Genomic DNA, 288358 nt, shown 5'->3' with positions numbered 1-288358 from the left:
TGTGGTGCAAGAGTTTCTGATCTTAAAAAAACTAACAAACAAGAAACCACAACCTTCTGCTGGAGAAACTATCTGTTCTGAAGAATAATGGAAAAGGAGCATTCATTTGGGAAGTTTCTGAAAATAAATTCTCCAATGTACCAGAGCTATTCAAGAGCCACTTCTCTGCCAGTTTGAGTAGCTAAAAATACTTGAGCTGAGATCATTTGGGACAAAAGTCCGACGGGGGCTAAATTTCTTAAAGGACCCACTTTTAATGGATTTTTAGCTCATTAACCAACAGATTTAAATTAATTGAGTACTGTCCTGCTGTAATTTCGGGGAAGATTCTTTGTGCATAAAATGTGGATCCCTGCTTTAAGTGCACAAAAAGCCATCCATAATTTTGGTGCCATTACTGGCCCCTTCCAACAGGCTCAAATGCATAATTTCTAGTGTGAATGGCTGTTCTGATTCATGTAAAACTGAAGTAATAAGATATTATGGTGACTTATTAAACATTTTAAAAAGACACAGGTTTAAATTCACCCCTTAAGTAAGTCGAACTATGTTGGGGGTTAGTGTTGCTTTGGCCAGTAGTGAATTTGGTTATGTGACAACCACTATTTAAGCACCCCTGAGCACAAGTAAGTCTCTTTCATGCAACAATATTGTCAGACCCACCTGCATTGCTGACCTGTGTTACAGTTTAGATTGGGCATAACCTTTATAAGTGTCTCCAAAATAAGGACATGTCTGAGGCTTGAGCACAGTTACCATACCACCTGATGTACGCTACCAAACAGAATTGGGTTGTAATCAAGGCTGATGAAATGTTTATAATTGTAGTATAGATGGGCCCTTGCTCAGCTGACATCATAGATAACCTAATGCAGGAAATTGTCATACACCTACTCTTTCTGGTGTTAATCTAGTATGATTAACTGGTGTATCTACCTTCATCACAGTGGTGCTACCTCCCCACTGTAATAACACCAGTGAGAGGGATTTCGCCATTTCCCTTAGGACTCTATTGCATTGTTTAATGGCCACAGCTTAGCCTTAGGTTCTGGATACCTTGTATGCAATTGCCCTTGCTCAATTTCTTACCTTTGTCATTAGTTACTATAATCCTTCAACCAAATGAAACTATTCCTCCCCCTCCTTAACCAAGCGAAACAACTCCTCCCACTCCTTAATGCACTGCAGCTATTTGGCTGTGGTGATCCAATCAGCTTTTAGCCAACCTGGTGGCTTTAGCTTTTCCAGATAGACCAGTGCTTCCATGTTCTTGATCACCTTTACTGCCTTTCTTAGGATCCCCTCCAACTTGATTTTTTGCAGTGAACTAGTGTGCAAACACACAGCCAGTATTTAAAATGCAGTCTAGCCAATATTCTAGCAAAGGATGATCTACAATCAACAGACTAGTCTAGCTCTGACTTCTTTTTCCACTGTATTGCTTTATATCAGGGGTGGCCAACCTGTGGTTCCGGAGCCACATGCAGCTCTTCAGAGGTTAACATGAGGCTCCTTGCATAGGCACCGACTCCGGGGCTGGAGCGACAGGCGCCAACTTTCCAATGTGCTACACCATGCTCACTGCTCAACCCCCTGGCTCTGCCCGAGGCCCCGGCCCTACTCCACTCCTTCCCCCAAGACCCCCGCCCCTTCCCCTGAGTCTGCTGTGCCCTTGCTCCTCCTCCCCCACGCCCCTCCCCAGCCTCCTGCACACCACAAAATAGCTGATTATGGGAGGTGCAGAGATGGAGGGCTAGGTGCTGATTGGCCGTGCTGGGGGCTGCGAGCTGATGGGAGGGAGGGGGGCTGCTGACGTGTTACTGTGGCTCTTGTGCAATGCACATTGGTAAATTCTCAGGTGCAGGTTGGCCACCCCTGCTTTATATGTAGGTTCTTCCCATTGTTGCTTCTAGGGGCTCTCTATGTGTTAATGTTTCCTGACAAGCTCTTTCTCGTTAGATAGTGAAGATGGGATCGTCCTCCCCGGATGTGGGCTGCACCTTCCTGGTTGAATCTCATTTTGTTTATTCCACTCTCTGGTATAATCTCTAAATCTGTATTTTCCCTGCTACCCTCCCTGATTTTTCTGTCTCAGGCCCCTGTGACTGGCCTCATAGTCTTCAGTGTATTTGATCCTCACAACACCCCTGGGGGGTAGAAAAGTACTATTAGTCCCATTTTACAGATGGGGCACTGAGGCACAGATTTGTCCAGGGTACATAGTAACTCTGCAGCAGAGCAGGGAATTGAACTCATAACATGGCCCCACAGTTAGGGTCTAATCTGACACTTGGGACATCTTTCTTCTCATGCAGCTGTCTGTAGGTTTTTGTATCCTCTCTAAATGTAGTTCCTGTGTGTGGTGTGGTTTCTTTGTTTGTTTGTTTGTTTGTTTGTTTGGGTGGTGTTGGGGTTTTTTTTTGTTTTTTTGTTTTTTTTTACACATACCCCTCCAAACCATGGGCTAGGAGAAACAAAACTGCAGCAAACACTGACCTCTGGCTATGTATGTTTTACCTAGAGTAGGTGTGATGTTCTTTACAATTACTGCATAATCTTGCCAGGTCAATAGAAGCTGATGGCCTAAATTCACTAGTTGAAAAGTCCTAACAAATTTCTGATCTTCATATCAGAACTTTTATATTTACATATATATGGTACCCCTAGGAACCCTAACCCGCAGGTCATGGGGGAAGCAATGAAAGCCCAAGTGCTAGGCAGGAGGAGTGGGGAAGAGAGTTCTGTTAGCCTGAGCTGCTATGAAATGTGGCATTCATTGCTCAGTTCATGAGTACAGACAGTACTTGGTTCGTACCAGTCCGCAAGTCTCTGGTCAGGTTAATAGTACTCTTGTTTGACCCTATTCAATCTGATTTTTTTTTAATTATTGTTGAACAGTTAAAACTAATCAAATTGTCACAGTGAGGAACTAGACACGGAGACACACAAGCTTGTTTGAGATCCAATTGCTCTATATAGTGTGCTAACGAAATTATCTGATGGTACAAACCTGAGAGGCACCAGCAATACAGAAGAGGAGTGGACTATGATACAGGAGGAACTGGATGACCTTGAGGACAGTAGTAATAAAAATGGGATGAAATTTAATAGTACAAAGTGCAAGGTCATGCACTTGTGGACTAAGAACAAGGGGCCTCACTAGGTGGAAATGACAAAGGAGAAGACCTTGAGAGGTATTAGTTGATCACACAATAACTATAAGCTACCAGTGTGATGCAGCTGTAACTAAGAAACAAAACAAAGAGGCAAGCAAATGCAACCCTAGGATGTTCCAATAGAGATACAGAAGTATTAATGCCATTGTACAGGACACTGGCAAGACCCCATCTGGAATGCTGTGGCCAGGTCTGGTCACCCATGTTCAAGAGAGATTAATTCAAACTGGACCAGGTGCAATCAGAGAATGGCTCCTAGGATAATCAGGGGAATTGAGGGCCTATCTTATGAGAGGAGACTCAAAGAGCGTGGCTTGTTTAGACTAGGAAAAGGAAGGCTGAGAGGGGATATGATTGCTCTATATAAATACATCAGGGGATAAACACCAGGACAATGTTGGCACAAGAACAAATGAGCCATGAATAAATGTACTTATGGAAATGAGAAGAAGGCTTCTAACCATCAGAGGGATGAAGTCTGGAACAGCCTTCCAATATGAGTAGTGGGGGCAAGAAACCAACCTGGTTTGAACATGGAGCTTGATACATTTATGAATGGGTTTGTATGTCATGGTTATCTGTGTCTCAGTGACCCAGGAGGTCCCTTCCAGTCCCAAATTCCTGAATGATAGGGTTTGACTTTGTGACGAGGGAAGACTTGTGTTCCTAAGAGCACAGCTGTAGTGCAGTCACAATGTGAGCATAACAACATGCTCGTTGTTTGTACAGAAACTCTTCTTTTAGAGCAGGAGGGAACCGTTGTCATCTGTCAGTCTTTTCCATTGGATGGAACTAAGGTAATTAATGTTGATAGATTTTTTTCAAAAAGGCTGTCTTGCACTGTGAAGGGTGATATTGTGATGAGCAGGGGGAAACCTCAAGCAAGGGAATCAGTATCCTAAAGGAACCTGAATATTATAACATGACAAAGACAGACATAACTAGTTCAGATACGTATCATGTATGTACATATCATATATCATATCTTCCAGAAGTGGAGTATAGCTTCTGAGGGGTTTAAGAGCTTTCATCCCATGATGTTGGCTTCATTGGCATTTCCCAGTCTACTGAGGAGGAAACGCGTTTCGTTTTTTCAAATTCTCTTGTTTGGGCACTAGTGTCCAGTTGTCTGCTTTAGGGTAGGTATGAGGAAGAGGTTAGTCTGCATTAGATAAAACTAATTAGCATTTTTCCAATGCTCTGGTGTCCATAGAATTGTTGCCTCATGAATCATACTAATCTGGGATCTGGCGGTAATAAGGGAGTCTAGAGACTTTTCTGGTTTCTTTGACCAGTTTGTATTTCCTGGGGCAGGGTTTCAGGTGCTTTGCTTCAAATCAGGCTATTCTCCTTCCCCTCCTCCAGCTCAGGATAGTTCGCCATATTTCTTTTTATTATAACACATTAATTATACAGCCCTTCATTACTGCCTTCTCTAAGCCCAAGAGAAATACTTGGCTTTATGTGGGCTTCTAAGTAGTCTTATTTTTGCCTCTGGCAATGGGGATAGTCTTCTGAACAGGTTTTCAGACTTGCATAAGTTACCCATGTCAGTGAGGGTTTCAGATCTAGAGCAGAAATACAGGAGTGTGGTATGATTGGATGGCTAAGAGATGCAATTTTCTCCTGTCATCTGGCCCCCAAAAAGCAATTGATTCTGGTGTCTACTTGGCCAACGCTGCCATGAAAGGCCATTTCCTTATCTTGTATAACATGTTTTACTACAATCTTGTTATGTGCTTGTCTCATGGTAGAGTTGTATTTGCAATGGAGACTTACTACCCCTCTTCCTCAAGAGATCTTTGGCCACTCTCCCATTTTCCCCTCTCCTCTTTCTGTCAAGGGCATGTTTTTCCCATTGATGGTATTTCACATTAGGAGTTCTTAGGTCTTGCTCAATATTATCCCTCTATCATCTTCTTGGTCAACCATGAGGCTGGACACCATCCAGATGGCTTTCCACAAAACACTTAGCTGGTCTGTCTTCTGTCATCCTAACTACATGCCCTGCCCACTGAAATCATTGGGATTTCACAACATTTAATATACTTGGTTCTCCATAGATCTCCTGCAGTTCCCTATGACATCTTCTCCACACATCATTCTCCTGTATTGGGCCAAAAATTAATCTCAGTGCTTTATTTTCAAAATTATTGAGCTCTTTCCATGTTCTTTGTATTTCCTCACCTTACTAATGTTAGAGTGTCTGTTTCCTATAGGTTAGTACAGCAATGATCTTATTATCATGCACGTCAATTCGTTACTCTCGGGGAGGTGGATTTACTCAGCAATGGCCGAACCCCTTCTATCGCTGTGGTGTTTACACTACAGCAGCGCAGCTGGAGGTGTTCCATTGTAGCCTTTCTAGCTGACACATACTCTTAACGTAGAGGCAACCATGCCACAGGGTGTGTCTGTTGGCATAACTAACATCGCTGTGGTACTGTCCTGGCAGAAAAACTCCTCCTGTCAGCATGTGCTGTGCCTACACCAGGGGACTCTTGGTCTAGCTATACCTGCAAAGGATTTGTACTATAGCTGAGGCCTTCGTTTCTACTCTGTGGAGCAAGGACTACCTCCTCATCTGTGTTAGAAAGCTGCAGACACTTCCTCAATCTAATGACTATTCACCCACAGCCTCTGTGGCAATGCTGAGGCCATTACTATTAGGAGTGAAAGTGTCCTTGACGTTTTCCTGTAGAACACTGCTTGGACTCGCTGGCTCTGTGCTGATGGACCCAGGAATGCAGTGGCTCCTAACCATACAGGTGGAGCCCCTCTTGTGACTGACTGACTGACTGGAGAGGCATACCCTGCCATAGCCCCTCACTGCCACACACCAGCACAGCTCCCGTCTTTTTTTTTCCCCCCAGGCCTTCCCCTCTCTTCCCTCTCACTTTTTCTCTGAGAGACAAGGTCGGGGAGGTGATCTCGTCTGTTGGACCAACTTCTGCTGGTGTGAGAGACCAGCTTTCAAGCCACACAGAGCTCTTCTCCAGGTCTGGGAACAGCTTGTTTAGCAGAAGTAGTTAACACACATTCTAAGAGACCATTTGAGGTAAAATGGCCTGTTAACACTTCTGCAGTCACACCAAAAGGAGGGTTAGTGGGTTACAGGTTGTTGTAATAAGCCGTAAACCCAGTGTCCCTATTAAGACCATGATGTGTAGTGTCTAACAAAGTTATGAACGTAAGCCATAGGTGCCGACTCCATGGGTGCGCCAGGGCTGGAGCACCCACTGGGAAAAGATGGTGGGTGGTGAGCACCCACCAGCAGCCCCCCTATCAGCTCCTCCCCTGCCCCACAGTGTTTGCTGCCCACCAGCAGGCCCCGCTGATCAGCACCCGTGCCTCCTGCCTACCACAATCAGCTGTTTCGCAGTGTGTAGGGGGCGTAGGGAGGGAGGGGGAAGAGCGAGGGCATGGTGTGCTGTGGGGAGGGGGGCGAAATGGGGTGGGGGTGAAGCGGGGACAGGAAGAGGTGGAGCAGGGCCTTGGAGGAAGCGGGGGAGTGGGCGTGGGGTCTGGGGCAGAGCTGGGCTTTGAGCACCTCCTGGCACATTAGATAGTTGGCGCCTGTGATCTGTTGAAGAGGTTATGTAGGTTTCATTTAAGGCTGAGAACTCCTATTTTTTACGCCCTTCCTTTCCTGCACACCCACTCCATCACTGCCAGGCTAATAACTGCTCAGGGCCAGGAGTAGCCATTGGTGACTCTCTGGGCCCAAGCCAAATACCCTTTCAGGTGCCCTTAGTGTTGCAAGAGCAGACATGCAAAGCTTGACTCCAGAGCATCTCCTTGAACCGCTAGCCCTGTGCATGTGGGAGCTGCTGCTTTGGACAACCATATTGGGAACTGCTGCCGGAGCAGAGAGGGGAAGGTGAGCCTAAAGGAGCTGCCTGCTGCTTTACCTGCAGGAACAGGGTTGAAGTGGGTCCAACATCAAAAGTTTTCCTGTGCCCTGCTGCATCTCTCCTACTCCATTCCACTCTTGGAGGAGAGGAACTGTCTGGCACCTCCAGATGGGAAACTCCGAATTAAAGGTAAAACTCAGGCCCCTACTGACCTGACATTGCACAGGAATTTACAATGTAAAATATAGAAAACTGTTTTGAAATTGACAGTCAAGTTGTCTGTCCCCGACATGGGTATGCAGTGTTGGAGGGGGAGAAGGCTGCAGGAAACCTGTCACATGCCAGGATGAAATCCAGACCAACAAAGGGCTGTATCACTGCCTGCCCTGCAATCTTACACTACTTCACAATTGTAGCTCCTAACTTGCACTGCTCCCAACGAGCCTGCAGGTCACACCCAGAGTGTTGGTGTACAGCTGCAGCCCTGGTTCAACATCCTGTTAGCGACACATCAGCCACCCTCTGGCTTCCAGCAGCCTCTGTTACTATCCGCAGGGTGATTCAACACACTTCCAGCCTTCTCCTGGACAGTTCAGCTATTAAAGGTCTGTTGCCCCTGCTATAAAGGGTCGATATTCAAATTTGCTACTTTAAGTGGAGTTACTAAACAGTGCAGTTTAAACACAACACTGGCTTGGTTTTGCTGAAAAAGAATAAAACAGGTTTTATTAACAAAAAAAGATACTTGAATTCACTTAAAATTCTATCAGGTATGAAAGTCAGAAATGGTTTCTAGTGGCTAAATGTAACACACTAGACTTGGTTCAAGGTTAAATCCTCACCCCATGTTCCCAGGAATGTGGCTGACCAAATTCTCAGGTCAGGATCTCCCCCAAAGTCAAAGAGCTGGTTCCTTTGTTTTGTTAGGTGAGAGGGATCTTTGAAGTTTTCTGCCCCTTTCTTTTATAGGCCAGTTAACCCTTGAAGAGGATTCTTCTGAGGGTTACACCTCCAAGCAAAGTTTATTCGAGCAGTAAAGAAGGCGACATTGGGTCTGGTGGTGAAGGAGGCTCCCCATGTTCGTTCTTCCCACCTATATTTACTGAAATGCAAATTTGGTTTGTCTCCTGCCCTCTCCTCTCCCTGCTGTCCCGAGGACCCTATTTACTCCTATGTAAACTGAGGTAAACACATATTTCTTCATTCAGGATACTTCTGCCTGGGCTGGGCTGTGTGAGTTTGAACACGTGTTAAGAACAGCATGCAGGGGGATTTCATAACTGTACATCTAACGTTACACTTCACCATGATATTATTGGCCAGGGAACTGTTAGTTTTCAGATGATCCCTCACAAGCTATATTTTGTACAAAGATTATTACACTAGTGTGTAGGTATGAACACGGGGGTGCTTTCGGTCTCACTTTCTTCTGACTGGCATGGCCCTGTAAGGGTCAGACAGCTGAAGTCCCTAAAATGGAAGCTGCACAGAGACTCCTTCTTCCCTTGAGGCATCCAGCACACCCAAGACAACAGAGAGCAGTGAGCGAGATACATGATCCCATAGAAGGGGTGTAGCAGCAGATGCACTTCCCCCTGCAAGCCAGGATTTCTTAGGGGGGAAGGGAGGGATACAGCTCTGCATTACCCCAAATGAGGGGGGAGAGGAGGTTAGCTATGGAACCTCACCTCTTAATTTCCATGCTTACAGATGGGTGGGGATTTCTTAAACCAAAACACCCCAGTTACAGCATAGTTAGAGGACTACAGGTATGTCTTCACTACCCGCCGAATCGGCGGGCAGCGATTGATCCAGCGGGGATCGATTTATTGTGTCTAGTCTAGACGCGATAAATCGACCCCGGAGCGCTCTCCCGTCGACTCCTGTACTCCAGCCCCGCAAGAGGCACAGGCAGAGTCAACAGAGGAGCGGCAGCACTCGACTCACTGCGGTGGTGGAGACACCTTGATCTAAGTACGTCAACTTCATGTAGCTGAAGTTGCATAGCTTTGATCGATTTCCCGCAAGCCCCCCCCCCCCCCAGCGTAGACCAGGGCTACATCTTTTCAACCTTACAACTATCTAAACGGTGTCTTGTTTGGGAATTATCTTGTACAGCAAGATGTACATGTAAACACTGCTGATCATGGATGAATTCAGTGTACGCATTTTGTACATTGCTAGATGCATAGTTATTGGGCGTTGAACTCTTATACTTGCGTGTGGGTGGTGTTCAGTATTTACAGTGTCTAGGAAGATGCAGTCTCTTATTTACAATGTCACTTTAGCCTGAGGCTGCGGTTGGCTTTGTTACAAATAACTTATTGGCTCCAGTTAGCCTTGGGGATGTTTTAAGGTTCCATCTGCACCACATACTTTGTCACATGTTGTAAAAACTGCCTAAATACAGTATTGCCCTGACTAATACCATGAGGCTGTACTATATCTGTGCTCCCATAAGCAGACAGACTGGGAGGAGTATCCCCTCCTTACATCATTGCTGCTGCTCTCCTATGAGATCCTCTCCAGGTTTTGCACTAACCATCCTACACAAAGAGCCTGTGGAGGGTTTGAGGGTGGCCGGGAGGCAGTATTGAGATAATCTTGCAGTGTTTCTCCCTCCCCCCCCCCCTTGAAGTCTGGCCCATGGTGCTGATGAGATCAAACTGTGATGAGGAACTGAGACATGTCCTGGAGCATGATTCCTTAACAGGCTTATAACTGGTTTCAGAGTAACAGCCGTGTTAGTCTGTCTTTGCAAAAAGAAAAGGAGTACTTGTGGCACCTTAGAGACTAACCAATTTATTTGAGCATAAGCTTTCGTGAGCTACAGCTCACTTCATCGGATGTTAGCTCCTGTTCAGTACATGAGATCAAACCATGCTATAACACCGGCTCTATCACATTCGATAAAGTACAGTAGACCCTGCAGTCTAGACAGGGCCTAATTCAAGCGGAGGCATAACTTAATTGTTGCTAGCTGGGTTCCAGCCCAGGTTTCCTGATGGGTGTGGACCGGCACCTACTTGCTGGAGGACCATGCTGTGAAATTGTGATATGGATGATTTTTCATGTCCCTCCCTATAGGATTGTGTCTAGGTCTCTTCTCAGGGGTTGTTTTTCCCACAGCATGGACTGGTCAGGAAAGAATGGCAGGACCCTGCTGGAAAGAACCATTTAAACACAACTGTAGCAATGCAGTCCTGCTTACAACAGATGTATATGCATTAGAAAATTGTATAGCCATTTTTCAGCAGTAATTCAGTTGCACTTGTGCTAGCAACAGTGTAAGCCCTAGAACATACAAGGCTTGGCCATTAAAATCTGTTCTGTACCGGCTGTGAGGCAAGCTTGGTCAAACTTGGCTAGAAAGTTCAGCTTCCATCTATTCCTCCATGTAGATGCAGTCCTGTGGAGCAATCCTATGCTTAAAATCAGGGTCAAAACCTTGAGGTAGAAGGCCTGGATGGAGAGAGGAACTCTGACTGGGTTGCAGCTACTTGGCAATGATAAATTTAAACCATTTGTAGATTTTCAGCAACAATGTGGCTTGCCCTGCTCTGGGCATGGAAATATCTCCAGTTAAAGTATTCACTTCTGACTGTATTTGGAGCAGATGCATTGGGAGCTCCAGAACTTTTGTTATTTTAAGGGAAACTTCCTGGCTTTACTCAGCCATTGGTGTCCTTTTTTTTTCTGGCTCAAAACTCTGCCAAAAATTGATAATCTGAGAGTTGCTCAGGATAGAGATTTTGATACACAACTATCTGCAAATACAAATGTATTCTATTGGGTTGATGTTTAAAAGGCAACTATTGATCTGAGACTACAGTTTATTCACCAAAAGACACTCTTTCCGATATCCTGGTCCTGACATCGGCTAATGGTAATGGGCCTCTCAAATGCTGATCAGTGTTGGAAATGGAACTCCTTTGGTGCTACATTAGCTTATAAGTTTTGGGGGTGTCTCTGTGTCAAGCATTTCTGGCATGAGATGGGTCAAAGGACCAATTAGCTATTGGATGCTAACTTGGAGCCCTCCCCCTTAAGTTTCATTCTTGGATGTATTCCTGATACCTGGTAACTATGCGGTGTGGTTCCAATGTGCAGCTTTGGTCGCTACAAAATTAATCCTGCACAAATGGAAAAGTTGATCTCCACCCAGCCTTGCTGCATGGCCCAGTGATATTGCTGGCCTCGCAGCTACCGTAGGCAGACTTTGTCATGAGGCGAGTTCCATCCTGGCTTGACCCAGCTTCCGCTGATGGCCAATAAAGACCCAGACCTTCTAAAGTTTTTAAAATGAGGCAGAAAGTTTCCACAGTGGGAATATATGCAGAGGGGCTGATTCTAGCACGTTCTGGCAGTTTTAAATAGTTATATTGTGAAACTGCAGAGATCCACAGATATCAGATACAGTGTGTAGTGCTGTGATAGCTTCAGGACTTTCCTTTTTGGGGAATCACTATGCAGAGATCATGGGGAGGTAATCCTTTAGGCTATTCAAAATCAATATGTCAATCAGCTGTTGCTTCTCACTCCTAGCCCTCCTCCCTTCCCCCCAGCCTGGGGTAAATGAGTAGTCTCTGTCTTTGGGAAAAATCTGGTCTTGATTTGCCATTTTGTCTGTCGGTATCCTCACCCTGCCCCCCCCCCCCATCCATTTGGTCTGAAGTCATGGTTTCAGTTACAGCCTCGAAGAGAGTCCTTCAGTGGTACCTGGAAATTCCTTTGCCATCATGGTGGTGATTTCCAGGGAGTGCTGTAAATCTTCCACTCTTCAGGGAGTTAAATGCCAGCTCATTGAAATAAAGTTGTTATAAACCTTTGAGCGGATTTCATGCTGGGGAAAAATGCCAGCTCAAGAGTTCTGGAGTCGGAGATGGACGTCTTCAATGCAGCCTTGCAGCAGGAACTCTACAGGCAGAATCCATGCAAGGTATCCCCACCCCTGATCTGGAGAGACCTCTTTGAGGGCTAAGAGGAAAGTTCAGGCTCCAGGCCTCACTTTGCCCTTGGCTTGTCAGCTGCGGGCCCCACAAAGAGGGGGACAGCTGTTGCCAGTTGTGATAGTGTTTGTGAGGGGGCACTTGGCTAGGCCCACCAGGAACATGTCACAGGGCACTGCCCTGCTGCTCTTGGATGGTAACAATGGCAATTCTATTCCGTTAGGCTAGATTTCAACTGGGGACCTAGATGTGAAATAAAGAGAGAGAGTTTAAGTTTATGACGACCTAGCTAGATGCTTCAGCTCACTTCCACGGAGGGGGTTGCCCAGTTCCTTTCTTCAAGCTGGGATTTTCTAACTGCAGAGGGCATTGGATGGAGTTTCAGATATGGGAAGTTGACACCCCATCTGGAAAACACTGGTAGTCCTGCCCACTCTCCTGTACATACACACGGTGTCTCTGCACACAAGGGCAGGGGATTTGTGGCAGGCTTTTGGTGGTGCCGCAGGGTCAAATTATTGTGGCTGATCTTTGGTGGCACTAACTGTCTGAGGTGTCTAGCGCATGGGCACTCAAACTCTGCCAAACCAGGACCCTCCCATTTAGCAATACGGGGAGGGCAGGGTGTCTGACCCCCCCACACTCACCCCTTCATGTGTTCACCACCACAAGGTTGAGAACCTGTTGGTTAGGGGGTTGTTGAAAACATTATGTTTCACAGCGCTCCCAACCTCTAGCTCCAGAACAATCAGAGTGGCTCAGACTAAATCGGATTCCCTGACTGGGAGTGAGGAAGAAAGGGAAAAAGCAATGGAGCTGCCAGCATCCTCGCCCTCTTGCTTTGGCCTAATAATGGGCTTGAGGGAGGAAGAGGGGCCACCTCATCTAGTACTTGTGCAGCCTCATTGGACAAAAGAGAAATGTTGTTTTGTTATGTTGCATCTATGTCTTCCAGCCCTTGGGATTTCTTTGCGAGGGATGATGCTGAGGAAAAGGCAGTGGCCTGAGAGCCACTGGCCCACAGCTGCTGGAGGGTTCTATACACATTCTGGTGGAGTGTACTTGGCTATTTTTTTTTCTGAATATCTTAACAAACACACTCCAAAACAAAGGTAATTTTCAGGCTGCTCTTAGACTGGCTGGCCTACCTAAACCAGTGATCTAAATCCCATGCACTCAGCCCCACTCACTGCTCCTGACACATCATCAACAATAATGTTGTATCGGTGACATGCACCTGCACGTAAACAAATCACACCCACGATGAGGGGACACTGTTCTTATTGCTGAAATAAGGACAAGCACAACCCCAATGTCTATATTGCTGAAGGGCCCTCAAAAGACCCCACAACCCTCCCCCAGACAGCTTGCTGTCTTGTTTGGGGAAAACCTGCTAATCTCTTCTGTCCCTATAGGTACTGAGGGTTGATCTGGGATAGTGACCTCATGACATTCCTTCCTCCCTCTACCTGTGCCCTGGAGTTCTCCCCACTCTCCCTTTTCCCTTTCATCTTTGTTTCATAGCAGTGGCCTCTATTTCAGAAGCAATGGCTCTCAAGGGAAGCAAAACACACCAATCAGCACCTGAATACAGGACTCCCCTCTGTTAACCTGAGCCCAGGAACTGATCCCTGCAAAAAAGCTTAGAGCTAAAGGCTTCAGGTCTGGTCTCAGGAGCATCAGGCTGAGTTCCAGGTATGCTTTTCTTCTGGGCTGCTACCAGCAGCTGCACAGAACTGCAGATCTGACATGCATGTACTTATAAGCAACTGTCATAATACATTCCCTTCAAAGAGGTTGTTATGACAATATCCTGGACAAACCTTATGGAATTAAGATAAACACTGTTGAATTGAGTCCAACGCCTTTGGGGTTCATGGTATCAAAAATGCAATTTTGTTATTGTGAGATTATATGTAATTTTGGGTACGCTAATGTAATTCCTCCAATTAACAGCTCTTTGAAGCCAATCCCTGGAGAAGTTTGCATATACTAGATCAAACTGGATTCTCCAGGGACCAGCAGACAAAGGATTTGTGGTTAAATAGATTTGCTTTAAACACTCTCAGTGCCGCCTTCCTGAGCCGGCAAATGGGCAGGCTCCCTGGAAGGACTTGGCCTGCTGAGGCACTATAAGATTGGTGCTTTAACTTGAAACTACAAGAAAACCCCTGGGGGAGCGGGTCTTGAAGACTGCTCCTGCCAGAGCCTGTATTATGGTTGGTGTGATCTCTGGTAAGCTTATTAGCATGCATACAGGTTCTTCTATTGTTTGTAATGTTTGGGGCCGTTCAGGGGGCCTGAGGGCGCTGGGGCCATGCCGCCCGGTGCTTGGGGGCGCTGTGGTGCTTGGTGGGCTGAGGGGCTGGAGGTGCTGAGGCCACAGGCAGTGCCCGGTGCTCTAGAGCTGGGGGTGCTTGGGCAGGGCAGCCCAGGGCTGGGGTGGCGGGGCTGGTGGCCCCAGGGAGGGAAAGAGGGGGGAGGGGCTCCCGTTGGAGAGGGGAGTGGAAGGGGCAGAGGAGGGGGCAGAGGGGTGGTGGGGCCTCAGATAGAAGGGGCAGGGCGGGGGCTAACCTCCCCCAACGGATGGCTCACACGCTGCCCGTGCTTAAGAATAAAATAGGCTTGCATAGGAAGTGCTGTGTGGTTACTACAGCTATTGGCAGTTACACTGTGTACTGCATCTGAGGAGTGAGAGAGCAAGCAGACCTCGGTAGGCAGCCTGTCTCTGCTAGGAGTAGCACAGTGAAGGCAGTGAGCTGCTCAACCTGGAAGGACCATGATCAGAAGTGGAGAGAGAGACCTCTCCACCCAAGAGAGGGGATGGCCACAGGAGCTGGAAGCCAGAGCGTGGGTGCCCTTGCTGGATCACAGAGGGAGATGACAGGTGCAGATGCCCTGAGCTGTGACAGAAGCTTTAGCCTGGCACTGTCCTGACATTAGGAGAATGCTTTCTCCTCACATCCACCCCTCCACACCATGTGCTTCTGAGTGACTGTTGAGTGTCCTGGTCAAACTCCCTGTGATGCAGGGGGAAATATCAGCGATCTGTGGAGATTAACTTGGATTACTAGAGATATTCACTGGGTTATGCTGAAACAAGACCTAAACCATTTTCAATCTTGCCAAACTATTTGCCTCAGTATCATTCAGCATTGTGTTGCCCAGGTTAATTACAGGCTGAATTAAATAATTTGCTTTATTACCTTTTAAAATTGTTGTCTTTTGGTTTCATCATGGCCTTGTGCCATGGGACATGGTAAATAGAAGCACAGAGAATGTCTGTTATGTACTGTTTTGTGATTTCATACACTTGTCATCTGCTTTTACTCTTGCTAAAGTAAACTGACCTATGGACAAATCCTGCCCTCCGTCACTCAACAGGGCCATTGAATTCCAACAGACTGCATGGCTAAGTAAGGTGAGCAGTCGGCAGCTTTTAAAAGCCCTCCCTGAGTAACCATTTTTGGGGCCCTTCTCTGAACCTGTACTCTCTGATATAGCCTCATGTGATGCGGTGACCAAATTGGACTATGTCCAAGGTGAGGCTATCCCATGCATTTGTACAATGCTCCCATATCTTCCATAATCTCTCTCTCTCTTTCTCTCTTTTTAATTCATCCTACAGCCACTCCTTATTGGAGCTTTTCTACCAAGCTAACTCCACTGGCTGATGTATCAGCGGTGATCAGAACACGCCCTTACTGAGCATCTAGAACAGAGGTGGGCAAACTACGGCCCACGGGACCATCCTGCCCAGCCCCTGAGCTCCCAGCCAGGGAGGCTAGCCCCCCAGCCCATCCTCTGCTGTTCCCCTTGCCCCACAGTCTCAGCGTGCTGTGCCGCTGGTGCTCTGGCCCACTGCTCATGCCGGGCAGGGTGGTGGCATAGCTGCGAGCTCCTGCCGCTCTGAGTGGCACGGTAAGGGGGCGGGGAGGGGTTGGGTAGGGGATCCCGGGGGGCAGTCAGGGGACAGGGAGCAGGGGGCAGTTGGATAAGGCTGAGGTTCGGGGGGCAGTCAGGGGACGGAGAGCAGGGGGGTTGGATAGGGGGTGGGGTTCTGGGGGGTGTTTAGGGGTGGGGATGTGGATAGGGGTCAGGCAGTCAGGGGACAGGGAGCAGGGGGGTTGGATAGGGGGTGGGATCACAGGGGGCAGATAGGGGCAGGGGCCCTGGGAGGGGGCGGTCAGGGGCCAAGGAGCAGGGGGAGGGTTGGCTGGGTCGGGGGTTTTGAGGGGGGCAGTCAAGGGGTGGGAAGTAGGAGGGGACGGATAGGGGGTGGGGTCCAGACTGTTTGGGGAGGCGAAGCCTTTGCTACCCAGCCCTTCATAAAGTTTCGTAACCCCGATGTGGCCCTTGGGCCAAAAAGTTTGCCCACCCCTGATCTAGAACAATGGCAAGATTATCCAGCTTCACTCAACTCTTAGGACTTCACTAGTATAAAATAATTGCCTAGCACTATAGATGTGCATAGTGCTCTAGGATACAGATAAGGATGGATTCCTTGCCCTGAAAAGGATAGTTCAGTCAGTGGTTTTCTGCCTCCTGCACACTGAGACCCCATGTGGCAGCAATAAAAGAATTCTGCCCACCCCATCACCTAACCATTAAGATAGCAAGTTGAGAACTTGTGTTCTAAGTGAAAACAAAAACATCCAAAGGAAGGCAACACAGGGAGGGATGGTAGAGGTGGAAGCCTAGGTAGAGGATATGAAAAAGCAATTAATGTGTAAAGAGGGGTGATGGTGCAGAATACAACTGGTGTGTCCCTTCAGGATTCTTCTAGTTTTTGATTGTGGTAAGGTATAAATAGAGGCTTACTGTACTTAGTGATAGCCAGTCACAGGAGTCGCTGAGGGTAGTGACCTCTAAGGAATGAGAGCTATGTGGTATGTTACGAATAAGAGTTTTGATGAAGGAAAGGTTCTTATACGAGAAAAGAAATAATTTCAGTCATGCGGTTGGCCAGGTGATGCTTGTAGCACAAGTTACACAAGTCTAACTGGCTGGCTTGGTGCAGAATATTCTTATCTTGGTCTCTGCCTATTGTATTCCCAATCACAGTACAACCTTGTCAAGCATGCCTGGCAGATGACAGGAGTGCAGTGCACACAGGGACACAGACAAGGAAAGCTCTAAAAAAGAAGGTTCCAAGGTTTCAGGCTACAATTTGTGAAATACAGCTCTTTAAACGCTAACCTAGAGTCTTCCTGACCCAGCTGGAAACAAAGCGAGATGTAGTCTGAAAATCCCTGCATTTCAACCAGTAGTATGTTTGTAAGCACTTCTAAAGCACATACCACCAAAGTAGTCTAGATCAGTGGTTTTCAAACTTTTTTTCTGGCAACCCAGTTGAAGAAAATTGTTGATGCCCACGACCCAATGGAGCTGGGAATGAGGAGTTTGTGGGAGGGGGCTCTGGGCTGAGGCAGGGGGTTGGGGTGCAGGAGGGGGTCAGGGCTCCAGGGTGGAGCTGGGATGAGGGGTTTGGGGTACAGGAGGAGGCTCTGGGTTTGGGGGACTCAGGGCTGGGGGTTTGGGTGCACGAGGGGGTCAGGGCTCTGGGCTGGGGGTGCAGGCTCTGGGGTGAGGCTGGGGATGAGGGGTTTTGGGTACAGGAGGGGGCTCCAGATTTGGGGGAGCTGAGAGCTGGGGCAGAGGGTTAGGGTGTGGGAGGGGGTCAGGGCTCTGGGCTTGGGGTGCAGGCTCTGGGTTGGGGCCAGGGATGAGAGGTTTGGGGTGCAGGAAGGGGCTCCGGACTTGAGTGGGGGGCTCAGAGCTGGGGCTGGGGTGTGGGCTTGGCCCTGGCAGCCACCGGTCAGCGGCACAGTCGGGATGCAGAGGCAGGCTTCCCGCCTGTCTTAGCACTGTGGACCACACTGTGTCACAGATGTGGCCAGCAGCAGGTCCAGCTCGTAGGCGGAGGCATGCAAGCAGCTCCGCAGGGCTCTTGCCTGCAGGCACTGCCCCCACCCCCAGCTCCCATTGGCCAGAAACCGCCCAATGGGAGTGCGGAGCTCGTGCTCAGGGCAAGGGCAACACGTGGAGCCCCCTGGCTCCCTGCCTAGGAGCCGGACTTGCCGCTGGCCGCTTCTGGGGCACACCAGAGAGTCGGAACTGGGAGGGACTAGCCTGCCTTAGCCAGGCAGCACCGCGGACGGGACTTTTAATGGCTTTGTCGGTGGTGCTGACCAGAGCTGCCATGACCCAGTGCCTTGCATTCTGCAACCCAGTATTGGGTCATTACCCGCAGTTTGAAACCACTGCTCTAGGTGCTGGAATGCTGAGCTAGCTTAGCCCCAGTCTGTCTCTGCAACTCACTGACCCAGGGCCGTCCTTACCCATACGCAAACTACGCAGCTGTGTAGGGCACCAGGAAATTTGGGGCACCAAATTGCCCCAGATTTCCTGGTGCCCTATGCAGCTGCATGCTGCTCCAGGGGCCAGCCCAATCCCCCAGCTGGCTGAGCCAGCCAGGAAAGCTGCCCTCGCCCCTGGCTCCGCCTCTTCCCCAAAACCCCAGCCCCTGCTTTGCCCCCACCCTGCCTCTTCCAGCCCCTGCCCTGCCCCTTCCCCAAAGCCCCGACTCCACCCCTTCCCCTGAGCTACATCCCAGGGGACTGCAGCAGGAGTCGGGTGTGCCCAGCACTCACCGGGCAGCAGTAAGTGAAGCGACCTGGCCCCAGCCCGCTCTGCTCCCCTGGCTCCTAGCCGTGCCACCAGTGAGAGCTGGGGGGCGGTTCCTGCCTGCCCCCCAAGTCCCAAGGCTGGGGCAAGGGGAGCAGAGTGGAGTGGGCTGGGGCCAGGTCACTCCACTTCCCGCTGCCCCATGAGTGCAGGGTCGTGCCCACTCTTCAATCGCTGGGCAGCAGGAAATGGAGCAACCCGTCACCCAGCCCCAGCCCGCTCTGCTCTGCCAGCTCGTGTTGGGGGGTGGTTTCCCACGGGGGGAGAGGGCTGTGTAGGGCACCAAAATATCTAGGGACGGCCCTACACTGACCTTTTGTATAATTGTTTCTACATCATTCTGCTTCTTGCATTTGAAGATCAGTCAGTTTAGTGCAAACCTGTTCAGTGCTGTGAGCCTTATTTGTGTTGCACCAAGGGGAGGCCACCCTTCTGACAAGTGTGAAGACATGGTCCTTACGCTTGAGAGCTTATTCAAAATAGCAAACACACAACGTATGGGGTTTAGGATGCAGAAAAGGTAACATGACTGGTGATGTAGTGTGCACATTGTGTTCCAAGAATCTTGCTTATGGTCATTGTTTTCAAATGTATGAACTGCCATACTGATTAGTCCAGGGGTCTGTCTGGTCTCTGGGGGTGGCAAAGACCAAATGCTTCAGAGTAAGGCGCAAAACAGCCCATAGCAGACAACTGGTCTCTAAGTGCCTGTAGGGTAAATTTCTTCCTAATCCTCATCCATATGCTATGTATATTGTTTGGATGATACATTGTTGGATCAACTAATGCAACCACTGGAGTTAACAGGCCCTCTGAAAGGGAGTGCATGTTAATGAGACAGTGGGGGTGGCTAGAGAAAGGGCAGCCTGGGTCAGAGAGGGTATCAGGTACTGGGTGGGGGAACTGATGGCTACCTTCTAGGGGTTGGGGCTTCTGAGGATAAAGGCCCTGTACTAGTGTAACTGAAGGGAAATCACCTTTACAGGGCCAAGGACTCTGGCCCCTCTGATTTAGACATAATTGCCAGCAGCAGTTTGGGGGAGGCGACAGATAAGTAGGCTGCGAGCTTCCTGCTGCCAGTGCCCGGTGTGGGGTCCGGGTCCGGCTCTGCGGGTAGCAGGGCTGGGCGTCTCAGACGAGCAGCGCGGCCGGGGCCGGGGGCGGGGGCGGGGGCGGGGGAAGGACCAGGCTGCAGCCTTGTGCCGGTGCGGAAAGGGAGAGGCAGCCTGGACCCAGGCGGCGGCGGCGGGGGGGCGCGCAGCCGCCTGTCAGTCATGAGGTAGGTAGGCGGGGCCGCTCGCGCGGCTGCAGGTGGGGCGGGGTCTAAGCTGTATCAATTGGCTGAGCTGGCGGCGGGAGCGCGTCACCTGCAGCCTGGCTGCGGCCGGCGGCTCCTTCTCTTCCCGCGCCGGCCTCCCTCTGCAGGGCCTGGTGCGACCTGCCCCGGCCCCGACCCCCCTGCTCCTGCAGGCCCCGGCCCCGAGCCTCCAGCATGGAGCTGCTGGGCGCCAACCTCTCCGCGCTGCGCCGCCCGCAGGAGTACGACTTCGAGCGGCGCTTCGACGAGCTGCAGGCGATCCAGTGGATGCGGGAGAACTGGTGAGCGCTGCCGGGGCGGCGGGCTGGCTCCGCGGGGCTGGGGTGGGGTTGGTCGGGCTGGCCAGTACCTTGGACTGGAGCCTGCGGCGCAGCAGCGGGGACCCGTCTGCTACACCGAGCCGAGCAGCGCTAAAGCGAGCGAGTGGCCGGAGCGCCCCGTGCAGGCAGGAAGGGGTGCAAACCCTAGCGTCAGCCTGGAGATGCTCCATGAAGCTGAGGCCTCATGTAAGCAAGGCTGGTAGCTGGACGTGACGTTCAGAGGCACAGATTTTAATAGTGAGGGTAATCCACCACTGGACCAATTTACTAAGGGTCTCCTGGTGGATTCTCCATCACTGGAGTGGGTCTTTTCTAAGAGATCTGCTCCTCTAGTTCAAATGGGAATTAATCGGGGAAGTCCTGTAAGAGGCTGGTTATGCAGGGGGTCAGACTAATACAGTGGTCCTTTCTTGCTTTATAATCTGTGACCCAACTCAGAAGAATGTGTACCTGTAGCTTCTGTCAATCTTTTGGGAAAGAGGTGCTAGATTGTAAAATAGGAAACAAAACTATAATCTGAATGAAAAACTGAGCAGATACAAAAGCCAAATCCATATAGCCTTCCAGAAGGAGATGCAACTCAGTTAATAGAGCAACTGTCCTGAAATAAAACTAGGTTAACTACCCTGTTTACTTCAGTATGCATTTAGAGTTAAAATTGCTGGTGAAAGTTTCATATTCAACACCTTCATAAACCTATGCCTCTGAGGTCCTTTTGAGAGCCAAGAATTAAACTTCTTATGCTACTGGCTTGGATAGTGAAACCCATTGTACAAGATTAGTGAACAATTGCTAGATTTCATAAAACATCATTCAATGTGCAATTGTTTTCTGTGTCTCAAAGGAGATGTTCGAGAGCAGCATCTTTATACTCAATTCTTGTTTGAACTCTCTTTCTTCCCTTGACACAAACATACATTGTAAAAAGAACGTCTACACAGCGATTTTTAGTCCTGAGTTAGCTGACCCAGGCCAGCTGCCAGCCTTGCTGTGGGTCTTCTATCCCTGTATAGACGTACCCTAAGTAGCACCTTTAGAGTAGCAATAATAGTGATAATGACTCAGCCATTTTACCTAGTGTACAGAGATTGCTTAACCAAATCTGCATTTGCTGAGTGCAGAAAGATTTTAGGGTGAAGAGCAGCAGCTTGAAACAAAACAGTTACAAATAACCTTTAAAGAGCCTTCTAATACAGTCCGTCTGTGTGTGAGGTCCTGAGTTCTGTATGTAGGGGCTTGCCCTTGACCAGGGTTGTCCCCAAGACTGGAACAGGAGGGGCTGCTGTAGGTCAGAATTTAGGGGTGGGGTGGTAGAACTGTATTTGGAGAGAAGCTTCCTGCATCATACTTGGACTTAATGTGCTTGCTCTCTGGCTTTTTGAATAGCCTTGCTCAGGTGACCCTTTAGGTAGAACATGTAAAACAATCACCGAGGTCTTGCCTGTTATTTAAGGTGTTATAAAAATTATGGCCCCAGATCTTCTCTAATAAAATGAATCTGGATCTGGGGGCTTTGCCTCAGACACAGGCAGGGTTTAGTGGGCATTGCCAATGTTTAGTTTACAGAGCTCGGTGGCCTGCAGGTTTGGAGGTTAGTGATTGCATGGGGCGGTTATGGTATATTGGTATTTCAGAGGACCGGAACAATGTACCATCGACTATTCTGGGAGATGAGGATAGTGTGTGGGAGAGGGATGTCCCCTGCTTGGAGCAGCTGCTGATTCCACACAGCACTGTTATACTTCCTGAAAGTGTGTCTTCCCAAGATTACAAAGTTTTCTGCATGCTAGGAAACTTCTAATGAGGTAATGTGGTATAGGATAACCTATATGTCTGACAAGAAAACATGGTGCTATATTTTTTTTTTTCTTGTGGCAAGGGTGTGTCATGAAGTCATTTTTGTCCCTTTCCTAAGGGAAAATTACTGGACTGATCTGTACTTAAAACTCTGATGTGTCAACTGACAAGCACATCTAGCTTGAGGCTGAAAATGAAAACTGCTCTCCTGACTCTTTCTCGCACATGCCGCTGAACAGCAGCGTCATCCCATGCCATGCCTCATAACAGGAAGAGCCTGTATGCTGCTAGCCTCGTAGGGTAGTACGGTTGCAATGTAACCGGCCAGAGGAGGAGTTACTCCATGAAACAGGGAAATCCATTCACTTCTGCAGTTGGAATTTACAGGGAAACTTGAGTAGAACTAGGAGGCCATGTTTTGTTTGCATCTTCAGTTCAGCCACATGCAAATTGACATAACCAGGATCTTCTCATGTGGGGTGACAGGTTGCAGCTGCATTTGATTTGTCCACACTTGGTATTTCTGGGCTGGCAGCCAATAGGCTTTTCCTGGCCTGCTAAGATTTGCACTGAGCCACAAGATTTGTCAGGATTCTAAACCCCCAAAGGCCTGAAGTGGTTTGCATCCAGGGTTTTGGTTTAGGTCCAGCTAATTTGACACCAGAACTTAAAACATCTGAGTTGTATTGAACTTCATAAATATTTCTTCTGCATGCTGAGATTAGATGACAAATACCCACAGCACACACACTCCCCTTTTCAAAATCTCTCCCTGAACCTGGGGTAAAAATAGTGGCTTGCTCTTTGGGAATGCTAATTCTAAAAGACTAGACCACACCCTGTTTCCATTTGGACATCTATTGTGCATTCCTGGTTCCTAGCATGGAAATATGGGTTGGGAGAGAGAGACAAAGGTGGGGTCAGGTAGTCTCTTTTATTGGACCAACTTCTGTTGGTGAGAGAGACCAGGTTTTTAGCTTACACAGACTCTCCTTCAGCTCCTGAAAAATACAGGGTTGGTAACCATCTCTGGAGCAAACTTAATTTGTTTGTTCTTGGTGTAGTGCAGTTTAGAAGGATTTAGGCCATGATTGGGAGAGGCTCAGAGTGAAACTTTCTTGGAGAGGGGTGTCTTCTCAAAATGCCAGAGCATTTGATTACTTTGTGGTGAACCGTTGTAAGCATTTGATGGAATGAATGGGCTGGTTGTCATGGATGCAGTGACAGTGTCATTAACACAATGTTAAATTATGAAAGCATGGTTTACATTTGGAGGAGAAACCTTCGCTTGCTTAGTCCCATGGCAAAAATGCTATGGGAGAGGGTGAGAGATTCATCCCAAAGCTAAGTTTATTAATGGAATAGATGGAAGAATTCAAAATGAAACCAAGCATTTTGAAATCAAAATTAAACAGTTATTCACAAAACAAATCTTATGCAAAACTCACCAAAGTCCTCTTTCAGAGAGTGTCTATTCGTCCCTTATCTTAGAGTTTCTTACCAAAGTCCCTTAGAGCAGTGGTTTTCAAACTGCAGGTCGCGACCCAGTGCTGGGTCGCAGAATATAAGGCACTGGGTCAGCTCTGGTCAGTGCTGCCAACTGGGCAGTTAAAAATACCATCAGTGGTGCTGCCCAGCTAAGGCAGGCCAGTCCCTACCTGTTCTGACACTGTGCTGTGCCCCAAAAGCAGTCAGCAGCAGGTCCGGCTCCTAGGCGGGGGAGCCATGGGGCTCTGTGCACTGACTCCACCCTGAGCACAGGCTCCACACAGCTGGGGGGCAGTGCCTGTAGAGGGGGGCGGTGACTGTGGGCAAGAGCCGCGTGGAGCCACTTGTGCACCTCCACCTAAGAACCGGACCTGCTGTTGGCCACTTGCGGGGTGCAGTGCAGTCTGCAGTGCCAAGGCGGGCAGGAAGCCTCCCTTAGCACCCCTGCTGCGCTGCTGACCAGGAGCCGCCGCAGGTAAGCCTGTGCACCCCTCCTGTGCCCATTCACGTACCCCAGCCCTGAGCCCTCCCCAAACCCAGAGCCCCCTCCTACACACCAAAGCCCTCATCTCTGGCCCCACTCCAGAGCCTGCACCCCAGCCCAGAGCCCCCTCCCACACCCTGAACCCCTCATTCCTGACCACAGCCCTCACCCCGCACTCCAACCCTCTGCCCCAGCCCTGAGCCCCTCCCAAACCCCTCATCCCCAGCTCCACTGGGTCACTGGCATCAACAATTTTCTTCAACTTGATCACCAGGAAAAAGTTTGAAAACCACTGCCTTAAGGCTTGTCTACATTACCCACTGGATCGATGGGCAGTGATCAATTCAGCGGGGGTAAATTTATCACGTCTAGTCTAGACGCGATAAATCAACCACCGAGCTCTCTCCCATTGACCCCGGTGGAGTCACCGGGGTGAGAGGCGCAGGTGGAGTCAACAGGAGAGCGTCAGCAGTCAACTTACCGCAGTGAAGACACTGTAAGTAGATCTAAGTACATCAACTTCAGCTATATTATTTAAGTAGCTGAAGTTGCATAACTTAGATCGATTTTTTCCCCCCCTCCCCCACTGTAGACCAGGCCTTAGAGCCCTCCTTGTGTGGGATGGGGGAAAGGTTAATTCTGTTGCTGGACCTTGAACTCGCTGTTTGCTATTAAGTTACTCTTGCCTTTAACAGACTAAAGAGAGCAGGATGGAGAAGAATGGCTGTCTGTTGACATTCACAAGTCAGTCACAGACAGCTCATGCACCTATTGTGGCCAATGTGTGTAACACCTCTGAGCCCTGGCAGGTTTTGGCAGGTGCCTCTTTCTTTGGTTTCTCTCGGGCAAGCTAGGCTGCTTCATGCCATTGTGCTGATGCCATGCAGTACAGCTGATCTCCGCACTAGGTGAGAAATAGTGGAAGATTCCATTAATCAAATTGGGGTCCTCACTGGTTCGGCCGTGATGGTCCAATGTCCTCACTGACATGTTGACACCTGGATGGCTCCATCTTTCCCCTGTGAACCTGGAGGATTCTGGAACAAAGAAGAGGCCTTTGGATATTTCCCAAGCAAACACCTCAGGAGCCCATGATCTTTCTCATTCTCTAGAGTCCCCGTTCAGTGTGACTTCCAATCCATCAAGTTTGTCTAACTTCTGGTTTCAAACTCCTCTTGTTTGCAAGTTGTGACCTCAGCAGAGTCCTTGGGTCAGAGCAGCAGCCCTCTTTTGTTAATACATATTCAATCTCTTTTCTATACCTTCTCGATCACCTTTCTTTATGTTACTGTGATTTTGTAAGCGATCAATTACAGCTCAAATGGCAACTTGGCCTGACTGGGGTAGTATTGGTGGCTTGGTTAGGACATAGCAGGCCTAAGTTGTTTGCATTGGCAGTGGCTCATTTGGAGTAGAGAGAGCATCTTTGCCCTGTGAAATTAACACATGCCCTTCTTCTTGAACTGTCTGCCATCCTGCTTTTGAGACGTCACTTCCTCAAAATGAGGCAGTGGCTTGTAGGAGAGAAATCAATCTAACTCCCTCCTGGTCATGGCTGTCCAACATGTGGCATTGTCTTAACTGGTAAGATGCTGGTTGGCCCAAGTGTGCTGTGCCACATACACCCCCTGGTGTCCGAGATCTGCTTCACACCCCTATACTGCCAGCACTGAGAGCTGGATTAGAGTTCAAATTCAGACTTATAAAATGAAAGTGCCTGATAAGTATTCTTGTGAAGGAGGCCCCTTTCCTGGTGGCTGACTGTGTGTTGGGATTGGCTGATGGTTCTGCTCGATACCAGGCAATGCTGCTGAACCAGGAAAGATGGTCTTGTGGTCAAAGCACTGGATTAGGAATTGAGAAGACAGCTCTGCCTCAGACTAGGTGTGACCAAGTACGTTGCTTAATCTGACTCAGTTTCCCATCTCTTAAATGTATCTAGTAGTACTTCCAGCCTGCCCTTGGTCACTCTTGTCTCACCAGGACAAGGGCCATCTCCTCGGTATGTTGAGAGCCTAATACAATGCGTCCCTGAGCTCACTTGGTATTATATTTATGTATAGCCACAGGGGGCTTCAGTATCACCAGGCTGCTTAAAATACTGCTTAGTGATGGCTACTACCGTGTGTTAGTGTGAGCGGCTTCATATTGGCTGCAACTCTGTGGATGTAACTTGAGCTTCATGAGGAACTGGAGCATCGTCCTTCTCTTTTGACCCTGGCACAAGGGTCCTTCTGTTTAATAGGAAACTTCTGTCCACTCTTACCATCCACAGATACACTCCTTTCTGGGCCTGTTGGGCTCAGTTCATCCTTGGTGGAACCCAGATCCCATGGATTTCACTGCTCCCATGGGACTGAACGCCCAGCTGGAATAGCCTGGGAGGCTGGGTTTGGGGTGGGAGGCAGGAGAATTGCCAGCTGAATCTTGGGCCTTAGAGCTGGTGTGGGCAACAGTATTGCTTGAACTGTTTCTCAGACCTGTCTCACTCCAGTAGGGTGAGGAGTGTGTGAAGTCTTCTAGCAAATGAGCTCAGCCCCTTGAGAGGGGATTATGTTGACTCATCAGCGTACATGTCTGTGAGGTTACCAGATCGCCCACTGCATACAGCAGTCCTCCTTGATATTGAAGATGAAGTTGCACACAAACCACTACCAGAGTGTTCTGCTGGGGCTGCTCAGGCTGATGTGGGTCTGGTATTCAACCCCATCTGTGTTCTGCAGCTTCCATGTTGGCAGCACTTGGCAGGAGTTCAGTACGTAGGCAGGAATGGAAACGGATGGGTGCAAAGATCAGCATGCGTCATGCACAACTAGTCAATGCTGGGAGTAGCTGTTTACTCTAGGGTGTCTTGTGGAGGGTGGAGAGGGGTGTTTTCTGGACTGTTCCATGGATAGTGGCTGAGATATGACCTTAGTCCCACTGGGATTTTCTTCACTGAGTCAGCTGGCCTCTAGGTACAACTGCACTGCAAAAGGAAAAAGATCTGTGGCAGTAAGTCTGAGCCTGGTCAACTGAACTGGGGCTCATGCTACAGGGCTAAACATAGCAGTGTAGATGTTCCCGATAGGGCTTGATCCTGGGAAGTGGGTGGGTCACAGAGCCCAGCTCCAGCCCAGGGGGATGTCTACACTGCTATTTTTAGCCCTGTAGAATGAACCAGAGTCAGCTGATCCAAGCTCTAAAACTCACTGCCACTGGGTATTTTTGCAGTGTCCCCGTACCCTTTGACACTCCCCTGTTAGTGAGGGATTTTTAAGTTCCTTTCTTACTGGGGTGATAGGCCTCTTGAGGATGAGCTGGGACAACCTGCCATTTTCCTTGCCTCCCCATTCTGCGGAGGTGGCCAGAGTTGTCTGCCTGTCTTTCACGTAGCAGGGTCCAGAGCGTATTGCATACCTTCCTCTTCCATTTGGCATCATGTAGCATGCCTCTGACAACTGCAATCGCTTAGGCGGAAAAGTAACATCGAAGTATGAGTGTATTTTTCTCAATGCCTTCTAATGAAACTTAGCAGTTGTAGGAGAGGCGTGAGAGCCATGTGACCAGCTCTTTTCACTAGCAAATGCCCAGTGGGCCCTGCACCACAATTTGGGGAATTTCTCTGTTAAACCCGATTCCAGTGCAGTTTATAGTGCTGGGGGGTGTGTCATGGCTGGAGTGTGGAGACCTGTGCTCCTGAATTACAGGCTGGATCTCTGGCATCTTGGATACAGAGCTCACGAGAGCAGAGAGTCTTGTCAGAGAACCCTTGGGGTGATGACAAAATGCAGCCATTCAGCCCCCTCTCTTCCACTCGCAAGCTGTGAATCACAGAGCCCTTGGCAGTGCTGCAGATCAGTGAAATGTCGACTCACCCCTGCAATGCCTCTGGCACCAGCTGTCAGTATCAGTGCTTGCTGGGTACACACCCCTGTGCAGGCTCAGCAGGAAGGAGGGATTAATCCAGTTCTTGATCAGTACAAACAACCTGCTTCCGCCTCTTTAGCAAACACTGGATATCATGGAAGCTTAACCCTGGCTGAGCTGGGTTCACTACTACTACTCGGGGTGCCTTGGCACTTCCTGGTGCAGGGATACTTCCCTGCCTGAATCCTGCCTTTGCAGTGATTTGGATACAGTTGGGTGGCAGGGGAGGCTTCATGATGCAGGGCTGCTCTAGTGTGGGCTGGGAGCTTCATTTTCTGCCATGCTGTTTGGTTTTAACTTCAGCATGTAGTGTTTAAAGGGAGGTGCTGGCTAGAGCAAAGCCTAGTGTGGGCAAGTGGTGTGGTCACTATCAGTACCTGCTGAGCTAGGTCTCTCTCAGTGAAGTTCTGTGGCCTGTTGTATGCAAAAGGTCAGGTCATAACAGTCTCTTCTAGCTTTAATCTATTAATCTCGTTTTGTTTGGGGGGAAGGCAGCACATCTCTGCCAATATACCACAGCCCTGACCTGTAATATGTCCTGCTTTTTTCCTAGCTAGCCAGCTCTGCTCATGCATCCAAGTCTCCCTGCTACTTCAGTCCAGGCGTATACTGCCCACCAGGCCACAGCCTGAGACCTGCAACCTCTTTGCTGTTAAACTAAGTAGAGTTTAACTTGGACTCAGTTCTCTGGGGTTGAAAGTCTTGTGCAGTAGCCTGAATTTCAACTGAAGTACAGATTCTCCTAGGGCATTGTCAAGGTTCCTTCCCCACTCTGAACTCTAGGGTACAGCTGTGGGGACCTGCATGAAAACCTCCTAAGCTTACTTTTACCAGCTTAGGTTAAAACTTCCACAAGGTACAAATTAATTTTACCCTTTGCCCTTGGAATTTCCACTGCCACCACCAAACTTTTAACTGGGTTTACTGGGAAACGTAGTTTGGACAGGCCCTTTCCCCCCCGAAATCCTCCCAACCCTTGCACCCCACTTCCTGGGGAAGGTTTGGTAAAAATCCTCACCAATTTGCATAGGTGACCACAGACCCAAACCCTTGAATCTTATAACAATGAAAAAGCATTCAGTTTTCTTACAAGAAGACTTTTAATAGAAGTAAAGGAATCACCTCTGTAAAATCAGGATGGTAGATACCTTACAGGGTAATTAGATTCAAAACATAGAGAATCCCTCTAGGCAAAACCTTAAGTTACAAAAAAGACACACAGACAGGAGTAGTCATTCTATTCAGCACAGCTCTTTTCTCAGCCATTTAAAGAAATCATAACCTAACACATACCTAGCTAGATTACTTACTGAAAGTTCTAGGACTCCATTCCTGTTCTGTCCCTGGCAAAAGCAGCATACAGACAGACACAGACCCTTTGTTTCTCTCTCTCTCTCTCTCCTCCCAGCTTTTGAAAGTATCTTGTCTCCTCATTGGTCATTTTGGTCAGGTGCCAGCGAGGTTACCTTTAGTTTCTTAACCCTTTACAGGTGAGAGGATTTTTCCTCTGGCCAGGAGGGATTTTAAAAGGGTTTACCCTTCCCTTTATATTTATGACAGGCATAAGTACCATTCATACAGATTCCTGACGTAGGAGTACAGTCCCCTCTCTAGTATACCGTGGATCACATTTCAAACTATAATTCTACTGTATCCCCAGAGGCTTGTTCTGAATGCCTCTCTCCATCCATCGAACATCTCTGTAAAACATCTGGCATTTTCAGTCCACGTAGACCAGGCATCCTTGTGACTGCAGTGTGAATTCGAACAATACTGGGACAAAGAGCAGGGATTCTCTCGCAGCAATGTCTCTTTTGCCCAGGAATCTAGTAAGCCCATTGCAGTGGGTCCTGGAAGCTAGCTAATCTAAAGAACGTTGGACCTAGGCTGAATTGGCCTAGGATCAGAGAAAGGAATGTAGACATCCTTCCTGCATGGTTGAAGAGGGACCCAGTTGCTTTGATTCTGCCCCTGGATGGGGATATGACATATGATGGCTAGAGTTAAGTCAGTGGGCTGTGCGGAGCATGCACATTCTGGTGGTTGTTCTCAAATGACTGTTATCATTAACGATCTGGAGGATGGTGTGGATTGTACCCTCAGTAAGTTTGCGGATGACACTAAACTGGGAGGAGTGGTAGATACGCTGGAGGGGAGGGATAGGATACAGAGGGACCTAGACAAATTAGAGGATTGGTCCAAAAGAAATCTGATGAGGTTCAATAAGGATAAGTGCAGGGTCCTGCACTTAGTACGGAAGAATCGCATGCACTGCTACAGACTAGGGACCGAATGGCTAGGCAGCAGTTCTGCAGAAAAGGACCTAGGGGTGACAGTGGATGAGAAGCTGGATATGAGTCAACTGTGTGCCCTTGTTGCCAAAAAGGCCAATGGCATTTTGAGCTGTATAAGTAGGAGCATTGCCAGCAGATCGAGGGACGTGATCATTCCCCTCTATTGGGCATTGGTGAGGCTTCATCTGGAGTACTGTGTCCAGTTTTGGGCCCCACACTCCAGTTTTTCCACATCCTTCTTCTAAAGAGTCCAGCGGAGGGCAACAAAAGTGATTAGGGGGCTGGAGCACATGACTTAGGAGGAGAGACTGAGGCAACTGGGCTTATTTAGTCTGTAGAAGAGAAGAGTGAGGGGGGATTTGATAGCAGCCTTCAACTACCTGAAGAAGGGGTTCCAAAGAGGAGCTTCCTGTCCTGTTACATTACTGTGTGCTGCTGGGGCTGCATTTCAGTGGGGCTGTGTGAGCTGGTATAGGCTTTGTAAAGGACTCTGGGAGGAAAGGCTTGTGAAACTCTAGTTACCCACGGAGATAATTCTTTAGTTTTTTAAAGATAATTTAATTCTTCAAAAATGTATTCTGATAGTCAGTATAGGGGACTGGATTTTGTCCAGACTGGTGAATTGTGAGGTGTCATTTCCCCCCCCCCACCTTTTTTTTTTTTTAAATCAGACTGCATTATATGAATGGAATATCAAAAATTGGGTCCCAAATCTGGGAAGCTAAGGCCAGAACACGTCACAGCACAACAGAATAATGTTTTTCAGCCAAGTCTGTTATGAGGTTCAGCCCTCAGTGCTGCCTGTGTAGAACACTGTCCCTTTCCTCCATGTACTAAGAGCTTCTTGGTACAAAACAAGAAACTCTGGCCTCCTCAGAAATTGCAGTGAAGGAGCTAATCTGTAAATGAATAAAACTGCCCTGTTCTCTCAGCTTAAAATCCTTGCCAGCTGAGCCCTCACTTGGGATCTGAAGGGGCAGGGCAGCATTGTGGAAGTCTCCCTAACGTAAGAGATCCCCTTTGTTTTCCTTCCCTCACCAAGGGTATTTCTACCAGTTCCACTTATGGTCAAGGTCTGCTCCTCGTGACTACAGCTAGGGGAACAGCAGATACCTATAGGAGTGCAGGGCTCCATTAGATTCCTCCTTGTCTGGGCTAGCAAAGGCCCCACCAGGAGCAGGGGGCACGTCTGTGCTATACCACGTGTCAGCCTGTCTGAGAACTCTTCTTCCCCACTCACAGGCGTAAATCTTTCTCCTTCGCCTTGGCTTACGTGCTGCTGATCTTTGGAGGCCAGCATGTCATGAAGCAGCGGAGAGGGTACGACCTGCGCAAGCCACTGGTCCTGTGGTCACTCAGCCTGGCCCTGTTCAGGTAAGAACGGCATCTCTTGCTTTATTCTGCTGCTGGTGGTGGTTACTGGGCAGCCGTAGAGTCCCACCATGTCAGCTGACCCTGGAGAGAGACATGGAGGCATTTCCTCGTGGGATGCTAACTCAGAAGGGGCAATAGGTTTTTGATAAACTGCTGAACCACAGATAATTCCCCACTCCCAGCTTGGCCATGGGGCTTTAATTTTAGTCCTTATTTTAAAACCTTCCTTCCCCCCGCCCACCCCAGTTTCCTAACCCTGTAGAAGTGATCCCAAAATGGGGGGAGAAGGGTCTTTTTTGCAGCAGTGAGGATAAAAGCTGAATAGCAAAACAGCAAGGATGAGATGGTTTATGTTAAACGCATTTCTTTTGTGAACGAGGTATTATTTTTGAAGTTTCAGCCACACATAGACCATAAAAGTGAGATAAGAATCTTCCATCTAAGGTCTCTGTGTAAAAGATTCAGTTCTTTGTCTTTAAGTAGTCTATAAACTGTGCTGGCAACTCTGTGGGGACTCTGATAGGAGCCTGCTGAGAATGACTCAACCATAGCTTTGCTCTGTAATTTAAGTCTCCAAGCCAAGATCCTTCAGTTTTCTCACACTCCTCTCAGCACCTGTTTACTGCAGCTCTGGCTGGTTTGGCAGAGTGAGACCATCATCCTCATGAGATTAATTGATGTAAGATGCTGAAGCATGAGGGGGATGGAGCTGGCTGGGAGTGATGCTGGATTCTGACTGGCCTGCGTGGTCCACGTAAGGGTGGAGGAGGTAGGGAAAGATGTGAGAAGCTGGAATGACACCTTGCTATGCAGTGTCCTGACACATACAAGCTCTGGTACTGATAGTCCATGCACAACCATTCTGAAGCCATATCCCCACTTTAATGACTGACAGCTTTGGGTAGCCAGCCCACAAGTTTAAGGGGTACTTTTTGGCCTGCATGAGCGTCTCTTTCAAAGTACTTGAAGCTGAAGGTGGGGCAGGGAGCACATATTCTTCACTTCTCTTGTTGTCTTGGTTTCCCAGGAGCCATTGCCTGGCATCATGTATACAAACTCAAGGCTTTCTGCATACACAGGGTTGCTGTGATACAGTCCTCGCTTCTTATCTCTTGTGTGACATTTTATTGGTGGTGTCATTCTGACAAGGCAGTTCTAGGTGGAAAAACCACAACTGCTTACATCAACTCAGACTGCTTTCAGCCTGCTGTTGGTCATCACACCAGTGATATTCAGAAGCTCTCCTACTCAGCCATGCAGTTACGGCTCCAATCCTTTGTGTACATTAGCTTTTTCCTGAAAAGCTCACTACAAGTGGCTCAGCTCTCAAGAGGGTTGCCTTAGTTGGGGTGGATGCTGGCAAGACAGGAGCTACATGGTACTTTTTGGCCGAATAGTTTATTCGCTGAAAAATGCAGTTTGGGGGCAACTGAAACTATTTGCGAATTTGGATCAAATTAAGCAAATAGCACTGAATGAATAAAAAGAAATTTCTGAGTCAAAATGGTTTGTTCTAACACTTTTGAAATGAAAGGCTTTGACTTTGTTTCATTTTGAAATGTCGCTAGATTTGTTTCAAAACTTTTTAGATGAGTAAAACAACACCCTAAATAAAGAAATGAAAATTTCCAGGTTAAACAAAATGTTTCATTTGACTGGAAATGATTTTTTTTTCCATTTTCATTTTGCAAGAAAGAACAAAAGTCAGTTTTTTTGTTCATTCTAAAACAATTTTTTTTGGGGGGGGTTGCTTTTTGTTTCGGCCACTGAACCGAAAAAATCCATTCTTAACTCAGCTCTAGCGAAGGCCTCCTCTAAGCTTCAGTTTCTAAAATGGTGCTGAATGCAATTAGTCTGCACTTGCAGCTAAACCGTGTTCAGGACTTGCTTAGCTGTCCCTGTCAACTTTTGTAGCTTAGACAAGCTCTGTGTGAAGTGGAAAAAACTGCTGTGTTTAAATACATTTGTCAACCTCTTGATTTCTTGCTGTGTGGAGAAGGAGAGGGGAACCATGGCTTAGCCTAGGTATCTACCAGGGTTAAAACATGGCTCCTTACTGTGTAATCTAGTTAGTATTTCTAGCATATAGCAGACCCCAAAGTCTGTGCTGTTCACTTTCCAGACCCAAACAAGTGTTGATTCCTGCCAGCAGTGCAGAGTCATGCAGCTGTTAAGAAATGGATTTTTGAGATCCCAGCTGGGGTTTGCCCTGCAGCACAAACTCTTAGATCACTTCTCAGTCTGTAAACTGAGCCAGCCATCTAGCACTGGTGACATCGAGTTCCAGTCAGATCAGAACCACACATCACATAGCTCTCTATGTCATGTGTGCATGGAGTTCTGCAGCGTGTCTTATGGACACTAGGAACCGGGTTAGGCAGTGAATCTTTAGAATGGCATTTGTGCATGTTGATTGTAGGGGCTGAGATGAGCAAGTTGAGTTGGTGGCTCTTTGTCTAATTCAGACTTCTAGTTGTGCTTCAGATGTGTAGTGGTTTTTGTATCCTTTGCTCATTTGAGGCCCACGCCTGTCCTGATGTGCTGAAACTCCAGCTCAGAGGTATGAGCAGAGCTGGTGAGAAGAGACTGGAATATCGGAGTGTGTGGTAGTTCACTGTTGAGGTGCCCTGGAAGAATTTGGAGTAGGACTTGGGCAGGGGGTGCTGCAGGCTCAGGAGTGAAATGTGTTGGCAGAGCTGCCTGGGGACCTGTGGCTGGATGGATGGCTGCCCCTGTCTGAGTAGGGCCAAGTAGTTCTGCTAGCGAGCCAGGGTATTCAAATCTATGCTTCCCAAGACAAGGAGGATCAGTAACTGGAGTAAATGCAGTATCTGTCACCCAGCAGGGCAGGAGGCTGATTACTTAGGCTTCCTACTTCTCCTGTGGAGGGGATGGAATTGACAGAGTTTCTGTGGGGGGAGAAATCAGCCTTCCTTGTGTGATTTAATCATGTCCTATGATGCTCATATGGCTCTCTTGCAGTATCATCGGTACCCTGAGGACATGGGGATACATGGGATTTGTCCTCTCCACCAGTGGATTTAAACGATCTGTGTGTGATCCAGGCTTCTATAATGGCCCTGTCAGCAAGTTCTGGGCATATATGTTTGTCCTAAGCAAAGTACCGGAATTGGGTGAGTGTAAAACCTCCTTTGCTTTATTTGACGTGGTTATAAACTCTTCCCTTGTTACAGGCAGACTCTCTAAAGGGCTCCATCCTTCATAGGAGGGGCTGATTCAGCCAGTCTAAGTTGTCTCCCTTGTTCTAATCCACTGCAGCTCAATGCAGACAGTGTAGCACCATCCTGTGACCTCCCAAGTAACCTCAGTCTAGCTCAGTCCCCCCAGCATGGTCACTTACACAGGAAGGAGGACTTCAGGATAAGACGCAGGACTGTCAGTTAGGATTCAAATCCAGACCCTGCCACTACCTTTTTGCCTGAAGGGAGAAGGGGTGGGTAAATGTCAGTACCATGAGGTGTATGGTGTTACTTCTCTCAGTGCAGCATTGCATGTTTGACGGGGGAGGGGCTGTCTGTCCTCTTGGAGCATGGAAATAATCTGGGCTGAATAAAATTTCTGGTTGGGTTGAGTGAGGTGATGGATTTATCTCTTCGCTGCACCCTGAAAACACATCAGCTGCTTTGCCTTATCTGACCAGTGATGTCTGTCTCCCAAGGTGACACGGTGTTCATCATTCTCCGGAAGCAACGGCTCATCTTCCTGCACTGGTACCACCACGTCACAGTGCTGCTCTACACCTGGTATGCCTATAAGGACATGGTAGCCGGTGGCGGCTGGTTCATGACCATGAATTACGGTGTCCACGCCTTCATGTACTCCTACTACACAGTGCGGGCAGCGGGCTTGAGGGTGCCACGCCCATTTGCCATGGTGATCACCGTTACCCAGATCCTGCAGATGGTGATGGGCACAGCAGTGAGCATCATGGCATACTCCTGGATGCAGGATGGCATCTGCTCAACCTCCTGGGAACAATTCTTCTGGTCGTCCATAATGTATCTCAGCTACCTGGTGCTCTTCTGTCACTTCTTCTGCGAGGCATACTTTAAGGGGAGGGGCAAAACAAAAGGGGACTAACACTAGTGGGAGGAGTGCTGCTGGGAGTTGCTGGGACTCCTGCTCCCTAGGCTGTTGGCTCTCCAGCGCATTACAGGCCTGGTGTGATGAAGCTGGGGGGGAAGAAATTGATTGCTACCAGTACTTCTGCTGTTGGACCTATGAAGAGGCATCAGTATCTGCCTCAGAGGGGGCTGCTCCCTGGGCCTTCCAGCCAAAGCCTGAGTGCTCTTTGCTCTGCAGTCTTTAGAGGGATGGGGGAAGAGAACTGGAGAGGCTGTGAATGCCAGAGAGAAAGGGTTGGAGGAGTATCAAGAACCCATCACTAAATTTCAGGTTCTCCCTCTTCTGTCCTGCCAATCCATCCTCCCCCACCACCCCCCAGGTTGTGTTGTGCGTCTCTTGCACAGAGCTAATCTTCCCTTCTGTTCTCAAAGGCCAAACTTTCTTAAGGGTGAGGAGTGTCTGCTCCCTGGCATGAGCTTCACACACAAGGGGTGGTTGCATGCCTCTTGCACAATGGCTGGCCATACCGGTTCTGCAGGAGAGGGTTGGGAGCCCAAGATTGGGTGCTATTGCCAGCTAGAGGGAGACCCTTGAATTCAACAACTTGCTGGGGCAGGACATGGCAATGGTGGCTGCACTGAATGGGAAAAGTACCTAAATCTTTATCCCCTGGCCAGTTCCTTGCAGGAGATAGAGGGGAGGTTTCAGTAACAACTGGGAAGCCTTGGTTGTCCTGATTGGCTTAGAGTCCAGGGGGCTTGAACTAAGGGGTTGAAAGCTCACAGGTACTGACCTTATATTAAGGGTTCTCCTGCTCCCCCAAGCTAGCTGACTTGACTTGGCATTTCATTTTTCTCTTGCATGACAAGAATTCTCTTTTCTGGGTTAGAACTGTGAACCCCAACTGGGCAAGAGGGCAAAGGGACAGTCCCCAGCTGACCCAGTACATATCTAGACTGCCTATCTAGGGCAGAATGAAGATCCTCCCGACTCTCCCATGTGCTAATTGCAGGAAATGAAAAGCCCTGGGACCTGCTGCTAAAAGCCAGAGGCCAGAGCTCCAAGTAACTAGCTCAAAAATTGATCTCACCCCAGTGATGGTCTCACTTAACTCCTCATGATGCTCACTTTGGTATGAATATGTGTGCCTGGGCTGCTTGCCTAGATGTTCCCCCTCTGACATCCTGCCACTTGTAATTACCTCAACTTTTAATAGCGGATGGGCAAAGATGGTGTTTAAATCTGGCTTTGTGATCCTGGAGCCGAAATACCAATGCCCCTCATGAGACTGGAAGGGTTGTCCCCAAACTGGACCTTGGAGTTAATGTACACTGGCTGCACTTTTAAAAACCTTCTTTCTGCATTGTGAGTACAGGGAACTGCTCCGATTGGAATACTGGTAGAGCTGCTAATCTCAGTGGGCCAATTTAAAGCTCCTGATGCTTTATTAATTGAGGTCTGTGTGCAGGCCTGGGTACCAGCCCTAGTTCTAACAGATTCTCTCTGTGGCCTTTAGCAAATCATTTCACCATGTTGTGCCTCAGTTTCCCCACCTGTAAAATGGGGAACGATACTGACCTACCTCCCATGGGGTTTGAGGCTTACTGTCTGTAAAGTGTTCTGAAGACTAACATTGCGCAAAGACTTGTCACTGTGTAATGCAGCCCCTCCTCCTAGCCCCCAACTTCCATCGCAGGAATTGCCTTTCTAGTCAAAGCACCTGTCTGTTTCAGGCAGCTGTGCCACTGGAGGAGGCTGAAGCCCTGATCACTAACTCCCAGGGGACACCAAGACAAAAGCTGCTTTATGTTGTAAACTGTTGGAGGCAAGAGAGTTTTTCCTCCTAAAATCAAGATTGGTGAAGCTCATCTCTTCATGGCATGCTGTGACTTGTGATTGAAGATAACCAGTGTCCTCTTCCTTGAACGGGAAAATAAAGGGTAAGAGTCCCTGGAGAAACAGCAATGAGTGTTAATGAAGCCAGGAATCTTTGGGGTCCAGGTTCCCTTGCTAAGACACTGACTCTAGTACCGTGTTTAACCAGGAATATGGATTTTCAGGATTTAAGCTGCTCTTTCTATTTCAATGGAATCAATTTACGCTTCCTCAGCTGTTCTGCTGCTGACTTCCACTGCACCTCGGCATGCAACCTCTTTCAGATTCCCTGTCTGGATGGCAATGCTGGAAGAGAATTCACCCCTTACTGGAGGGTGCTGAGCAGCTGCCACTGCATTGATCTGTGCTTGGGGGAAGCTCGCTCCAGAAACCCCTCCCCTTGGGACTTGCATCCTGACACTGCAAAAGGGTTTTGGTGATGCTAGCTTTAATAGCAATACATTTATTATAAGTAACTAGCAGGGCCCAGCTTCTTCTACAGCAGGGGTCAGCAGCCTTTCAGAAATGGTGTGCCAAGTCTTCATTTATGCACTGTAATTTAAGGTTTCGTGTGCCACCAATACATTTTATATTTACAGGGGCTGATAGACGGAACCCCAGACTGGCAGTGGGCTGAGCGGGACGCTGGCTGGCAGGGGCCAGCAGACGGAACCCCAGACCGGCAGTGGGGGCGGCAGACGGAACCCCAGACGAGCAGCAAGCTGAGTGGCTCAGCCCGCTGCCGGTCTGGGGTTCTGTCCACAGGCCCCTGCCAGGTGGGGTCCCAGCTGCTGGCCCTGCTCAGCCCGCTGCCAGCCTGGGGTTCTGTCCATCTAGGCTGGCTACGGGCTGAGCAGGGCCGGGACCCGGGGCTGGCAGCAGAGTGCCACTGTAAATCAGCTCACATGCCACCTTTGGCACGCATGCCATAGGTTGCCAACCCCTGTTCTACAGCATCGAAACTTTCTGCAGTCTTTCCTAGTACAGAATTATGCAGCCAAATCAAAGCTTTCATTTTTAAGTTTCTGGGTGTTAATTATGAAGAAAACATTAATCTGAACTGAATGTAAAGTGGTGCAGTACTGTCTGCCTCAGTCTACAGACAGCCAAAGCAATAGCTCTGAGTTAACACCTTATTTAGCTCAGATGGATGTACACTCTGAAATCTAATGACAGCAGTTTAAATGTCATTGGTCAGTGATGTGAAAGTTAATTGGGAAGAAACTTCCAGCTAAACTGCTTGTTCTGCAATTCCAAACTACCTTCCTTCCAGTTTCATCCTACCCAGCTTCCTAAAGTGTCAGTTTCCTCTTGACAATTGCTACATCTTCATTCTGGAGCTCTGCAGCACAGGGCAAACTGGGTGGCAGTGTAGAATTAAATAAGGAACACTATGCTGATTGTATTATTCATATTTATATTAAATAACCTCAGTTAATTCACCAAATGCTGCTTCTGCCTGCAGCTGCCTCCCTGCCCCTGGAGTTCTGCAGAATCCATCTCTAGCTTACTGCAGTGTTACATGGGGGCCTTGTAGAAGTGCGGCGCACCTATGACTCCCCTCAGTTTCAATGAGTTTTGCAGGTATACCCATCCCCCAAGACCAGGGCAAGCTGTAGAAAGGTGGGAAGAAGCTGTCTGGGTGTTTGTCCTGGTTGTTACAAGACTTGCAAAACAGCCAACAGCAAAGAAATGAAAATGTCTCTGAACCAGATCTACAAATCCACTCCAACTGCATCTGAAATAGTTACTGTGTGACATGTGAATTTGGTTAATAAAGTGTATGGTTTTTATCACTCTTCTTTGTATCTGGCCTATGTTCTGAATTAGCAAAAAAAGCTAAGAATGACTTCCCCATTACAACCCTGACTCCTCATGAGGAAGAATTAGCCTGGACGTGGGCTAGCTATTGAACAGAGGCAACTTCAACTTCATGTGCTTATTTATATTTTTATCCAGCAACTTTTTCACTGAACTCTTGTAAAGCGTCTTGTCCTGCTTTTGTACTTTGCACACTGTCTGTCTAAGGGTCATCTTACTCCATAAAGTAGGTTTGAGGAGAAGGAGAAAACAGTTTAGTAGCTATGGAATAAACAGAAGACCGTTAAACCATCATTATTTCAAAGCTCAGTTAAGCAACTAAGAGCTTGCTCCAACCTTATGAAAGGCAACAACTCACTGAGCTGTAATGCACCCATTTTCCCCAAGAGTTGAGTCCTCTTCATCCTGCTTATTACACTGTTGTTTTTTTTTTTAAATGCCCTACTGTTTTCATTTGCCTAGCTCTGTTCTTGAATCTCTTCCTTCCCTACCCCACCAGCCAGGGAATAAGGCTTGTAAAATCAACAAGAATTCAGTAAAGACAAGTGCAAAGTACTGCACTTAAAGAGAAGGAAAAATCAAATGCACAAGTACACAATGGGAAATAACTCATGTATTGCTCAGAAGGAGTTGGGGGTTATAGAGGATCAAAACTGAATGAGAGTCATCAATGTTATGTAGTTGTGAAAAAGGCTAATATAATTCTGGGGTATATTTAACAAAAGTATTGTATGTAAGACCTGAGAGGTAATTATGGGTCAAATCAACTGGGAGGATGAATTTAAGCAGAAAACTGAATGATCATTGGAAATCATTTAAGAACACTAGTAGATGCCCCAAAAGTCCCAGTTGAGGGGAAAGTGTGTATTTGGATAAATGTGTGAGCTGGTTTAGAAGGGAAGTGAAGGCAGATATTATTTTAAAAAATGGAAGAAGGGGAAAGTTGGTAGTAATGAAGATAAATCAGAAGTTAGGAATGGTAGAAAATTGGTAAGGGAAGCAAAGAGACACAAGGGGAAGTCTATGACCAGCAAAGTTAAGGACAATAAAGAATTTAACTCTGTTAGGAACAAAAGGAATTCTGACTATGGTATTGGTCCATTACTAGGTGGGAAGGGTAGAATTTTAAATAATGCAGAAAAGGCAGAAGTGGGGTGGGGGGAGGGGAGGATTATATGATCTCATTAGATGGTGATAACACTTTCCATTCCATTACTATCTCTGGAGGATGTTCAACAGAAGCTACTCTAAGGCCTTGTGTACGTTACCAAGTTTTGTTGCCAAAAACTCTCTATTGGCGACAAAACAGCAAGAGTGTACACTCTACAATGGGACTTTTGTCGTGAAAAGCACCCAGTTTTGGCGACAAAAAAATTCCACCCCATGAAAGACTTTTGTCTTTTCCCCTCCCTTTATTGTCGACAAAGATCCAGTGTCTACACTGCTGATTGTTTCCTCGACAAAACTGGCTTTTGCCAGTATCCCACAATGCCTGCCCTGATGGTTCTGCTCAGTGTTTTGATCTCTGCTGCCCTGCAGGCACGCGCCCATCCCCTTTCAAAGCTCCAGGAAGTATCAGACAGCTGAGCATGCTGCTCCGTTTGAGGAACAAACAAAAAGCAAATCATTGGAATGCTCCCATTCTGCCCGGCACTAGGAACACGGCAGCAGACTGGCTGCTGCGCTGCTTTGCTATTCCTCAGCGCGGAGAGCTCACAGAGCTACTCACGATGCTGCTCTCGGCAGCCGAGGGGGCTGTGGGAGAATTCGGAGAGGAATGCCAAGGTGCGCAGTGATCAGCTCTTCCTTCCCACAACACTGCACTGTGGGATACATACCCACGGTCAGGCCCGGCTCTACGCTTTTTGCCGCCCCAAGCCATGCGCCAAATTGCCGCCTGAAGAAGGGAGCTGCTGCTGAATTGCCGTCACAGGACTGTGAAGTTACAAGCTGCTGCCGAATTGCTGCCCCAGCAAAAAAAACCCATGCCGCCCTGACGGCTCACGGACTGCCGCCCCTTTAAGATTGCTGCCCCAGGCATCTGCTTGGAACGCTGGTGCCTGGAGCCGGCCCTGCCCACGGTGCATTGCCCACCCTGTCGATGATGGTGTCCCCTAGGTGGACGTGATGTATTGACAGAGGGAGCAAGTGTGAACACCCTTTGGTGACTTTTGTTTTGTCAACTTTTGGGTGTCAACATAAGTTTTGTCAACAAAACTTGGTAGTGTAGATAAGCCCTGAGTCTTGGAGTACTTGGGAAGTTCCGAAAGACTGAAAGAAAGCTATTGTTATGCCAGTACTTTGAAAAGCTAATTATAGATCTGTCTGCCTGCCCTTGATCCTGGGCAACATAATGGAGCAGCTGATACAGAACTCGATTAAATAAAGAATTAAAGGAGAGTAATGTATTTAGTGCAAATCAACAGAAGCCTATGGAAAGTAGATCCTGTCAAACTAATTTGATAGCATTTTTTTGATGATTACATGTTGGGTTGATAAAGGTAATTGAGTTGACGTAATATATTTAGAAATTCCCTTAGGTGTTTGGCTGGGTACTGCATGACATTTTGATTAAAAATTAAAACTATATAAATTTAAGAGAGCCAGTTTTTAATCCATTTAATGTGTACTAACGGATAGCTCTCAAAATGTAATTGTAAATACAGAATCCTCATTGAGCGGGTGTGTTTCCAGTGGGATCCACCGGGATCAGTTCTTAGCCCTGTGCTATTTAACATTTTTATCTGTGACTTGGAACAAAACACACAATCATCGGTGATAAAGTTTGCAGATGATGGAAAAATTGGGAGACTGGTAAATAATGAAGAGGACAGGTCACTGATTCAGAGCAATCAGGATTGTTTGGTGTCAGACTCGCAGACCTAGTGCCCTCTGCTCCGTACCGTCCTTGGGAGGGAATCCCCTTCAGCGTGACAGCTCTCCTCAGGATTCACACTCTCTCGGGGTTAAACCCTGGGCTTCTCCGCCTTCTGGAACTGCACCGCTGAGCCTTCACACCTGTCTCTCTCTGAGCCCCCTCTGGGAGTCCACTTGCTCTAGACCCCTGGGGCCTCCACAGCCAGAGGGAACAATGCAACCCTGATTTCTCAACCGCAGTGACTCTGAGTCAGAGAAGGGTTTATTGAACATCTGAACACAGCACAGGAAGTGCTCAGGGTCCTCGGGCCTAGAAAGTCAGCACAGTCCATCTGGGCCTGTCCAACATTGAGGTGGGATCAGGTTGCTCTTTGTCCCTGTCATAAATATAAAGGGAAGGGTAACCACCTTTCTGTATACAGTGCTATGAAATCCCTCCTGGCCAGAGGCAAAGTCCTTTTACCTGTAAAGGGTTAAGAAGCTCAGGTAACCTGGCTGGCACCTGACCCAAAATGACCTATGAGGAGACAAGATACTTTCAAATCTGGAGGGCGGCGGAAAGGCTTTTGTCTGTTTGTGTGATGCCTTTGCCGGGAACAGATCAAGGATTCAAGCCCTCCAACTCCTGTAAAGCTAGTAAGTATTCTAGCTAGAAAATACGTTGGGTTTTCTTCGTTTTGGCTTGTGAAATTCGCTTTGCTGGAGGAAATGTGTATTCCTGTTTTTGTGTCTTTTTGTAACTTAAGGTTTTGCCTAGAGGGATTCTCTATGTTTTGAATCTGACTCCCTGTAAGATTATCTTCCATTCCTATCTTACCAGAGTTGTTCTCTTACTTTTTTTGTTCTTCTAATAAAGTTCTGTTTTTTAAGAATCTGAGTGGGTTTTTTGGGAGCTAAGAATCCAAGGCTGGTCTGTGCTCATCTTGTTTATTGTCAAGCCTCCCCAGGAAAGGGGGTGTAAGGGCTTGGGGGGATATTTTGGGGAAATAGGAACTCCCAGTGGTCCTTTCCCTGATTGTTTGTTAAATCACTTGGTGGTGGCAGCATTTTACGTCATCCAAGGGCAAAGGCTTTGTGCCTTGGGGAAGTTTTAACCTAAACTGCTAGAAATAAGCTTAGGGGGTCTTTAATGCGGGTCCCCACATCTGTACCCTAGCGGTCAGAGTGGGGAAGGAACCCTGACCGTCCCCATTCCAGAAGCGACCTCCTTCCAGCCCACCACCCTATATCACCTTCCCAACACCCCCTCCTCAATCCTTTGTTGTCTTTCCTGAGCAAACAGATCATCTGGACCCTCTCTCTTACACCCTTTGTTTTCCCTCAGGCCAGAACCTGCTGCCTTCCAGCTAATCGGAGCCCTCTCTCCTCAGGCCTTTGTCTTCCCACTGGCCAGAACCCACTGCTTTCCAGATCACCTGGCCCTCTCTCCTCGGCCCTTTGTTCTCCCCCAGCTGAAATTGGCTGGCTCCCAAGATGGGGTGGGTCTCTGGGTCACCAGTTGCTAAGTTACACAGTTCCAGGCTGTTGTCCAGACTGCTAGGTGGGGTCACATCTAGCCCTCTGCAACAAAAAACACCCTCTCCCACCACCTTATTAAACACGCAGTACAAAGGGAAAACTGAGAGACAGTGCACTCGTGCAAACCATTACGAAAATCCCCCACTTAATCACGCTTGGTAAATTGAGTCCAAGCGTTGTGTATTTTAATACAGTTAAATGTAAATGTACACAGCTAGGAACAAAGAATATAGGCCATACTTACAGGTTAGGGGATTCTACCCTGAGCAGTAATGACTGAAAAGGCATTGGGGTCATGCTGGAGAATCAGCTGAACATGAGCTCCCAGTGCAATGCTGGGGCCAAAAGAGCTAGTGTGATCCTCGAATATGTGAACAGGGGAATCTCGAGCGGGAGCAGAGAGATTTGTTTTACTTCTGTGTTTTGCACTGGTGTGACTGCTGCTGGAATCCTGTGCCCAGTTCTGGTGCCCACAATTCAAGAAGGATGTTGATATATTGGAGAGGGTTCAGAGAAGAGCCACAAGAATGATTAAAGGATTAGAAAACATGCCTGATAGTGATACTCAAATAATTCAGTCTATTTAGCTTAATGAAGAGGAAAGTTAAGAGATGACTTGATTACAGTCTATAAGTGTATACGTGGGGAACAGATGTTCAGTCTAGCAGAGAGGGGTCTAACATGATCCAAGGCTGGTAGTTGAAGCTAGACAAATTGAGAACAGAAAAAAGTATACATTTTTAGTTGTGAGTGTAATTAACCATTGGAACAATTTACCAAGAGTCGTGGCGTCTCCGTCACTGACAATATTTTAAATCAAGACTGAATATTTTTCTAAAAGATCTCTATGAATTATGTGGGGATGTTCTATTGCCTGTGTTATACAGGAAGTCAGACTGGATCAGTGGTCTCCAAACTATGGGGTGTGACCCCCTAGGTGGGGCATGGAGGAACATTTGAAGGGGCACATGGTGGGGCCCTGGCCAGCCCCCACAAGGGGCAAGGAGGGAGCACCACCCAGCCCCACTACAGACCTCGCTGCAGCTGCCCTCTGCCCCCAGCTAGCTCCGCCTCTAGCCCGAGCTCTTCTCTGGTCCCCAGTTCTGCCCCCAGTTCCGCCTTCAGGCCAAGTTTGTTTGCTGAGTCCACTGTGCTGTAATGGAGAAGGGGGCAGACAGATTCCATTACTGGTAAGGGGTGTGTGAGAGAAAAAGGTTAGGCACCACTGGACTAGATGGTCATAATGATCCCTTCTGCCTTTGGAATCTGTGAATTGTCCCCCTCTACTAGGCATTGGTGAGGCCTCAGATGGAGTACTGTGTCCAGGTTTGGGTGCCACACACAAGAAAGATGTGGACAAATTGAGGAGAGTCTAGAGGTGAGCAGCAAGAGTGAGAAAAGGTTTAGGACACCTGATTGGTCAGGAAAGCTTAAAAAATTGGGCATGTTCAGTCTTGAGAAAAGATGACTGGGGGATGGGTCGTGCGCATGGGAGAGGCATGATAACAGTCTTCAAATATGTTAAGGGCTGTTACAAAGAGGGCCCATGTCCACTGAAGGAAGAGCAAGAAGAAAAGTTAAGGCTCTGGAGGGGCGGGGAAAAGAGCAGAGAAACAGGAACTGGATTGTCATTGGGGTTTCTTTAACTCTCTGCTCCTGGGGGGAAATTTGTGTGTCTGTGTTGTTACAAACATACTTGCTGACAGGTATTTTGGAATAAATTACCAAAATAATTGAAACTGCCCTGACTGTGTAGCGTTATTTTGACAAATAAAATTGGCAGAATTTTTATTTTTTGGTGCAGAACTCCCCCACGAATAGAGCTCTCACGCCACTGTTCAGGACAGGACCTGGTGTGGAGTGAATACCTCAGTAATTTCTCCAACTCAAACCTTCCTGACTGGCACCATGGCCACCAGCAGAGGCATGGAAATCGTGAGCTGGTTCTTTTCCGTGGCTAGGAGGAGGCCATAGCTAAGGCTAAGATTTTGTCGTGGTTATTTTTAGTAAAAGTCACGGACAGGTCATGAGTTTCCATGATTTTTTGTTTTTTGATTGTATTGCCAGTGACCTGTCTGTGACTTTTACTAAAAATAACCATGACAAAATAGGGAGTGGGGTCCAGCACCCACCACTGCTGCCACTCATAGTGGCTGAGAGCGGTGGGGTCCCCCCACCGCCCCTGGGGGCAGAAGCAGCCCCACATGCATTGTGGATAAAATAACGTCTACTGTTCAAACCCTTCTGCGGCAGGAGGGGAGCCCCAGGCAGTGGAATTAATGTTGGACACTGGCTCAGCAGTTTCTATACCACCTGAACCAATTCACTTGCAATACTTTGGACGTGTGCCACTTACTGAACCAAGCTTACATCTAGCGCACTACTTGCTGAACCATATTCCTGTGCTTGGCTGCTTACCTGTAACTGTGTACCAGCAGACTGTATTGTGCAGAGGGGGTACGCCTGTCCTAGGTAGAGATTTGTTTGACGCACTCCACATGCCGGTGGTCAATGGGCGGGTTACTCCTATGGCACTGAAACCCTCACAATCTCCGGTCTCCGCTCTTAACGAGGATGGTACAGAGGAGGCCCTTGGCTGTGCCTTTGGATTTGTTCACCAAATTAAACTTTGACCTAATGTGACAGCCACAGCACAGAAATTGCAGCCTTCCATTCTCAATCAGGGACGCTGTATCATGGGAGATTAAAAAATTAGTACGGAATGGTATTATTGAGGAGATGGCATCCTCTGAATGGGTGTCACCGATGAAGGAGAAACCTGGAGGTATTGATCTTTGCATAGAATTAAGAGAGCCTAATAAAGCTGTTGTGATTGATAGCCATCCACTCCCCCTAAAGAAGTGGTCATGGGACTTTGTGGTGCAAAGATGTTTTCTACTCTTGATATACAGCGTGCATCTCACCAAGTTATGCTACAGAAGGAAAGCACAGCTCTCACAGTGTTCGTTACACATGCCGAACTATTCTGCTTTAAACCTGTACCGTGCAAACTAGCATCAGCCCCCAGTGCTTTCCAAAGAATGATGTCAGTGATTCTAAAGAACCAGCTTAGAGTCCAGTGTTGTTTGGACAATATTATTTTGTTCAGCAAGTCTCCGGAGGAACATGAAAACATCTCCAGGCTGCACTGCACTGTATCACAACAGCAGGGTCCCACAAATTAGTTTTGAGACAGGAAACAATTTGATTGTAAATAGCCCAGCACTAACTTTGTTTGCACCTGCGTTACCAACAATGGTGGCTACAGATGCCTCACATGACAGACTAGGAGCAATACTTATTCAACTCCACCAGGGCAACATGGAGAAGCTTTGCAAGCACTTACAGAAGCTGAGGGGAGAAGCATTCCATTGTTGAAAAGGTGGCACTTGCTTGTATATGGGCTATGGAAAAATGAAGAACTTACTTTCAAATTGCATACAGATCTCAGCCCTTTGACAACACTGTTAACATCTAAAGGACTTGGACAATCAAGCAGCCAAATTACTCAATGTTCAGCAAGAGTACTGCCTTTCCCGTATGACAGAGTACAGGCTGGGAATGAAAAATGATTGTTGATCGCTTATCCTGCCTTCCCTTACCTTTGCCCGATGTACAGATGGATGATGACAAAGAAGTATTTGCACTTATTACAGCCTGTTCCTCTTCCAGCTGCAGCACAGGAAGAGTTTGCCAGGTTCATTCGACAATGTGCCAAGTGACTGTTACTATGTGATCCGCCTGATAGACTACTTCAATAAATGGCTGGAAGTGTTATTTACATCACAGGTCTCCACTGCTATGGTGATCAAATTCTTGTTGACAGTCTTTAGCAAGGAAGGGAACCCAAAAGAACTGATGTCGGACAACAGAACCAGCTCACCTCACTGGAATTTGAAATTTTCCTAGCAGACAGGAATATTAGACATAGCAGATCTGCGTATTACCCTCAAGCTAACGGAGAAATTGAATGATTCAGCAGAAGTTTGGAAGGCAGTCTGCAGACATTTATGTTAGAAAGAAAAGCATAGATGACCTTCACTACAGATGTCTTTCAAACCTACGGTGCCACAGTCCAAAACTGAATTATTGCATGGTTAGAGAGATGTATATTAAATAAAATGTTGCTCAGTTACGCGGACCTACATCTGATATATCCCTGCAGCTGGATATAAGACAAACCATTCAACAGGAACAGCACAAATGTAAGACAAACTAAACATCATAGGGCCCAGGAATCCAAAGTCAAATGTGGTTCGTTTGTAAGAGTACAACATCTTCTGACAAGGAGATCCCAGGTTCACATCTCCACTGAAAATTGTTGCAAAAAAAGAACCTGGCACTTACAAGCTGTGAGATGGTCCAATATGAAACGCCACTCAACTTTCACCTGCTTATCAAGAGTGAAGCAGAGATGTTTCTGACCATCTAACTGGTCCCAGTGATTTTACTTTGCCACTGACAAGGCAGGAGAACAAACAGGATATTGGACCTGACAGACATACTATCAGAGTCAGATGGTCATCAATATGAACTAGAGACTATGTCATATAATTATTAACGGAAGGGGGATTAGTCCTCAGTTATAACTAGAAATTTACTTATAGTTACATAACTGTTTCTTCTTAGTTATTATTTATTTGCTAATTACTTTAATTGGTGTTTTTTAATACAGTAGCAAGTTACTGCATTATAATTATTACTGATGTAAGATCAGGGTTCTTGAGACAGGGAAATGTGGTGTTGGTTGAGTTTAGAAAATCTAACAGGAAGCGGGAAGAGAGTGAGTGTGTGTGTGTGTGTGAGAGAGAGAGAGAGAGAGAGAGAGAGAGAGAGAAACAGCTGGGGTCAGAGACTACTGCTGCAACTATTTCGGGAACAGCATGGCTGTTTTGTATAAATAAAAACCTTATTGGATTTCACACTTTCAATCTCACCTTCTACTTAACACTTCCCTGCCCTATAATTTTCTACAACAACTAACTAAATGTTAAACAATAACAGCCCAAGACTTTAGCTTTCAGCAGCTTTGAAAGTGTCTGATTTCTCCTGCTTTCTCCCACTGATCTGCAGCTTCTGGGTCTTTTCCTGCTTTTCAGCAAGAGGACCAGCCAGATGAAGTGCCAGTCCAAGGTCTGCCCCTACTGAGACACCAGCAACGCTGCTGAGAAAGTCCTTGCTCACTTTCTTGATTATGCTATAACAAATAATCCACACTCCACAGTCCTCTTCCTTTCCCTGCAGGCTCCTGGAAATAGGCTTAGGCCAGTGACTGTGGGCAGGAGAAGGGTCTCTTTCAGAGGCAGCTGTTCGGTGATCCAAAAGTTGCCAGCAGTCCTGATTTTGGAGGGGCCAGTCCTGAGTTTTTGCCTTTTCCTCTGGACAGCCAAAGACGGGAACAAAAGTTGGCTGCAGTTCTAATATTTGGCCCCTAGAGGGAGCTGGTGCTTGTGCTGCCAGAGGCTGCCTTTCCATTCACTGCTCAAGAGTGCCCACCGTGGGGAGCACAGGTGAGAGCCAGCAACTCACCTGCTGGGAGAGAGAACAAGAGGAAGTGGGGGCAGAGACTCAGAGAAGAGGGGGCATGTGGGAGAGGCAAGAGGGTGGGGGGAAGAGAGCAGGGGGGAGAGGAAGCAGAGGACACACCTGGGTGCAAAACCCCAAGGGGAGGATGGAAGGGGTGCGCAATGGGGGGTTGCTGTCGCAGGGAGTGAACGGTTGTGGGGAGCAGGGGCTGATGACCCTAGGACATGGTGAGGTGGGGGAGAAAGGCTTACCCAGAGGGGAGTACCAGCCACAGGGCCCCCTCATCACTGGAGAGGTCTGCCTTCAAGAAGACAGGAGCAGGTGGAAGGGGCCTAGTGTGGGGTGGACTGGGAGAGGTGGGAGGCCCCCACCCAGGCTGTAGGGTGTGTCTCTTAACTCTGAACTGCAGGGTCTCCCTGTCACTGGGGGCTTTGGGGGCTTTATACTGTTGTATGTGCTGTGTCTGTGGTTTCCACGTCCTTTGCCTTGTTTGGCCCCTTTGGACGCTGCAAGGTCCTGACTCAGCCTACAGGGCAGAGAACGCAGGGGTGGGGGAGCTTGGGTCTGATGGGCGAAGACACTGGAAAGCAAGGCCTGCTTTGACAGCCCTCTGGAGGATTAGTGGCCTTGGAGCTCTGGCTTATGTGGAGGCTGGTCCTTGGGGAAAACCTTTCAAAGTCTGGTGAACTTTAGAAGGCCGGAGAAGTAATGACCTTACCCGGAATAGAAGAAACCACGAGGTGGCACCATTGCACTAGGTTTTACAACTGAGCCATTCCCTACTGCCTGGCTAGGGCCAGATCTCCTAAGCCTTTTTACCCATGTCATCTCTGGCTCCTTGGCTCTCTGGGGCTCCTGTCCGGCTGGGTCTCCTCCAGCAGTGCTGTCTGTATATGCGTGGCGGGGAGTTCCCATTCCTAGCACCAACTCCTCTCCTGGGTGTGTGAAGCGGTTCTATTGACCACCCAGGGACAGCCAAGGCCGATTGGCTGTTGGGCTTTATAGCTAGTGCTAAACTGTTTCGGGGACATAGGGACTCCTCCTAGTGAGGGGCATGTTGTCTGGGCTCCTTCGACGATCCCTCAGGGAAGGTCAGGGCTCTGGGCTTCTCCAGGAGCAAGCCCTTCATTGTTCCCAGCCCCTTGAATTTTGTGGGGACAGCTGGCGAGAAGGTAGCAAAGGAGAGCGCAGCAGGCTGTGTTGTAGGATTAGTGCGAAGGCGGTGACTCTGGGAGTGCTCCTTGCTAGTGGGTGTGAGAGAGGGCCAGTGGTGTAGGGCTGACACCCAGTCTGCGCTGGAGGGTGTTACGCAGCACAGGAGTAGGCCCCTGGGGCCTGTGTGTCTGGGCCTCTCCCTGTGTCTCCCCTCAAAGTGTGTCTATGACATGGGCAGACCTGGAGCCTCCAGCGGTGAGATGCTGAGCCAGTGGGGCCAGTTCTCCCCAGACTCTGTAGTTAGAAACCTGCTTGCCCCACAGTGGGGGAATGGATAATGTATTCCAGGTGTGTCACCAGCTACGCTCACTTCACCTCTGCACCATGGAGCCCCTTCTTGCCACCTTTGAGGGGATCTGAGGCTGTGAGGGGGATTTTGGCCTGGGGACAGGTCTGAGCCAGCTGGTATGGCTGGGGAGGACTGTGGGGGGCTCAGTGCCTGTGCTGGCTGGTGTTGGGGGGGCACCGAGAGGCTGGCACGGAGCTTTGGGGGGCTCTCCATGTGCTGGCTGGTAGGTGGGGGCAGGATCTGATAGGCCAGTCTCAGGGCTCTTTGAAGGCTGTGCATTCCTCCAGGCTCTTCTCACTGTGTTCCATGCGGACTCACTGGCCCCTTCTCTCTCCCCCGCTCTTCACCCAGATGCCTGTCACTGCAGCCTTCAGTCTGTCTCACTGCCTCCTTTGGGGAAGGTCAGCGGGTGCTTTGCCCCATGGGGGGCAGCCAGCCTGAGCCTGTGCCATTCTGGCTGGGGTTTGGGGGAGGGGGTTTTCTAGTTGCGATGTCTCCCTCTCTCCCCAGTGAAGGGGCAGGATACAGAGTGACAGACAATCACTCACAGTGAGGGATTGCTGGGGGGAGGAGAGGGAGGGCATTGCATGGGACCACCCACTGTGCCAAATTAATGGGCGCCACTGTCTGCCCCAGGAATCCTCACCAATAAACTGGAGAGGGACAGGACCAATTAGCTGGGGCAGGTTTGCATCTCCGTGAGCAGCTACCGTGCTCTGTTCCTCCTCTCCAGGTCCAGGCCTCTTGACATGTCCACTATTTGGAGGAAGTGGGGAGAGACCCAGGTAGGTCCTGGGTAGATACAGAGCTCTGAGATCTCACTCCTTTCTCATCAATGCACCTCTGAGAGTTCCTGGTATCTTAGGGCCTCTCTTCCCCATGCGTGCCTGGGTGGGGATCAGCTGCAAGTTCCCCTCAATGCTCTTCTTCTGTAGCGGAGGCTTCCTTGCTCGTGCTAGTGGACGGGCCCTGATTGACTGCACTGGCCTCTGAAGATCTCAGTTTCCAGAGGAGGCCTGGGCGGGAGCAAGGCTAGCACCAACCCATCCCTGGGGGAAAGAGAGCTCTGGAGATGAGAGGGGACTTTGGTCAGTGCCCCAGCCTGTTCAGTCCTGGCTTCCTCGCTCAGACTGACAAGGAGATGCCTGCTTGAGGTGTCAGGGGTGCGAGCACAGGATCTGGGCTGAGACCCACCAACTGGTTTCACACAGGGACGCTAGACAACCACTGGCAAGCCAGAGAAGTGCCCTGGGAAGCTCACACCGGGCACAGAGGGCTCCCTTCTCCCTGCTTTGGGTATGCCAGTCTCTGAGCTCACTCACCAGGGAGGATAGTTTTGGCGGTCGTGTTTAAGAGGCTCTAGTGGATGGAAGGGTCTCTGGTTTATGTGAGAGAATGTATCAGTGGTGGGGAAGGTCCCTGCCAGTCCAGAAGATGCTACGGCTTTGACTTTGCTCAATGCAGTGGCTGTTAGCTGTTGTCTCATTGTTGGAGGAAAACCAGGGGCACTGCTATCAAATAAGAGAACTGTGATCACAACGAATGGCCTTGTCATTGTCTCCCTGAGATGACACACTGCTTGGATTCCATCTCCTGGCTCTCCTGGTGGCTTTCTCTATCAGAAGCCATCCAGAACTGCTTCTCTCCCTCTCTTACCCTGCCTCCTCCCTGTGACACAATGTACCCCTGTGTCCACACCCGACACACTAGGGAAATCCTCTTTGTACAAAGACTTTGCCTTGTGAGGGATCATTTGAAAACTCATAATTTGCTGGCAGCTATTGTCCTGATAAAATGAGTGGCAACATTGTATGGGAAGTTATAAGATTCCACTGTAAAGTGCTCTTTACACATGGTCTGTCTCAAACAATGGAATGTGTGCTTTGCTTAGTTTGCATTTAAGCAGTAAACAAAGTCATCAAGCAGGAAGGGTGGACAAAGAAACCTCAAACAGGTGAGAAAAAGCAGCAGGGAACACTATGGACCTTTGGTCTCCAGAATTTCAGATGGAAATGTTTTCCCCTGGGGGTGGGGTGGGGGATGGACACTATAAAAAGGAGGGACTAACACCCTAAGGCACCTCTTTCTCTCTCTCTCTCTCTGTCCATCGATTCACTGCACGAGAAGGGATAAAGGAGGCAGCCATTGAACTGGAAAAGGGGTCCTGGCCTAAGAAGTTTGATCAGTAAGATGGTTGAGAGCAGATAGGGAGAAAAATTTGGCTTTTAAATTAACATAGTTTGTTAAGTTAGGCACTAGTAGTGTTTTATCTTTTCATTTTTTGTAAATGTTCTGACCTTTATGCCTCATTATTTGTACTCACTTAAAATCCCTCTCTTTGTAGTTAATAAACATGTTTGATTGTTTTATCTAATCCAATGTGTTTAAGCTGAAGCGTCGGTGACACTCCATTTGGAATAACAACGTGTGCATATTACTTCTATGAAAGAAATACGGACTTTATATGAATTTGTGTTGTCCACGAGAGGGCTGGGCAGTACACTACACACAAATCTAGGGCTGGTGGTATGCTGGGGTCACCCAGCAGTATAACCGAGGCTGGTAAGAGCCAAGGTGTGACTGGCTGGCTGCAGCACACACAGACACAGCTGGGAGTGACTTGCATGCTGGAGGCTGTTTGTGAGCAGCCCAAGCTGGAGGGTACAGCAGGAAAGCATTGTAAAGGGCACCCCATGTTAGAGGGCAGGGGCGACACAGCTACACATTAGTATAGTCTCGATTGTACCTTGGTATGTCACACCCCCATCTCTCTCTTTTTCCCCTTAGTTAGGGAAACTGGGGCCAAGTGGCAGGTCCTTCCTTTGAGGTTAGCTGAAGGACCCTCTTGCCCTTGCAAGTTGGAGTAGCTGCAGCAGGATAGGAGGCACTCGCCCCTTCCTTCACATGTTGTCTTTCTGCTGAATTCCCATCCTGCTCAGAAGTGGTTTGTTCTGACAGTTTGCCATGAATCTTGGAAATCTCCATTCCTTAGGCCTCTCTAAGACAGAGCAGCTGACTCTTTGCACACTGTTTGAGTGGCCACAGGAGAAGCAGATGGACCCAGTCCTGATGGAGAAGGCATGGGAACATATGTGCACAGGTCCTGCCCTCCCATGGCAGACTGCAGCCCCTTCTGCAGCATGAAAGGAGATGGCTACAAAGCTTCATCCCTAACCGGTGAAGAAGAGGAGGGAGCTGCCCCCAGGACAGTCTCTGTCATCTCCAGGTAGGAACTAGGCCGGTCAGATCCAGCCTGTCATCTTGTCACCAGCTCATGGCCACAGATTAAAGGGAAGAGGGATTGTCACTGTGCTAATTCCAAAAGTAGCTATGGAAACAGCATGGAAAGGTGCTCTGGGATCCAGTTACTTGTCCCACAGATCCTCTAACAGGAGAAACATCTCTTTGGGGCTAAGCAAGCCAGCTCTGTCTGCTCTGCCAAAAACCCGACCCAGCTAGGCAGAGATACCAAGGCGATACAGTTAGGAAGGCCCTGGCAACCAGTGACATGGAGGCTCTGAGGAAGATCTATGGGATGGAGCTCTCCAGAGCAACTCAAATAGCAATTCTGACATCTCTTCCCAGGGCCCTTATGTTCAGCTAGGGTTCATGCTCAATCAGAGAGTGCCCCTAGGGAAGTATGCAAGCCACCGGGGCATGGCTAGGGTCCTGGTGCTAGAGGCCAGGCTGCATAAATAGGACTCCAAGGTTCTGAAATGTAAAACCAGGACATATTTCCCATTGGTGACATGGGGCAAGGTGCTTGTGGGCAGGAATCGGCAGTTCAGAGGGGGATGAAGAAGTTGTTGATAAAGGTCTGTGTGGAAGGCTTTGGCAGCTGGGAGGTGGGCTTTATTAACCAAACTGCTGAACAGTTCAGGACCAGCCTTTTGTCTTTCAATGCCCAGACGTGGGTGGTCCTTGACAGGCCTTCAACACACCAAAAGAACTCTGCTGCTGATAGGGCCAGGATACTGTGAGGTTGGGGCCTTCGATCCGCCATGTGGAGAACCAGGAAGAAAGGTACTTAGCTATCTCACTTGTAACTCAGCAAGCTCTACATGAGCATGAGGTAGTTGAAAAGTCACATCCATCATCCTTGATCCAGTGTGACTCTGAAGTTCAGTACGTGCTGTTTAGAGACAGGGCTGAACTGTCAGCTACTCCTCTAGCCCTAGGTGTCCCCACCAATGGAACGTGGTTCCTGCCCTGGAGTCACCTTGTTGGGCCTCCTTAGTCTCCATGGTTGGGTACCTTTCCTTTGGCTCCACCAATGAATCCCACCACCTGATCTATGGGGACAGCACTCCCTTCCCTGCCTGTTTGCAGAATGGACATGAAATCCCATTGCAAAAAGCCATTCCCTATGATTTGCACCAATTGGCTTTAGTGTTGACTTGTAGAGAATCCCTTCTCCTGGGTGCAGGGGGAGAGGAGAACCCATGCTCGCCGCTCCCTAAAACCTAGACTTTCCCCACACACTGCTGCACCCATGGAGCCTAGCCTGGCCATGATGTCTAGCTTCTGGGGTGAGAAGGGAACTCACACAAATGACACATTAGCAGTGAGGAGTGCAAACCAAATTGCTTAGAAACTATTTGTTCAGATCAGAGTGAGTATGCAAACTGGAAGGTGCAGTGGTTAAAGCAGGTTGAAATGTGGGGAGCTCTCTCCCAACACTAGCTAGGGAGGAGGCCAGTGGGGAAGCTCTCGCTATATGTTTAGCAGCACCAACCAGGGGAAAGGGGGAGCTCTCAGTGGTGCAACAGGGCATGCTGGCCCTTTAAGACAGACAGCATTTCCCTGAGCTGGGTCACAATCCCGAACAAGAGGTATGCTGGGAGTTGTAGTCCAAGAGAGTTGGGTAATATAGGGGGGCAGGAGGTATAAAGCATGCTGGGAAGAAACACACTATATAAGCAGCTCCATTCTCTCCTGAGAGAGACTAGAAGTGAACTGGAGCTAGGGGAAGTGCTGGCACCACCTGACAAAAGTCACAGATTGTGGAGGCACCCTGGGAAAGAGGGTTTGGCGGCTGAAGTTAGTGGTGAACTTTGTGGGGTTTGTTAGGAGCTCCAGCAAGGGGAGGGACTTGGAGAGAAGAAAGGGGCCTCAGGCAGGGGAGCTGAGAGGGCATGGATGGGGGCATCCAGACTGGGTGTTTGCTTCCTTCTTTGGAGCCCAAAGCAGCTGACAGTGGGTGCATGAGATCTGCTCTTCACACCACTGCATCAAGGGTGGAGGCTTGCACAGGTCCTCTACAGAAAGGCTGTGACCCAGAGAGAGACTAGGACCATGTGCTTGGCCTGGTCTTCTGTCACTCTGAAGAGGAGTGGCTTCAATCTCAGCCAGAGAGCCAAGCACAGAACTTGGGCAAAGCTGCTCCAAACCAGCACAGCAGCAGGGAAAGCGAGGTGGTCTCTGCATTCCCACAGTGGTACGATCAGACCCGGCCACACTGAACTACTTTGTCTCCAATGTGCTATTTTATAAAAGCTTGTGCTCTCTCTTAAATGTCCACCATGGAACTGGATTATGTTCTCATCTATAGCCATGAAAATCTGGATTAGTTTAATTGAGTAGCTTCTGATTACGTCAGGTTGACTGGGCTCTGCTAGAGTAAGAATAACCTGTGGTTATTCCATGGTGGACACGAAGGGAACGGAAGTACTGAGGGCTGCCCATGTGAGTCCCAGGAATGGTTACTGTGTGAAAATGCATAAGGCACTTGAAGCTGAAGGGGGTTTCTCCCTCTCCTCGTTGGGAGGACACATCTCAGCAGAGTCCCCGCCCCTCTGTGGCATATGCGGCAGTTGTGCATGTGGAAATGCCAGCAAGCATGACTGTGTTTCTAGCTGTCTGTTAACTGAACAGAGCCGCTGAAAATGAAGAGGCTCCAACACCATGTGCCTAGCCAGCAGATTGCTGGCTCCTGGGCCACACTTCGGGAACCTCTGCTCTGAGACGACAGCATCAAAGGGCAGGGGGCGCCTCATTTGTCAGTTTTTAAACAGCTTCATACTAATCCATTGGGAAAGGCAGGGTTTGCTCACTCTGCACATGTGCAGATTCCTTATGACCCAGTGGAAGCAAGTGTCATCTGTACAACCAACCTGCTTCTGCTGTGGTGGCAGGCCCCACCACCTTCTCCTAGACTCTGCACAGCAAAGCGTGTGTAGGTGCCATGCCTCTAGTGGCTCCCGCTATGGCAGCTGTCCCCAAAGGGTGCATCCTCCAGGGTGGCCGGGCAAGGCAGTGTAAGGTCATGGAGGCTCTGCCTCTATTAAGAGTTGGGTGTGGGTGGAACAGAGGGAATCCAGAAGAGCCCAGGTCTGGTTCCTTCCCAGCCCACCCAGTCTATAGTGCCATGGACCTGAAACCCTGCAGGGAACCCCATGAAGAAACTTCCATTAGTTCCTGGGGAAAAGCTTGGTATAGTTTCTCCTTAATGCCTCCTCCCAGGGTGGGCGAGGAGACAGCCGCGGAAATAGACAAGGGACCCTGGGAGCTAGGCCACTGGTACTGAGTGTTCTGGAAAGAACACCAGAGCATTTGAATTGCAAACATGTAGGAGAAAGACAGCTCAGTCACATGTTGGGGCCCCCATCCCTGGACTTTGCTTAGATGACACTTCCCCTTCTGTTACTGGGCCCTCACCAAGAACTGGCATCTCCTAAACAGCAGCCCTTTTGCGGCCTCTCCTCTTTCACAATGTGGGTTTGATTTGGACCCTTTAGACAATTGCAGGTCTTTCTTTTCCCCACGTTCTTATCTTGTGCGCCAATAACCAGACAGATGGAAACCTCTAACGGGACTGCTCCAACTTTCATTTTATTGTTGAAAATGGAATTCGGGGATGGAGAGGTGGGTGCACAAAAAGAGGGCGATTTGTTGCAAAAGGGAAAAACAAGGGATTCTTTGGATGTACATTGGCAAAGGAATTCCTACCCAAGTGGAAATGACTCCTTAAGCAGGAAAGCGGACAGGCTGAATGCTCCACCATGGTGGACATGCTTGGCTTTTCATCTGTAAGGTCTACTTCACGGATTATCCCACGTACAAAACAAAAAGGTATGTTATATATATATTTATTTGTGTGTGTATATATATGTGTGTGTTATATAACACACACACACATCCTACATCCCTACAACTCCCGATCCCTAGGGGGTTCAGTTACCTGGCCATGCATATATCTGCAGTATACAAATGTATTGCCGGCTGAGACAGTACTTTCCTGACTGGTGGCTGGTGAGACTGGCCATATGATAAATAAATGGGTGAGGTGCCTCAAAATGAAATCTGACCGCTCACACCTGTGGGTGTATGTGTGTTCTCAGCCAAGCATTGAGTAGCTGCACCACTTTGCCTGGGTCCCTGGCTACTTCCTACAGCTGTGCCATCTCACTGCCTATGCTTTAAACAGGATTTTTGTGCCATGGAGGGGCAAGGACAGCTATCACACCAAGGGGAGGGAGGAAGGAGCAGATTGACATATGCTCAGTTCTGCTGCCCAGGAGCCAGTCAAACTGAATGTCACAGGTTGCTGTTTCCCAGTGGGTCTTCCAATGAGCAGTTTCTGTTGCTTTACCAAAAAAAAAAAAATAGACAGTCAAAATTCACCATACAATAGTTAGACAAGTCTTCACAGAGGTCCATCTGTCTCTCTCTTTCCTGCAGGGTGTACGCTGTTGTAGGGCTAAAGGTCTCCTTTCATCAGGCTAAGGTCGAGTCCCTGGTTGGTGGCAGGTGGCCCTTCATACGGGCCTGTCCACGGCATATTGGCAGGGGCTCAGGTTGGAAGCTGCCGTCTGAACCGCCGGGTAGGTGAAGTTGGCATGCTGCTTGGCCTTCAGCCTCAAGCTGGCCAGGCTAGAGTTGCACGTGTCCCTGTACATATAGGGGCTGGTGGTGGAGGCATAAGGGCAGGCACTGGATGAAACGGCAGAGTTGAGGCTTGGGCTGTTGAGGTTGTTGATGTTTCCCAGGTTGTTGAGGCTGGAGCCTGGCACGCCAGTCACTGCTGAGGAGACCATGGAGGAAGGCATGGTCATGGAAGCAATGGAACTGGGAGGGGAGAACATGGGCTGGGAGGAGAGGGGGCTGACATTCATGGAGTTGAAGAAGGGGAAGCTCTTGGCTGACAGGGGGCTGGTAGCAAGCCCTTTGGTAGCCCAGTTGTTATACGAATAGCCGGAATACATGTCATCATAAGGCTGCATCAGTCCATTGAACTGAGCTCCAAAACTGTTCTTACAAAGCTCTGCCTGCTGGTTCCTTTCTCGTTTCCTCCACTTGGCTCTGCGGTTCTTAAACCAGACCTGCAAGGGAAGGAGAGAGCAGAAGGGTCATTCCAGTTATTAATGGGGAAGCCTCTGTCTCTGTCAGTCATCCCTCCTTGTACCAACATGGTCGTCAGGACAACTGAGTACATCTGGAAAAGGACAGGCTGAGGTGAGTGAGGGGCTTGTAACTAGGAGTGATTAGATGGAATTAACCAAAGAAAACTTTGGTTCAATAGCAGGAAATGTTACCTAACAGGGGTATTGTAGGCTCCCAAAGGGAGCTGGTGGCAGCCCCCCTCACATAGCCCCCCTAAAACCAGAACAGAGCACTGGAGCATGCAGTACTGGGAGAATCCTGGGACTGTGTAAGTGAACCTAGGTCCTTTCTCATTCTAACATCCATGATTTGCAGTATAAATGTAGTGCCGTACGTTTGTGTTCATACCAGGTTTCCACAGATATCAGAGAGAGACTGGACCCTACAGGAGTGGAAAATTCAGCAGCCTCCCCTGACATCCCCCTTCTCATCTCTGTTAGTTTAGTCTGGTTCTGTGTCGCTAGTGCAGATCAGCTGGAGATTCTCCATGGGGATTTCCACCAGGGCAGGGGACTTCAAACTGGGCTGGACCACAACTTACTAGAGAGAGTGCCTCACGGACACCCCCCCCCCACACACACACACTCTCTAGTTTGCGATCATGTGACCCACCTTGCCTTCCATTCTCGATCACACAACAAATACAGCAGTTGCTTACATAGGAAAATATTAGGAAAATACTTAGTGTATTTTTAACTGTGATCTAGCAGCTAGGAGCCAGTATCGTATGACTTTGTAGATCTCCATAGACCATGAGCAAGTGCTCTGAGGTGCACAGTTTGAGAACTGCTGCACTAGGGGAATTCATGCTTCTTTTTGTCTGTAGCTCAAAATCAGTTTGATTTTGTGTGATTAATCTTTTGTATCATTAGAAGGTGGTGAAAGATTAGTTTTGCTGGGGTTCTTCAAAGACAAATAACAAATGTAAAAATAACTCCATTGGAAATAAATCCAAATGTTGACTGAAGACTATTACTGGGACGCTGTCCAAAACCGTATTTGAAACTTTTTTTTTCTTAAATTACTAGTAATACCTCAGGTTAAAAAATTTTAAAAATAGAATTAGTTTTGCCATGGATGCACTTTGTTTTGGTTTTGCATTTCTGTCAGCTCAGATGGTAAAATGACTGGTCCATTTCACTCCTGGATTCCTATGCTGGAGCCCAGTGTAGTTGCTTAGCATGGCTTTAAGTTACTTGACAAGTTCCCTCTCTGAAAATTGTAATTCCACTTCTGCCTACGCTAAGCGTTCAAAAATCATGAGTCAGAACCCAAAACACCATGTGTCTTATGTTATAATTTTGAAAAACTGTCACAAAACTGTTTTTTTGCCTGCCATCTGACTCCTTCCCCCCCCCGCCACCTTCAAGGGAAGCCACGCATTTCCAACTCATGTGGGATCATCTTGGGTTCAAAATTCAATCACAGAAATGCAACTTCCCTATTTGCTGATCAGAGCAAATCCCACCTATGCTCTTGTATCCCTTGGGGCCATTCTGTCCCTCTCTATCTCTTCCCTAGCTAGACAGGGTAGGCAGCTGCCCCACGCACATTCTCCCCTTTGTAGTATGTATGGAACTGGAGAAAGAGAGTCAGACTTCAGGGGAACCTAGTGTGATGTTTGTTTATACGGCTTAGAGTTCAATAGTTCCCCCATATTGACCTTGAGAGAAGTGTAATCGGCTGTGGGTCACTTGCCAGGATTATCTGGGTGTATCTCACTTAATCATTTCCCTGCTATTGCAGGGGCCTCAGGTGTTAGTGTACCTCGGTTTCTCCTCTTCTCTGGCTGTGGCACACAATAGTCTAGTCTCCTGTGGGCTGTAATACTTTGGTCTAATTTCGGTTGTTGGGTTTAGCATGTCAGTGGTGGAGGTGGCCTGTGATAGACAGGCGGTTGGTAGCTGATCTGGGGGGCCCTTCTGGTCTTCAACTCTGACTGTATTTAAGTTTGGGGTTATACCGAGGGCTCAAAGATGGACACTGGAGCTAGGCTGCTACCACACAAACTATACAGCCTCAGCACGTAACACTGGCCTCTCAGTCTGCTCAATGTAGATCTCTTTCCTACAACTCTGGCTGTCTGCAGCATCCCCTTCAGTTTCCTACACATCATGTTCTCTCACTCTGCCATACGTAGGCCCTTTCACCCTCAGTCTGCCTCCTGCTATCCACGTGTCCTTTGACTCCTAATATAGCTTCCTGTCCTGTTGCTTAGCTCCCTCTCTGCTGCCCCCACTGCCCCATTCCCAGCAGCTCCACACCTTCCTGGCTCTTGCCTGGCCTCACATGGTGACTAAGGGTATGTCTATACTACAGATAGACACATGCAGCTGGCCCATGCCAGCTGACCCAGGCTCGGGCTAAGGGGCTGTTTAATTGTGGTGTAGACATGCAGGCTTAGGCCTGCGAGGTTGGAAGATCCCAGATCTTGGGATGTAGTCTGAGCAGGAAGTTCTACACTGCAATTAAACACCCCCTCAGCCTGAGCCTGTGTCAGCTGGCGCATACTCTAAAGGGCCACCATTTTCCCTCAGACCATGGCTTCAGCCCCATTGGTAATAGTGAGAAATGGTGTCCATCTTTGCAGTGGGCAATCTCATACCCATACACACACTCACAAGGGGCATGTCAGCCAACTTGTTGAGGGCAGCATGCAATTCAGTCTCATTGACGGGGCGACAGGGGCTGTTCGGCTAAGGATACAGGTTTGTGAGAGGAAGTCAGAAATCGGAAATTCATACAAATCCTTTAAAAAAAAATAACCTAAGCACCTAAATGTCACGAGACTCATGCTAGAATCATGAGAGTTGGCAGGGTTTCCCTTTAAAATGTGACACCCCTGCTTTTCTGGGAACTAATTCTCATCAGGATAGAGAAACCTGAAGCCTGCACCAGAGGAAAGGGCCACAGCAGGACAGAAAGAGTAAAGAGGAGGGGGATAGGGTAGGATGGGAGGGGGATAGACAAGGGAAAGGCAGGAACACGGGACATAGGCAGGGTAAGGGTCCAGGGCCTGAGAATATACAGAGGGAGATGAAGCAGGGGTATGGATAAGGTTTGTGGTGTTAATCTGTAGTCCCAGCTGAGATCAGAGCCCTGCCTTTACCTACACGTAGTGAGGCAGGCCTGTCCCAAAGAGCTGGTAGTCCAAATAGACAAGCTAAAGGTTGAAGGGCAGAGAATGAAGGCCCGGAGAGGAGAAGTGACCAGCCCATGGTTGCACAACAGGTCAGTAACAGAGCAAGTTATAGAGCCCAGGCATCCTGTCTCCCAGGCAGGGCTTAACGTGCATCTGGTCAAAAGGGGGTGCAGACCCACAAATGAAATTTCAGGTACCATGCAGTCATGTAGACGCTTCCTACAGTGACAGAAGGGGTTTTCCTGTCAATGTAGTTAATCCACCACTCCAAGAGGCAGTAGGTAGGTAGATGGAAAAGTTTGTCCAACAGACTAGCTGTGTCTACACCAGGGGCTAGGTTGTACTAATTTTTAGGTGTAGACCCGGCCTTCTACAACTACAATTCCAGCCATGTCACTGAGAGGCGCACATGTCAACCCCTGGAAAACCCCCACTGATTGGCTACATTCCCATTGCCCCGCCTCCTGGGCAAGAGCAGCCAATCAGAGCTGTTGGAGCAAGCAGGCAGAGCTGACACATTCTTACAGGAGGGGAGCAGGGAGCAGAAATTGACCAGCAGCTCAGGAGGGCTCCACTCCCCCATCTCCCAACCTCCTCCCCTCCCTGAAACATCCAGCCTGGGAAAGGAGAGGGGGCTGCAGCAGAGAAAGAGGTGAAGAACCGCAGGAGGAGCAGAGATGAGGCTGGGAAGGAGAACTGAGGGGGAACTAGACAGGATTAATTTGGAGGTTGGGAGGACAGACATGCTGGACGTGGGACGGGTAGATGTGGGGATGAGAGTTCCTGCACCGGCATCCAAAATCCCCATACCCAGTACATTCAGGAGAACTGGCAACACTGTGTGTGTCTCACACTCACACACTCTCACTCACAGAGCATGGGCAGAGCTGAGTAATGGCTTCTCCTCTGTATTGGGTGAGATTTCTTCCCAAGGGCCCTCTGACCCTGAGCAGCCCAGGGAGACTTATCTTCCCTGGGGGTCAGAGCACAGGAGAGATGTCTGTTAGTATATGGAACTGGAGGAAGGTGGGCAGTTCTCTGCCTCGGGAGGAGCCTGCCATCAAACTAATCATTCCCAAGGAAATCAAGTGTGATTTCCCCCTCAAACGCCTGCCAGAATGATCGTTCTTGTGAACTTGCGCTGAATCCAAGATGGCAGCCTGCAAGGTGTCCGCAGCGGGGGCCTGTTGGGCCCTGAGAGCAGAGCTGGGTGGAATTGGTGTGCTGGAGACGCCTCTAATGCCCTTGGCTCTCTGTTAAAGGCAGGGTCTGGGTTGGTTTGGTGGCTTGCTGCAGAGCTGGTCTCGGGCCCCCCTTTCCCCCAGGCTGTGGCCGTATTCAGAGACTGTGGAGTGGAAGACTGGTGGCCGTACCCGGACTCGTGCCTCAGTCAGGTTGGTCCAGACTGCTATCTCCTCCCTGGTGCTCATGTCTGGGTAGCGGTTCCTCTGGAAGGTGGCTTCCAATTCCTGGAGCTGCTGGCTGGTAAAGTGAGTCCGCTGCCTCCGCTGCTTCTTCTTCAGGGAGCCGTCCTCGGGGTTGGAGTCATCGGTCTGGTTCTGCTGGGACTTCTCTGTGTCTGTGAAATGCAAAGGCAGGCAAACCATCACAACGCAGCCCTGGGACTCCGGCACAAGCCTCGGTCCCCAGGACAGCAACTTCCCCGAAGCTCAGTGGCTTGGGATGCAACTCTTTCGCATTACCCTGGTGCTACCTGCTCCAGGCTTCCGGCCTGCACCTCTGAGTCCCAGGACTCCAGGGCACCTCATTCCTGGTGCACGTAATCCAGGCACACACGAAACTCACCTGCCTTCCCTTCCTAATGCAGCCAGCTGTGGTAACTATGTAGGGCTTCAAGAGCAGGCAGCATCCTATTAGACTCAACTCTTCTCTCACCAGCCCAGCCTTACAGCCCCAACCACCTCTAGGTGTAAGAGGAGCCAAAAAACTACTCCTTGTCTACACACAACTTGCACTGGTTTAACTTAAAGTCTGTTTTAAACTGACGGGTAGACTCTTGTTTCCATTTGAGTAGCTTATTGTAATGTAGTTTAAACCTGTTCCTAACTGACTTAGGCTAAATTGATATAAGTCTGGGTTGAATAGATTTAAAAGTGTTCACTTTATGTTTCTTATGCTTGCTTAACTAAAGCAATTTTCAATCACACCATTTAGCAAACCTGGTGCAATTTTACATCTAGACAAGGCCCCAGAGACTACAAATAAAAAGTCAACAAATCAGGAAGAATGCCAAAGGAGAAAGAAAATGGACAAAGGAGCCGGGGGGAGCCACCTGGGGGGACAAATGTTAGTCACATCACTTATTGCATTTCTGAAAAGCACTTGGGTACTGGCTTCTGTATAAGATGAGTGGAGATTATAGGTGAAAAAAATGAATTTTGAGGAGAGATTTAAAGGAAGAGAAAGGAAATCACCCTAGGGATCTAGTTAAATATAAACTAGGCCCTGGTTCATTGTAATAGAGAAGGCTTTGCAATATGCCTCTTAATCATCCTATAAACGGAACTAACCTTTCTGGCTCAAAACAAAAGGCAGGGTAGAATAGAACTGTCAGGCCCTGGCTTGAGGGAAGAGCAGACACAATAGGGGAGGGGAGCCAATCTGCCAAGATTACAAACTGAGGCTCCTACAGTAAGTGGAAGCCGCAGATGAAAGTAATGACTTTCCAGGACACTCCATTCAATTTTACTTCGATTTAACAGGCACATACATACATGATGGATATGACATCTTGGCCTCTCTTGAACATTGCCATGTCCCTTAAAAGTGAATACTCTTTCCCCATTCTCTACTCAGTGGCCATCTAGATCCAATCCCTTCTACTGGATTTGTAGACTTCAAGGTCAGAAGGGACCACTGTGATCATCTAGTCTGCCCTCCTGTATAAACCAGGCCAGAGAACTTCCCCAGAATAATCCCTAGAGCATCTCTTTTAGAAAAAAATCCAGCCCTGATTTTAAATTTTTTAGTAATGGAGACTCCACCACAACCCTTAGTAAATTGTTCCCATGGTTAATTACTCTCCCTGTTCAAAATTTACACCATATTTCCTCTCTGAATTTGTCTAGCTTCAACTTCCAGCCATTGGATCACGTTAGCCCTTCCTCTGCTAGACTGAAGAGATCGTTAGAAGTACCTACATGGAGAACAAATATTTAATAGACTGCAATCAAGTCACCCCTCTAACCTCCTCTTTGTTAAGCTAAATAGGTTGAGCTCCTTGAGTCAGTCACTATCAGGAAGGTTTTCTAATCGTTTAATCATTCTTGAGGCTCTTCTCTAAGCCCCCTCCAATTTATAAATATTGTTCTTGAATTGTGGACACCAGAACTGGACACAGTATTCCTGCAGTGGTTGCACCAGTGCCAAATATAAATGTAAAATAACCTCTCTGCTCCAGCTCCAGATTCCCCTGTTGATGCATCGCAGGATCGCATTTGCCCTTTTGGCCACAGTGTCACATTGGGAGCTCATGTTCAGCTAATTATCCACCATGGTCCCCAAGTGACTTTTTCAGAGTCACTAAGGATGGGGGGCGGTAAGAGGGACTTGTTAAGGAGCCCACTGGTCCAATAGATTCTCTTCTTGCATGGGCCCTAAACTGGGTGCTCCTCTCTGCCCTTCTTCATTTAACAGCACAGGTATTGGCCATACAGGCTGCCCTCATGCTGCCCCACCAGCCGCCTCTTAAGGATGGGAGGTTAGTTCTCTCCATTGCCCATTTAACCCTTGGCCTCTCTGCTGCATTTAAGAAGGGGGCATGTCAATAGGCATGGACAGCTGACCATTCGGAAGCAGGGTGAGACCCCGAAATATTTAGCATAGGTCCCTAACCAAACATCAGCTCAAGACAGCCAGACATGGTGTGGCAGTGGAGGAAGGCTCCATGCCCCATCATCAAACCTCAGGCTCAGCCAGCTTCTTCAGCTAATGTTGTTTGAGACTACGAAAACCACTGAAGATGTGTATTCAAAAGGTGGAAATATGTAGTACCTAAAAATAGACCCACAGGAAACTGCTGTACCCTTGTGACACTCTAAGTACTGCTATAATTATCTAGATGTGGGGACAGTGCCCATTTCCTGAGGGCTCTTTGGAAGCAGATGAATTTCTCTGGCCCCCATTGAGTTGATGCTCTTTGACAACAACACGTGCTTTTAATGTGTATGTTACAGTTGTGGTTCCAGTGGAGACTATATTCTTATTCCTCTGGTCTGAACCAATGTCAGAGGAGAGAGACTCAGCCCTTGTTGGCCTCTGAACAGATTAAAAAGGGAATGATGACAGATGCCGCCATTTCTGAGCATGAAAGTAATGATCTGACTATCCACGAGGGGACAATATTCAGTTTAACCCTCACTCATTTTGTTAGGTCTGAAACCCTTCAAAGAGAGAAGCACAGAGTGTAAGAGCCTGCTTGTGAGAGTCAATGGCAAAAGACCACCAACTTCCAAAGGAATTGATGCTAAGGTAGTAATGACGTGCCCCAGTCTGCAGGCTTTGCTCAGAATGCCTACTGAGGGCAGGGGAAGCTTGCAATGCACAGGGCATAAAGGGATGGTGTAGACACAGCACACTGCTCATGGGCTATATCATCCCTAGTCTCATGAAATATCTGACTTTGACATAATCTAAGCCCAAGGCATCATCACCTTTGGGCAGGGGTGCAAGACTGTCTGGGTAATTGTGTGGAGCCCAAGGAGATAAGGGGAGCCCTGGTCCTAATTTTACACATCTGCAGAGCAGGATGCCCAGTGCCCTTGGTGCCCTCTTCGCAGTGCCCTGCTCCCAGAGGACAGAAGCTCTGTAGTACCAGCTAATGTTGCAAGTGGCATCTGCAGAGCAAGCCTCCTATGGTGGTATAATATTGCCAGGGGAGCGCCATGCTTCAGGGAAAACACCTTCCTTCCCACTCTTGCTGGCCCTGGCTTTCCCTGTGTGGTGTCTGTAGGGACGGATTTTCGGCATGGCAGAACCAAGAGAGGATTGTGCTGTGCAGTTGGAAAGGAAATAGTGGAGTTCTAGCTTCGGTGCAATTACTGCCGTCCCTCCCCACTGCAGTGTGGAGAGGCACAGGGGACCCTATGGGAGTGAGGGACAGTGTGGTGTATGGGAGAGATTGCATTGTATATCCTTTGAGTGGCAGAGCATGGTGTAGATGTACGACTACCTTCCCCATGTAGGGTGCCATCTGCCATGGTCCATGGACCCTGGTCTCCAGGATTCCTCACTCTGTAGCTGCAGGGCTGTGAGTCAGCAAGACTATTGCTGCTACTCCGTAAAGCAAGAAAGTGCAATGCCAGTGAATCATGCCCTCCCTATTTCTCTGCAGCCCAAGGCGTGATTACATTACACACCCTCTCCCTCTCATGAGCCAACCCAGCCCTCAAATGGGCATGCCCAGCTCTCCCTGACAGCTGTGTCAGAGGCAGAATCAGCCCCCCTGGGTGAATAACCCCAGGTAACAAAGCCCCCTTTAGTTCATTCAGTGGACAGTTTTTATTTCTAGGTCACTCTGTTGTTTTTGACAGCAGTGGAAACCAACACATACAATAGCTGAGCATTTACTAGTAACCTCAGATAGTGCATAGAGTATTATATGCACCTTTCCCCCTCCACTAAACTACTAGAGTCATAGCTGGAATTAGCTGCCTGGGCTTAAGGGAAAATGTCACTCACAGCCAGTCAGGTCAGTGCAATAAGATGATTTAACAGGGCAGAACCCATGAATGGACAGTAACAGCTCCAGTCCAAAGCAGGCGACTAGAAGCCAGTACATCCTTAAGGATTTGCCCAGCTAAGGGCTTATCTGCATGCAGAAATTTATGGTACAACCATAGTGACAAGAACAGTTATTTATTCTGAAATAAGAGTGTCCACACAAGGAGTTACCAGTATAGCTATAGCAGTATAGTTGTGCCGGTTAACTTCCCCACATAGACCAGCCCTAGGGCCTTGCACAACGGGCAGGGGAGAGCACAAGGTTGTCACAGCCTAGTACGACTCTGAATGGAGGCTACACAAGGGGGCAATTAGGCTTCGGTGCTAAGGGTGTGTGTTGTAGTGGTGCTGAGCACCTGCAGCTCCCATTGGAGGGGTCCTGTGGAAAAACATAGTGATTGTGCAACTAGCCAGTATCAGGTTCTGCAGTAATTAGACCTCTTTCCCCTCCCAGGCTCTCCCACTCTTCTCCTACTTCCTCCCTCCTTCCCCATCTCTGTGCATTTGACTCAGTTAAGCTTCCTCCTCAAGGCTACCTGGGCACTACATGGAAAGCACAGGAGAGAGTTTCCCTGGCCCAGACCCCCAACAACCTACAGCAGCAATTTCAGGAAGAGTCCTGCTCAGCCTCTATAGTGCTGGGCCAGATCATGCTCAGTCATTCTGTGGGCCTGGCCCAGTCATACACTGGAGAACGAAGCATGTCCAGGACTACTGCAGTCTTCAGAGAATTTAGCTGCCAGACTCTTACAAGTCTGAGCATGTGTGAATGGAGATTTCTGAGGATCTTATAATTTGGCCAGATTTGGACAAGCTTTCACAGGGATGGTAAAAATACATCCCTGACACCAGGGCAATGCCTCTGCCAAACCTGAAGTCCTTGCTCCAAAGTACAGAGGTGCTAGTGTTTCTCTTTAATACGGGCAAACAATCCACACCTTGTTCCTGGAAATGGCTGAACCTTGTTCAGCTCGAAGCAGATCCCCGGCAAGGAAAACTTTAGCCTGAACAATTCAAGCCTGGCAAAGTTCTAAGTAGCTAAAAACAGATTTATAATGGAAAGGGTCAGGCAATCTTAACTGCAGGTATCACAGCCTGTCATTCCATATGCAGCTGGAGAACTCAAAAGGACTTCTCTTTAACACCCTTCTGCAAACCACACAAATCCTCTAGTGCACTTGGCTAAATACAATAAAACTGGGGGGGGGGGAAACGGGGGCAGGTAATGAGACATAATGCTCTGCATGTACTCAGCTGACTCTAGACTGTCTTTTACAGTGGGAGGAGTTCAACTGATTTCTCTCTAGCTGGCTGCCTTTTCTATCCTGAAGAAAGGTGCCATTTAATTAGTGCATTCCATCCAAAGATGGACACAGTAAACACACACTCATTAAACCTCACAGCTGCCCAGGACACTGAAGCTTAAGAAGTTAGTCCTATGTACTGGTAGCTGGGGTAACCAAGCCCCCAGAGCAGGTGAAGTGACTTGCCTGAAATCACAAAGCAAATCAGGAGCAGAGTCCTGAATCCCCAGTTCCAGCCAGTACCCACAGCTGCTTAGCTGCAACAGAGTGTGCCTCTCCAAAGGCAGCAGGGTACTCTGTGCACGGGGGAGAAGGTGCTTATCTGGCCAGGGTTTTTCAGCTGAGGCGGAATGGAACTGGGCTCTTGCAAAGGGAGGAGCCAGCCAATTTAGAACAGGGCAGAGAAATGGTGACATCATGAGAACAATTTGAGTAGAAGAAAAACTAAGGCCAGGGGACAATAGGTTAGAGGAAAGGAGGGATTCAGACTGTCCAATATAAATTTGATTTTAGGACTGTTCTGTGTGTTATGCCACTGGCTGCAAACCAGAGAAAGTGAGTAATTATCATGCTGAAAGAGCCTGCTCTGGGTGTCTGCCCAGACCTCTAGCAGGGGTTGTGACTCTGGCAAACCCCAAGATGATAAATGGCTTTTGTGGCTCCGATATAAACAATTTCCCTTTACACCGAGATTCTAGACTCCTTTGAAATGGACTCCCGAGCTTTGAAGCGTGGTCATGGAAGGAGGGTGGTTTGAAAGGCTCTGTCGGGAAACTGGATAGCGAGGTTTTGGCTAGAAAGGAAGTAATCAAGGCGCTAATGACAATTGGTAGCACCTGGCCAGTGCGTCAGGGAGGCATGGAGACACACCTCGCTGGGATGCTGGAGAGGATAGGTAGGCTGAGAGCACGGGCAGAGGGGAAGAAGGAGGTTTTCATCTCACTTAACCAATATTTGCGCTTCAGTTTAAGGCTCAGCCAGCTCCGCTGTCTCTATCTAGGCGCTGCTTAGCTTTGATGATTGTGTGATTTCCCCCCACTCCCGATTTTCTACCCATTGCCAAACAAACGGTGCTTAATGAAGATACCTTAGGCTAACTGCGCAAGCTGTTCAATTAGTGGGGATTACTTTAGGGCACCAGCCAGAGACAGCTGGCCCCTTGGGAGGTGGGATTAGGAGAGAAGGAACCGTCTGGGCCAGTCAAGGCCTGCCGGAATTGCTAGTCTGTCCCGGAGGGCGCGAGGGCTGGTGCCCATAGCGAAGGGAGAGCCCGGGGCCCTCCAGGGGCAGATAGTTGGGGGCGGTGTATGTGGGGCCAGGGGCGCGGAAGGATCGGGGAGCAGGGGGGTGGGGAATGTGCCTGAGAGCAGAGAGTGGGGTAAATGTGGTGTTTAGACGCTGAGCTCTTGCAATGAGTTCTGCCACTTCCGTACAGCGCAGATTTGGCGCTAATGAAACGGGGCAGAGCAAACAGCGCGCTGGCCGCTAGTTCTGCTCTTTGGCTACGTGGCACTCGCTGGAGTTACAGTTAGGGGGCCGGATCGCCTTGCAGGGCGGCCGTGGCAGGCTGGGCAGCTATCGCTCTTCCACGGGTTCCCGGTCCCTTGGCACTCACTGGTCTGGATAAACCGAGCCGGAGCAGGGAGAGCTAAACGGGAAGTTGCTGACGCTCCCAAACCAGCTCTGGCTGATAAGGGCTCGGCGCCCTCTGCCTGAAAACAACCAGAGGGGTGACCTGGGAACCGTGCAGGGCTGTCCTCAAAGCTTAATTTCCAGGGTAAGGGGCAGAGCCGTTTACAGAGGCTGGATTCGTTCCGGTTCGGATTTAGCCGGGTGGATGGGGGGAGAGAGTCGCTCGCGCACGTCCGGGAAAGTTTTAGTCCACAGGCTGCTGTCCTTGTTAGATACCCCGGCCCTGGAGGCTCAGAAAGCCTGTTTGTTGCAAGGGACAGCGCGCTATTCAGCCGCTGCAGGAGCCGCCTGCCGGCGTTGCTGACCGGAGAGGCGAAGCGATAGATCTGCGAGGGGAGCGTTACCTGGCTGCTGGCGGTGGAAGGGCCCGCCCCGGCCACAGAAACGGGGCAGGGGCGCTCGGGGGAGCGGAGACAGGGGGGCCAGACCCGCGCTGATCTCTGCAGGTGCCTTTTGCTGACGCCTTTATCCGATCAGCCCCAGCGGCATCTGGGCCAGGCAGGCAGAAGCGCCCCAGAGAAGATGCTCGGTTCAGTGTGAAGCTGCCTGTAATCTAGGCTGCTCCTGGGGGCGGGCCGCAGGCAGGCGAGTCTGGCAGGGTTTCCCCGGGCTGAAGGCAGCAGGGATAGACAGGAAGGGCCCTGCGCAGCGGTGTGTGTCCCGGCAGCGGCGGGGAGACGGCTACAGGCTTCTGCTCTTTGGAGCTGCAGCTCGCTAGCTCGGAGGCTGTCGGAGCGCCCAGGCCTCTCTGGAGAGGGAGCGGTGCGTCCGATAGGGAGAGGGGGACCCGTCGGGGCATGCGGGAGGCGATGGGCAGGGAAGGCAGCGCTCAGGGGGAAGCATCCCTTCCCCCGTCACAGTTCAAAGTCCCCCGAGTCTAGTCCCAGCGGGTGCAGCCTGTTGGTGGCGCACATGCCCCGAACCGCTGGGACTCGGGTGACCGGACAGCAAATGTGAAAAATCGGGACAGGAGGTGGGGGGAAATAGCCTACGTAAGAAAAAGACCCCAAAATCGGGACATCTGGTCACCCTAGCTGGGACTCCTACAGCCCATGGAGGGGACAGGAGGGCGGTAGATTCCCAGGCAATGCGCTCCCTCTCCTAACAAGCACCAGGCCACGTTCAGTGAAAAGCAAGCGAGGCATCTCGGGGCGCCTCCGCAACACGGTGGAGCTCACTGCCACAAGGTGAGGTCGAAAGCTGGGTAGATGTGGGGCTGGACATTTACAACGGGTGAGATCGGCGCCGGTTCCATTAGCCAGGGAGGATGCGGGAAAGCGGGTAAGGACACATCCTTGTGGTTCAGGGAATGACCCGCCTGGCCTGGGTTTAGGAAGACACTCCCTTGCAGGCTGGTTTAATAATTAGCGGTTAGCAGAGCAGAAAGCGGTCCTGGGGGGAGAGAGCCCTACCACCTTCCGTCGGACTCCCCTAATTCTAGCAAGCGGATGCTTTCCCGAGGGTCTGAAAAAGCGAAGTACCCGCGCAGGCAGCCCCCGGCTCTCAGCCCCTAGCTCTGCGCCTGTCAATCCGCTTCTCACCTGTCCCCGGCAGGCTCACTAGCGGAGGTGCCATCAGAGCAGGGCTTGGGCTCCTGCGCCTCCACCAACCGTGCCCGAGGAAGCCGTGGCTGGTAACACCCCTGTCACCAATAGTGACTGTGCCCCATTTTCAGCGCAGCTGCTTCCCCTGCGACCCCGAGAGAATAGCGCCTGGCTGGGGACTGCTCGACCCCAGCCCTGATCGCTGGCCCTGCTGCCAAGTATTTCCACCGAGTGCAGCTCCCAGGCCGGGCCGCCTCCGGCTAGGGTCCCTTCTCCAATCTGCAGCCCCCGGCCCTGGCTCGCCTTAGCCCCCTGCCTTCCTCAACGCAGCCGGCAAGGGTTGGCTGACCGGGCTCCAGCCCTACTGTCGGGTGGCCCCGCTCACCTGACCGGTCTCCGCACAGGACCTGAGAGCTGAAGCCTGAAGGATCCGGAGCCGGGTGTCTGCACGGGGCCGGGCCGGGAACTCGCGCTGCGCTGCAGCTGTCCCGCTCCTGCTGTTCCTTTGCCCCACACACATCCCGGCTGGGGATAAAGGCGAGAGACTGGCCTCGATAGTGCGAGCGGGGGAGTTTAAACCCGGCTTCCGCGGGCGCATAATCGAGCCCAGAAAGGAAACTGACTGAACTGAGCAGTTCCTCGTTCCGGTTACTCTCCGCGCCTGATCCAGCCCTCGGCTCCCGATTAACTAACAAAGAAATCTCCTTTTCCACCCCCCAGTCCTCCAAACATGAGTATTTCACCAGGAAGCTGCACCGGGGGCAAAGCTGACCGGATCGCGCAGTTCCCCGGGAAAAAGAACCAAAGTCTACAAATGGGACCCGAAACCAGTTAGATTTGAGCTGGGAAATGTCATTAGAAAGCAAGAAAGACCGTGTGAAATCCCAGCCCGGGTCGAAAGGGAAGTGGAGAAAGGAGAGGAAGCGAAGGAATAGCGCCGATGGAAAACACCGGTATGAACGCCCCAAAAACCGAAACCAGATTGAATTGGGACCTACGAAACTAGGACAATAAACAGACGCCCGGACCCGAGATCAAGAATTTGATATCGACAAACAAACCCCAACGGGGGGGCGTGGAACAGGATTTGAACACAAACTGCGCGTGACAAACAATAAAAGCTCACTGCAAAAAGGAAAATCGGACAGCAGCGCAGAGAGGGGGGACGAAATGAAGCGGCTGTAGCCAGGGGCTGTTACGTTTGAGTGTCTGGGGCGGGTTGTTTGTGTGTCCAGATCTGAGCGGGCTGTGTCTGCAATACGGGAGGGTATCTCTGGGCAGTGGATGGGGGGGGGGTGTTTGCTGGTGCAGTGTGTGTAGTTGGGGGCTATGCGGGGCAGCAAGTAGCTGAGTGTGGTGGTTGACACTACCTGGGGCCCACACGCGTTCTGTACGGGGCACTTTGGTTTGCCTGTTAGGCGCTGCCCAGCGCCTGTGACTTTGTCCGAGGTTGCCCTTGTGTGTGTCGGTTGCTGTTTCACGCAGTGGACCCGGGTGCGCTGTGAGCGCGGGTGACAGCGCGTTCCACTGTCCTGGGTGCTGGGGCGGGAGTGGCGGGGGGGGGGGGGAATGCGCGTTCCACTGTCCTGGGTGCTGGGGTGGGAGTGACAACGGGGGGAGGAGGAGAATGCGCGTTCCACTGTCCTGGGTGCTGGGGCGGGAGTGACGGGGGGGGGGGTGGGGGGGAAATGCGCGTTCCACTGTCCTGGGTGCTGGGGTGGAGTGACGGGGGGTGCGCGTTCTACTGCCCTGCGTGCCGGGGCGGGAGTGACAGCGAGGGGGGGGGGGGTTGTGCGCTCCACTGCCCTGCGTGCCGGGGCGGGAGTGACAGCGAGGGGGGGGGGTTGTGCGCTCCACTGCCCTGCGTGCCGGGGCGGGAGTGACAGCGAGGGGGGGGGGGGTTGTGCGCTCCACTGCCCTGCGTGCCGGGGCGGGAGTGACAGCGAGGGGGGGGGGTTGTGCGCTCCACTGCCCTGCGTGCCGGGGCGGGAGTGACAGTGAGGGGCGGGGGTTGTGCGCTCCACTGCCCTGCGTGCCGGGGCGGGGCTGCTCTGTCGGGTGCTGGGGTTGCCTTGCGGGGCAGCGCCTATCGCGTCCGCCTGGGAAGGAGTGCGCTGTGGAGGTGCGGAGCTTGCAGCAGAGATTGTAACTTGGGCCCTGATCAAGTGGAAGCTGAACCTGGCAGCCTTCTTTAGGAGGGGCAGAGGGGGCGTCTCCCGCCCGTTTATTGCTGCTAAAGCCTCTGTAGCAAGGGTCCCCGAGACACTGCAGGGTTACCGGAAGGAGGGGCTCTCCAGTGCGCTTCAGGGCTCGCTGCTCCAGCGGTATGGCCTGGCTGTGCCTGGTACCCAGCTGTGACTGCATCTCTAGCTGCTCCGGAACTGGCCCTGGGTGGGTGCAAGCCATTTCCGGGTTCTGCTCTCTTAGGAATGGGGAGGGAGAGATTGTCAGTCAGTGGGAACCTGGCCCTTGGCTTCCAAGGTAGTTGGATGGGCCCTGAAGTGCACAGAGAGCATTAAATCAAAAGTGATCTGGAAGGTTTGAACGTGACTCCTTGGAGGAGCCTTTCCCCTGAGAGATTCTCCCTGCCCTTTCCTCACTTCTAACTTTGATCCAACCCATTAATGGAACTAAAACCACAGCAGAGGAAGCAGCCAGCTGCAATACCTCTGAAGGAGGCCATTATCAGCAGCGGGCTCCAAGCACTGAGGGGAAGTCACACTACTGGGGGACAGCTGGACCTTCCCTCTGTCTATGGCTTAAACTGGTAAAGGGTGTGTCTCTTCCCAGCCTCCTGGGCCAAGGTCCAAAAGGGGGACCACCTACCCACAGCACATGGTGATGCCAGACCTTTTAAACAGACTTTGCATTTCTGTGGCCTTTTGTCTATGGTCTAGCACCGGGGCACCCAGAAAGTCCATGGCACAACCCAGATCTCCCAACTTCCCTGCTCTAGACACTGTACCTTGCTCCCTTCCTAGGGCCAGATGCTGCTCTCACTGAAGTCAACTGCTAAACTCCTGGTGATATAATTGGATCGGAAGGGAACAGGATGTACTTTGGATCAGATGTGTTTTATATAGGTCAATGTGGGTCTGTGGGAACAGCGGACTGAGATCTGGAAGTGATGCTCAAATTAGAAAGCAAGGAAGTGCAGTGCCTCCTCTGTGTGCTGCTAGGAATAGGATAACAAACTGTCCCATTCATTTTCCTGGGCTGGTTTCCTTCTCTCCCTTCCATCTTCCAGGGAGCTGCTTGATCTGCTCTCCTCTCTCCTTCCCAGGACACAGGTGTGGGATCAGGACAGATCTGAAGCTGTCAGGCTCCTAACTAACCTTGTCATCAAAATCAGCATCCCTGAAACACACCCACTGAGAGGTTTGTAGCCTTTACCCTGCTTTAATTCCTAGCAGAAACTGAACGCTCCAGCCTACCTGCAAACTACACAGTCAGCTCTAGGAAACCATCATCTATCTGCAGACTTACAAAGAAGACACCGTGACCCCTTGTTCTGTTTGTTGCTGAGTTTCTGGAGAAGGTAGAAGAGGGTGGAGCCTTTTAAGGAAGAGCCCAAGATCCAAATGTCAAGTACTGGGGGTGTTTTTATAGGGCTCACTTTTAGATTACAATGATTTTGGGTAGGGACTGTCACTGGCTCTGTTTATACAGCACCAAACACAACAAAGCCTGGACCTAGTAAAGGCATCTGCCCAGCATCCATTTAACGAGATGAGTGTCCCAGGAGCCTAAACCTCTAGCATCATGTTGAACTGATCCCTGGGGATCAGCCAGTCTTCTTCCCAGAGCGACTCCTGGCACTATCACCAAGGGGCATGCAAAACAGAGATGTGTCCATTCAGTGCAGGTGCTATGTGGGAGGGCCGTTCCACCCCTTCTGGCCAGGCAGCAACGTCAAGGACGGGGATGGGAAGGGTCTGAAGGGAAGAGCCTGCACTTACCACTATGGTCCTGCCCCTTGCAGCTGTGTTCGTGTTGAGGGGTCCCAGAATCCGAGAGGGACAGAGCAGGGCTGCGAGCTTCTGAGTCCGTCAGCAGGTTGAAATCCATCTGGCAGGAGTCGGTGGTGGTGGTGGTGGTGGAGGAGGAGGAGGAGAGATCTGCAGAAATAGGCACAGAGTGAGTGGAGAGGTAGAGCTCACATCATGCCCCCTTCCTACCCCTTCTGGGAAGGGACCAGTCAATGCAGGGCAGAGGAAGTTCTGCAAGGAAAAGTAAAGGAAATCTGCAGGAGCAGGACCCCAGCCCAGGCTGGGTTTCCTGGCTGGGAAGTGGGCAGACTGGCCACAGCCCTCACTAAACTCCACACTTAGCTGCCCTATAAATCAAAGATTATCTAATAGCACTTCTATTTGCAGCCTTCAGAGAAAGAGCCTCCAATTTATAGGTGACATTCAGACTGAAATAGCAACATTGGGAGCAGGCTGTGTAATGGAGATCTGAGGAAGTGGCCCTGTGGCTGGCCAAGTGCAGTTAGCACCTTCCCAAAACATCCAACTCTCCCTCCTGTCCCCCTTCCCTATCATCCCCTGGTCTCCCTCACCTTCTCCTTTGCTTCTTAATAAGCTGCTCTGGTCTAAATAATGTTACAGACACACATAAAAACAGGACTGGGGAGTCCCTAAGAATCACTTCTAGGCATAACGCGAACACAGATACACAGGCATATATGCACAGACACAAACAGCAATAGAGGGACACAAACAAGAGGGCAGATACGCGTAAACAAGTGCTGACCCAGAGCTAGAAAGTTACAAGTGAATGCCGTTCTTTTCAGTGACAGGCCAGACCCATCCAGATCCCTGTAAACCCTGCATTAGTACAACAGTAAACACTCTTGGGTGACTGAGGACAAAGCAAGCTTGGTTAAGATGGCCCCTTACTTTTAACCTAAAAAGGTCTTAGCTTTTCCTTATGGACCCCAGGTTCTTCTTTAATGGTAATTCTATGTGCCCATATGCTTCCCCTTCTAACCTAAAGAGCTGGTAATGATCAGATAAATATGATTATTATTATTATTATGCTCAAATAAACTGGTTAGTCTCTAAGGTCCCACAAGTACTCCTTTTCTTTTTGTGAATATAGACTAACACGGCTGTTACTCTGAAACCTGTAATGATCAGTGGCTCTGCAGGAAACTATAGCACCTCCCCACCCCCTTTTGTATTCCTCAACCCCAATGTCTTCCTGCCACACTCTTACAAAGGGACCAGAGCCTGCCAGATTGCTCTATGCTAAGGTAAAGCCAAGGTGGGGAAAGTGCTTTCATCCTAATTTGGGGTATCTGAAGGTTACCAGGGGTCAGCTTCGCATTCCTTCCAGACTAGTAAGAGTTAAAGGCCCTACCATGTATGGCTAGAGAGGGAAGTTTCTCTAGATTTGCACTAAGGTCTCGAATTTGACCTGTGACCTTGCTGTCAGACAGCACTAAAGATTCTTATCCAAGTGCGCATGTGCAATATTTTCTGTGCTCTTACTTCATTGAGAGTGAACAGAACACACTAATTTCTAAAGTGACCTTTACCTGTGCTAACTATTCCCATTCTATAGCCAGGGAGCCCCACTAAAATTGAATAGCAGCTTGCCTGAGGCAATACATTGGGAGCCAGAGTAGGGTTTCAAAGCTTCCAGAGTGTGGGGCTGTTCAGACCCGGAGTTTTGGATTTAGACATTGCAGATATAGGGTCAGTTGTGACATTTGCATCCCGGTTTGGAAACATCTCCTACAGTCCCAAAATTCAGTGGTTTAGGAATTGGGATTTCTAATCCAGGGCATTTGGATGGGCTTCTCTAACATGTATATCATAAGCAAGGATAATAATTATTTACTCTACCTCACAGGGGTGTGGAGGATAATTACGTGGGGCGCGGTTTTCAAAAACACTCAGCATTTGCCTAGTTCTGCCCCGACAAACGTCAATGGAAAACTCCTGTTGAGTTTAACAGGGAGAGAGGCCAGTGCTGAGTGCCTTTAGTGTATGTTAAGTGCTTTGAGAACCACCAGGAGTGGAAGAGGAGGGGTTTATTAATTCTGATGACTATTATCCGATAGCTTCTATGATGGACGATTTATCCTCACTCCTCCTACGTACTCATTTAGTCAGCCTCTTGGTTCAAAGAGCTACCAGAGCTCCGACACACGTGTCTTGACACTGGTCTGAGTCAACCTCCCTTTTTTCCCTGCTCACTTTGTAGGTCCTGTGTCTTCCTAAATGGACACAGTTGCCCTAGTGCCCATTTTCCAGTCATTTGTCTTGCTGCGGGCTTCTGATCCCCTGTCCAGGGAGGGCATGGCAGGAGCCCCTTATTTGTTCTGAGGCAGGTTCTAGTTTCCACCACGTTGCAAGCCTGGCCTTTGATGTCTGCAGACTGCATAAGCTCCAGGCAGCGGCAGGGCACAGCCCCTTTGCTTTTCACCATGTGTATGTACATGAAGTGATGTGACAGGGGCTGTGTTTTCTTTAATACCTTTGCATGGAGTTGGAGGGAGTCCATCTGCTGCTGATATTGCCAGGGCTTTTAGCATTACTCCTGGAATTATGCAGAAACGCGCAGTGAATTAATTCCTTGGATTAAGGCTTGATTAAGATGTGTGTCACTTTGCTGTCTCAGAATTTATTAAGAGCCCTTCCTGAGGAGGCGGCAGATGGAATTTCTGCCCAATGTTTGTAGATGATAATTTCCCCTCTTCTACAGCCATTTGCATATGATTGCATCTGTCAAGCACAATTTCCTCTCTTCTAGGGCTTGACTCTGCACTAGACCAGATTTAAGGAGGAATTCAGACTCCTGCCTGTCTGCAGCCTAAAGGACATTTTCATCCTATGTGGGGTCCTGTTTGCATAGGGGCCTCATTCTCTCCTGTCTTGCATCTTGTGGCGTCATTTACATCTGTGCCAACTGTGATGGAAACACTAGCAGACCAGAACAGGAGCATTTTACACCTACTTTGCCCGGCTGTAAGTGATGCCCAGGTGTAAGACGGAGAATCCAATCTCCATGGCTCAAAAAAATGTTCGTTTTTAAACTGCTTCAGGCTGATGGTATAAACAAGGTTAAACCGGAAGTGTGGACACAGCATAATCTGTTTAAACCATGTTAAAAATGCTTTTAACTAGATAGGGAACTAAACTAGAACCTGTTTTAAAAAGTGGTTTCAACAGTTTGCTTCCATCTATTACCGAATCAGGTTAGAAACCATTTAGCTGGAACTGTCTTTAAAGACAGTGGTTAGATTTCTTTAAAGCTTAGCGGAGTTTAAGAGATGGGTGAATTTTTGCCCTCTCATATAGGGAAGACAGTGAAAGGTCTCAGTTTTTCAGTGCCACCACGGGGCAGACTGCAGGTAAGCAAATACCTGGGAGTATCTGCCCACCCCGTCATGCTGCGGAAAGGATCTGTGATGGAGTGAGTGGCACAACATAAGGATTTACATTGATACAGCTTCCTCAAGATCATCTCAAGCAACCAGTAGAGAGGAGACATAGCCACTATTTCAAGACCATAGACACACTCATAAAGTTTCATTACTTGAGCTTTACATGGGTCAGGGTGGATTTCATCTTAGATGAAGATTTTACACCCAGAAAGAACACACTGAGCAAGACTATCTGAGCAACACTACACAGCATCACTGGATTTTTATCTTGTGATTTATCTGTCCTTGGGGTAAGATTTTACCACTGAAGTCAGCTTTTGCTCTGTTATCACGTGGTCACATTTGTAATATCACTGTATCATAAAGGTAATGTCAATTTCAAAGCATGAGTTCTGAACCTTGGGAGTCATGACCACTTTAACATGCCCCTATTGCTAAATGACAGGGGGTCTAGCATGGCAAAGTTCAAGAACCACAGCTTTAGGGTAGCAACTGTAGTGGCAATATGAAAGCCAGCCTCGCTCAGAGTGACTGGTGCTGTAGTCCTTACAGAGCAGAGAGCAAAGAATAAATCTATGTTTCCTTGCAGTGTTTCACTGGACAAGCTATAGTCTCTTCCCCAAGGTATTATGCGGAGTTAGTGCATGCTGTTTGTTTGTTTGACTCTAGTACTGGGGGAAGGTGATGGCGTGACAGTCCTGGAGACAAAAGTTCTCAAGCAGCCTAAGACAGGTACAACATGGGCAGTGGCAGGTGTTCTTCATGCACTGCTCCACTATTGCCACCCCCCAAGCATTCATAATGGGGCCTGACTCATAAGACTGGTTTAAAAAAAGTTGAGGGTTTGTGTGTTGCCTGTTTTGGTGCCTTTAGCGTACACTCTTGTGATAGTTACGAGTGTCTCTCCACAACAAAAAGCTTACTTCTTCAAAAGGAACGCTAAGGTTCTCATGTTGTCACGTGGCTCCAGAAGCTGGTTCTTTAAGAAAAAAATAGTATCACAAGCCTATCAAAAGCGGGCAACACCTTTAGCACTGTGCCTCCGCCAGGGTGTGGAAGGAGGTGAGAAGAGAATGATCAGTCTGTGTCACTATCAAGAGATGGGTCAGTGCTGGAAGAATTTTTACAATGGGGGTGCTGAAGGCGGAAACCATATATCTGGGTTGTTATTACTACTTCAAGCCAGGGGGTGCAGCAGCACCGCTAATTCCAGCACCTACGGATGGGTCAGGACATCCTACCCATTATAGCAGCAGTAGGATAAATAAGAATAGAAAGTATAACAGACACCCTAGATCTTAAAATGCTCGAACAGACACAGCTATTTACATATAGCCAAGTGAGCCATAGGGCTCAGAGACACAGATTCCTAAATATACACACAATAGACGTTTTCCTTCAAATTGCTACCCAGCCACACCCCAGGTTTCCCTCTTCCAGAGGCCTTTTGGCAGCACCTGCTCCTGTTCTTTCAAATACTAGAGAAATGCCTCCATTCCAGAGGCCTTCAGACTCTTCCCCTTCCTTTCCCAGCGTGCTTTATGAGGCAGTGGAAGGGCAGGCCTTCCTTCTCCCACTCTGGGAGAGGACTATATTTGCTGTGTATCGTGTATTGTCTAGTTTCCTGGTGAGCATTATTCTTTTCGGCCTTCATATTTTACGCCCTTTTCTAGTTTTGAGGAAAAAACTCTATCCTAGCCTGGCAATGCTGGGTGGGAAAGAGTAGCATTCATTCTTCGCTAAGGGCTCCCCTCCCTAGCAAACAAATAGAGACCAAGCCCTGTTTGTTTAAAAAATATGGCTTCTCTTTCCTAATTCTAGTGACACTCGGTCACACCATGGCAAATGCAACATGACTTCTTGACTGAAATCTAGCAGCTGACGTAGAAGCCAATGGTGGTTTATGTAGTGTAGATAGCTGTCAACTGAGAACTACTCAAGACTGCCAAACTCATGGCACATAAGTCCCTTAACTACTATAAGATAGCAAAAGTCTTTTCACACAACAATGCTGGGCAGACTTGGACTAGTAACATAAAGGTACAAGGTTGTCTATCTGGTTGCTTGGTGCTTGAGGTAGGTGCTGTGGCTTACCCCCAAAGTGGCAATGTTTCAGTACTGACTTGATACGCTGTCTCAATAACCGCTTAGGATCCACCTTCAGGCTGAAAAGTGGCCTCTAAACGTCATAATATAAACTGGCCGAGGAGAAGAGCCCACCTCTAGTTATCATCTGAGATTAAGGTGCAATTGAATGATTACACTGGATCTTGTAAGCAAAGACCCTCTCTTCCTCTGCTCCATCAAGCCAACATATCAAGCGGCTGGAAAGGGCTCTTCTCCTGATGGCGTTTAGTTGATTAATTTCCCCCTCTCTCCTTCAAGTCCCTATTCCCCTTGCACTCATGTTCACCCCTCTCCTGTGGGCAGGTTTATTTTTAGCTGTGATAAACATTCTGAGGTTTATTTAATTGCAATTTCATGAGGACAATGTGTTTCTCTTCACTTTGGTCCCTGAGAGAGGCTGGCCTATGGTAGAATAGCTCCGCCTTGCTGTTCCAGCTCGTCACAGGGGAATAGGCAGAGGTGTGCAGGGGAATTGAGGTTCCTGCCTGTCCAATCCAGGAGGAGCACTCAGGGATCCAGACTCAGAGTTCAGAAGCTTGGGGCTAGGCCAGCCAGGCATGTGGTGCTCAGTGGGCCTGGATTTATAGTGCCATTGCACCTCAGGCCCAGAAACACATGTAAGCAGGAGAATCCAGCACAAAAACTCATTCAAAGGTGTTTCAGCTGCAGTGTCTTTATAGTGATGCTCCAGCTAAAGAAGGAGGGCAGGGACAGAGGGATCGCAACCTCCTTGCTGGGCCTTAGCTCCAATTTTGTCAGGACTATAGGAATAAAACTAAGGGCAGAACAGAGTCTTCTGCTGCAAAACCCCTCAGTGTAACTCCCCTATGTTTCTGATCTTAATGGAATGGCAACAGGACCCGAGGCAGCCCATTAATCACTAGAAGATAAACAGCAGCAGCAAAGCTGTTACCCAGAGTGCAGATCTGTTACAGGACAGGAGGGTGATCTGCCGTCCTCTACGGCCTTGTGGCCGTGTGTAGCACTAGGCTGCCTGAGCAGTGTGTGCAGACACGCTCAGGATGAAATCACCGTTCATAATAAACCCTTTTTCTTGGTTTGGCTCTTGCCCTCCCAACTACCAGTGAGCTCTAACCCCAAACTCAGGCACGCTGGGAGAGGACACGGCTACTGGCCTTGGGACACTTTTCCCCCCTGCCAAAGCCCTCGGGCCCCTGGATGTTTGGTGGTTGTTTTTTTTTTTAACTTTCTGCTCATATAGTTGGACAAGTGGCTCCCTCGCATGTGCAGACGTTTCTGTAACACTGGTTTGTCACTGTGAGCGTTGCTGGGAAAGTGCCACATTAACCCCTGGCAAAGGGAACTCCCAGCCTTCAGGAGACAGAAGGACAAGCTGACTTTCCAGCCACAATGGACTTACGGATGTCACCCTAGCCTCCAGTAGAAGCTCTCGGATCACTTGGCCTGGGAGCCAGGACCGCTGTCAACTCTTCTGGACTTCCATTTCCTGTCTCTAAAATGATGCTAATAATCCTGACCTACCAGGGCACTGCATTTCTGTGCTTCCAGGGCCTCAGATAAGAGGTAGCAGGGAAATGCACGGAATTATCCGACATTGCCTAATGCATTGTTGACTAGAGAGTGCCGATGCTGTAGGCAGTTCAAAGGAAGGGCTATACTTTTACTTCTTGCCCCTAGTAATGGGCATGCCACTGGGGAGGAGGGTGATCATTTAACCCTTGGTCCAGAACAAGAAAGGAATAATAAATCACTGGTGACATGTGGTGGTGGATTATAATGATTACAGTGGAAATGTCCCAAGGATTGACAGCTTCATGTCAGTGTGTCCAGGGCAAAGCATTAGGATGAAATTAAGTGTCCTCTATGCTTATTTGATGGTCTGTATTGTGTGCCCCATGGGAAGAGCTGTGACTTAGTATCCCATACATAATAAGCATCCACCCCAAAATGGTGTTTTATATGCTTCCACTGAAACCGTGATGTATCTGGTGTCCCAAGGGACAGTCATAGCCCAGTTGAAGTGAAATTGTATTGGGACAAAAAGAATCTCTTAAATCGAGAGAGCAGAGTAGAATAGAGCTGGAATACAGCATGTTCCTTAGTTGGGATATCCCAAAGCAGTATGCAAAGTAATTTGATGATAATAGGAATCTTTATGCTCTTTAATTCTGCTGTTAAAAGGAATCAAGAAGCTTGACCAACCGATCAACCAAAGCAGGAAATGTAGGTTTTATTCCTTACACTGTGTAAAGTAGTTATGAAGCAGAAACCAGAAACCTGGCCTCCCTGCTTCTTTCCTCAGCTAATGTTGTATTTTGCTTTGGACTTTTAAGAATCCGCAAAGCCCACTATAGATCTTGCTATGCCGGACAACTTTCCTGTGTGGTCCTTTGATATTTAGGCCAGATCTATACTACAAACTTTTGCCAGCATAGCTTTGTTGCTGGGCTATAAAGAGGTGTGACCCCAGACCAACAAAGCAGTGGTTGCAAAAACTCTTAGTATGGATGTGTTTATACCAGCAAAATGTGCTGGTTTTATGTCATAAACTTAACTCTGCAGTCCAGCTAGACTTGAAGGTAGGGGAAAGGAAACCCAATAGATTTGCAGCAGTAAGTCAGGAACACAAGGATTACAGGGGGCGAAATCACACCATGGTATGTTAGCCCCAGCATCCCATCTTTGACACGGACAAAGACAACATGCTTCCCGTCCGGCAACAGCACATTTTCACGGATATAAACTACGTCCACCCTAGGAGCACTTTGCCAAGATAGTATCCTAATCCTGGTATCACTACACTGACAAAACACTCCGAGCGTAGACATGGCGTAAGGCAATAGGTGCTACTGAAGAGTTTTCAAGAAGAATTAATCACACTCATTTTGGTGGAGGCTGGCGGGAAGCTGATGCACTGAGCAATTCTGTCTGAAGAAATTCTTCAGACTTAAACAAATGACCTGATAAGATGGAAACAGATTCAGTGTTTGTCTAATCTGTAGACACCTATAATACTGATCTGATGCCTCATCTGATCCCGCAGCCCTCACTCATAGGCATATTTCTATTGATTTCAAAGATGTTACTCACATGTACAGCCTCGGGATCAGGCCTATATCTACATGGTAGAAACTGCACTGCTGAAGCTAAAATGTACAATGAACTCTGACACCCTGGTCGAGGGGGAGGCAGCAGTCAGAAATGAAGATTGCGCACAGAACCACGAAAAGAAATGAGCACCAACCAGCACCTGTTCAAGCCCTTTCTCTGACAACCTAAGATCAACATCCTTTACTCAACTGAATGAAACACGCAAAAACAGTCTCTTCCACTCCTGGAATGAAGATAGGGCCAGTTACTGGCTTTGAAGATTTAAGCCTGGACTAAACAGGTTTGGAGTTTTTTTTAGGACTAATACACTATTTTGGTGTGATTTTTTTTATCCTGAAATAATCAGACCAGGCCAGTTCTTAGGATGGCTGCAGTTACACTGCCATAAAGGTGCTTAAATCAGTATAGCTTATCCCTGTACACTGAGTTTCTCAACCAACTGATAGCGGAACTAAAACTGTAGCCAAGCCCTTAATATAGAAGTATATTACCCTCCGTCCAGCCATGCAACTTCAGCTGAGGTCACAAAGCTTTGTATGCAGATGGAAGGCAGTATATGACTCAGACATCACTGAAGTCATAAAGGGGCCTTACAATTAGTAAACCAGCTTAAGGCAGCCCCTAATCTAGAAATGAGAATGATGCACAGCACTAAAGGTAAGAAACAATGAGCCACGTAATTTGGATGTAATGCACTCTACCTATCTCTAGCTTCGGTGGATTGACAGTCGCAGAGCTGATCTATTTTACAATCTGCCAGCATTGCTGAAATGCATCTTTTTCTTTTGAGAGAAAGAGACCGAGAATAACTTACATAAACATTTATTTTGTGATGAACATCAACAAAGACCAACACAGCCCAATGGAATTTCGGTTTGGGGCTGAGCTGACTTGTTTTTGTTTTTTTTTCAAAATCGGTGTGGAGTGGAATGGACAGCAGTGTCTTAAAGTGAGAATATTGAAAATGCCAGTGGAGTTTGATACCCTTACGTGCCTGCCTCCCCAAAGACAGGCTGCATTGGTTATTGCAAGATTGCACAAGAGGGTGGTTTGCTTTGAAGGAGGTATATGGTCTTAAAGTCCAAACCCACAGCACTGGATGGATTTAGCGTCAACTGCATCTGGCAACAAGACTTCCCGAGGTTTTTTTTGTTTTCAAGCGATTCATACTTTAAAAAAAAAATCTGGCAATAAATCCATTATGCAGCACAGATCACATGACAACAAAACGAGCCGATGATCTCAGAGCAGAGTGTACAGAAGAAAAGGGGATACAATACACTCCAGCTGACAGTCCCTAGATTGGTATGATTCAGGAGAGTGCATCTCTGTGATCTATGCTAGAACTTGCTTCCCCAACTCCTCAGTCTGACAAAGCTGGTGTTTATGGACCTTGCAACATGCCCTGAAGGTCAATCTGTTTACGCAGTCATTGTTTGAGGGGTGCAGTGTGTGCCCGTGGGTTATTGTTTGTAGTGGGGAAGAGCTTCCTTGTTAACTGATCCTGCAATTCCTCCATAAACAGCCCTCCCGCTTGGCAAATTGGTGCACAGGTTTGCAGGATTGGGTCCGCAGGCTAGATGATATCTTATATTGTAAATGTGCCAAAAGATAGTTGATCCGTGTTTATAAATGGCGGGGAAAAGGGGATAATTAAAATCTACCAATAACTAGCGAGCACCTGTCACAACAAAATATATCAATATAGGGCCTAATCCCAGGTTCTGAATGCACTCAACTCCCTGTGCAGCACATCCTCAAATGTCCTTGATTACTGTCCCAAAGCTAACTGCATTCCACGCACAGACACAGTGTCCCTCTTGCTTACTGTTGCAAATTAACACCAGAAATAATCATGATGGTGAGATTCTAGAATTTCATTACATTACAAAGTGAACTGGGCATGAGTGTAAATATCCTGCATTAATAATTTTTTTGTTCTTCATTTTGGGTCTCTGTCATACAGTGCTTCCCACATTTAAGCCTTGGAAGGTTTGAGGTGCGTAAGAAAAACAGGATCAGATCCATAATTTATTTGTCATACAATTATTGTCCCTAGGAAAATCTTTTCAAAATAGTTAAATAACCAAAACTTCCATTTGCCAGTTTATGTCCACATTAGTTCAACAATTCAATGATTCCTCCTACTTCTGGAATTAAAATGGTTGCACTGAGAAATATCTTGGCCTCATCAAAATCAAAACATGTAATTGCTTACCATCTAATGTAACATACAACTTAGTGGCACTGAGTACAGATTCCTAAGGATTTGTACCTTGCATTCACTGGTAGGGGTGCATAATCCCCAGTTTGTTCTAGTGTTAACAGACATCTGAGCCAATGCACTGTGCGTCCTGAATAGGAGGCAGAGAGGGTTTTTTTTAATGCCATCGTTTAAACCCACCAACAAAAAATTAATCCACAGAACCCTTTTAAACTTGACTATGAAAGTGCATATATTATCCTTTATCTTACACCTAAAATTTCCCTTGACCTTAGAGTAGATTCTGTACACAAATCAGGAGTATTATATGACCCTGTGAATCAAACTTAAACCGAAGGTGTTGATTCAAATTTGGTCCAACATTTAGGTTTTGTAAAATTTTGCTATTGAACTTCAGTTGCACCAGGATCAAAACCAACCTTATACAAAACCTCAGACCCCCACAGAAATGAGCCAGGAATTTATTTTAATAGTGAATTAAACAAATGCAAATGTCCCTGCAGACCAAACATAGTGGCACCGAAAACCCAAAAACGAAACTAATGGAACAAAGGGGAAATTAATTTAATGTGATTTTCTTTGTCCGAGCTCAGAAACAAACAGAAAAAAATGGCTAAAAATAAATAAAGCTTTTTAAAAGTGTTCTAATCTGTGGTCTTTTTAGTAAAATGGGAAAATAAATGTGTTTAAAATAAGATTTGTAAATTGACAAATTCTTTTAAATTCACAAAACCAGGTGGCTGAATCTCCATTCTCCCCTATGACCATATATTCTATACAAGGATCACTTCTGTCATTTAGCACCATATATTTAAGGATCACTAAAAAAGACTTGTTACAAAATATGTTGTGTCACTCCCTGATGCAGCGGGGATAGATAAAGATGGTGTGCAGACATCAGGCGTACCTTTAATTAGAAATGTGATTTTAAAAAAATGTAAGTTAAAAGTAATTTCCAGTCCTATGCTGGCTCATTTGATTTAACAATCACACTTTCCTATTTTCAAATTTCAGTCCCCTCTCGCTGTGTGATAGGCTCAGCCAGAGAGAGGAAGCAGACTGGCCCCAATCTAGCAAGCAGCACTGGGTGGGCAGGTCCCTGCACTCATGGGAAGCCCCATTGACTTGAGTGGCAGCAAATGGATGCAGGGGACTGCCTGTATTGAATAGTTTGGAGGCTCAGGGCCTATGTGGGGAAACAATGAAACAGACCATACAAAGCACAGAACAAACAAACTAAAACAGAGAAGTTTCTCCAATCTTTCAGTTACTGGAATCTTAAGCATCGGAACATTTTATCAGACAAATGGCGTTTTTAAATCAGTGTCCCTTTAATTCGGGATGTCTCAAATAGCCACTGATTTTAGGGGCCAGTCTGATACATTGAGGGCCCAATATTCTTAACTGGCCAGCCCCCACAATTCCAGTCAAGGGGAATGGGAGCTGTGGAGTGCTTGGCATCATGGCAAAATCCAGCTCAAACAATGACATGGGGCACTGGAAATTAACGACTGCGGATACATCTACACTGCAAAAACGAAAAATGCATCAGTGAGTCTCGGAGCCTGGGTAAAGGGACTTAGGTGTGCAGGGCTTGTGCTACCTGGGTAAAAACAGCAGCGTAGACATTTCCACTGGGGCTGGAGCCCAGGATCTGAGACCCACCCTCATCGCCAAGTGATAGAGCCTGGGCTTGGGCCTGAGTCAATTGACCTGGATTCTGAGATTCACTGCTGCCGGGGAGGGGGGTTTACAGTGTAGATGTACCTTTACTGTCTCTGTCTGCTTCTCAAGCTGTAAAATGCGGATAACACCACTTGCTTGCTTCACAGACAGTCTGTGAAATGTAATTGCTTGTAGAGCAGTCGGAGATGGTGGATGATGCACCAGACTGGGTCTCAGGAGACCTGGGTGCTACTTCCAGCTCCACCACTGGCCTGCTGAGTGACCTTGAGCAAGACACCTCACTGCGCTGTGCCTCAGTTTCCCCGTCTGCAGAAGGGGGATAATGATACCCACCTCCCTTGTAAAGTGCTTTGAGAGCTACTGATGAAGTGCTATAAAATACTAGGAAGTGTTGTTAAAGGAAAGGCACCTAAGAGCAAATTAAAAGTGTATGGGCCCAATCCTGTTCCCACTGAAACTAGGGCATTTTTGTGCAAATATGCAGGGAAATGAACTGAATGAAAGTCCTGACTGACCCAGTTGTGAGAGAGGGGGGAAGACTTCCCATAATAATTAATATCGCATTTAGCACTTTTCACCAGTGGATTTCAAAGCACTTTACAAAGGTGGTCAGTACCTTTATCCCCATTTTACAAATGGTGATCTCCACACAAGCTTTTTAAATCTAACAGTAACAGGATCATTTCTCAGTAGTTCTCTAACGCTAAAGAACTGATCTATTTCCCTACAGAAAGGCAACATTTCAATATTTAATTGCTGTACATACTGCAAAATGACAGCTCTATATATGAAAATATAACAGGAATTCTCTGCTCTGGCTAAATCATATTCATCCTCTTGCTGGAGGCTTTCCCTTAGGTCAGACTGAGATGTTGATTTCAGACAACTCCTTTGCCAGAGAAGAGCCATGTTGCCCCATACACACCCCCAGCCTTTCTCTTGGCCCTCAGACTGTTGATTCTTCAGTAACAGACCAGGGGCTCCCTTAAATACATCAAGGAGTCCAGCAGCTAATAACCAGCTTCATTCAATTCCCAGTCACATTATTATCCAATCTGCCAGAGGCATTAATATTCAGAGGTAAAATGGGAGGGAGGACAAGGGTGCTGGGGAGGGGGAGCATAAATAGGAAGAGGGGAAATCAAAGGGCAGCCTGGTGTCATCAGAATCCTCTTTTCTAGTCTTCTAAAAAAATCAACTAATTTCAGCAATGTGTTGACAGGAGGGTCTTTCTGAATAGCCCTGGCATTAACTTTGATTCCAATTTGTAAACATGGAGCATGAGCAGATGAATGGAGTGACAGAATGCTGTACAAAATTTCTGCTCCCGGTCCCCTCTCTGCACCGATTCCAAATACGAGGCTCACTCCTGCCAGGTGCTGCGTGCTCTCAGCTCCCAGTGAGCTTGACAGACGTGTAGGGTGCTCAGTACCTTTTAGAACCAGGCCTCAAATAACTAACCGCATTTATCTTCCTCTTTAAAAAAGGGAGGAAATAATTGAGCCCCTTACCCCCACACAGTTACACTCCAGTTTTTTCTAGGCTACATTATGTTTCAAGTCGTCTTTTCTCGCATTCATGACCATTTCCCTAGACCAGGTCTGCAGAACCACCATAATGCCCCATTCCTGAACCAGGGTGCCAGCCCTCATTCACCTAATCTAATAGGCCAGATTCACCTTTTGTGCTCATCTCCTGTCCGAGGTTCATCTCCTGTCCCTGCAAGCCAGTGTTCACATTCCGGGTCACATCCTTTCCATGGGAGTCAAGGCTTAGATCCCATATTCATCTCACCCTCTGGGCCAGATCTCCTATTTCTGGTTCCTCTCTTTTTCTTTTTGGCAGAGTCTCTGTACCCAGGTTCACCCCTCTATCTTAAGTTTTTGGGATGCCGTTCACAGACAGAGGAGCATTTCCTCATATTGTTCCTGATTCCATGCAGGGAATATTAACTGATCCAGCTGCAATCCATTCAAAGCTTTTAGACCTATTGATTACCTGCATTATCCTCTAGAGAAAGACTATATATTAAAGGAGCCTTGTAACTATTTTTCTGCCAGAAGAAAAGATACTGGCTCTAAAGAGGAATACAACTCAGATATGAGAATTTAAGTGGGCTCTGAATGAAGAATGTGGAGTGTCTGGACTGCAGTTCCTCAAAGGTCTCCTTTGTGAAAGGCAGGGGGAAACGGTTATCTGGCTCAGACCCGCTAAGGTATTTAGGTGCCTAACTCTGCCCTGCTGTGAAGGCACCTAAATACCTTTGAGGCTCTGGACCCTTCTTTTTTAGGAGGGTTAGGGATGGCTCAGGCAATTGCAAATAGAAATCAGATCCTTGTCACTTACTCAAAATTTACCCCACGTTCGACATGTCCACAAGCTGTAACTATCTGATAGGGGTTTGGTGGCCTCAGTATGTGGGGCCAGTTCCTAGCGGGCACGTGTCCAACACAACCACACGTCACCACCAGTTTATACCACTTGTCCCCCTTCTTAGCATATCACAGCAGACAGAGGCCAAGGATTCAGCATGTTATGAAGGCACAACTCCCCTCCGCACCATCACTGTGGGTCCTCCTGGTCATAGTGGAGGTTTGGCAGGACAGCGTGTGGATAAGAAGTTCTGGTGACTCCCCTCCCGCCAGCTGTACCTATTCTGTGGATAAATGGAAAAGGAGTACTAGTGGCACCTAAGAGACTAACCAATTTATTTGAGCATGAGCTTTCGTGAGCTACAGCTCACTTCATCCTATGAAAGCTCATGCTCAAATAAATTGGTTAGTCTCTAAGGTGCCACAAGTACTCCTTTTCTTTTTGCGACTACAGACTAACACGGCTGCTACTCTGAAACCTGTGGATAAATAGATTTCAGATGGCTAGCCACTCCGCTCAGCACTTTTCCCACACAGGGAGTGCTAAAGAAGCTGCAAGTGAGCATCACTAAGGGCATCTCTAGCACCCTCAGTACCAGCTACCCTCTGCCAAGAGATGGTCTGCCTTCATCTCAGCAGCTGTCTCCTTTAATCTAGATCAGGGAATTTAATGAAGACACTGAAATCTTGACCTTCTCTGAGGGTATATTCTACAGAGGAGTGCACTACATGTTTCAGGCTGGTCCATCCCAAAGGAACCTATGAGCTACTCCCTCCAAGAGATTAACAACAAAGCTATCCATTCCTCCCCATACAAAGTAGGGTTTGGTCTTTGCTAAGCATAAGCTGCACTGCTTTAGTGATGCCAGTTTAAGCTAAATTGATAGAAGGCCTGCAAGTGGGTTTAAGGCTACCGCCTTTTGGGGGGAGGTGCCAGTGTGACTCTGTGTATCTAAACCCATTTAGTTTGATTGTGCAACTTGCGTGCGGACAAGGCCTTTGGCAGATGGAGAACTAGGGTTTGTCTGCTCAAGTGGCCCCTACTAAACTCAAATCCTTGAGCTTCAACTGCATAAGCCTCATGTAATGTAACCTCTCTAGCTCTCCTTCAGCTAGATGTCTGGTCTGATATTTAGCTGTGCACAGAGGTATACTAATCAGAGTAGTGATCTTGAAAGAGTTTTGAGGTTATCCCTCAAACCAATTACACCACCTGGGGGCTAGCTCTGGGCTTGCCCAAGAAAATCAAAAGCTGCCTTTGACAATAACAAAGAGATGGCTAGAAAGCAGCGGAATTTTCGAGGTAACAGTGTTGAAAATTTGAGGAAGGTCCCCGAACCCCAAACCGGTGCAAGCAACCCCCCAGCGGCCTGGCCTATCCTGGGGCCCGAGTCTCCAGAGAGGTGCAGACAGACAGCTCCCGCTGGCTAGGGGTCTGCAGGAACCAGCCCTAGGCAATAAAGCAAAGGCTGGTGGGACTGGGGCAGAACCTCAGTGCAGCTGTACATGCAGGCGGAGTAAATTTCACTCCGTATTGGGCTTGTATTACTTGCTCCCCGCCAGCCTGGTCGGGCCCATCCCGGGTATTTCTGCTTCTCTTCTCCGGCTCCCCTTGGCCCAGGGTTTCACGCTGCTTCCAGCGACCGGCCCCGCTGACTTCCACCGCGACAGAAGGGCGAATCCAGGCCGGGGTCGCTGCCCCCAGCACGCTGCCCCGGGGCGCGCTCTTCCCGGCGGGGAGAAGCTGGGTGCAGGAGAGGCCCCGAGCCAGAGGTCTGGCCCTGGCTTGGCAGTCCAGAGCGGGCGGGTCCCTTCCCAGCCGGGAGGGCTCAAGGTTAAGTGGCTGCTTACAAAGGGGGAGTTTACCGTGGGGCCGGCCCAGTTCCCCCGGCCGGGGCCCTGGCAGAGGCTGCGCACAGCACTGGGCAGCTCTCCCGCACGCGGCCCCGCCCGGGGAAAGAGCCCCGCGGCCGGAGGACAGGCTCCCGGCTGCAGCCAGGGTCCGGCCAACCCTCCCCGCTGTCCCTGCGGGGCTCGCCCTGTCTCGGGACTACCTCAGGCGGGGCCTGGCACGGCACTTTCCCTGCGGCTGGAGCCCCAAGCTCCGCATCCTGCAGAGCCCCGGGGGCCCGGCCGCTCCACCTCAATCGGGAGCCCCCCTCTGCCTGCGCGGGGCTGGGCGCCGAACCCACCGGCCAGCGGGTTCTTGGGTGCATCAAGCCGCCGAGCAACGGCTGGAGCCGGGTGGCCAGGGGCCAGGCTGGGCCGCAGCCCCGCTGCCACCAGCGCCTCGGCTACTTTCCAGGGGAGGCTTGAACGAAGGAGCCGCGGCGCCCTCCCCCAGTTGGGGCTGCTAGGAGGGGGCCTCCCGCCCCGGGCTCGGCGCCCGCACTGGGCTGCGTGCAGGGGGGCAGGCTGCATTCTCTGTAGGGCCGGATCAGGGCCCCACTCGTCTGCTCCCTTTCTCCCCCTGAACCCCTTCCCCTCAAACAGCTCCGTACCCCCAACCAAAGGCAGGGCCTGGCCCGGGAAAGAACCGCTGCTCTTGCCAGGCTCCCCCTGGCTTGTGGGGGCAGGTGGGGAGGCGCTGGTACCTCCAGGGCCCTGAGGACGAGCCAGGTGCCCGAGACCGGGAGACCCACAGTCAGGGAGGGCCCGGCCCTGGCGGAGATCCGTGCTCCCTAGGGGTGCATGGGCTCTTTTATTCTTGCCGGCTGCTCGACTCGGAGAGACACTGATTTCTGGGACCCCCGCGGTGTTGGAGAGCAGGTCTGGGGGGGGGCGGATTCCCCTACCGCTCCGCTCGCCTGTTCTGCAGAGAAAGCGCACGGGGCTGGCAGGTGTGACACTGGGGAAGGCATCTGCAGCCCCTACCTCCCATGAGCAAAGCAGCGAAACAGGACAGCCCTTCTCGCAGCCAGCCCCTGGGGACCTCGGCCCAGCAGAGTCCCCCACCCCAGCGATGGGGCAGGGAGGGCCGACACTCTCTTAGAGGGTCCCCCTAAAGGAACTATACTATACAAGTCTAGAAGGCCACCCATTAGAGTTACTCCGTACAATCGGATGCAAATATAGTATCTGCTTGTGATTTGGCCTGGTATAATCCGGCCTGGTGCAAATGCTTTTCTCCGCCGTGAAAGTGCTGGGCGAGCTCTGGGCATACGCCTGCCCTGTTTGTGGGCATGAATCTAGAGAGAGAATTGCGAGGAAGGGACAGGCTCGCGTGGGCGCGCTCCGAACTGGATAATAAACATTTAAAGCAGAGGCCACGCTGCAGGATTCTACCAAATATTCGTTGAATGAAAATTAACTTGGGTCTGGAAAAATGTCTATCGCTTTCGATTATTGCAGGTAGTCAATAGTGTACAGAGAAACACGCTATTTATTGCTATATTTCTACACACTATTTCCCTGTTGTTAGTAGACTAATATACACACAATTATTTTCTGATTGTATACTATAATTCATACTATATTATATACTGTTTTATTGTGATTAGTAAAATACAAACAACTAATACACAGGATTTAATTATTTTATACTAGAATTGATACTATATTATATACACACGATTTCTTGTTCGTAGAATATAGACAACTGATATACACACAATATTATTATTTTATACTAGAATTGATATGATTTATTCTGTATACACGCTATTTACTCATCTGTATTGTACAAAGTAAATCTAAACACTTTACTAAAATTAAATGATTGACTATATATAGTGCGTATATATACACGTAATTTAGCACTAGTAAATCGTGCATATTTAGCGTAAAATTTTATACGATGTAAAATTTGATATTACGTAGCTATTTTTACTACTGTCTATTAAAAATACTCCTCGTTGCTAATGCACACATTATGATATGGTTTTTTTTAAACTGTAGGTCTCTTTAAAAGGTCTTTGGTGGCGATTTCAGTTCATGTTAAATCTGGATGTTTAAATGTGAGGCGAATGAAAACGTGGCGTGGGGAAATGTGTCATAACTGGATGTGGAGACGGTGTAAGCGCCGCGCGAGGAGTTTGTGGTTGCCGCTGCTTGTAGGTAACGAAATGCGCAGTGAAATAGGATTGAAATCCGGTTTCATAGACCGCATTTCGGCCGGGGAACGCAGGCCTAGAACTCGCTCTTTACTTGGGACATTTTAATGTTAAAGGAAACCCGGCCGACTGCTGCTTGGGGCTGGATTCGTTCTCGGCTCTCTGGATTTTATTTCAAGCAAGGGAGCAGTGGTAACTTCAGCTCAGTAGCTGGATTCCGCAGAAATAATGGGCGCGGGGGGGGGGGGATAATGGAGGGTGGGGTGACTCTGTGACTAGGTGTGCAAGGGTGCAGCACCCGTGCGAGGGGGTGCAGGAGAACTGCCCAGCCCTCCCGCCCCTCCGAGCTGGGAACTGCAGGGAGGTCGCTTTGCTGTAAACAGGAGCTAGTTCGTTACATAAATATCATTTATCCAGCTGTCCAAAAGCCGTCGGGCTGCTTTCCTCTTCCCAGGCGGCGGCTCCCAGCCTCTGCTCCCCCAAACCCTCTGCCCTGGACTCTGCCACCAGCTGAGTTAGCAGCCCGGAATGGCATTATTTACAGCGAAACCCCAGCTAAGTTAAACAGCTCTTCCCCTCTCTCTCGGCTAAGTGGAAAATGACTAAGTTTAGAAACGGCGGCCGGGTGTCCCGAGCTAGTGCCCTAGGAAGTAAAGCCTGGCTGGACTGGAGGCGATCTCGGCTGTAGAAACGGAGCAACATAAACAGACCAAAATAGTCTAGCGCTTCGGAGAAGGGTCGCTTGGCTTAGCCCAACTCCCCACAGGCCTCCATGCTGCAGGCGCTGTGCCCTGCTACCAGCCCGCTAAGAAAGCCCGGTGAATAGCATGCCCGTCTGTTTTCCAAAACCGGGTTTTCAGGGCCCGATCCTGCCTTTTCCTGCCTACCCACTTAAGTGTCCCCACCACAGGCGGGGACCCGCGGGGGAGTTAGGGGTGCAGAAGGACTGCAGAACTGGGCCCGTGGCAGAGCTGGCTACCTGGCAGTGCCATGGGACGCGAAGGACGGATAGACACCTCTCCATTAATCCGTTCCCGCGGGTGCTCTTTCTGCGGGGTGCGAGGGCAGCTATGCAGAAGTTGCAGGGAGCTGACGCCTGAGTTATAACGGGGAAAACGGGCCCTGAGAGCGGCATGCCGCAGCAGGGCGTCGCGCAATAAGTGGCGGGGGAGCACTTACAGCGGTTCCAGATGCTGGTGCTGCCGGGTGGCCTTAATCCTGGGCAAAGGAGGGAAGTTTGCTCCAGCCCCAACGCCCGGGCTCCTCCGCGCCTGTCAGACGGTAAGTCCCCCTGGCTTGCTGTTGGGCACTCTGCGCTCTGTTAGCGTGTGACTCATGGAGAGAGGAGAGGAGGAGGCGGATTCCTGTCGACTGACTCCCATTCACTGTGGCCATTCACTTTATGGAAGACAGCAGGCGCCCCCAGGCAGCTGCTCCCCAGCTCTGCGCGCTCAGCCCGCCCTATTTCCAGCTGCGCGCCCCAGCCCAGACACCGGCCCTGTCCAGCTGTGAACCCTCAGACACCGCCCCCAGCAGCAGGGGCCCAATCACAGGTCGCTGATTTGCATCCCGAGGTCTGCCCATCTAATTCCCCGCTGGGGTGGTTAGGCTCCGCCCCGTCTCCCTCTGTCCCCGCCCACTAGAGCTGCGCGAAGTGAGTGGTCGGGGGGTTGCTGCGCAGGCTTCAGGATGCAGAGCTCGGGAGCGTTTCGGGGGAGTAGGCGGATTGCCCAGGCCTGAGCTGGCTGGTCCCCGCTTCTTAGCCCCCCATTGAAGGGCTGTCCCTTCCTCTCGCTCCCAAACCTTCAGCTGCTCCCGCAGTAGGCACAGGGCTTCCACCACGTGCCCGAATGCAAAGGCTTCCCTCCAGTTGCACTGTCCCTGGGAAGGCGAGGCTGTTCAACCAGCTGATTTTGCAGAGATGCCGGCATCTTTATCCTCTTGGAGACCTGCATGGGGACAGGGGCTTTGGAGATATTAGGTACCATGGCAATGGTGTTTTTTATAAACACCTTTGAAAGACAGGAAGGATTGTATCCCTTGGGTTCAAATGTAAATCTCAGTTTACTTTGTAAGAAGTAAGTCTCCTTCTCAGCCATAGTTGGATCCTGTTAACTGTTCTGTAGCACCATCCAATTTATAATGATTTCTTTCCATAGTTTAGCATTTAAAGTTTATTTTCTCTAGAATCCTTCTTTGATGCTTGCTCACTTCAATAAGATTTTGCAAAGTATTTTGAGATCTAGGGAGGGAAAGCTCATCTACTTTTGCAGCTGTAGTGTGCATCTTCTCTGCTTCACAGATGGAGCTAGCACACCAAGGTTGTTTAGGGAAAACATGTAACATATCAAACAAGTGGTTGATCACCCTGGTGGAATGCTTGTAATGAAGGGCCGAAGTGGAAGTCAGTAGCATAGTAATAACTTGCACTGTCAATACATGGCATTTTCTCCAAAGCTAGGACCACTAACCCTAGAGTATATGTGATATTTTCTAATTCAGTTACATTCTGCCAGCCTAAATATCCCCCTCAGTTTTACAGTCCAGTTCTTCTCCTATTGAAGTAAACTGCAAAACTTCCATTCACTGCATGGTGGTGCAGGACCCTGGCCTTTAGCTGAATGCCATATTATCTTCATGTCCTGTCCTGACGTGTTTGTAGTGTTAAGCCCCAATTCTGCAAATACTTGCACACATCTGGTGCTTAATTTTAGGCATGTGAAATAGTGTCATGGACTTCATTGGGACTTGCAAATGCACAGAGTAAGCATGTGTGCAAGTGTGTGCAGGACTGGCATTTTAGCTGGTATGTTCCAACTTAGGGTGTCTCCCCTTTCCTGGACACTACTATGGAAGGGGTTTACCAGTGGAAGGTGTTTCTGGACTGGATGGGGGAATACCTATTTCTGTATTCAGCTTTTCTTGAGGTCGCTTCCATGTCAGCCTTTCCTGAGATTTATGATGCCAAAGGTCACCCTCTAGCTCTCACCCTGATATGTTTTAGAGATTAGGAAGTAATGTTGTGGGGAGTGAATTTAACTCTCGGTGATTTACGAGCTGTATTTAGAGAGCCTGTTAAATGCATAACATGACATATGGATATGTATGGAAAGATGAGTGTGCCAAAAGCAGGCATATTACAACAATAAGGTTGTAAGGATTTAGGCTTTGTGGATTAAGTTCAGTAATGTGAACACATGTTTATCCAACACACAGTGCTGAATAGTAAAAAATTAATTGTCACTGGAAGCTGCTGAGTGTTTTGTTTTGTTTTTCTTAAAATGCAATAATCTGAAGGTCTTTGGCATGTTATTACCACTATGTGACCAGATTTCAGGCCACATTCATTCTGAAGTCAGTAGTCATAACAGAGATGAATTTGGTTTAGCTCTAGATTTTATAAAACCTGAGCCATGGGGAAAATCCTGCACTGGCAGAGGGACTGACTAGATTTAGCAGATCTCTTCTACCTAACATCTGATTGCATATAATTCAGTGAAAACATATTTGCTCTTTGGACAGCGGTTGTTTTGTGACTCAACCTTCTTCTGGATTCTGAAGATGCCAGCTGGCAGGTGTACAAACTATATGATGCTCAGGTACTGTTGTGCTGAACATGGTATAAATATGCAGACATAAATGCTCCTTTGGAGACATGTTTTGGATTATCTGATCTAGGAAAGGATTTTTCTGTCATGCAGTTCAGCTAGAAGAGGTTGGATCTCATCTTTCTCTTTTAGTTCTTGATGGGTCAAATCTTGAAGTCCTTCCTTACTTGGGCAAAATGCCTATAGCTCTCCATGGGACCTTTGCCTGTGCAAAGACTACAAGATTTGGTTCAACATTTTTGTCCTACGCAGAAATCCAAACGAGAACTTTGAGGGACAGGATAGGAAACTGAACTTAGTCTTTCCCCTCACAAAGAGCCATCCCTTTTTATATAGACTTGTCTCAGTCATGGGATGGACTAGCATAGTTCCATTATCACTGTATAGGAGACAGTGTAGCATCAGTTATACAAATGTTCTGGGGCAACTGAAGTTTGAACATAAGGGTTTGAGTTGGAGGGAACACCCTGGAAATGACCATGGTTTGGATAACTGATGCATTGCACATCCTCTCCTCTTGGGGATCTGTGTTCTGTATTGGTGCAAGGAGATGGGCTAGATCAGGGGCTCATGTGGACCACATTCTTAGTGGAGACTGTCTTGTGGGTGCCTCTTCACGATCATAGTCACTATTTATAACTGTGTAACATCTCTGCAGCAGCTACAGTAACTGCTTATGTTGAAAAGTAATAAGGAAACAAAAGTATTTTTCATCTGTTTAATTTTAGCTACTGGAAACAAGAACCAGCAACATGTCAACAGCTAGTTCCTCATGGACCACTAACAGGTGTCTCGTGGACCATAATTTTGGAACTGCTGGACTAGATGATCCTGACCTGAGTTAGGAAATCTTTAACTGGGCCAAATTCCCAGTAACGGCAGGGCTCACCCTCTAATAGTCTCTCTGGGATTTATCATGGTCTGTCTTTAGCCATTGATTTGAAAATACCCTGTAGTAGCAGCTGTTGCTGCTTTGTGCCAAAACGTCTTAGCTAGCATCTTGTCTTCCTACAGTTCACTGCCAGAGAGGAAGACCAGGGATTCACCTGAGATCAGGAGACAGATACTATTACTTTACACAAACACAGTAAAAACAAAAGCAAACTAAAACCACAGTGGAAGTAGCTCCCTTCTCAGCAGAGAGATGAAATGCACAGAGAAAAATAGGAAGCAAGTGATTCTGGACCTAAACAAAACTCATTTTCCCCCCAGTGTGATCACTTTTTTATTGAATGGTAACTGCCCCTGAAAAGGTGAATGCATCATTCTCACTGCAGCATCCTTCTGACTGTGACCAAACAAGACTCTGGGACAGTGGAAAGGCCTGGAAAGAAGCCCTTGAGGCTCAACAGACAGGCTGCCATCATATTCAATAATTGAACATTCACATATTTCAGAAATAGGCTTCAAATGTTGCTTGCTCTCCTCCTTAGAATAAGATTGTGTGGATTCCGTTTGTTTCTAGATGCTACAGGGGTTGGTGCTGTATGAGTACCTTGGATAGAAGTTTTTTCTTGCTGCCTTCTCGCTAGCTACCTCTTGACACCTTAGGAAAGTGTGCGACTATCCCTTGGGGATATCTTAACAATTTTCCAGGGAAGGTTACGGGTTCAAGATCTCCCAGACTATACCATGTCATAGTGTTTCTGTGGCATGTATCCATGAGCCCAATACTTCACTTTCTTCAGGAGACTGCACCTTTCATTCATTCTGTGTAGCTAGTGTTTATGGAGGAATGACTTTTCTGGGCGCAGTGTTGCCAGTGATAGCCGCACAATGAAGTTGCTGCTCATATCACTTCCTTATTGCATGTAGCATATTGCATCAAGGACAGCTAGCTTCCTTGTAGCTTAGGACCATATGCACACTTCTCACAGCCTGAACATGTAGTATGGTGTCCACTGGTGCCCTGAGCTAAGACATTGTCTGGTGTTAGTCCTCCTTTGGACAGAAAAGGAGTGATTCCTCCTTGGTGTCAATTCAGATCAGAACTGCTAAAAAGTGAATCCTGACTAGGTGACTATACATATAGAGTATACTATAGTCTATAGTCTGTACTATAAACTATTCAAACCCTCCATCTGGTTAGTCATCATGGTCCTCTCCACTGCCCTGCTTACAAAGATCTGTGCATAGCTCATCCTGAATGGCAAAATAAAGTGGCAGCTCTAAATAGTGCCTTGTTGAGTCATGTCTTGACCATGTGTAAGTGTCTATCAACAGGGCTGGCTCATCCATACAAGCAGTATAGCAGCCAACTGAGGCAGCAGAATATTCAGTAACTCTTTGTATGGCTGACTGTGGGCTGGCAGGGGTGGACATTACCCTTGGCAAACAAGCAAATGGAACTTGCAAAGCTGGTCCTGTCCGTCAATGCAGACTGCAATAACAGAGATGGCTGGCTGCAGATTCTGGGTCTAGTAAACATTGCTGACAAAGTCTTGGAGGCTTATATTGATTTGGAGCAGGGTGAAGTAAGCAAGAGAGCAGAGTGGGGAGGCGGGCAAACTTGGTTCAGATGAGGGCCACTATGGCAGCTGTCAGTCATCTAACAGTAGAGATATGCCCTATGGAGACAGCCTGGAATTCTCCAGCTTGATCAAAGCAGAGGCCTGACAGTTTGGAGCATGCAGTGTCCAGAGACTGCACCTCCATACTGAAGAGCAGCAACAGTGGGCTGCATTGTAGAATCACACGGCCTACCTTTCCTGAACTTCTTCATGGAGTCAGTGTGATGGATCAGCCGCTCAGATGTCTAAGATGAGATCAAGTCCTGGGGCAATGACTGAATTCATTAGGTTGCTGGACAAGATCTAGGCTTGCTATATTCAGTGAGATTGCTGTCCCTGGGGCTGACTTTCCATATGCTTCTTGTTGATTTAAGGAGAACATAACAGCACGGAAGTTAATCAGAGGCAGCATCATTATTCTGGGAGTAGAACTCAGATGTGGTGGTAATAGGAGCCAGAGGCAATCATGCATATCTAATCCTCTTTGCCTTGATTTAATAACACTGCTTTATAAGAACCAAGTGTAATACCTTTAAAATTCAGGTTCAAGGGACACCCTTAAAACAATGGGCCTGTCCATGGCAGTGTGTTGTTCTTGTATCCACAAACTCTTTGGTCTGATGGAGCAGTGCCGCCTGCATGCTCACAAGTTTGAGTAGAGTGATACAGTGTCATGTCAGTGTTCCTTAGTCCAGGTAGGGCAGTACCATATTATCACTGTGTTCACTTGGTCATGGTAGGGTGGTGCTGAACTGTTCTGAAGAACTTGTCTGTCCAGATGCTGTGCTACCGCATCAACATGATGTCAGATCAGGAGAGTGCAATGCTTGGGTTGCATTTGAAGGCTCTTCAGTGTGGGTAATGCAGAGCTGTATTGTGTGTGAACTTTCTTTTAGCCAGACAGTTGTGGTGCCGTATCATATTAATGTTTTTGACTCCTGACAATGCAATGATGGATTGCAAGAAGAAAAGCAAAGCATGTTGCAATGTTCACTCTTTATCAACACATTGAGATGCATTTGGGTGCATGTGGAAGGTTCCTGGCTGGCTCAGTTTCAGGTTCCATGACAAGCTTCTATAAATAACAGCTTTGCACTTTACAGGACAGAATGTCATATGCACCTGAACTCTGCTCCTTCCATCTCCAGGAGTGAGGGGATAGCAGGGATTTCCAGGTCCTACCCCATGATCCTGGAGACTGGTTGGAAACTTCTAGCCAGACTGCAGACTCAAGTTCAGCATGCTCCAGCCACACCCTTACCATTCCCCCATCACTGACGTTGGCTAGCACCAGGAATGGGTGGCACAAAACTGGCCAAGCTGGCTGTGTCAGCTGTGAATTCACATATGGCTGGGGGAAATCCACAGTTACCTCATTGAAACATCTTTCTGTCCCCGCTGTGCTGCTGGAGCAGTGCCAAAGGGAAGGAGCCAAAGGCCAGCATTTGACCATCTGTCTTGAGAACTCTACTCATTACCTAATCTTTGCAACCCCTTTGCAGTAGGTCAGTATTCTAATGCCTGTTTTACAATGAAGAAACTGAGTCACAGAGAAGTTATGTGACTTGCCTAAGGCCATAGAAAGAATTGGTTTCAGTGTTAGGAGTCCCTAGTCTATGCTCAGGTCACTAGAAAATATTGCTTCTTATTCCACCCTTCTTGGTTGGAACACTGACATTCTTGCTGGTGACAATTACCACTGATGGCCTAAAACTTGTAGCTCTGCAAGTTTCTAAATATTCCATCGCCGTCCATGCTGTGCGGTGTACAGAAGGCAAGAATGGGGAGGCCAAAATTGAACTACTCACAAAACAACCAATGTCCACTTTAGGAAGCTCTCCAAACTCACACAAGCCAGCAGACTGCCTAGTGCTCTTATTGTTCTAGAAGGCAGACAGGCTTCATGCCTTTTCCTTAAGCATAAAGTCAGGGGTGGAGCCACTTAACTCAGTCCATAAGACCCTTACCTCAGAACCTTGAGTCAGAGCAACCAAATTTAGAGGCAGAAAACTAAAGTCTCTAGGGCATAGGTCAGACTAGCAACTTGTAACAACCAGAATAATTTCTAGTCCCCACCCTGCTGAGTTTCCATTTCCTGTTTCTATAGACCCTGCCACAGCACGGGGCAGGTCTCCATGATAGCTGCCAGAACGTTTTGGCCGTAAGCGCTGGACTGTCCCTTAAATGGGTGGTATACCCCTGGAAAGTCAGGTTCCCTGGTCAAGAGGTGCCAGAACTGGAGTGTTCTTAAAAGCAGGGTAATTGTGTCCTAAGTACATTTTCAATAGACCTTAAGTTCTCCCTGCAGACTCAAGATTCTCAGGCAGGCAAATCTCAGGAGGTTTTATGAGCGTTGATGCATTTGGGCTTAGAAGAAAATGATGACCCCGTCCCCTGCATGCCCCTGCTGCTTAAGTCATCAAAGGGCATTGCAGTCAGCCTTGGTGGAGGTCACTCCCTGGAGAGAAGAAACGTTTTGCTTTGGTCACCTAATAGGGAGAAGTTGTAGCTACCTTTGGATCAGGCCCCAGCTAATTAGGGAAGGCCTATGCTTCAGAGTCTTCTCCAAAAACTTTGTTTCTTCATCAAAAATATGGCTAGGCAGGTAGAGTTGTGATTACTGCTTCTGACTGGCTAAATGTTGCACATCCTGTCGCTCCCCCACCAACCTGTTTGTTAGTCTCTTTGTTAGTCTGTAGTCTTGGCTTAAACTGTAAAATCTCTGGAACAGGGCATAACGCCTAGCAAAACAGAGCCCCAATCTGTCTGGCCCGTAGCCACCACTGCAATATTGCAAATGCTTCATAATCCCCTCTCCCCCAAAGTTGAATTATATGAAAAATAGTGATTATAAAGCAGCATGTGTGAATGTCAAATTACTGTCAGTGACACACTGTGCATTCAAAAGCATTTTTATTGCAGTAGTTCTTAGAAGCCCTAGTCCTGGACCAGGCATCGATTATACTAGACACTGTACACACAGAATAAAGACTGCCTGTGCCCAAAGGGTATACAATCTAAGTACATTGTTAAATTCAGCGTGGCCCTTTGCTCCCAGGCAGGCTGGGAGGAGTGTGCTGCAGAGGTAGCCCACAGCTCCTCTGGCCAACTCAGGAACTGCACCAACAGTTCTGGAGGCAGGAGTCCTTGAGAGGGTAGATGCAATGTGGTGGAAGTGAAGCTGGCTTGGAGAATGGGAGAGTTATGTATATTTGTTATAGATATCGTATTCCCCTCAGGTTATCTCTTTGATATTAACCTGCCTGACTGCTGGGAGTTAGATCAATAGAAATTGTTAAAGGACTCAAGCAGGAAGTTATTGTATGATTAAAGGGTGGGAAAACAGGCCTTATAGTGACAGACTCAAGGAGTTCCATCTGTTTAACTCAAAGAGAAGGGTGAAAGGTGACTTGCTTACAGTCTATAAGTACATACGCAGGGAACAAAAAAATGATAATGGGCTCTTCAATTTAGCATACAAAGATATAACAAAATCCAGTGGCTAGAAGATGAAGCTAGACAAATTCACACTAGAAATAAGGCATACATTTTTACCAGTGAGGATAATTAATCATTGGAACAATATCGCAAGGGTTGTGGTGGCAATACAATCACTGACCATTTTTAATCAAGATTGAGTGTTTTTCTAAAAGATCTGTTCTAGGAATTGTTGTGGGGCAGTCCTCTGGCCTGTGTTATGCAAGAGGTCAGATTAGATGACCACAGTGGTCCCTTCTAGCCTTAGAATGTATGAACTTATGAAAGGTAAAACAATGACATAGATAAGAGTCCTGGAGGAAACAATAGAAATGGTGTTTATTGGGGAAAACCCCCTATCTGCCCCCAGCCAGGCTACAATGGATTACTCTTCCCAAGGCTAAAGGCTGAGATTAAAGGGGCTTCTAAACCTCAAAGACCCTAGAAAAGGGAGGGGAGTTGGGGGGGAGAGGCTAAGAGAAGCACCCAGAATGTCAGTGAAAAGCTGACAGGCTGGCAAACACACAGAGCTAGAAACTGCAGCAAGGGCAATTGCTCCCTGCCAGAGATGGAGTTAGCTGGGCTGAGGGGAACTTACAAAGATGTACATAATATGCAGGGAGGTTGGCCTTTTGTTATTTTTACATTTTGCTCTTTGTACATTTGAGGAATGAATAAATAATGCGTTGATTTGAAGATGCTGTTTCTGTGTCACTGCAAACTTATGTTGTCACAGGCTCCGAAAGAGAACATTAGAGTCGCCAAAAGCGCACTGGGCCAGTGTAGCTAACGTGGTTTGGAACCAGGGGGGCTGCAGCTCAGAGAGCCAGTCTGAATGACTGGACCACGTGGTTGCACCCAGATTGAGGTGCAGGAAGGCAAGCAGGCTTTGCACCTAGGGTCTGCTCTTGAGAGGGGCTACAACTCTGCCTAAGGCATAATTTACCCTGCATCTTTGACAGCCAGATGTTATGGAGAGGTGCCGTTGGGTCCTGCCCCACCTCTCCAGACAGGCTACTAGTCCTAAACTGGGTTTTTAAATACTTCTCCATCCTGCCTCCCATTGGCAGGGGAAGCAAAACTACTGCCTCCTTATCATTGCAGCAAGCAGCAGGCTCTGCTCTGTCTCTGCCCCTTCACTGTAGAAAAGGTTGGGGGAGAGAGGAGGCACCAAGAAACAACCATATTTCCTTGGTCAAGGATAGGGTTGTTGGAAGCAGGAATGGGGACTGGAAAGAATCAGAATGTCAGGACCATGGGGATGAAGAGCTGGGGGATCTTAAAGATTGTGGGGTTCCTGAGAGGCTGAAGAGCTATGGGGTGCTCTTTCGGGGGGTGGGGTGGGCAGAAAGGCAGAGGAGAGACCTTGAAAGGAAATAGAATCTTAATTAGCTAGGGGTCTGACAACAAAGGACCTTGGAGGCTTGAAGCCAGAATCGCTGTCTCCAGATGACTCAGAACAAAGGGTAGGATGAAGTAGTGAATGCTGGGAACTGCTACTCATAGGAGTTTTGTATCCCCTGGAAGCTCCACATGAGAGCAGGACCCTAGTGTGCTAGGTGCTGTATGTTCCCACTGGGACAGTCTCTGCCCAAAAGTGGTTACAATCTAAACAGGCAGCACAAGGGGTGGGTGAGGCTAGCGAGGAGAAGCAATCCATCCAGCAGGCAGTGCCAGAGGCAGAGCCCAGCTCTCCTAGGAGCCCTCCAAGGGCTCTGTCTGGCAGTGCATGATGGCAGCTGACAGAGGGTGGGAGGGAGAGCTCCGTGGTTTGAGCATTGGCCTGGTAAACCCAGGGTTCTGAGTTCAATCCTTGAGGGGGCTTGGTCCTGCTTTGAGCAGGGGGTTGGACTAGATGACCTCCTGAGGTCCCTTCCAACCCTGATAGTCTATGAGCTGCACCCCCCCTGAGCTCAGACTGGGAGCTGCGCAGCGCTGCCTGGTGGCGCCACCTCTGGGGAACCTGGGACTTTTTACACTCGCTGTCCTGCGAAATTGTTCCCGGACTAGTCGTTTCCGGTGGCGTTCGATGTACCCATAATGCATCGCACAGGACACTACTGCAGATCTACCACACTTGTTTCACCCTCCTTTATTGTCCCGACTCCCCAAGCACAGTCTGTTCTCGCTATTGGGAACTCTAGTGCTAACTCTATTTACTTTAATGTGATTGGTTCTCCTCCCTATGTCACTGGGGGGCGCCGGCCTGCTGGGCTTTGGTCCCGCCTCCTGTCTCAGTGAATTGTTGTTATTGGGTAACTCTGCGCCTGCTTCGCCAGGTTCATGTTCTGGTTGGTCAACTGGCTTGTTCGTCGGCGCAGTAACCAGGCAGCGGGTTAGATTGAGTCCGTTTCCACGTCAGTTAGAGCAGAGCGCAGCCAGCTGGCTCCTCTTGCTTGTCCCTCACTGGCCTTTGCTCTGTCTCTGCCCCGCGCAGCCCTCAGCCGGCCGGAATCCCTGCTCCGCGGTCGCCTCTGCCGCAGCGCCGCGCGCCGGCCAGATATGTAAAGCAGCCGCCGGCCCGCTAGCAACAGGCGCCGCCATTTTGGATGCGGGGGTCAGTAGTGACGGGTGGCGAGCCCCTATCGCGATGTTGACGCGGCGCGGAGATCACGCGGGTGGGGAGCCCCGACAGCGCGGGCGGGGGCAGGCTGTGGGGCTGTCCTGGTGAGCAGCCGTGCGCGGACGTGCCGGGGCTCGAGCTGGGAGCTGCTGGGGGCGAGGCGGCGGGTTGGGCCCTAGGGCGGTGGCGGCGGGGTGAGCTGCGAGGGCTCCGGTTTTGGGTGTATCCTGGGCAAGGTGCGGGGCGTCGGGCCCAGCCACGGGGGAATGTCCGTGTGTCCTGGGCAGGGTGCTGGCAGAGGGGTGCGTGGGGCAGCTCGGCCCAGCCATTGGGGGTGGGGGGTGGGAATTGTGTGTCCTGGGTAGGGTACTGGTGGAGGGGGGCTCGGCCCAGTCATGGGTGTGTGTGTGGTGATGTGTCCTGGCCAAGCTCCAGCTGATGTGGGAGAGAACATCTTGCCACAATTTCCTGCTGTGATATTTACCCCATCTTGAAGCCTGGGAGGGGGGAATCAGTCCTATCTTTCTCTTGTGTGAACCTCCTTGGCTACAAGGAGACAGAAACATGTGTCTCTGTCAAGTGGTTTTCCTCTTAATGTATCAAGAAGTAACTGTGGGGCAAGGGGCAGTCTTGCCTTGGATGAAACTCATTCAAAGGTAAATGCAGATTAATCAAACTCTGGCCAAAGTAATATAAACTAACCCTGTACACTGATTGGTTTTCTGCATATGAGATCCCCTGGAGGGGACAGACCTGGAGTCACTGGTCTGTTGCGTGATAATGTCTGCCCAGGTTGCAGCAGCAGTTCTAAGAAAGCTGATTGGAATTGTTCAGTGGGGAGAGAATAAAATACGATAATGTGGCTCACTCCTAGCTGGAGGACTGTCTAGTTCTAGTCACCTTCCCCTAATTTAGGAGGAGCAGAGGTAAAAAAGGCTGAGTGAAGAGCAGTATGGTCAATCAGCAGGATCGTGGGATATACGCTTGACCAGATTCCAAACTCTAGGATTATTTAGGGTGGAAAGAGTTGGAGAGGACTTTTGTGAAGTGAGCAGTTATTGATGATTCACTGAATATGGGTAATTTAAAAAAGTGAAAGTGAAGACTACTTTACGCAACATATAGACAATCTTTTTAATTGCTGGAGGAGGAAGGATCAAAGACAGTGGCCTTATTAGAGGGACAGTATCAACACAAGGCTTTTTGAACTGTAAAAGTAAAAGCTAAGACAGTTTAATCAGTCATAAGTAAGTAGAGAAAAAGCAGTCACCCCTACTGTTTATGCTGTTTAATTTTTATTTTTCACTCAGTTTTGATAGTTAAAAGAGGGTATTCCTTTTCACTTCTTGGTTCCCATGTGCTAGCTCAATGCTGTTGCATTTAGGCTAACAGCAGCGCTGCAGAGGAGTTATACCACAGCCTTGCCTCTCCCTTATACCAAGTATTATGTTACTACTACTTTTGAGAGCACCCTAAACTGTCTCATAGAGTATAAATGCTACAATGTCTGTTCCGTGTCACCAGACCATAGCACAGTACAGTGAAATAAGAACCAAACCTCTTGGGTTAATAAAAGTACTCTTCTGCGTTATTTTTTTAGATATTAGGAAAAGCTTTCTAACTAAAAGGGTGGTTTAATGCTGTAATAGGCCCCTAAGGAAGGTTATGGAATCCCTGTCAGTCCAAAAGGTTGGACTAACACCTGTCAGGGATGGTCTAGGTTTACTTGGACCTGCCTCAGTTCAGGGGGCTGGACTTGATGACTTCTTGAGGTCCCTTCCAGCCCTACATATCTGTGATTTTTTTTATTTTTTATTTTTTTGTCCAGTGTTACGAGAATTAGCCTTAAGAGGAGTTTCTTCAACTGTTTTGGCTCTTGCTGCTCCCAGTTATTGTACTGTTTGTAAAAAGCTCAAGTGAATTAGACTTCTATATGAAGATTGACAGGCAAGTGCAGGATATATCACTGTATTGACTTGGTTTTTAGGTAGCCTGGCTAGCTGTGAAGTAGGTAGGAGTTGTTGATGTGATTTGTGGACTGAGGGATGTTCCCTAATGTTATTCCTTAATAGCATTTTATCTGCAGTGGAACTTGACTGACTGTATCCTATTCAGAAATTTTCAAATTGCAGTAGAACCCTGATTTTATGAACATCAATCTTATGAATGACTGGTTATTTGAACCATTTTTCTGCCACCAAAGTCATTTGTCTGCTGCCAAATGTGACTTCAATCCTTCAACCAATGTTCAAACAGCTGTACAGGTTTGAAAAGGCTGAGAGATTTGGTGGCAAAGATAATATGCAGTTCTCTCAAACAAAGAAAGATCAGCCATACTGTTTAGGTTTATCATTTGTATCAGTGAAAAATTAATAAATTAACTTATGCACCATATTTCCTGTAAGTTTGAAATGTTTAATTTTATGAACTTTGAACTTTTAAATACCCAGTTAATTCACAAAGTAGGTGATCTACTGTCTTCTTATGAACATTGCAGATCTGGCTCAACAGCAGCCTGGTTTTGAACTAAATCACCTTTCCCAATTGTAGAAGGGGATTGGATCCATTTCTGTGATTGATTGCTATCCATTGAGGTGGTTTCATTGGCACTGAGTTTGCAGGTAATTGGTATTCAGAAAGGGTCAAAAAAGGTGATGGAAAGAGATGACTTGATAGAAATCTGTCTAACAGTTTAACCAGAGGATGGTGCTATTTCTTGGTTGTATTTCCCAAGGCACTAGCTCCCCAAAAGGACTCAAAATGGTTTCCTAAAATAATACCCCTGACTCTTGATGCCTGTACCCAAGAGATGTACGTATGTATTTGACTGTTGAGTAACCAAGGGCTCCATCTGGGTGTGAGATAGTATCATGTGCCTTTGATGGCACACATTTGAAGCATTTTTCAGTGTGTAATTGTGATGTAAGAGCACACACAGGTACTTCAATTGATGATCATTTGGCTGCCAGAGGGCATTGCTGAAGGCTCTCATCAGCAGAATGATTTGGCAGACAAGAACATATGAACTGAAACTTGTAAACATTTCAGACCAATACTAGCCACTAGTGGGGAAGAAGGACCCCCTCCCCCCCGGATGTCCTTGTACTCTATATAGGGCACTTTCATATGTCGAATTGGTGTCCATCTTGAAGACACTTGGCTATTGCAGTAAAGAGGACCATGTAAGGGACTTTCTTCTTCCTCCCTCCACACTGCCCAGCCTACTGACTATGGGGGATTCAGTTCTTCTTCCTCCCTTCCTCTCTTTTCAAGTCCTGTTCCCATGCGAATAACTCCAATGTTTACTTTTGCTGCCACTCATGATGTTACTGCATATTAGCAGTGTTAATGGTATGACTTTTGTTATAGCTTCACTGCTGTCACTAAAGATCTGAATAAAGCTGCAGTGCTTCTGAGTAGAGCTAGATTTAGGAAGACAGACCCTTCACCAGAAAGGAATATGTATTTGGGAAGGATGAGCTTTTGCTTCAAGAAGCTCAACACCTTAAAAGTAGCTGAAATTTAACAGGTGTCTAGTTTTTATAGATTTTTAAAGCCAGAAGTGGCCAGTAGGTCATCTAGTCTGACCTCCTGCATTACATAGGCCATATAATTTCATCTAGTTCTGTAATGAGCCCAATAACTTGTTTGAAGCATGTCTTCCAGAAAGGCATCCTGTGTTGCATTGGAGAATCCGCCATTTTCCTTGGTAGTTTGTTCTAGTGGTTGTTAATCACCCTGCCTGTTCAAAGTTCTACAAACAAAATTCTGAAAAAAAACTTCCTTATCAGGGTCATTAAAAAAAAATCACAACATCTGACACTTTCTTAAGAGTCTGCATTTGATGAATTCTGTAATTGCTACACTATTGGCAAGTTAGGGATAATGCAGTAGGTTAAGTGACTTCGTGTGGTCACATGTTTTACAAATGTGCTAACATGACTAAAAATTCAGGTGATATAAACAGACTCTTATTTCAGATTCTCCTGTGCTAGTTCCACATCAATTTGCTTCCTCCCCTATATTGCTGTCTTTTCATTTTTTCCCTTTACACTCTTTCTAGGTGATCCACTCCACTCTCATGGTGTTACCATTAATACTCAGATTTACTTCTCTGTTTCCACCCCTCTACTCAGTCTCTCAGCTCCTCCTGGATGTTCTGCTGACGTCTCAAACTCAATTTATTAAAAATTAAGCATCTCATTTTTGCGTCTAGTCCCTCTATACATCCTCATTCCTTGGCTCGCCTTCCAATTCTTACTCTTCTGAGTTTGCAGGCATGGTGTCCTGTCACTCTGGTCTCCTGATCAGTCCTGTTGCTTATTTGTTATAACCTTAAAATCAGTCTGTTATTACCACCCCCATTTCTTTATCTTTGTCCATGCCTGGGTCATATCTAGCATTGATTACTGTAACATTGTCTTCTTTTATCCGTGTCTCTTCACTTCTGTGTCCTCACAGTCCATCAAAAATGTTGCTGCTGCTCCAGCCATACCGTTCTTTCACCCCTCCCTGTGCAAATCCCTTCATTGGCTTTCTATCTCAGTTCATCATATTCAAGCTTCTTGCCCCTGCATTCAAGGCCCTGCATGACCTCAGGCTGTCTTGCACTACATCCCTGCTTTTATCTGCTCCCATTTTCCCTCCCTTTGGTCTGTCCAGTTCTGTAAACCTTACTGCTTCCTTGATGTTGTCCTGCACTTGACTTCATGCTTTTCATGCTTGTGTTCTTCCTCCTCCTAAGGTGCTTTATCACCGTCATGTGAACGCAACATCTAACACAAATGGCTTTAATCTTTAAAAGTTTAGCATCCCAAGGAGCTGCTACTCCAGGTAAATCAAATAGCAGTAGCCTATATAAAGGGCACAAATAAGAAGTCTAAGGCTGTTTCCTATACTATATAGGGCTTCAATATTTACATAGCACTGTAGATGTGCATGGCGTTATACAATGGGTAAACTTGTACATATAAATAACAGGAATCCTTGTGGTTACTGGGAAATAAATGAGACAGGTAGCTCAAGTGCAGTTGTTTATTACCACACTTATCCCCTGATGTATCTAGCTAGCTGCTTTGAATGCTTCTTATATGGAAAAGCGTGGTGTCTTTCTCATAGTAAAATAACCGTATTGGTCTGCACATGGAAAACTGGGAATATACCCAAATGGTTCTATTGGGAACTCTCTACAAATATTTCTCGCTTGTCAATTGCATCCCTACCGTGTCCCTTACAGACCTGGGGACCAGATCGATTTCCTGCCTGAGGCATGGGGTGATTCAGTGTGCTTTATTTTGAACAACTAGGCATTAACCTGGATTCTCTTTATTGTTAGGACTGTCAGGATGGTGGATAAGAATATTTACATTGTCCAAGGTGAAATCAATACAGTGGTGGGTGCCATAAAACGCAATGCTCGATGGAATACTCACACACATTTGGTAAGTTTTCTTGGGTTGGTGAGATCTGTCTGTGTTATGAAGAACCTAGAAACGATAAATTTTAATAAAATCAAACCTCCTGTCCCCTCAAACTAAAGCACCCTAGAGTAGTTTTCTAGGTAACACAGGAATAGTAATTTCCTATGGTTTGCTACTTTAGACAGCTTTGACCTTCTAACTGTATGTGCTTGTAAGCATGTATGTTTTACTGGAGAGCACCCGGAGATGAAGCTGGAAATTGATTGCCCCATGGGTTGGAAAAGTGACTGAGTTGGGGATATGTGATTATACCCTCACATTCACTTAACATAACATTTTATTCAGACCTTCGTAGGAATCTCTTCTGGTGTCATAGGGAGTGTTTGAAAATACTGCCTGTTTCATTTTAGCATCATTTTTACATGCCTTTTGTGTGGTGCCGTGGCTGACAGTTTAAAACCATAAGAGCCATGAAATGTAAATTTGGGGCATAGAATAAGTTAATAAAAATGGGGCATTTTTCACCCTTTATGTGGTATGTTGTCACTTTCTTTTTGTCTGTCTTGTGACTATGCCATTGGCTGAAATAGTATTTCAAAACCTGATCTGTTAAAAGATCACTAATGCGAGAGTTTTGGTTCACATGATGTCCTCAGCCAGCATTTCAGTTTAGCAGTGCAATGTGTGTATGTTGTACTATATCTGTGATGCAATGTAAAATGGCACATGCAACACAGATGGTTCTAATCTAGCATAAATGGCTTCAATCTGTCAAACGGCAGGCCTTTTTGCCTTCTTAGAAGCATTTCTTCATTAGTGCTTGGTGCCTTCCAGTAGGAGTTGTAGCTGTATGTGCATGCAGCTTGGAGGAACCTGTGCATGTGATCATAAAAACAGACCTACTAAATTATGGCTATAGGAAATAGCTACTCTGGTAACTTTCTTACAGTGGCTCTTTTTTCAAGTTACCATTGCAGTGCCAAGTATCATTGGTGTGTTCCCATTATAAATCTCTCTGAGGACTAAATTGGTTCATAAGGATTTGCTATGGGTATTAACGTGGCATATATCTACCCTGAACTTTATTGAGTAGTGGAAAGCAAATAAAAATTCTTTCTTTCGACATAAAGCGAAAACAGAGTGCTGAGTCTTGAGAGGGCATTCTGCTCTTGACCCCCCCCCCCCAGCTACTCAGCCATGGAAAATTGAATACTTTCCCCTGATCTTGATGGAATAGGGAGGGACTGAAACTAATGAACCCAACCTACCTACCTTCCCCTCTTTGGAAAATCTCTCAATATGGTTTGTTCTGAAGGAAAATTTAAAGGAGATGATATCTTTGTGGACCCTGCATATCTTTTTTTACTGTGTGATTTAGGTATCTATCTGTCTCATTAAGTACTTCCTTTGTTTGTGTAACCTGTAGGATGAAGAACGGGATCCCCTGCTGCACAGCTTTAGTCTATTGAAAGAAGTACTAACTAACATAACCGGTAAGTGCATATGTGCACTGTGTAGGTATGCATATCCAATAGAATGTGTAAATATGGTATGTCTGTACCTGGGCACAAATACAGCATCTTGTGTCTGGCACTTCTTACACAAGGATCAAATATTTAGTAATGGAAAAGCACTAACACGTTCACCCTTTATAGAAAATAGTAAATCAGTCCATAAATAGGGGAAATGCCTTTTTACTGGGAGTGTGTACACATGCTTATGACTAATCACATGCCATTTATGTGCTTATACCAGTTACTCAAACATCTTGCCTGTGTTGTTAGACTTTCATCCACCTGAGAAATGTTGGTGTCTAGCATACCTGCTTGTTCTGAGGTATGGTATTGCTTTTATAACTTTTTCTGTAGCATTGGCTAATGAATCTCCAACCCCTTGAAGTTATCTCATGTCCACATGCTCTGAGCTTTAGACCAGAAGTTTACCCTATGACCATTTGTTTTTTTATATATTGTGTTGTGTTTATGCAGTACATGTGAGGGACGCTTCACATATATTTCTGTTCAATCTGTAGCCGTTGTACCCATGCCTCTCTGTTTTCCCTCATCTGTCTCTATAATCCAGTATGTTTGTAGTAGTATATGAGATCAGTGCATAAACATATGTAGTCTTTCTGTCCAAGCTGTGATAAGTGTTTTGTTCCTGTACATAGTTATGAGTGACAGGAAAATTCTGCTTGGAAAAAGGAGCCTCCCCATTATTTGATTTATTCCTCCTCCTATCTCTTAGGACTGCAGGTTTGGTCACCTGCTGCCTGTAATTAATGGCAAACAGACTGCAATTTCAACATAATCTCCTGGGTTCAGGGATGAAACCCTGGTTAGCCTTGCACTGAATGGAGGCCAACAGCTGTGATAGACGTTCCTGCAATGACTGCTAGAATTTCACTATTGCTCTTCCTTCTTTCTGGAAGTGAACCTATGTGGATTAATTTCCCTGAGCTTTGAGAGGACAGGTCACTCTTATATGGTACATATAAACAAGTCTGATAGGACCTGATTCTGCGCCAGAATTGGTCATTGGTACACATTTAATGGGCCAATAGCGAGTGAGCCCTGCTAAATTTTTTTTTTTTTTTTTCCTGGAGCAGAATGTCTTCTCTCACTAACATAGTCAGGGCAGTTGCATTACTCTAAGCTAGTCATCTGTTGGCATGAGCCTTTTCCTCTCAGACTCACAAGTCAGGTGTGTATTCTGTTAAATCTCACCCAATCCCATTGTCTCATGACTGAACATAACAGAAACAAACTTTGCAATGACTGCTTCACTACTGAACTCTGGCTAGAGTCACAAGCATGTTAAGCTTATTTTGAATTGGTCTCTGCACATTCCCACTGGTGGACTTTACTCACTACTCTTTTGGCACTGAGTTTAGGAACCCGCTAAGAAAGCAGTGTTTGTTGAAACTCCAGGAGCATCACCTCCCGGCACCGAAGAGAAGTTACTAGGAGTGAGTCAGTGGAGAGCTATAATTCCTTCCTTTTTCATGACTAGCTGAAGGCATAGGGGCTTCTGCTCTGTGCCTGGAGAACTTGCTTGTCTTTAGCTTGTAGTGCAGAAATTTTAGGTAGGTAGTTTCTACCTGGTTAAATTTCTCGACTATGTTTTGGTTCTGAGGCATCATGTCAGAACCCAAAGTCCCTGAGCAAGTCAGTTTAAATGCTTTGAAGCCTTCTGTCATCGTCTAATTTGGATGAACATATCCATTGCCTTAAGGGCCATGGGAAGAACTACTCCCTGGAATCCCTTTATGCCTAACACCTGAAACGATAGGGACGTTCTGCTCCATTCCTTAGTTAAAAGAAGTGAGTTCATATGTTACCACTGCAATGGCTCTCACTTGAATGAGGCTGTGATTCTTTCTGAGGTGGGCCTCCTGAAGTCCTTTCCTGGCAGTAATTAGGGTAACAGACGTTATCAGAAATGGTGTGTCAAGCAATAACGAAATTGAACTGGAAAGTCCTGATATTTTCATACAGTCACAATGAATAGCTGGCAGGGCTTGGTGAGCATTTGGGCACTGTCCACAATAACTTCTCTCAAATGAATTCAACCCAAACCTCTAATTGCTCATTGCAAAGAGAAAGAGTTCCATGTACTGAGTAACCCAGAAGCTTCCTATGAGCTCGTGAGGGATTATGCAAAAATGGCCTGTGTTCATTCTGCCATGGTGGTGTCAAAAGAGTGCCTGCTTGTGTAAGGCATTAGAGTGCGATCTCACTTTGATCACAAGGTGCTCTCCTAAACAGGCAGTTTCAGCACCAGTAACTGCTCTGACTTTAATGCCTGAGAATAGGAAACAATGCTTTGCCCAGTTTGTCTGAGCCTTAGGCATGTGATGGAATCCAAGCAGTGCTTTGTAGTATTGGTGGAGTCTGCTGAAGGATGTGCACTACTGTGCTAAGCCCAGCACCTTCTCTGGGCAGTGAGGCCAGAGCTTAGTTATTGTCCAGACTTTCTTTTCATGTCTCTTTCATTAACTCATGGAAGCACATGGCTTTTATATTTAAATTTATTCAAGCTGTAATCTTTGACATTTGAGTTAGCTTTTAGTACAGTTTTGCATTTATAGTAATATATATTATGTATTTTCTCAGTCCCTCAAGAATCCATTTTAATCTGTTCCGGATGCAAATTTCAGGCTGTCTTGTCCCATCTCCCTTCTTGCCCTCCCCTTTTCCTCCCCCCACGGAGCCTGTTTGATCAGGTGTGGCAGGAATATCCACTGTCAAGCTGCGCCCTTTATATTAGTCAATATTATCCTTCCCTCCCTCCCACTCCCTTCGTTCTCCTCTGGGCTTTACCAGTTGATTTATAATTTTGGAATTCTCATCGGAATCTGTAATACAGTTTGTTCATTATTTAACCAAAACCTGTTTAATGAGCAGAGAGAGGCAATGTAAATGTTAGGCAAGTTGCAGTGGAGTACCTTTTGTTCTCCTCTGAGCTGGTGGGTATTTAACTCTGACCTGACTGTAATGCTTAAATACCCTGGCCTGGGGTATAGAGGTCCACCCATTGCCTCCAGCAGCTCAAGATTTTCACTTGAAACGTTTGCTCTTCAGGAGTCAGTAAACTGCATAATACAGTCATAATCTGAGTTACCAACAATAATGAAAAGCCCCCACTAACTTGTGAGAGCCCATCTGTTCACAAGATCAGCAAAGTTTCAGGTGGAACCATGTTAAAGCAGACTCCTAAAGGTAGTGTCTGTAGAAGAGACTCTTGTTCATTGGGAAATATTAGTGATGTAGAGCATGGGATTTGTTAAATTTCTAAAGTTCGTGTAACTTCCATAGCAAAGGCCTCTTGTACTCCTTGGACCTTAACTTTGTGACATGAGCCCTGGATTCTGCAGTAATTTGCTGCTGAAACTTAAATTGAAGCTGCTACAGAATTTAAATTTTTAAAGATGTTTTTAATAATTTTAAAATGAATAATACAGTTAGTACAATAGACCCAGTCTGCTCTCTTGGATGGTGTCCCTAACCTCTGTTTGCCAGAAGCTGGGAATGAGTGACAGGGAATGGATCTCTTCATGATTACTTGTTCTGTTCATTCCCTCTGGGGCACCTGGCACTGGCCACTGTCGGAAGACAGGATAACTGGGCTAGATGGATCTTTGGTCTGACCTAGTATGGCCGTTCTTATGTTCTTCTGTTTAGCTTGCTTAATGTTCTCACCTTTTCACTCATGGTTTTTGGTGTTCAGTGTTCTGCAGATTTTTGTATTGATGCACAGTTGCAACAAAAATATTAGGTACACTGGAGGTCTTGGCAATGGGTAGGGGGCATTTGGGGCTTATGGCACATGGGGAAGTGTGGGAGACAGTCTGGGATAAGCTAATTAGCGGAATGTTTCTACTAAAATAATCAAATACTTTTGCTCATGTAAACCCAAGTCTGGCTGGGAGTCTTGTTTTGCTAGGCACCACAAACATGAATTGCTTCATGACCGTCTCATAAACAAACTAGAGCAGAGCCTAGATGAACCTACTATAAGGTGAGTGCACAACTGATTGAAAAACCGTACTCAGAGAGTAGTTACCAGTGGTTCACAATCGAGCTAGAAGGGTATGTTGAGTGGGGTTCCATAGGGATCTGTCCTCATTCCAGTTCTATTCAATATCTTCAAAAATGATTTGGATAATGGCATAGAAAGTACACTTACAAAGTTTGTGGAGGATACCAAGCTGGGAGGAATTGCAAGGGCTTTGGAGGACAGGATTAGAATTAAAAATGTTCTTGACAAACTGGAGAAACGGTCTGAAAGAAAAAGGATGAAATTAAAGTCAGGACAAATGCAAAGTGCTACACTTAGGAAGGAATAATCAGTTGCACAAATACAAAATGGGAAATGACTGCCTAGAAAGGAGTACTACAGAAAAGGATCTCTGTTATAGCGGATTACAAACTAAATATCAGTCAACAATATAACTGTTAGATCCCAGAATGATTGCTTTTTTTTGTATTAGCAGGTGTGTTGTAAGCAAGACACAAGAAGTAATTCTTCCACTCTACACAGCACTGATAAGACCTCACCTGGAGTATTGTGTCCAGTTCTGGGTACCACATTTTGGAAGGATGTGGACAAATTTTAGAAAGTCCAGAGAAGAGCAACAAAAATGATGAAATGTCTAGAAAACATGACCTATGAGGAAAGATTGGCGGGGGGGATTGGGTTTGTTTAGTCTGGAGAAGAGAAGACTGAGGAGTAGGGTAGCCAACTTTCTGATTGCAGAAAACTGAACACCCTTGCCCCACCCCTTTCCCGAGGCCCCATCCCCTGCTTACCCCATTTCTCCTGTCCCTCTGTCGCTTGCTCTCCCCCACCCTCACTCACTTGCTCATTTTCACCAGGCTGGGGCGGGGGTTGGGATGTGGGAGGGAGTGAGGGATCCGGCTGGGGATGCAGGCCTGGGGATGAGGAGTTTGTGGTGTAGGAGGGGGCTCAGGGATGTGGCAGTGGTTTGAGGTGCTGGGGGTGGGGGTGAGGGCTCTGGTGTGAAGTCAGGGATGAAGGGTTTTGGGTGCAGGTGGGGTCTCTGGGCTGGGGCCGAAGGGTTTGGAGTGTGGGAGGGGGTGTGGGGTTCGGCCTCTGGGAGGGAGTTTGGGTGCCAGAAGGGGACTCAGGGCTGGGGATTGGGGTGCAGGAGGAGGTGTGAGCTCCCGGCAGCACTTACATCAGGCGGCTCCCACAAGTGGCAGGTATGGCTCTGTGGCCTCTAGGCGCAGGAGTGGCCAGGGGGCTTTGTGTATACTGCCCTCGTCCGCAGGCATTACCCCCACAGCTCCCATTGGCCGGGAACCGCGGCCAATGGGATCTGCGGAGCCCACACTTGGGGCAGGGCAGTGTGTGGAGCCTTCCAGGCCACTCCTGTGCCTTGGGGTTTCAGGGACATGCCAGCTGCTTTTGAGAGCTGTGTGGAGCCAGGACAGGCAGGGAGCCTGCTTTAGCCCCAATGCGCCGCCAACTGGACTTTTAATGGCCTGGTGAGCGGTGCTGACTGGAGCTGACAAGGTCCCTTTTCAACTGAGCATTCCAATCAAAAATTGGATGCCTGGCAACCCTACTGAGGGGGGACATAACAGTTGTCAAGTACATAAAAGGTTGTTATAAAGAGGGTGTTAAATTGTTCTCCTTATCCACTGAGGACAGGACAAGAAGCAAAGGGCTTAAATTGCAGTAAGGGAGATTTAGGTTAGACGTTAGGGAAAAATTTCCTAACTGTAAGAGTATTTAAGCACTGGAACAAATTACCTAGGGAGGTTGTGGGATCTCAGTTGTAGAAGGTTTTTAAGACCAGGCTAGACATATACCTATTAGGAATTATCTAGATAATACTTAGTCCTGCCTCAGTGCAGGAGACTGGCCTATATGACCTATTGAGGTTCCCATCCAATCCTACATTTCTATAATTCACTGTCCTGAACCACCTACACATAAACAGTGACATCTAGGCTTAGTCCACAGTAGTGAAACAGATTGGAGCCATAGGATAGACAGGGCTTTTGAGACTGGGGCCTGTTTTTACCACAACTTAAACTTAGACCTGCTTTTTAGTAAGTTGAACTTAAATACTGGTAGCAATATGTCCAAGTGCTAGAGCCTTGGCTACAGTGGAGCTTCCACCAGTTATAATGTGGGTTCAGCTGAACTGGTGGAAGCTTTTATTTGAAATCAAAGACAACTTCAGTCTACACGGGGGAAACTTCCAAGGTAAGACCCCCGTTGAGTTGAATGGAGCAGTTAACACAGTTAAGAATGATGATTTCAGGCTGTCAATTAACTCAAGACATTACTGCTATAGTTTGCTGTAGTTTGTGCATAAAAATGTTTATCCTTGCAACTTTTGTGGCTATTGAAGTCATGGGACTCTGCTGATAGTTGTGAAGCTTGAGCAGAGCTGTAGCTACTGCAGTGTGTCTCCTCCTTTTGGAATGAGTTATGAATGGTACTCTATTCTAAAGGTGCTGGCTTTTAGCAACCTGTGATTATCAGAAACAACCCATAAGGAAAACTGAAATTGATAGCACTACTTGTTGCCCACTAGCGCTTTCCTCATTGAAGTCCCATAATCAGAGCAAGCTAGGATTTTAATGAATGAGTTGCTGCTTAATGCTGTGTACAGTGCCTTGTAGGCAGTCAATTCCTGTCCTGAACTCTCCTGCACAGAAGAATCTTGTGCATGTCAGTGGTGTAGTGGGAGAAGCAGGTGTCTGTGGAAATTGTGTGCATCAACTCTATTTAAATAAGGCTTACACTGGATAAGAAGGTGCCTGTTGGAGTAGGGGGCCATGAGTACCGTGATTGGGAGGTTTGAGTCCCTTTGTCCTCTAGGCCCAGGAGTTCTGAGGTAGAGCACTTCAGTAGAAGCTGCAAAGTGAGCCATTAGAAGCACTCTGACTTCATGCACATGCATGACCTTTTTAATGAATGTGTGTATATCGGGGTCAGAGGAATCTCTCCATGGCTTATTTCAGATGACAAGCTGTTGAAAAATCTCCATCCTGAGGGGTTAGCTGGGTGCAGTTAAGAGCTGGTTAAAGGTCAAACAGTTGTAACCATAAGAGAACCTTTGCCCAGCCTGCTAATTTAATACACTTCTTGTGGTAGCCATCAGTTTTCTGGTACTGAAATTGGATTCACATTTCACTTTCTCATGTCTCAACTTTTCATAGAATCATAGAAATGTAGGGCTGGACAAGACCTCAAGAAGTCGTCACAGCATAGGAGGCTGGATTTGATAGGACCAAGTGAATCTAGACCAGTGGTTCTCAATCAGGAGTCTGGAGGCCTCCTGCGGGGCTACGAGCGGGTTTCAGGGGGCTCACCAAGCAGGGTTAGACTCACTGGGGCCCAGGGCAGAAAGCTGAACCCCCGCCTTGGGGCTGAAGTCCGGGGCCCTGAGCCCCGCCACCTGGGGCTGAAGCCAAACTTAGCTTCGTGGGGGCCCTAGTGGCATGGGGCCCCAGGCAATGGCCCTGCTTGCTACCCCCTAATGCTGGCCCAGTTGTTGTGGCACAGGTGGACTGTGGAGTTTTCATAGGATGTTGTGGGGGCCTCAGAAAGAAAAAGGTTGAGAACCCCTCACCTAGACCATCCTTGACAGGTATGTGTCTAACTTGTTTTTGAGAGCTTCCGATGATGGGGACCCCATGACCTCCCTTGGAAGCCTGTTCCAGACTTAACTACCTTTATAGTTAGAAAATTTTTCCTAATATCTAATCTGAATATCCCTTGTGGCAGATTAAGTCCATTACTTCTTGTTCTACCTTCAGTGGAAGTTCAAATGTGTGCTTGAGGGGGGCAAAGGGTCAAAGACCCACATGCAGTAACAGTGCAGAAATTCTGTCTTGGTTTGGAATTAATTTCAAAAACATTTTCTGAAACCTTAATGTTGATTCAACATTTAAGATCCAGTAATTTACGACCGCAAAATGAGTATATGGATTTGTGACATAGGTTATTTTGATTCTCAGTGCAGTTTGAGTGTTGCTAAACAGAGAATGGCCATTTAGCTAGGCACAGTTGGAAGTGGTTGACATTGGCAAGAAAAATCCCTTTAGAAGTTTGAAAGTTAGGTGACATGAAAACATGAATTGCCTCTGATGGTATCTTGCCATCTCTTGGAGGTTTGGTTTCAGTCTGCAGTTACAAGTGATAATTCATTCTGTTTACTATTTAAGTTCTGAGATTCCTCTGGAGGTTAATGGACGTCCTTTCTTGATGACAGGTCTCAACTAAACTGTAGTAGATGTTTGTATAAATACAAGAAATTGTCCAACATTAGTGCTGCAGCTGAGTTAAGGAGAGGTGTGAAACTTGTACTCTTCAAAGTAACTGTCTACACCAACAATGGTATACACCAGTCAATGTAACTGGGAATAGTGGGATGAATCTGAGCAAGTGAGGACTTCCTAATGGTGAGATATATTTAGACTGTAGAGTGTTTTCCCAAGAGTAGGGATAGAAGAAAGCACTTTATTTTAGTCATTTTAATATTAAACTGGAAGTACTTGAGAATAGACATGGAACTGGTCCTTTGCATTTGGAGACCTATTAAGTCACCTAACCCATCCCTTAAAGTTATGAATCTTTGGCTCACGTGGTGAGGATAGAGATGTTCCATGAACCTTCTTAAATGCAAAAGCCAGAAAAGAAATGCAAATAATTATGGCTAGGGGGTTAGCCTTAATTGGACTGTGGTTGTCCCTTTCCTCTCTTCTTGCCTCATTCCTCCTTCTTCTATCTCTTCCCTTTCCTTCCCTTAAAATCCCTCCTCATTTTCGTTCCATTCTGGCCTCATTACCACTAACTTCTGAACAGCCACAATGTAACATACAGGAACCAAATCAGGGACTTTAGGAAAGATGAATCAGGAATGCCCAAACCACAGAGTAAAGTGGCATAGACATTTCAGTAAATAGGAGTTAAAAATTCTTCATATACCTACAATATCTTTCCCTGCTGGATTGTCTAAGGTGAATCTACCCCTCATACATTACACAGAAGCCCAAACTGGAGATGCTTCATACTGGTGGCCTCCTCACACCCACTGTCCTCTCTTTCCCCAATATTGGACATTGAGTGAGTACATGGAACATTACTCATTTTGCATCTACGCTTCATAAATTATTCCATATGTATGTAGTAAGGAGAATAAAGGGTAGGCAAGGCAGCTGGTATTTTGTCTTTGTTCTTGTTGAAGAGCTGTAGGCCTGTGGATACTCTTCTCTGACCTGTTCAAACTAAAGCTTGGGCCAGCTGGTCTCTGTTCCTCAAAACAAGAAATAAGGGGGCGAGTCAACTGTTTCTGAATGGGTGTGAAATTGAAATACGGGAGAGAAAGGGGAATGCTGATTCTCTCCTAACAGTTCCTTACAGAACCTGCAATATTGTTGGTGAGATGAAACAGAAGAGCAGCATTTCTAGGGTGAATTGCAGCTTGTGTATACAATGGGTGGATGTTAATCCTTGTGCTAGTTGCCATTTACATAAATGTAAATGTTTTGTGTGGTCCATTGTTACAAATTAGGCTTGAGTGTGATTTGATCACCACTGCTGATTGGGAATGTGGAGGAATTGCAGTGCTCAGATACTGCCACCTAAATTGTGTAGTCCCCAAAGGAGAATACCCTCTTATAGGAGGAGCTGGTACCATGCCTATGGTTATGGTTGCCCAACACTTTTCCATTATAAAAACATTTTTCAGTTGCTTATAACTTAGCCTGAGTGGTTGAAGTTTGGCAGAAATTTTCCATGGTGGGTGCCTGACTGGGGCTGAATTTTGTTTGCAAGTTTGAGCTAAAATAGCTCAGCTCTTGCTGAGAATGAGGTTCAGGAATAGCACATTGTTTCGCCCTTGTTAAATTCTTACAGCAGTGTCACTGAGAGAAGCTCTTATGCCTCTATGCTTTGGAGAAGGGACGGGATATTTTGCAAGGGGGTTACTCTGCGTTGACGGGGATGTGCCTTTTGCAATTGCTATAAAAATCTGATGAAATTTGGTTGAGTTATGAGCTTCTGAAAATAGCATCTGCATGTGCTCAGAGGAGAATTTAGCTGCAGAACTAACCATTCTCGAAAGCAGGGGTCGGCAACCTATGGCACACATGCCAATTTTTAATGGCGTGCTGCTGCCTGCTGGGTCCCAGCCGCCGGCCCCGCTCAGCCCGCTGCCGAACCCAGGCCAGGACCCCAGCAGGCTGCAGCATACCATTAAAAATCCTGCCCGCTCCGGCCTGCTCTTCTCCGCTCCCTCCCCTCCGGGGCAGGGTGAAGGAGCTTGGTTCTGCTGGCTGCTGCTGCAGGGCAGGCAAGGTTCCCCCTCCCCCGCCTCCTCTCCCAGCATGCTGCGTTCCTGCCCCCCTCCTCCCCTCCCTCCCTGCCACAGTGCCACAGCGCGCTTGCTGCTCTGGGGAGGAGGTGGAGAAGAGGTGGGGAGAGGGCCTTGGGGAAGGCGGGTGGAATTGGGGCATATACCCTCCAGCCCTCTGCCGTGAGCTGCTCTGGGCAGGGGGCTGGGAGCACCCCCACGACCCCAGGCCACACCCCTGCCCTGACCCATGCACCCCACACACAGTCCCAGCCCTCTGCCCTGACCCCTGCACCCAGCCCTGACTCCAGTACCCTCCACACATACCCAGCCCACCCATGCCCTGACCCCTGCACCCCCCACACTCCATGTCCTGACTCTTGCACCCCCCACATTCCCCCCCACATTCCCACCACCACCCTGAGCACCAAACAGGAGCTCCTGCACCCCCCCCCCCCACATTCCCACCTGCACCCCTCGCATCAAATGGTAGCTGCCCAGGTAAGCACTCCATACCCAAACTTCTTGCCCCAACCTTGAGCCCCCTCCCTTATTCTAGCTCCTGGCCAGACCCTGCACCTCAACCCCCAGCCTACTCCTTCACCCCCAGCCCTGTGCTCAGTGCACTCCCACGCTCCGCTCAGTGCAGAGAGAGAGGAAGGGAATGGGCTAGAACCAGGGAGAAGGTAGGTCCCCACTCTGTGTGGGCAGGGCCTGGATCCCAGACCGGCAGCGGGTTGAGTGGGCTGAGCGGGGCTGGCAGCCGGAACCCTGGCTGGCAGGAGCCGGTGGACTGAACCCCAGACCGGCAGCAGGTTGAGTGGCAGCGGGTTGAGCTGCTCAGCCCACTGCCAGTCTGGGGTCCCAGCCGCTAGCCCCACTCAGCACGCTGCCAGTCTGGGGTTCTGGCTGTCGGCCCCTTGCCAGCCAGGGTCTGGGCCACAGGCCCCGCTCAGCCTGCTGCCAGCCTAGGTGAACAGAACCCCAGGCTGGCAGTGGGCTGAGCGGGCCAGTGGCGTAAGATCAGCATTTTAATTTAATTGAATTTTAAATGAAGCTTCTTAAACATTTTGAAAACCTTGTTTACTTTACATACGACAGTAGTTTAGTTATATAATACATAAACTTATAGAGAGAGACCTTCTAAAAAATGTTAAAATGTATTACTGGCATGCGAAACCTTAAATTAAAGTGAATAAATGAAGACTCGGCACACCACTTCTGAAAGGTTGCCGACCCCTGCTCTAAAGCTGTCATTTCTGCTGGGCATGCTTCAGCCTCGGGATGCAGCGGCTGAGCAGGACTTTCTTGCAAATGCGTTTCCTAGCAGCTACAGGCACCAGAACTGAGAATAGGGAGAGACTTTCCTGTGCTCTCAGTACACTCTGTTGATGCCCAGGGAATGTGGAGGAGAACGCTGCTTCTCTGAAATGCTAAGGACTGTGGAGCAGTAGGGGAACAGAGATGGGCTTCTAGTTAGGGGTGGGTGGATTGACAGAGAAAAGAACCCAGGCAGAGACAGAAGGAGGTGGGCCATGGGGACAGGGAAAGAAGAATCTGTAATAACTAGTGTTCCTGAGTCTTGACATTCTTCTGCTGTCAGCAAAGTGTTGCAAAACCCACTGGCAGTGTCTCCTTCCTCTTGAGTGATTGGGCCAAGTAGACTAGAGGATAATAGCCTATTACTGCAACTGATTACTCTATTAGCCCCAGTGGTCCATGAGGTGGATCTAAAGGTTCTAATCTGACCACTCATAAACTAGGAAATGCCAGAATTAAGGTTGCCCATGCAACCTTAATTTGGTCCCCTTGTCCATATGCTTTATGATATACTCTAATGATTTGATCATATACTGTTTTTTCCCACAGTACCCCTACCTTATTAGGTACATAGGGCAGAGGTAGCTCAGGAAGCAAATCGGTGTTGTATAGTGAAAGAGGCTGTTTGTATGACCTTCTTAATGGTTTGTTGTAGAACTTGGAAGGTATGTAGTGAATGGGACAGGGGGTTCCAGGGAGAGACAATGGTCTCTTGGTTAAGGTATTTGAATATCACTCTGGAAAACTGGATCCTATCCCTGTCTCTTCCAGAGAGTTCCTATGTAATGCTAGTCAAATCAAATCACAAACAAAAATTTTAATAGGGGCCACTAATTGTGTGTTCCTCACTTTGAGTGTTCAACATGAGACACCTGGGGCTGGTTTGCAAACGTACTGAGCACTCTCTCTCTGTTCCAGCTGAGACCAATGAGAGCTCTATTTGAAACATACTAAGAGCTATAAAAATACTCTGGGGAAAAAAATGACTGTAGGAGTCCAAGCTGGGTGTCCATAACTAGTGGACACTTGACAGTTTTGGCTTTAATCGCTGTCTGAGTTCTCCATTTTTAAAATGGGCATAATACCTCCCTACCTCACAAGAGTATTGTGAAGAGCAATTCCTTCATGTTTGTGAAGCACCATGGAAGAGCACATGAAGAAATCAATTCTGTGAGTGCAGGATTTGGATGGTGTGTGGTAAATCAGGCATGGACCACACTAAATAATGAGGATAAGCAGACACTGAATTAGCTGCTCATTCAGTGAGCATCATCCATCCTGAATGAACCCGGGTGCTTATGAAAAAAATAGTATGAGATTGTCATTAAAGACTGTAATTAAAGAATGCATATGAATAGGCAACCTTTAATACTGGCACTTCCTACCTTTTGTATTCTTTACTCTGTAATCTTACCATTCTTTTAATATAGTTTTTGGGATATAATTAAAGAGTGATGGGGGTGGATTAACACTGCAGTCATTTGCCTTCCTGTCTAATGGCTAACGCCTGGCAGGTAGTGGGAGGAGGCGGTACTGTTAGAAGGAATTGTTTCCTGCCCTCTAGTCCTGGGGGACCCTTAGGAGTTAGATGGACAAGCACTCCTGGCTGTTCCTTGGTAGACTTCCCACAGTATGGTGTTCTGTAACACCAGCCCTCTGTTACCACTTCACGACTGGGCTCTGAAGAGCTGCCACATGTGCACAGCTCGCAACTGACCCTCTCTTGTTCCACGCTTGTTGAGCAATTACTTTCCCACTTGTTGAACTCTCCTTTATTTTCTTCAGTTACTGCTTCTTTGTGAAGTGGGGCCATAAAGGAAATGGCCTAATGCTCTGTACATTAGAGGGCAATAAATTGCGGTTTGATTTGGTGGAAAGGCTGGGCCAGATGCAGTGCTGAAGTCAAGATTCCTCGTAAGTCATCCATGGAGGGTTTGTTCCAGGGCTTTGTGATCATGTTGTCTTGGTCACTGGAGTCTTAGGATAAAAGGGACTGTGGGTGATTTTGGAGGATTTTTAATACCATACAAATATCCTGGGAATCTGCAAATAGAAGTGTTCATGAAATTGTCCTGAATTCAGTAGGGGCTCATGGAATACATAATTCTTCCTCTATTGTTCCCTCCTCCTCCCTTCTTGCTGGACGTTAAAATTTTGCACATTGATGATTAAACTTCAGTAACAATGAATGTGCGAGGAAACAGGTGACAAAGGGGAGGATTTTCTGCTGGTGCATATCTGCATTAGCAGAATATTACATAATTATTATGTAATATATTACATACTGAAAAGAAGTCCTGGTTCAGGACGCTTCCCCTATTTGTGCTAAGTGTTGTACAGAACTTAAAAAAGCAATCTGTCAGATTGCTAATAGGTGTTCCAGCAGAGGTGGGTTTGTAGGACAGATTTGAAGGAAGAAGGTAGTAGCCTAATGGGTCAGTTAAGGAAGAACACTTTGTGTTGAAGGGCAGTTTGGAAGAAAATGCAGAGATGGTGTGTGATAAACTGACAAACGAGTAAGAGCCAGCAAGTTGAGAGGGCAAGTGATCAGAAGGTTAACTGGGTGTAGTGAATTGGTAAATCCCATCAACAGCCAGTTAGTTACTTTTAAAAAAGATGGATGTAGAGCTGTTGGTTAGCCAATGTAAAGCTGGTTTACACAAATTATTCTCTCTTGTCTCTGCTGTCTAGGTGCTGTGTGATTTCCTGAGAATTGCAGGACAACTAGGGACCCTTTTTCTGTGCTCAGGGAGAATTTAATTTCTTTCCAGCGAATACAGGTCATCCTCAGGCTAAGTTCTTAAGAGCAGCATTTTGGGCTTGACTGTTTGGTATTTCACTTCTTGATGGGGAATAATTTGTAGTCTACATATGCACAAGTAACCCCATGTTAAATTGCAGTCTTGAGAAATGCAACTGGATAAATGTAATTTCCAACAGCCTCCAGGCCCATGAAGGGGTAACTTATATCTCTAATCGATGACTTCCTTTGCAATGATGCCTAGTGATGTGCAGAATGGCAGGTTTAGGGCACACCTCATGCGTTATTCTAATGTAGCTTGTAATGGTGAGGACTGATGTGCAGTGTGATAAGAGTGTGGATTGCCCAGTGGAAGAGTGTGACTGGGGAATGCAAAGTGGTAGTATAGATGCATGGGAGTGCATCAAAATGTGGAAACCGGGTGTCACAGGTATCAAAGAGAAGTGAGTGTGACTTTGGGGAATGCACTGAGAATGTGATACCTTAATGGAATAAGGAACAATTATACTCGAGTTAGAGGCATGTAAATATCAGTGGGACAGTAGGTAAATAAATTTCATTATACAATCAAGTGGAATAACTATTTCAGGAAGTGCCTTTTATCTACTTTCTGAGTTTTATCAAATAGTCGTAGCAGTTACTTTAGAAAATGGATATTCTCTAAATCAGTATTTTATAAAAGTGATCAGCATTAGAAGTTCAGTGGTCAACATGAATGCTTAACATTCCATTTGGAACATTAATTTCTGGTGGAGGAGCAAGTCACCCTTACTTCAAACCTCTCTTCAGCCTAGTCATCGTGGAATTTGTCAGAATATAAATTAGTGGTTGGGAGGTCCAGGCTCCCTATCCTGTGGTTGCACTACTAGACCATTAGTGTCAGCATTGCTAGGACATAGTTACAAAACAATGCAACATTTCAGAAACCATGTGCCCAGTTTGCTCAGTGCACCTGTAGGAACACTGGCATGATCAGAAACTCTTCTCAGTGTGTAACAAGTAAAAGACACTGCACAATCTTAAATGACACAGCAAACATCAAAACACTGCTCATCTTTGTTCCATTTTAACTTCATCTATTTGGAGTTTGTCATTAAAATGGCTTTTCTAGAACTCGTAGTAGCTTGTAGAAAGTGACCTTAATTTATGAGACACATAGCAAGGGGAAGTCTGTCTGGAGTTGTAAAACTAGATTCTGTCTTGCTTTGATTCAGGTTTAGTAGTTACTTAAAGAATGTAAGTGGCTAATATTTTAACAAAATACCTTATGTTTACAAAGTGAAGTTCTTAATGCACAGTTGAAGAATGGCCAGAGTAGTAGCTGTGGAGTCCAGGGGTGTGGTTGCCTGCTTTACTGAGCTCTGATTACACCCTTATCATGGCCTGCTCAAGGTTTGGAGTCCACTAGGCCTGAGTATGAAATTGGGAGGAGCTTTTGTACTAGAACAGAAGGGAGTGGTGGAGGTGTTCAGCAGCTGACTGCAGTAAGATCATGCAAGAGCTGTTTACATAAGAAGCTTCATTAACTGCACTTAAGAGTTTGGATGTTCTTCAGGGCCGGATTAAACAGTTTATATTGAGCTGTGATTATTCAACTCTGTGTATAAGAACTGAACTGGCTGCTGTGGCACCATAGGAGGAGACATCACTGGCTGATCATCCACGCCAATCTGATGTTTTCACATTACTCATTCAAGGGTTGTCTGTATTTCTTCTAATGTTTAAGTCTTGCACAAAATAGCTGGGATTTCCTGCTCTGAGGAGCAAATATGGTGACTCAGCACTCGGGTCTCGTAAATATTTTGAAAGTTTTCTCTCCTGCGCGCCTCCCCACCTCATCCACTCTTTAAAAATGCTTTGCCCTAGCTGAATGGGCTAACTGGTCATACGTTAAATTACTGCTTAAATTCTAAAATGGTAAGATTACTGATGCAAAGTGGAAACCATGTTCCTGACACCTATTCCAGTGACACTGTCATTTTTAAGGGACATTCTTAAACACATTTGTTCAGGCATTTACCAACATTAAAATAGCATATGATGAACAGGCAGTGTTGTCTGGAATTTAAATATCTGTCTATTTTTAGTCTCTTATCCTAATACTGAGAAATTACCCCCAAAAGCAAATATTTTTTGTTCAAGAAAAAAGTAGTTGCTTATTATGAGACAGAAGAGTCAGTTTACTGAACACCACTGTCCCCTAAGCCAGGCATACTCCTATTGACCCAGTCACTGATGCTGGTACACAAATGGAGGGGTAAGCAAAATCCTACTTTGTTGGCTTCTGCTCCACTAGGAACACAGGGGAAGAAATATCAATGTTTGCTAAATGGAAAAGGAGCATCTCGTCAGGGAAATATATGTTGCCTTTTAGTGTCTCAGAGGGTGTTGGAAACAGTGAAGAGGAACAAATTAAAAGGCACAGCTATCGTTTTATTAATTCAAAGAGATGCTTGGGAGAGGGAAGCAAGTTTATTGGCCATTCCTTTATGTATTCCCTCTAGCTGCCAGTTCAGAAGGCTTCCTTTTGGATTAGTTCTCCCTCTTAGTCTAACTTCTCCTGAGGGATGCTTCAGAGATGTTTTAATGCTCAATTTATGACATCTGAGTCCTTTCCATGGTGTAAAAATACAACAACCTATCACAAGGACAGTTTGTTACTGCTTTTGTATGGCCTTCAGGAAAGGATGGAAGGGAAAAATAAAGGAATCCCCTGCTTTAAACCTTGATCTTTGGAAAACAACTTGGCCCCCACTCCTCAATTGGTTCCATGTTAACAGACCTCTTGTGGTTTAAGCAGGATCCCATTAAAGTCACATGGGGTGGGAAGGGGCTTGTTTACACTTAAAAGGGCTTGCCAATACAGCTATGCCAGTAGAACTATACTAGCAAGTCTTCCCCCCCTGTGTGCGTCTCCTCTCCTCCCCCTCCCCCCCCCGCAATCAAAATGCAGCTTATAGCAGCAGAGATTTCTTTTGCCAGTATAGGTTATACCAGTGCACTAATCAGAATTAGCTCTACTGGTAAAATGAGAGCAGTTTTTTTTTGTTTGGGGGAGTGTGAGGGGGGTTAATATAACTGTCTACATTAGGGGTTTTGCTATCACAGCAGTGTCAGTTAGGGGGGTGATTTCCCCTCCCCCCTCACTTTGAACTGACACAGCATTGTCAGCAAAACTTAAATATAGAGGAAGCCTGGGTCTCTACATTTGTGCAGGGATCAGCTTGTGCTGGTCTCAGTGCATAATCGGGGCCTTCAGGAAGGATATTATGTAAACGGAGAGGTGAAAGTGTCAGTCCAAAAGAGTACCAGAATGTAGTCTTAACTCTCATTGTGATGTATTTAAGGTAGTCTTTCAAGCAGCTGTGTCCTGGGATAAAATTAAAGAGCCTTGTTTGGTAAAACTGCTTGAATTTAAAGATAGTTGCTGAATACCCAAATTGCTGTAGTTAGGCAAAATCAACCTAGCATCAATTGCATCTGTGTTCATTAAAAGGAACCAGAAAACCATGAGAATTTCCAGCATTTGTGTTCTCTCAGGCTTTTCCCTAGAGCTATAAATAAGGTAGCTCATATGGCTTTCTTACACTCAATCAGTTTTTAGTAACCAGTGTTTACTTCCCAAGATAACCCATGACTCTTCTTTCTCTTTCTTTAACCTATGTTAATGAAATAAAGCTTATCTGTCTTCGGCCAGATCTGCACTGCAAACGTACATTGGTATAACTACTTCATTCGGGAGTGTGAAAAATCCCCACCCCTGAGTGTGACGCAGTTATACCAGCCTAACCCCTGTTGTAGACAGCGCTGTGTCGACAGAAGGGTTTCTCATGTCAGCATAGCTACCACCTCTCGCCGAGGTGGATTAACTACACTGATTAGAGAAGCTCTCCCGTGGCGTTTTCACTGAAGTGCTACAGTGGTACAGCTGTGCCACTGCTGCGTTTTAAGTGTAGACCTGCCATTAAATACAGGTTTAAACGTGTGTATAAAATTTCTCTAAAGTCTCATCTTCACTGCGGAGTTAATTCTAGTTGTAACTCAGGTATTACCCCTAACTAGAGTCCTGTCCACAAATAAACCCTGAACTTAAGGTGGTGCTGCTTTCAAATTATCTCAAGTTATCACAACATGTCACCTGCTAAAACAATCACTCTGTGCAACTCGAGTGTTAATTTGCAGTGTGGCTGCCCTCGCTTGAGTTAGGCTAACTCAGGATGAGTTAACTCTGGTGAAGACATAGCATATACAATCATGTGGAAATTAATGAATAATATTTTAATAAAATATTTTAACAGTCTAGTTCAGATTGGAGTAGATCATTAGACACTATTAACTTGTGGTTCTCAGGCAACAAAAAACTAAAGTGAAATAGTCGAGAATAACCACTTTAAAATACTGTGGAATATTTATTGTAGTGATAGATTAGAAACTGACCATTGTTACTGTTGTATTAAAGGTGTAGTCAACTGAAATCACGATTTTAAACACTATTAGTATGTTACTAATAACCCATTAGAAATCTTCAAGCGAAATTTTTCACTCAACTGTCCCCAGTTTTATAATTCATTGGTTTTTTGTGGCACTTCTCAGTTATATGGAGTTTCACAGCCCATCCTTGTGTTTGTTGTTGCGCATAGGCACTGGTGCACAGGAACCACACTGGAAGGTCACACACTAGCTCTCACTCCAAAGGAACAACAGGTGACAATACCAGCTGTTCAAATCTGTTAGATGCCTGAATTTGAGCATCTGTAGACTGCTATTAAATTATAATTTGCACCACTTTTCACTTGACCCTACTTTGCACCAGCAAGCATTTCTTATGCAAACATCTTTCAATGTCTCCCACAAGATACTGGTTTCTCCCCTTGTTTGTTGGTTCCCAGTCTTCCCACATATGATACCTCTCCTAAGGATACACAAATCATAGATGTGCATAGGGTGCTATTGTGGGCCAAACCTAAAAAGAACATCTGAAAAATTAGTAGCGTAGAAGGCTTTAAGTAAAGGGGAGTCATTTTTTAGCATAAATTTCTGTAGGCTGTTTCATGTTTGCACACTTGTGATGCGAATAACTTACAATTTAAAAATATTAGGTCTGTGATCCAGAAGTAATTTTTGTTTACAGTGAAGGGTATCCTTTGTCATCAGGGACAGCCAAGAGGTGCCCTCTTCCTTGTAGGGTCCCCCATTTGAAATCAGCTAGCCAGGGAAGGCTGCTATACAAATGTGCTATTAAGAGAAGGTTGCAATGATTTTTAACTCCATCTTGAATAATAAAATTGGTCTGACCATGAGTTTTAATATTATTTACCCACAACTGATTTCAACTTTTACTTTTTATTTAAAAAGCTTAATTGTGAGCTGTAAAAACTCTCAGTTAAGCCTGTTAAATAAACCCTGGAAAGGTTGAAACTGCCTGTCTGCTGATTCCAGGGGAGGGGAGGAGAGAGCTAAAGGAAAAAAGTTTTTAGAAATAAAAAACCTTCCACTCTTCCCCTGCAATTTTTCTTCTTGCTCTCTTTCTTCCACCTTTCCTCTTGCATCACTTGGACCATATCTGCACTATGGGGACTATAATGGCATAATTGCAGCACCATAGCTATGCCGGCATAATACTGTAATGTAGACACAGCCTACAGTGACATAAGGGTTTTTTTTGTTGCTGTAGGAATGCCACCTCCCTGAACGATAGTAGCTAAGTTGACAGAAGCATTCTTCCATTGACCTAGCTGTGTCTACACTGGGATTTAGGGTGGCATAGCTACAGTGCTCAGGGGAGTGAAAAGACTGGAAAAGGCTGCTCTTGGATCTTCAGCTCCTAATAAGATCTCAAGGTGGTTCCCCCTGTCAATAAGGTCCATAGATAGAAATCCCAAAGTCTTCTGCAATTAAAAAAAAAAAAAAGAAACAAATAAAAAAGACTTGTTCAGTGCCTAGAGGCCCCACTCAGGAGTGGAGCCACATGGGGCAAAGCCTTGTGCAGAGCTTGTGAACAAGCATGTTTTAGAAACAAAGGACAGGAGGCTGAGGAGAGGTGGAACAGTTCTTTGAAGTATTAATGCAGGGGTGGGTAAACTTTTTGGCCTGAGGGCCACATGTGGGCATGGAAATTGTATGGCGGGCCATGAAGGCTCACAAAATTGGGGGTTGAGATGCGAGAGGGGGTGAGGGTTCTGGCTGGGGGTGCGGGCTCTGGGGTAGGCCAAAAATGAGGAGTTCAAGGTACGGGAGTGGGCTCCGAGCTGGGGCAGGGAGTTGGGATGCAGGGATGGGGGTCTGACTGTGGTGCGGGCTCTGGGGTGGTGCAGGGGATGAGGGTTGGGGGTGCAGGAGGGTGCTCTGGGCTGGGACTGTGGGTTTTGGAGGGCAGGAGTGGTTTGTAGCAGCAAGCCAAGAACCCTGGCTATCTTACAAAATGACTCCCTGATGGAGACAAGAGCAAGCTGCCTATAATGAAGTTATGCCTGGGAGGGACAGAATGGTAACAAGGGTGGGTGCATACATGCGCACATGTGCCTCTGCTCTCATTGTGCCTGGGAGAGACACATATATGTGGGTTGGGTTTTTTTGGGCTGCAGGGGGAAAGAATATAGAGAAAGTAATGATAAAAATAGGAAAGATCCATGGCTCAGAGAAAATACAAGTAAAATACATAGAATCATAGAAGATTAGGGTTGGAAGAGACCTCAGGAGGTCATCTAGTCCAGCCCCCTGCACAAAGCAGGACCAACCCCAACTAAATCATCCCAGCTAGGAAAATAATCTGGATTATCTTTGCTCCGCATGTGTAATTTGAACTAGCTAAAATCTAGGATCCTTTTGTTTCATTTGGTCCTTTCCCCGCTCCATGCACTAGGGTGGCAACCTGTCCAATACATTTTTCTGTGCCATTTGGAGTTGGTTGTCCCTTGACAAAATAACCCAACAGCCTTCTAGTTTAGCATCCAGCCCTATTGTTTCAGGAAGCTGAGAGATGCTTTCTAGAGAACTAATATTAATGGGTTGGAACAGGCAGTTATTTGCAACTTCATACTTCAGATTTTTCACTGTTCAGGTGTCCCCTTCAGCCACCAAGAAAGCAGTTGAAATAAACAGCTGTGTCAGATGAAGTACCTCTTGTCCCACAACTCTTCCAAAATAAATGGGGAATAATGCTTTACATGTTTTGTCATCTTGTACTCCAAAGGCAGGCAGCGGCAGCAGCATGGATTAGCATGTAGTGATTTCTAGGAGCCGTTCAGATTCCTCTGTGCTCAGGCTGATTGATAGGGACATGTGGCTGGAGTGCAGCTGGAAGTATATAACTGGCAAATTTTGGCTGGGTAAATATAGCAGGCGCGGGATGTCAGAGCAGGAGACAGATTGTTCTGGGAGAGGAAGCGTTGTCTATCTTTTATCTGAATAACAATTTCCTACATTTCTGGGACTTCTCTTTCAGTACAGAGGAGGAGTTGTCGGGGGCTGACACACTTGTCACGTTCTGTCTGTGTCACTGTTTGTTCATGTGATTGGTGTAGTGGAAACAATAGCTGTTTCATTGTGGTAGGAATACTCTAAGATGCGGAAAACTGGCATTGATCAATTACAGATGGCTTAATTAGCAATGACATTTATTTCAGTCTGGTTTGAACTTCCTTGGAAGAGGGGAAAAGCAGTTTTTGCTTGGAGAACAGTTAAGGGTGGGTACGGAGGAGGGGAGGGGGGAAGTGTTGGTAATATTGTTGCAAAGCTGACCTAAGAAATGCCAGGTGGAGAGCTACTAGGATGCAATTGGAATAAGTGTGTTAGAGAGTTGATTGGGGTGGGAGGAAATTGGGAGTGAGAAGAAGAGAATTGTTCTGTGCCCTGTGTATCCTTGAGATCCTTGGATTAAAACATCACCAGAATGCAAGTTGGTGTGGCTGCATCAGTCTGTCTTCAATAGTGGGAGTCAGTATGGGACTGACTACCCCTATTCAAGCTGATGAGATCATAAGAGTGAGAGTTGGGAATGCTTTTTGTGAGTCTCACTATTTGTCATGTTTCTTAAAGCTCCACCCTCCATGGAATCATGAGAATACATAAGAATCTCAACTTCATTTTGTTTTTCAAATGAAGTGTCTACCCTCTTGGTTGAAAATGTGACCCAAGTGCACCCTAAAGATTAAATCTGACAGTAAATAAAATAAAAAGAATCCCTAACTTTTGAAAAATCTCATGCTTAACGAATCAAGATTTTGGGGGTTGGCAGTATTGTCACCTGATCTGCTCTGTTTTTTTTTTCCTGAAAATTGTAAATTGTTGTTAAGTAAACTGTGGGATAAAGGAGTTTGCCTTCTGGGAGATTGCCGAAGTGGGGAGGTGGTTGATAAGATTACACTGTCCTTGACTTTGATTTTAATGTATCCACAAGCTAATATTTGAATTAAGAAACAGAAATTTTGTATTTTAAAGTAGGCCAGGTCTATGCTAAAGAGTTTGTTGGTGTAGCTATACCGGGAAAAGCTTATGCTACCAAAAAATGCTTTTTCTGATGTACCTTATACCAGTTTCCCAAATGAAATAAGCTATACAGGCAAAAACACTTATGCTGGTATAACAGCATTTACAGTAGGGATTCTTTTGGCATAGAAATGTCACTTTAAAAAAAAACCAAACACCTCTAACACACATTACTATACCAGTAAAAGTTTCTAATGTAGACCTGGCCCCAGTTAGCTCTTAGACAACAAGCAATAAAAGTAAGTATTCTTGGAGGTAGGACCCCTGAACTGAGCTGAGAAAACTGAAGCGGTATTGTCAACTGCAAAAGTTCAAAAATCATGCATCAGATTAATAAAAACAAAAAAGAGATAAAAAAAATTCTTTTTGATCTCTTTGATTTTTAAACTCCACCTGCTCATCCCCAGTGTGTGTAATGTTGCCAGTTCTGCTGGTTTATTGAGTAAGGTGATTTTGCCCCCCACAGCAAGAGCTCTTGATGGAGCAGAACTTCCCGCTTCAAAATTCCAGTTAATTCTGTCTCCTGACCCTCACATCTGTCCCTCCTCAGCCCAGCAGTTATGCAACCTCCATATCAGTTCTGCTCCCACATCTGTACCCTTAGAGCCTCACTTTTGCTTCTCCCAAAGCTCTTGGAGTTCTTTACCACCTCCCTCCCACCAGGCCTGTTCTGAAGAGGCTATCTGGGTCACTGCATTCACTAGTTACTTTCTGAGCCTGGTAAGATCTGCTGAGGGTTCACGGTTGCTACACAAGATACAGAACCCTGGACTGGGTCTAAGAGTGGAAGAATTTTGGGATTCCATGCCAGCACCAGTGAAACAAGAGGCAGAACACAGCTGCATAGTTCAGAGTTCAAATCCAAACATTTAGAAGTAAAACTTGCATGGCTAACTGGGAGAATTATACTAGTTTGGTGGGACTTGCGATGCATCTTTTAGTAGTCTTTGCCACAGTTCAGGGCTAGCTGCACCTCTGTTCTCTCTTCTAAGTGTACCCCGACAGGTATTAGGCCTCTTGCTTCACTATTCCTGGTGTGGAATCCCACAGTTCTTCCACTCTTACACCAGGTCCAGGGCTCTGTACCTTGTGTACCAACCATGATTGCTCATCAGATCTTACTGGGCTCAGTCATCTATAAGGCTTCCCTTTGGGAGCTTTGACCAGTAGTGAATGCAGTGACCCAGACAGCCTCTTCAGAACAAAATGTTGTTGAACCCCAATAATAAGAACAATGTGTACCGGGAAAAGGGTTTTTAATGCAATAAAAAGTCTACACACACATCATGCTTACCTAAAAGCTTAGGTAAGCCTAGCTTACCCCAGGTGCCCCAACGTCTGGGGAATGGGGTTCAGATGACTCCCCAGAAGTCTCTACCTTACTCCCTCTTGTTCTTCAGGGGCTGTCTTTTTAAACACCCCGAAGTTTTGTTCCACGGTTTTCCTACTTAGTGTCTGTCATCCCCCTCCCTCCCCCCACGGAGTTATGTGCCAGATGATTGAACTCAGCATGGACAGAGGTGAGACTTCACAGTGAATGCCACCTGCTTTGTTCTTTAGGTATCAGAAAATTAGACTATTAAAAGCTGTTGTCTGCTTTCTTGCATATGTGCAGTCAGATCCTCCTGGTATTAACCCCTTTGGAATCATATAACAAACACAGGAACAATCAAACAGAGTAGATAATATTCATAAAATATAGGCAGCTCCCACGTCCTTCAGTCTTGTATGAAAGGACATTGCTCTTTTTCCTATGGTAATATATTCTCTTTAATACACTAGGACTTGGCCATTTTTAAAAACAAACTGATACAGTAAAAGCTTTGTTATCCGACATGTTGGGGGAATCGGGGCTGTCGGTTAATCAAAAATTCCGGTTAACAAAGTTATACTTACTACTGGAATATCAATTTTCAAAACATTAGAATACTATTAAATGAACTAAATATAAAATAGTATACAGGTACTCACCAATCCAGTAGTAGTACTGCACTGCAGAGTGGTTGGTTTCTTGAAGCACTTAGGTGTATGCAGGTAAAGTTTTCTATGAAGTAGGTTATCTTATGACACTACACATCACTATGGGCTGTGAATGGTGTACACTCAGATCACTAAAAATACACTTAACACTAAAACTATATTGGACATAATTTAATCTTTCTTTGAGTCAGAAGGCACTTCTGGATCTTGCAGTGCCCCAGGTCATCATTATCAACACCAATTATCTTTGTAGATGTAGAAGGAGCAGGAGATTGGGCTGAATCTGCAATGACCCTATGACACACCCTGGAAGCGGCTTTTTTGAGTAAATCCCTGATATCCGCTTGCTCACTTGTATTTTGCCTCTTTTGCATAGAAGTAGAGAGCAGAATGTGCAATTGCATAACCTCCTGGGCAGTATACGAGTTCCGTTTACTAGACTGAAGTTTTGATTGGGAGATATCAGAAATGCTGGTTAATAGAGCTTTCCAGTTGATAAAGTGCCGGATAATACAGCTTTTACTGTGGTAAGTTTCTTGTTGTATCTTTGTCACAACACCCTGTGATGTGGAAAAGTATTTACTGTTAAGTTTGGAAAAAATGTTAGAAGGAGCTAAGCAAAAAGAGATTAATATTTGTATGGGCCATTGAAAATATAAAACATTGTATACAGTAAACACTGATACTGCACCCCTTATGCATTATAGTGGTATGATTATGATATAATTATGATGCATTTTGTACAAGATGTGTCATGAGGTGTCATTGGAAAAGTTATGATTTGCTGAATATGATTATCCTATTTGTTCATGTATCATTTTTATATCTGGAGTTATGAATATTGACTGTGTATCTGTATTTCAAATGAGCTTATTCTGGGTAACACCCACAACTAGCCTTTCAGGTACAACAATGAAGAAGCTAGACTATGCTAATGTCTCATCAACAAAGACAATGGACCATGGAAGTGCTTAGCCTCCCTGTGAACATTTCAACCAGCCTATGAGTAATGGCTGCTATGACTCAGCAAGGCATGCAAGGGCATGTGACCAGGGCACATGACACTGAACTCCATTTTGGTACCTGTATTTTCCCGCAAACTGCGCTGGGAACTTAGCTTGAAACAAAGGGCTCCTGCCATGTGAAGAGACTGTGTAAGGTGGGCAGTGACGTCATGATTTGTCTTCGTTCCCCCACAACACCTGAAAGAGGCTCTGAAAGACAAAGGACTTGGAACAGGGAAGGGGAACCCAGGCTGCACAGCAATTTCATTCTGTGCCTTTAAAATCTGCAGGCCTGCTTGTACCATCAGTCAGGGTGAGAAATTGCTAATTCAAATCCTGCCTATCTAGTATATTAGGCTTAGTTTGCAGTTTTGGTTATTTGCTAGGTAATCTGTTTTGATCTGTTTGCTATCACTGATAAACACTTAAAATCTATCTTTCTGTAGTTAATAAACTTGTTTTATGTTTTATCTTAACCAGTGTGTCTTTAAGTGAAGTGTTTGTTAACCAAGCTGAGATTTCCCCACAGGCTTGTTGTACATATCTTTCCCACATCAAGGGAAAAGTGAATTATATTAATGAGTTTGCATTGTACAGATCCCTGTGCAATGCAAGACAGTATAATACTGGGTTTATACTCCAGGAACGGTGCAAGGGTAGGGAGCTGGAAAATTGGCTGTTGTCTCTTGCTTGTCCTTGAGTGGCTTAGGTAAAGCACTCAGGTAGCTCAGTCGGATGTGTGGCACCATAGCTGTCATGTTGGGTGATAACAGAGCCTAGAGAGGCTGGCTGAATCACCAGCGGCTGCGTGAGAGGGGACCAAATCAACTGAATTGTTAGATGGCACAGCGGTTCCAGTGGCTCCCAGACTGCATCCCGGGAGTGACACCCGTCACAAACACTACCAGTGGTTACCAGTATTGGGCAGCACAAGAGCAGCAAGTAATTTGTATATTACCAAGTCTAAACTTCTCATCAATACTAGTGAGTTCTGAACTTGCAGAATCATCAGAGAAAAGACAAAGCAGCCAATCTAATTAGGCAGTTATCTTTGCTCTACTAACAAACAAGATGAATGGATGTGTTAAAGGGGTAGAAAATATGGGAGATATGACATCATATAAAAGGATAGACTATTCTTACATGCAGTGCTATGTATGCAATGTTCTAGCCGTGTTGGTCCCAGGGTATTAGACGGACACGGTGGGGAAGGTGATATCTTTAATTGAACCAGCTTCTGTTAGTGAGAGAGGCAAGCTTTCAAGCTGAAGAAGAGCCCAATGTAAACTCAAAAGCTTGTCTCTCTCACCAGAAGTTGGTCTAGTACAAAAATGTTACCTCACCCACCTTGTAGCATAGTACTCCATAAAGAAACATCTGAAAGAGGAAAACTAAACTGAATAGGGATTAGAAAACCCAGGGCGCAGCAACAGTGGGTATGGGTGGATTGTTTCTCCTACATGACATTGAAAAGAATAGGGGTATTTATCTTCAAACAGGGATGAGTTGGGGGAATATGGTTTAAAAACCATAAAGGGTTCAATTGTTCTGAAACAGGTATGTTATTGTCTTAGGTCTTGACCACATGAGGAAATTGACCTGCATAGCTAGAGTGGAATAAACTATTCCTAAATGGCTCCCCATATGGACAATATTCTGGAATACAAGTGACTTTATTCTGGAATAGTGTGGCCACCTTTTGGAACTATTCTGTAATAGCTATAGCTGAATAGCTTGTTCTGCTCTAACTATGCCGGTTAGTTTCCCTGTGTAACAAGTCTGTATTGTAAAGATTAACTTTTTGCATTCTGCAATAAACTTCATTACAACTGTCCAAGTTATGTTGAAATCTTACTGTATCTGAGCCCTGTTTTTTTAAACTGGCTGTATTTTTACTAGATTACAAGATGAAATCTTTAGTGGTTTTGTATATATTGAAAACCTCATTACTTTCACTGTATAAAGATTGTAGGCATTTAACAACTTAAGCATAACCCTCCTTCATTCAAACTATTTGCCATTGTTACAACTAACAAGCATCAGAACAACAAACTCAAAGAAAAGAAGAGATGAAGCAGGAACAGGTAGCCGATTTTATTTTGTCTGTGGCTCAGGTCCTTCATTCTTCACCTCTTTTCCTCCACTTGGGCATCTTTCTAGGAAGTAGCTTTTATGGATATTGGAATTCTCCAGATCACCATTATCAGTCTCTTAGCAACAATGCCAGGTAATTCAAATGATGATTTAAATACTTTGGTTCATAAAAAGTACCAAGAGTGTTAGCTTAGTACAGTCTTTCAGTGTGCATTTATTAAAGCCATCTGTGTTCAGAGTCTGTGGCTACAATGAAAAGGTTGCAAAGTGTCTAGGCTCCAACCTGATTTCCTTGTCAAAAAAAGGAAAATCATAATCCAGAGGGGGTGCTTTGGGAATCAAAGCAAAGGAAGGAAAATCTTGGAAGTGGGAGACATGGTGTCACAGCTCCAATTGAGAGCCCCTCTTGGTCACTGCTGTGAGGGAATCCAGTTACTTGCTCCCCAGGTGTTTTAAACCTCTGGAGACTGAAGAGAGTCCAGGTATTGCCCCTGTCTTGCAGTCCCTAGGCACAGTTTCAAGGTGCACAGCCTGTGTCTAGAATCCTTTTAGAGCATAGACCATGTGGTCCTTCTCCCCGGTCCCCCTCCCAAGTCCTTGGCACCAGTGCTGACTCCTCAGACTCCACTATAGCTCAAACAACCCTCTCCCAGAACTCGATCTGAATGTGTGAACTTTTTGGCTTTCCCCTTCAAAGAGGCATATAGTAGGTATAAATGCTTAACGCTCACAGACAGACTGCACTAGATTCTAACACTATTGCTCTTTACTCAAGCACAAGAAACACAGAGTACAATAATAAGGAAACAACAAACATCCGGAATGCAATGCCCCCCATTCTAGCATATTAGTCTTTTGGGGACTACTGTTGTTCAGGCAGCAGGGTTCTCGCCACCTCAACAGGTTCCTGCAGCAGCTTCTTTCATCATGAGCTGGTGAAAATGTCCGAAGTTCTAAATAGATGTGCTCCTGTTTTTTTATAACCTTCTCATCCCTCTGTCTGGTGACTCCTGGATCAGCCTCTTCAGGTGATCCCAGACTCATACTAGGTGATTTAGTTGCTAGACTGCCATTCTCCTGGGTAAGAGCCAGCCTCTTTAGAGCTATTCCATTTCAGTGGGAGAGCACTTAAACCAGTGACGCTTTGTCAGCCCATTACTATACCTCCTGTATTACTATACCTCCAGTCCAACATGGAGGAAACATGACAACAGAGAAGATGATGAACCCCACATCCAAAATAGTCTGTGGTCTAGCCCAGATGCATATAGAGAGCCCCTCATATTGAATAGAATTCATAAGTTGTATATACAGATTCCCCAAATCAGCACACATGGACCATTGTGCTAAAATGTAGAGCGATCTTAGGATCAGTTTACACAATTTAAGTTGTTACAAAAGTTGTGTCCCATCTCCTCGGACTATAACTTACAGCACTCGGGATGAAACTGGAGACTTCAACACACACATCCTTTGTAAACCCAGAGTTCATTTAGCAAAAGAAGGTTTTTCCCTGAAGTCTGTTTCTTGACATTCTTGTTCTCAATAACCCTAATTCTTTCCTGATCTCTTGTCACTGCCCTCTTTTTTTTTTTTTGGGAAATGAGGTCTCATTCACCATCTTCTACACTCAAACCCAGTAAGGCCAAAACCCTTGGGTGGTAAATGACGAGACAGGTTTTCTCCTATTGAAAATGCAGCACTTCTTTCTAATATTGTCCCCAGACTTCACCCCCGCTCCCCAAATCCTCATTATCCCTTTGCATAATCAACAATGAGTTTTTGCTAGGCTTTTATACAAAGGAGCTTAGAAAGGCAGGTATTTCTGGATTTGAACTTATGAAACTTCCAGACATGGAGTTTGTTGTGTCCCCCTGCTCCCCTTCTGTAATACTCTGTAGCCTGTAATAGGTTGAGTTGTAACATTCATTAAACCATTCCTCACATTCCCTGCTTTGAAAGCTTATCAGGACTGCTTTGATTTAGTTATCTGGAACAAAAAAGGCAGTTTGTGAAGGCTGGAATGGAGCTCTGGAGCAGTAATATATCTGAGATCAGATTCAGGTCCCAGTTGTATTATTCCTAGGGATTTATTTGCCTGTGTACACACAGGAGCAGAGTGGTATGTATGGAAGGCTTGCCGGAATGCAAATTGGACACATTTTGTTGGGACCTGTAGGGGATTTTCACTGCTTCATAATTTTTCAAAGGTTTGTTATACATCAGGCAGCCACTGCTTTTTCTTTAAAGCTTTAAATCCCCCCTCTTTTTGCTGTTGTAAAGGTCAGATTTTTTGACAACTGTGTGCAGGAACAAGATTTGCTAAATCCCTTCATTTTTATTCATACAAATATCGGCGTTTAGTGATCAAGAGTAACCCCAGGATTCAGAGACAGATAGAGCTCACCACAAGCCTTGTGAACCTAAATTCAGTTTAGAGACATTTCTTCAGGACTGAACCTTCCATCTGGATTTTAACCCTTGACTGTCTGGTAAAGGGTAGCAGCAGCTTGCCCTTTTTTGTGTGGTGCTAGTACTAAGTAAAACTAATCCCTTCACAGATGTGAATGTATTGTTTTGCTTAAATGGTCAGTGGAAACTTGGGTACCTCGAAAGGGATGTAGACATATTCTGAAGCTCACTTGCTAGGATGCAGGCCTTGAGAGTTATCATAGTTGAGTGTATCACATTCTCTTATCTAACCCCCATTAATCATGGTGAGACAGCAAAATATATATATATATTGAGCTGTTTTCCTTTTCTGGTCCAGTCACTCAAGTAGTCGAGTTCCTAACTGGTACATCCTCACAGAAGCTTTTTTGCTTGCTTTTATGTAACTCAGCCTTGAACAAGTGATGTGGAGTACAGTTGGTTTTGGTAGGTGTATAAAGACCTAACTCGTGTGTATTGCCTTTCTTAGGAAAGGTTGACACTAATCTGGGCTTGATGGTGAAATCCTCAGGTCTATGGGAATTGAAGGTGATTGGTATCATTAGGTTTATTATTGGGGTATTCTCTAATTCAAACTTTTCATGCACAGTCTGTCTTTCTTTGACTAGCTCTTGCATCTGTCAAGACATGTGGGATCTTATTTTATTTTAGTTGGCCATGGCTGGAGGTGCAACTCAGGTAGCATAAGGGGATTTATTTCTGCTGGCCTCCCATCTAGGGTATTATACATTAAAATGTTAGCAAAGGACCATTATTCTTGCTTATCTGGTTTAATGCTGTAATAAATACCAAAAGCAGCTGGAACTCTGTCTGTTAGGGGTCCTATCAGTGCTACCAATTCAGCTGAACCTTTGGTAACACTTATAGGAATTTCTATATAAAATAAAGAGAGATCAAGGAGTGTTAATACTTATATTTAAAGCAAATTGAAAATGGAATGTTTCAGAGTAGCAGCCGTGTTAGTCTGTATCCGCAAAAAGAAAAGGAGTACTTGTGGCACCTTAGAGACTAACCAATTTATTTGAGCATAAGCTTTCGTGAGCTACACGAAAGCTTATGCTCAAATAAATTGGTTAGTCTCTAAGGTGCCACAAGTACTCCTTTTCTTTTTGTGAAAATGGAATGTATCCCTTCATTTTTAGCCTTCACAAAAGGACTTCCTGCAGGCATTCTGGAATTAGCCAAATGTTCCTGTCACTCAGATTTCCTGACTTAGGTTTGAAATGGCTAACCATCTCTAGGTTTTCCCAGTCACCTTCAGCAAACTTCCTGCCCACACAATGAAACTGGCCAACTGTTCTTTGCAAACCTTGTGATGACTGACTGGAGTAGGCTGAGCCCTGGGGCCATGTCTGATGGCTGTTGTTTAGAAAAGCAAATCTTGGATTTGTATTCCACTGGCTCCAAAAGACTGGAATGCGATTCCACTTTCAAATTTGGTGCTCTGAAATAGAAATGTGCTAGTCCCAAGTTGAAGTTTATTTTAGTCTGCTCTGTGCCAGCCAAATGAGGTTGGGGAATGAAGAACCATTTTGACAACCACTTGTACTAATGTGTTACTCATCGCCTCTCCTGTGCAAGCAGGTTTCTTGCTGCAGAGTGAAAAAATGTAGTAGTCAAGGACAAATGGAGCTTGACGCCAGCAAAAGGAAGCCTAGCCTGTTGCTGTGCTTAGTAACTGCATCGGCTGTGTTTATACTTCTCATTCTTGGTGTGGGAAAACCCTGCCTTGGGCTCCATATTGTCCAGGACGACAAGGGCGTGTGTAGGGGCTGGAGAGGAAAGGACACAGGCGGCTTTCTCAAAATAACGAGACAGCTAACACCACCTTGGAAAAAGACTTGCTGTGTGGAGGAAGCTCATTCAAACAGCATTGCTGGAATAGCTGAATGGACTGTAATGGAATCTGTTGTAGATTAACCTTGGTGCTTTTTAAGCGAGCCTGTCCTTCAGAAGGGTTTGACCTGAGCAGAAGTTTTAAACATAAGGTCATGGTTAATCAGTCAGAACTGGGGAGAGAAAAAGGGAGAAGTAAAGAGTGAAAAGCTTGTCCTTCTTGGTGATTGCATTAAGAGACTTTGGTATCTTTAGTCATTTTCTTTTCTTTTGAATGATCAGTTTTAAATGTGTTCCATCCAACTTCCTGAAGCCTTCAAAAACTGGTGGGGAAGGGCATTTTGAGGGCACAAAGGTAACCGCTAACTAAAAAAGCATGAATAAAATTAAAACAAAACAAGGGGAAATTGTCTTTTGTGTAGATAACCTGGCTTGAGAAATCTTGATTGTGCTGATAATGCAGGCCAGATGCTGGCTGGAACAAGCCATGAGAGAGAGATTATTTTGTGGAGAACTGACTATGTGGAAGCATGAGGGATTAGTCTCTTAATTCATTAGAAACAAATGGGATTAGTTGAACGTGGTGCACACTTGATTTATCTTTTCAGAATAATCACTTTGGCTGTTCATTGCTCATAGGTAGTGCCTTGGTCTGACCATCTGAAAGGGAAGCTGGGGCTTCCTTAGCGTGAGCTTCAATGCATCTGTAAAGGTAGTGTTTGGGACAGTCTCTTGCTTACAGCTTCAGCTTCCTCCTTGTTAGTTCTTATGGCTGTTTCCAGTGTTTATCTACAAATGGGTGCATTTGAAGTACATCCTGTTTTTTCTTTATTCACTCGGATTAAGTTTCAGACACCACCTTGATCGCTAGAAATAAGTGTGTAAAGAAGAAGAGCGTAGCAGATTGTCCCTGTATAAAGTGCAGTTTTAAATGGAGACATGCCTGGTTGGGAAAATGGGATTTGTATAAAAAGGGGAGTAGGGAGTTTTCTTTGAAATATAAAGCTGTTAGTGTAACGCTGAGGCTCACATTTTAAAAAGTGGTCTCGGTTTGTGGCTTTCAGATTTTTTTACATGTGCAAATACTTTTATTTCTATTTGTAAATCCCATGATTGGAATTGTAGTGGAATTTCTGCTGCTTCTCGTGTTACTGGGTGCAGACACACATGTCTCGGTGCTGGTGCCTGTGTGGCCTCTGAAGGAGCTTGTGGCTAGAGCAGTGAACTTGGCTTTTGGGATGAGAAGTCTTGTCATGTGCATTAGGAGTGCAGACTGGAGGGAGCAAGAGAAAATACAAATCTCCATCTAACTTGGGGGTGAAAGATAGTAATTAATAGAAACAAATGTAGTGAGCTGCCACTGAGCTGGTGATTAGGAGCTGTAAATCTGGCCAGTTAATAGCACTTTAAACAGAGTGTGACAGTTCTGGCTTAAATTTCGTGTGAAGAGGGGTGCAACTGTTGTCCTGCTTCAACAGCTTTTAACAATGTGCTGAGTGGATGGAGGGTCCAGACAAGAGTAATTGTGGTCTCTGAAGTGCTGACAGAAACATTGTGTAAGACACTTGCAAAACCAACTTCTGAACGCTATCACTGGATTAACTTGACCGGTTGGGTTTGCAGAGGGCTGACAACCGTTACTTGACAACTGGTCTGTCAGTTGTGTTATAAAATAATGGTAAATATGGCTTAGGCTGAAGGGTAGTGGTGAAACAGTGACTGTGCTCTCCTAACATACTTTAGCTCTACTATGTATGTGACGTTGGCTGTAGGTTAAGCCTCCTACTTGAAAGGGGATAGGCATCATTTTGAGAATACTGGCTGAGTAGCAGAGATCCCAGCCCTTGGGAGTGGTAATGTTTCACTCACTTCTTAAAATGTTGATTCACAGGGAAGGACAGTGTGTGTTCAAGGAAGTTAAAAATTTCTAGGATGACCACCTTTGACTTAAGCCTGGTCCCAATTGGACATTTGTCCCTGAAACCACCAGACAATTCTTCATAGTTTAGAATGCTCCATAGCTTGAAAGGTCCAGTATTGGAATGGAATCTGCCAGCCAATCAAATGACTAGATGACTGAATCTTTAAGTCAACTTGATAATTCAAAAGCAAACTTAGTACTGGTGAGGATAGATGCCCAGTTGACCATGCAGTGAATTAATTTTTTTAGTTACAAGGACAATGGCAACTGCACTGCCAACTTCACTAATCTACTCCACTGATGTCTTGATCCTGACTTGGATGGACTACCTCTGGGTGAGAATTTTTCTGTCTGTCTTGGATTTGACTGCTGAAGCATGAAGCCATTTGGTATCAGACAGGCGTTTGCCTCTCAAAATTACTAGCACAGCTGATAGGAACTTGACAAACTCACCAAATTTATTTGCTATAAATAACTATAGCTAAAACTTCAACTTTCATGATGGAGATGCCAGTCATTTCTCCATAGTTAAGGCTGCTGAGCACATATGTAAGGAAAAATATAGTATATTCTCTGCAAACTCATAGCATGTCTGGAGTTCAAAATGAATCTTTTGATGATTCACAAGTAAACAGGTTTACATGAAAATTAATTTAAAAATAGGTCCTTTAAGAAATGTTGCATCTGTCAGTCTTTGACCCAGATGATCGTAACAGAACACTTTTCAAACTTTCCGTATAGTTAAACTTATTGAAATCATGTGCATAGGCTATATTTGAAGAAGTTGCGTTATAATTAAGAAGTGAACTATTCTGTCTATGTTACCTGAGCTGTAGGTCCTCAACTTGTCTGTAGCTTATTGAGTTCTAAGTGGTGGCATAATGACATCAGATGTAACTTGATTGACTGGACACATGTAAAACTTCTTATTGATAGATGACTTGGCCAACTGCCATGGCTTTTTAAAGGTTCCATTACTGTAGGGGTGGCCAACCTGCGCCTGAGAAGGAACCAGAATTTACCAGTGTACATTGCCAAAGAGCCACAGTAACATGTCAGCAGCCCCCTGCATCAGCTCCTCCTGCCCTCGGTGTCTCCCACCCGCCAGCAGCACTGCCGATCAACACCTAACCCTCCATCCCTGTGCCTCCCATCCACTGCAATCAGCTGTTTTATGGTGTGCAGGAGGCTCGCGCGGGGGGGGGGGGGGGAGGGGGAGAGGAGGAGCAAGGACGCAGCAGACTCAGGGGAAGGGGTGCGGTCCTTGGGGGAAGGAGTGAAGTGGGGCCAGGGCCTGGGGCAGAGCCAGGGGTTGAGCAGTGAGCACCCTGTAGCACATTGGAAAGCTGGTGTCTGTAGCTCCAGCCCTGGAGTTGGCACCTATGTAAGGAGCTGCATATTAACCTCTGAAGAGCCGATGTGGCTCCAGAGCCACAGGTTGGCCACCCCTGCATTACTGTATGCTAGCTGGGGCATTAGTGTGAGAAACGCTTACCTCATAGCTCTTCTGTCTCAGCTCCACTGCACGCTAAGGCAGAGCATTGCTGGAGGAATTGAACCAGGAACATAATGGAGGAGTTTAAAGTGCGAGACATTGGAACTTGGGGTATGGGCATCCCCTCTTCTTTTTTTCACACAACACTAATCTCTGTTAATACCCTCTTGCAAATTAGGGAGAGATTCGCCAGTACACTATTCACTACAGCCTATGCAGGCATAGCTATGTCAGCATAGTGTAGATGCAGCCTACACCAACAGGAGTTTTTCCTCTCCGTATAGGAACGCCACCTCCATGAATGATGATGGTTGCATCAGCAGAACTCTCTTCCTTCATCATAAATTGGGGTTTTTGTCTGCATAGCTACTTCAGTTAAGGGAGTGTGTTTCACACCCCTGACCAGTGATGCTATGCCAACATAACTTGTAGTAGACCAACCATTAGGCTGCTTTGCGCTGCTCTGGTGTATCCGTGAATCTACCTTTTGCAAGTTAAAATTTAAACAAGACTTAAAGTTGATAGTACATATCTTCACGCCATAAGAAAATGACTTGGTATAACACTCCTTTGGATTTTTTGTTCATTTTTTTTTAATTAATACATGAACTCTAAAGAATTCCCCAGACACACTATTAAAATGTAGTTTGTCATTATTATATACTGTCAACACTAAGGTAAACATCCAGGGATGTTGGGATAGTTACAACTAAGCATTACTGTGCCAGGAAAGTCAGGTTACACTTAAAGAAATCAAACAGAGTAAGACACCCAAACAACCTTAACTCTGCCTTGTAGTGATGCCAGGCAATAACCACATGATTATGATTAATGTATGTTAGTATTTGTGCTCCAAAGTAAGAGGAAACTAGTTTTTAAGTACTTTTTCACATTTTTCTCCTAATGCTGTCACTCAGGACAGTTAAGGTTGTTTGGATGATTTAACTATGTTTCTGTCCTCCGTTCACCACACCATGCTTACTTATTAAAACTGCATACACTGTGTATCAGTATCTGTTAAAATATCAAGGGATAATTTAAGTGAAAGACAATTATCTACACAAAGTTGCACAAGTTTAACCCAAAGATGTAGTTTTTAAATGTAATTTAAACTGAGTAAGCCGCTCTTAAACCAAAATAAATGTCCATGCAGGGGATTGCACTGGTTTAAATGAAGTTGTGATTTTTTTTTTCACCTGTTTAAATTTCAACTTTCTTGCTTGGACAAGCCCTTAATTCTCAATTTTCTGGTATTTGAGGGTTTGCCATTGTCTTGCCAAGGGAAGTTGGAGAAGTCACTTCCTCTCGCTATGCCTTAGTTTTCCCATCTGTAAAATAACAATAAAGATGCCTACCCACCTTTATAAAATACTTTCAGATCGATGGAGGAAAATTGCTATGGCAGGGCTAAGTATTAATTTTAATCAAACCCTAATGCTAGAAAAACTGAGCTTTTCTGTATGACAGTGAGAACTTCATAATATTGCAATAAATCAACTTTTCTGCTGTTGTCAGTCGTACTGATGATTAACCTTTTCTATCCCAGAAAACTATTGCAGTATATAAAATTAAATTAAACTTTAGGAACTGCCAATTGTCCAATCATGTGATGTATCAAATGGAATGTGGCAAATAACTGCTGGGTTGCTATGAGGGGCACTGGATATGGGCCTTGTGCCTCACAAAGTTAGACAGCCCAATTAAAACAATCATGCGTTAAATAACACATCACCAGGCCTCTTTGTGTTTCTTTATTCTGATCAGATGTCAGAAACCATTAGGATCAACGCTATCCTTTTCAGTTAGATAATACCATGGTGTAGTCAAGGAGAGAAAGGGGAGGTTTGGGCCAGCAGTTCTGTAACTGAGTAAGGGCACCTTCCTAATTTCATTGTTGTCTAGCAAAATTTGGGGGGGATTACCTGTGTGCAACCCAAAGATGGTGGAGTATAGTTCTGGTTCTAGTCCTGCATTGTTGGTGCCCGCCCTTCTAGTGCTGAGTGCAACTTGGGGGCTTAAGTTAATAAAGGGTGCAGTGGGGAGAGCAATATGCAACGAGGCAGGGAAAGTAGAATTGACCAAAAATGACTACATATATAATCATGCCCCTGAGCTTTTAGAGACCTTGGATAAATTAGGAGTGTAAGTTAAAGGCTGCTAGTCTAGCACTTATGCTTCAGAACACCTTGACTTTCGATCACAATGTGCTATTACAGGATTATATGCAGGTCTTCCCCTATGTCCTGTCTCTCCTTCAGTAAGTGAATGCTGTGGTTAGTGTAAGCCTGTGTCTTCTCTAGAAACACTGTAATGCTTCAGTGTAGACTCTCTACAGTGAGGGAAGGGGTTCTCCCATCGTTATAGTTAATTCACCTCCCTGAGATGTGATAGCTGGGTTGACAGATGAATTTTCCCGTTGATTTAATGCTGTCAACATTGAGGATTATGTCATCTTAACTGCATTGCTCAGGGTGGGGATTTTTCACACCCCTGAGCAACATCGGTGGGTTGACCTAACCTTTTATTGTAGACCTGGCCTGAGGAACATCCCATTCTCCATTCATGTTAAGTTCCATAGTGTGTGTGTATCTGTATCTCTCTCTCTCTCCCCCTCTCCTCTTCCGCCCCCACCCTCCCCAAAACAGGGACTCTTGAAGCTGAGAGGTATATCTACACTATAAAGCCTATGCCAGCATAAATATCTGTGTAGACGCAGCCTACGAATGTTTTGTCAGTGTTGGAGCACCAGCTCTCCAAATGACATTAACTATGACAGAAGCTCTGTTGGCATAGTTGTGTCTACATTGGGGGTTTTGTTGGCATAGGTATGTTGATCTTTTTTTGTTTTGTTTTTTTTTTTTTTTTTTTTTTTTAATCTCTGACTATACCAACATAATGTTTGCGCAGGCCAAGCCTAACTAAAAGTATGACATTCAAGCATATTAGGCCAGGTCTATACTAAAAAGTGAAAAGTCCACACCCCTGAGTGATGTAATTAAGCTGGCCTAACTCCTAGTGTAGACAGTGCTAGGTTGACTGAAGAATTCATAAGAACAGAAGCCTACGTAAGAACATAAAAATGGCCATACTGGGTCAGACCAATAGTCTGTCTAGCCCAATATCCTGTCTTCTGACAGTGGCCAATGCCAGGTGCTTCAGAGGGAATGAACAGAAAAGGGCAATTATCAAGTGATCCATCCCCTATTGTCCCGTCCCAGCTTCTGGCAGCCCAAGGTTTAGGGGGACACAGAATATGGGGCTGTGTCCCTGACCGCCTTGGCTCAAAGCCATTGATGGACCTGTCCTCCAGGAACTTATCTAATTCTTTACTGAATCCAGTTATAGTTTTGGCCTTCACAACATCACCTGACAACAAGTTCCACAGGTTGATTGTGCAGTGTGTGAAGAAGTACTTTCTTTTGTTTGGTTTTTAAACCTGCTGCCTATTAATTCATTGTGTGAGCCCTGGTTCTTGAATTATGTGAAAGAGTAAATAACACTTCCTTATTCACTTTCTCCACACCATTCTTGATTTTATAGACCTCTTTCATATACCCCCTTAGTCTTCTCTTTTCCAAGCTGAATAGTTCCAGTCTTTTTAACTTAGCTATCACCTCTCAGGAAGGTGGATTCACTAAGCGAGTGGTTACACTGAAGTACCGCAATGGTGTCGCCGTAGTAGTTTAAGTGTAGATATGACCTTAGTTATAGCACGTTAAACCCCTGCATGGACACTTTCATTGAGAAGTAAAGTGGCCTAAGGTTGCTTTAGCTTAATCCCCTTTGACCTTGGACTTTCACAGATTACATTCGACATGTGAGAATGGGCCATAAAGTCAAATTTCAGGGCTCCATGCTGAGCCACCCTCTTCCTCTGTGCTGCTGAGTTTCTGCTCTCTTTCCTGTGCAGAGAAATGAACAGGGGATTAGCTGTAAAGAGGAGAATGTAATACCTTTTGGAATGTTGGGTCAGAATGGCATACATGCAAGCCTCTTAAAGGTTTTGCTACGTCAAATGGTTCTGAGGCTGCAAGGCATGGTGCAGTATTCCTTGTGTGTTGATCCGCACAGCTAGTACATTCCCAGTCAGTTACTGGTAACTTTTATTTGAAGTATTCAGCTCTCACAGAACAGAATGAGGATTGTTCTTAGTGTGGTAGTCTGTACTGCATCCTCCTCAGCTTTTTGGATTGTTGGGCACTATGTGACTCTATGGTGCTACAGACATATGATTGGCTGAGGATTTGAAGTTCTCCAGAGGATGAGTAGGTGTGTTGCGAATTCTTAGAACATCTTTTATATCACTGAAATCTCTGCATGCACTGTGGAGATTTGTTAGTGTTACAGCAAGTGGGTTTCTTTGATCCTCTACAATGGAGGTTATCTGGAACAGCTCCTTTTGCTGATGGTAGGTTAGTTCTTATGCTCTGGGCATGCTGATCAAAGAAGGAAATGAAGTGATTCTCATAGTTGGAAGATGAAGACTGGACTTTGTAACAGCTGTGGCTTCTAGAGCCGTTTCCTGCTGCCAGCCTCATGCACTGTATTAGAAGATGACAGCAGTGGGCAAACTTGACTCATGAGCTAAAATAATCTGAGGTCAGCCTGGCATTGGCTTGTTGTATTCGTGGTGGGAGGAAGAAGTTCAGAAGTGAAGCATTGACCTTACCACTGGTAAGGTCAGTCCGGTTGGAAGATCATTCCCCTTTTCCTGAAGACATGCTGCCTATTGGGGTTGATGTGTGTTAGGTCAGTAGCTGCTGCATTTAATGCTTTTTAGCCTGCCTTTGTTGAGTGGGGCCTTTGGTCGAGGAAGGTGAGGAATCAGCAGCTTATAAGCTTTCCGCAGACTTGCAAAGGAGCTCTTGTCTTGTTCCCTCGGGAAGTTGCATGTGAATGACTTTCATTGACTGTTTATCTGGCATGTGCAAAGTAGTACACAATATTACAAGGTGGTACATGTCTAAAGTTGTATAGCAGTTGTATATTACTGAGTAATAGGATGTGATCCAGTCATTAAAGACTGAGGGCATAGTTAAGAGTGCTAAATTTGAAAGAGGCCTGTTAAAAGGCAGTTTGTAAGCTTGGAGTAATTGAAAATAGAGCATTCTGTTTTTAATTTTTCCACCATACAATCTGCTAATGTGACACAAGTGAGAATTAGTAATAGATAGCTTGAAGGATTGGTAAAAGAATAAGTCACTGATTCAGGTGTGGCTGAGGGCAGGGGAGGGGATGGTTCAGCAATTGTTAAATGGATGTAGTGTTCTAAACCAGGGGTTTTCAAACTTTTCTGGTGACCCAGTTAAAGAAAATGGTTGATGCCTGCGATGCAACGGAGCTGGGGATGAGGGGTTTGGGGTGTGGGAGGGGGCTCTGGGCTGGGGCAGGGGGTTGGGGTTCAGGAGGGGGTCAGGGCTCTGGGCTGGGGGTGCAGGCTCTGGAGTGGGGTCGGGGATGAGGGGGTTGGGGTACAAGAACGGGCTCCAGGTGGGGGGGTTGGGGGGGCTCAGGGCTGGGGCAGGGCATTGGGGCCTGGGGTTGGGGCACAGGCTTACCTCTGATGCTCCCAGTTAGCGGCACAGGTGGGGTGCAGAGGCAGGCATCCCGCCTGTCCTGGCACCGCGGACTGCGCGGTGCCCCAGAAGCTGCCAGGAGGTCCAGATCCGAGGCGGAGGTGCACAAACGGCTCCACACAGCTCTTGCCCACAGGCATCCCCCCCCAGCTTCCATTGGCCGGGAACCGGCCAATGGGAGTATGGAGCCGGTGCTCGGGGCAGAGCAGCACACGGAACCCTGTGGCCCCCCTGCCAATGAGCCAGACCTGCTGCTGGCCGCTTCTGGGTAGGGACTACTAGTTTTTACTGGCTGGCCACCTTGGTCTCTGGGTGCTGAGCAAGCTGACCCAGTGCCTTACATTCCGTTACCGAGTACTGAGTCACGACCCAAACTTTGAAAACCACTGTTCTAAACTCTGTGGTTCTGATATGAGTCCTGTTCAGGTCAGTAGTACCTGGAAGTTAATCTTGCAGCTGTTCAGTGGCCTGTATTAAATGGGTGGTCTTAGTCCTGTTTCTAGTGCAAGTTTTCAGTTGGTGTTGTACTGTTTACCCTCTTGGTAGAGAGACTGAAGAGTGAGTGGGGATGGAGACTAAACTCCTGACTCTGGAGATGGCCCTTCCAGCTCAGAGTTTACAGCTTGTTAGTGAGAAGTTAGAGAATGTGTTCCCTGCCTCTGCTTGTTCTTTTACCCATTTCATGAATCTACTAAGGACTTCAAGTCTCCTGAGCAGGCAGATAAAGTAACTGAAAAATTTGTTTCAAGCTGTTGCAACTGTCTCTATCCTCCCTAGTCTGGCCTCGTCCAAGTGTTCACAAAGATGACAGCAGCTCTCAGTGCAAACAGTGAAGCTGCCTTTTCTAATGCTGGCATGTGTTTTGTAAGGCTTCAGAAACTGATGCGTGGCTTGGACTCTAATCAAATCTGGGTGTCAAGATAGGTTCTTTCTAATTTCTGTGCCTGATCAGTCACTGACTGATATGACAGTACATGTGTCCAGAGTGTCAAGCAGCAGGTAAGTGCTGACCCTCTGATTGGACAGGCCACATTTTGGGGATTGACAACAATGTCTGCAATGACGTTGGAAGACCAGCCAAGAATTTACTTTCAGTGGACAAATGGGATTAGTTACTATGTTTAGCTGACATTAAGCTGTAAATTATTTGAAAGGTGGAAGGCGATTCCACTCAGAGTTCACATAGAATTTCCATTTACTAATCTGGCTACATGAGGTCTGAGTGTTTACTAAGCTCTTCCTGCCCCTCATTGTATTGTATTTTTGTTGAATGTGTTTAGTATATATATTGCAGTAGCATCTAGAGGGTCCAATCAGAATCAAGGGCCCATTTTTCTAGGTGCTATATAAACATAATAAAGCCACAGACACTCCCAGAAGAGTTTACAGTCTAAGGCCCTGATCCTGCAAACACACTCATTTACTTAATTTTAAGCATGTGAGTGAAGCCTCATTGAAGTCAATGGGATTAACTTTAAGTTTGAGTAATCATTCAAAGCTAATGAATATTACTAGGATACGTCCTCTAACGATACTTTCTACCTTTTGAGTTACTTCCACTGAAAGTATTAGTATAAGAACATTGTTATTGCACTGTTTCTCAGTTTGTGAGATGTTTTCCAAACACAGGAAATGGACTGTCTTTTTAGATTATCTGTTGTGAAGGAAAGGGATACAGCATAGGTCGGCATCATGGTAGTTACGTACTTGTAAGAAAAAATAAAAATTCAGCATTAAATCTCTCTCCACCATTCGGTGCCTTTACCTCCCCGGCCATCTCAGTTTGAGTTTCACCCAATGTTCCTTCAGCCTGTTTCCTCAGTATAAACAGTTGTGTCATAAAATAAGTACACTAAATATAAATTATGTAGTCAGCTAGTTTATTGTAGGTGTCACAAGGTGGGCCTTATAGACGTCTTGAAGTGGGCCTTCAGGAAGATGTTCATCAAAATGACTAAAACAGAGAGGCTTTCTTTCCAGTTCATAAATGTAATCTGGCCTCTAATCTCAGTTTACATAAGAACAGCCATACTAGGTCAGGCCAAAGGTCCATCAAGTCCAGTATCCTGTCCTCTGACAGTGACCAATGGCAGGTGTCCCAAAGGGAATGAACAGACAGGTTATCATCAAGTGATCCATGCCCTGTCACCCAATCCCAGTTTCTGGCAAACAGAGGCTAGGGACACCATTCCTGCCCATCCTGGCTAAGAGTCATTGATGGACCTATCCTCCATGAATTTATCTCGTTCTTTTTTGAACCCCATTATAGTACTGGCCTTCACAACACCCTCTGGCAAGGCGTTCCAGAGGTTGACAGTGCATTGTGTGGAAAAAATACTTTCTTGTGTTTGTTTTAAACCTGCTACCTATTAATTTCATTTGGTGGCCCCTTGTTCTTGTATTATGAGAAGGAGTAAATAACACTTCCTTGTTTACTTTCTCTATACCACTCATGATTTTATACATTTTTGAAGTTGCACTGTTTTTTCTTGTTTGATAGGGTTAATTTCTTGCATTACTGAGGCTTGTAGATTTCTGTATGGTCAAGAATTCATGCTTGCTGTTTGCACCTTTATTGCAGAGGTGGGTATCAAAGCGAAAGTGTTCTGACCACTAGAGAAGGGGCAATTGATGTGAAATGACTGGCTCTGAATTGGATCTGATTGTCAGGCAAGAAGGATTAGCAATCTTGTGGTGATAGTAATGAAGATGGCATACAGTTAACTTATTTCTGCCAATTACTCTTTATGGAGAGATGTTAAGGACACTTACTGCACAGCGTATCTAGTAGTTAGGCACATTAAAATGCCAGTTTAATTTTGCTCCATGCTCTACTGTGGATCGCTGCCTTCTTTGTAATTGTTGGTCAATCTGCAAGTGATCTGAAGAGAACTTTAGCAATGGAAGACTTGAATATGCTGCTCTAAGGTTTTTGCTAGCTGGCATTAGCTATTATGGGAAAGGAAGTTTTGTGGCTGATATAATTCACTATAATGAAAAACTCTTGCTAGTCATTGTGCAGCAACTGCTCATTAACTCCTGTATATGGCTGTGCCTGAGAAAGCTGAAGGCTGGGGAGTTGGCCTTATCTGCCAGTTTTTCATCTTATCCTTTTGCCTGTTGCACTTCTCCTTTCAACTTGTCACACAACTTTCATTTCTCCTGTGCATTAAGGAGAGTGACCTCTGTGTGGCCAAGGATACCCGGGGAAGGTACATACAGTAATAGAGAGGGGAAGAGAGATGGGAGGCATGCCAGTTCCTTCTTTCCCTTGCTATGTGCCTTTTAATGTAAATATATTTGAATGATAGTGAAAGCATGTCACAGGCAAATTTATTTTGGAAAGATTCCATTAATAAACGTATGTAGCAATCGGTTTGTTTCAGGAGATTAATACAATTACAGCAAGTTTACCAAATACTGTACAGATTTTGATTTATCAGCAGACTAAAGCACTGTTCAAACTGTACCAATTTATTGAGAGATCTTGGAATTTCTCACTCAGACTTTGGTTTTTCCTGGCTTTCCTTTCCTTAACTGAGGTACTACTGTTCAGGCAAACTTGAAGTTAAAGTAACCAACAGGATCAGTATATGTCCTTTTAATTTCTTCTTGTTCAAGATCTGGAAGTTCCATCTGAACAGGGATTAAATTTCTGATGGCTTAACCCAAAGGTTAACTGTATAAAACTTCAGAAGTTTAAGGCAGTGTTTGCTGTAAGGCTTTAAGGTGAAGAGTGCCATACATAAAAGAATGGATGGTTACTCTGATGGACTCAAATTCCTTACTAGGTTTCAGAGTGGTTTGTCCAGTTTGCAAATTAATACCAATTCAGCAGTCTCTCGTTGGAGTCTGGTTTTGAAGTTTTTTTGTTGTAATATTGCTACTTTTAGGTCTGTAATCGAGTGACCAGGGAGATTGAAGTGTTCTCCGGCTGGTTTTTGAATGTTCTAATTCTTGATTTCTGATTTGTGTCCATTTATTCTTGTACATAGAGACTGTCTGGTTTGGCCAACGTACATGGCAGAGGGGCATTGCTGGCACATATCACATTGGTAGATGTGCAGGGGAACGAGCCTCTGATAGTGTGGCTGATGTGATTAGGCCCTATGATGGTGTCCCCTGAATAGATATGTGGACACAGTTGGCAACGGGCTTTGTTGCAAGGATAGGTTCCTTGGTTAGTGGTTCTGTTGTGTGGTTGCTGGTGAGTATTTGCTTCAGGTTGGGGGGCTGTCTGTAAGCAAGGACTGGCCTTTCTCCCAAGATCTGTGAGAGTGAGGGATCGTACTTCAGGATAGGTTGTAGATCCTTGATGATGCGCTAGAGTCAAATTCCTGAGTCGGTTGTATGTTGCTGCTGCTATAGCTTATATGGAGTATTTTAGCAATGCTACTTACCATGCAGCTTAGCTGCTGCTTGGGACCAAAAAGTGATGCAAGAAGTATCCTTCCTTTTCCGTCTTCAGTCATTTTTAGGGAGTAAGTTACAATTACATCTAGCATGAAGTATATCCCATTGCTTCACTGTCTATCAGTTTTCCTGTGACTCATACACCCCACCAAGGCTCCCCTCAAATTGGAGATGTCTCCTGTGGAGTTTGGAAAAAGCAGTTTCTGTAGGTAAACGCTTTAGCCATAACATGAATGTGACCCTTTCCATTCAGACAGTATAAAATACTAAGGGGAGAAACTTGCACCTCGCTTGTGTTTAAATTCTCTGTCATGTGGTGTTCTCTAGTTCCTGCACTCAAACAGATCAACCAACAAATCTATCCCCCAGGCTATGGGAGAAGAATCTCTTCTGTGAATTGCCAGTGTTCTGTTTGTGTCTTTCTGGCCAAAATTTTGTGTCCCAAAAGCACTGATTGTTGTAGTGGGAGTGGGGAGAAGAGACAGTTCAAAGAAATTATCTGAAATGTCGAAATTTTCAGGAGTAAAGAGAGCATATCTTGATTATTTTGAGTCATCTTTGCTCTGCAGACATTTTTCACTTTTAATCCTAAGAGTCGCTGGATGCTGTTTTAAGCATCAGCTTCAGTGAGGAGGTAGGAGAGTCCTGAAGAGTGAGAGCTAAATTACTATTATTGTCCCTTTCCATAGGGAACACTTGATGTAAAGGAGAGAGAATAAAGTCTCCCTTCAGCATCCATATCCCATTTCACCCACTATCCAGTACTGTCAGTAAACAGCTTGCAAAAAAAAGCCATTTGCTGTGGGATTGTTTTTCTGTTTATTGGAGGTGACATGAGCAATGGGGCAGTGGCTGAGAGGCCGTGTTGCCATTGCTAAATATACATCCCTGACAGTCTGATAATAGGTTCCAGGAAGTTCAGTGGAAAATTAAAACAAAGCAACATTTATAGCTGATTGAACTTGAAAAGCAGTTTTCATGTTGAATGGTAAATATGTGGACTTCAGCATTCCAGGAGACTGATGCAGCCCAACTGGATGGGCCTGACCTTGTGTGTGCAGAATGGACTGTGGACACAGCAGCATGCAGAATGGTTTCATCTATAGAGCACTTTATGGGGAGGAAAAATTTGCTATCACGCACAAAAATTGTTCTCATTTACGCCTATATTTATACAATGTCCACAGGTCTGAATAGCATCTTTCGTATGAGGGTTTTGCAGCCTGTTAATGGTACAAGAATGTCTGATACTGGACTGTCTCTACCAGAGTGCTGTAAACACCCCCACCTTCCACCCCTCCTCTGAAGCTGTAAGCAGACTTTGCTGCATTGTTTATGGACAATATTGTGAAAGTTTCTGATTGTCCCAGGTGTGGGGGATGGCTCCAAATCAAAATTTGTTCCCTCCACCACAAAGTTTAAAAAAAAAAACAACAAAACCAGCTGTGCAGAAACTTATCATTTAAACTTATTTTATTCCTTTGAATGCTGTGTAACAAACATCATTACACAGTGCAATTTAATAGAACAGGTGGAAGGGAACAGCTAATTCAGCTGAAGTGATATATAATGTTGTGATCAGGAATTCTAGAACTACAGCTCTTGCTCAGTTTCTCAGTGGTAAAACACATCACAGGCTGAACGTCCATCTTCCATTCAGACCCTCCGAAAGAGATCTGATGAAGACTGTGCCCTTACAACCTCTTCACATTTAGAAGACCCCGTAAATAGAATTTCTGGACATCTTCCACTGTAAAGCTTTTTAGTATGCTTAGTATGTTTGAACCATTTAACTAGACTGAGTGTAAAAGTACATGTAGGGGTGTAATAGGACTACAACATTTTAGCCCATGAGTCCTTGGCCAAAATTGCCTTCTACTCCCCAGTGTTATGTAGTGTGCTGCTTTCTTTTCAGTCTAGTGATGCCTCTGTCAGGCTGTCCCCTACATACGTACGTGTGTTGTAACTATAATATCAAGCATGTAAATCACTCTAGTGTCTTGCAGGATGAAAGGCATAGAGAAATGTAAAATTATTGCAATTGAACTGCTATTCACTCATCTGCGTAAAGCTTTATAATTTAATATCCTGATGTTACTATTACCATTGGCTTGGAGAGGGCTTTTCTGGAGCATTCTCTCTGAGAGCTGCAGTGTTGTCATACCTCAGTTGACACGAGTCTCGTGAGATTTTGAGGCCTTTATTTTAAAGGCCCAACTCCCAGTTGTGAGACTCGGAATCGCAAGTTACTTTTTAAAAAATGAAAGTAGCTAACCTTCGTGTCTCTGAAGAGAATCTTCAATATGAACCATAAAGTCTCAAACAAGAAGGCAAATATCTTCCCCATGCCCCAAATTTGGCTTAATTATGGAATTTAAAAGAATTAATAATTGCCTGATTTTGGAGGCCTGACTCATGATTTTTGAATGTTTAATTTGGCAATACTGGGACTGAAACCTGTTTAAGGTTTCATTTGTGAGGCTAGCTTTCTACTTGTCCTAGGACTGTGCAAGAAGAAAATATGTTAAGAAACCTGCATATATCTTAAAAAGTTCTAAATGTAGTATACTACTGAAAATGGAATGGCAGAGTCCAGTACAAAGCCAGCTAAACAAAAAGCCTTCCAAATTTCTTGAAACAGTTTTTCAGTTGTTTGGCTCTACAGGAGCTTTGGATGGTATATTTTGAGTATTTGATGATGATTTCTCCCTACCCCCACTTTAGTGAAACAGGATCATATCAGTGAAAAGATTGGACCAGAAACATTCTAGGATTCCTGTGATGGTCAGGATCCAGATACCCTAGGGCGAGAACAGAGGGTCTGAACCGCAAAGAACAAGCAATTGAATCAACTGGTTGCATACAATATTACTGTATTTTAAAACTGTATTGAGTAAGGTCTTTTATGAAAGCCAGTGACACACTGGTGTTCAATATAGTTGTGTAATGTATGCATTAATGCTATAGGAACAATTATGGGTACTTATTTTAAAGTGTGTGACCAAACAGGGAGAAACCGGTTCCCTTCCAAACAGAAGGGAATGCAGCTGTCTACCTGTCTCCAATGTAAATTAAGCATTATGGAGTCAAAACAAGGGAATCCACATTTATGCACAAATCCACAGAGGGATGGGAGGTCAACAGGAAGGGAAGAACAGCAGGAGGTTATTCTGACTATGGGAACAAAACCATGAATTTTGGGAAATATAAGCGGAAGCAAAAGGCCATTTTAGCAACCATCACTTAGGGGACAAGATACAGCACTTTCTGAGCCTGTGAAAGTTGGAGGGGTACTGGTAACTTGATGTAAGTAACAATCTTTACCTAAGTAGTTTTCTAACTTGCTAAAATTAACTTTTAGTCACTAGAAAGATGTTTTGTTTTGAATCATATCTTTTTTTTTACTCTTGCTTAGTATCCCTTAAATCTCTGTTCTTTGTTAATAAACTTATTCTTAGTTTTACTATAAACCATCTCACTTCAATTTAACAGCACTAAATATGAGTCTTCAGCTAACCTAACAGTCTGATGTGTCTTTGTCAATGTCTCTTCAGAGGCAGTGAACATCATAATTTCTGAGTGCGCCCAATGAGAGGGACTGGACACTGCAGGGAGACGTCTCTGGGAAACTTGGGAGCTGGGGTTTGCTGATTGTTATCTGCAGGCAAGGTTTAGACCGAGTTTGCTAGTGAAGCAGACAGACTGTTGTGGCAGGAAGCTGACACACAGTCTAATCTCCGTCAAAGCTCCCTCTTGCTAAGACAGTGAGTTAACATAATGGCTTATGGTTCTGGGCGGCCCTGAGGAGACCATCACAATTCCATGAATATCTGTGCAGCTAGGACTGTGGGAATAGTGTTAGAAGTAGGCAAAGCATTGAAACTCCCTGAATCGTTGCAGACTAATCAGCTATTATAGTGTGTGCTGCATTTCAGATGAAAATCAAGATTCTAACCAAGATGCTGTCTTAAAGAAAGAAAACCCAGGTGTAAGAGAATGAGCCATGCCCCTTCCTCACTGCCAGATATTTCTCATGTGAAAGTGCTGTGGAATGTTTACAAATACAGAAAATGTCAACTCCATTGCCGCTCCATTCTGCCTTTAGGACTGTTGGATAATGCACTTAATGGATCCCTTCCCATCTGCTCATCTGTGTGCAATGCAGCTCCACTCTGTCTGTTTGCTGGCGTTTAATTTATAAACTTCAGATAAATTGGCACCAGTCCCTCATATCACTTACATGTTAGTGTAACAAAAGTTCAAAACTTTATTCTGTCCTTCTATTTAATGTAGTATTTTTTCTTATTCTGTTGGCTATAAGCCACATGTTTGCAAAGTGTCTGTACTAAGCCACATGTTTGCAAAGTGTCTGTACCGTATTCACCTCTGTACTGTATCCGCTGAGTTATTAAGGTAGCTGGTGGGCTGAGAAGACCTGTTGAGTTGTTAATAGTTTTGATAGGCCTAACCTCCCGATTTATCTGATCTGACTTCAGTGAGGATCTGTCAGGGCCCATACAGGGGCAGTCTGACCTAATGATCAAAGTCCAGTGTAGAGGTGGCATCATGGTCAGGAGTCAGGCCTAGGCTCACAACTCGAGTCAAGCAGGAGCTGTGCCAAGGGTCGGAGGCGGAGGCAGAAGCCGGGCCAAGGGTCGGAGCAGGAGTCAATAACTGGGGTCAGGATGTGGGAGCAGGAACAAGGTGAGGTAACAGGAACAAGGAATTGGGAACCAGGAAAGGAGGCAGGAACTTAAGTTTAGGGGTCTGGTCAGCAGCAGGCCTAGCAACTAGTTGCTCAGACAAGGGGTGTGGCAGGAACAGGAAGCTTTATGCTAGGAGGTGACCAATCAGCGGTTGGCAGCTAGTCAGCTTTCCCAGACAGGGAAAGAGTAAAGCTCCTGCTCAGCACCTTGAGCCTGGATTCAAGACCTGTGGTGCCTGACAGGATTTGGAATTGCACTGTGAAAGAAAAATGCTGCCTACTTTAACTCCTGTCCTCCCTTTCAAAAAATTTTTCCCAGCCATCCTTAAGAATGCTGCTGTTTGACTTTTTTTTTCTGAAAAGCTCTTTGCAGTCCATCTCACTGAATAACTCTGAATCTGTAAAAGGTTACTCCTTCCTCTAGATCAGGAGCAGTAATACTACAGCCTGGGGGCTGTATCTGGCCCTTCAGACGTTTTAATGTGGCCCTCGAGCTCCCGCCAGGGAGTGGGGTCCAGGGCTTGCCCTGCTCCGGCGCTTCAGCCGGGGAGTGGGGTTGAGGGCTTGCCCTGCTACGTGCGTGCCGTGGCTCCGCACAGCTCCCGGAAGCAGTGGCATGTCCCCCCTCTGGCTCCTATGCATAGAGGCAGCCAGTGGGCTCTGCTACGCATGCAGCCCCCACCCCAAGCACTGCCCCCTCAGCTCCCATTGGGTGGGAACTGCAGGGGAGCTGCAGGGGGGGTGCCTGTGGACGGGGCAGCATACAGAGCCGCCTGGCCACACCTCTGCATAGGAGCTGGAGGGGGGACATGCCGCTGCTTCCGGGAGCTGCTTGAGGTAAGCTCTGCCTGGAGCCTGCACCCCTGGCCCCCTCCTGTGATCCGGTCCCCTGCGCCAGCCCTGATCCCTCCCCTGCCTTCTGAACCCCTCTGTCCCAGCCTGGAGCACCCTTCTGCACCCCCAGGTGGAGCCCTCATCCCCTCCTGCACCCCAACACCCAATTTTGTGAGCATTCATGGCCTGCCATGCTATTTCCATACCCAGATGTGGCCCTCGGGCCAAAAAAGTGTGCCCACCCCTGCTCTAGATGTAGTTTAATCGCCACCTGTAAATAAACAAGGGTTTGTATCTGGAACTCTTTGTGCCAGAGTTTTCTCCTGATGTTGCTTGGTATCATTAGAAATAGAGATCACTATTGTTACATAGTCTAGGAGCTTTGCTGGGACTAGGCCCACAGTGAAAGGCAACACTTTTTCTAGATAGCTGCTCTCTTAATCACTGCTGTTTTACAATTCTGATGTCTCTTAATACCCAGGAAAGGGCTTCAATAAGGAAGTTAAACTCCACCCTCACTTGTAACAGTTGGACTTGCAGAGAATAAAGCAGATTAGATAGCTTGGAGTCTTACATATCCTTTTAACTTTTTCTGTAAAATGAAATACACTCACAGGTGTCCATGCCCATCCCACAGCTCTGCTTAGTGTCAACACTCAAAACAAGGGGCTATGGCCCTCTCTGAGCACAGACAACTTTTGTAGCAGTTATTTCTGCACACAAGTCCATTTAAAAACTATAGTAATTTATGAGGTGTGTGCTCTTATGTGAAAGAAAACAAACCAGCCACTATGCAGGCCTTTTAAATTCCTGAGTGCGCTCGTAGGTACGACGCAGATAGTGAGGGGACACAATTCTATGCTGGGCTCAACTGCCCAAAGTATTTGTGCTGGTGTGTATATATATATTTATGAGCCTGTCTTTCCTGGGGATTCACCTGGCGGGTGAAGACTCCTGGGCAGAATGATGAAGCTCCCATTAATCTTCTTGCTCTTGTTTAGGATTTCTCATGCTGCCTGCTGCAGCTCCTGTTGGAGCAGGGACTGGCCTCTCACAGTGAATTGAAATGGCCAAGATTAATATTAATCCCTCTAATACTGCAGCTCATGATATAGTCATTAGGTGACTTGGAACTAATCCTGCCCACCTAACTAGTGTGATTTATTAAATACACATGGAGGATTTAGTCTGAATACAGCTTGGTGGAATAGGCATCAAATAAATACCTCTGTGTGTCTGTGTTAATGCTGGCAGATTGGGACACAATTGCAGGACAAGCTGGGAAGAAACAGGAGTGGAAGGGATGCTTATCGCAAAGTTCACTAGGTTCTACCTTGTTAGGATTAGTGTTAGTGACTTCCATAGCTGGAAGCTGCATGTGTCAAGAGGTGAATTTGGATAGAGGGCTTAATGTAAGAAGAAACTTCCTAAAATCTGCCATTTAAATAAGACTTATTTTTGCTCCAAGGATTTAGAAAGTAAACGAAATACAAAGGAGTTTACACTATTCACTTCACAGGAAAATCTGTTCAAAATCTTTGGCATACTGTGTGGAGAAAGCCAATCCTGCTAGCCTCAAATTCAGGGCAGTGGAATATGCCAATTAATAAAACTCTCTTCTGCAGATATTCAAACTATTGAGTAGGAAGGCGTGAGTTAATTAGTATGAGATCTCAAAATACCTATGACTCCAATGTTGAAGCTATTTCTTCTTGATAGATTCTATTTTCCTTTTTAACAGAAAAGGATGTGAGGAAGGAGGCGTATATTTAAAGAGTAAGTCAGGTTGGATAGGGCCTCCCATTTGGGGGAAGTGGAGCCTACCAGTTCACTCCAAAGATAGTGGAAATCATAAATTGCATTTCAGATTGAAGTGCCTGCCTAGTGGAGAATTTAGAGCTTTATTCATTGTCACATAAACAGACCAGGGCTTTCTGTACACTGGAGAAAAATTAGCATTAGTGACGACTTGCTAATTTTGGTGCCAGTCAGTTACTCACTTGACTGCCACTCTGGTCATTGATCATGGCCGCCAAACTCTTCCACCATGCTCGTCATACCTCTTCTCTACCTCATTCTTTCCTCTCCTTCCCAGTTATCTTCATATTTTCTTCTCATTCCTTCTACTCTCCCTCAGGTTTTTTTGCCTTCACAAAATTTACAATCACCCCTTTTTATCTGTGTGCTTTACAAATCCCTGTTTAACCCCTGCATCTTCCTGTGACAGATACCACACCACTGGCCCTTCCTCAGTTTACCATCTTTGCCCTGCTGGACTCACTCTTATGCTTCACCCTTATTTCATCTTTCCCCTCCCTTCCTTCCCTTCTCCTCTCCTTCCGGGGGGATGTGGATGTATGTAAATTATGAACAGTTCTTGACAGGGCTTAAAAACATGTTTAAATTTCTTTAGGAGTTAAGCAAGTAGCTTAAATATCTCCCTACTAACTTTTCTTCATGAAAATTAAAGAGGCATTAATGGATCACTGGGGTGATATCTTGGAACACAACAATCCATTTAGAGAGTTAACCCCACAAATTCCCTACCCAGAATGAAGCTGAGTCAATCTGCTACTGTTCGTTATGATTCACAATAAAAAACAGAAGGAAGGCAGTAGTCCACAACTGTAGTATTGATATTTTCTTTTCAGAGTTCTGGAGATTAAATCCTTCCCATTACTGTTAGGGTATGTCTACGGTTCGAGCACTATAATGGTACAGCTGCAGCTGTAGCACTGTAGTATAGACACTTGCTACAGTGACAGAAGGGTTTTTTCTGTCCCTGTAGTAAATGCACCCCCTCAAGAGCTGGTAGCTATGTCAACGGAAGAATTCTTCTGTTGACCTAGCAGCATCTATATCTTGGCTTAGGTTGTCTTAACTGTGTCCTTCTGGGGGAGTGATGAAGCTACGTTTACCTAAGTTTTAGCTATAGACTAATCTTACAATATTTATGTCATTGGAAAGTCTTGGTGTTCACCTTTCTGCTGGCATGGCTAGCGTTGTATTAACTGATGTTGCCTGCAGGTCCATAAAGCTGCTGTCAAAGTACAAGGTAAGTTGCTTAGATCTTTACACTTCAACCTTCAGGCAGACAACTTTCTAACACAGGGGTGGGAAAACTGGCCCATGGGGTTGCCAGCCCTGTGGTGCAGCGGGGCTAAGCCTGCCCTGGTCCCACTTCGCTCCTGGAAGTGGCCGGCACCATGTCCCTGCAGCCCCTCGGGGGGGAGGGCAGAGGGCTCTATATGCTGCCCTTGCCTGCAGGTACCGCCCCCTGCAACTCCCATTGGCCAGGAATGGGGAACCGCAGCCCATGGGAGCTTCGACGGTGGTGCCCACAGGCAAGGGCAGAGTGAGGCGGAGCCGCCTGCCCCACCCCACCCCACCTCGCCCCCAGGAGCCACTGCTGGATATGCTGGTCACTTCCGGGAGCGGCCCTGGGCCAGGGCAGGCAGGGAGCACACCGCTGCCACCCCGGAGCCGCTCGAGGTAAGCGGCGCTGGGCTGGAGCGTGCACCCCGAACCTCTCTTGCACCCTGCACCCCAACCCCCTGCTCTGAGCCCCCTCCCACATCCGCACCCCCTCCTGTATCCCAACCCCCTGCCCTGAGCCCCTTTCTACACACCGCACTCCATGCCCTAGCCCTACATTCATGGCCCTGCATACAATTTCCCCACCCAGATGTGGCCCTCGGGCTAAAAAGTTTGCCCACCCCTGTTCTAACATGTCTGTATGGCCTTAACTCCGCTGTGATTCTTTCTGCTTCCTTTTTATTCTACATAGGTGCAACAGGGTGCTGTTAGCAGCTATACATTGAACCCTTTGGAAGCCAGCATCCTAGTCAGTGACAACAACACTCAGGGCTCTGTGTGTAGTTAGAGTAGGAGGGGCTTAGGTAGTTCGGGCTTGGAAGGGTAGAAGGAAACACTTGCTCCTGTAGAAAACCTGATGAATTAATGAGGTAACTAGCTCACTAGCTGGATAGGTCTGAGAAGAAAGCAAGCAGTATAAAAGGCTGAGTAGAGGGGAGCCCGCCATAACTGCTGCTATGTTGCGATGTACCTAGAGCATAAACAGTACTAAAGATACTTGGTGGAGGTACCCTGATGGAGACTGTTTTTGCTGCTTAACTGACAAAGAGGGCTTACTAGCCAGGGTTTCCAGGAGCTGATGGGGAAGCCTGTTCACAGAAGAGTTAGTGATAGATATGCCATTTTTCCTCTCCTCCCTATTTCACTGTAAACGTACATGTTTCAAAATAAAGCAACATCCCTGTCATTCTCGCATCCCGGACAAGGATCTGTCAAACTAGGCAAGTGAAGTTTGTTGAACCTCCAGTGCTCTTATTGTAGCAGACTCTTTGTAGCAGGCATTTTTGTTTTTTGGCAGCCTCTGGTATTTAGCAGTTGTTTGGCTTTCTGGGGTGGCAACACCTCTTATGTTAATCATCACTCTCAAGGTGGCTACCAATCAGGGATCTTCTTATTCCACTAACAAAGATGTGGCCACCCCAAATACAGGAAGACCAGGAATCTTAGTGGCTAATGGCTGCATGTCTGCTCAGCTACAGTATGTGTGTTGTTTTAAAGCAGGCGCTATAAAGTTAGAAATGCCCAATTATAAAGGTAGCTGCTGTTTTTTTCTAGAGAAGAGAGGAGTGAAAGTAGCTATCGCTTATTTTGAAGAGAGGATGGAACTTTTTGCATCAATATTCAGTTGCCTTTACCAGTCAATGTGGGAATACAGCTGTGACTTCTCATAAGATAGACAAGTTCATGCACCAGTTCATCAGAGACCATATACAAATCCGGAAAGACTAAAGCTGGTTATAGCTAAGGAAATTCAAAATATGCTAGGTATGAAACTTACTGAAATGTCCCTGTCTCTGGTGTTTTCCTGTTGTCTCGGTTCTGAAAAGGAATGGTCAGATGCAATTTAGTACTTTTTGTAAGATTAATGTCAGTTTAGTTACTGTCCAGTGCCAAGAAGTGATGAATTATCAGGTTAGTTGGCATTATTAAATTTAATCTTGATATTGGATCTTACCAGAGGATATTGGCAAATGCTGAACTCAACTTTTTTTCTTTTTTCTTTTTTTTTTAACATGTGAACTGTGCTGTTTGGACTCCAACAACTTTTCAGAGAACGATAAATGATCTTTTGTGTGATGATGCTAAAGCATGCAGTGTTCTACCTTGATAGTGAACTTCAACACTACTTGGGGAGGATTGCTCTGAACGTTCTTATAAAACAGATGGAAGAATCTGGATTTGCTATTAATCTGAAAGCATGCTAAATTGTAAAGAAACTAGCTAGTTTTTTTTTTCTGGAAAATTGAAATGCTAAAGTAGAGCAGAACAAGATGAAAGCAATTGTGGTAGCTAAACAGCCTAGGAAGAAGGAGAAGGTAAGGTTTCTTTTGGGTTTAGCACGTTAGTTGCGAGTTATTTCTAAAATAACTGCTCACCTCATAAAAATAACCCTAAATGGATTGAAACTTTTTAATCAATAAAGGACACCTTTGTGTTCTGTACCAATCACATGCAGTCCAAGTATCTGATATTTTTTACATACTTTGTTGGGGTGTGGGAGCTCTTTAGAATTAGGCCATGAACATCTCCAGGTAATATAACAGATGTTATTGCATAGGGAAAAACCAGCTTCCACTACTGAGCAGCAATGTCTCACTTTGGAATGGGATGTGGAGGTTTTAAGATATCACTACCAAGCAGATACTTTTATCTTAGTGACCGATTGTAACCCATTAATAGTTAGAATAGGTGGTGTAACTCCAGATTGTGAGCTCTGTCACTGTCTTCACTCTGTTACATGTGTGCACAGAGCCTAGCCGAACAGGGCCCTGATTGCTAATTGAGGCTGAGATGAGCTACTATGGTACAAATGTGGTATAGGCAGTCTAATTGTTTGCTTGAAAACATGCTTTTAAGGTTAAGCTGCTACATAGTAGCTCCCTATTTGGTAAGTAACATCCTAGCACCCATATCCAGTAAGAAATGCCTCTTAAAATACAGGCCAGGTGGCCGCTCTTCCCTTAGGTAGGAAGGAATGTGAGACATGGGAGTCTCTAGCTCATTAGTTTGGTATTTTTATTTTGACTTGCTATAAATATTATCCAGTAATTGCCTATGTATTGTAGTAGATGCTTGGGACAGGAAACTTGGGCCACTACCGGCATACCTAAGGGTTTGTGTGTGTGTGTTTGTGGTTTGTTATCTTTAGCTAGCCAACAGACTACGTGTTTTGGTGTGACCTAGGGATTAATCTTGCCTGTTTTAACCCAAGTCTTATTTTGTTCCAGTGAGGAAACATTGGGGACAGAGGGGATTTTAAGTAAAAGGAGTTTTAGGGTGGAAGTAGATACTTGAGATCAACACACTTTTGTCCAACTTTGCGGTGTGGGGGTGGGGAAGGGAAGTGGTGAGCTAGATGTTGACACAAAACAAAGTCAGAAACTGGGGCTTTGTATACATACCCCTAGGAATATGGTGTGAACCAGACCTTAGGCTCTTGTGAGTCTGGGATATATAGCCCAATATATGTGGGAGAGGAGCGGCTTTTTTGTTGCACAAGTGTTTGTGACTGTGTCAAGAAAAGAACGTGCATTAAAGAACAACCTCATTAATGGTGAAATTATGTGGTTAATTTAATTGCATATGAATTATGTGCTTTTTAATGAAGGGGGAATTATCTTAATTCTTTTGGATGGGGGATTTTGGTAATCTCCTAGGACAAGGGCAGAGCAGAAGTTCTGGGGGCACATCTCAGCATGGGTTAGGCAGTGCCTGGCTTCAGTATTGAGCTTTAGGCTTTCCTGTGTGTCATTGGATGTTTTGGTGGATAATGCTTTAGGCTGAGTACAGGTAGTCACTTTTGTGTATTTTATGTTTTCCTTATCTCTTTAATCAGTCACTTTTATTACACCTTCCCTAGTTTTTCAATAAAAGGTCCTCACATCTCACAGTGCCTGTCTTTTTGCAACTGACCACTTCCATCAACTTGTGATGTTTCTTGCCTGCCAGTGCTGACAGTTTCATCACTTTATTTGTTCCTTCCCTGCCACTCTGTCAGAACATGTGTGGGTTAGAAAACACATCATGAGTCTCCTGCAGAGGTGGAGATTAGTGGGGATAAACCCCCACACCTTTGAAAAGCTGCCCGTTTATTCTTTACAATCATCCCTTTCTCCAGCTTGGAAGTGCTCTCTACCTGAGAGCAGCAATCTGGCTCTCCAGAAGAAGATTTGTCATCCTTCTATAGTTGTCACTGTAGGGGATGATAGTAGAGATCCACCTTCCCACCATTTCTGTGAATGAATAAGAACAGGCGGTAGCATGTCACCTCTGCAACACCCCCATCCTGTTTGGTCCAACGAGTAAAGGATTCCTTGCCCCGACTGAGTTAGCTTCACCAGTTTGAATTTGTACAGAGTAACAGCAAAATTATTTTAACCCTGAAACCAAGGGAATAGCATAGCCTTGTCCATTGTTGATGTAGAACCACAGTCTGCTTTGGCTTTTCTTTTCACTGCCTAGCACTTTTAGCCACTTCATCCTTTTCCCAACCCCCACAACTGTGTTAGCTGGTTCTGATCAGTGACAGGGTTGACCGTGACCAGCTTCTTAAAGTGGTTAAACGCTGTCTATTAGTGTTTGAAAACATATTAGGTTGATGTTGAAAAATATAGTATATTAGTATAGACATACTCTTTGTCACTGTGGTCAGTTTTCTTAATGTACTTGCGTGAAACAGGTGCATTCAATCTCTTGGTTCATGTGGTCTCTGCAGTGGCATATCTAATCTTTAGCGAAGGAACCTGCACTTCCAGTTTCTTGTCTTGACTTCATAGTATGTTTGCAGAAAAACTATGGGGGCAGGAGGAAAGGAAGGCTACTTCCTCCCATTCATTCTCCCTCTTTCTCTTGTTTGAAATGTGGAGTGAGTAGCAAAGTATTCTGGCATTCCCTAGAGCATGTCATCCATCTGAAGGAACCCAGCAGGTGAAGCAAATGTATAAGGAGCATTTCTTTTTCTCTGTCTCTTTCAACGCACACACTGGTGGATGTTTGTACTCACAGAACTAGTGTGAAATTTAGTCAGAGCCACAGCATGTGTTCCAATTTTCCAGGGAAACTCTCCCCCAGCTGTGGCTTTAACCCTTTCTCCATTCTGCATCTTCCTGCTGTTTCCGTAGTTCAGGATATTTGGAAAATGAGGGGAATGGTTGAGACCAAAACTAGTCTTGAGAAAATGAGGCAAGATTTAAGTTTTAATGATCTGACTGGGAAAGGGGAAAAAGGTAAGCTGTGGTTGATTGGTAGGGCATGCTGGGGGATGCTCTTATTAGTTTTCTTCACATAATGGAGAATTACAGGTTTTCCTTTTTCATACAAATCTTAATGTACCAGATTCCCTTTAGTCTTCCATTTCTGCACATGCTAAGGGCTTATTTATAGACAATTTGTACTGCCTCACCCTGCTTGTTGTTCTCTAATATCCAGGAACCAACTTGGCTACAACCATACTGCAAATAAGTTGTACTGTAGTAATTTTACTGGAATGGTTAAAACAGTACAAACTACCTAATGTGGATGCAGTTATACTGGTGTAAAAGTACTCTTACCAGTGTAATTGCATCCATGCTGGGAATTGTACCACCATAACTATTTCAGTAAAATCACATCCCTAACCAAAAGAGTTATCCTGGTACAAAAACTGTGTATGCACCAGGCCTAAGGGTTCCTATACTTGAAGTAAGAGGTGCTGTGCTAAGAGTAGTTTTTCTCCTGTCTGATGCAGATAGATGCCTCTTGTATCCCTTGTTAATTATGCTACTGACAAAGAATGAATGTGTTGATATTTTTTCTTTCCTTGGATGGGAGTGGCATTTCTTTTAAAGCAGGTTTTCATGTTACCAGTAAATTTATTGAGCCAGACATGGGAGACTTCCTGTTAGTGCATTGGAATAAAATATGGGATAAATGGACGCCATGAGCCAACCCTCTAAACTTAAACCTAAAGAGGGTATCTAGTTTTGTAACTTTAAATTTGAAATTTATGATTGTGTGGGTGGAGGAGAGAGGTGGGGAGCCCAAATCTAAGCCCATTTTAGTAATAACGTACATGTATATGGTACTTTACATTCTGAGGAATTCCAAAGCAATTGGCATGCTATATAGAAATCCTTTCCCCAAACACTGAAATGCAGTTATGACTGGTGTGGAAAGCAGCATATATTTAATAGAGCACACTATTAAGCAGTCTTTGGCGGGTAGTGAATACCACATCTAGTTCTAGAGTGGAGACACTGTGGCACGCTTTTCTTCAGCTGCTTTTCTCTTTGGCTGTACTGATGTAGGTCATGTGGTCTTCTTTGTCTGCTGCTGCTCTTTTCACTCAATTCTGTATTTGGATTCTTTTTCCGTTAAGGTTGAGCCCTTAGCAGAGCTGGAAAACCACATCTTCAGGCTGTCTGCTGCCAGATCACAGCAGTTTGAATTGGACACTTAAAAAGCTGAAGCAGGTGCTGGAAACCCTATTCCCCCTTTGGTGTGATTCATTGAGTGCCAGCTTTCAACTGAGAGTGGGGGTGGGGGCCTCTATTGCCAATAAAATATTAAACATGTTTAATATTAGTAATCCTCTCTCACAGTAGAATAAAGATTCTACGGGCTGTTGATAGTGTTGCATTTTCCTGGAGATCAGGGTGGCTACAGTGTAGCTGATGTGGCTACAATGCCATGGCTCATCTTTTGTATTAAGACATGAGTATGTGGCTCAAGAAAAGAGCATTCCATACTGGGACTTTGAGTTCTGCACACCACACCTCTTAAACAAGAGAGACAGAGCAACTTGCTCCATTTTTAATTCTAGTTAACATGAGGCCCTCAGACTCTAGAAAGCTATTAATGTGGTTCTTGTGTGGGGGAAAAGCTTGAGTTCCTTTGTTGACTCTGTATTTGTGTTTAGGAGTCTTTTGTAAGAAAATTATGCGTGTGTTTTTGGTACCAACTTGTTTGCACATTAGCACCCTTGCCAAAGAAGGCATGCTTTGTGTTACTCATGGTATTGACCATTAATGGGGCCAAGAAGAAGGGAATTGCTTAAGTTAGTGAATAGTATAATAAACCACACTATTAGTTTAAAAACAGTTGCAGTGCTATTTGCTTTTGGACTAAGCAAAATTTAGAGATCCTTACTCTTCCTATTGGAGAGATGTGATTATCTCCTATATATAAAAGGTAGAAAGTGTTTCTGAATTTCCACATCTGCCTTGTTTGGGTTATTTTACATCCTTGGAAACTTTGCCAGGCTTTTCTTGGGTGCTTGTTGGAGAAGGTGACTGGTTAGTGAGACTATGGCTGCAGAGATCAGTAGAGCTTCCTATCACTGGAGGAGAAAACCCCACAATCAATTGGGGGTTGTCAAAGCAAAGATTTTATAACACTGCTCTGGTAGAAGAGGGAGTTAGAAATTAAAGTGTTTTGAGCAGTTTATCCTTTTTCATAGTTTATTTATTAGCTTTAGTTTTTAGGAAAACTCCAGAAGTCTCTTGTTTTGATGTCTGCTTCAACAGATCAAAGCCCTCAGGTAGAACTCTATCTGGCGTACTTGTGTGTCTCAGAATAATCTGGACCTGGACTAAGCTGTAGGTACTTTCCTAAGAAGTATTAGGTCATGCTTCCATGTTACAGGAGAGTGGTGAAAGGGTTAAAGTGGAATATCACTTGCATCACTTCTCTCCTCGCCCCTACCAGGAACAGCTCTTGCTTCTGCTCGTCACTGCTCCTCTTGTCTGTAGCTCTTTTTTCTGTCAATTTTTAATTCAGTGTGATAAAACATCCGTTATTTGTAAGTTGACTGAGCATAAAGTATTTCATTATAAAACGGTCATCCATCACCGGGAGGCTAGGGGCTGCAAAAAACATTAACTGGGCACTTTTGGCTGGAATTCAGCTTTGCCAGAATAATGCAGCTTCTGTGTAAAGTATGCAGCATAAAAAAAATGGACTGTTCAGGAAAACAGGTGCTGGGCCTGCTCTCTCAGAGCTTTGAGATTTCATCCCAAGTTTTTGGAAGGGCCTTCCAAGTCCTTCTGTTACCTATAGTCAGACATTCAGACAAATGGCCTCAAAACTAAGCAAAATCATTTTTGTATATTGACATGTCTGCATATGCTGTTCTCAATAGGATCTTTTCAAGTACTTTATATTTTAATTCTGATTCTTGAGCTGTAGGTATAGGAACTGCAGGTCCTGCATCTTTTCTAGCTAGTTAGATGCCCTGTGGATTTCTAGGAGTGAGACCTTGTTTTCCTGGGTAATACTTGGTTGGCCATACAGTTTTCCAAATATGCATCTTTTCAGAGTGTTTTTAATGCTGTTATTGCTGTGAATCTAGAAATTCTGCACTGGAAGAAGTAATAATTGCCTGCTCCTAGCTCCTGTTTTTCCTTGCAGCTAATAGATGTAGATCAGTGTTGAATTGCCTCTTTGAGGTATGTGATTATTATTGAGATGGTTGGGAAGCAAATTTGAGGATGTGATGGGAGCATGTTAACTGTCTGGATTTTTGAAACAGTTGGTGTATCTGGAAACAGGTTAACCTGATCTACTGAGAGAAGTTGAAGTAGATCCAAAGAGGGTTTGCGCCATCCATCCTTTCTTCTACCTCTTCTTTCCTGAGCATTTCCATAATCCTTTTGACTAGCTGAAAGGTGAGGAATAGAGAACATCCTGTGCCAGTACCATTGTCAATCGTGGTGTAAGGAAAAGATTTATTGGAGAACTTCCTAATCCAACTTCTTCAGAATACCTTCTGAAATCTTTGGCCACTGAAGGTCAGCAACTTTGTTCATTGAGGGATGTAGTCTTATACCTACGGAGAGATTTCCTTTGGAGATAGTACTGTTTAATACATTATATTTTGGAAGCATGAGCGATGGGTACAAAAGGAAGAAAATACATGACCATGAATTAAATAACTGAGTGACCAGTTCCAGTCAGACACTTCTGAAAGGGATTGCTAGTCTTTTGACATCTTGCTCTTTAAAATGTGGAGTATTACCCCTCAGAAAATAAGTACTCTCCTTGTGTGTCTGATCCATAGCATCCGAAAGATGCCTAGCTCAACTTTAGAAGGGTGTGTCTAGATTTTTTTTCTAGTGTACCCAGAGTGTTACAGTTTTGACTTTTATTGTGAATACTGAGGTGTGTAGTTGACCGGTCAGTTCGTAACTCTGAGGGTCTACTGTACTTGGTGGTTTTCTTAAAGCAAGTAGTGCATCTACATGAGAATTTCAGCTTTAGTTTTAAAATAAGTTCTTCGAGTGATGGTTTGCGTTGATTCCAAGCAGGTGTGTGTGCGCCACATGCAAGGTTGTCAGAAAGTTTTCCCTTAGCAGCTCCTGTCGGGTCAGCTGTGGAGCCCCCTGGAGTGGCACCTTCATGGCGCTCAGTATAATAACCTTGCTGACCCAACTCCCCTTCAGTTCCTTCTTACTGTTCATGACGGCCATTGGAACTGTGTTCAGTTGCCCGGCAAGTGCTTCCCTTAGTTTTCTTCTTTAGCCTGTAGTTTTCTAGTGTAGATTTCACTTAGTAATTTTGTTTAGTTTAGTGAACATAGTAGGTTGGGTTAGGGTGTGGGGTCATCCCCTATCCCTTACCTCCCCTCAGCTCCAGGGCATGCCTCGGGGCCAAGGGTTTAAACCTTGAGGGACCTGCGGTAAGCTCATGCCAATGGGCGACCCACCATGACGCGTGCCTGAAGTGTCTGGGGGGCAGAGCACCAAACAGACAGGTGCAAATTCTGCAGATCTTTCCACCCTAGGACAAAGAAAGAGAGGGATTTCTGTCTGAAAGAACTTCTGATGGAGTCCGCTCTCTGACCACAGCCCACCACGGAGCGCAGGGATCCAGTACCGAGTGCGTCGGTGCAGAGTGCCCCGGCCTCGGTACATGACACAGTGCCAGGGAAAGACTCTGATTCAAGAGACCCTCGGCACCAGCGCTCCCTGGCACCGCAAGCAGTGCAGACAACCAGGCACCACTCATGCTTACCAGTGTCGCACAAGCGGCACAAGAAGATGGACGGGGTAGTTCCCTGGTGCCGAAGGCAGTGCCAAGTGCGACAGTAGTGCGTCCCACAAAGGAGCTTCAGCGTCCAAAGACCAGGAGTCAGCGCCGTCAACTTCGGTTCCCTGGAGGTGACTGTTGAGTCTGGCGCCCAGTGACTCTCTGGACAGACAGTGCCAGGTGGAGGAGTTGCAGTCCCTCTCCACTCCACTCCACTTTCGAAGCCACCAGGGACCTGATAGCAATGATGGCCCCATAACCTCTGGCTGTCAGGCACAAGCCCCTGGTACCGTGGCGCCATGCTACGGCAATCACATTCCCTGGCACCGCTCAGGTTCACCATTCCTGAGGCACTGTTCCGCAACTTGGGACCCCGTGCACAGTTCCCTGGCTCAGTCTCCGACATCGGCCTCATGACACCGGTCCCCAGCATCTGCAGAGTGACACCAGTCCCCATCATTGGCCTCTCAGCACTGATCTACAGTGTGGAAGCATTGGCACAGGTCCCCAGCTCGATACCACTCGGCACCGCCGTGGTCATCGCGATCTAGATCAGTGTCATCTGACTCATTTTATTTACGCCACAGCCGGTGTAGGTCGCATCGGCACAGAGTTGAGGCACTGGCTGCATGGCCTCCACGCTGGCAGCCACAACCTCAATGGCCCTTTTGGACTCCCTGGGCTTATCACCAGGCCCAGGGGTCATTCTCCAGGGGCACCTTTGAGGTCCGAGCTCCCCAGCATAAAGATAGCCCTGCGCCTCAGGTATCAGAATCGATGCTAGCACGGGGCCCACAGCCTGTCCAGGACACCATCAATGCAACAACAACTACAGCCCCGACAGCAAGCCAGACTACTGCTGCTGTGACAACGGTCAGCGCAGGGCCCACAGGCCCTGGCCGGAGGATGCTAGAGAACTGGAATATTAGGAGAACCTGGTACCACCTCTAGCCTCGTCATCCTCGTTTCCGGACAAGGCAGTTAGAGGGACTTCGACCTTGGGACTTCCCCGATAGACCACCATGCGCATCAGGACATCTTGCGCAGAATCGCTCCCAACATGGGATTGCAGGCAGAGGAGGTTATCAAACCAGAGGACCCCATGGTCGATATCATGACGCTGGAGGGTCCCTCCAGCATAGCTCTGCCCCTAATTAAAACTATACAGAGCAACATGAAAACGCTGTGGCAGACCCTGGTAAAAATCCTGCTTATGGCAAGGGGAATGGAGTGCAAGTCCTTTGTCCCATCCAAGGGATATGAGTACTTGTGCTTTCACCCACAGCCCTGCTCCCTAATAGTGACCGCGGTCAACAAGGAGAGGCAGGGCCAGCAAGGACCGACTCCCAAATCCAAGGAGTCTAAAAGATATTGGACCTTTTTGGTAGAAAGGTCTACTCAGCCTGCAGCTGAGGATATCTAACCAACAAGCTATCCTCAACATGGAGGCCCACGAGTTGAAGTTGTATCTGCTGAAGTTCAACTTCAGGGCTGAATTCATGGCCATTGTTGATGAAGGAAAGGCGGTGGCAGGAACCTCTCTTCAAGCCTCCCTTGATGCAGCAGACTGTGCTTCCTCGGGCTCTAAGCAGGCCTTTCGAAGGGACGCCCGCGGACGGTGCACCTGCCACAACACTGGATCCTTCCCCTTGTTTTATGAATTGTCTATCCCACTTCTACCATGCTTGGTCCCAAATAACATCAGACCACTGGGTCGTTCGCACGGTAGAGGTGGGATATTCTCTTCAATTCTACTCCTCCCCTCCCTCCCACCACCCTTCCCCGTCCCTCTCCGGGGACCCTTCTCACGAGCAGCTCCTTATCCAGGAGGTGCAGACCCTCCTTGCCATCGGGGCAGTGGAGGAGGTTCCTTGGGAGCTTTGGGGCAGGGGATTCTACTCCCGTTATTTCCTAGTTCCCAAGGCAAAGGTGGGTCTCAGACCTATTTTAGACCTGCAAGGACTCAACCAGTTCATGGTGAAGTTGAAGTTCCGAATGGTCTCCCTGAGCACGATCATCCCTTCCCTGGATCCTGGAGAGTGGTACGCCGCCCTCAACATGAAAGATACGTACTTTTATATAGCCATTTGGCCTGTGCACAGACAGTTCCTACGGTTTGTGGTCAACCACAGACATCAGTTTATGGTACTCCCATTCAGTCTATCAATGGCTCCCTGGGTGTTTACCAAGTGTATGTCAGTTGTAGCAGCCTTCCTCCATAGGAGGCAGGTGCAGGTATATCCCTACTCGACGACTGGTTAATACGGGGTCGCTCCAGGGAGCAGGTAGTCTCAAGTCCGATTCACTTTCGAGAGACTGGGACTCCTTCTCAACGTGAACAAGTCAACCTTATCAGCAACCCAAAGAATAGAATTAATTGGGGTGGTGCTGGTCTCGGTACAGGCAAGGGCGTTCCTGCCAGAGACCTGGCTCCAAGCCATATCAGACAGACATTCAAAACCTCAGGCAGTACCCAACCACTATAGCAAGGGGATTCCTGAGTGTCCTGACATGCCCCTACAAGTGTGGCTTGCATTGGTCTACCACCCAGGGCGTGACAGCCTGGACTCAGTGGTCACTGTGCCAGAGCAAGTACTTGAGTCCCTCCAATGCTCGACCTTCAGTCAGTGTGCAAAGGAATCCTTCAACAGTCCACAACCCTCTCTGTCTCTCTAGTAACGGGGCTCATCTGGGAGATCTCCGAACACAAGGCCTATGGTTGCAGAACGAGTTCTCAGTCCATGTCAATATCAAGGAGCTCAGAGTGGTGCGACTAGCCTGCCAGACCTTTCTGTCCCGACTACAAGGCCAGTGCGTGGCAGTGATGATCGACAACACCACTGCCACGGGAGTTGTGAATAGCCCACTCCATTCACCTGCAGGCATCATATCTCCTGGGAGTGCAAAACAAACTAGCGGATCACCTCAGCAGGTTGTTCCACAACCATGAGAGGTCCATCCTTCCAGATGTCATACATTCCATCTTCCAAAGGTGCGGGTTTCCCCAGGTAGATCTGTTTGCCACACAGAGCAACAGAAAGTGCCCAACTTTCTGCTCCTTCCGGAAACACAGCCAGGGCTCGTCTTGGACGCGTTCATGCTACCCTGGGGGGACCTTTTCAATGGTTCCACTCGTACCCAAGGTACTGTTCAAGATCTGCAGAGACAAGGCAGAAGTAATTCTGTTGGCCCCAGCATGGCCAAGCGAACATTGGTACACCACGCTTCTGGAGCTGTCTGTGGACACCCTGATCCTGCTACTGCTTTACCCAGATCTCATCACCCAGGACCCTGGTCGCTTTCACCACCCAGACCTCCAGTCCCTCTATCTCTTGGCATGGAAGCTTGCCTGTGCTCGGAACCGGTAAGGCAGGTTCTCCTCGGCAGCAGGAAACCATCCACTCGGGCCACTTACCTAGCAAAGTGGAAGAGGTTCACTTGCTGGTATTCCCAGCATCGCACACCTCCACTCCAGGTGCCTATACCACTTGTCCTGGATTACCTCCTGCACCTGAAACAACAGGGCCTAGCAGGGTCTTCCATCAGGGTATACTTTGCTGCTATTTTGGCCTTCCCCCCCAGGAGAGTTGGGGCATTCCGTGTTCACCAACCCCATGGTAGGACGTTTCCTCAGGGGCCTGGAAAGATTATATTCACAGACTCAACAATCTGTTCCTGCATTGGACCTCAGTCTGGTCCTCTCCTGGCTAATGGGGCTCCTTTTCGAACCATTGGTGGCTTGCTCCCTTCTGTATTTGTCGTGGAAGGTGGCATGCCTGGTTGCCATCACATCGGCTAGGAACGTGTCCAAGTTAAAAGCACTAACCACCGACCTACCCTACATGGTTTTCCACAAGGACAAGGTGCAACTCAAGCCTCACCCAGCCTTCCTTCCCAAGGTGGTGTCCCAATTTCATACTAGCCAAGACATTTTTCTGCCAGTCTTCTATCCCAAGCCTCATAACAGTGCAGAGGAGCAGAGGCTTCACTCATCGGATGTCCGGCGTGCGCTAACATTCTACATAGAGCATACTAAACCTTTCCAGAAATCAAACAAACTGTTTGTTGCAGTGGCAGACCGGATGAAAGGGCTCCCAGTCTCTTTGCAACGCATTTCTTCCTGGATCACGGACTGCATCCGCACATGCTACAAACTGGCTAAGATCCCAGCCCCAGCTATTACAGCACACTCCACAAGGGCACTAGCCTTTTCAGTGGCTTTCTTGGCACAGATCCCCATTCAGGAGATCTGCAGAGCAGTAACCTGATCGTTGGTGCGTATGTTTACCACTCGCTATGCTATCACTCAGCATTCCAGAGATGATGCGGCATTCGGCAGAGTGGTGCTCCAGTCAGCGATTCCTTAACTCTGACCCCACTTCTTGGGGAGGGCTTGGAAGTCACCTGATTGGAATCAACGTGAACAATCATTCGAAGAAGAAAAAAACAGTTACTCACCTTCTCGTAACTGTTGTTCTTCGAGATGTGGTGATCATGTCCATTCTAATACCCACTCTCCTTTCCTTCTGTCGGAGTAGCTGGCAAGAAAGAACTGAAGGGGAGTCGGGTCAACAGGGTTATATATTGAGCACCATGAAAGCGCCACTCCAGGGGGCTCCCCAGCCAACCCAACAGGAGCTGCTAAGGGAAAACTTTCCGATGACTTTGCACACAGCGCATGCACACCTGGAATGGATGTGAACAACACATCTTGAACAAAAGTTATGAAAAGGTGAGTAACCGTTTTTTCTGGCTTCTGTGATTTCAGAGAAACTGGTAAACTCAGACTCAAACTAGAAGGCAAACCCCAAACTATTATTATTATTATTTTATTTTAAAAGTCACATTTTGGGGGGGCCTTGCTCATGACTTTTGAACACTTGGGCTTGGCAATAGTGTGCCCATCATGATAATATCTAGTCTCCTGATACAACAAAGTGATCTAAATGGTGCTCAGGAACTTGCCTGCTTCTCCTTTCAGACATACATGTTGGCATAATTTATCAAGGATTAAACAGTGTGTCAGAGAAATTTGCAGAGTGATGGACTTCTGCTGTCAGGCTAACAGGTTTTAGGAAGATGGAGTGGGGAGAGAGGATGTTTGAATGGGGAGAAGTGGATGTTAGCAGGCAGGCAGGAGAGTGAGGATGGCCATACTTTTTTCATGCATAAATAAAATCCCCACTGGAGTTGCTGAGGTACCAAAGAAAGATGAGTTGTGCTTGGTCTGGGCATTAATGTTGCTGTATCTGGTTATTTCCTTGATTGGTAACTCAGTTGAGCAAGATGAACTCAAAGCTAATGATGCTTTGGTGTGTGGGTGTGTATGGGAAGGGGGTGGCATTGACTTGGGATCTTGGACTGGTTTCAAAACTATTAAAAACAGCAACAAAAACTTTCTATCTGATTTTTACATCTGGTCACTATAACTCCGTATTGTAGTTAGAATATATGTAGTAGAAAACTGATGAAATCACTGGAAATCCTAAATGCGACATAACAAACCCAGTGGAACTGGGAGGTTGGGGGTGGGGATAGATATGTAAGCATCTACATTATGATGGTTAATTGTTCTGTGATGTCTATTCCAAAGTGTTTTTTTCCAGGTACCTTCCTTCTCTCAGTTTTCTTAGAAACATCCAGCAAAAATTCACTGTAGGAGAGGAGTTCTTTGCTGTGCGGTCGCAACAGCAAGTTGACGGGGTCTTGGTCTGATTTTGCCAACTGAGTCACTTTAGAGAGAAAGGCAAGAATGGGAAGCTGAAGCAGAAGTGACATGACTTGCCAAAAATCACCCAGGAGGTGAAAGTGGCAGAGTCAAAATTAGAACAAGTCTCCAGATTCTTGGTCCAGTATTCTTTCCACTGGACCATGTCACCATCTGATGGTTCTCTTGTCCGTATACACTGTTGAGCACCATCAGGGCCAAAATTATGTGGTATCTTGATTGCAAATTTGAAGGAAACTCTACTTTCTTTGTATTTGAGCAGGATTTTGACATAAATGATTCTATCCCAAAGGTCATGGTAGCAAAAATGCCGAGGGTGAGAGGTTAAAGCAAACAGATTGTGTGTGCTGGTCTGTTAAGTGTGTTTTATAATTCATTTGGAGGGTTGGGCAGTTCTGTGGCCTGAGGGAAGGAGAGGAAATGAGGAAACCCGCATAAGTGTGTGAATTGGGAGGTGGCTTGAGCAAACAGGTCCTGTTTGTCTTTGTGAATTAAAGTGTGTGCTGTGCTGTCACTTTTTTAGGTCAGTCTGACTGCACACTGGCCAACCAGTCAATGATGGTCTTAATAAAGTCAGGAGAAGAGACACCCAGCTGAGCTTCCAAAGCACGTTCACAGATTCAGCTACTGTGGGTAGTAGTATTGGAGGAGTTGTTGGCCCACACAGATAATTGCAAATAGTTTGCTTCTTCAACACTAATTTCATCCTGTAAACTGGTTACAGTGCCAGTGCCCTCTGTGCAGGAGGGCTTCTGTGACTCCTCACACTTGTTGCCCAGAGTGTACTGGCCAATTGCTATCTTCCTAAGGATTGTATCAAAAAGTTGATGGTGTAGGCAGACAGGCTACATGTTGTAGCTCGCTGTCTGGGGCAGTGGCTGAAATAGTACTCATAGTGGTGTGCAGACCTCCAGATAGAAACCGTATCAACTTCCTGGAGGAGCTTATGGAGCTGCTGTAGAGCATGGTACTGGAATACCCTAAATTTCTAGTCCTCTGTGATCTCCATCCTTGAACTACTGCTGTATACTTTACATTATCTGTAATCTCATGACCAATGGAAACAATAGAATTCTCCTAGACCAGGGCTGGGCAAAATTTTTCACCCGAGGGCCACATCTGGGTATGGAAATTGTATGGTGGGCCATGAATGCTCACAAAATCGGGGGTTGGGGTGCAAGGTTGGGGGTGAGGGCTCCATCTGGGGGTGTGGGCCCTGGGGTAGGTCCAGAAATCAGGAGTTCAGAGTGCAGGAGGGGGATCCAGGCTGGGGCAGGGGTTGGGGTGCGGGCTCTGGGGTGGGGCTGGGGATGAGGGGTTGGGGGTGCAAGAGGGTGCTCCAGGCTAGGACCAAGGGGTTCAGAGGGTGGGAGGGGGATCAGGGCTGGGGCAGGGGGTTGAGGCGTGGGAGGTGGTCAGGGGTGCAGGCTCTGGGTGGCGCTTACCTCAAGCAGCTCCTGGAAGCAGCGGCATGTCCCTTTCCAACTCCTACGTGGAGGTGCGGCCAGCCGGCTCTGCGCGCTGCCCCGTTTGCAGGTGCTGCCCCTGCAGCTCCCATTGGCCTCAGTTCCCAGTCAATGGGAGCTGTGGGGGTGGTACTTGGGGCAGGGGCAGTGTGCAGCGCCCCCTGTCTGCCCCTACATGTAGGAGCCGGAGGTGGGACATGCTGCTGCTGCTTCTGGGAGCCGTGTGGAGCCATGGCACGTGCAGAGTGGGACAAGCAACCGACCCCACCTCCCCGGCTGCAGCACCAGAGTGGGGCAAGCTCTGGACCCCGCTATCCAGCAGGAGCTCGAGGGCCGGATTAAAATGTATGAAGAGCTGGATGCGGCCCCCGGGCTGTAGTTTGCCCACGCCTGTCCTGTACGCTTTGTGGAATTAAACATGTAGCTGGGGACATACTAGATCAGTCTGGTCTTCAGAGGAGTGGCCATTGAAGACCCATCACCAACATACTGCTCTCTTGGTCTCACCTCCTCCTCCAGGCAAAGGTCAGAGCCTGCCTTCCTTCCTACTCCTGCCAAAGTAGCCATGTTCATGCTGCAGGCCCTCTCTGCAGCTTTTGATACAGTAGACCGCAAGGTATTACTAACCCCTACATGGAATAGCAGGAGTACAAGGATGACACTGCTTTATAGTGGCTCCACTCGCACTTCTCCAACAGAACTTAATGGTGATGGCTAGCTGCAGCTCCTTTGAAAGCCTCACCTGCAGGGTCCGACAAGGATCCATACTATCCCCTCTTGTACAACAGCTGTATGAAATCACTAGGAGAGATGGTGAGATTCCGCAAGCTCAGCTGGCAACAATATGCTGCTGACACGACACTAGATCTCATTAACCATTGTCACCACTGTTGCAACCACCACCATTCTTAAGATGTCAGAATATCTACAAGAGATAAGCTCTTGGACGAAGAGCAGGTGGCTTAAGTTGAACCCAGGCAAGACCAATTTGGAGATGCTGTCCCAATTTTCCATTGAAGGAATTCAGTCCTCATTCATCTAAGTGGTGTGAAGCCTCAGGGTCTTGTTTGACTCATCACTAAACTTGAGTAGTCAAGTATCTCAAAATACCTCCTTTTCCAGTTTGCTAGAAAACTTTTCCCCTTCCTCCTGGATATAGACCTGGCCACAGTGACATGCATTTATTTCTGGGCTGGATTATTATAATTCTCTATATTTGAATGTGCTTTCTGAGGATCCTTTCTGAGGATCAGGAGCCCATCTCCTTTTTAATAGGAGTCTCCTGCTGGTTGGACTTTGTTCTGGAAGCCTTTATGCTGCATTTATAATGCTCACTTCAGTTGTTACTATGTTAAAACTGTTCCTATTCTGCTAACATTTTATATTATGGGACCATCTTAAAGCCACAATTGGGTAGATCCCCACTGTGACAGTCTGGTGTTGCTTTTATTTTCTGATGTCCCTCATCCACCTCCAAAGGTTTGGAACTGTAGTGTTTCTAAGGTATTTTGAAGTCCCTTTGTTGAAGCTCAGCCATTTGCATCTATGAAAAGTTAATATTGGTGTTTAGGCTATTCAGAACTCATGGAACTTATATTTGCCATTACCATTTGGAATTGCTAGTGGCGACAAGGTGCAGAAGCACAATCCATCTCCTTTGTTATTTACAGCTCTGCTAGAGATACATTGTATAAGAGTCAAAAGGACTAGGTGTAGAAGAAGTTTTGTGACTGAAGTCCATGATGCCATTTAAAAGCTCCTTTGTTTCCTTTTGGACTCATAGAATCATAGAATATCAGGGTTGGAAGGGACCTCAGGAGGTCATCTAGTCCAACCCCCTGCTCAAAGCAGGACCAATCCCCAACTAAATCATCCCAGCCAGAGCTTTGTCAAACCTGACCTTAAAAATATCTAAGGAAGGAGATTCCACCACCTCCCTAGGTAATGCAGTCCAGTGTTTCACCACCCTCCTAGTGAAAAAGTTTTTCCTAATATCCAACCTAAACCTCCTCCACTGCAACTTGAGACCATTACTCCTCGTTCTGTCATCAGCTACCACTGAGAACAGTCTAGATCCATCCTCTTTGGAACCCCCTTTCAGGTAGTTGAAAGCAGCTATCAAATCCCCCCTCATTCTTCTCTTCCGCAGACTAAACAATCCCAGATCCCTCAGCCTCTCCTCATAAGTAATGTGTTCCAGTCCCCTAATCATTTTTGTTGCCTCCGCTGGATGTTTTCCAGGTTTTTCCACATCCTTCTTGTAGTGTGGGGCCCAAAACTGGACACAGTACTCCAGATGAGGCCTCCTCAATGTCGAATAGAGGGGTACGATCACGTCCCTCGATCTGCTGGCAATGCCCCTACGTATACATCCCAAAATGCCATTGGCCTTCTTGGCAACAAGGGCACACTGTTGACTCATATCCAGCTTCTCGTCCACTGTAACCCCTAGGTCCTTTTCTGCAGAACTGCTGCCGAGCCATTCGATCCCTAGTCTGTAGCGGTGTATGGGCTTCTTCCGTCCTAAGTGCAGGACTCTGCACTTGTTGAACCTCATCAGATTTCTTTTGGCCCAATCCTCTAATTTGTCTAGGTCCCTCTGTATCCTATCCCTACCCTCCAGCGTATCTACCTCTCCTCCCAGTTTAGTGTCATCTGCAAACTTGCTGAGGGTGCAATCCACACCATCCTCCAGATCATTTATGAAGATATTGAACAAAACCGGCCCGAGGACCAACCCTTGGGGCACTCCACTTGATACCGGCTGCCGGTAGACATGAAGCCATTGATCACTACCCGTTGAGCCCGACAATCTAGCCAACTCTCTATCCACCTTATAGTCCATTCATCCAGCCCATACTACTTTAACTTGCTGACAAGAATACTGTGGGAGACCGTGTCAGAAGTTTTGCTAAAGTCAAGGAACAACACGTTCACCGCTTTCCCCTCATCCACAGAGCCAGTTATCTCGTCATAGAAGGCAATTAGATTAGTCGGGCATGACTTTCTCTTGGTGAATCCATGCTGACTGTTCCTGATCACTTTCCTCTCATCTAAGTGCTTCAGAATTGATTCCTTGAGGACCTGCTCTGTGGTTTCCAGGGACTGAGGTGAGGCTGACTGGCCTGTAGTTCCCCGGATCCTCCTCCTTCCCTTTTTAAAGATGGGCACTACATTAGCCTTTTTCCAGTCGTCCAGGACTTCCCCGGATTGCCATGAGTTTTCAAAGATAATGGCCAATGGCTCTACAATCACATCCACCAACTCCTTTAGCACTCTCGGATGCAGCGCATCCGGCCCCATGGACTTGTGCTTGTCCAGCTTTTCTAAATAGTCCCGAACCACTTCTTTTTCCACAGAGGGCTGTGCTCCCCATGCTGTGCTGCCCAGTGCATTAGTCTGGGAGCTGACCTTGTTCGTGAAGACAGAGGCAAAAAAAGCATTGAGTACGTTAGCTTTTTCCACATCCTCTGTCACTAGGTTGCCTCCATCATTCAGTAAGGGGCCCACACTTTCTTTGACTTTCTTCTTGTTGCTAACATACCTGAAGAAACCCTTCTTGTTACTCTTAACATCTCTTGCTAGCTGCAACTCCAGGTGTGATTTGGCCTTTCTGATTTCACTCCTGCATCCCCGAGCAATATTTTTATACTCTTCCCTGGTCATTTGTCCAATCTTCCACTTTGTGTAAGCTTCTTTTTTGTGTTCAAGATTAGCAAGGATTTCACTGTTAAGCCAAGCTGGTCGCCTGCCATATTTACTCTTCTTTCTACACATCGGGATGGTTTGTCCCTGTAACCTCAATAAAGATTCTTTAATATACAGCCAGCTCTCCTGGACTCCTTTCCCCCTCATGTTATTCTCCCAGGGGATCCTGCCCATCAGTTCCCTGAGGGAGTCAGTCTGCTTTTCTCATCAAGTTTTTCTTTACTCCCTTCTTTGGTTATCAGGGTTTTGTTTGCTTCCCTGATGCTTTTCAGATTCTCTGGCATCAGAAAGTGCCTCTTAACTTGTTCGAAATTTGTTTCCCTTTGATTTCCTTTTAATTTTTCCCCTCCCTGCTCCTGTGCTTCCCAGGAGAAAGGCGTAAACGGAACATGGTAACAGCGAGAAAGCTAACTGATGATAAAACCGTAATTCTCTTTTTCCAGCCTCTCAAAAACAATAGAGGTTTCCTTTTGACAGTACGGTGAATTTGCAATCAGAGAGCTACTCATAGTGTGCTGGTCACAAAAAGCTGTGGAGAATTACTGTGCTTTAAAGTGGTTCAGAAGAAGTTTTAATTTCTCCTGGGCTTTCAGATTGCCTGCTTAATTTGTGTCTGGTATTGTGCAAAGCATGTATAAAATACCTCTATGGAACGAGTACAGTGACTGAATAGAGTTCTGTAGTGTGTTACAACCTAATTGCTCTTTCTTTGACATGTGCCAATTTTCAAAGAAGAGGAAAAGAGTGCTTAAAGTTGATGCACATCAAACTTGTGCTGTCTGTAAGACGGATGGATCAGTCCATCCTCTGGACTTGGCCGTCTGCAATGCAATTCCCGGTGGGTTTCATTTAGACCAGCTAGCCTTGTTAAAGCGGCTGCTCTCTTTCTCTCCTATTAGGAGGAAACCTGGCCCTAATTCACAACAGGAGCAAGATCAATAACTATCAGTGTTGGGTCATGGGCAGATGAATTTGTCATGGAGTGGCTGCTTTTGCTTTGGTTTAGTCTGATTTAGTAATTTCATTTGGAGTTGAAAGTCACTACCTCAGAGGGTATTGGCTGGCCATGGGCACTGAAGCTTGGAGCTGGGGCAAGTTCAGTCCAGGGGCTAGCCATTCTCCTGTGTTTATTTACTTTGTGTAAGAAATCCACCCAAACAGTCTCAGTTAGTTGGAATCAGAGACAGCGTGAAGCTTATCTGTGCTTTTGGTGCACTTTAACTGGGCTTTATGGCCATTTTCAGTAGTGATTTATGAAAAACAGTTTACAAAATGATGCTTTCCTTTCTCCTTTTCAGTAATTGGTGCTGCTGAGCTAGTGTAAATACTGACTGCTGGCCCTCAAGTGAAGGAATAGGAAGCCCTTATTTTTGTAAACCACTACTAGAAATCTGTTTTAAGGTGAGGTTCAGTTGTTGTGTATTACAGTGAATTGACCCCAGAGCGACTGGAGAGATGGCTGTCCTGTACATCAAATGATAGTGCCTCTTGTGAAGTACATTACCATGAGCTTTTATTTTTAGTGATAAAATAATGCCTTTAAAACCATCATCTTGCCTTTAAAAAAAGAAAAAAGTAGCCATGAAATGTTACCAAGTTAAAAAAGTGTGTGTTATTTCTCTTGTTTTACTCAACTCTAAAGTATACAAAACCTTATTTAGTCAGTCTGTTTTTTACCTGGGAGAAAAGGTAAGTATAAGCCCACAGACATGGTTGCTTCTGGGGCCTTGACACGAAGGAACAGACGGTTTGTAATTCACTTGATCATTTTTGCACTGATTTTTCACAAATGATTCATTGCATCTGTTCTAGCCGTACTGAATCAGTTGAGGGACTCTTAGGACTTGTCTACACTTAAAACGCTGCTGCAGTGCAGTTGCAGTGCTGTAGCACTTCAGTGAAGATATTACCTACCCTGGTGGGATGGCTTCTCCTGTCGGCGTCGGTAATCCACCTCCCCATTAGGGGTATGGATTTTTCACATCCCTTGCAATGTAGTTATACCAACCTAATTTCCTAGAGTAGACTAGGCCTTATTCTGCATCCCCAGTTACGCTGTCCTAAATTGGCTTCAGCTGCAATGCCCTCTGCTTAGAAATGCCTCCTCTCCAACCTACCCTGAGAAATACCCATCCCCTGTTCTTGAGCCTGGCAGGGCTCAGGCATGGTACCAGTCTTCTGTACCTACAGTTATGGTCTCTCAAACGATTGAAGCTCAGTTGATAACCCCTAAAAGAGCGTAAGCTGCCAGCGTGGCTGATACCACCTTCAATAAATGATAGCAGAGCTGTTGTGTGTAGGAGCAGAGTATATACTGCAGTCATGCAAAGGGAAGCAGCAGTGCTAGTGTAGCCGAAGCCTTGGTGACTGATGGAGGGCAGTAATGAACAGTGTAGGGATCAGCATATAGCACAGAGCCTGAAAACTGCCATGTTGTTGTAACATGGTAGATAGTGTTTCTATGCTAGAATTGTTGTGAGTTACCACTGATGAGGTGTTTCAGGTAAAGTACAGAGGTGCATGGAGAGTTTGTACCATTAATACACTGGACCCTCACTAGAAAGCGGGATTTGGGATCCATACGCTGTACCGCATTAACGCAGGGACTGTGTTAAAATGAATTGCAGTTAAAGTAATTAAATTTGGGATCCATGGCTGCGACAGCATTATATGCGAATTTGCGCTATATAGACGTGCGTTCTAGCGAGGGTCTGGTGTATTAGCATATGCCGTCTTCTGAATACATTCTACTTCTCATCTCTTGACCCAGATACTTTTCCCCCAATTTCAAACTTTCAGGTATCCGTGAAGATCCTAATCTTTAGCCTGATTTGCCCATTGTGGTCACAGAATTTCTTTGGAGCAAAGGTGAAGATGAGACCCATCTTCTCTGAAAGATGGTTGTAATTCCGAGTCTCTCAGATAACTTCCACCTTTGGGAGAGAATTCTTCAAAAAGCGCCTTTTGAAGATTGGGTCTCAGACCAGCATTTGTGAAGAAAGATAATTTCAAAAGACCAGTTCCTTGGGTAGGTTGTAAGGCCTTTCCAGTACCATTGGGAGCTAAGACTATAAATGTATTATGTCTTTGAAAAAGCTAGAATACTAGTATTCTAGAACCTGCCAGAGGATCATCTTTTCTGAATTCTTTTCTTGACCTGAGAGCAATTGGTCTCTCCAGGATTGAGGTTGAGATCTATTTGCGAAGCTGTGTGCAGAGTTTGTATCTGTGGGTCTTAAGCATTGTGTCCTGATCTAACGTGTCTCTTCCTGGAATACAGTAGTGCAATGTTTGATCGTGGTGCACAGCTTCTACCTTGTATGAGGTATGAGAGGAAAGTTCTTAGAAACTCGGTTGGATCTACGTTCAATTTAAAGTTTAAGGAAGAAGTGTACTGCTCTTCATAAAGGGCTCTCAATATTCCCCTAGGAATCTAAAATAGAGGCTATATGGTACAAGTAGATTATTACTGGGCAAATACATAGTGTAGAGTAATTGATTTGTTGACTTGACTTGATTAAGAAAAGCCTCCAAGTCACTGAAGAGGTATTCAAGTCATAGGGTGAGACTGAGCTCCCTAGGATTAATTTTAAATCCTTCTTCCAGCGACCTTCAACCTTTCCATGCCAAATAGCTGCTCAGTTCAGTTTTAGTGCTGCCCTAGTTCTGGAATAGAGCTTGTTGGACATGACATCCAGCTAATTACAGATCAGCTATAGCTTAAGGAAAAATTTTTACCGTGCAGTTCCTATCTGTTTCTTTAGTCTTAATTATTAAGATCACAATTAATTAAGACAAGTTTCTTGAACTTCTGAATTAAAATCCACCACCAAACCTATTTCTTCCACAAAGCCCAAGCATTCAATTCTATATTGGTAAAATAACAGGATAGGGGTTTTTTTTAATCCAAAGAAATGTGAATGGTGTATCATCTAGGTCTGTAAATGCATCTCTTCTCTTTTGTCTCCTGTGTTGTAAGCACCTCTGAGTAGGAACAAGGAATGTTTGTGCTTTGTACAGCTCCATGCTTGCCGTTGGTGTTTAACACGTTTGTTTTCCTTGTGAAGGAGTAATGAATACTTCTCAAATTTTTATAATGCCACTGAAGTGCATCCACCTTTGGAGCAGAATACTGCAGCCAGGTGGACAGTATGTTGTGTAACAGTGTTGGTGATGTTGGAGTGTTTTTATAATATTTTAGCTGAGGATGCCAGGGCAAATGCCTGCTCATGGGAAAAGTCAAAGGATTTTTAATAAGGAAGAGCAGCTGGTCTAAGCCAAAACTCTCAGCATTACTACCACTGGAGGAGCTGTACAAGTGGTAGCTAAGGTGGGAGACTTTAACAGTCACTAATGGAGACAGGCCCTTAAATGAGCTGAAGGTGTCCTGACCAGAAGATATCAAGAGTGGCAAATGTTCATTACATATTGTATGTCCCCTTCCCCCAAAATAAAATCTCAGTTCAGAGGGCCTCTTGAGATCACAGCACAATGAAGCAATCATTTGTTAAAGTCATGTTTAGTGAAAAGGAGATAAACACATGAAGCTGCAGTCTGACAAATGAAAGCATTTGTGCCATTGTAATGAAATTAGGCAAACAGAACGGGCTTGACAGCTCTGGGTTCTCCCTGTCAAACTACATTTGTAATTGTAGCCCTGCATTCATGTGTGGCTGTGAATGGCACCGTTCTCCTTTCAGTAACACATGCAGGGCCCCTGAATGCCTGCGCTAATTCACAGGGAATTAGACTTGGAGAGTGTATTTAGAGGCTTTCTGAAAAGGACTGGTAATTAACCTCTCAGCTCTCCCTCGTTAGCTGGGACATCCTTCATTTTAGACCCATATTTATCTCTTCTCCCATACAAACCTGCTGTTATATCCCCATGTATTATTGTGAAGTATTGATTTCAGAGATTTACAAACTAAGGGTTCACCCTCAAAACATTGCTTCTGCAGATTCCCACAGTGAGCTCACATGCTCTGCCATGCAGCAACAGAACCCCCTTCAAAACACCTAGGGGGGAATGTGTGTATGGCCCTCTCTTCAGCATACTAGAACCGAGGGTGTAAAGTCTCCCACTTGACAGCTGTCCCTCAGTTTCCTCTCAAGCTGCCAGCCTGGGTGGATGCAGAACCCAATCTTCTCCCCTTGTTGAGGGTTTATGTAGGGTGAGAGAGTGCATTTTTGGTAACCATTATGGAAGGTCAGGTGGCTACAAGTTTTCTTTGGAGGGACTCTCATGATACCTTGGGCTTTAGGGCTATACTTAGGGACCCAGTTGCCATTGTTTGAAGGTATTCATGCTATGGGATTCTGTGGCCAGATGAACAGGTAGTTCACTGAGGTAGGATCAGTCTTTGTAGAAGTAGCAGTCCTGTTTTTGATTCCAGAGGCCTTGTCTAGACAAGATGTTTTGTTCCACTCTAACTTGAGTTAGAAACCTGATTTTAATAGCTAATCTAGACACTGCACAAACATTTGTTCAGGGACACTGTTCAGACTACGGTGCACCACAACCAGGAAAAACCACGTGTCCTGGAACAAATGGATGAATTGCCTGAATTTAGTGTTGCTTTTACCTATTGCTCAGATTAATAAGAAAAACACCTGTTTGTAATGTAAGTCAGTGCTTAATTAGGGAAAGTGCCTCATGCTGGAAACGTGTTCTTGTCTGAGTTGTCTGGTGTGTGTTACAGTGAGGTGCACATAATAAAGAGGGTTTCAACAGCCTTCCTTAAGGCTCAACATCAAAGGGTAACAGCTGTTGCATAGGAAAGGGTCAGGCAGGTCATGTGGTTTGCATTGCAGTTGCCTGTGCTGTGGATAAATGATGTTGAAATAACTTGTCATAAACTATTCTTTCTTGCTCATTTAATCTGATTCGAAACGCATAGCAGACCCTGATAAGAGTTACTCAGGAGTGAAGAGTTTAACTACCAGAGAAAGCAGCTTATGTGAGCATTTTAGATCAGGAATGTGCCAACAGTGTATCAGCAATGAGATGAAATTTCTTCACAGACGGACCCGATCTTCTGTACCAGGAATGCAGGGGAATGAGTGGCCTTAATACACCTTGTTTTCTGGGATGATGTTAGATGCACCAGCCAGGCTCTGGAGTGCAATTGGATGGGATGGCCTCCCAACAGGAGGAGACTGACTTTTGCCCTCAGTGAAATTAGCTGTTGCTTGGAGAGGTAGGGAGAGTAGTCTGCTATTGAAGGTAGCGTGATGTAACAGAGCTCGGTGGTGGGATGGCTCCTAGTTTTTTCAGTATAAAAGAGATCTAAACTTTCATTAAAAGCAAACGCTTCAGTGAGGAATAACTATAACTGTCCCTAACTATACAGCTGTGCTGCAAAGCGAATGGAAGTTTATACCTTTGTTGTAAAAGCACAACAGCACAACCTGAAACTGAATGGGTCTGGTGTTCTCATAACTGGAAATAGTCCAGAGGATCTGCAAGTGAAAGCATGGTGGTTGCAGGGTTTCTAACTTCATACTAAAAATCTGGCTCTTTTGACCAAGCTGCTTTTAATATGTTACTAAAGCGATTAAGGACATTTCCTTCACTACTTGCTCAATCCACATAGACTGCCTTGGGTCATCTGAGCCTACCACAGAGCTGTTATGGTTCGCTTCTTTATTTGTTTTCTTGACGTTGCATTGGAGTGACTCCTGAATTTTCCGTTAATGGAGAGTTGGAGGTAGGGTTACCATCTTTCAGGTTCCCAAAAAGAAGATGCTGCTGGGGGCAGGGGGGTACAGTTGGAGGTTCTGGAGGGGGTGTTTTGTGGGGTGCTGGAGGGTGTGTGTGTGTGTGTGTACTGGGAAGGGGTATTTGGGGTGGTGCTGGAGGGGTGTGGGAATTTGGAGGGGTACTGGAGCGGGGTGTGTGTACTGGGAAGAGTACCTGGAGGGTGCTAGAGGGAGTACCTGCAGCCTCATTCTCGAGGTGGGGGACGGTGTCACTTCCTGTCATGGTGGCAATGCAGATGGGCAGGCCTGGGATGCAGTGCCAACTATCCATCAGCGTCTCCCTACCTCTCCCGCTCCCCACGGGTGGGAGTCAGCACTGCGGCTGCAGTGGGAGGGACCAATCAGGACACAGAGCCAGCTCTTTCTGAGCTGTGATATCTGCTCCACAAAAATCCGGACACTGCCTCTTATTTGAAAAATCTGCATGGATAGAGGGTGGAGGATCGAAGAGGAAATGTCTGAGAAAACCGCTATGTATGGTAATGCTAGTTGAAGGTGTTTTGAAGCTGTTTCCTAAAGGAGACCCAACCCCTCTATGGATCACTAGAACCTAGTTTTTACTATAGCTCCCCCACCCCCATTCTGAGCAGTTTGCAGATATTGGGGACCCTGGGTGAGATTTTGATCTGCTTTTGACACTCACTCAGTTTGTTCCTCTCCATAGTACACAACATTAACGTCTTTATTCCACAGCTGAAATCAGGTGCCCAGTCAGGAGAAATTTCCTTTGTTTCTAAGAGCTCATGCAATGAGATGCCCCTTGCTGGGAAGTTCACTTGGAGAGACATCTTTAATTATCAGGATTTCTGAGCTTCTTGCTGGTGTGGCGACTTTCACTGGAAAGTGATGAGACATCTGACCCTGGCAGAGCAGGAACCCTAGGGACAAGAACACATGAACACCTTTCCAAAGTGCTTTAAATAATGGCTTAGCCATCATAATTTTTAAGTCTGAATTTTCAAGCACTCAATACTTCGTTTAAACAGATATTATGATGGCTAAGCCATTTTAAAAATAGGTTGGAGATGGGTTTTGCTGTCTCTTCCCTGAGGTTCCCATGCTGCCAGGGTGTCACACAACTTTGCTTTTCAGTCAGATGTCTTAAAAGGATCAATCTGCAAACAGCTCCTCATCTCCCTTCCTACCCCAATTCTTGATCAAAAGGTCTTCTCTATTAGCTTTCAGGGCTGAGCTGCTCCTTAAAGAGGTGACCCCTCCCTTCTCCCCTAAGCAGTATATGAACCTTCAACCCAAGCCAGTAATAGAACAGGGAAATGGAAGATACTGTCCAGTTTTTACAAAAACAACGAGGAGTCCGGTGGCACCTTAAAGAGTAACAGATTTATTTGGGCATAAGCTTTCATGGGTAAAAAACCCACTTCACTCCTCGTTGTTTTTGTGGATACAGACTAACACAGCTAACTCCTCTGATACTTTGTCCAGTTTTTGTTATCAGTAGAGATGAGATGAGGGCGTAGTGGCTGAGAAAGCTACATTGAAGGGGCACAGACTGCAATTGCAATATGTGGGCAGGAGGTACTGGGTGTATGATTTTGAAATTGACAGTTCTCTGCAATATTGGCTGTGTGAACCTTTGATGGGAGACCTTCTGAACTACATTATTGAAGCACAAAACACTGAGTAAATGTAGAATTATTTTTATGGGTTTCTCTGTTGACTTTGTTTAAATAAAAGCTCAAGAATTGTGTTTAAAAATTTCTAGAAATGTTAGTGCTGTTTTTAGGTGCTGAATTTATAGTCCAGGAGAGGGATGTTGTCTCTTTACAGATAACATATAGCACGGACAGATGCTGCACAGGCTTCCCCCATATAACACTGCACTGCCATTGAGTTTCAGTCCTCTTATGAAAAGATGGTGCAAGATTTCAATCATCCCGCATGTTGAATCCTTGGTGCATCTGCCAAAGCAACCAATAAGGGACCCCTAATGACATTATGGACACTAGTCCCCTAAGAACCAGACTGAGACCAGAGACATCACATAGGCCACTGAACAGCCTTCAGATGGTGGTCGCTAGAAACTTCACTGGGCTTCAGTCTCTCTCTGAAGGTACTTGGATATGCTCAGGGAGCAATCCCTTTCCTTACACTCCCTTCCCAAAATCTACAGGTAATTACTCCAAATATCAAACACTGTTCTATTTGCATATTAATATTTTTAACTATATATGGACATCCTAATGGAAATAGATCTTTAAATAATGCAAAAATCCTATTAATAGAGAACTTGGTGAAGAGGGGGATCACAGACGGACAGCACTCTCTCATAATTAGGGCTTCTATTTTGGGGGATTTATTTTTAGCAATTTGCGAGTCTTACGTAGATGTCCAAAAATTGGAGGTTTGGGGGACTTTCCTATGTATATTATTTACATCAATTCATTACAGTAGTATATGCTGTAATGATTAATCTTTGTAACATTCCCTAATGGCCTTTAACGTAGTACTGTTTCAAACAGCACTGCATTATAGCACACTAGGGAACCTTTAGTGCGCACCAGCAGGGTCTATGTGGACCTATTAATGCACAACATGTTTGTGCACTGTACATATCATACCCCTGTAGTCTGCATTACTGCTCCTTGTAGACAAGCCCTTAAATATAAGTAACTCTAGTCTCTCTTGGCTCTGTTTTCTAACCTGGGTATGATAGAACAACAGCACTAGTTGATCTTCTGAAGACTGATCAGGTGTCAGTGCTGATTCATTTTGATCTGTCAGTTGCCTGTGATACTGTTGATTGTGTGGTTTCAGAGTAGCAGCCGTGTTAGTCTGTATCCGCAAAAAGAAAAGGAGTACATGTGGCACCTTAGAGACTATAACAAATTTATTTGAGCATAAGCTTTCGTGAGCTACAGCTCACGGATGAAGTGAGCTGTAGCTCACGAAAGCTTATGCTCAAATAAATTTGTTAGTCTCTAAGGTGCCACATGTACTCCTTTTTGTTGATTGTGTGACATTGCAGGACACATCTGCTGCTGTCTCTAGCAGGAGTAGATGGGGTTGCTAGTGAGTGGCTGTACTCCCTTTCAGAGATCCCAAAAGATAAAGGTTCACATTCCCTGAGGCTTCTCATATGTAGGTGACGTTCTTGAATGGGCTTGTCTTTGGGGATTAAACCCAGGACCTCTGGATGTAAAAGCATGAGATTGAGGATCAGGTCCACTAACTTGAAGGCAGTAGCAGACTTGTAATCTTCGGTGGCCTTGTCTTCACTATGGGAAAATGGAAATGGCCCACCTGATGATCACTTTAGATAAGCTATTACCAGCAGGACAGTGGGGTGGGAGGAGGTATTGGTTCATATTCTCTCTGTATATATAAAGTCTGCTGCAGTTTCCACGATATGCATCTGATGAAGTGAGCTGTAGCTCACAAAAGCTTATGCTCTAATAAATTGGTTAGTCTCTAAGGTGCCACAAGTACTCCTTTTCTTTTTGCGAATACAGACTAACACGGCTGTTACTCTGAAACCTAACTAAAGATAAAATCCTAGTGAAGACAAGGCAGTTTGTAGTCCTTCATATGAGGTAGCAGATAGTTTAAAAACTAGTCTCACTCAAACTCCTAATTTATGTGAAGGCTACAGACTGCCTTGTCTTCATTAGGATTTTAGTTAACCAGTTAAATTGGATTGAGAACACAACTTTTTCCTAGTGAAGACCAGGCCTATGTGTGGTCTAGATGCAGGATAAAGAAACGCATTACCATGTGATATGCACTAAGACAACGTGTCTCTGTACGCTCATCCTTCCTGTTCAAATAGTATGTGTGGTGTTCAATGGGGTTGTTGAGAGAGGTATGAACTATGGTGTGTTCTATATCCTGATACCCACCTCTGTTTCTGTCTTGTCAATATGGTTGATGCAGTTTAGTTACTCACTGGCTGAGGCTTCACACAGGTAAGATTAAGTAGAAGCTTGTTAGTAAGGGAAGAAACAGCAGAGATTTATATAAGTCCCCTTAACTGAGGCAGTGCATCTGTTTGTTACTCAGGATTTCAATCTGGTATTCATAGAAAAGTAAAGCTGGAAGGGACCTCGAGAGGTCATCTGTGTCAGCCTCCCATGCTGAGGCAGGACTGTATTAGGTCCTAAGCTTCCTTTGGGTAGGCAGGAGCAATTTTTTCATCTATGTGCTTTTCTTGACAAGCAATCTTAAAGGCCCCAAGCGGTATGGGTCTTGGGTACCTGAGACAGCAGCTCTCCCCCAGTGTGGTACTGCTGCAGTTGTGAAACCGACACTGAGCAATCAGCCTTTGGCTTAAAAGGAAGCTGTCTAGTTATGTAAGGGCTCTTTCTCTGAGGGATCCTCAGCGCTGGAACTGTTAGTATACACGTGCCTGATGAAACTTGATTTATTAACATTAGGAGCACAACTCCTCTACCTTTCTGGATTCTTGTAAGAGAGGGCTGAGGGAAGGGTGAATGGTTTGGCAGGTATGTACAATGGGTTGATTAACTTGGTGACTCTTTTGATAGATCCTCAAAGCTGATCATAAGTCTGTCAATATAGATCCATTAGTTTTGTATATTTTTAATATTGCACAGGTGCCTGTAACCTTAGAAAAGTGCACCTACAACAAGGCAGAGATTTTCCCCAACTTGCTAACGAGTCACTGCCACGCCTTCAGTTTCTTGTAGGGATGTTTATTGTCCAAACTTAAACAAAATGGCTCTTCAGCTCGCCTGTTACATTTTAGGCTCTCACTGCCTCCCCTGCCAGGGGACTCTGGCAGTCCTGCTCCTGCTTCTTTGCTTCCTGCAGCTTCCTGCCTCTTTCTCAGCCAGTTCCCCCTCACTGGGTCTCTCTCTGACTCTTTATATGCCGAGCTTCACTCTTTTAAGCCTAACTAGGGTCAGATGACCAGGCACAGGTGCACTGGCCCTGCTCCCTCTTAGAAGGCCAGTCACCTTGTGACAGTTCTACAAAGCAAATTTAGTATATGCCTACACTGCACTTAAAACCTATGGCTGGCCTGTGCCAGCTGAATCGAGTACATGGGGCTCAGGTTAAAGGGCTGTTTAACTGCGGTGTAGATGTGGGGGTTTGGCCTGGAGCCAGAGCTCTAGGACCCTGTGAGGTGAGCGTGTCCCAGAGCTTGGGCTGCAGCCTAAACCAGAACATCTAAGCCGCAATTAACTCCTTAGCCCAAGCCCTGTGTCTCTGAGTCAGCTGGCACAACAATGTGGGTGTTTAATTGCATTGTAGACATACCCTTAAGCATGGTTGAAAGCATGTCTCATGATCTCTGTATTTCCATGAGCTATTGAGAAGTCATACAGTTGTAATGTCATATCAGAATATTATCCTTTCTGTGCTCCTTGTGGTTTTTTGTCTACAGGTTTTCTTTCTCATTACAAACGGAGTAGAAGAAACCATATTACTTTGCTTTAGGCTATGTCTACACAGTTGACCTGGGTAATTGGCATCTGGGTTTGAGCACCCAAATTGTCCTAGTCCTACTGTGAGCAATCCCACTGTAAAGCCATAACCTTATTACTGTGTCCTCACTGTTTCTGCTCTGGCCTCTAGTTCTTTATGCTGAGACACTCTAGAATTATTTCCCTGTCAGTTGTGGGATAAATTATCTGTCCTTCAGGGGGAATTGTGGGAAGGCATTGGAGAACTATTGGCACTAGAATGATTTAGCTTGAAAAGTAAGTGGGCTCCAGCCTGAGTCCAAGTTATGCCTGTGTTCTAACTCACAAACCTGAACTTAAAGCATCTCCAAGCCCAGGTAGAAAGTTCCCTTGTTGGTTCCTTCTCAACATACAACTCTATGCATCTGCCTGTCTCTAAGGTAGCTGTACAGAGGACTCCTGTTGTACAAAGCAACAAGAATTTGCGTAATAGCACATTCTTCCTTGAGTGATGGTCCCTACTGAGGGTTATGCTCATGCGCCATGTACCCAGACCCAGAGCTTTTCAAAGTAGTTGTGTGTGTTGGTCCACACAAGTGCCCTTGCATTGCCTCATGGTTTCACCCGAGGTGATAAAGGGCAGGATGGACCGACCACGTGTTGAGTTCCTTATCACCAACACATAATCTGAGTTGGAGCTTCTGCTTTTCTCTCATCCTTGGTGACTTAGGTGCTGACTCAGTGTCTGGTCTAGTGCCAGAGCACCCATGGAAAAAAATATAGTGGGTGCTTAGCACCCACCAGCAGCCAGCTCCTCCCCAGTGCTTCCCACCCACCAACGGTCCTGCTGATCAACTACTCCCCCTCCCTCCCAGCACTCCTGCCCTCTGCGTTCAGCTGTTCCGTGGTGTGCAGGAGGCACTGGGGAGAAGGGGAGGGGGCAGAGCGGGGGCAGGAAAAGGCAGGGCTGGGGGCGGAGTGGGGCAGAGGTGGGGGTTTGGGGGAAGGGGTGGAGTGGGGGCAGGGCTTGGGATAGAGCGGGGTCCGAGCAGCTTGCTCCTAGAGAAGTGTAGAGCGCAATTGAGGACCTCCCTTTGATGAATCACCCTCTTCAACCAGAAGACAGATGATTCTTTACACTCACTGAAAGACTCTAGACCCACCCTTTGATCCCGAGGCAAGTATACACCAGCGCTGAAATTAAAATATATACTCCATCACCTACACAATGCTATTGAACTCCCCAGTTCTACCACTAGAGAGCCTACGAACCTCCACAGAAGTGCCTGAAGGTCCACAGGTCTTGCCTGACTGGTCCACCGACGGTCAGCCCGCCACACAGCAGACTCAGTTTTTGTGTAAGCGATATTTGAGTGCATCTAGAGAGCCATCAACCACTTTGCACCCCAATGCTCTTGTCAACCCGCCCCCCTTGGGGACTGTCTCAAACTCTTTCTACCAGCATGGTTCTCAATAATAATAGACAAGCGGATTCTGGATGTCATTTGACATGGCTGTGTGATCAAGTTTGATGCTACCTTCTTCACGCCCCCTGCTACAAACCTGTTTCACTCTCACAACAATGTTCCTACCGTAGAGGTGGACTACCTCCTGCAGAGAGGAGCAGTGGAACCAGTCCTTGCAGCCTTTCAGGTCACAGGGTTCTACTCCTCATATTTCATGGTGCCCAAGAAGAAAGGGAGATGGAGACCAATCTTGGATCTCAACACCTCAACTGTTGCATTTGTAAACCGAAGTTTCACATGCTCACACTCGCAGCCATCATTTCCTCGCTAGAAAAAGGCATGTGGTTTACAGCTCTCAATATTCAGGATGCTAAATTCCATGTCTACATCCATTCGACCCACAGATCATTCCTGAGGTTCGCCTTGAGTCTGCAACACTTCCAATATAGTGTCTTCCCATTCAGACTTACTATTGCTGTACGAATCTTCACAATTTTTTTTCCCCAAGGGTAGTGGCTCACCTCCGACAGAGATATCTTTAGTCTTCCCTTATCTGGACAACTGGCTGCGTGATCCAGAAAGGAAGCTTGGGAATCAAAGTCCCAGCTCCTTCTACTCCTCTCCTCCTTAGAGGTGAGTGTGAAAGTCAAAAAATCGACTTTATACCCTGCACAGTCCCTGGAGTTCATTGGAGCATGCATTTATGTGGCCTCCACATATGCTCACCTGCTGAAAGACCGGTTCCGGAGCCTAATGGGCTTGATTGCTTCAGTGACATTCAACCTCTCGGTCTCAGCCAGAACTTGCCTCTCCCTCCTCAGCCACATGACTGCTTGTACGTATGTCATGGACTTCGCTCACCTGCACTTCTGCTGTCTATAAGCGCAGGGAGCATACTGCCTCATGCACCAACCCCTGGACACCGTTCTCGCAATCCAACCAGAGGTCGTCATCTCTCTCCAATGGTGGACAGACCCGCTTCAAGTCTGCTCTGGAATGCTCTTCTCACCAATCGTGACAGTCATAAAAGACATGTCATTTGACAGCTGAGTAACAAATTTGGGAGATTGCATGACACAAAGAACTTGGACCATTCTAGAAGCCAGGATGCACATCAGAATCCTGGAACTTTGGGCAGTATGCAAGGCATGCCACGCATTTTTATCGTCCATCCATTCTTGTCATGTTCTCATCATGCTGGACAACACCACTATGGTTTACTACATCAGCAAGGAGGCACAAGGTCTCCAGTGCTGTGCATGGAAGCAGTGCGTTTCTGGAAATGGTTCATTACACACGGTATCCTCGACCTCTTGTTGGCAACTAACCTACCAGGGACCCAGAACGTGGTTGCCGACACACTCAGCGAGAACTTTGCAACTGACCACGAATGGAAACTGCATGACACGGTAATCGCGGACAGTTTTGGTCAGTGGGGACCTAACTCTGGTTAGGGACTTTTTTTGCATTTCGCACAAACAGCAAGTGTGTTCAATACTGCTCAAGGAGAGGAGTCAGTGCCCATTCAGAAGGAGACACCCTGATCATCGACTAGTTGGACCAGATCAACGATGCCTTCTCTCCCCTACCACTCTTGCAAAGAGTCTTTCACAGACTCCAATGGGAGAGGGCAATGGTCATCCTGATTGTTCCATTTTGGCCTCGGCAGTTCTTGTTTCCTCTTCTTCTCCGCATGTCGAAACATCCTCCACTCCTCCTCCCAACGTTTCCGGAACTGCTCCCACAATACAACGGCAGACTCGGATACCTCAATCCACAGACGCTTCACCTGACAGCCTGGTTTTTTTGGGTGGACACCTGCTAGCATGAAAATGTTTGTCGGCAGTATGAGATCTCTTCTCCAGTAGTAGGAAGGATTCCACGAGATGATCCTACTGAGCTAAATAGGCACGTTTCAGCTCCTGGGCCCAACAGAAAGCTGTTGGCATCCTGATGCTCTTGAACTATTTCCTCTCTTTGAAGGCCTTGGGGCTTGCTCTCAACTCCATCAGGATGCAAGCAGTAGCTATTAGCACTTTCCACTCTCTGGTGGAGGGACATTCAATTTTTAACCACCCTTTGACTGCCCAATTCTAGAAGGGCCTTGTATGTAAATACCTGCCCATTCAGCCTATCACTCTGCAGTGGGACCTCAGCCCAGTTCTTACTACCTTAATGAACTCTCCCTTTAAATCCATGCCCTCCTGATCCCTTTTTCTTCTTTCCATGAAGGTCGCTTTTCTGGTGGCTATCACCTCTGTAAGGAGGGTTGGCAAACTTGGAGCCATGATCGTAACAACATAAGAATGGCCATACTGGGTCAGACCAAAGGTCAGCCCAGCCTCATATCCTGTCTACCGACAGTGGCCAATGCCAGGTACCCCAGAGGGAGTGAACCGAACAGGTAATGATCAAGTGATCTCTCTCCTGCCATCCAGCTCCGCCCTCTGACAAACAGAGGCTAGGGACACCATTCCTTACCCATCCTGGCTAAAAGCCATTAATGGACTTAACCTCCATGAATTTATCTAGTTCTTTTAAACCCTGTTATAGTCCTAGCCTTCACCACCTCCTCAGGCAAGGAGTTCCACAGGTTGACTTTGTGCTATGTGAAGAACTACTTCCTTTTATTTGCAAAAAGAAAAGGAGTACTTGTGGCACCTTAGAGACTAACCAATTTATTTGAGCATAAGCTTTCGTGAGCTACAGCTCACTTCATTGGATGTATACTGTGGAAAATACAGAAGATGTTTTTATACAAACAGACCATGAAAAAATGGATGTTTATCACTACAAAAGGTTTTCTCTCCCCCCCACCCCACTCTCCTGCTGGTAATAGCTTATCTAAAGTGATCACTCTCCTTACAGTGTGTATGACCCCCACGAACATGGTACAGTTCTGAGGTGACCTAGAATCGTATTTTCGACATCTCTGACTCAAGGAATATTTCCAACACACCTCTGAACAACATACTAATCCACAGAGACCTCCCTACCAACACTACAAAAAGGATTCTAGGTAGATTCCTCCTGAAGGTTAAGACTGCAGACTGGACTTCTACATAGAGTGCTTTCGCCAACGTGCACGGGCTGAAATTGTGGAAAAGCAGCATCACTTGCCCCACAACCTCAGCCGTGCAGAACACAATGCCATCCACAGCCTCAGAAACAACTCTGACGACATAATCAAAAAGGCTGACAAAGGAGGTGCTGTTGTCATCATGAGTAGGTCGGAATATGAACAAGAGGCTGCTCGGCAGCTCTCCAACACCACTTTCTACAAGCCGTTACCCTCTGATCCCACTTAGAGTTACCAAAAGAAACTACAGCATTTGCTCAAGAAACTCCCTGAAAAAGCACAAGATCAAATCCGCACAGACACACCCCTGGAACCCCGACCTGGGATATTCTATCTACTACCCAAGATCCATAAACCTGGAAATCCTGGGCGCCCCATCATCTCAGGCATTGCACCCTGACAGCAGGATTGACTGGCTATGTAGACTCCCTCCTCAGGCCCTATGCTACCAGCACTCCCAGCTACCTTCGAGACACCACTGACTTCCTGAGGAAACTACAATCCATCGGTGATCTTCCTGATAACACCTCCTGGCCACTATGGATGTAGAAGCCCTCTACACCAACATTCCACACAAAGATGGACTACAAGCCGTCAAGAACACTATCCCCAATAAATGTAACGACTAACCTGGTGGCTGGACTTTGTCCTTACCCATAACTATTTTACATTTGGGGACAACATATACCTTCAAATCAGCGGCACTGCCATGGGTACCTGCATGGCCCCACAGTATGCCAACATTTTTATGGCTGACTTAGAACAACGCTTCCTCAGCTCTCATCCCCTAACGCCCCTACTCTACTTGTGCTATATTGATGACATCTTCATCATCTGGACCCATGGAAAAGAAGCCCTTGAGGAATTCCACCATGATTTCAACAATTTCCATCCCACCACCAACCTCAGCCTGGTCCAGTACACACAAGAGATCCACTTCCTGGACACTACAGTGCTAATAAACGATGGTCACATAAATACCACCCTATACCGGAAACCTACTGACCACTATTCCTACCTACATGCCTCCAGCTTTCACCCTGACCACACCACACGATCCATTGTCTACACGTTTCAATCTCTCTGGTCACGTGATTACAGACATGAAAGTTGCGATATTACAACAGAAAAACTTCAAATCCAGACTCCAGCGAGAGACTGTTGAATAGGAATTCATTTGCAAATTGGATACAATTAACTTTGGCTTGAATAGAGACTGGGAGTGGCTAAGTCATTATGCAAGGTAACCTATTTCCCCTTGTTTTTTCCTACCCCCCTCCCCCCCGACGTTCTTGTTAAACCCTGGATTTGTGCTGGAAATGGCCCACCTTGATTATCATACACATTGTAAGGAGAGTGATCACTTTAGATAAGCTATTAGCAGCAGGAGAGTGTGGTGGGGGGAGAGAAAACCTTTTGTAGTGATAATCACCCATTTTTTCATGGTTTGTGTGTATAAAAACATCTTCTGTACTTTCCACAGTATGCATCCGATGAAGTGAGCTGTAGCTCACGAAAGCTTATGCTCAAATAAATTGGTTAGTCTCTCTAAGGTGCCACAAGTACTCCTTTTCTTTTTGCGAATACAGACTAACACGGCTGTTACTCTGAAACCTTTCCTTTTATTTGTTTTAAACCTGCTGCCCATTAATTTCCTTTGGTGGCCCCTAGCTCTTATATTATAGGAACAAGTAAATAACTTTTCCTTATTCACTTTCTCCACACCACTTATCATTTTATAGACCTCTATCATATCCCCCCCTTAGTCTCCTCTTTTCCAAGCTGAAAAGTCCTAGCCTCTTTAATCTTTCATCATATGGGACCCATTCCAAACCCCAAATCACTTTAATTGCCCTTCTCTGAACCTTTTCTAATGCCAATATATATTTTTTGAGATGAGGAGACCACATCTGTATGCAGTATTGAAGACGTGGCAGTACCATGGATTTATATAAGGGCAATAAGATAATCTCTGTCTTATTCTCTATCCCTTTTTTTTAATGATTCCTAACATCCTGTTCGCTTTTTTGACTGCCGTTGCACACTGCATGGATGTCTTCAGAGAACTATGCACGATGACTCCAAGATCTCTTTCCTGATTAGCTGTAGCTAAATTAGCCCCCCATTATATTGTGTGTATAGTTGTTTTTTTTCTACCAATGTGCATTAGTTGACATTTATTCACACTAAATTTAATTTGCCATTTTGTTGCCCAATCGCTTAGTTTTGTGAGATCTTTTTGAAGTTCTTTACAGTCTGCTTTGGTCTTAACTGTCTTGAGCAGTTTAGTATCGTCTGCAAACTTTGCCACCTCACTGTTTACCCCTTTCTCCAGATCATTTATGAATAAGTTGAATAGGATTGGTCCTAGGACTGACCCTTGGGGAACGCCACTAGTTACCCCTCTCCATTCTGAACATTTACCATTTATTCCTACCCTTTGTTCCCTGTCTTTTAACCGGTTCTCAATGCATGAAAGGATCTTCCCTCTTATCCCACGGCAACTTAATTTACGTAAGAGCCTTTGGTGAGGGACCTTGTCAAAGGCTTTCTGGAAATCTAAGTACATTATGTCCACTGGATCCCCCTTATCCAGATGTTTGTTGACCCCTTCAAATAACTCTAATAGATTAGTAAGACATGATTTCCCTTTATACCCCCCTTTCATCACATTTCATAGTGGTAGAGTTTCACTGTGCTTGTATCCCAAATTTCTACCAAAAGTGGTTTCCCGCTTCCACCTCAACCAACCCATATGTTTGCCAACCTTCTTTCCCAAATCGCGTGTCTCAAATGAGGAATGGCAGCTTCATTCCCTCAGTGTCCCCAGGGCCCTGGCCTTTTACCTATCGAAGACTAAACCCTTCCGGAAATCTAGACTATTCATTGCCATAGCAGAGAAAATTAAAGGGCCGGCCCTCTCCTCCCAGAGAATTTCAAAGTGGGTCTTAGGGTGCATTACACCGTGCAATCAACTACCAGGACAGTCTCCACCAGATGGGCTACAGGCCCATTCCACGAGAGTGCAGGCAACAACTACTGCCGCTCTCCATGACAAACGTATATAAGGCGGCCATGTAGAGTTCAGTACACACCTTTTCTTCTCATTATGCTCAAGTGCAGTAGTCCCAAAGTGTGAGGTGTGCCCCCCCCCTTGGGGTGTGTGGAGGGCATCTGGGGGAGGGCAGGGCCTGGACCAGCCCACTTGGGGGTGGGGTGGGAGTGCCCCCCAGCCCCTCCCCGCCCTCAGCTCTGCTCCGGTCTGGCCCCCAGCCGTGTCCTTGTCCACAGCCCCATGCATGCCTGGCCCATCTCTAGCCTTGTCTGCAGGCCGGGGCTCCGTTGCCAGCCTGGGGCTGAGGCTAGGGGCAAGGCAAGGAGTTGAGCCCCACCTTGCTGCGGGTCTGGCTGCTGGCCCGCACCACAGCCCGGCCGGGCTCTGATCCTGCCCCTGCCTCCAGCCCCGGCCTCAGACCCGCCTCCAGCCCCAGCCTCAGACCCACCCCCAGCTGTGGCCCCAGCCTCGGCCCCCTTACCCTGTTCGCATTGCCCCCCGAGATGCGAGACGCAGCCTCTCTCCAGCCCTCGGAGGCGGGGGTGGAGTAAGGGGTGGGAGTGCAACCATCAAAACTTTGGGAAACGCTGCTCTAGTGCATGATTCTCATTTGGTGCACTGGTCCTTCATTCCATGGTTCCGTCATCTTCCCACGCTCTGCTGCTAGCTAGGTACTGCTTGTTAATCATCCTCAGTGGAAAATAATAGGTATCATCACTTGAAGAAGAAGGGGAGGTTACTTACCGTAAGGGGAGGTTCTTCGATATGTGTGGTAGCTATCTGTATTCCAATCCCATCCTCCTTCCCATCTGCTGTGGATCTGGTAGATCTGTAGTGAAGGAACTGAAGGTGCGGTTGGTCTGCTCTGCCCTTTATCTGCTCGGGCAAAACCACGAGGCAATGCAAGGGCACAGAGCTGGACCAGTGGATGCTACTACTTGGAAAAGCTCTGGGTGCATGGAGCATGCACATAACCCTCAGTGGAATACAGATAGGGACCACTCATCTCGAAGAACCTCCAGTTACAGGTAAGTAACTCACTCCCAAGTTTAGATGTATAGTCTGAAGACCAAGGTTGTTTGGGGGAGGGGGGGAAGGTGTCTAAAATGGTTTGGTTCAGTTTCTCTTGCCTAAACAAAATGAAATTGGTCTAGAACACTGACTTCAATACAAGCCCTTGGGACACACTCACCAAACATAGTCATATGTTCACACTATAGATGTAGGTGGTGGATATCCTATGCACACAGATAGTGGATATTGTGGGGGAATGGGGAAGGATGTGTCAGTTTTATATAGCTAATTTGATCACATTACAGGCATCCAAGGAAAATGCTGCTATATCTGCCAATTAATTAAAGCATTAATCTAAGGAGCCGCAGCTCTGTGGTGTTTACATAGTGCTCTGATAGTGGGAGCTCAGACGGGAGGCTCCAGAAGGCTGTTTAGAAGATCACTACGTTTGAATAAGAATTAAGGAGCTTCATAAACCCTTCCTCACTCTGCAGTGCTTATTTTTTAGGAGCAGCCCCCACCTTCCCTCCAATCTTCTGAAATGGGTAATGAGCCATTTACAGGGCTTCTTCCCTGAGAGACTGAGCTTGGACAGCTTCTTAGAAGGAAAAATAAATGCAACCTAATGAATGAGACTAATGAGCAAATTGGCAATGTGAGGACTTAGTATGTAATATGCTGTTGGAGTTTGCAAGCATGTTGTCTCAGGCTCGAATCATACTGTCAGTCACCAAAGGGATGATCATCCTGGCTGTATACCAAGGTCCCACAGAGCTTACTCCCCTGTTACAATAATTTGTTTTTAGCACAAGTGGCTTTTAGTTCTGTGGTATGGCCATTGGTAAGCTAAATCTCTAATGATGTTCTTTTTTTGTTACAGAGCTTTCGGAAATTGAACCCAATGTCTTTCTCCGACCCTTCCTGGAAGTAATCCGTTCTGAAGACACTACAGGTCCCATCACTGGGTTGGCCCTGACATCTGTGAACAAGTTCCTCTCATACGCATTAATAGGTATGGGGCTTGGATCAATGGCATTTCCCAAAATGCCAGCAAAGTGTATTCTCTGGAAATCCCATGCATAACAGGGTAATACATATTTGCAGCCTTCTCAGGGTTGAAGTTTGCCTGGGCTGATGGTGTGGGGATGACAGAATCTCCACAATACTTAGAAAATAATGGGGAAGTGGTTTTTCTGTAAACTTGGTTCATATGATGCTGACTAGTTCCATTCACAGCTTTAGAATGTAGTAGATGGTAGTAAATAGCTCTAGGAGTTCTAGTCTTTTCTAACCATTACAGGCATTTGGAATATTTATTTTAAGCACCTAGAAGTGTGTTAGGTATGTCACAGAAATATATAAAGGAGCAGTCCATGCACTGGAGTGTTTGTCATGTGCTTTCAGACGCAATATACCAAGGTGCGAAGGGAGAGTGGAGAATGAGGGCAAGGATGATAATAATAGGTTCTCACACACACAATGAACTCAGCAGGGTTACTTGGGGAGGTATACCCAGATCTTGACAGTTCTGTGATGGGTGAATTTTTGTATAGTCCAGTCCCTGTCCAGTGGCCTATGTTTTCTCCATCAGCTCTTGAAAATCTAACTTCTCACAGTTGCAATGGCAGTAGTTTTGCTTTTACTTCTTTGTTTGCCTGTATAAAGAGAGAGTATTTCTTGGGAGAAATGGGGGAGAGGGAGGAAATCAGCTTGTGGCACTAATATTTTTAAATTAGCTGAATGGGAGATTAGGGTTCAGTGGAAACTTGAAACTCTTCCTGTGCTTACTCGACTCTAGGAACATCACTAGATTAGGGGTGGAGGGTGGTGCATGTTGCGTTGTTCTGTAGCACCCCCTCGTGGCTGTATGCACTGAGTTGTTCAGCAATCACCACAGAACATGCTATGTGCCACTGCTTGTGTTGAGGTGGCAGAGAGATAGTGGGAACAAAGAAGCCAGGCATTGCATCTGAAGGATGGGCAAAAGTTGAGGTCCTCTCCCACATTTTGTGTTTATAGGGTGGAGTGGTTGTGGAGTTGGAATCTAGTGACAAATGGCAGCTCCTGCTTTCTTAGATTTCAGGCACTTGTTACCGGAAAGCTTTGTATTGTAGGTGAATCTAATCATCACTTTAGCATAAGAAACATAGTCCCCAAGTTAAGAAAAGACATGCTAAGAAACTGGGATCTTTGTGACCTATTAAAATGGGCATCTCAGTCTGTTTCTTCTGGTCGGTACCTTGGTTTCTCTGCAGTGGTGTGTGTAATAATAAAATTAAATGCTTAACTGGTGGGATATCGCCAAACTTTTTATGTAATTTTAATGTAATGTACTGTGACAATAAGTGCATTAGCAACAAATAAACCATTTCTAGCACGTGCACCTTTGAAAATGTAAGCAACAGTGCAGCTCTGTTGTATCCTGGTAGAAAGAGGACATGACAGTTTCTAAGCAGAATGAGTACACAGTGACTTCCTGTGTACGTGCTTGTGAACTGGGAAGTAGGACCAAAATGTCAGATACACTTTTAGCTTTGTGTTTTAACAGGTAGGGTCACCTGTACAGTAGACACACACTGTGTTTCAGTCAGCAGGGTAACTGCTTAAATGGCTAAAGACAGTTGGTTTAGGATTTCAATTGTTTGTTTTAACAAAGCTAGACAGAAAATGATTGAGAGTTTGACAACATTCTTTAACTTCCTAATTAGCTACAGGTCACACCAGAGCTTCCCAACAAGAGGCCATCTCTAAAGTGTGTGGGGTGTGTGATTTTTACAGGCAATGGCAGAATCCTTTGGGTTTTGTTTTGGAACAGCACCTGTAATCCAAGTTCTCAGTGATTGCTTTAGGTGATGTTTGCAGGGGCCTTACCTTTTGTGCTTCTCCAGACACCAGTGAGGCTGGGATTAACGGTGCTGATTGAATGTCTGGCTGTGGCTGCATTGTTATATTAAATCCCTGTCATTCTTACTTTGCCTTTTGTGATATTAACTTAGTTCCTGTGTTCGAGTGAAGTATCAAAGTGCTATATAAAGATTCACAAAGTGTAAAACTCTTCTTTACAAGCAAGCTTTTCGCAGATTATAAACAGGGAAGAAGAGTGGGGAAATGTAGTGTGGCTGATGTTTGCTGTGCTTTCTAACTCTGGGTAATTGAATGACCAAACCAGAATCCTTTCCAAAATTGGCATACATTAGATCTGTGTGGGAGCAGATGGCCTGTGCTCTGCACTTGGGGTTTAAGACCAGTGTGCAGTGGAAGGACTGGTGTATTTAAGACAAGACATTTGAGGAAGTGTCTTGAGATGCAGTATGTTTATAAGAAAAGGAGTACTTGTGGCACCTTAGAGACTAACCAATTTATTTGAGCATGAGCTTTCGTGAACTACAGCTCACTTCATCGGATGCATATGAAGTGAGCTGTAGTTCACGAAAGCTCATGCTCAAATAAATTGGTTAGTCTCTAAGGTGCCACAAGTACTCCTTTTCTTTTTGCGAATACAGACTAACACAGCTGTTACTCTGAAACCTGTCAGTATGTTTATAAACAGCTCCCTCTTCTTACTCCTGAAGGGATTTTGTAGACAACACACATTTCTCATTCTCTCAGATGGAATCTCTGCCAGCTAGTCAGATGGTTGGTTGTCTAACCAGTATTCAGAGAGAGTGGTTGAAAACTCTTAAATCAGAAAACATCCTCTTCAGAGTAACACAGTTCTTGAGCGCACTTTTGACATCTGATCTCCAACTGGCTAAAGTACGAAGATCTGTTATGAGTTGGTATTAATGCAGTCATTTACTAATGGTGTAGCATGCAGCCTCTAAGTCTGCTGTCCAGTCAGAACATAAACGGCCATACTGGGTCAGACCAAAGGTCCATCTAGCCCAGTATCCTGTCTCCTGACAGTGGCCAATGCCAGGTGCCCCAGAGGGAATGATTGGAACAGGTAATCATGGTTAAAAAAAAAACAAAAAACCCAAAAAACAGGTAAAATGATTACGTATCTCTCATGCATGTAGTTTCATAGAAATAGTCAGCATTACAAAATATTGTCATGGGTTGTCTTCTGCTTTGAAGTAAACACTTCATCTTTGCTTGGACACTTACGTTCTGTAGGTACCATGGCAATTTTGTGCAGCAACAGGAAACCTTGTGACAATATTAACGTCAATTAAATTTATCTCCATTGTTTCCCAGTGCATTTGCATTTGGATTAGCTTTGATATTTCTACAGGACAACTAGCAACCGACTTCTTTGATAGGCACTGTAGAGAACATAAGGACAGCCATACTGGGTCAGACCAATAGTCCATCTAGCCCAGTATCCTGCCTTCCTACAGTGGCCAGTGCCAGGTGCTTCAGAGGGAACAGAACAGGCAGTTATTGAGTGAACCAGAGCATGGGGTTGTGTCCTTGACCATCTTGGCTAATAGCCATTTATGGACCTATCATCCATGAATTTGTCATTCTTTTTTGAACGCATTCTTTTGGCCTTCGCAACGTACCCTGTTAATGAGTTCCACAGATTGACTGTGTGTTGTATGAAGAAGTACTTCCTTTTGTTTATTTTAAACCTGTTGCCTATTAATTTCATCAGATGAGCCCTGTTTCTTGTGTTATGAGATGGGGTAAATAACACTTCTCTATTCACTTTCTCCACACCAGTCTATCATATCCCCGCTTAGTAATCTCTTTTCTAAAATGAACAGTCAGTCTTTTAATCTCTCCTCATATAGAAGCTGTTCCATACCCCTAAATATTTTTGATTCCCTTCTCTGAAACTTTTCCAGTTGTGATGTATCTTTTCTGAGATGGGGCAACCAGAACTGCACGCACGATATTCAAGGTGTGGGCATACCATGAATTTCTGTAGTGGCATTATGAGATTGTCTGTTTTATTATCTATCCCTTTCCTAATGGGTCCTAATATTCTGTTAGCTTTTTTGAGTGTCTCTGCACATTGAATGGATGTTTTTAGAGAACTATCCATAATGACTCCAAGATCTTTCTTGAGTGGTAACAGCAAATTTAGACCCCAGTCTTCTTGTATGTATAGTTAGGATTATGTTTTTCAAAGTGCATTACTTTGTGCTTATCAGTATTTAATTTCATGTGCCATTTTGTTGCCCCATCACCCAGTTTAGTGAGATCCGTTACTTTGGACTTAATTATCTTGAGTAATTTTGTATTGTTGGCAAATTTTTGCCATCTCACTGTTTATCCCTATTTCCATATCATATGGAATATGTTAAACAGCACTGGTCACAGTACTGATCCTTGGGGGAACCTGCTATTTATCTCTCTTCACTGTAAAAACTGAAAATTTATTCCTACGCTTTGTTTTTATCTTTTAACCAGTTACTGATCTATGAGATGACCTTCCCTCTTATTCCATGACTGCTTACTTTGCTTAAGAGCCTTTGGTGTGGGACCTTGTCAAAGGCTCTCTGATAGTCCAAGTTCACTGTGTCCACTGGATCACCCTTGTCCAAGTGTGTGTTGACCCTCTCAAAGAATTCTAATAGATTAGTGAGGCATGGTTTTCCTTTACAAAAGCCATGTTGACTCTTCCCGAACGTATTGTGTCTGATCTTTATTATAGTGTCAACCAATTTGCCTGGTACTGAAGTTAGGCTTACTGGCCTGTAATTGCCAGGATTGCCTCTGGAGCCTTTTTAAAAAATCGGTTTCACATTCGCTGTCCTTCTGTCATTTATTTCAGAGGCTGATTTAAGTGATAGGTTACATACTACAGTTAGTAGTTCTGAATTAACTCAAATATGAAATTACAGAACTCTTGGGTGAATACCATCTGGTTCTGGTGACTTATTACTGTTTTAATTTATCTATTTGTCCAAAAACTTCTCTATTGACACTCAGTCTGGAACAGTTCCTCAGATTTGTCGCCTGAAAAGAATGGCTGAGGTGTGGGAACCTCCCACACATCCTTTGTGGTGAAGACCAATGCAAAGAATTAATTTAGTTTCTTTGCAATGGCCTTGTGTTCCTTAAGTGCTCCTTTAGCACTGTGATCATCCAGTGGCCCCACTGTTTGGCAGGCTTCCTTCTTCTGATATACTTTAAAAAAAAATTGCTGTTAGTTTTTGTCTTTTGGTACTTTAAAAATTCTTTTTTGGCCTGCCTAATTATACTTTAGCACTTGACTTTCCAGAATTTATGCTCCTTTCTATTTTCCTCAGTAGGCTTTGACTTCCAATTTTTAAAGGATCCCCCATTATTACTGTTTTTTCTGTTTTTGTAGCCTCTCTAATCTCTCTGAGCATTTCACAATCACCATCCTGGTCAGGTGGTCAGTAGTATATTCCTACTGATATACTCTTATTATTCAAGAACGGAATTTCTCTCTCTCTCTCTCTCTCTGTCTGTGTATATATATATAGATAGATATAGAAATTATGGTACAGTTTGATTCATTTAAGATTTTTACTATATTTGACTCTATGCTTTCTTTCACATGTAGTGCCACTCCCCGACCAGCGTGGCCTGCTCTGTCATTCCTATATATTCTGTACCCTGGTATTACAATTTTCCATTGATTATCATCATTCCACCAAGTTTCTGTGATGCCTATTATAATTCTAATTTAATACCAGGCACTCAAGTTGACCCATCTTAGTACTTAGATTTCTAGCATTTGTATACAAGCATTTATTAAATTTGTCAGTATTTAGTTGTCTACCTTAGTGTGATGTAACTGAATGGGATTTTTTCATTTGACTGTTTCTCTTCGGTTCCTGCCTGTACTTTGTTTAACTTCTATCCTCTCCTCTTCACAAGGGTAATAGTCTATCTCCTTTTAATAAATCCTCCCCGAAGGCATGTCCGTGTCCAAGGCATGTGCTCCTCTGCGCCTGTGGGCTTTCTCCCAGCTCTTAGTTTAAAAATTGCTTTACAACCTATTTCATTTTACATGCCAGTAGTCTGGTTCCGTTTTGCTTTAGATGGAGCCCATCCTTCCTATATAAGCTTCACCTTTCCCACAAAGTTCTCCAGTTCCTAATGAACCAAAATCCTTCCTCCGAACACCACCATTTCATCCATGCACTGAGATTCTGTAGTTCTGCCTGTCTAACTGGCCCTGTGCATGGAACGGGAAGCATTTCAGAGAATGCTACCAGGGAGATCCTTTCTTCTCTTACCTAGCAACCTGAATTTGGCCTCCAAAACCTCTCTCCTACCTTTCCCTACCTCACTGGTACCAACATGTACCATGACCACCGGCTCCTTTGCAGCACTTCACAAAACGTACCTAGATGTCTTGAGCAGTCCTTTACCTTCAGTCAAGGCTTGCAGTGAATTTGAAAAGCATATTCTCTACTTTTCCCTTTGAAATGTATTTGCTTTGCTGCGATCACCATACATGTCATAGACTTCAGAAGGTCCATAGCAGCTTTCTAGATTTCCACTTCTAAAACAAATTTTCACTCTCAACATCACTGAGATCAGCATGTGTATAGGTACGGTCTGGATTTTCACCAGTTTAGCTCTACCTTTAGCACCACAGGGTAGCCACTCATTGAATTTGTATGCTGCAGTAGAGATCCATCTTGTATAGATTGAGAGAGAATAAATACCTCCTGCGGTAGTAGAATTGGTTTATATTGTGGTAAAAATAAGAATCCCCTTCCAGTTCTGACCCCATTCTTTTTAGTTTTATTTTCTGGTGTATACATCTGCTACTAAGAACTTGTACAGCAGTCTGACCAGTAATAAATGACTAGCTAATTAGTCCAAGTCTTGGGGAATGACTTCACTTCATGTTGTGGTATGACTATCTATAGGACAACATGTGGGTAGGCCTTTAAGCTTTTTTTCCTGTGTTCCTAACTCTCACATGCTGCATTGTCCCCTGAACCTTCTCATTTATTAAAATTAAAAAACACTGATTGTTCCTTTTTCTATCTTCTTCCTCAGTTGAAGTGATGAGAATAAATTATAGCAGCTGTACCTTGGGTACGCTACCTGTTTTTACAGCTAGTTTGATTTACTGTTCAAGTCACTTGGAAGTGCCTATCTTTGGTCCATTGCTATTTGTAGCTGCGGAAGAGCTTGCTTATTGAGAGGTTTGAAGCATATTTCCCCACTCCGATTATTTTACTTCCCTTAAAGCTCCTGCTGAGAGGACCCCTGAATTCCTCAAAAGAAGAGAGCCAGTAGTTAAAACTACAAGGTCACTTAACCCAGCTCAGTTAGTCTACACTAACACCACCACAGGTAGAGCTGAGCTGGTGATAGCAATGGTAGAAGACATGGTACATCCTAAGCAGTGAAATGTCTACTTTTAAGTCAGGCCGCCAGATAGAAACTATCATCTCTCTGACATTGAGGTCCATGTGCTGCCTTTTGCTACCAAGTGTCAGTGCTCAACTGGATGCCATTGACGTGGAGTCAGAAAAGACCAATCCAAATCTCTGACAGACTCTGATCAGTTTAATCAGACTTTATATAACGATGGGTTATATAAGTATTGCCCAAATATGTAAAAACAAACCCATCAGAAGAAGGCAAGATCTGCATAAGATAGGGATGCATGCAGTGTTGGTGGGCTACTGCCCCTCAGCCAGTAGTATCCATGCCTGATCCAGTGGCAGACTGCTCCATAGCATGATGCCATCCTTTGCCATTCGCGTAGCTGTGAGAAATGTTTCTTACCTGGTGGCTTTTCAGAACCTGCATAGGACTGTTGAGCCTGTTCTCCATGATTGGACATGGAGGGCATGGAACCCAACAAGGGCAGCTTTCTTTAATATGTAGACTTTAGCAGTTGAGGTGTGAACGCTACTAGAGCTGAAGAGCAAATCTGCTGCAGCTTCTCTGCCAAGTGCACAAGGCCCATTTGCTCCCAGGGCTCTTCTACCAGATATGTGTTTGCTGGAGTTCATGGAGCCCTGTCCCCAGTTAATGAGGTATTAACTAGTGTTTAGTTTGTCTCCTCTCTTTCCTAATGACTGTTTAGGTAAGATGGTAACAAGACTCTTGCTCAATGCGGCATTGTTTAAATGAGAATGAAATCAAAGCCAGAGGCAGCTTTCCCAAAGCCACTGAAATGTGGCACAAGATACGGTTACTGGCAACAATCCTGTCCAAAACTCCCTCTCAGCTGCACCCACGTTTGTAGATACAAGAGAATGAAATGGAGAGAGGGGCCTTGAGATACCAGAGCTGCAACCCTCCCACTTCAATCAATCATCAACCATGGTTCTGTCTGTCTACCCTTTTCCCCCTGGAAGAGCTGCTGGCCTATTTCTTCTCCCTCCCCTGCTCCTTGGGAGGGACCTTAGGCAGCAGAGGACAGCTTCCTTCACTATCTGGGAGAAACCCCAGGCAGGGACTCCTCTGCCTGTAGTAGAAGTGAGTTTACCAAATGGAAACTGGTTTCATATGTTGACATTTTTTCTCTCCCCAGTGTGATGCAGTTAACAGCTGATTCTGGTTAGGCCATGGGTGTTTGGGGAGTAGTCTTATAACTTACTAACAAAAACATGACCTACGAGGGGGGGCCATAACCAGCTTAATCACTTACTCCTCTGCCCTTTCCTTTGTCTGTTGGAACATAAGCTCTTTGCAAACATAAAAGGCAGTTCCTAACCCAAAGTGCTGTGTGTGCAATACTGAAAACGTATAACAATAAACAAATAGCCTATCCATGCTAATGGAAGCTGAGTGGACCCCACAGGGAGAGAAATTCACCCCGACCCACACAAAAAGACAGCAGATGTAAGTGAAGCAGCTCTGGGTCAGTGTCTCTGCACAGAGTCGACAGCGGCCTTTCCCTGTCAGTTTCCTTTTCCTGTCATGACTTCCTTGTTTTCTTGTGCAGATCCCAGCCATGAGGGCACAGCTGAGGGAATGGAGAACATGGCAGACGCCGTCACACATGCCCGATTTGTGGGCACGGATCCGGCGAGCGATGAGGTTGTCCTGATGAAAATCCTGCAGGTAAGCGGAGAGAAGTGGCAATTACCATAATGGCTGCTGCCTGGCACTGAGTGGATCTAGTTACATGGAGATGCGGGGGTGAGGGAGCAGTGTTTTGACTCTGCAGGAGCTTAGTGACAGACTTTATTTTTAAACAGATGGCTCATGTGCCTGTGGTAAAAGCTTTTCCAAATGAAAATAATTAAAAGCTTAAATGAATTGATTTTAAATAGAGTTCTTGATGTGATATAGCCTTGGTCCTAGCCTATGTGTTTTCCTCTCCAGTGGTGGGGAAAGCAAGGATGGGGAATCCAGCAGCTTCTTTGTTGGTAGCCGAGGGTTGTGGCGGGGGAGCGAAAGGAGTTACTCTGAGACCAGCCTAGAGTTTTATACCTCTTGGATCTGCATTTGGGCTAAGGAATCTAAGCAAACCCAAGTGTTGGGCAGCATGTGAGTTGCCAGGCCTGTGAGCACAGCCATCACTCTTGCTCTTCAGCTTTCCTGTCACTTTGAAGTGACTTCTGGAAACCCTCTTCCTTTCATTCATGGCAGTGATTCCTGGGTTCCAAGCAGACCTTTCCTGAGTTCCTCGACCCTGTCTCATTGTCCAGGTGAATGGCATTGGTGCTGCATTACATTTAAACTTTGCTTTTTGCAGGTTTTGAGGACCCTGCTGCTCACTCCAGTGGGAGCCCATCTCACCAATGAGTCCGTGTGCGAGATCATGCAGTCCTGCTTCCGTATATGCTTTGAAATGAGGCTCAGCGGTAGGTTTGTCCTTCATATTCCCATGGTGGTGGCTCCCAATAAATGGTTTGGGCTCTCCAGACCTCTGCATGTAGACCTAGTGCATGAAATCCATCTCGGGGAAGATGCTGAGTTTACAACATCACAAGCTTCCACAGCTTCATGGAAAGGTAGTCAGAGGTTCACTGCACAACTTCTTGCTCAGTGGCTCCTCTGTTTTTTTTTTTTTTTTTTTTCCCCAGCTCCATGGCGCCACCTTGTGAGTATGTGCCCATTTTGCAGCAAGGCAGAGTTGGAGCTGGTTTTAATAAATTTGCCATAATCCTCTGTAAACAAGGCTCGGAGGGGAGTCTGCTTGGAGAAGCCTCTTGATAATATCACACTGAGTAATGACACCTGTGTTATTTGTTTTTGTCTTCGCAGAGTTATTGAGAAAATCTGCAGAGCACACTCTGGTCGACATGGTGCAGCTGCTCTTCACAAGGTAAACCTGCTTGTGTTTGCCTCAGCATTGCTGAGATGGCCCTCTATGGACAGGAAGATTCCACACTTAGGGGCCCACAGAAAATCCGTTTGATCGGACCATGATTTCAGGGTGGTGGGGAAGGGAGGGTTTGGTCCTTCTCGCTTGGGCTATCCCACCAAGACTGGAGGGGGGGTTAGGCCAAATTATATGGTTTAAGGTGCCCTTCAGGGACAGACAGACAACCAAACAAGAACTTTTAGTTAAGAAAAGGTTCTTTGGCCAGATAATGCAAATTCCACTCAAAAATCCAGAATCCATTTCAGTGCTTTAAAAATGTATAGTTCTCTTTAAAAATGTAATAGAAAGACTGTATTAAATAGACACATGCTTAATTCCAGCAGAGTGTTTCACCTCAGATGCTGAAAGGAATTTAAACTCCTTCAGGGTCACTTGGGGCAGTTTGTCATTTGGATGAATCTTGTGCCCTGACCAACACTGCCAAAGTGTTGAACTAGGATTCCCTCCTCTTCTGAAACTCCGTACTGAAATCATTTTTGTGAGCAATGCCTAAACTCCTCTTCCTGGCCAATGAAATAATTTTTAAAGCCTTTCTCTGGGTATTATACAAATATAGAGATCTGTTCAAAAGGAAGCAGTGCAGTAAGTTTGTTCTGAGAAATGCTGACTGGGGAATTCAGTGCCTCTGCTCTTTTCTCACCCCCCCTCCCACCCCCCCCACAGGCGCCCAGTTCCCACAAGCACATCCTTCCATCTTTCACATTCCCAGCCACTGCAACTGGCCTGGCTAGCCCCGTCTCTGTCCCACATCTGAGGTGGAAGAAAAATTTAAGAGTTTAATGGGCTCAAATCAGTGGCACTGGATAATTTCCATCCCAGAATACTGAAGGAACTGGCACATGAAATTGCTAGTCCGGTAGCAAGGATTTTTAATGTATCTATTTAAAGGTAATGCGGTATGACTGAAGAGTTGCTAATGTCATTCATATATTTAAGAGAGAGAGAAAAAGTGATCTGGGCAATTAGATTTGTTAGTCTGACATCAGTAGCATTCCAGGCTTTAGAACAAATTGTGAAGGAAAAATAATTAAATTCATGGAGGCAAATGAGAAAGGGGAGGCAAAGCAACATGGGTTCACCAAACATAGATCATTGCAGGCTAACGTTATTTCTTTCTTTGAGAAAATAGCAGATTTTTTTATATAAGGACAGTGCAGTAGATCTAATATACTTGGACTTCAGTAAAACATTTGACGTGATACCATGTGGGAAATTATTAGTTAAATTAGAGAAGATGGGGACCAGTACAAGAATTGCAAGGTAGATAAGAAACTGGCTAAAGGGGAGAAAGGCAACAGGTTATGCAGACAGGTGAATTACCAGACTGGAGGGAAGTTACTAGGGAAGTTCCTCAAAGATCAGTCTTGGGACCAGTCTTTATTCAATATTTTTATTGATGACCTTGGCACAAAGTGTACGAGTCTGTATCATGAGCATATTTCATTAGCAAAGTTGGGAGGCATTATTGATGTTCAATAAGATCTGGATTGGAATATTATACAGGAAGATCTGGTTGACCTTGAAGCCTGGAGTGACAGAAATGGGATTAAATTCAATAGTACACAAGTGAAAAGTCATGTATTTAGGGTCTAATAATAAGAATTTCTGCTGCAAGCTGGGGGCTCATCAGTTGGAAGCAACAGAGGAGGAAAGAGACTTGGGTGTGTGGGTTGATCACAGGATGAATATGAGCCACCAATATGACGTGACTGTGAAAAAAGCATGTTTCATGTTAAGTTGTATTGGCCAAGGCATTTCCAGTAGCAACAGAGAAGTATTAATGCCATTGTCAAAGGCACCTGTAAGACCTTATGTGGAATACTGTGTACAATTGTGGTCACCCATGTTCAAGAAAGATGAATTCAAACTGGAACAGGTGAAGAGGAGATAATAGGATGATCAGGAGAATGGAGGATCTATCTTATGAGAGGAGACTTGAAGATGTGTGCTTGTTTAGGCTAGAAAAAGAAGACTGGGGGGATATGATTGCTTTCTTAAATACATTCGGGGTAAATATCAGGGAGGTGAAGAGCTATTTAAGCTAAAGGACAATGTTGACACAAAAACAAATGGGTATAAACAGGCCATAAACAAATAAATAAAGGCTGGAAATTCTAAGGTTTCTAACCATCAGAGGGAGGAGTTTCTGGAACAGCCTCCCACTAGGAGTTGTGGGCGGATGATACTAAACTGGGAGGAGTGGTAGATACGCTGGAGGGGAGGGATAGGATACAGAAGGACCTAGACAAATTGGAGGATTGGGCCAAAAGAAATCTGATGAGGTTCAATAAGGATAAGTGCAGGGTCCTGCACTTAAGACGGAAGAATCCAATGCACCGCTACAGACTAGGGGCCGAATGGCTAGGCAGCAGTTCTGCGGAAAAGGACCTACGGGTGACAGTGGATGAGAAGCTGGATATGAGTCAGCAGTGTGCCCTTTTTGCCAAGAAGGCCAATGGCATTTTGGGATGTATAAGTAGGGGCATAGCGAGCAGATCGAGGGACGTGATCGTTCCCCTCTATTCGACATTGGTGTGGCCTCATCTGAAGTACTGTGTCCAGTTTTGGGCCCCACACTACAAGAAGGATGTGGATAAATTGGAGAGAGTCCAGCGAAGGGCAACAAAAATGGTTAGGGGTCTAGAACACATGACTTATGAGGAGAGGCTGAGGGAGCTGGGATTGTTTAGTCTGCAGAAGAGAAGAATGAGGGGGGATTTGATAGCTGCTTTCAACTACCTGAAAGGGGGTTCCAAAGAGGATGGCTCTAGACTGTTTTCAATGGTAGCAGATGACAGAACGAGGAGTAATGGTCTCAAGTTGCAGTGGGGGAGGTTTAGATTGGATATTAGGAAAAACTTCTTCATTATGAGGGTGATGAAACACTGGAATGTGTTACCTAGGGAGGTGGTAGAATCTCCTTCCTTAGAGGTTTTTAAGGTCAGGCTTGACAAAGCCCTGGCTGGGATGATTTAACTGGGAATTGGTCCTGCTTCGAGCAGGGGGTTGGACTAGATGACCTTCTGGGGTCCCTTCCAACCCTGATATTCTATGATTCTATGAGATTTTATTCACTTTAAGAGGGACAAGTTTTATGAGTGTGATTGTTTGACAGGGTTGCTTGTGATTGTGGGGGGCAGGGCTCACTCACAGCCCTTGGGCTCAATTCCAGTTTGTCTTACGTTTCTAAAAGCTCATGCTTCGGGGTTTCAGCTGGCCACCTGCAGGTGTCAGGAAGGGATTCCCTCTGACCATCCCCTCCATATATTCTGGATTTTTAAAATCTCCTTTCTCTGAAGCCTCTAGGATGGCCGTGGCTGGGAATGGGGTACTGGGGGGAGCTGTGAGGTAGACTGAGCATTTTCTTTCTTGTATGCTTGGCTGGCTGGTTCTTGCTCACATGCTAAGGGTCTAACTGTGGGGTCAGGAAGGAATTTCCTCCCAGGTCAGATTGGCAGTGACCTGGCAGAGGGGAGGGTTTTCCTTCGTCTGCAGTGTGTGGTGTGGGTCACTTGCCAGGATTCTCTGAGTATATCTCACTTAATTATTTCCCAGCCATTGTGGGTGCCTTGGGTACTGGAGCACCTTGGCCCTGCCTGGTCTCTACTTCTGGCACATAATAGTTTTGCCTGCTGTGGGCTGTAATACTTTGGTCTCATTCTAGTTGTTGGGTTTAACGTGCGGGTGCTGGCTGGTGTTCGTGTTGTATGATATATTGGATGGTCTTTTGGTCCCTTCTGCCTTGAAATATTAGTCAACTAGATTCTGGCCACGTAGATAATGCAAACACCCCTTGGTCTACGGGTCTTTGTGGCTAGGTTCAGAAGCAAGTGTATGATAAAGGAGCAATGATCACTGTATTGTTTTGACTTATTTGGCAGCTTGGCAGAGTTCTTCACAAATCCATATGCAGCTTCTTCTTTCCTTCCCCCTCCCAATTTAACTTGAAGATATCACCACCATGGCTAGTTCCTGAGAGCAGCTGAACTTGTATATACCTGTGGCAACCACTGGGGCACAAGTAGGGTGAGCACTGCCTCTGAGATGGTGGGCTTGCTCTGTTTGCCTTTCCTCTGGAATATTGCCTTGTCTGTTCCCCCTTGTGCAAAACTGGGGCACGGGCTTGCTGTCTCCCCAGCATGTGCAGGCCAGAAGTGTAAAGAAGCCAGATGAGGAGACAAGGTGTGTGGGTGGTAAAGATGTAAATGCTGTTTATTGCAGAGATCATTTGGGAGGACAGGTTTAAGCTGCCCATCTCTGCTGAGCTCTGACCTTCCCATTTACTCTACCCCCAATGAAGGGGCTGCTTAATGTGAGGCTTTCAGGCTGAGGGCTGGAAACGATAGCACTGGATTTCTGACTATATACTGTGCAATGTGGAGGATAACAAGGCTTCTCATGGTCCAGTGGGATAAGTTCAAAGTAATAACTGCTCTAAATTTGACTCAGCTGCTTCTAAGAGAAGAGAAACTGATGTGCAGTTCACTGGTGCTAGTAATATTGGGAGCCCAAGTGTAGGTGGTTCTCGATCTCCTGCTGCCATTTTCAGCCATGTGCTACTTGGACTTGCTCTGGACACGTTTAATCTGCAGTGCTGAAACTAGCAGCTGGAGCCAGAGAATTTGCTACATAAGTGCTCCTGAAGCAATTAACATCAGCATAGCTGTACCACTGTTAGCAGCAGTGGGGTGCTTTCTCCGAACATTCCCTAGTGTAGAGAAGGCTTTTCCCATAGCATCTTCTACAGCGGAAAGAAACTGGGAAAGGGCCACTTCCTGGAGAAGGTCTTGGGTCCAAAGTGGTCCTCCATCCTTGGTATTTGCAGCCAGATCTGAAGAGGGTGTTCTCTTCCTGCACCAATGCCCAGGAGGCCGTGTGCATTCCTGCTTGTTCTTTGTCTTTCAGATTGCCTCACTTTAAGGAAGAGCCTAAAAGCTATGTGGGGGCTAACATGAAGAAGGTAAGAGCCAGTACACTCCCTGCTGTCTCCTCCACCTCCTCTTGCTTGCTCACATCTCTCTTCTTTGCCTTCACATTCATAGTTACATTATTCCTGGAAATCTCTAGCTCACTGAAGAGAGCACTCTAAATAGCATAGGGCTGAATTCACCACTGGTGTAAATGGGCACAGCTTTATTGAACTCCGTGGAGTTGTGCTCACTTTTTTCCAGCAATGAATTTTGCCTGTGAATTATTGCCTGGGCAAGTCAGGCAGAGCTGTGGCAATAGCAAACAGCTGCTCCTCTTCTGGAACCCCTGCAGGCCCTGGGATCTGGTGGTGATGCCTTCCAAATATTTTACCCCTTTCTGACATCTCTTAACCTTCGTTTTCATCCTTCCCTTTCACAACATTTGCCTGTATTGCTTACCAGTTCATCTTGTTCCTGCTCCCCTGACCTAAAAAGGAAGCCTTCTTGAGGATAGGTGAGGCAGTGTGAAAACCTTGTAAAAATTCCCTAATGTTGACAAGGTTTCTTCAGGCTGCTCTTATGAAGAGGTAGGAAACTAGGAGAGACATGCTCCATGGTGGAAGTCTTGAGTTCAGAAGAGGGCTTCTATCTTTGGAAGAGGATGTTCCTTCTTCCCTCCACACCCTCTTGGAGGAGAAAGAGGACTGTGTAGGGCTCTGGGTTGTTACCTAGCACCATCTTGTGTGTGCAGCTGCCTTGCCAATGAGTGTTAAGCATCTGGATGCAGTAGGGTATATACCACAAGTGTGATCTCGCGTCTTTAAGAATGTAATATGTCTTTTCTTTCGTTCTGGATCTTTGACCTTTTAGAACTGCTCTTCTTAGACTGATGCTCTACATAGAGGTGTCCTGGGAAATCTGCTGCCAGTGTGCACTTATGAGGGATCTGAACCAGCAGGGGCTCTGGTACTTCCACGGCAGCTTATGGTGACACTGTTTTGTTGCATGTTTCCTTCTCTGATGAAAGGAAGCAACAGATTTTGTGCTGAGCATAAGATGGGACAGTGAGAACAGGGAAAGGTCAGAGCTGGTCTATGTGACACACTGCAAGTGCCACAGAATTCCTAATGCCCATATGCAGAAGCTGTAGCTTTCTGTAAGTAAATTCTCCCCCAAGCTTTCCAGTGATGGTTGCTCCCAGCTCATGAAGGCAGTGCTCTACGTCCAGTCTTTGAAACATAGTCACCTTGTCCTGTCTGTCCACTGCATGCCACAATTCTCCCCTATAGTCTTGCAGGTTATTCTTTCTCTTTGGGTTTATTTTGCTTTGTTTAAACCATGCATTTGCCTGTCTTTCACAGATCTCTCCATGTCTCCTCAACAAACTGGAACTAAGTAGTGGGGAACAACTCAAAGCCCTGAACCAGTTAGAGAGGGTACTGCTCTTTAAGAACCTGAAGGTCTCTCTCTCCCTTCCTCCCTCCATCTCTCCTTCCTTCCTTTCCTTCTGCAAACACCACCTGGGATATAGTTATGTTGTGTGTAGCAAATCTCCCCGTATCCTTTTGACACAGCATGGCTTTTGGGAAGAATGCATGCAGTGGTTGCTTTGCAGTGTTGTGGATCTGCCTGGGGCAGGACCAGAAAGGAGAGAGCCTTGTTCTCACTGGATCATTAAATGTCTTGGTGAGTGGGATCTGGGACACTGTTGTGGAGGCTTCTGAAGGAAAGAAATGGGAGGGCACGGGCAAGGGATGAATCATCTCAGTGGCCAGTGAAAATAGAGAAGGAGCCTGTCGCCCACAGTCTAAGTAACTACTCAAAGACCAAGTCTTGCATGTCATTCTTGGGTGATGGCTACAGAAGCATGATGGAGGAGTCACTTGACAAGGACACAGTCAGACAACTCTGGTTTGCAGACTGAGACTGTAAGCGCCTTTACGTGGCATAGTGGTGGGGTGTTCATCTGCCACACAGACATTGAAGTGGGGCTGTGATGTATTGTCCATGTCTCTTTGGTACTGGTTTCACTGACTTTGGAATAGTGTTTGAGAGCCATATTTAATCTGTTCTAACATGGCCTTAGCTAAACCATTCTGCCCAGTGGGTGTGAATGGGGCCAAACAGGATTAAAAATGTCTTGGAAACCATACTTTCCACTAGAACAATATTTTTAAAAAGTATTTTAGATCCACAAATTGGGCCTGTCCGTATTGGCCCTACACAGTATTAGAAACCAGCTTAGCTTGAGCCATTTTTTGGCTTCCAAATTGAGTTCATAGACTAGTGTAGATTGAGCTTCTTTCACTGTCCCTATCTTCTTTTGCTCCTGATAGAGCAGAAATGAAAGTGCATAGGGGTCTTCAGCATGTCCTCATTTCTGTCTGTAGTCAGGACAGTTTGGAAAGATTATGGCTGGAGATCCTTCCATAAATGGGGTACTTATGCTGAGTTGCACAAGAATGGAAGTTAAGTGAATCCCCTTTCTTGCTGATAGATGGTACTGTAGTTGAACTTCCTGCTCTGAAGAAGAGAGAACGGAGACTGGTGTTTCTGGGTTTTCCCAGGGATGGGATAATGGGGAAAAGACCTTTAGTTAAATGTGTAAAACGATGTTTCCCCATCCAGTTCTATCAGGTCTATGGGGGTGTGGAGGTGTGTGAGATGACTGATCCCATCAGTGTTTTTACTGGGGCAGGACTCAGATCAAGGGCTGCATTCTCTCTGCATGCTGTTGTCTTGAACGCCACTTGGTACGCTGACCAGTTCCATGCTGTATCTAGAATGAGCTCACGTGCTAGTCTTGTTGCTTTAGTTACTAATCATTGGCCCCTGCCCTTTTCTCTTGAGGCTTACAATATCTTGTGGAAAACCAAACGTGTACAGGTAAGGTGGCTTGTTGAATAATGGGCTCTCCCAGACCTCTTAGAGAAAGCTATAGTTGTATGCCCCCACTTCTCTAACCCTCAGCTGGGATCTTACTGTCAAAGCCTGGGAGCTCAAAGGGGAGAGAGGGAGCCTCATGGCTCTGCTAGTTGCACTTTCTCTCCTTATGAAAGGAAAACTCCGTCTCACATTGATTTTTCTACCATGAGGCAATTTCCCCTCATTTTCCCAGACTGTAAACTGATGAGGGATGTGGCTGTGGAGGCAAAGCAGGAGGAGAGAGCAAGTTAGCAGGATGGAGAAACTTCCTGGTTATAACTGGATTTTGAAGGAACCCAAATGCAGAGGAATCCGTATAATTGGGACATCCTGGTAGATATTGTATTGATTGCACTGAATGTATCCAAAACAGCTGAAGCATGACTTGCAAATGGGAAAAAAAGGATTGTTCCTTTTTCCACATTTTTGCTCGTTTTTACTATAGAAATTCAGTTATGGGCTATTCTGAAGGACACTGGTTGACTGGGGAACTTGTGATATTATAACATCACAAGATGCTGAAAATTGAGCATTAGAGAGGGAAAGAAATGTTTAATTTCTGTTTAAAACCCAGTGTTCTAAAATTCTATTAAACAGTGGGCAGAAAGGAAATTTTAACGTTTCAACACCCATTATTTAAGGTGCCAGGTGGAATAATACATATGCTTTTGAATACTCTTCTCCCCCCGCACCCCACCAAAAAAAAAAAAAAAGTTGAAAAAATTATCCAGCAAAATCAGGAAAGACCATGCTTTGTTGTTGATATTTCCAATGTAAAAACAAGCATGAGGGAGGGGAACCTCTTGTGGGAGGAGGAGAAGCCGTGGACAGCCTTTCTGGTCATGTTTATATTATCATAATAAAGCAAGAGGACATAAAAGCTATTAAATTATTTGTGAGACACCTTTAAAATTAAGGAGAATACAAAATACAAGGACAGAAAGGATGTTACTTTTCATCTTTAGTTGACTCTCTGTCAGAACCTCCCAACATAGAATTTCATACTGTAACGCCACCTTCAAGCACCACTTGACATAGTGAAACATGTACCCAGTAAGTATAAATCTCATGCTAATTCAGTGCTGATTAAGCAGCAGTCGTTTGTCATCCAGTTCCCTGAAAGATGTCCTAATAAAACTATTTTCCTAATGAAGCAGAATATGGAATTCTGGAAAGTAGAGTTGAAAAAGCCCGATTGGGTAATCTTAACTGTCCCCTAAATTGTAAAATCAAAGCTTTTAATTAGGCCTTGGTTAATATGTTTGTATTTTATAATATTGGAATGAATGTTAAAGTTAAATAATAAAGAAATGTCATTGAGTCTCTCGTGTTCCTGGCCCAGAGATTACATGTCTGCTCATGGCATTGAATTTAAGCCCCTGGCAAGTGGTGCAAATTGGCTCTCTGTGTGTGTGTGTGTGTGTGTGTGTGTGTGTGAGAGAGAGAGGGGAAGATATAGAATTTAAAGCAAACTTCTGCTTACAGAGCTAGAGCAATCAAACTAGCATCTTAAATATTTGAAAGTTAGCCATGTTAAAATGTTTGTAAAGTTCCCTGTTTCTTAAAAACCTGACTGAGGTTAGAAGAGGTGAAACCAACATGGCTAGTTCTCTGTGTTCTACTGGCTTGGCTTGACTTTGTTTTCACTCTTTACCAATCAGTTAATGAATGGTTAATTACTTAGGCAAATCATGGAAACAGGCATAGGGTTTAGTAACTAGAAGCAAAATCTGATATTTTACAATTGCTTTGAAGTAAACCTTTCTGGGTTTAATGGTTAATGCTTCCATTTTGCTCTTTCATGCTTACACCTCTTTGCATGTAACTGACCGTATAAAAATCTCCTAAAAGTCTTTCAGATGTGGTCAAAAAATGAGGAAATTAAGCGTATTTATTTCTAATAAAATAAACAATTAATATACTGACCAGATTTGATAGCTGTCTTTAAACCTCTACAAGCATTAAGGGGCACAGAACCAGGGAGTGATCTTATAATTGAGCAAATTGGGACTCTTAAGGGATTTCTGGGGAAATTAAAAATGGGAAATGCAACTGGTAGAGATGAAATATGAAGGAGGAGAACTGGCAAAAGTCTAAGGTCTAGCTAGATTCTAGAAGTCAGGGCGTTAAGCAGGAAATTCTCATGCAGGCACCCATGCTAGTATTACAGAGGCGTGGTGGGATGAGGCACATGACTAGAATACCAAAATAGAAGGATATTATCTATATAGGAAAGATCAGCACTGCTGTAATGATGTGGATCAAAGCTATGTATGTAAGCACTGGAGCACAAATAAATATTAGTGAAATCCTATGGTTAAAATAAAGGATTAACAAGCATGGAGGATAATGAATAATAGTTTATATGCCTCCGAACTGGGAAGCTGGGGAGATGAGACATCAAACAGAATGTCTACATGAAAAAATGTTATCAGTGAGCTTTTTAAATGGTGGAGATCTGTTACATTTCACGTTGTGTATGTTTTCTGTCATTTTATTAAATAGTTACAACCTAAGGAAGAGTGGTTTCTTACAGTAAAAACTGGAGGAAATAACAAGGGACAATGCAGTCCCAAATCTGTTGTTAATTAACTAGCTCAAAGGAAACTGTAACATCTCTAAAACTTGGGGATTAGCAGTCAAACAAATAGAATTTGTGGTGCAAGGAAGAGTTACACAAATGGGTTACCACATTGGGACATAACATTTTCATAAGCTTTGTTGAAATAAGAGAAATTATAGGCCATGTAAACGGGTTACACAGTCTTAGAAAAGAGAGGGACGGGGAGAGATGGTCTTCCAGTATTGTGTTTTCCAACTGATATACAAAGATTAAAACCATGGCTGAAAGGATGGGTGGTGAAAGAAAAGCCCCCAAAACAATTAATAGCAAATGGAAAAATGGGAAGAGTGAAAAAATATATCTCAGATGGGATGAAGGACTTTAAACCTAAAATAAGGGGGACAGAGAAGTAAATGATAATAACATTGCATCAGTGAGATACAGTGGGGTGTCTATGCTATAGAGAAATTAATACTTTTATCACAACAGCCATTCAACTGCAAATGTTCTAGGCTACTAAGAACGGGTATTCATGACATTGGTAAAGATACTGGAAGCCATAATGTATACATCCAGTTCTTCTAAAACTTAATTATGCTTAGAAGAGATGTAACCGTAACTCTGCTATAGGCATGGCAAATATGTCTCTTTGGTAAAAGATCCTAATAGTGATATGGTCATAATTAAGGGTTCATAGATTAAGGCCAGAAGGCTCCATTAAGACTATTTAGTCTGGCCTCCATTCATAGGCCATAGAATATAACCAAATGATTTCTGCAGCAAGCTCAGAACTTTGGGCTGATCTTAAACAATTGAATGGGTGCTTTCGTGGCCGCAGAGAGGAAATCGTGGAGGTGAGAAGTCTGAGTGGCTTGGGAAGTGTGTTGATCAGGTGGTAAAGCATGCAAACAGAGTTGGTCTGGATGTTTTTGTGCCTTAACTTGCTCTTTCTTTGACTTAATGCTACAGAAGTTTGATCAGAAGTGCATTTTTATGGGGGATAGTCCATCTGGATCTCAGTCAGATATTCAATGTACTGCCACATTGTTAACTGAAAAATTGGATAAATAGCAGCTAGATAAAGTACTGAAGCCTGGAATAGAAATTGGTTGACAGAGGGATAATAGTAAGGCTTGCAAGGAAAAAACATCAACTAAGGGAACTCCAGGGATCAGTACTGGGACCTGTTTAATATTTTCGCTGCCTAGTTGAAACACTCTGCTCACAACACCCAAATCTGCATGGTTATGCCTGCCCAGAAGAGCCACCCTACTGTAAAGCGGTCTGTAGAGGTCGGATCAGTTTGCTGCAGCAACAAAATTCAGTACTAACAAGCATTAAGTCCTAGACCTAGCGAGAGGAACTAAGTCTCTCTTTGGGGGACATCTGTCTGGAAAGTAGCCATTTCAAGACCTAGCTGTGGCCATAGATTTACTAAATGTGAACATGTGAGTGTGTGTGATGTTGACATAGCAGGGTAATAGTGCAACACTTCAAATCCTGATCTGGATGCCTCTGAAGTACTATAGTCTCAGGGTATATCTACACTACCCATGTTATTGCGCGGCCGTGGCAGCGCTGTGGTGTGGGCAGTGTAGACACACTTTATCGCTGGGGGAGAGCTTTCCTGGCAATGATTTTAAAAAAATAAAACCCCTGAATGGGTGGTGGTGGCTTTATCTCCCGGGGATAAAGCGCTGTCTATACTGGCGCTTTTTGGCACTAGAACTTGTTTGGCACTGGGGGGTTTTTTCACACCCCTGAACAACAAAAGTTTTAGTGCTGAAAGTGGCAGTGTAAACGCAGCCTTAATCTGCACAATTTAGGAAGCATATAAGAACTAGAAAAAGTACAAAGGACAAAAACAATTCAAAGGTTAGATTAGATGTAGAAACAAAGGGGAGTAAAAGTTAAAATCTAGATTAAGGGGGACATGGTTGCTGTCTGATACCATCAAGTTAATTTAACAAAGAAAAGGAATTAGTTTCCCAAGAGCTAAAGGAAAAATATGGTATTAAGGAAATTGACTGGATCCTGGAATAGACTCCTAAAGGGAAAAGTGAAGGCCACATTGCTGCAGAGATTCAAGGTCAGGTAAGGTACGACAGGATATAAGTGTGACTGAGAACTACAAAAGATACAGAGTTGCACTGGATGACAGAATCTTAATTCCTAACCCTACTCTGTCATTTTCATGGAAGCTCCCTTAAAAGGTTTGAATTGGTGCCTACTTAAATGTCTTTAGAGTTGCTAGGAGAGTATCATTTAAAACATTAGCAGGGACCTAACAGGCAAAAGTGAAAATGTTTGAGATGCATCTGGAGGGCAGTCTTTGAGAAGACTGCATTTTAGTGTAAAGCAGGGAGACGTTGACTGAAAAATAGGGTCCTGGGACTTGGATTGAATGACGCTTCTGAATCGGGGTGGGGACGTGGGCTTTTGGAGAAGGGTGCTGTGGGTTAGTTTGCATGTCTTTGAGGTGCTTGGTTTGTGTGATATAGTGGGGTGCTACTGCCTGTTTTTGTGACTTTGGGGCAGCCTTTCAGAGCTAGATATTTGTGGTCTTTTGTGCTGCACAATGTTGCTGTTTTGATGTTCTTGGTGTTCACTATTCACAGCTGAAAATGAGAGCAGGAGGGATGAGTGATTCATCTAAATGGAAAAAACAAAAGAGATCTCCAAGGCCTCCTCGCCATGCAACCAAGGTCTCTCCAGGGACAGAGCAACCAGCCACCAATGGTACTGTTATGCCCAGTAACATGACAGGTAAGTGGAAACCTGTTTCCAAAGGATGGGTGTCGTCCATTTTATAGTCCTATGCTGTACCTCTTTATTTTTTCTTTCAGTTTTCCCACTCAGTTTTTCTGTATTTAGTCTGTGTTAGTCTTCAGAGGTCCTAGCAGCACACATCCCACAATTATCCAAGCCCAGAAAGAAGTGTATGAGAAGGAGGGAATACTTACTGCTCTAGGTGCAACTCAACAGCATTCCTCGGTTTGTTGGTAATGCACCTTATAGGGAGGATGGTGGGGGAAGCTGCAGGGACTGGAGCAAAGGGGATGCGGGGGAATCAGGGACTTGGGGAAGACTGGGAGATTAGGTGAAGGTGGGGGAAGCAGGGACCTGCTGGGGGGTGGGGACACAAAGGAGAGAAGGGGCTGAGAGTGTGTGGGGAGATACAGGGACCTGCAAGAGAATGGAGGGATGGGGAGTAGTGATGGTGATGGAAGCAAAGACCCAAAGGAGGGAATTGGGCAGGTGGGTGTGGAAGCATGGACCTCGAGGGGAGAATGGGAACACACAGACCCAGGCATCAAGGCAGGGGAAGAGGGGTGCACACAGAGCCCCTGGCATTTGGGGAAGAGAAGAATGTGATGGGGCGCACACATTCAGGGAGGGGGAAGAATGGAGGGTCAGGGAGAGAGAACCCTTGGCATGAGGGCGGGGGGAGTTGCAGGAAGTCCTTGTAATGAAGGGCCATGTGAGGGGACTAGAGAAATACAAGGAGCCCCTTGTGTCTTAAGCTCTGCCTTCAGAAACCACAAAGTGTGCTACTCTGTAGTACTATGATACAGAGAGAAGGGAGAATTTGCATGCCCCGTGGCTGTGCTGTAATAGACAGACGGCACAGTCTCAGTCTTTAACTTTTAATATGGGCACATAGGTTCTCTTGGCTGTGGAGTAGCTTCTGGTCTCATGTGCTCTTTAAATTTTGACAGATCAGACATAAACAATAGCAATGAAAGGAAGCAGAAAGGAAGGTTGCTATAATAGTTATGTAGAGTACACAGCTCTGAAACATACTGCCTGCACAAAAAGGCTGTTTAGGGTGTTTTCTCACAACAATGCAAACATCGAAAAGTAAGGAAATCATAAGGTAGAGCAAATTACAGCCAACACAATACAAACATCCAAATATTAGCCTACTCCTTACACCAACACATTAATACCTTCTCTGACATTCAGTTTCATTTCAACAATCTGTCACCCTTGGTGCATACATGAAAAAAACGAATCCTACTACAGCACACATCCTTAACTCTGCCATTATTTAACAATTTTCTCTAAATTGCAACCAGGATATACTCCAGGGAGGGGGAAAATGCAAAGTTGACTCCATTTATCTTATGTAGTAGAAATTTGTTTATTTTTTATATTTGCCTTTTGCCTTTCAAAAAACCCAGCTCAGCCGTACAACACACACTACTAAACAAAACCACACGTTTCATATGCAAATTTATAATGTATAACTCTGGTTTGTTCATTTATTCTGTTAACATGCTCTGCAATGTGACTTTCAGTACTTGCTTCATATTTTCAAGATTTTCCTTCACAACCCTGAAGGCTATAAACATGGGAGTTTGTCTAAAATGAAAACTTAAATTCTGGAGCATCCACCTGACATGTGGAGATGATGAAAATGTTCGGACACTTCTCATGTTCATTTGGCTTCTGCTGAAACTCAGTTTGATTGAGGAATTATAGGAATAAGTCTCACCTTTCTGTTTTAAATTGTTTTCCTTTCAAAAGTTACTACTCAGTTTTCTTGCCATGCTAACATATTTCACTGGAATCTGAGACACCTGCCAGGTTTTATAGATTCTGTAGAGCAAGTTGAAAATGCATCCTTCTCTTATTTCAAGGCATATTGTATTCTTGTGTCCGAATTTATTAGATGTTGTTTCCCTGGATTTTTCATTTAATCTTGATACTGTATATATTCATGACAGTTATTGATTAAGTTGAAGGGAAGCATGGGTCAGTGTGTGTCTGCATCCTCGTGATATGCTGAAATGAAGTTAAGAATAGAAAGTAAAGAAACAGACTCAGACTCCTACCCATCCTGTCCCCTTAATAGGTGAGAGCACCCCCTTTAAATACCTCCATATCTGTCTAGTTCATTTCTCCTTTCATCTGCCATCCTTTCACATAGTTTCAGGGAGAGAGCTCAGAAACGGTCTCCAATTCTGTTTATGGAGAGGAAAAAACAGCAAGAATAAAGAAGAGAAGTCACCAATTCCTGCAGGGTTGGCTCTCTAGTAGCAGTAAAGGTGGGAAGAGACCATCCAGTCCCAGGATTATTTTTCACGCTGCACCAAGGAACAGTTTTAGGTAGTTCTTAACTGAAGAAGGAAGCTCCTGTAGTACAGGCACGTCTCTAAATAGAAGCCCCACAAGGTCTAAACAGTCCCACAGGGTTGATGTTGTCTTCTCCAGTGTGGGAAGCACAACAACCTCCGGTGGTTCCAGCCTGCTACTTGTATGCCATGTTTCAGACGTGGTCAACCCAGGGGGAATAAATTAGTTTCTGAGCAGCGGAGTAATAATTATGTGCAGTTTCTCTTGTATCTGCCTCAGCAATAACGCTAAAGTGAGGAAATGTAATTCCTGAGAACATTAATCAACCTTCTGTCCTGTAGTATACCCCCCTGCTATTCTAACCATAGACATTTGGAACAGGAAGCAATTTTTGTATATGATAGATACAAGGGTCTGTGTTGTTCAGAATAGATTCCAGGTGAGCTAGGCCAATGCCCATTTCTCATGTATGCAATTCTCTGGAATGTTTCCACTGAAAGTAGGAAAAGAATTAGGATCTGGGACGCTTTGCTTTTTTTGTAGTTCTTCAGAGGTGAGCAGACTATGGGGACCAAATAAATCAGCCAAATAATGGTTTACTGTGAGCATTTTTTCATACCTGGCCTAGATCGGTTGGGAGAAGGAATGATTTGGACTGGTTTTGATAAGGATGCAAACTTGTCAGATTAACATGTTGATCAGAGGGTGGCTACTGAGGAGTGAATGGAGTTAGGTTCAGTGATGTAGGGCCCAGTTAGAATAATAGAATCATAGAACTGGAAAGGACCTCAAGAGGTCATCTAGTCCAGTCCCCTGCACTCAAGGCAGGACTAAGTATTATCTAGACCATCCCTGACAGGTCCAATCTGCTCTTAAAAATCCCCAATGATGGAGATTTCACAACCTCCCATGGCAATTTATTCCAGTGCTTAACCACTCTGACAGTTAGGAAGTTTTTCCTAATGTCCAACCTAAACCACCCTTGCTGCAATTTAAACCTATTGCTTCCTGTCCTATCCTCAGAAGTTAAGAAGAACAATTTTTCCCCCTCCTCCTTGTAACAACCTTTTATGTACTTGAAAACTGTTATCATGTCCCCTCTGTCTTCTCTTCTCCAGACTAAACAAACCCATTTCAATCTTACCTTATAGGTCACATCTTCTAGATCTACATTTTTGTTGTTGTTCTTTGGACTTTCTCCAGTTTGTCCATCTTTCCTGAAGTGTGGCACCCAGAACTGGACACAATACTCCAGTTGAGGCCTAATCAGTGCGGAGGAATTACTTCTTGTGTCTTGCTTGCAGTACTCCTGCTAATACATCCCAGAATGATGTTTGCTTTTTTTGCAGCAGCATTTCACTGTTGACTCATATTTAGCTTGTGATCCACTATGACCCCCAGTTCCTTTCTGCAGTACTCCTTCCTAGGCAGTCATTTCCCATTTTGTATGTGTGCAAATTGTTCAATTGATCCTTCCTAAGTGGAGTTACTCTTACTCCTGGAGGGCACTCACTTGTACCAGTAATGCCAGAGAAGTCAAGGAGACTATTCAGATTGAGTGAGTTCTCTGGGTGAGTAAGGTTGTGCACTTGGGTCCTTAAAGATCTATGAGTCAAGAGGGATTGTTGCAATATTGAAAAAGGAAAATTTAAACTTTGGTCTTGAAAGGAGTATGAGAGCTTGTCTATACGGCACTGGCAAAATGCACTAGATAGGTGTGATTTTTAAAGCGCTCTAACTGTCCAAGGCAGACGCTGCTGGTACGCACTAAGGCTTTGTGTACACTAGCACTTTTGTTGACAAAACTTTTTGTCAGTTGGGTGTGAAAAAAACACACTCCTGGTTGACATAAATTTCACTGACAAAAGCGCCGGTGTGGACAACGCTATGTTGGTGGGAGATGCAGCTCTTTGGGGGGTGGTTTAATTATGCTGGTGGGAGAGCTCTCAACATAGTGTGTCTACACAGGAGACCTTACAGCAGTGCAGCTGCAGCGGTACAGCTGTGCTGCTGTAAGGTCCACAGTGTAGACCCGGGGTTCTCAAACTGTGGCCCACTGGTGTTGGCCCTGGGCCCCAGCAAGTCTGAAGCCCAGTCCTCACCGCCCAGGGCTAAGGTTACATCCCCCACCCTGCCCAGGGCAGAAGCCCACTCTTCCCTTCCCCGGGCGGCGGGGCTTGGTCTTCAGTCCCCCTTCTGGGATCATCTAGTAATTTTGTTGTCAGAAGGGGGTCACGATGCAGTGAAGTTTGAGAACCACTGGTGTAGACATAGCCTAAAAGGTACCTAGTTCACGTTAATGCTCATTAGGCACTTTTTAGTGTGCCATCAGGGTCTATGTGGGGTAGTGAGAGCGAGGCATGTTAGTGCTTCATGTATCTCACACTTCTGGCATGCTTTGTTGGCACTTTGTAGACAAACCCTAGTTCTCGTTAATTTGTCAGTTTCCAGTTGTTTGGAATTGCCACATTCCTAAATTATACAATTTTCTGATCAGGGCCTCCCAGATAGTCTTCTGACTTAGATAGGCAGACCAGTATGAGTCACAGTTGCTTTCCTCTCCTCCAGTTCATTCTTTTCTGAACAGTAAGATTGTTACCAAGTATTAAATATATAGGGCATAGCTCTTTTAAGAGTAATTCTCCAAAATAATGGAGTGGAGCTGCAGCCACCTTGATGCTCAGTCTGTGATGCTGGAAGCCCTAGCAATAACTAACCTGACAAATCATCCCGAATTTTTATTAATGAAAGAGGATGGATTTACAACCATATCAATCAAAATATTTCTAACACTAAGCTATCAAGTTCTTACTCACCAGCTTAAGATGGAATGAGTTAAATGGCCTGAGAGGAAAAACTTCAGATTTCTCAATCCTGAGACCTGGGAATTCAGTAAGATCAGAGTAGGGATAGAAATCTTTGGGTTTGTCAAACCAACATGTTCATTAAAGAGCAACTTTCAGCACAGGTCCTCCTGCTTCAATGTCTGAGATAAAAGTAGCTTGTCTCATTGCTTCAACAAAAAACACTTCCTCTTCAGCTGTTTCTTGAGTGACATGTCAGCATTTGAAGACTTCTGTTAACTGAGGATCTGTGCTAGACCTGTGTTTCTGGCCTTCATTCTGATTGGCTTACTGTTTTAGGAGCTGTTGACTATAAACTCACAGCTGGAGTGCAATCCTATATTGGCCTTATCTGCAGAATATGGAAGGTCTCTTGCTGTCACTTCTAGACTTTGTTCTTCCTTTTTCTGGATGCGCCAACCAGTTCTCCCTTAAAGTCCCTCAGTGTCCAGAGATGCTTTGAAGGGGGAGGAGCCATTTTAATGTACTTAAAACCTTCTGACTGGAGCTCCTCTGGTCTTTTCCCTTGTAGCTGTGACATATGAAGTGTCTGTCTCCTGCCCTGCCTCCCCACAGGCTAATCTGTACCTCCAGTTCAGACAACTTGGAGTGCAGGGAAAGCACCATCTCCTGCAGGGCCTCCAGTCTGATTTGATATCCCTCCTGGCGTCTGCTCTGCCCTGTTTCCCCTCCAGATTGTGTCAAGTACAACCATCGTGCCTGCCCTCTCCCATTTTAGCTAAATGTATGCATTCTATTTGAATATGGTCTTCATTTGTTCACTGGGTCTGTTAGATTCCATCTACTATATGATAATAGGGAGTTGCCAGTCTTTCTCCTTGTGATCTGCTTGGCTTGCTGATACCTCATTTATCTGAGTCTTCTGCATTCTTATATCATTTTGAGAGTTCATTTGTGGTGCAGCATGATCCAGGTTAAAGCAATTATTTGTTGCTGTTTCAACATGTAATAAGGATGGGGAAGGGGTGGTGTCACAGTTTCACTAACCTGTTGCTGCTGTTTCTCCTCAGTAGATGGAGTTACTTTTATTGATGCTCCTTCTCCCATCTCATCTGGAAGTTCAGAAAACACCTCCTCTGCAGTCAGTCCTGCTACAGACAGTGGCATGGAGTTGTCCTCCCAAACCACCTCCAAGGAAGATCTTACAGACTTGGACCAGGTCAACTCTTTGGGACTTAGTGCAGGAATGCCTTCAAGTGAGAGAGACGCTGAGCATCCACACCAGCCTGAATCCCAGGTATGAGCATGATCCTGTGCAGATGAGGCAACTCCAAAGCCAAATAGATCTAGTGTCTGTATTTATGCCCTCCTTTTGGTCAGTGTCACTAGTGCTATGCTATAGTTAGGAGCTTAGAAAGGGGTCAGGAACTAATGTCCCTTAATAGCATAGAATTGCATCATTTGGGTACATTATGTGTCCATTCTCTTCTCAAGACTGGCCATTGTCAAAGGGTAATTGTGTGGTCCAGTTTCTATGTAGCTGTATCCTTTCCAACGTTTTCATTATACCAGCCTTAATTAAAGGAGTAACTAATAAAGGCAGAGATGGCTGAAGTTTGGTGTGATCCCCTTTTGCTGTCTTCAGTAATAATTTTCCAGCCTCAATTTTTTAATTTGTAGAGGAGTTTTTGATGATTGCTTGGTGCATGTGCGCTTGCATTTGGTCTTGCCTAGTCAGGGAGTATGACTTGATATAATCTGGTGCAATTAAAAAGAAAAGTGTACTATGTAGACCAAAAATACATAGATTGAGTAGATTGGTTAAATTTAAGTGATATAAGTAATCAAGTCAGAAACCTTGGTTTAAATGATTTGATTTTAATCATGTTTTGCATTTGTACATTTTAGTTATTTTCCTAAAGAAAGGTTCATTCTCATTAGCTGGTAACCTTTAAAACATGTTGGTTTGCTACTAAAGATAACCTTTACACTAAATTGTTTGCTTCTTTTTGCTAACTAGGATACACCAGATCCATATACATTTATTTAAGCAATTACAGGTTAATTTGCATTTATTCAGACTCTTAATTTCTCCTTTTAGATAGTTAGAAAATGGTGAATGATGCATTTCTTTACTAGAATAAGTTTTTTATTTGTGAATTGTGTCATTTTGTGGAAATTCAAATTCAATTAAATGCGCAAACAGCATTTTAATTGTTTTTAATTAAACAAAGCAACCTTAAAGGTGCTGAATTCATAAGAAGAAAAGTTTTTATCAAAAAGTTTTTCAAAACATGTTTTGCATTTCAAGTTAACTGTTTTTGTTTTGTTTTTTTAAACAAAGGAAATATTGTGAGGACAATCAATGGTATACAATCATTCTGGGGTACAAAATATATCGGAAGGACAGAACAGGTTGTGCGGGGGGGGGGCACGGCACTATATGTGAAAGAAAATGTAGAATCAAATGAAATAAAAATCTTAAATGAATCCACATGTTCCATAGAATCTCTATGGATAGTAATTCCATGCTCTAATAAGAATATAACAGTAGGGATCTATTATCGACCACCTGACCAGGGCAGTGATAGTGACAATGAAATGCTAAGGGAGATTAGAGAGGCTATCAAAATAAAAATCTCAATTATAGTGGCGGATTTCAGTTATCTCCACATTGACTGGGTACATGTCACCTGAGGACGAAATGCAGAGACAAAATTTCTCAATACTTTAAATGACTGTTTCTTGGAGCAGCTGGTACACGAACCCACAAGGGGAGAGGCAACTTTCCATCTAGTCCTGAGTGGAATGCAGGATCGGGTCCAAGAGGATCATATATATATATGACTATAACAGGACCGCTTGGAAATAGTGACCTAATATAATAACATTTAACATTTCTGTGGTGGGAAGAACACCTCAACAGCCCAACACTGTGGCATTTAATTTCAGAAAGGGGAACTATGCAAAAATTGAGGAGGTTAAACAGAAATTAAAAGGTACAGTGACTAGAGTGAAATCCCTGCAAGCTGCATGGACACTTTTCAAAGACACCATAATAGAGGCTCAAGTTAAATGTATACCCCAAATTAAAAAACACAGTAAAAGAACTAAAAAAGAGCCACCATGGGTTAACAACCATGTAAAAGAAGCAGTGAGAGATAAAAAGGCATCTTTTAAAAAGTGGAAGTCAAATCCTAGTGAGGTAAAGAGAAAGGAGCATAAACACTGCCAAATTAAATGTAATAAGGAAAGCCAAAAAGGAGTTTGAAGAACAGCTAGCCAAAAACTCAAAAGGTAATAACAAAAGGTTTTTTGAGTACATCTGAAGCAGAAAGCCTGCTAAACAACCAGTAGGGCCCTGGATGATTGAGATACAAAAGGAGCACTTAAAGATGATAGTCACTGCAGAGAAACTAAATGAATTCTTTGCTTCAGTCTTCACGGCTCAGGATGTTAGGGAGATTCCCAAACCTGAGCCGTCTTTTGTAGGTGACAAATCTGAGGAATTGTCACTGATTGAAGTGTCACTAGAGGAGGTTTTGGAATTAATTGAGAAACTGAACAGTAACAAGTCACCAGGACCAGATGGCATTCACCCAAGAGTTCTGAAAGAACTCAAATGTGAAACTGCGGAACTATTAACTATGGTTTGTACCCTGTCCTTTAAATCAACTACTGTACCCAATAACTGGAAGATAGCTAACGTAACACCAATATTTAAGAAGGGCTCCAGAGGTGATCCTGGCAATTACAGACCAGTAAGTCTAACGTCAGTACTGGGCAAATTTGTTGAAACAATAGTAAAGAATAGAATTGTCAGACACCTAGAAGAACATAAATTGTTGCGCAAAAATCAACATGGTTTCTGTAAAGGGAGATCGTGTCTTACTAATCTATTAGAGTTCTTTGAAGGGGTCAACAAACATGTGGACAAGGGGAATCCAGTGAACAATAGTGTACTTAGATTTCCAGAAAGCCTTTGACAAGGTCCCTCACCAAAGGCTCTTTTTTCGTAAATTAAGTTGCCATGGGATAAGAGGGAAGATCCTTTCATGGATTGAGAACCAATTAAAAGACAGGGAATAAAGGGTAGGAATATATGGTAAATTTTCAGAATGGAGAGGGGTAACTAGTGGCGTTCCCCAAGGGTCAGTCCTAGGACCAATCCTATTCAACTTATTCATAAATGATCCGGAGAAAGGGGTAAACAGTGAGGTGGCAAAGTTTGCAGACGATACTAAACTGCTCAAGCTAGTTAAGACCAAAGCAGACTGTAAAGAACTTCAAAAAGATCTCACAAAACTAAGCGATTGGGCAACAAAATGGCAAATGAAATTTAATGTGGATAAATGTAAAGTAATGGCACATTGGAAAAAAATAACCCCAACTATACATACAATATGATGGGGGCTAATTTAGCTTCAACTAATCAGGAGAAAGATCTTGGAGTCATTGTGGATAGTTCTCTGAAGACGTCCATGCAGTGTGCAGCGGCAGTCAAAAAAGCAAACAGGATGTTAGGAATCATTTAAAAAAAAAGGATAGAGAATAAGACGGAGATTATCTTATTGCCCTTATATAAATCCATGGTACGCCCACATCTTGAATACTGCATACAGATGTGGTCCCCTCATCTCAAAAAAGATATATTGGCATTAGAAAAGGTTCAGAGAAGGGCAACTAAAATGAGTCGAGATTAAAGAGGCTAGGACTTTTCAGCTTGGAAAAGAGGAGACTAAGGGGTGATATGATAGAGGTATATAAAATCATGAGTGGTGTTCAGAAAGTGAATGAGGAAAAGTTATTTACTTGTTCCCATAGTATAAGAGCTAGGGGCCACCAAAGGAAATTAATGAGCAGCAGGTTTAAAACAAGTAAAAGGAAGTAGTTCTTCACACAGCGCACAGTCAACCTGTGGAATTCCTTGCCTGAGGAGGTTGTGAAGGCTAGGACTATAACAGGGTTTTAAAGAGAGCTGGATAAATTCATGGAGGTTAAGTCCATTAATGGCTTTTAGCCAGGATGGTAAGAAATGGTGTCCCTAGCCTCTGTTTGTCAGAGGGTGGAGCTGGATGGCAGGAGAGAGATCACTTGATCATTACCTGTTAGGTTCACTCCCTCTGTGGTACCTGTCATTGGCCACTGTCGGTAGACAGGATACTGGGCTGGATGGACCTTTGGTCTGACCCAATATGGCCATTCTTATATTCTTATTATTTGTGGTTAGTGAATTGAACTGACTTTTTGGTAACCATGTCTTTCACGATTGTAGAACTAGTAGATCTCACCCTCTCACACCTAGTTTTATTCATAGATTGGAAGAGGAAACAAGCTTTCTTGCTTTTTCAACTCCCAGTTGGTTTCTTAACTCTGAATGAACTAGTCATTGAACTGAACTAGTTGAATAAACTGAAATGAAGAAAATATTTTCTCTGCACTTTCAAAAGAGGCAAATGCCATCAAATGTTGGTTTAGTGTTTCAGCAGACTCTAGTTCCAGGCGCTTAACTGGTGTCTTCAGTGGTTTCTTTAAGACTTGGCAACAAACATGTACTGCCTAACGTTATTTTTATATGTAATTTATATTATTTTAAATCTATATAAGAAGATTCCAGGATTGTCTGTGTATATCATTCTGAACCCTAGAATGTCAGTAGAGCCAGTGTGATGTGATGGAAACAGCTACAAGCATTGTTGATAGCCCTTTTAGTTTAGAATATCCCCAGGTTCAGTCATCACTGGGATTCGTGGTCTACTACCATCCAACTTTTAAGTTCTCAGCCATTTTTGGCTTTATTACACCCACGATTTTATGAATTACACCTGTGCAATAAGAAAAGGAGTACTTGTGACACCTTAGAGACTAACCAATTTATTTCAGCATAAGCTTTCGTGAGCTACAGCTCATGGCTTTCAGCCACTGATAGATTCTAATGAGTTTAGGCCATAATATGGATTGTCAATGTCAAATGTAATTTTAAATAGGTTTATTTTTAAAAACTAAACCTGTGTTTAATTTAAATTTAAAAATAAAGTTTTGATTTTTTTAAAATCAGTTTTTATCTGCCCTACTAGCAGTAAGATTGATTGGGCTGTGGCAGCATCTTCCAAGTGAAGCTGCTGAAGCACTATCATTGTGGACATTTCTAAAGCATACTGAGGCACACACGCTTGGCAGTGTTCCCACACTGGCTGTGGGAGATGGACCGTAATTGATGTACAAGGTTTCTTCTGTCTGAATTTTGAGTTCTGCTTTGCTCCCTCATGAGTGCCCGGTGCTAATTTGGCCACTCTAAGTGACTGAGCCTCACCTGCAGCTGGTGCAATGTTAGTTTACACTTGCTCTGTTTGTTTTTTCCTTGCTTCCCAAATGACTGGTATGAATGAAGAATGAAGGTCTAAGGGTGGAGAAGACCCAGTCGGCCTCAGTAGAGTCTATCCCAGAGGTGCTAGAAGAGTGCACATCTGTGGCAGAACATTCTGACTCTGCCTCTGTTCATGACATGGACTATGTCAATCCCCGAGGAGTACGTTTTACACAGTCGTCCCAAAAAGAAGGTGAGAGTTTTGGAATACTGCCAGTGTCCTTTCTGCCTCTGTCTGTGCTACTCCACAGCTTGAGAAATGGGAGATGAGTTCCTGTTCCTGAACTGTTTTCTGTAACATTGTTTCATACTTCTTGACGGGCATCGTTAAGAGATGGGAGCAGACTTGTAGAGGCTCTACATTTTCTTACCTGCTCTTATTTCCTCAGGAATAGCACTGGTCCCCTACGGTCTGCCTTGTATCCGAGAGCTGTTCCGCTTCCTCATCTCCCTCACCAATCCACACGACCGCCACAACTCGGAGGTGATGATCCACATGGGGCTGCAGCTGCTCACTGTTGCTCTGGAGTCTGCCCCTGTTGCAAACTGCCAGTCTCTGCTGGGGCTTGTGAAAGATGAGTTGTGCCGGCACCTTTTTCAAGTGAGTTTGGGCTTTGCCACTGGGTATACAGTGCTAGTGAGTTTTCCTGTGTACCAGGTAGGAATGATAGCAACCCAACACACCTCCCCTGCAGCTCACTTTGGCTAGAACTTTTATTTTGGAAACTGAGGTGTGGTTAGCTGTGATGTACGATCACAAATCTGGTTGCTGTCCCAGTGAGAGGAGAAGGAGTGTCTCTGATAGAAAGAGGCCTTCATAAGAATGTATGCAAGAGTCTATTAGCTTACTGTTGCTGTATATGGGAGAAGATGACACATGGGCACTCTTCCTCCCCCACCTTTCTTGAATCCTTTTCCTCTCATGCAGCAGATATTACTGTTTGATCACTCGTAACCCCCAAACTGGTACCAGATAATTTCCCCTCACCATTTCTCTTCATCAAATTCTCAAATGGTTCTGAAGGGCAGAAACGTCTCCTCTTGATCCCTGTCTTCGCCCTCCCTCATTAAAGCAGTAGGTGGAAACCTTCTGCCTTTCTTGCCCCAAGGTAGAGGGTGAGGAAGCTGATTTTAATGAGCTGTCGTGACTGGCTTGGTTCCATTGTCTCAGTAGCTTTGTGACAACACTCTGTGACTTGGCCTGGGAAAACAGGATTTTGAGATGTATCCCCAAGATGGCAAGTGACCAGTCTGGCAGCAGGTGGAGACTTGGGAATAAGTACTTAATCATTCTTTAGAGAGACATCCTTGGAGGCAGCTAGTCACCTAGCTTTCTGCTCAGAGGAGATATGCATGCTCTACAAATGAGCAAGTCTAACAGTTGAAGGAGAAATTAGAGTTCCCTGGAAGCAGGGGAGGAGCGTTTGAAACATGGCCACTGCCATTCACAGTAGGAGAGATCTTGAGACAGAGGATGGGATTGCTTCCAGAAATAAATCCGTTATGTGATACAACAGTAGCACTACTCACTTGGGCAGATAGTGTAGCTTGGCCTCTCACTCCTTATGTTTCTGTTCCTTGCTCAGCTGCTGAGTGTGGAGCGGCTCAATCTGTATGCAGCGTCCCTCAGGGTATGCTTCCTTCTCTTTGAGAGCATGAGAGAGCACCTGAAGTTCCAACTGGAAGTGAGTTTTTGAAATATAACCGCATGGTCCCCATGGAATAGGTCAATAATAACTGCTTGACATGTGGGGGTATACAGAATGGGAGGGTACAGCCCAAGTACCAATCAGCTAGGTGTTAGTAGCTGTATGGGGGGTTCTGAGGGCTACAGTAAAGTGCTTTTGAAACTGCCTTGCCTCTAACTTTTTTTGGAATAGTGAATCTCAGTCTTCTGAATGGCAAAATAATTCAGTGACACCCTTAAGAGTTTGCTGTTGAAATGTGTATGAAGTTACTAAGTGTACAGGAACCTGAAGAGGTTCTTCTATTGGAGTGAGCATTCACTAAATGTGGAGGATTTCACACGGTAAAGCATATGTGAAAGGGGAACGCTTAAATCTCCATTTAAAGAGCCCTGAAAGCTCAGTATTGTCTTGCTTTCCTTTCTCTTCCCCTAACCTGAGCTGTCCTGTGTTTCTGCCAGATGTACATAAAGAAGCTGATGGAGATCATCACTGTGGAGAACCCCAAGATGCCCTATGAGATGAAGGAGATGGCCCTGGAGGCCATTGTTCAGCTGTGGAGGATCCCCAGCTTTGTCACTGAGCTTTATATAAACTATGACTGTGACTACTACTGCTCTAACCTCTTTGAGGACCTCACCAAATTGCTCTCCAAGGTCCTGAAAAGGCTCTGCGCTGCCCTTCCCTTCAGCTAGTGCCGCAGACTACAGAACATGAGCTAGAACAGGGCTTGGAAGGAGGTGTAGGTGGGGATGTGGAGAGTAAAGTCTCTCAAGAGGAGGGATGGCAGAGAGTCTGAGAGGAGGGAGAGGAGCAGATGGTGGTGGATGAAAGGTTCTGGTTGAACAGCTTTGTGTGGATAAGAAGGACCACTTAGGTTCTGGAAGATCAAAGAAGTAGAAGGAGTACAGTAAGGATAAGCGGGGGAAGATGAGTGGGAGTTCTCAAAAAGTTATGTGGAAAGTTTTGGGGGGGGTTGTATTGTACATTTACCTTTTCAGAGCACTGGGACAAAGTTGCTGTGAAGGGTGTTAAATCTGAGACCATCTGACATTCAACTCCTTGATTTCCCAGAATGCCTTTCCAGTTTCTGGACAACTTTACACTACTCACCTGCTGTCTCTTGAGGCATTGCTGACAGTGATTGATAGCACTGAAGCACACTGCCAGGCCAAAGTGCTCAGCAACATCCACCAACAGGAGAAGGAAGTGATCAAACCCAGCACAGAAACTGCCAGTAGCACCAAAGAAACAAGCAACAGTGAGACCCTTCTTTTTAATATCTCCATGTTCAGCCCTAGCTTTATTCTAAACCCACTTGTATGCCTCCATTTGGTCACTCAGCAAGTGAACTCCAAGAGAATGTATTTCCATTCTTCCAGTTTCATGCTTTCCAATATACTTTAGCATTTAAAACCTTGATGTCAGACCACTCCACTTCAGGGACTCGGTCACTGGCAACTGAGATCAAGGAGACTGAGCTCACTGTCTACCCTAAGATACGGTCTGGAGAGGGCAGGAGGCATGGTCATATCTATTAACAGTTCTATAGACATCTCTGGAATGCTCTTCTGCTCCATGAATGCTACAGTCCATCTGTGGCATCCTTCAGAACAAAATGTTTAATGTGTATGTGCGCTAACCTTGCTGCTGGTGCTGTTCCACTTAGAGCATGTTGCCCTTTCTTTGAAAACATACTGTTCTTTGAGAGATTGTCCACATGGTGTCCACCCCTCCTGCCCCTCATATGAAGCATCAGTGCCGTTTACCGACTCTGGCAAAAGTCCACTCCAAGTGCCTTTTTTGCGTAGGAGAGGGACATATCCCTGAGTGATGTTCCATATGTCATTCCTTCTCTAGGTAGACTCAGAAAGCTAGATCCTCTGTGCAATCCTCTGGATGCCAAAAGGAAGGATGCAGCATTTCCCAATTAGTTATCCAGTTAGGGAGGATACAGCAGAACCACAGCACACAGGACAGCACTATCTTTAGAGGTATACTCCTCTTAATGCCCATCATGACACAGTAGGGAGTCATCTCCTAAGTACCCTCTCTCACCCCTTGCGTAGCATAATTGGAATCAAGAAAGTACTCTAAAGAGGGTTCTGTCAGGCTTTCATTCAAACCAATCTGTAATGTATCTGTTTTTTTTTTCTTCCTAAAACCTCATTTTTCTCTGGGAGAGACTGAACTTCATATCTTGGCCATTTCAAGGGACTTGCTATACTATCTTCAGAGAGCAAAGTCTTTCAGACTGTCCCTCTGTTCTTTTATCGCCTCTCTGGTGCTTCAAAGGTCAAGCCATCTCTTCCCAGAGAACGTAAAAATGTATCACATCGTGTACATCAGTAGATCACACGATATTCTATGATATTCCTCTCCCTTCAAATATAGAAAGCTCATTCTACGAGAGCAAAAAGTGCAACCTATGCATTCCGCATCCAAAATTTACAAGGCAGTATGAGGAGTAATCCGCTTTCTTTGATATAAAAATTAAGCCCTTGATCTGGCTGCAAGATCAGATGCAAAAATTTGGCAGAGCAGTGTTACTGTCACTGTTCAGTTAGTGATAGTGAAGGCTCCTCAATCACACTTTCCAGATGGGGCACTGCTTAGCAGTCACCTACAGTGGTATCTACCCTATCAAATTTTCAAAGAAAAGGAAGAGATTACTTCCCTAATAGTGATTGATTGTGGTTCTTTGAGGTGGTGTCGTCTCTGTGGACCCTCTTTATTTGGGACTCTGTATTACTAAAGGAAGTGAGGGGATGGTTATGGTCGCTCTGTCCTTTTTGCCCTCAAGTGGGAGGGTATACACGGTGTGGGCACAGCCCAACAGATACTGCTATTCAAAAGATTTCAGTGTCACATGCACGTGCACCTACAGTGGGATCTGTGCAGATGACAACATCTTGAAGTACCACAATTACTATAAAGTAAATAACCATTTGTTACACAGAATCTTTTGCAAGTGGGATACCTATTAATAGACTTGTTCACCACAGTTCAGAACAAGAACGGACAGATCTGCTTTATAGAGGTCTCCAGTCTAGACTCCCTGTCACTTGCCTTTCTCATCCTTTGAACACCAGAACTGATGTGCTTTCCCCCTCCCAATCCTCATGATGCTGAGGAGATGAGGCAAGTTGCTGAATCAGTGATCATGATAGCCCTGGCATGGGCAAGGCAGTTCTGGTATTCAGATCCAGTGAACCTCTCATCACCGCTCCCAGTCACTTTGCCCACTGTGCCTGATGTAGTCTTACACAACAATGGTCACATCCTACAGCTGCACCCAGCATCATTATGTCAAACAGCCTGGATGCTGGCTGGCTGATATCTGTCCAAAGAAGCTGTTCAGCTGTAGTTCAGAATGTTCTCCAAAGCAGGAGAGCCTCAGCTAGACTGAGTTACAAAGCTAAGTGGAAGAGGTGTTCTGTATAGGCATCTGAGCACAAGCTGTCTCCCTTGACAACACTCATTTAAACAATACTGGATTATTTTATCCCTGAAACAGTTGGGACTTCTGTTTGTTCCACAGGGGCCCAACTAGCAGCAATATTTGCACATCCCCCTCCTATCTTGGGCCACACTGTATTTTATCATCCTACAGGGGCTAGATTCCTTAAGAGCCTAACTCATGTTTTATCCCGGGTTTGGGAGACCTCATGCTCTTGGGATCTCACTATAGTATTAATGTGTTTGATGGGTCTCTCCTTTGAGCCCTTAGTAACCTGTTCCTTTTACCACCTACAATGAAGAGTTCCTTTTTAGTAGCCATTACATCAGTTCAGGTAGGGGAGAGTCACACCTGCCTGGTGGGTCCCCCTTATAATAGTGTTTGATAAGAACAGGGTCACTCTTAGGCTTCATCCCAAGTTCTTGCCCAGAGTTGTTTCAGGGTTCCATATGAACCAGTTTATTCATATTCCAGTCTTCTTCCCCAAGCCTCGTTCAACTCCCTGGAAGCTAAATTTCCCATGCGTGATGTAGTAAGGGCATTGTCATACTACGTTACCAGGACAAAATCATTCAGGAACTCACCTGGACTGACTGTGACCTTTGCAGAGGGTGTTAAGGATCAGGTAGTATTCTCCAACTGTATAAGGACGTTTTATGAATTAGCCAGGTTAGATCCACCTACTCACATTAGAGCTCATTTAACTGGACCTAATGCAGCCTCTGTTGCCAGTTTGAAGAATGTCCCTATTTCTGAAATTTCTGGGACAGCTATAGAGAGCTTGATTCAAACATTTACAAGACACTATACTTTGGTGGAGGCCTCCACATCAGATGCTTATTTTGTTCTGCAGTTATTTTAAGCAAGTCTCCTAGCACCCATCTCCAACCAAACTGATAATTGCTTACTCACCAATGGTGGGATCTGTGTGGAAAATCACTTGAAAAAATGGTTACCTATCTTACAGGTTCTTTGAGATGTGTTGTCAACACAGATTGCTCAACCTTCTCTGCTACCACAAAGTCTTTCTCTTCTGGGATTCTGTATTGGAAAAGGAACTGAGGGCAGTTAGACCCATTCTTCTCTTAATACCCTTGGGTGTGTCAGTTCCTTCACCAATACGAAATCTTAGAGAAGGAACTGGCGCACCCAAGAATGTAAAGGGCAGAGTGGATCCAGCTGCCCCTCAGTTCCTTTGTCAACACAGAGTCCCAGAGAAGCAGGATTTTGTAGTAGCTGGGAAAGAGTGGGGTCACAAAATCAATGAGGACAACACACTTCAAAGTCTCTCAGTTCCTATAAGGTCAGTAACTTGTCTTTTCTTTTGGTAAGACATGCAAAGGCCTTCAAGTGGTGAACAGCAATTAAAGTAAAAGGCATTATGATTATTCAGAAGCTCTTGTTCATCTTCTATTGCTGATTTCTCTTGCCTTCTCTTTTGCCCACAGACAACGAGAGAGTGCTGAGTGAAGGGAAATCTCCCAGTGTGGTCACAGAGCTGTCCGGGGCATGCCCACCCACCAGTGGGTGTCTTATGGCTGACCAGATGAAGCAGGGTTGCCAGGATTTGGAGGGAGGAAGTGATGCAGGTAATGGTTCCCACAGGACCTTGACTCTAACTGAACATCTGTATGCAGGGAATGGTTCAGACCTATGTTCTTTGGTATTAATACATTATAGTGGACTGTGCTACCCATGTTAACGGAACCTGATCAGAGCCAGAAGTACATATGCACGGGATGTTCAAGTTACTCTAGATGTGGTGTATTTGACAGAGCATGGCTACTCTAGATGTTTGTATGTGTGGAGAGAGTTGGAACTGATGAGTCCCCTTTGCTTGTAGCAAAAACACATGAGATTTGCCCTTGTTGGTAGCATTTTCAACAGATAGTCAAGGTTAGCACAGCACTCTAAGAGACGATCATCAGTCTCAGGCTGCAACAGGCCTAGAGGAGGCAGAAAAATAAACAGGGTGTGTGAAATTATCATGTCTGAGACGCTCCTTTGCATGTGAGTGGTACTGGAGCTGCTGAGCAGTGTAGCAAAGTGATGACTCACAGATAAGATGCCTCCTGCTGGTTGTCTTGGGAATTAGCTTTTTCCAGCCTTCGGAGTGCCCTCTGCAGGCTGGTGTCTCGCCTGCCGCTGGCATCTGTGTCCCTCTTGGACCGTGGTGCCCTTTACCTTGGGGTTCTGCCCCAGCAGTAGCCCCACACTCTGGGTCTCCCCTTCCTGTGGAACCTTCAACCCTCTAAACCCACCTTGCTTCAGTGGCTACTGCCAGTCATCATCTAACCCCCACTCATTGGGGCAGACCGCAGTGTAATGGCCACTCATCATTGGCAAGGGGTTAGGACCAGCTGCTTCTGCCTCTGCCCCTCTGTAGCCCCAGTACCTTTCTGGGTCTTTACCAAGGCCTCCAGCCTGGGGGTTTACCAGGCTGGAGATCCCCAGCTCCCTTTGCCCTTCCCCAGCACTGCTCCACCTCACGTACCTTGCTCCCAGGCAGCTAGCCCTTCCCACTCCAGGGCTAGAGTGAGCCTCCCTTGCTTCTGGCCCTTAGCCCTCTTATAAGGGCCAGCTGGGCCCTGACTGAGCTGGCCGCAGCTGTGGTCAGCTGCTCACTCAGCTTCCCCGACCTGTTCTCACTCCTCTTCTCCCAGCCGCAGCCCTGTGCAGGGCTGCTTTTACTATTGGCTCCCCAGGGCTGTTTTAACCCCTTCAAAGCTGGAGCGGGGTGACCACCCCGCTACAGCAGTGATGGGAACGTTGTGTGTGGTGGGGCACCTGGAGGTAGTACAGTATAGCATTGGCAGAAGGGGCAGTGCAGCAGGACTTTGTGATTGCATGGAGGCACTGAAAAATCATTCAGTGCACCATAGTGAGTGATGCTGTTGTGGGGGAGGGTTTGGCTGTAATGACACTTTCACTTTCCTTCCTAGCCGAGAAGAACATCCCCAGGAAGCCCACTCGGTTTTCCTGCCTCCTGCCCAGAACTCAGGAGCTGATGGAAATTAAGAGCAAAAAGAAGGTGCGGTCTGTTAACATACTGTAAATTGGTTCTCTGGACATCGTCCCTGTTTCTTCTTCCATAAAATATTTACATTTTGGCCTGCTGTGATTAATCAAACCTTTAGAATGTTCGTTTGAGACCTTTGGGTGTATAATGAATTGAGTAGTCACACTGAGGACCAAACTGCATCAGAGGAGGCCAGGCAGTGTCTTAGGAAATAGGTATTATTTTGTGTCTACTTGAGTTTCACTCTGGTAGGGCTCTGAGTTACTGGAGGTGCTGGGGAAATTTCATGCCTGAACTTGTACTCTGGATCCATGGTGCTCCAGGCTATTGGAGGCCACTGGGGAAACTGCTGGGCCTAATGTTAATGGAGATGGTCAACACCTCCTTCAAGAAGGGTGGGTTGCTTGCTACTCTTACCGAAGCATCGGTACAGCCTGGTCTCAAGAAGCGCCCATTTGAAAATGGCATTCTGGCCAATTATATTGCTTTAATCTCCCCTTTGTGGGTAAAATAATTGACAGATTGTGTCAAGATAACTCTTCCCATATCTAGATGCCTCAATTTCTTTGACCGTTGTTAATCTAGGGTCCAATCTGAGTTTGGCACAGAGACTGCACTTGCTTAGTAGTTGGTCTCCTCCTCAAGCTGGATGGAGGTCAGGTGTCCATGCTGGTGATGGTAGATCTATCGCCTGTCTTTGATATCAAAAACAAGATGGTGTTGACATGCCTGCTGACCCCAGAGTAGGAGGGAGTGGATGTGGCTGCTCTGAGATCCCAGAGGATAGTGTTGAGTAATTGCTCTTCTTTCACTAGTGCGCTTATGTGGAGTTCTGCTGGGTTCCATCTTGTTTTCCCTCTCACTCAGGCTTGGTCTACTCCTAAGTTAGATCAACCTAGCTATGTTGCTCAGAGCTGTGAAAAATATCATGCCCAGTGCGACATAGTTAGGTTGACCTAAGCCCTGCTGTAGACCCAGCTGGGTCCACAGAAGACCTAGATACTTACTGCCTTTCGGAGGGTGGATTAATCATATCAGTGGGAGAACTCCTTCCATTGATGTAGGAAGCATCTGCACTATGGTGGCACAGCTGCACCACTGTAGCTGAGCTGTTGTAGTACAGACATACATTCAGCATATATATGAGTCTGTTAGGAGGCATAGAGAGGAAGTGTGGGTTGTGATGTTTTCAGTATGAGTAACAGAGACCCAGTCCAGATGAAATTGAGTGGTGTTGGTAGGCTGGGGCAAGCAATCAAAAGATATGGTGATTTTAACTATCCCTTTATGGGTGGTTGCAACTTGGGTTGAGTGAGTTGGCTTTCAGTGGTGGTCAGGATGGCTTTTTACACTTGCATCTGGCTAGAAGGCTGCAAACTTTTCCCGCCAATGAAGATTTCACTACTGTGATTCATGCCTTTGTCACCTCAACTAGATTATAATGTGCTTTCTTGGGGCTATCTTACATCTATTCAGAAACAAAATTGTCACAAAATGTATACGTGCAGGGTATTTCACTGTGAGCGCTTTACATCTGTGCCTTGTGATCTGTTTTGGCTGCCTGTGGGTTTGAGTAGAGTTTAAGGCATTGGTTCTGATTTAGACAGCTCTGAACTGTGTGGGACTGTCTTGCAGTACCTCAGATCCCCCTTCCTTCCCATAACTAATGTAAGAGCTGTACTTGGAGCTGCCTCAGTTATAAGGGAGGGAATTGTTGGAAGGATATTCTCTATAATGGGCTTTCCGCTTTGGAATTTGCTCTCCTCCCTTGGTCTAAAAAGGACCAAATTTGTTGACTTTCACATTCCACTGTAAGGCTGCTTTTTATGGAGGTTGTTGGGGAGAGGAGGTTGTTTAAGGATCATTGTTTAAGAAAGGTGGATCACATCTTTTACTGAGAGGTTTAATTAGACATATATCATACAGGTTATTAAATATTTTTTTAGATAACTGTCAAAGGTGCCTAGAGTCTGGAATAGACACCTTTTTTTGGTCCTGCAGCTCCAAATACATAGTAGTGATTTTCCACACTGAGGAAACCCCTCAGCTCCAAATACATAGTAGTGATTTTCCACACTGAGGTAACCCCTCAGACTGTGTAGGCTAGGTAGGTACTTGGGCTTCATCACAGCAGCATCTGTGCATCTCTCAAACATTAACAGATGTTATCCTGACTGCATACCTGTGTTTTCTACACTGCAGGAGCTGTGTACTTCACTGTACTTTGAGAAAGTTCACACAGACATACATGGGGGGATAGAGAGGAGTGGGCGATGGGCTCTGAGGTACTGAGAGCCCAGGGGAGTTAGAATTGGGATGGTCATGAATTTAGTTCACTAGGTCATTGCTCGTGGTTTCATGGTGATGGGGACTAACAGGGAACTGACATTTATTCTGGGGCTTTAGTAAAGTTCATGTAGCTGTTTGTGCGTTTGGTTTTCTTAACACTACAAAACCTTCAGTTAACCCTTCCTTAACCAGGTGCTCTATTGCACTGTAGACATTTTGTTATATACTCCTGGTCCCTGAAGCACAAATTGTTCAAGTATAAACAGAATAGAGTTGTCTTTTTTTAAAAAAAAAAAAAAAAAGCCATTTGTTTTATTGTCCCAGACTCTGGTTTTGCTTGTCCTGATAGAGCTCTAGATGTTCCTGCCTCACCTGCTGAACTCTTTATAGTTCTTACTTCTCTGACTCCTGGTCTACACTAGTAATTTACACTAACTGTGTCTCTCAGGGGTGTGAAAAATCCACATATACCAATGTAACCCGCTGTATAAACAGTGCTAAGTTGACGGAAGAATTTTTATGTGGACCTAGCTACCACCTCTCGGTGAGGTGGATTGTCTACGCTGTCAGGAGAACCCCTCCCATCGGCATAAGTAGTATCTACATACCCCAAGCCCTTAGTGTCTTTTGCTTCTGTGTGCCACATAGGTGCATAGGACTCTTGCTACCTGTACTCCTGTCAGTGGTTTAGAATGAGATTCCAGTAGTCCAAAAATACTAGATAACAGTGGCTACTGTTGTAGAGGAGTGGCCCTGATCTCCTGCCATTTGTTCGGAGTTCATCTTGCAGCTTCCTCTGCTTTAGTTGAATAGCAGTGTTGGGGAGGGCGGGATATCCTGTAGTATCAGAATTAGTCACTGGGTGAGACTTGAAGCTTTTTGTGGTTTGTGCTGTTCACTGTTGATTTGTTTTGTCTCTGAGGGAGGTCTGCAGATCTTCTGGCTTTGGGTGATCCCTTTTCCAAGATCACACAAGTATAACAATGTATTCAGTCCTGAAGTCAGTCATATTTTTCACAGTGCCTTTGAAGTAATTTTGTTTTGTGGCTTTTGACCCCCTAGAGCACCTGTAAGTAAAAAGTGGAAGTGAATCTCCATAGAGAGGTTCTCCGCTTTGTAGGGCTCTTCAGCCAAACTGGTAACTGTTAGCTTGCCTCCTGCAGCTCCTGATAACTGGCACAGAGCAGTTCAACCAGAAGCCAAGGAAAGGGATACAGTTTCTTCAGGAGAAGAGTCTTCTGGCCATCCCCATGGACAACAATGAGGTGGCCCAGTGGCTGCGAGAAAATCCCCGGCTAGACAAGAAGATGATTGGGGAGTTTGTGAGTGACCGTAAGAACATAGACTTGCTGGAGAGCTTTGTGGGGTGAGTATTTTTCCATAGTTGGTGTCTGATGTATTTGGTCACAAAGGGGAACTGGTTCAGGAGCTAAACAGACCACCAGCTACTATGACCACTGTTCCTCCTTCGTCACTCCTATCCACTGGCTGTTATTGGTGACCTTTCCTTCTGCTTTCTTCCACCCACCACTCTTGTCCATCTCCCTCTGCTCCCTGCCCACCCGTCGGTATGGCTCATTCCTGTATGTTGATCCTCAGTGTTTTCCAGTCAATAAATCTGTGGGTGCACACATGCCTTGCTTTGTCTGCCCTGCCTTCTTCTCCTGACTGTTTGTGTGTCTCCTAGCATTTTGCTCTTATTGCAGGACTTTCAATTTCCAAGGCTTAAGACTGGATGAAGCATTACGGCTTTACCTAGAAGCATTTCGCTTACCAGGAGAGGCGCCGGTGATTCAGAGGCTATTGGAAGCCTTCACAGAACATTGGCGGGTGCGTACTGGGTGGGAAGAAATTATGCTCCATCCACCCATTGTGTATGTTTGCTGTCCTTGACATGTCAAATCACAGGGTGAATCTGACCTCTTTTGAGCTCCCGGTGTTCTATAACATTACTGTGTAGGTGGGGGATGGCACAGTGACTTCTTCCGGGGCATTGTCCAGAAGCTGGGAGTAGAGTTCTGATTTTTCAGCCAGTCCATTTGTTGGATTCTGTTGTGCAGGCAGGAAAATGGAGATCTCAAGTCATGTGTGCATCTGTCTCCTGTGGATCTGACTTGTGGCTGTATTTGCCTTTCAGAAATCAAATGGCTCTCCATTTGCTAATAGTGATGCCTGCTTTGCCCTGGCCTACGCAGTTATTATGCTGAACACTGACCAGCATAACCATAATGTCCGCAAGCAGAATGTTCCAATGACCCTAGAGGTGAGAGCAGATTCCCTGCATGTGGCTGTTATGCTGCCTCTTACTTCTCTTCATTTTAGGAGCACGGAGTTCTGTTTTCACCTTTCTGGCTTTTTTCCGTTTGCTGTTCCTTCCATCTTCTGTTTAGTCTGTCCCACTCATCACTCTTCGATGTACTGTAAATAACAGTAGTGTTGGGGTTAAGTACAAGAGTTACACAGTCTGAAGAAATGAAAGCTAAGCAGTAACATGCAGGGAAGGTTTGAATTGCTTTTTACTCTGTAAACACAGTTTCGTGACCTGCTGTACCATAAGAACTAGTAAGAATGAAAAGAAGCAATAGAAAAAAGACTAGTCGATTAGAGAAGTGATGCTAAGTGAATAAGCACCTGGGGAAGTGCAGAGAGCTCAAAGTGATGGCACAGTGTTCTTACAAAGGTGGTGTATTTGTCATCCCAACGCACAATTGAAGCTAATCACATGTAACATTAATGGACCATCCCCATGTAATATTACCTATCAGCAGGTGGGATGGAGGCTACTGAACGCTCCCATGCCACTAAAAGGATTATTCAATACTCCCTGAATTATAATGTATTGGTCAGTGTTTCTTGAGTCCCAGGAAAGGCAAGCAAACAATTAATGAGACCCATGGAGTCTGCAAGCTGCATATGGGCCTCTGAGTTGCTGAGTGCCACTTAAGTTAGTGTTTTTGAAATATTCTTAAGAGAATCATCTTGGTGCTAACTGTAATGTTCCCAGGAATTCCGGAAGAACTTGAAGGGGGTGAATGGAGGCAAAGACTTTGAACAGGACATACTGGAGGACATGTACCATGCCATCAAGTAAGTATTCAGCCTTCTATCGCATTTCCATGTATGCACCGAGCAAAGCGGCTCTGTTTTGGTCTGTGAGACCTCTGGAGCACAATTAGAGAGAATTCTGCTGATCACGTGCCAGTCTGCCTTGAACCATCTTCCATCTTAATCTGGGGCTGTGGTAATAGGCTCGTCACAGTTATTGAATTGGATTTGTGTAGTTGGAACCTTGCCATGGTATTTTAATCTGCAAGACTTAAGATAAAGGTTTTTTTTAAAAAAACATGGCTTCTATCAACATGTGAAGGAATGGCAGCGTGAGAGCGGTACATGTGAGATACTGTAGCTAAGAAACCACTCCTCTGGGTCAGGCTTCCAACTGTATTAGAACTTGTAGCGCCAGAGGCGGTGTCCCTCCCTAATGCTGCATTGGTGCCCTGAGATGGTGTGGCCAGGTCTTGGTCTTGTATATTCTGCTTTTGCATTTGTCCCTTTCTCTCTCATGAAACTGTCTGCTCCTGGTCTCTGCTCCCCATCCCTGGGGCTCCTGGCACACAGACCGCTGCTTGGGGGAATTCCTGACTGCTGTGGTCCTTTCATGCTCAGAGTTGGCTGTGGGTGGGGAGGCTTTAATAACTGCTTAGAAGTTATCGTATTCAGTAAATCCAGGCCCAACCACTTTGAAGCTAAGGGGATTACAGCTTTGAGGAGGCAGGATGTGACTCTGACTCTCAGCTGGTTTCAGTCCGTGATTGCGTGCAACAACTGGGTCTAGAAACGAGGCGGACTTCTTAGTCCGGCGCTCCCTTTCAAGTCTCCTCCAGAAGCAGGGTTATGCAGGCACCTGTGCTAAGTACCTAGAAGTTCAAGAGGCATCTCCAGATTTCAGCAAATAAATTGTAGTTTTGATCAGTGTCTATTGCTTGATGGGGTTCTCCTCCCTTCAAACAGAGTTCAGAGAGTCTTCAGAGATCTTTTGTTTGTCTGATGACTCTATCCCAGAACCAGCCCAGTTTTTGTAGTCAGTCCACAGGCTGTCTTATGGCTCTGTTAAGAGCACTGATGCTAGGACAGCCTGGCATACACAGTCTTGCTCCGTTATGGAGGTGCTATCATGACTCAGTAGTTAAGATGGAGACTTTTTGCACTTAAAGTAGAGATTCAGACTGTCATGTAGATGAAGAATATTGCATATCCTCTTCAAAATTACAGCACTTGTGCTCTGGGCACAGAATTAAATTTCTGAGAATTTCCAAGTAAATCCATTAATTTATTTGAGTTAAAATTAATCAAAATATGGGTCCTTTAAGAAACTTTTGTTGGGTATCAAACTGTTTGTTTCAAACATAACAGTCTCTTCAAACTTTCCCTACAGTTGAAATTTACTGCAACCTTATGTGTAGGCCATATTGTGAATTTTTTAAGTTAAAGGTCACTTTTTGCGATTGGTTTTCATAAGTGGAAGTTTCTTCAGCAGCTGAAGAATGTCCTTGCATAGAAAATTCCATAAAGAACTGACCTCTTTCAAAATGGTTGATATCTTCTAATGTCAATGGGACTGAGGCCATAGTCTGCCCTCAGTTAGGTGGGGCAGGGTGGGTAAATTAATATCTTTTATTGGACCAACTTTGGTTGGTAAGAGAGACAAGCTTTTGAGCTGTCACAGAGCTCTTTTTGGGGTCTGGGAAATGCACTCAGTGTGTCACAGCTGAATACAAGATGGAACACATTTGTTTCGCATAAGTACTTAACACATCTTATAAGGGACCATTCCAGGTGAAGGGGCCTGTTCACACCTCTCCTGTCATAGCAGGCAAAAGGAGGGCGGGAGGAAGTAGGGGTGGTGTGTTAGTAGTTTATAGATTGTTGTAATAAACCATAAATCCAGTGTGTCTGTTCAGTCCATGATTTTTAGTGTCTAGCAAAGTTTTTAATTTAAGCTCCCAGGTTTGTCTGTCCAAAATGTTTGTGCAAGTTTCCTTTGAGAATGAGGGCTGAGAGGTCAGATATAGACTGATGTAACTTTTCACTTCGTGAAAAGTGTTCACCCACAGGTGATAGGGTGTTTTTTGTTTTTTATCATTTTTCCGTGAGGGTTCATTCAAGAGCATGGTGATCATCTGGTTTCACCCACATAGTTGTTGGGGCATCTAGTACACTGGATGAGGTACAACACATGTTGTGATACGAATGGTTAGGACCCATGGATCCTTCAGGGTGTGTTGTGGGGAGTGTTGACCATCATAGCAGTGGAGATATGTCTACAAGTTTTGTATCCATTGTTCTGGCAGAGTCTGGTTCTGCTTTAAGTTGGTGTGTTGTTGGGAACTTGCTTCTGATGATGAGCTCGGAGAGATTGGGTGGTTTTGGGAAGGCCAGAAGAAAGGGTTCAGGAAGGATTTCTTTCACAATGTTGTCCCCATTGAGTATGGGTTGTAATTGTTCAGTGATACCCATATGGGTTCCAGTGTGGGGTGGTAGATGGCCACTGGGGGTGTGCAGTTCAGGGGAGAGGAGAGGTTATTGCTGTATTGAAGCAGGTTCTCTTGGGTGGCCCATTCCATGATGTGATCTACCTCTCGTGGAGTGTCCTTGTTTGGTGAAGGCGGTTTTGAGTGTATTAAGTTGTGTATCCCTGACTTTCTCCTTTGGAGCATATTCTGTGGTACCTGAGTGTCTGGCTGTAGATGTCAAATTTTCTTAGTATATTTGGGGTGTTTACTAGATCTGTGAAGGTAGGTGTGGTGATCTATGGGTTTCTTGTATATAGTGTCAGTAGAGTTCCATTATTGAAGCTGATCATGGTATCCCGGAAGTTGATGCGAGTGTGGGAGTGTTCTAGAGAGAGTTAAATGGATGGGAGAGTTTGGTGGTTGGTGAAGTTGTGGTGGAAAGCTGAGGCTTTAGGTCGTCTGTCCAGAAGATGAAAATATCATTGATGTATCTTTGGTTTCGTGGTGCATTTGTCCAGAAATTCTTGTTCAAGGTGGCCTATGGAGATATTGGCATATTGGGGAGCCATCCTAGTACCTATGGCTGTTCCCATGGTTTGGATAAAGTGTTTGTTGTTGAATATAAATTTTTTATGGGTGAGGTTGAAATGGATGAGTTTGGCAATGTTTGGGGTGGATAGCTGAGTGTTATCCATTATCTTGTAAAGATCTGAGGCAGGTAGCAATGCTGTCATTGTGAGGGATGTTGGTGAATGGGGAGGTGACATCCATGATGGCAAGGATAGTGTTCTCAGGGATTTTGTTAATGTTGTGGTGTTTCTGGAGGAAGTAGGTAGTGACCTCAGTTGGGTGATCATTTTGAGAAGGGCATCTATCTCCTATTGGTCTTCACGTGTCACCCTTGTGACACCAAAAGTAGATAAAATATCTCAATGTTTTTAGATTAAACTGATTTTTATCCTAGGACTTCAAATGCTACTATGCATTAATCATAATTGTATGGCTAATTCATAGTGTTTCTATAGGGAAAAGTTAAGGGTATTTGCATGCCTTAACTGTAGATTTCCGTGCCTTAACATGTTCAGATTTCTTTTAAGTTTAATGCTAACTTTGAATTTCCTGTCTTTATAGTGCTTGATTTTGGTATAATCACAACATCCCTAATGTTTTTACCCTAAATTACCCATATGTGCTCTTTGCTATAATGCCGTATTAACTTAGTTTTTGTCTGGGAATGCATAAGCTACCTGTGCGAAAGATGAATGGGTCCTAAAGGAGAAAGAGGATGCTGAGCTGCTAGTTATCAGGTGTCCTGGCTAATTCCAGTTTGGTTAACTGCATTATGCTCTAAATTCCCTCTTCAGTTTTAGACAGAGATGGATTCTTCGCAACGCTACACAGCTGCTTAGGTCAGGAAGTGGAGTGCTGTTAACAGATTTTCCATTCCAACTCCAGTATACGTGCACTTGAATGGTGGGCAAAGTGATCCCAGGGCGTGCATAGTTTGTGATGTGCTTTGAGATCTTTTATAACGAAAGGCACTGTGTAAATTTTAGATTTTTTCATTCTGAGCCAGACCTAACCTTTCCTTCCATCCCTGTTAGAAATGACGAGATAGTGATGCCAGAAGAGCAGACGGGCCTAGTGAAGGAAAACTACATATGGAATGTACTGCTGCATCGTGGTGCTACTGATGAAGGCATCTTCCTGCACGTGCCTCCAGGAAGCTATGATCACGATCTCTTCACCATGACTTGGGGCCCCACCATTGCAGCCCTGTCCTACGTTTTTGACAAGAGCTTAGATGAAACAATCATCCAGAAGGCTATCTCTGGCTTCAGGTAGCCCTACTCTTCCTCCGCAGAGATCTAGTAGGCTTCCAGTCTGTGGGTGTAAATCATCCCCATTTTGGGCAGTATCTCCTATCTGCCAGCTGGAGGGAGCATAGAGAAGATCAGCTGTTGGCTTTCCCTAGCAAGTAGAAGCTTTTGCTCCCAGCCTGCAGCCCCACATTACTGGCTAGTGCTCTTCCCTGGGCTTGTGTAGATCCAATCCTTAAAGGCTTCTGATTGGTACCACTCAATCTTTGTCTGGTCTACATTGTTGTAATAAATTATTTAAAGTGATTGAGCACCATTTAAACTTAGTTGTGGCCAGGATAGGTCCTAGCATGTTTTTTGGCCAAGCCAGTTCTCAAAAATCCCTCCCTAGACAGAGCAGTCTGTATTGGGGGGGGTCTTTGGTCACAGCTGGGTTCAAATTAGGTATAAGCACATTTTAAAAGCTCAGTTATTACACCATTGTATCCAGGGCCTTTTTGAACTTTGAACCTCAACACCATGAACAAATTGACCACCTGTACTTTTATGCTAAGGTTTGAACTGGGGACCTTGGTCCTGTCTGCCTGGGCCTCTGAGGCTGCAGTTTGTTTTCTGGACCAGCACAAGGAAATACCAGGATCTCTGCACCTGCCAGTAGTTTGTGCTGGAGGGTGGCAGCACAGAACAGAGATGGGTTGCTAATACTGGCATGTATTGTGAGATGCAGGGGAATGGTCCTGCATTGTCAGTGAAGAGGGAACCTGACCTGGGGTTCTAGACTGGGAGCGTCCTGTGCTGTTGTGGTTACATTGCTTGTGGTTTGTCTTTCAGGAAATGTGCAATGATTTCTGCACACTATGGCCTGAGTGATGTGTTTGACAATCTCATAATTTCTCTCTGCAAGTTTACTGCCCTCAGCAGCGAGGTGAGTTTGTGCGGAGGGATCTGGAAGCAGATACTTGTATATATCATCTTCTGTCTCAAAGTTTCTGCTGTGGAGAGGTTAACTTTTACATGTGATGACATCCCCTGCAGATATATTGTCTGTCCTGTTTTTCAGCCCCAGTGCAGGGATTTTCGGCGTGAACTCTTCAGTGCAAGTGAATGGAGAAATGTGATTTGTCTGTAATGAAGTAGGGTTTCCACACAGCAGCATATCCTAATATCCCCACTGTTTCCTTCTAGGTGTTGCTCATGTGGCATTTTCAGCAGCAGTTTTGTCAGGGATGGGAAGGGATCACCTGTGGCAGCCAAGTTGCTTGAATCACAGATGTTTCTACTCTGTATATGTCTACACTGCACACCACTGGCAGCAGCATGTCGGTTATGTGTGGCTACATGTCACAGTGAAAAGCAGGCTGCATCCATGCTGCAGCATGTATCTACATGCATCAGTGAAGGGCTCTGGCAGTGGGGAACTGTGGCAGGGAAAGGCTCCAGCAGCAGAGAGTTGTTTGAGCCTTTGCCTGCTGCCTTCCCTCTGCCAGAGCCTTTCCTCTCTGCTGCAGTCTTTCCCTGAGGTGGAGAAAAGCTCAGGCAGCAGGAGGACAGCGGGACACTACACTGCTAAAAATAGCAGTGTAGACAGAGGAGGCATTGCTTGGGCTTGTAGAGAGCCGTGTGAGGTACATATCATAAGGTTCTGGTGTGTCTATACTCGCCTAAGCAGCGTCTCACCATCTGCACTGGTATTTATACCTGTGCTAGAGTGGTGTATACACTCCACCCTGCTGTAAAGCATGTGCAGAGTAGACGTACCCTGAATGTATTGGGAGAGGGACACAATACAAATATGTGTAGACAAAGCCTTTAGAAAATAGAGCAGGAATTTGAAGACGTTCCTAGAGTACGTGTACGTACGTACACACACACAAGCACTATTGGTTGACATTACAGAAAAGTGGTGGGATGAATGAGCCTGGGTTGCTGGAGGATTTTCTTTTTTTTTTTCAAGCAGGAGAGTGTATGCCATCAAAGAACTGTTGAACTGTGTAAATCTGTTGGTCCCAACCTTTTAGAGCACTGTACCAAACTACTAGACTAAGCCCTGCAAGGCTCCTAACAATTGCCCGCTGCATCCCATTCAATTGTGAGACTGAAATTTGGTGCGCTGCAGCCCGAGTTCTGTTGCAGTTTAACAAGTGCATCTTTTGGTGGGAGATATAAAATCAAGGACTTCTCGTCCTGAAAAATGCCCCTGGCTTTTCCACAAGAAATAGGGTCTTATCCTTAGCTGTATTCCAACTGTACCAATTATATTCTTCAGCCCTAAATTTCCATACAACCTGAGGACCACAGATATTTGAGAGGTAATATAGTAGAGGGGAAGGCAGTGTTTTAAGGGGTTGAGAAGATGACTAAGAGCAACAGTGAGAAAGTAAGGAAAGACCATTTTAGTTTAGGTTAGCTGTTAGCCGCTTCCCTAGGCAAACCTTTTAGTGATCAGGTATCTTTTCTGAGGCACTGCAATTGCAAGATATCGCCGTATTGGAGGTCAGCTGTGAGAGAAGAGATGGAAGAGGTCTTTGCAAGGAATCAAGTGGTTGTAAGCAAGATCACCCTGCTCTCCAGTGGATTCAGCAGTGTTATTCTTCTTGCCTTTCTCTGCAGTTAGACACTCACCCACTGGGTGTTCTGGAGTTGCTGTCTGTTGGGATGAGTTGGATGTGGCTGGTCAGTGCACAGAGGAAGCCAAGGGATGTTGAAGTTCATATTTTGATGCGAGAGCTCACTGATATGTATGTTCCTGTGGTTCTTTCATAATAACATGGGGGCTGGCACTGGAAATGGAACAAAGGTAGCTGAAACTTTCTTGCCAAGCTTGCCACATAGAGCCACTCATGCAATACAGCTCTGGTCATTAGCACTGACAGCAGCGCCTGCCAAAGCAAGTCGTTTTGCAGTTGGACCTCTTTCAAGAGCAATGGGATAACAGGGTGGGACACATGTTTTCTGGGCTTCAGGTATGAGATCTGAAGAGTTACGCTTCTGTCTGGTCTAGTCTTTCTCACCCCTTCTCAATTAGCCTTGGGAGCAGAACAGAGTTATTGGATTTTCTGTTTCTTACTTACACGGATTATTTCTTTGCATAGTGTTCCTCCTCTTGAGAGACTTTTGGGCTCCTCAAAAACATTGGACATATTAGTTCTGATCCTTATTCACATGGTTGCTATATTGCTTTACTGAGAGACTCAGTTTTGTAGCATGTGGTCAGTTTGATGGAATGGCATAACACACTTTGTGTTGGTAAGCTGTGGATGTATTGGACAGGTTGCCTTTATGAAGGGACTGTGGTCTAGTAATTAGCACAGGGGACTGCAGATCAGGACTCATGGTTCTGTTCCCAGCCCTGCCATTGACTGAGTGGGAATAGCTATGCCCTTAAGCAAGTCACTTATATAGTCATGTTACTTAGGGTTTGTCTAGACTTAAAAGGCTGCAGCAGGGCCTCTGTAGAGCATCAGTGCAGATACTACCTATGCTTCCGGGAAAGGTTCTCCCATCAGCATAGGTACTCCACCTCCCCGAGAAGTGGTAGCTGGGTCTACAGGAGAATTCCCACCGACCTAGTGCTGTCTACACTATGGGTTAGATTGGTTTAACTGTGTCGCTCAGGGAGGTGGATTTTTCACTCCCCTAATGATGTAATTATACTAACCTAATTTCCTGATGTAGAGCAGGCCTGGGAGGGAAACTGAGGTACAGAGAAGTTAATAATTCATGCCTCTCCGGGGAGTTGTGATGTTGAATGAAGTATTAGTAAAGAGCTTTGTGATTCTGGAATGAGTTACTGTAGTGCCGAGTCTTAAGCCTGGTTTACCCTAGGAAATGAGGTTGGTAGAACTTTGTTGCTCAGGGATGTGAAAAATCAACATACCTGAGCAACCTAGTTAAACCAATCTAACCCCTGGTGTAGGCAGCACTGTATGGGCAGGAGAATTCTCCAGTTGACCTAGCTACCACCTCTCGGGTAGGTGGAGTACCTATGCCAATGGGAGAACCCCTCCTGTCAGCATAGTAGTGATGTCGCTAAAGTGCTACAGTGGTGCATCTCTGTCTTCCCCCTGTGTTTCAGCAAGGGTCAGGGAAGCCAGCTGAGCCCAGCCTTCCCCAGATTGAGTGCTAGCTTTGTAGTTTACCCATAGCCTTTCTTATAAATATCGTCTGTCCCGTAGCAGGGTCTGCAATGCACTCTGTCCTGGGCTGTGTTGAAAGGGAAATGTGTCTTGCTGACAGACTGCCACCCACTCTTCTCTCTTGCAGTCTATTGAGAATCTGCCCAGTGTTTTTGGAAGTAATCCCAAGGCCCACATCGCAGCAAAGACTGTGTTTCACTTGGCGCATCGCCATGGCGACATTCTGCGGGAGGGCTGGAAAAACATCATGGAGGCAATGCTGCAGCTTTTCCGAGCAGAGCTGCTGCCCAAGGCCATGGTGGAGGTAATGACAGCCAGCTCCTGGCTAATTCAAGAGAGGGCAAATGGAGAGCCCAGCTTTGCAGAGTCCCAGTTCAAAGGAGAAGAGAGCCTGCTTGGAAAGGCCTGGCTTTAGCAGTGCGTGTATAGAGCAAGACAGCCCTTGAAGGGCTTAGCACAGTAGTGACCTGTGGGCTCCTGCTTCTCAGATTGGCAGATGTTTTTTGTTTGTTTTGTTTTTTGTTCTTAATCTGAATTTGATTAATTCCAACTCTCAGACATCTGCTAAAATAAATGACAAGACATGTCTGTGTGGGGAAATGCAATGGTGTGGGGACTGCAACAATGCATTGTAGAAGGCCCAATTCTGTGGTTTTGCCTGTGGGGTTGCAGGTTTGGTGACAGTGTCTGTATGTGGGGGGCGGGTTATGTGCTGTGTATAGATCAGACAGTGTAGACTTGAATGGAAAATTGATTTGGGGATGTGAAGAAGACAGAGCTGAAAGAGGTGAACACTGGGACATGCACTCTGGTCTGACTTCCAGGTTGAAGACTTTGTGGATCCCAATGGCAAGATCTCTCTGCAGCGGGAAGAGACCCCATCTAACCGGTGAGTGGCATGGAGAGGTGTGGCTCAACAAGTCCCTCATGGGTGCTAGGGAACATGCATGGTTTCTTGTTGTGTGGCTGATGTGTGTGTATTCTGTTTGCAGCGGTGAGTCCACAGTGCTGAGCTTTGTTAGCTGGCTCACCCTCAGCGGTACAGAACAATCTGGCATGAGGGGGCCATCTACAGAGAACCAGGAAGCAAAGCGAATAGCTCTGGAGTGCATAAAGGTAATGCACGGGACTGAAAAGAATCTGGCACAGAGTGTAATGCATTGAGCAGGGGCATTGGGTGGTGTGTATGAGAGGACAGACCTTCACAGATCATGGGAAGTGGGGCTGTAACTCTTAAGTACCCGCTTCCTGTGGATGAGTGTTAACTATTTAGATGGAGCCAGGATCCCAGAGGACTTGGAAACCTCAGGGACCTAACAGACCCTGAAGAATACCTGCATATGCACAGCTGTAGGGAGCTGTAGTGTACTCCATACAGATCTAACACTACTCGCCCATGGGGAGCCACGTTCCATAAGTCCATGAAAATGCAGGTGCTTCCCCATAGGGAGCTGAGATGTTTAGTCTAGTTTAGAGTCCCATAACTAAGCACAAGTTGATGAGAATGGATTTGTAACAAATACAGATTTTCCCTGATGTGGTGACTTGTTCTCTCCCCTAAAATTTGCCCAGTGGAGGCCAGGTTCTTTAGGAGAAATGGCTTCTAGTGATGCGTATTGGTTGGTCGGGGCCTGAGTTCCTAGAAATGGGCTTGAAGCTCCCTCTCCAATCTACTCTGTGCGTGCCGACCTGCATGAACTGTGTTTCTTCAGGTTATGTCCCTGCTCACAGCACTCTCTTTCCCTTCTCTTCTTCGCAGCAATGTGACCCAGAGAAACTGATCACTGAAAGCAAGTTCCTCCAGCTGGAGTCCCTCCAGGAGCTCATGAAGGTGAGAGGCATCGCAGGCAGGTTGTAGGGCTGGAGGATAGTGGTCAGGAGGGTACACTGTACTTACAGCCATGTATCGCATACTGCGGTGGAATATTTCCCTTGCAGGTCTTTTCCAGAAGACTTATCTAGAAGTACTTCAAGAACAGCATTCGGTTCAGCTTTTGGCTCAAGGTTTCTCACTGTCTCTGGCATGGGAAATTAGGTCCAGGGACTTCCTTAAGAGCAGAGCCAGGTGTTAATTTGTTGTATAGCTTCTTAAAGGATCCCTGTGGGGCTCAGGAGAGGCTTGAGAATTCCTGTAGCTGTGCCTAGGAGCCCTAGGGCTGTCCCTCTTGCTTCCCCTTGGCAAACTGCATGCCTGAGTTGAACATTAGTGAGTGCATCAGAAAAAGAACCTGGTGTGTCTGCTCTCCTAAATGGCGGATCCGGTTGCAGAAGCTGTGAAGTGCTGTGTGACTGGGGGAACGCACAAGCTGGTCCCTCTGGGAGGATTTTCACTGCATGCAGAGGTGGTGATGGGTACTGATGATCTTTGGCTCTTTCAGGCTCTGATCTCCGTGACTCCTGATGAGGAGACGTATGATGAGGAGGACTCTGCCTTCTGCTTGGAGATGCTGCTGAGGATCGTGCTGGAGAATAGGTGATTCTTTGAGCTGTGTGCCAATGCCCTTATTCAAACGCAGTCTCCAGAACTGCTCCAGCAGTGACTCACTGATGTGTAGGTCCAGGAGCTCGGTTCCTTATGGGCTTGGTTTGCCAGCTGAAGCACAACAGCTGGGTTTAGCAATTCCACCACAGTACCTGTAAAAAGAGGGCCATCCCCTCTGAATCTCTGCTTACTTCAGTGAGACCTAGAGGACATGGAGACTAAAATGGTGTCTGTCCCAGCTAGGGATGGGGAGGTGGGGGGATAGTGTTGCTGCAGTGCCAAGTCGTATGATCAAGAATTACCCTTCCCCCACATCACCTTGATGGTGGGGTGGGTGGCCTGTTGAAAAGATCTCCTGCTAAATATGGGAGGGCTGGCAGGTGGGGCTGGTGGAGCCCCCATGCGCCTGGCACACCTGAGGAGGGGAAGGGGTTTGCAAATTGAGCAAAGGGGCCAGGAGGTTCCAAGGAAGCTGCTGAAGCAGAGTTTAGAGTGCCCTCCCCCACCTGGTTGCTTGTGAATTATGAAGCAATGAGCTCCCATAGATCTGTTGTTGGTAACTCTCTGCTGGAGCGTCCAGTTGAAACAGTGAGATACCAGGCCTGCAAGGTCTCTGAGAGCGAGCAGCTGCTAAGCCCTGCTGTTCATCTCCCTTCACCCTGCCCTTTCTCCTGTTGCTGTGTTGGCTAGGGACCGTGTGGGCTGTGTCTGGCAGGCAGTGCGAGACCACCTCTATCACCTGTGCGTCCATGCTCTGGAGTTCTGCTTCCTGGTGGAAAGAGCAGTGGTAGGGCTGCTCAGGCTGGCCATTCGGCTCCTGCGCCGGGAGGAGATCAGTGCCCAGGTAAGGGGGTTGGTGGAGGTCGGTGTACTGGGTTTTGTGCCTGCACTCACCAGCGCATGAGGGATCTGTCGCTGCCGTTAGTCATCCTAGCATTGCATCACTTGAGTGCTCTGAGTGCTGGCCTCCTCCCTGTATTTGTGGCAGGACCACTTCCCACCTGTTCACTTGTCTTGGGATTTGGTGCCCTGCTGCAGACTTCAAGGCACTCTGAGAGCTGTTTGAATTGCAAAGAAGGGGAGAGTTACAGCTAAAAGGCAAAAGCCATGGAGCCTGGTCTGATGAGTTCAGAGCAATGAAAATGAGGGAGAAGAATTCCCCTAAGAGGGCCCATATCAAGGGAAAGACCCATCCCCCAAAGGCATCTGAACATGCCACTTGTCATGGAGAAGGAGGTAGGTGGACCTGGTCTGGGAGAGGGGAATCTCACGGCCAAAGGGACAACGTCTGCTTAAAGCCTAGCCAGTTAAAAGTAGTGTCAGACAGATTCAGACTCTGTGGGGCACCTGCATCTGAGAGCACTTCAGAGTCCGTTTGACAAGTGAACAGACTGAACCGCAGACAGATGGTTCTCTCCACCCTTTCAGTTCTAGGGGTTGAAGGTGGTGTGTGGAACAGTGGTGACTAAAACACTTTCACCCAAGTTTGTGTGTTAAGCTTATGTGCCTAAAGGGTAACCGTTACAATCCTCCTGGCTTGTAGCCTCTCTGTACTAACACATTGCCTGGGTGATAGGGAGTTTTATACTCTTTACACACCACATTGAATGGCCTTGTCCCTGCTTGTGCTGCTTTGCTGACATCCTACTACCGCAGATTCCAGCTCACAGAAATTGTCTGCTGCCAGCCACCAGGGACTAAGGGACGTGGCCCAAGTACACTGTATGTGACTACTGCACACCAGCGAGCAAGGAGGCTGGGTTAATCTCACAGCCCTTTGCAGTGCATGCAACTCTGCTGAAGAAGCTACAGCCTTTAGCTCTAACTGGGAGAGGAGGACTTTGGTAAGGGATGGGAGTGGATGTAGCGCTGGCCATGACCACTCACTGCCACCTTCCCTGGCCAGGTTCTCCTCTCACTCCGTATCCTGCTAATGATGAAGCCCACCGTGCTGTCCAGAGTTAGCCACCAGGTTGCCTATGGCCTCCACGAGCTTCTGAAGACCAATGCTGCAAACATTCACGCTGGGGATGACTGGTACACACTCTTCACCCTCCTGGAGTGTATCGGGTCAGGGGTGAAACCGCCCCCAGCCCTTCAGGTTACAGCAAGGGCAGATAACGACACAGGTAAGACAGAGGGCTGCTGCTAGGAAATCTGATGCCTGTTTGCCAGATAAGCAGCTGCTTCCTCAGGCTTTTCAATTAGCTAAGGGGACTGCAGGAAAACAAAGCTGATATTAAACTACATTAGCAAGATTAAAAGCCAGCACCTGCTGTTCACTCCTACTCATGATTTGTCCCTTTCTCTGCTCTGCCATCTCCTCCCAGAGCAGTAGCCAGTGCACCAGAGGGAACAATGGAAGGGAAGCTGAGATTGCACAGCTGCTGAGAGACTCTGCTGGGTTCCAAGGGGGGATCTTGTCCTGGGTCGTACAGATTAATCCTCCTCTTGGGGATGTAATATAAACCGAGCTATTGTCCACATCTTACTTGATGTTCTTACAGGGGGAGACAGCAAGGAAGTGAAGAGACTGGCTCCTCTGTGGCCGTTTTAAGAGCAGTGTGCTGGGAAACTGCAATCAAATGTTTGTGATTCTGAATCCATTTGGGTATAGACAGGGCACCGACCACTCATACAAAAACGTGCTCACCAGTCCCCCACTGTCTCACCCTGATACTTACCGATCGCGTGAGAGCAATCCAGTTGGGCGCATGGGTAAACCCAATCTAAGTCCTCCCTCACTGCACATGGCAAAATGATTGATGATGTGCCATCAAAGCTCATTGCCACAGGCCTACAATAGAGGGCCTCCTTCCTCTCCCCAGATATTACTTACGAGGTCCTGGGGCATTATACCTGCTGGTTTGGCAAGTCCTGCTGGTGGGCCTTTCATCTTGGCTTCTCTAGGGGCCAGCCCAGGGTTGTTCTCTACACTCTCTTCTAGCACTGCTATCTGTTGGTGGCACAAGCATGTGACAAGACCCAGTGGCAATGTAACAGACCACAAGCTCTTCTGCCATGAGTCTTGTACCAAGAAATGCATTCGGACATTCACATCCGAGCTCTACCTCCCTCCCTGCTGGCTAGATTGTAGCAAATGTGGGATGTTGGAGAACACCCAGCGATTGCCCATGAATAAGTGATCCCATTGGCTTCAGTGCTGCCCCCAGCAAGGATTGCTTATCTGGGAATGTGTGATATCAAACTGAATGGTAGGTGTAGGGAAGGCAGCCCCTATGACACAGCATGCTAAAGTACGCTGCTGGCTATTGGGGAGCATGAGATTAGTGCAGGGGTGGGGCTGGGCGAATGACCCCGAGGCCCTGTCTAGCGCATGAAATTCTCAAACACATTGGCTGTGCTGCTCTGTCCCAACATAGCAACTGCAGTAATTCTCCTCAAACTCCCCTTTTCCATGTGATTTTTCTGATCTGCCCCCCTGGAGTAGAGCGCTGCTGAGGAGCCTGGAATGAAAGCGCCTCCATGCATACAGATGGGGCTCAGCAGTTAAGGCCACATTTTTGGTTGGATCTGCATGTACCCCCTGTTGAGTATGGCTATGCAGCAGGCAGTGTGGGTGCAGAGGGCACATGCACAAATGGGGGCGGGGTGCAAAAGATTTTTGCAAATGCAATTTTGGAGGCCAGTTTTGGGAACCCATGGCTGGGCTCCATCATTATCTTGTCCAGGCTTCAGCATTGGATTCTCTCCCCTTCTAGGTCCCCAGCCATGTTAGCCAGCTGGAGTATGGAGAATCCTGTGGGAATTCCCAGCGTAAATCACATTTATCATAAAGCCTGCTATAGGGGAGAAACTATTACAAAGATCTGGTCTCTCTCTCTTTTCCCTGAGGGTGCTGCTCTGATGGCTGCTTTCATGGGGGAAAAGCAAGAGGAAATGAGGCCTGGCCAGGTTCTCCTCTAACTGGGAACTCATGGGCTGGAGCAGCCTCTTTTGGCTTATATCCCCTGGAGCTCTGGCTCTGGCTCACTTATATGCATTTCTTTTTGAAGGTGCTCAGTCCGACAGTGAGATCTCCTTGTCCTACCACCCGAGTGATGTCAGCCTGGACCGTGGCTACACCTCTGATTCTGAGGTATATGCTGATCACAGCAAGCAAGGCAAGATGCATCGCTCCGTGACTGACGTGGATGTGGTGAACAGCGGCTGGCTGGTGGTGAGTAAGGCGAGGGCTGCCTGGGGCAAAGGCTCAATCCCTTGTAGCAGCAGAGTGTACCAAAGTGAGACAGCTGTTAGCACCACAGCTGGACATGTATCCACTGGAGTTGGGGTGCAGCTGTCAATGAGCTCCCTGCCCTGCAGATCCCATCCTCCTCAATGTGCATCTGGCTTGCCCTTGCCCTGTAGCGAGTGGGTGCCATTCTCTGACAGCTCTGGGTGCAGTGTGGGGTGGGGTCCGAAGGGAGTGGGACTGGAGAACAGAGCAAGGGGGGTGAGGGGATGAGAAGCACAGGTGGAGAAGAGGTGAACGGGAGCAGACAAGTGTAGAAAGGAGGGGAGATGGGTCCAGCCAGCAGCAGTACCTCCTGTTGGTGATAGAGAAAACACCTGCCCTGGGGATGGGCTGACACGTCTGTGCTGTGCTGTGCTGTGTACGCGGGGCTGCATCCTCTCACACTGTGCTATTGCTCTGCATTGCAGGTTGGCAAGGACGACATTGACAGCCCCAAACCCACAGCTGGGCTCAGCAGGCAGGGTCCATCTCCTCTCGTGAACCAGTATAGCCTGACTGTGGGTCTGGACCTGGGCCCACACGACACTAAATCTCTCATGAAGTGCGTGGAGTCCCTGTCCTTCATTGTGCGAGATGCTGCTCATGTCACTCCAGAGAACTTCGAGCTCTGCGTCAAAACCATCCGCATCTTTGTAGAGGCGAGTTTGAATGGAGGTAAGGTGGGGCTTGGTTAGGGTGCGTCAGGCAACAGCACACAGAGGAGCAAGGGACAAGCAGAGTGCACCCCCGAAGGAGGAGAGCCAATTGGCTGTGGGATTTTCTGGGCGGGGCGGGGGCAGGGGGAGGCCTTGTCACTTTGGTCTTTTAAAGCTTGACTGGCTGCAGCAGGCAGATCACCCAGTGGGGACTGGTCTGGCCATGGGCGCTGGAGTAGTGAGCTAGTGCTGACCTCATTCTATAGCTCCTTCCTGTCCCTCATACTTGCCAGTGAGGGGGACTGTGTGACTGCGAGGTGGAGAAAGAGGAGCACCATCAGCCGGAGAAATGGCATCCGGGTGGTGCTGCTGCTCCGGGGCTTGGTCCCAACAGGCTCTGAGGATCCACAGACCTCTGGGGACACTCGGCACCTCATGAGGTTGGGCCCTTTACTTCAGAAGGTTGTTAATATGTAGATTGAGAAGGGCTTGCGGGCCAGTCTGCATTGGGATCCCAGTGTGTGTGATGGAGTATGTCCATGGGTATGTTATGGCTCCTGGTGCTCCCTAGGGTACAAGTCCCAGGAGAAGCGAGTGAAGAGCCATAAGTATGATGGTAAATCCAACCGATTCAAGAAGAAGCCAAAAGAGAACTCGCTGAGGCGCTCACGGGCCTCAAGCCAGCACCAGAGCCACTCCCACAGCGACGAGGAGGATGACGAGAGTGTCCCGGCCAGCTACCACACTGTGTCTTTACAGGTTAGTCAGGACGTAAGTATAGCCAGGATTTCCTCCTCTCCTTTCCCATCTGGGGGCCCCGCTGCCCACCCTTGGTGGGAACTTCCCCAAGAGGGGTGGGGCTCATCTCTATCACTGCTCAGTTAGGGGTCAGGCATGTGTCTGGTCCTAGTGTTAAGGGGAGTGTGGGAGGTGTCTGTGTGATGAGGGAAGACACAGGCAGATGTGGGGGGTGAGGTTTAATAAAGAGGGGTGAAGGCTGTGTCTGGAGCTGTGGGGGTCACTGAGGAGGGTGACTGGGATGGGGCGGATTTTGTGATGAGATAGTGAGGGGCATGAGAAGGATTAGAGGGTGTCTGTGATAGAGGAACGAAGGATGTGTGAGCCCTGGGGTGTGTCCGAGGTGGAGTTAGGGCACTTCTATGGAGGGGAATGAAGGATGTATTTGGAATTTAGGGGTCTTTGAAGGGTGGGGGAATCGCCTCTGTCTGGAAACAGTTCTCAATCTGGACCTTGATTACGGGCCATGTGCAGCGCCATGCTGGGTGTTGTCCTGTGGGAAGAGTCATGCTGTAGATCTAGAGTTCAGTAACTGAATCATTAGTCCCTGAGCAATAGCCTTGTTACAGGCTTTACGCTGAGAAGATCAGACTGTACCTGGTCAGCATGACTGCAGTTGTCTCCCTCTCTCCAGAGGCAAAGCTCCGTCCCCACACACCTAGAAAGGACTCCATTCTTTCCCATGTGACCCACTAGTCCTTCCCCTGATCCTCCCTCCTCCCAGAGGATTACTTCTTCCTCCTGTCCCTTAAAGACAGGTTCATCTCTGCCAGTGTGTCTGTCCCCGGCTCTCGCATGACCCAGACATGCTCTGTGTATGGTGGGAGGCGTAGAGGGAGGTGACCCCCCCCCAACCCCTTGTCCCCGGACTGTGCACTGGTGTGGGCGAAGCTGGGTGAGGAGTGAAAGTCTTTAGCCCTGGTTTAGGGGAAGGCAGGGCATGGCATTGCTTTGGGCACTAGAGTCCTGCAAGTTGCCAATTAGGGAGCGGGAGGTCAGGTCCTGCCCCACCCTTAGTTCCCTACAGGAGGTGGGCTCCCATAGGGACCTCTCAACTTCACAGAATTAGTGTGGAATGTCAGTTCTGCAGGAGAGAGATGCTTCTTGCAGCTTGTGCCCTTGGGGCAGGGAGTCAGTGTTTTGTTTACAAACAGAGGCAGGGTGATTAAGATAAGAAAGGGTTCTGTGATTAAATTAAGGATCTGGAAGTCCAGTTAGATGAACCTGTAAAACAGGAATCCCTCTGGGGGTAAGGGGGTGTTGAAGAGAGAAAGCAGGGGACTTAGAAGAAATATAGCCAAGCCCTCTGAGCCAAGTTTACATTCAGGAAAGATCAGAGGGGTAGCTGTGTTAGTCTGTATCCAGAAGTCTGGTGGCAACTTAAAGAATAACAGATTTATTTGAGCATAAGCTTTTGTGGGTAAAAAAAGAAGTGGGTTTTTTATCCATGAAAGCTTATGCCCAAATAAATCTGTTAGTCTTTAAGGTGCCACCAGACTCCTCCTCCTTTTTATTCAGAAAAAAGGGAGATGTGAGGGGGGTACGTGAAAAGGAACCAAAACCCAAGGAAGGGATAGCAGATATAGAGAAGTTCCCACTCTATCTGTACTTATGTGGCCCCATCATCACAGTATGACTGCCTCACATCACAACCCCACGGTGAGGTAGAGCAGTGCTGTTATCCCCATTGTACAGATGGGGCACTGAGGGACACGCTAGGGTGACCAGATGTCCCGATTTTTATAGGGACTGTCCCAATATTTGGGGCTTTGTCTTGTATAGGTGCCTATTACCCTCCACCCCTTGTCCCAATTTTTCACACTTGCTGTCTAGTCACCCTAGGACACAGACAAAAGGCGAGATTTTCAAAGGCACCTCGTGGGAAAATAGTCCCTGAGCCAATACATATATGATGTGTAACTCTGGATAAAATGGCTCAGATAGTTAAGTATGACGTGTATAGTTATTAACCACACACGTAATCATATGTTCACTGTGATGTTAATATCTCTGAGTGTAGGCACTGATGGCAATAGTTTTGCTTGATTAATGTCTAGGAGATTTGACCCCTCCAACTTTCTTTCAAGAGGAAGAGCTGCCAAGAGCCCTGGTGCTGTTTATTTTCCTTTCCTGCCTGCAGTGACCCTGAGATACCGCAGAAGTCTCCATTTTTTCTCAACTTTAAAATGTAGAATTTTCTTGGTGTTTGGTTTTAAATATTCTCCTGTGAAAATTGCAACTCAAGCACTGTAGTGTTGTGTTTTAAGACCCTTCTGGAAAGTAGCCTCTAAACAGAAGGCAGTGTTGCCAGCTCTCATGATTTTGTCATTAATCTGTCATGAGTCTCATGATGATTATTATTTTCCTTAAAGCCCCAGCTCCTGGAGTCAAGTGGCTATGTGATGATTTCATCCTTCATTCTTAAAGAGAAATGAAATTTCTAGCCCTTGTGGCTGTGGAGAAAGCTTCAAAATGTGACCCCAATGCATTGTAAAGGCTCAAAAAGCAGAATGTAAATAAAAAGAATGCCAAATGTATCATTTTTACATACTCTCATTATTTTTAAAGCCAATCTCATGATTTTGGGTGAATCTGATTCATGATGTTTAAACATTTTGGGGTTGGCAATACTATGAAAGTGACTTGATAGTGTCAGGTTTCAGAGTAACAGCCGTGTTAGTCTGTATTCGCAAAAAGAAAAGGAGTTTGTAGCTCACGAAAGCTCGTGCTCAAATAAATTGGTTAGTCTCTAAGGTGCCACAAGTACTCCTTTTCTTTTTGATAGTGTCAGTTTCACTCCTGTTTAAAGTCAGTTTCTAGTCTGTTATTTGTAGTGGGGTAACAGCCTTAGAGCCCCAGGCAGGTGCAGTATAAACTCATGGGGCCTTGCCCTAGTAGGATGTTTCCAAAAGTTAAATGATCTATTCTAAGCTTCATGAACTGCAAAAAAGTGATAGAAAGTAATCTAGATTTTTCTACAATTGTTTCAATTGTATTCAAAGAATTAGTAACAAAGTAAGTATACACATTAAAATTTTAAACCAAACCAGTGTCCCTTAAGTGAATTGACACAAGATGTCGGAACATGCTAGTATTAGAGGATCTAATATTTATTTAATTTTCTTTCTTTATATAGGAATTAGAAATTGTTATCTGACAGGAGCACTGTATCTAAGATCGGGGGTAGCCATGTTAGTCTGTATCCACAAAAACAGCAAGGAGTCTGGTGGCACCTTAAAGACTAACAGATTTATTTGGGCATAAGCTTCCGTGGGTAAAAAACAATGCATCTGAAGAAGTGGGCTTTTACCCACAAAAGCTTATGCCCAAATAAATCTGTTAGTCTTTAAGGTGCCACCAGACTCCTTGTTGTTTTTGTATCTAAGATGTTATCTGGGGAAAAAACCCTGAGTTTTCAGGTGCCCAAGTAGCCTCTGGAATCTGGTTAAAGTTGCCCTCCCTCCCAGTATGAAATGGCATCCCTGGTGCGTTGCTTACTTGGATGCTTTTAATTGCAGTTGCTGGATCTCATGCACACCCTCCACACACGAGCTGCCACCATCTACAGCTCTTGGGCAGAGGAGCAGCACCACCTGGAGGCCGCAGGGAAGAAAATAGAAGCAGACTCTCAAACACTGTGGTCCAACTGCTGGTGCCCGTTGCTGCAGGGTAAAGCCCCCCCTCCCCTCCCACCACTGCTTTCCTATGCTGATGGGGAGGAGATTTCCAGTGTCTGGGTGGGGGCTGGTACACAGGGCCGAGCCCTGCAGATGGGGGAAGGAGGAGAGTTCAGCTAGTGGCTCCTCCTGTTCTCTCCAGCTGGAAAAGGACACTGGACAGCAGTTGTATGACAAGTGATGTCTGAGCCCAGCTTGAGAAGAAATCAGTGCGTTTGCTTCTGTTCCTTGGCTGTTTTGACATGGCTGTTGCTACCAATACCCTTCCACTGGCTAACATCCTGTTTCACCCAGGCCAGGGGCCTGGCAACTGAGATGAGCTTGCATGGCAGCATGGTAAAGGGCCGCAGTGACTAAGTGACCAGCAGCACTGCTGTTCTGAACGGTCAGGGCTGAGCGTCGTCCAACACCATGGGGCTGGAGGGAGATGTGACTTAGTGCTCAGAGCAGGGCTGTGAGCCAAGTCCGACATGGCATCTCTGCCACTGGCTCACTTTGGACTTGTCGTTTTACCACTCTAGGCCTCAGGTTTCCCATCTGTGACCTCGGTGCAGTATAGCCTCTCTCCTGGGGGTGAAGGAGGGTCAGCATATACCCTTCCCTAGCACTTCTCACCCAAGGCTCCAGATTGCATGGCAGTGTTGCTCTGCATTAGAATGAGCTTTTACACTCACCCACAGGGTGGCAGCGGGGGCCATGACACTGCCCTATGTTTGATGCGGAAATGAGAGTCTGGCTCTCACCCATGTGCAGGTATTGCCTGGCTGTGCTGTGATGCCCGGCGTCAGGTGCGGATGCAGGCACTCACCTACCTGCAGCGGGCTCTCCTCGTGCATGACCTGCAGGCGCTGGATGCTTTGGAGTGGGAGTCCTGCTTCAATAAGGTAACCTTCCAGCTGAGCTGTGCACTTGAGCAGGGGAGCGCTGCCTCTGGGAACTGTAGCTGGAGTTGGCTGGCTTCCCATTGGCTTTAGCAGCACTGTATGGGGGAGTCAAGCAGCAAGCAGTCCAGGGGCTGAGGGCACTGGCTTCCCATGCCCTGTGGCTAGCATGGGAGTGCAGCTGTTCCAGGCAGCTGCCCACTCACAGTGAGGGATTGGGCTTTCCCCACTACCAGTCCCTCTGAAAACCCCTTTGCCCAGACTCCCAGCTGAACCTCTTTGAGGTGTGAAAGCAGCCCTTTCCTTCTCATTTCCTGAGCTGCCTCTGCGCTTGCTGGCCTGGAAGTGAGTCCCCAGAATGCCATGAGCCAGCCAGGTTAGTAACCACCTCTGCTGCAGTGACTATTCCTGACCTACGACATGTTCATGTCATTGATCCACTAGGTGCTGTTCCCTCTGCTGACCAAACTGCTGGAGAACGTGAGCCCAGCTGACGTTGGTGGGATGGAGGAGACCAGAATGAGAGCCTCAACGCTGCTCTCCAAGGCAAGGATGCTCCACAGCACCCGAGAGTGCCTTGTTCCGCTTGTGCGTGCGGAGCTCTGTGGGCAGTCTGCTTGGCGACTCTCTGCTTGGGGTCTAGCTAAAAAGTTGTGCTTGGATTTTGACCAACTCTGCTGCTCTGGGGGGTGGGCTTGAAGGTTGACTGCCAGTGTGTGATCTGGCCTGGCATTAGCCCTGAGCAATGGGCACCTCCTCCAGCTGCACATGCTGTGCGATATCTGCTTTCCAAGGGGGTGTCCTGCTGCCAGACTGCAGCATGTTCCCCTCATCCCAGCAGTTGGCAGAGGATGGAGACAGACACCATCACACTGCGCTCCTCCTCCAGAGCGATCAGTGATAACGCCTTGATCAGCATTTGGCCCATAGCCCAGGGGAAGTGGATGCCAAAGGCATGGAAGTGGGGGGGTCGGAGCTGAGCAGCAGCATGTGCTGGAGATCTAAAGGAGGGGAGATCAGGTCCTGGGCACTGCCTCTGGAGCCCTCAGAGCCCTGTGCCTGGAATCCTGCCTATCCCTCTCCTGAACCTGCCAGAAAAAGCGAGGGCTCCAGGAGGGAGGGTTTGGCCACAGAGCTGAGGGTCGCAGCCCTGTGGCTTGGTGCTGCCTCTTAACTCGTGTCCCTTACTGTGGTGGTGTCTGCTACTCTAGGTGTTCCTGCAGCATCTGTCCCCACTGCTCTCCTTGACAACATTTGCTGCTCTGTGGCTGACGATCCTGGACTTCATGGACAAGTACATGCATGCAGGCTCCAGTGACTTACTGGTATGGCACTGAGTGGGTGCTACAATGGTTCGCTGGTTCTCTGGGCCTCATGGTTCCTTCTCTTCCCACTCTTACACCCGGCTCGCTCCCCTACCCTGCTGTGAAACCCTCCTGGTCCCATGTCCCCCTGTGGTCTCGTAGTCCAAGACCCTCCGTCAGCTGTTCTGTGCCTCGCTCTGTCCCTGAGTTGCCCCAGCTCTGTTCTAAGGAGTGTCTCGTTGCAGCCAGAGGCCATCCCAGAATCTCTGAAGAACATGCTGCTTGTGATGGACACGGCTGGAATATTCCACAGTGCGGATTCACGCACAGGGTACTCGGACCTCTGGGAGATCACCTGGGAGCGGATAGATTGCTTCCTGCCCAGACTGCGCGATGAGCTCTTCAAACAGACAGTCATCCAGGGTATGCAGGGCTGGGGAATTGCCACCACGGCCCTGCCCTTGTAGGCCAGACCTTTGCTTCCCAGTGGGCGGGGGGAGCCTTGCTCCAGTTCCAGGATGTTGGTGAGCTCATAGGCCTGGGGTGGTGGGGCTTGTGAGTAGGGCACTGTGGTGAGAGGATGGATGGTGGGGTCGGGGGGAGTATGGCTCTAGGGGGGCTGCAGGCTCACTGCTTATTTTATGTATCTAGAACCTGTCCCCAGCGTGCCAACAGAGCCACATCCTCAGAAACCAGTGGCACCTGCCCCGCCTGCTTCTGCTGCCCACCCATTGCCCTCAGAGAAGCCCTCTGAGCTGGGTGCCAGTGGTGAGTCTCCTGTGGGCTCAAGCACTCATCCCTCCCCAGCAGCATTATTCAGCTGGGCTTGGGTTCAGTGGAGCCACTTTCAGCCTCAATCAGATGGGTCTGCAGGGGCTGGGTCTCCTGAGCAGGCTCTGAGCTATGGAGTGGGCTTCAGTTTTCAAGTGGACAAGCCTAGGCCTCCATCCCTCTGTGGTTGGGGGAGTGCTCGCGATCTGCCCTGGCTTGTGTCTTTGCTCAGGGTGCCTGGCTGGGAGTTGGGAGGCTGGCCCCGGGGGAAGGCCCCGTGATCCCCACTCAGCTCGGGGGGAGGCTGGCCTCGGGCAGGCCCCACAATTCCTGCTTGGCTCAGGGGAAGGTGACCTGGGGGAGGCCCCGCAATCTCGGCTCAGGTGGAGGTTGGCCTGTGGGCAGCCCCGCAATCCCCTCTCGGGGGAGGGTGGTGTGAGGAAGGCCCTGTGATCCCCGTTGGGCTTGGCACAGAGGCTGGCCTAGGGGAAGGCCCCGCGATCCCCGCTTGGCTTAGGGGGAGGCCAGCCCGGGGGCAGGCCCCGCAATCCCTGGTCATCTCGGGGTTACACAGGAGAGGGTTTAACACAAAGGATTGTTCTTTCCATTCCTCCCACAGACTCTGAGAGAGCCCCAGGCCCTGGCCCAGCCATCAGAGGTGCCTCTGGCTCCCCTCTCTCTGCGATGGCATCAGTGAAGATGAGCCCTGTCACAGATGTACCTCCTCATATGGCACAGTCACCACTGATCCTGCAGCCTCTCGCCTCCCCCCTGCAGGTCGGGGTGCCGCCTATGACTCTGCCAATCATTCTCAACCCTGCTCTGATTGAGGCCACTTCCCCTGTTCCCCTCCTGGCCACTGCACGGCCCACCGATCCCATGACAACCTCTGAAGTCAACTAGAGAGAGGGGGCTCGAGGACGGCTTGCTGAGGAAGTGCTGCAGGTGGAGGATACCAGCCAGATCCTCCCTGGTAGTTGCCACGTTTGCTGTGGAGGATGGTAGCTTGAGCAGAAGGGCAGCAGGGTGCTTGGCAGGGCAGCTGCTAAAATCCCCCTGGAGCGTGTTGGCCTTTGCTCCCTTCTCATGGCTACTGCTCAGGAGTCACTGGCTCCCTTCCTTGGAGGGGGAGCTCAGTGCCACTAATCACCACTGACCGCCTCCTTGCCTTTGCAATCTCAAGGGCCAGGCCACCACCTTTACCCAGCAGGCTGTGAGCAAGCCACTGAAGCCTGTGAGCAAGCAGGTGAATAGGGAAGCTCTGTGCTGTGGGAGCAGAGAGGCCTGGGTTCCTGGGACCTCTCTAATGATTCAGGCCAGCTGGTTCATCCACTGTCCTTGGCACTAGTTCTTGGTGCAGGCCCTGAGCATCCACACGCGGCAGGTGTTTGGCTTTCATTCCTCTCCCCAGAAACATACAGCCCCCCTCAGCATGGCTCTGAGCTTGCTGGCCATGGTGTGCAGGCTGTGCTCTCCTGGCTCCGGACTGCAGCATATCACCATGCTCCCTCCAGCCCAATGGCTAAAGGGCGCAGGTGGGCACCCCTGGCAAGACCAGCTCTACCCCCTCCCTCTGGGTCTGAGTGACACGGCTGAGGCCTTTCTGGGAGGAGGGAGAATCCAACCAGTGTTAGCTGTTGGGCAGACTTAGATGGAAGCCAGCAGCTGAAAGCAGCCCCAGCAATGCCTCTCCCACAGCAGCTCTTGGGAGCAACTCCCCATGAAATGAACAACAGCATCCTCCTGCCTAGACACTACACTGGCCCCTTCCTGTTTCCAGCTGCAGGTGCTCTCTTCTCCAGCCATTGGGCCTGAATGCTCCTTAGCTTGAGAGAGGAGCTGGCTGCTTGTCAAGTCCCACCATGGGAGTTGGGGTGCTCAGCTTCCCTCCTTCCCTGCCTCCAAAGCTCCAGCAGCTCAGCAAAGCCCTGGCAGTGTTGCACTTTGCTTTTCCCCTGTGCTGTGGATGCCAATGCCTTCTCTGCCATCCCTTCCGGAAGCGGAGCCAGCCAGCTGGCATGTACCATATCTCAGTTCTTCCTGTTTTCTGAAATAGTTTTATAAATTCTCTGGGCTGATTGCAGAAATCCCATTGGAAACGGGGAGTGACTCAGAGCTGGCATGTTCTGTACTCAGAGGAAACCCAGAGCCACAGAGGATAGACAATGTACATAAGGAATAAATGGCTGGGAATCCAATGGACTTTTTACAGTGTAATAAATGTCCTGTAAATGAACACTCTGGCTTGGTGGCTCCTTCCTTTTCTCTCGAGTCAGTGGCATTGATATCTGGGCTTTGAGAAGAGCAAGGGTGTCGCCCCCTGTGCTAGGCTTGCCGGGCCCAGCATGTAGCAGGATATGTCCCCGTGCAGTGAGACACCCCCAATGAGAAGGGAGCCTTTCAAAGAATGCTGCCAAGTTGGCTTGCAGCAGAGAGGCCGCAGGGCAGAATGGCAGCAAAGAGTTAAGAAGAAATGGCTCGGAACTGAGCAGGGTGGGGCTGTCAGAGCTCTTATGGACACGGAAATGCTTTAGTTCTGCCATAAAGCTCCTCCTGGCCTCTTGCTAGTGTGCAGCTTCTTCACAGTCTGTGCTGAGGTGGTGAACTGGTGCCAGTGATACCAGCCCTGCGATGTCTCCACACAAAGCCTGGCTGCTCTGATTGCAGCCATCCCCTTCCCCAGCCCAGCACTGCTCAGAGGGAGGTCCTGGCTTCATGTCCCCCTGCTTGGAGTCTGCTGGGGCATAAGAGAGTGTGGCTTCCTGCAGGGTCCTAGAGTTTCCATGTCTCCAGAAGGACATACATGTTTCCCTGTAGTTTCTGCCCCTCTATGGATCTTCTCCTAAGTGCTGCAGTGTGCTGAGAGCTGTGCAGGACACAGCCCCAGATCCTACCCCAAGGCTCTTGGAACCTAGAAGATGGACATAGGTTAGGTCAGAGCACCTGCCGAAGAGAGTGCTTGAAACAGTGTGCTGGGTTGACTTTAATTGGAGGGCGAAAGGCCTAAATGCCTAGTCATGGGGGACATTGCCTTGGTAGCCCTTGTGAGCCTTCTGGAATGGTACCCAGAAGGGAGCCTTGTGCACTGGGATTGGAAGGGCCAATTACCAAATGCTGCTGCTTTTATGGCTGGCCTAAAAATCCATCCTTCCCTTTCCCATCCTTCCTACTACAACCCTGGGCCATTCCTTGGTCACCTTCGCTGTTGCCACCTCGTCCTCTCCCCTCCAGTGCTGCCACAATCATCTTTCTTTCCCATCACTGACTTGTCAGACCCTTATTTGCATCCCTCCACGACGCCCCAACACCTTCCATATCGAGTTCCAGCTTCTGGTCTCCTGCCTGCCCCTCTGTTCTCATGTCCTTTCCCCAAACTCCTCTTTATAACCTTCTGTCCAATGTAGATGGCTTGCAAGTTTACTATCTTACAGCATCTTGGCATCACTCTTTCTACCTTGTGTCCCTGCTGTGTTCGTTTCACGATGTGAATGCTAGCCAGACAGTGGCATCGCTACATTTTCCCAGCTACTTCATAACTATTTTGTTATGCCTGGCTGTGCTAAGTGTCTCTGAAGAGAAAGCAAGCAGCACTGCTGGGGCAGCCTGTCTCTGCTGGGAATAACAGTGAAGGCAGGGAACTGTTCAGCCTGGAGATCCCCTGGTCAGAAGGGTGAGGGATGTCTCTCCATGCAAGAGAGGTGACAGCCAGGGGAGCTAAGCATCGGTGCCCTTGCTGGACCAGAGAGGGGAAATACAGGTGCAGTTGCCCTGAACTGTGACAGCACATACATACTGTAGTGACATACAGACTAGTGCTATCTACTGCCTTTGAGGAGAGGGTGAGTACAGCAATAGGAGCAAATTGTCAGCCTATATTTTCAGCTAGGATTGGGCTTTTATTTTTCTTCTTTGCATATGCTTGACAAAGTGCTGCTAAAAAGGACACTAAAAATCACACTTGGAATTTTTTTTACCTACTGTTGTTCCATGTAACAATTAAGATGCGTGTAATGGAAGCAACATAAAAAAAAAAAAGTTTGTTTTATCTGTAGATTGAGAGCACATCAGGTAGTCAGTGTTACTGCTTCACCTGTCTGCATGGGCCTTTTGAACTGCACCAGGAGCAATGAACCCCTCTTCAAAAGCTCAAATATGGTTGTCAAAGCACACACCTGGCCTGCGAACTCGGGCAATTGTAGAACCTGAACCTGGTTGGTCGCTTTTAAATGAAATCCACCTAAAAAGAAATGGAAGTATCCCTTTAACTCCAGTGGTGTTTGGTCATTGAATTTAGCCAATCCAATAGAAGGAGAAAAATTAATACCCAAATGCTAGATGTTACAGAACCAGAGGTGAGCGCTCCTGGATCCATGAGTGGGGCCAAATTTTCAGATGTGGTTGGTAGCTCCCACTGGTAAGCCCCCTGGAACATCTGGCCCCAATCTCTTTCAGACTGCCTGTGCATGCAAACGAAAGCTTTAGCAATCCCAAAGCAGCCTTGTTCCGTTTACACTGTTCTTCCCATTGTTTGTAAACAACGTAATCCCTAACAAAGGATGCTGCGTCCATCAGCAGCTGCGTCATTAGCCCTGGAGCCCTAACACACTGGCGTGTATTGTTCTTGCTAGAGGCGATAACAATGCGCTATTTGTCTGTGCAGTCGTGCCTGCTGCCAGCAGAGGGGGCTTCCGAGCTATGGTCCATTGTTGGAGACAAACTGCGGCCGGAGCTTTAGCCCAGGGCTCCCATAGTATCTCACCCACCTTATCTTTCACCTACTGTCTTCTATTGGACCAGCTTCTGTTGGAGAGGGAGAAGCTTTCAAGCCCCACACCTCCTCTCTCTCTTATCCTGGGGGGGACCGACCTAGGTGCCCCTCCCCTGCATGTAGTATGGGAAAGATGTTTTAAGAGTACAGCACACTTAGTGCAAAACTCCTTGTGGTTAGTGGTTGACTGCAGAAGATGTTTGGAAAGCCTGGGATCGCAGCTGTGATAGCTAAGGCTGAATTTGCTGTTTGGAACCATACAACCCACAAACTTCAATTAAAGGGCCCGTGGTTATGTTCAGCTGCAGAAGACCTAGAGAGAC

At 46.2% G+C, this 288358-nt stretch overlaps 3 protein-coding genes across 7 annotated transcripts; 2 read left to right on the top strand and 1 right to left on the bottom strand.

Annotated features, from left to right (window-relative positions):
* The first annotated feature begins 20018 nt into the window (after positions 1–20018).
* On the top strand, positions 20019–39407 carry ELOVL3 (ELOVL fatty acid elongase 3). Its single transcript, XM_084633095.1, has 4 exons — positions 20019–20265; positions 31519–31650; positions 34633–34784; positions 35330–39407. Exons 1-4 carry the CDS (start codon positions 20159–20161, stop codon positions 35749–35751), a joined length of 813 nt encoding a protein of 270 aa, XP_084489221.1. The 5' UTR covers positions 20019–20158; the 3' UTR covers positions 35752–39407.
* Positions 39408–57663: 18256 nt separating this feature from the next.
* PITX3 (paired like homeodomain 3) lies at positions 57664–97055 on the bottom strand. Its single transcript, XM_084633578.1, has 4 exons — positions 96793–97055; positions 76623–76781; positions 63755–63960; positions 57664–59178 (listed from the first exon to the last, which is right to left on the bottom strand). Exons 2-4 carry the CDS (start codon positions 76729–76731, stop codon positions 58615–58617), a joined length of 879 nt encoding a protein of 292 aa, XP_084489704.1. The 5' UTR covers positions 76732–76781; positions 96793–97055; the 3' UTR covers positions 57664–58614.
* A 10480-nt stretch (positions 97056–107535) lies between these two features.
* On the top strand, positions 107536–285503 carry GBF1 (golgi brefeldin A resistant guanine nucleotide exchange factor 1). 5 transcript variants are annotated; one of them, XM_084633243.1, is made up of 40 exons: positions 107536–107765; positions 113107–113212; positions 114618–114684; positions 211542–211673; positions 220503–220621; positions 221259–221367; positions 221771–221831; positions 226797–226851; positions 234908–235055; positions 241243–241469; positions 246564–246732; positions 246929–247140; positions 248126–248224; positions 248686–248880; positions 249299–249485; positions 253133–253273; positions 254627–254715; positions 258156–258358; positions 258699–258822; positions 259130–259255; positions 259997–260079; positions 264110–264346; positions 265157–265250; positions 268589–268765; positions 269286–269350; positions 269454–269577; positions 270221–270292; positions 270840–270934; positions 271634–271787; positions 272850–273072; positions 274960–275123; positions 275609–275855; positions 276408–276607; positions 280153–280303; positions 281065–281195; positions 281637–281738; positions 282404–282517; positions 282742–282919; positions 283148–283264; positions 283887–285503. In XM_084633243.1, the coding sequence occupies exons 1-40, from the start codon at positions 107758–107760 to the stop codon at positions 284168–284170; spliced, it is 5589 nt and encodes a 1862-aa protein (XP_084489369.1). In that variant the 5' UTR covers positions 107536–107757; the 3' UTR covers positions 284171–285503. The 5 variants fall into 5 exon arrangements, with proteins under 5 accessions (XP_084489369.1, XP_084489370.1, XP_084489367.1 ...); XM_084633244.1 differs by lacking the exon at positions 107536–107765 and adding an exon at positions 107779–107875 and having other exon boundaries at positions 241246–241469; positions 276408–276595; XM_084633241.1 differs by lacking the exon at positions 107536–107765 and adding an exon at positions 107779–107875 and having other exon boundaries at positions 241246–241469.
* The last annotated feature ends 2855 nt before the right edge of the window (positions 285504–288358 follow it).

This window comes from Lepidochelys olivacea, assembly GCF_965140295.1.
Source record: "Lepidochelys olivacea isolate rLepOli2 genome assembly, chromosome: 7".
Lineage (NCBI taxonomy): Eukaryota > Metazoa > Chordata > Testudines > Cheloniidae > Lepidochelys > Lepidochelys olivacea.
This window is presented reverse-complemented; position numbering and strand designations above follow the sequence as displayed.

Bases quoted from the DNA above. Each gene is read 5' to 3' on its own strand.
- ELOVL3 (XM_084633095.1), top strand. From the start codon at position 20,159: ATGGAGCTGCTGGGCGCCAACCTCTCCGCGCTGCGCCGCCCGCAGGAG. The intron at 20,266-31,518 runs GTGAGCGCTGCC...CCCCACTCACAG, and splicing joins CAGTGGATGCGGGAGAACTG to GCGTAAATCTTTCTCCTTCG. The intron at 31,651-34,632 runs GTAAGAACGGCA...GCTCTCTTGCAG, and splicing joins CTCAGCCTGGCCCTGTTCAG to TATCATCGGTACCCTGAGGA.
- PITX3 (XM_084633578.1), bottom strand. From the start codon at position 76,731: ATGGATTTCAACCTGCTGACGGACTCAGAAGCTCGCAGCCCTGCTCTG. The intron at 63,961-76,622 runs GTAAGTGCAGGC...TGCATTTCACAG, and splicing joins CAAGGGGCAGGACCATAGTG to ACACAGAGAAGTCCCAGCAG. The intron at 59,179-63,754 runs GTACGGCCACCA...CTTCCCTTGCAG, and splicing joins TGACTGAGGCACGAGTCCGG to GTCTGGTTTAAGAACCGCAG.
- GBF1 (XM_084633240.1), top strand. From the start codon at position 107,799: ATGTTGACGCGGCGCGGAGATCACGCGGGTGGGGAGCCCCGACAGCGC. The intron at 253,274-254,626 runs GTAATGGTTCCC...TTTCCTTCCTAG, and splicing joins GGAGGGAGGAAGTGATGCAG to CCGAGAAGAACATCCCCAGG. The intron at 264,347-265,156 runs GTAGCCCTACTC...TTTGTCTTTCAG, and splicing joins AAGGCTATCTCTGGCTTCAG to GAAATGTGCAATGATTTCTG.